The sequence below is a fragment of the Aquarana catesbeiana genome, linkage group LG05, assembly GCF_042186555.1.
Source record: "Aquarana catesbeiana isolate 2022-GZ linkage group LG05, ASM4218655v1, whole genome shotgun sequence".
NCBI lineage: Eukaryota > Metazoa > Chordata > Amphibia > Anura > Ranidae > Aquarana > Aquarana catesbeiana.
In genome coordinates this window covers 162,471,895-162,760,252 of record NC_133328.1, presented here as the reverse complement: position 1 = coordinate 162,760,252, position 288,358 = coordinate 162,471,895, and the positions used below count along the sequence as shown (strand labels likewise).

Genomic DNA, 288,358 nt, shown 5'->3' with positions numbered 1-288,358 from the left:
ACACAAGCCTGCGCAGGAAGGACATGATGAGGAGTGACTTGAATCTACCTTTATTAATGAAGTCAGCCGTGGCCTGATTGTCAATGGTGAGAAGCACCGTCTCTTTTGTCCAAGTGTGGCCCTAGACCTGGGCAGCTGCCACAATGGGATATAGCTCAAAGAGAGATGAAGGCTGGGTGAAACCAGGGATTAAGAGAATTTCTGGGAGTCAAGGTTCGGCGAACCAGTGGCGGCCAAATATGGCCACGAAGCCTGTGGAGACTGTGGCATCAGTGACCACCTGTGGTGATTCGGCTGACAATGCCGGGATGAACATTGAAATGCCTTTCCAGCTGGTGAGGAACTCATCCCACATAGCTAAGTCTGCTACTGCTGCTTGATCTAATTTGAGATTTTGGTCTGGGTCTTGCACTGGTGTGAGAAAGACTAAAAGCCGTGATATGAAGGACCAGTTCAGCATCTAGTACCTAGTAAGGACTGCAACTGCCTCCTGGTGCACCCTTGCAACTGAATTTGTGGATAACTGCCCTGATACAGACTAGTTTGTCAGGAGGCAGGCTAGCTTGCATGGCTTGCGTGCCCAGAGTGACACCTAGAAAGGTGACGGAATGTGCCGGGCCTTCCACTTTGTGCTCAGCTATGGGCACGTTGAGGTAGTTGAAAACGGGGGGTGCCTGGTTCCTCAATAAGCAGGAAGTCATCGAGGTAGTGGATGACCGTGTGACAGCGGGCCTGGTGAGACAGAATCCATGTGAGGGCCTGAGCGAAGACATCCATTCGATTCGTAGGTTCCATAGGGGGAACTAACGAACGTCAACAAATGGTAACGAATTAATACGACATAAAGAAAGTGGTGACGAACCTTACCTGCGACAGTGAGCCATGCGAGCGGCGGACTGTGGCGGGAGTGCAACGTATCGGGAAGGTGTGGCATGGTGCCATGCACGAGGCAAAACATCAAATTTGGTGTAGAAAGTAAAATGTGTGAAGTGCATACAAATGATTCATAAGTTGCACTGTGGGATCCGAACACATGGTATGGGTGACACTGCGAGTGGCTACGAATTGACATGAGAAACATGGTAACGAATCCTACCTGCGACAGTGGCTGTGCGACTGGGTCTGCATCTGTCTGTAGCGGGTATGCAACGTATCCAAAGAGTGTGCATGTCGCCGTGCATGACGCTCAGAACATGACTCGATTTGGCAAGTAACAGGGGGATGAGAACCGTGTATAAACGATTTGTAAGTTCTGCAGTGGGAACTGAACACACAATATGGGGGATACAACGAATGGCAACAATTTAGGACAAGATGCGAATGCAAAGTAACGACTCCTACCTGCAACAGGGAGCAAGACTTGATCAACAAACCATGAAAAAGCAACCGCAATGCACTATTTGGGAACAACAGACTCACGAACACGAAGTGTGAGCGGAAGAGTCAGCCTGGTGACGTAACAAATCAATCACTAGTACCGACAAGGAGCATGGGCGAGTGGGCTGCTTAAATACCCTCTGGGCTCCTCCCATAAATTCAGGCCACCATACTGGACTTCTTATATATACACACACTGGGGGTTATTTTCAAAAGGAAAATCCACTTTGCACTGGAAATGCACTTGGAAGTAAAGTCACTGTAGATCCGAGGGGGACATGCAAGGAAAATAAAAAACAGCATTTTAGCTTGCACATGATTGGATGATAAAATCAGCAGCGCTTCCACTCATTTCAGATCTACCCCTCAGATTTACAGTGACTGCACTTCCAAGTGCACTTTCAGTGCACTTGCAGTGCAAAGTGCATTTGCCTTTCGTAAATAACCCCCATTGCATATTTATTGATTGTTCTATTTTTAAAACTAAGGGGTTGATTTACTAAGGGCAAATAGACTGTGCCCTTTTGAAAGTGCAGTTGCTCCAGAGCTTAGTAAATGAAGTAAAACTTCACATTACAAAGAACAACCAATCACATACAAGGAAAATAAAAGAATAGCATTTTTTCCTGCACATGACTGGATGGTGGAAGTCAACAGAGCTTTTGCTCATTTACTAAGCTCTGGAGCAACTGCACTTGCAAAGTGCAACTGCACTTTCAAAAGTGCACAGTAATTTTGACTTTAGTAAATCAACCCCATAGTATCTGTGCAGCAGAAGATCATTTCAAATAGTGATCTATTTCTGCCTGCAGTCAACCAGAAGTAGATTGTTATTATTACTATTATTCAGGGTTTATATAGTGCCAACAGTTTGCACAGCGCTTTACAATAAAAAGGGAGACAGTACAATTACAATACAATTCAACACAGAAGGAATAGGAGGGTCCTCGCTTACAATCTAAAGGGAAAGGTAGGTGGTACAGAAGCTAATTGCTGGGGGGTGATCTGATTGAGGTGGCTGAAGTATTACATATAATACAGGTACTTATATAACGCCGTCAATTTACGCAGCGCTTTACATATAAATTGTACATTCACATCCGTCCCTGCTCTCAAGAAGTTTATATTTTTAGGTCCCTAATTCACATTCATACATTCACGTACTAGGGCCAATATAGACAGGATCCAATTAACCTACCAGCATGTTTTTGGAGTGTGGGAGGAAACCTAAGTGTCGTGGTTGGGATTTAAACCAGCAACCCTAGTGCTGCTAGGTGAAAGTACTAACCAGTTAGTCTCTGTACTGCCCAGTACAGTTTTTAGGTGGAGTTGGGGTAGGCTTTCTTAAATAAATTGATTTTCAAGGATTGCCTAAAGGCAGACAGGGAAGGAACTAACCAGACCGACTGGGGTAGAGTGTTACTGAGGATGGGAGAGGTTCTCAAAGCAAGTGTGGGAGGAGGTAACAAGGGAGCTAGAGAGCAAGATGTCTTGGGAGAAGCAGAGAGGATGATTTGGGTGATGTCTGCAGATGAGGTTGGTGATATAGCTGGGGGCAGTTTGTGGATATTTCTGTATGTTGTGCGTAGTATTTTGAATTTTATACGTTGGGCTAGTGGAAGCCAGTGAAGGGACAGGGAGGGGCAGCAGCCACAGATCAGATAGTAAGGTCAGGGCCATCTTTACTATTGATTGGACCCTGGGCAAACATTATCTTGCACCACCATTGCAATTTTCTTTCTCCAGCATTCCAAAAAAAGAACTGATTGGTTGCTGGAGGTTACAGTGCATCATTACCGATCTTTAATCTGTTGTGAGAGGTTACTGCACATTATTATTGCTCACTAATTGGTTGCTAGAGGTTACTGCTTATCATTACCGCTCACTGATTGGTTGCTAGAGGTTACTGCACATCATTACCGCTCACTGGTTGCTAGAGATTACTGCACATTTTTACCGCTCACTGATTAGCTGCTACAGGTTACTGTGGATCATTACAACTTACGTATTGGTTGCTAGGGGTTACAGCACATCATTACAGCTCACTGATTGTTTGCTAGAGGTTACAGCAAATCATTACAGCTCACTGATTGGTTGCTGAAGGTTACATCATATTAAATCCTCACTGCCTGAACGCCATGGACTGGGGAGCTGAGGGGACCCACCAATAGACATAATACTCCTAGAATTTGTTACTAGCAATGAGCAGAGCAGAGTACACACAGCTATGAAGGTTAACTGAGTGCAGGTAGGAACAGAGCCCGATGTGAGTGGCATCCAGGCGGATGGGCTGCCAGGTATAAATGCAGTGGCGGCTGGTGCCCAACATTTTTGGGGGGGCGCAAACAAACTGAAAAATACTTAAAAAAAACATCAATTGCAGCCTCACTGTGCCTATCAAATGCAGCCACTTTGCCCATCAAATGCAGCCACTGTGCTACAATTGCAGCCACTCTGCCATCAAATGCAGCCACTGTGCCCATCATATGCAGCCACTGTGCCCATAAAATGCAGCCACTGTGCCCATCAAATACAACCACTGTGCCATCACATGCAGTTACTGTGCCTATCAAATGTAGCCACTGTGCCCAGCAAATACAGCCACTGTGCCATCAATTACAGCCACTGTGCCCATCATATGCAGCCATTGTGCCCATCAAATACAGCCACTGTGCCATCAAATGCAGCCAGGCGCGTCCCCCGTCTGTCACTTCACCAATATGGTTGTGGACAAGGCATTCAGGAAGCTTGGAGGTAATGGGAACAGAGAGATGAATCTTAAGTTGTTCAAATAGTGAGGTTTTTTTTGAGTATGGGGGTAACCAGTGCATGTTTGAGAGGGGAGGGAACTGTGCCGGAGGAGAGGGAGAGATTGAAGATGTCGGTTAAAGAGTGTAGGATAGAGCAGGAAGGAGTTTGTAGTATTTGTGAAAGGACAGGTGGTGAAGTGGGCTTCAGAAAGGAGTTTAGCATCTTCCTCAGAGGTAACTGGGTCAAAGGAGGAAAGTAATGAGCATGGTGTTGGACCTGTTGTGTCGGTTGGAGGAGAAATCAGGACACTGGCAATCTCACAATAAATTGTATTGATCTTGTTTTCAATACTTACCCAAGCCCAATATTGATCCAGCAATGTGTACAAGAGCATCAGCTCGCCCAGGTCTCTCCCTCCTCATTGCTTGAGATGCAGCAGCAGGAGTCATTGGCTCTAGCTGCTATCAAACTTTGCCATTGAGGAGGGAGCTGGGGGACACAGAGGGTCGTCTCGAGAACGACCATGCACAAGTGCCCCCATAGTAAGCAGCTTGCTGTGGTGGGCACTTGACAAGGGGCAGGGGTCCAGAGCACTGAAGGGGACGCAAGAAGAAGCGTATCAAGGCTGCTCTGTGCAAAACCATTGTATAGAGCAGGTAAGTATGACATGTTTGTTATTTTTTCTCAAAAAAAGTTTCCTTTGCAAAACACTTTAAAGGTAGGAAAGTGTTGACGAGAGCTGGATGAGACCGTTTTGATGAGAGTGGTGTAGTACGTTTATTTAGCATTGTGGAGGCAGGAGTTGCATTTGAGAAGGGCAGATTTGAAGAGGGTGAAGTTTTGCAGGGATTTAGTTTTACACTACACTCACTTAAGAGCATGGCTGTATCTCTTGAGACTACTGGTGTTGCCTGTTTGCCAGGGTTGTAGCAGGCGAGGCCTGGTCTTGCTTGTAGAGGAGCAAGTTCGTCATTGGGGAAGGATGAGAGCAAGTTGTTGTAGACAGAAGTGGCCAGGTCTGGACCTGACAGAGGTGAGAGTTTGTCATAAAGGCTGTCAATATCAGAATGAAGAAGGGAAAGGTTGAGGTGGTGAAAATTTCTATGGGTAACTGTTTGCTGGTTGGAGGCTGGTGACAGGCAGAATATGAAACTAATAAAGATGTGATAGAGAGAGGAAAAGAGATTTCAGGGAGTGCAGAGGTGGGAGAAAACAAAGTCGAGGGTGTTGCCATTGAGTGGTGGTTTGTGTCCATTTCATTAGGTTAAAGAGGAGGATAGGTTGAATAGTTGAGAGGTGGCTGAGGTGTTAACACTTCTCAACTATCAATATAGAAGTGATCTACTGCTGCAGGGAGCAGCTGGACAGAGCTGCAAAAGCTCTGCTTAAGCTTCCATACTGACTGCAATAGGTGTAATGTCACTTATGACCAAGCTCTGCTAAGCCTAGGTGTCATTTTAAAAGGCAGACATGGTTAAAGTCTGATTGGTAACCATGGCTCCAACCATAAATACAGTGGTGGAGTAAGCTTAGCCACCCAGGGACAGGATGTGTTATGTGCAGGATCACCAGAAAAACTAAAGGGAAAAAAAGCATGAAAAAAAAAAACAGACACCTTACCTAAGGAATAGTAAACTGCAATAAATATAAATTTTGTTCTTTTGGGTTTAAATACACTTTAATCTGCTTTTCCAGTATGTCAGTTAAAAAAACGAGAATAGATGTTTTCTTAGGAATGCCGCTTATTCATTTATTCCATTTGTTATTTTTTCTTTAAAGTGGTTCTAAAGCCTAAACATGTTTTAACTAAGTAGAACTATAGGCAAAACTTTTTTTTTTTCCTTTTGGATAGAGTAAGGGAGGGTTATAGTCCCTGTCTGATTTTTTTGCCATCTGTGTCCCATTGCAGAGTTTTCCCTTCACTTCCTGTCCGATAGCCAAACAGGAAGTGAGAGGAAGTCCCTGCAAATTAAGGGAATTCCTTGTGGATCCCCTAGGTCACCAGAACTAGTGTCTACATTGGAAGATTTCCTCTCTATTACTTTTCTGGGGAGAACCCAAAATTTGGGATTCTCCTTTACTTTCAATGATAATGGTGTAGCCCCCTGATGCTTAGGCATTTTCAATTGCTATTAAATTTATTTGCCAAGTGATAGTTGCCTTGGCCAGTTGCTAGGAGGTCAATTGATTTTGCCCTAATTCTGGAATTGCTGCACTTCTCTCTTCTGTCACTAGATGGCCAGGTATCTTGTGACATTAGATAAGACAAGGGCATTGGAAGGACAGATTAGGAATGAATGTGGTGTCTCAGCCAATGGGCAGAGATTTTCTTGGGTCCCTTGACCTGCTGGGACAACCTATTTATTTAGGTGGAGTCCGGTGATTGTGATTCTGTGCCACCTGGATGGCTGTCTGGGTGGACGTGTGTTGTATTGCCCCAGGCTGCTAGGCTAGAAACCCAAGGCCTATCCTGTGGACATCTGGCTGCTAGGCTGTCTGAGGGCCTATCCAGAAACAGAAAAGCAATGTAGGGTTGGGGCTACGGGCTTGTAGTCCAACCAGAAGTAACGGTAGTAGAGGGGAAGCTATCGCCCCTAAGGGACCATCCACCTTGCTACTGGAGATCACTGTGAGTAAGCTGAGGCCAGTACCAGAGCAGACTTCTCGCCAGCCGGGGACGGTGAAGAAGTGGGAAAACTCCAGCAAGTGCCAAGTCAGAGACCCAGCAGGACAGCAGAGGTGACACTTGTGGAGTGCCAAGCCAGGGACCTAAAGTGTCAGAAGGGGTAAAGCTTGAAGAGTATCTGTGAGTGCCAAGCCAGGAACCCAGCAGTGAAGCGGGGATGACAGTTGAGGAAGATACTGAGTGCTACACTGAAAGAGATCAGAGGATCCAGTGGCTAGTGGATCTGAAGTCTAGTGAGAGAGACTGGGAGCTCGTTGAGTAAAGACCCACAGTGAGTGAGTGAGTGTGGGGTAAAGAGAACTGTTCGTGTTGCAGACAGCTCAATACCTTTACCGTTAGTAACAGCTATAAGATTGTTGCCATAGAAGACAGCTGTCCTACCTATACAGAAGTGGTGTCCAGCTGGAGACCTTCACCTGCGTAGCTGTCTACCTATAGAAGTCTCAGAATCTGCTAATTATCTTTGCATCTACCTAAGGGTGTCCTGGCCCTAACCCTTTCTCCCACAGTTCTGTTTAAGAGACAATAAATCTCTGCATTCAAAAAGTGTCTGGCCCACCATTTCATCTTGCATTGAACCCACCATGCCTTGTTACCCACTCTACACTGAAGGATGTCAACTGTTCCTAACTCTGGAGGTCACCATTAGGCCTCAGGGGCCCCGGGAACAATGGTAAACAGGACAAATAAAGAGGGTGAATCTCCTTAACAGGGACACAGACAGCAATATAAAACAGACAGGTGTTCTAATCCCTGTCCACTCTCTGGTTGTGATTAGCAAATAAACTAGTAATCCATCCAGATCTGGCAAATGTTGTTCTTTTGGCACTGTACTTCTTAAATAAACCTGACAATGTAGAAGCAGATGTTTCATTTGCAGACAATTACACAATGTATATCACAGAGCTGCAAGCCTGCAATTAAAACTGGAATGTTTTGTAGGAATTCTAGGTGACAAGGACTTTGAGAGAATAACAATTAGCAGTAAATGCATGAATATATACTTACATCTGTATTAAAACTGCATGGCATAGTAAAGAAAGATCTGCAAATCACAGAAAAAGCCAGGAAAACATAGCATTCATTTGGTTCTCTAGCACATCTATTACGAGATCTGAAAAATACATTTCTTTAGTAATGTGACATATTTATTAATTCCCATTGCGTTTTGTTTTTTTTTAATTTGGTTAACAAAAATCAAATATTTTATAAATATTTTATAATAGGCTACTAGTTTAATACTACTTTATAATATGGCTTAGACTGTAGTTTTGGTACAGTACAAATGGGTAGATATATTCTGTACCGAGATCCAGCATTTTCAGGAGTTTTCCTTGAAACAAAAATGGGGATTACCATTGCTAAATTATATCTGAAAATACCAGTTACCTGAATGTCTTTGGCTTCAGTGCCTTCAGAATCACTGACCTGAAACAATCGTGCAGCAAGTTAAACCAAAACACTACATGCGGAAGTAACTGTATCACAGTGGCTTTGATGTACCTTTATGTGCCAAGATAGGTCTGAGTGATTAAACAGACATACAGGGCAAGGTGACATTGGGGTTGATTTACTAAAACTGCAGAGTGCAAAATCTGGTTGCAGCTGTGCATGGTAGCCAATCTGCTTCTAACATCAACTTGTTCAATTAAGCTTTGACAAAGAAATCTGGAAGCTAATTGGTCCCTTTACAGATCTGCACCTGATTTTGTACTCTTCAGCTTTAGTAAATCAACCCCATTGTCTCTGATATCCCCCTTCCCCACCAACCCCCATTTTCTCACTTTCCCTGGGCTCCTTTACAGCTCCTTGCTGCTCTGCAGCCAATGCGACTACTCAGCAATTCTGAGTATGGAAGAGCGAATCAGAAGGCCCATGCATTGTCTCGCACTTGAGGGGATGCTGTCAACACTTCCCAGTTTTTTGGAAGAAATAAATGAATAGAAAAAAAAAATTGTACAGTAGCTAAATTGAGCAAAGAATGAAAGGGGATATGAAAACTTAAAAAAAAAAAAAAACAGAAAGCTAATCAACAGAATGATACAATGTTGGAACTGTTACTTCTTCTACAACTATAGGTAGCTCATTTGGGAAAACCACTTTGCATCTGGTTCCTACAGTATGTGCTCGCATGCAGTAATAGAAAATGGCTTTTCTTCAGAAATCCATTTTATAATCAATACATGCAGTAACATAGATTGCAGGATCTCAAGCAGAGCATTAAAAGTGTGAATACTCATCTGCATATAATCCTGAAATTTTTATAGAAACTATAATATATAGATGCTGCAAGTCCAGAAGCCAGCATAAACAGGTTCACTCTTTATAATCTTAGGCAGTTCAACATCCCCTTAAGATACACCTGGTTCACAATCATAGATATTAGTTTCAAAGAATCCATTAAAAAACAGCCGTTTCAAAGACAATAGAAATTACTATTCATCACATTCCTCCTATCTACAATCCTTCTTTATATACTAAAGTGTAGGTGGGGTTAATAACTGCTTTCTTGCAGTGCCAATATAGCTATCTTGAATGCTTTAGAAGCTTGTTAAATCCCACAAAGGCTGAAAAAATGCATATGTGGTATCCATCTGAGATTAAAAATTTCAACAGCCCCTTTAATAAAAAAAAAGTTCCTTCCCATGTATTCAGTAAGGTAGTGCAAAAAGCAATCACGCAAAATGCAGTAATCCAAAATAAACAAAAATGTACTTGATCTGACTCCAAAAAAAAAAATGGTTGCTGTAAGCAATTGCCCCACAACTGTGTATGTGATTAATTAGAACATTACAGAAACAAAAATCTGTCTATTCATGCTTGCATCCAACTTGATAGACTGAGAGTAAACAAAATATCCATTTTAAATGTTGAATTTGTTTAATCCTAGAATGTCAAGTGATATATTGGCAGCAGTTTCTGTCTCTAGATAAGAGATAAGTCACACGTTTTCTTGCTAAATTGTGATTATGATGGAAGAAGTCTTCATTATCATGGAAGAAGTCTTCATTGGTTAGGAATAAAAAATGAACAATAAACATGCATACTATAAAATGTTTACAATAGAAATGTACTGTATAACAAAGAAAAATCTGCCTTGAGAAAGATATTTAATTTTTCTTTAAATAATCCCAGCAGAACGAATTACCATTATTTTGGACAGACGGGGACTGTTAAAGTGGATATACCCTAAAGAAAATTTTGTTTTCCGTTGCCTTCTCTCCCCTTTCCTCTCTCACAATTGCATATTTTTTCTTTTTTTAACTTTATCATGTTTTTGTGCTGCAACGTACCACTGTCCACACCTCACTGCTTATAAAGGGTCTTTGGGTGAATTCTGTGGAAGAAAAAAATCACTCTATGCAGATGACACTATTGTATACATTGTAGATCTTGATTAATCACAGTTTTATTTGCTGAAAGTCTTTGAGGAATTTGGTTTATTTCCTGGATTTAAAGTAAACTTTGAGAAATATGTGTGGCTTTCTATTGATTGATACACAACTAAATACATTTACCTACTTCTAAAATCAAGGTTGTTGATACATTTAAATACCTTGGTGTCATTATATAGTTTTCACTTACCAAAACCTGGAAAATAATCTGCAACATATCATTATACTCCTACAATCAAAAACCAGACAATGAAAGTCTCTACTAATAGATTTATTAGGCATTGTTAATTTGCTAAAATTGTTATTTTCCAAAGCTTTTATATATCTTTCTCAACTCCCCTCGCCTTATCCCTATATTCTACTTTAAAACTATTAATGGCATTTCCATCTCCTTCTTTTGGAATATGCACACTCGTCGGGCTAGCTTACACTTGCTTCACAACAAGGCTTCGGATAGGCTTTGTTAAAGCTCTCTGAACGCCAAAATCCATGTCACTAAATAAAATGGTTAAGGTAGCTTACAGTCCTGTATTCACCTTTGCTTTCCTTCAGCTTTGCTTCAAAAATTATACCCCATGTCGCTTTAGTGGTGCTTCAAAGCATCTTCAAAGCCTCCATAGAACTCTATGACAAAGCTCGATTGAAGCTCGCTTGAAGCACCTGCAGCTTTTGAGAGGCTATAATTCAGCTTTAGCTTGGCTTTGTTTTGGAGAAATTGCAGGTAAGAGATATCTACACACACAGGGTATCTGTCAAGCTTCAACAAACCTTCAAAAGAGCATTGCAGAAACATCACCGACGCTTCAATGAAACATCACTAAAGCTTCAATGAAGCACCACTGAAGCTTCATCGAAGCACCACCAAAGCATCAAAAACACATCATAAAAGCATGTTAAAGACGTAGGCACTTTAATGTGTGTTGAAGCCAAAGCAAGTGTAAATGAGCCCTTAATGTGTTGTTAACCACTTCCCTACCCGCCCATAGTCATATGACGTCCTGGGATGGGATCTCCCATCCTGGGTGGACGTCATATGACGTCCTGGGATTCCCGGCCGCCTAGGGGGCGCGCGCGCGCCGCCGGGAGCGCGCGCGCCCGCCGCGTTCCTCGGGACCCAGTGCGTGTGCCCGGCGGCCGCGATGTCCGCTGGGCACCCGCGATTGCCCGTTAACCGGGCCGGCATGTGGATCTGTGTGTGTAAATACACAGATCCACAGCCTGTCAGCTCTGAGGAGAGCGATCTGTGTTCCCAGAACGGAGGAACACTGATCGGTCTCCTCCCCTTGAGCATCCCCTCCCCCTTCAGTTAGTAATCACTCCCTAGGAAACACATTAACCCCTCCCCGCCTCCTAGTGGTTAACCCCTTCACTGCCTGTCACATTTACACAGTAATCAATGCAATTGTATAGCATTGATCGCTGTATAAATGTGAACGGTCCCAAAAATGTGTCAAAAGTGTCCGATGTGTCCGCCATAATGTCGCAGTCACGAAAAAAAATCGCGATCGCCGCTAAAAAAATAAATAATTTTTTTTTTTTTAAAAATGCCATAAATCTATCCCCTATTTTGTAGACGCTATAACTTTTGCGCAAACCAATCAATATACGCTTATTGCGATTTTTTTTTTACCAAAAATATGTAGAAGAATACGTATCGGCCGAAACTGAGGAAAAAATTTGTTTTTTAAAAAAAAAATTGGGATATTTATTATAGCAAAAAAGTAAAAAATATTGTGTTTTTTTCAAAATTGTCGCTCTTCTTTTGTTTATAGCGCAAAAAATAAAAACCGCAGAGGCGATCAAATACCACCAAAAGAAAGCTCTATTTGTGGTGAAAAAAGGACGTCAATTTTTTTGGGGTACAACGTCGCACGACCGCGCAATTGACGTTCAAAATGCGACAGCGCTGAAAACTAAAATTTGGCCTGGGAAGGAAGGGGGTGAAATTGCCCTGTATTGAACCGGTTAAAGAACTTACAACTCCCACTCATAATTGGGGGCCTAGCTATCCTTAATTTGCATGTATGTTATCTAGCTGAAAAACGAGTCCACTTGATGGACTGACTGGTCCCATTGGGTGATAACGTCTGCAAATCTACAGAAGCCTACATCATATTGTTATATGAGTTTTTCTACAGCCTTATATATTTTGCAAATTGATACCTAATTAGCTCTTTAAATTAGCTTTTGCTCTGTCTCTCTCAAGTTATTAAAAGGTTCCCTGCAGACAACTGATCTTCCACTTCCTAAACCCCTATCTGGTCCCAGAATTTTCCTTGATCCCAAATTACATTTTGATTTGCCCAGGAGGGCATATGCATCATATGTTTTAAAGGTGGGGCTGCAAGACCTTTCAACAGTTTTAGTAAGATTATGACATCCTAGCTAAATCATACATGACTGCAAAAAAGCTTATTGGGTAAACCTGCGTTTATATCTCCACATACCTTAAAACTGAACATTGCATGACTGCAAAAAAGCTTATTGGGTAAATCTGTTTGTCACCACTGTTTCAACTCCATCTGTAGCCATGCTCACATTATTTCAATGTTTATTTAGCCATTAAGTCTTACCTAAATTATGGGTTTCCTTATCTTTACAATTTTGGCCTTTTAGTCCCCTTGCAGTTTGATTGTGGTGTGAAAGTTATGCCCTGCTAGCTGTGTTGCTAATATGCCCTCCTAATTGATTAATTGCCAGATTCAACCCACACCCAACACACAGTATAAAAACAAGGCCTTCCTTACGGGGGAACACATACAGGGGGCTGCACATACAGGGGGTTCTTCCAAAGAAGTGGCGTTCTTAAAATAAGTGGCACTTCTGCTCTTGCACTTCAGCGATTTGCACAAAGCAAACTATAAAAGACTGCAGGTGACCCCATTTCCTAATTTTATCATCTTCCTCTCTGAAACATGCACTCTTTACCTCTCCTCCTTTTCACAATTGCTGCCTCTCTCCTCAAACTCTCTTTTCTACATCCCTCTGCTCCACCCCACAACCTGTACATATCACCCTCACTTCTCCCCTCCCCCTATTACTGCACTCATCACCTCTTTCTAACTCTAAGCCCACTTGCTAACATACCCCCCAGGATACTGAAGCATGTCCCCTCATACAAATCATATTCTCATATTACCTCCCTCACTCTTCTGCTTCTCCTAATCGCTGGAGATATTTCCCCAAACCCTGGGCCCACTTTATTTAACTGTGCCCAACACACCCATCACCATCACCCTACACCCTCTGGCAGTAGTCGCAATCTACACAATCTAGTCTCCATTCCTCTTCTTGCCAACACCAGCCTCACTCTCTCCTGCGCCCTCTGGAACGCCCGCTCTGTCTGCAACAAACTCACTGCTGTTCATGACCTCTTTGTCACTAATTCCTTTAATCTACTTGCTCTCACAGAAACCTGGCTCCACGAATATGACACCCCTTCTCCTGCTTCCCTCTCCCAGGGTGGCCTTCACTGGACTCACTCCCCCAGGCCTAATGGACGCAAGGGAGGTGGAGTGGGATTCCTCCTATCCCCCCAGAGCACCTTCCAGGTTATTCACCCTCCTCCCTCTTTTTCACTCTCATCATTCGAAGCCCACTGTATACGTCTATTCTCTCTCACTTCCCTAAGAATTGCTGTGATCTACCGGCCCCCTGGACCATTATCGACTTTCCTTGATGAGTTTTCTGCCTGGCTACCCTACTTTCTCTCTTCGGAAATTCCCACAATCCTTCTCGGTGATTTCAACATCCCTGCTAATACAAACATTCCTGCTACTTCTAAACTTCTTAGTCTAACCTCTTCATTTGACCTGAAGCAATGGGTACAGGCTTCTACTCACTCTGATGGCAACACCCTTGACCTTGTATTCTCTTACCTATGCACTCCATGCAACTTCTCAAACAATCCTTTTCCTCTCTCCGACCACCACCTTATTAGTTTCTCTCTCCCCCTGTCTTCCACCACCTTTCCCTCCAATCGCCTAACCGTCACCCGTAGAAACTTTCGCAACTTCAACTCCTCTCTCCTCTACTCTGCTACCGACCACCTCTATGACAAAATCTCCCCCCTGTCCTGCCCCAACCAAGCCATATCCATCTACAATAAATCTCTGTCCTCCACCCTGGACAAGCTCGCTCCCCTCACTACACGCAGAATCAGGCCTCGACCCCTACAACCCTGGCAAACAGATGACACTAAAATTCTCAAAAAGCGTAGTCGCGCTCTTGAGCGTCTGTGGCACAAGACTAAGTCTCTCAAAGACTTCAACCAATACAAATCTGCCCTCCAAAAATACTATTCTTTCCTCCACACTGCCAAGCAAACCTATTTTACAACTCTTATTAATACCTTCTCATCCAATCCCCGTAAACTCTTCTCTACCTTCAACTCTCTACTTTGTCCTCCACCGCCTCCCCCCACTGATTTACTCACTGCCCAGGAAATCGCTAATCACTTCAAAAACAAGATTGATACAATCCGTGATGAAATCTCCACTCTACAGGTATCTCCCCCAGCTAAGACCCCATGTCAACAGATACAACTGACACTACCTCTATTCAAATCTACTACTCCAGACGAAGTTGCTAAACTCCTTTCTATCGCCCACCTAACTACCTGTCCCCTGGACCCTGTTCCCTCTCAAATGCTACGGTCACCCTCTGACCCCATCCTACACTCTCTAACCCACATCTTCAATCTCTCCCTCACCTCTGGCGTCTTCCCCGATGCTCTAAAACATGCACTGGTCACTCCCATACTCAAAAAACCATCCTTGGACCCTACCAATCTTAATAACCTACGCCCTATCTCCTTGCTCCCCTTTTCCTCTAAACTCCTTGAACGCCTGGTTTGCAACCAACTGAGTGACCACCTCATTAAAAACAACCTTCTTGATCCTCTTCAATCTGGATTTCGCCCTCAACACTCCACAGAAACTGCTCTTTTAAAACTCTCAAATGACCTACTAACTGCAAAAACCAACGGACACTATTCTGTACTCCTACTTCTGGATCTTTCAGCTGCCTTTGACACGGTTGACCACCCCCTCCTCCTCAAAAAACTTCACTCCATCGGTCTCCGTGACTGTGCTCTTCAGTGGCTCTCATCCTACCTATCCCAACGCACCTTCAGTGTCACTTACAATTCTACTTCCTCCACTCCTCTTCCCTTCTCTGTCGGGGTCCCCCAAGGTTCTGTTCTTGGACCTCTTTTATTTTCAATCTACACCTCTTCCCTGGGTCAGCTGATAGCCTCTCATGGCTTTCAATATCATTTCTATGCTGATGACACACAAATCTATCTCTCCACCCCTCAACTCACTCCATCAGTCTCCTCACGCATCACTAACTTACTAACCGACATATCTGTATGGATGTCACACCACTTCCTCAAACTCAACTTGTCCAAAACCGAGCTTATAATATTTCCTCCCCCACGTGCCTCTTCCCCTGACTTCTCTGTGAAGAGCAATGGCAAAACCATCCACCCGTCCCCACATGTCAGGGTGCTAGGTGTTATCCTAGATTCTGAACTCTCCTTTCAGCCCCACATCCAATCACTTTCCAAAGCTTGCCGCCTCAACCTCCGCAACATCTCTAAACTACGTCCCTTTCTAACCAGTGAAACTACAAAGCTCCTGATTCACTCCCTGGTTATCTCTCGCCTTGACTACTGCAACTCACTCCTAATTGGCTTACCTTTAAATAGACTATCCCCCCTTCAGTCCATCATGAATGCTGCTGCCAGACTCATCCACCTTACAAACCGATCAGTGTCTGCTACCCCTCTCTGCCAATCCCTCCATTGGCTACCACTCGCCCAACGAATTAAATTCAAAATACTAACAATAAGTTACAAAGCCATCCACAACTGTGCCCCCAGCTACATCACTAACCTAGTCTCAAAATACCAACCTAAACGCCATCTCCGTTCCTCCCAAGATCTCCTGCTCTCTAGCTCCCTCATCACCTCCTCCCATATCCGCCTCCAGGACTTCTCCCGAGCCTCACCCATCCTCTGGAATCCCCTACCCCAATCTGTCAGACTGTCTCCAAATTTATCCACTTTTAGGCGATCCCTGAAGACTTTCCTCTTCAGAGAAGCCTATCCTGCCTCCATCTAACAACTGCATTATTTTCTCCATTAGCTCATCCCCCACAGCTATTACCCTTTTGTATAATTTGACCCTCCCTCCTAGATTGTAAGCTCTAACGAGAAGGGCCCTCTGATTCCTCCTGTATTGAATTGTATTGTACTTGTACTGTCTGCCCTAATGTTGTTGTAAAGCGCTGCGTAAACTGTCGGCGCTATATAAATCCTGTATAATAATAATAATAATAATACATTAACTAAATGCAGTTGAAGGGTGCAGCAGAAATTCAATTTTGATCATGTAAAATTCTATCCCCGATTAACCTGGAAATAAATTATTTTACATCCAGGCCATGCTAGGCTGGTGTCCAGGTGCTATATTGAATTGTTTTCAATCTAACAGAAAAAGTACCATGGAGCTAAGGAACAATGGTGAGATATACTACTTCCACCAATGGCGGAGGATGGCTGGTCCGAATATGACCTCAACCATTTCCTCGAAAGACAGGGTGATACAGTTAAAACCATTTTATCAAATCTATCATGTGCCAGCCAAGCTTTATAAATGACATTTTTTTCTATCTTCTTATGCTTTAAGGGTTGGGGGAATGAGGCAGACCTCATGCATACCCTTTGGTCATGTAATATTATTGGAAAGTTTGGGGAAGGTGTCACAGGTTTCATAGAAGCACACATACATTTACCCAATATCTGTAAATGGAAAGTATGTCTGCTTGGCATTCCTGAAGCACCTCCAATACCTACACACTCTTTACAGCATGAGAAACATGAAACAGGAACTGAACACAAACAAGTGCACACAGAGGAAAAACAGTACTTCCTGTCATTACATCATATCATAGACACACACTATAATACTGCAGCACCACCTGCTGGTATAGGTAGGTATAATGCATATGTATAGTTCACAATATATAAAGCTGCTATTCTGTTGTTCTTCCAAAATCCCTTCTCAACAGCATGTGCTTTCAAATTATATGCAGCTTCTTCTAGATATATGCCGTTCCTTCAATAAAGGCTTGGTGAGTGCATCCACAGTCATCTCCTCTGACGGGCAGTATTGAATGTCAAAAACACATTTCTCTTGATTATCTCTCAGTAGGTGATACTTGAGGTCGATATGTTTGGTCCTAGGATTGACCCTTCCTGATTGCGTAAGCTTTATACATCCCTGGTTGTCTTCAAAAATGGGAATTGGTTTTGATATGTCTACCCCAATGTCCACAAAAAGTTGGCGAATCCATGTCGCTTCTTGATATGTGTGTACTGCTGCAATGTACTCTGCTTCAGTTGAAGATAGAGCGACAGTTACCTGCTTTCGACTAGACCAACTAATGGTTCCTTCCCCACACTGGAAGTATGCTTTTGAACATGTATGACAGCTTGAGGGGTGGTATCCCCTTTGTTGTCCGAATGGATCTTCTGATTTCATGCTACTCAACAGGATCTGGTGGGGAACTTGATTTAGGCATTGTGAGTTCCACCTCTTATTCTGACTCCTGCACAGGTTCGCTTTGGTCAACCTTTTCTTCTGGTTTGCTTGGCATATTCACTTCACAGCTTTCAGGGATCAGTGTTTCTGGTGATGGGCACTCATTAAAATAAACACTATGGTTTATTGTCACTTTGTCAGTCTTTGGATGGAGGATTCTGTAACCCTTGGTTTGCTCGCTGTAGCCTACTAGAATGCCCTCTATGGCTCTGTTCTCCAGCTTGAATAGCTTTTCACTTGGAATATAGACATATGCCTTACATCGCAACCCTCTGATGTGCCCTATGCTAGGCTTTGATCCATGCCACATTTCGATTGGAGTACTTTTAATGGCTTTTGAGGGTAGCCTGTTCTGTTGGTAGGTTGCAGTCATGACTGCTTCTCCCCAGTACTTGTGAAGTTGGTTGGCATCCGACAGCATGCATCTGGCCAGAGTGCGATTTTTTTCCTTTCTGCAACACCGTTTTGTTCAGGAGTGTATGGTGTGGTTGTCTGGTGTACTATTCCTTGTCTCTTCAGGTATGAGGCCACTTTTTTGCTTAAGTATTCTCCACCATTGTCACTGCGTATTATTCGTGGTTACCATTGGAATTTGTTGCTAGACATGGCAACAAACTTTCGAAGTTTCTCTGATGTTTCATTTTTGTGTTTCATCAGATAAGTAGTTGTGTACCTGGAATAATCATCAATGAAAGTCAGTAGATATCTGTTCCCGCCTGACGTGGTAGTTTTCATTGGACCGCATACATCACTGTGTATGAGCTGTAGGGGTGGGTAGTTTTTCTTTGAGATGCCTGTGGAAGGGGAACACGTGTGGTGTTTGCTTCAATACAGCACTTGCATTTCATGAGCACTTTGCAAGGCATTATTGTCAAATCTTCTGATAAACCTCTCTTTATATCCTGTATAGCTTCTGGACTTCTGTGCCCCAACCGCCTGTGCCATAAGAGAATACATTTGTTGTGTAGGTCGTTAGAGACTATATTGCCTTGCTGATCTGTGGTGATGAGCCTGTACAGCCTCCTTTTGCGAGGAATCGCTTATTGTTGTGAATTGTGCATCCATCACCCTGGAATTTAACTGTGAGACTATGGTTTGCAAGACTTTTCACTGATAGAAAACTGCCTTCTAGTTCTGAAACATACAACACTTTCTTTACAAGGATACTGTACTTGCATCCTTGTGGTGTAATACAGTTCAGGAAGCCCTGGCCTTTACCTTCTGAAGTGATGCTTTTCCCGTTTGCTAGGAAAACGTTGTCTTTTGCACTGTAATCAATGTTTGTGAAGAAGGTCTCATCGCTAGTCATGTGGCTTGTTGCACCTGAGTCTATGCACCAGCCACGTGCCTTGCCGCTCTGTGTCACTCCATGTTGTGTCTGCAATTTCCTTTGTGGCTGCTTTGACTTTTCTTTTATGGATAGCTCTAGCTTTCCAGATAGAACAGTCCTTTTTAAGTGACCGGTCCTTTTAACAGCGAAAAGCAGGCTCTGCTTTCTTTGTTGTGTATTGTGCCTTTGTACATCTTAAGAGCTTTATTTTCTTGCTTATTTTCTTTCCTTCTGTTATATTCATTGATTAATTTGCCTTTGACATATTCTAGTGTTAGCTCCTGCTCGGGGCTGGTTTCTAAAGCCTTAATAAAAGCAGTATATGTCTCTGGAAGGCTGCAGAGGAACAGGGTAACAATATAGTTATCTTTGATGTCCTCTCCAATGGCGCGCAGCTGTTCTATGATTTCTAGCATAGCTTTCACATGGTCACACATTTGCTGGCCTTCTTATAGTATCATTTTATAAAGCTTTCTTAGTAGAAACAGCTTTTTGTTGGGGCTTGAACGCGCATGCGGGTTTTGTAATGGAGTCCACATACCTTTGGCCATTTTCTCTGTTCTTATGTGGATAAGCTGGTCATTTTCCACTAGTAAGCTTATAGCCGCTTTTGCCTGTCTGTCTTTCCTGTCCCAGTCCTCTGTCTCACCGTTTGTGGGTCTGTCTGTATTCAGCACTTGCCACAAGTCATCCTTGCTGAGGAGCATTTCTAGTTTAAACTTCCACAGCTGGTAATTGGCATTGTTCAGCTTTGCAATTGCAATCTTCACATCTGAACCACTTGCCATCTTTCAATAGCTTGTATACAGTACTTACTGATTTGCAAAACTATTTGCTCCAGTGCCTGCTGGGTGCCTGGGCCCATAAACCTGTTGTGCAGAGTATTGAAATAATGCACTGGAAGCTTCTTGTTTGCAGCAATAGCTTTCCTTTTATGGAGGATATTAGATCATGTCTTTACATATGTATAGTTCACAGTATATAAGGCTACTATGCTGTTGTTCTTCCAATAACCAGCTCTCAATGGAGCCGGTTCACACAGCTCCGGGGCAGCTGCAGAGCGGTTTGCAGAAGAGTCCCGTGCATCTTCTGGTCCATTTCAGGTCCAAATTCAGCCAAAAAATCGGACCGAATTCGGACCTGAAACGGTGAACAAGAACACACCAGACCCCCTGCTGTAAGCCATTTCGCACAATAGTGTGAACCGAGCGTAAAATAGCAGCCTGTGTTACAACAGGGGGCAGAGAAAGAAGCACATGTCCAATACACCCTAAAGCATTGGATGCTGAAGATTATCTTGACCAGTAGTGGAACTGGAAAAAAAAAAGAAAAAAAGAAAACATTTAACAGGAGATACAATTTAAAGCAGTAGTAAACCGCAGTTGAGGAAAAAATCCCCTGCAAGGCAATGTCATAATGTGCTAGTATACATTGCATACTAGCACGTTATGGGAGACTTACCTCAAAACAAAGCCCTCCAGCGCCACGCTGTCACTGCTGAGTGGGCTTCCATCTTCCCTGGTCTTCCTTCCAGGTTCGCAGCCTCCAGTTACATGAGTGGCCGGGGGCGTGATGACATCACTCCCGCACATGCGAGCGTGAGCCGCTGTTTACAGCATGGGCTCAGAAGGTCCGGCATTGCATGCCAGTCCTTTAGAGCGTATGCGCAGGTGACGTCACCAGCTACATGCATTCTGAATATCTCCTAAACAGTCCTGTCAGTCTGAATAAAATAGTTGGACTGTAAGAAACATACAATAATTGTGACATGGTAAAAAAAATACATTTGAAGTACCGTATTTAGCAGCGTGTAACAAGCACTTTTTCCCCCTGAAAATCAGGGGGAAATCGCGTGTGCGTGTTATATGCCGATTCCTGCTGCCTCGGAGTTGAAGGAGGAGACGAGTGCCGCTGGATTACACACAGCCACGATCTCCTGTGTATCCGCCACTCAGTCACACACAGTCCCACCCCCCGGCCCAGCATTGGAACACTGTTCTATCCATCATATGAGCCGGGCGGGACTGTAAGTGACTGAGCGCCGGATACACGGGAGATTGCGGATCTGTGTAATCCAGCACCAAACAGGCCGCAATAATGAGCATATTAGAGGCTGCAGATGGGCATGGATCAGACTGCATTGAGGGGCACTGGTGAGGCTGCAGAAAGGCACTGATAAGGTGCATTGATGGGCACTGACCCTTATTTTAAAATGTAAGGTTTTTTCCTGCAACTTCCCTCTTAAATTTAAGGTGCTTGTTATACGCCGATAATTACGGTAGTTACATAAACCTATACCAGGAAGATAGGTTCATGATAAATTGGTGTCCTAAGGATATTTACATGTGTAAGTACAAATGCTTGGAGTTGAGCTATGGTCTCACGTTGCTTTTTGGCCCATTTAAATACCAAACAACCAGAGATATCTGGCCCACTTTTTGCTAAGTATCATCACAAGCAGAATGCCTGAAATGTATTCCGCAGAAGCCCGGTATAAGTCGAAGGCAGACTCTGGGGCTGTAGCTGACTGCACTCATTGATATACAGAATCTATTTTTAGATGTAGAAAAGCCTATGTGTGATACATCTGAAAGAAAAGAGTTTGTCTGAAAAGACCAGATCAACAGTGCTGCCCTGATGAGTTTTCTTTACATAATTCAATGCTTTCTAGGTGGGCATACAAATTCTACATGTATATACTGCATTGTATTATTATCACTGGTATCAACCTCTCAGTGTATTATAAAATAAAGCTTGCAAGGATTTGTATAGTGTGTAGCCTTAGCATTATGAATTGGGTTTTTCTATAGAAGTTGGGAAAAAGAAAAACTTTAGTAACCAATCTGAATTACATTATATTTCTACTGCATGCTGCAAAATGAAAGAATAGGACGACAGCAACATTTTCATGTTTCCTTCTCATTACTCTTACAAAATACACAACTGAAAACAATGATTTTTTAATGCTTGAATACATTGGAAGCTTATTTTTTCAGCAATCCATAGTTTTCTGTGCGAAGGTTGAAGCTTAACACCCTTTTTTAAAAGCCTGTACTTGCTGTTCCAGCAAAGCAAGTGGTTGTGGTCATCTTGGTCAAATATCACGTTTTCAACCAATCTGTAGGCTGGATGAATGGCTCATTTATGATATGATGCGCTGCTTGTGTTCTGTTGTTGGGTCCTTTTGATATAATTTATGCAATGATGCACTGTGTTGTGTTCTGTTATTGGGTGCTATTGATATCATTGCATTTCTGTGTCAGATGACTCAGATGGTATTTACTTGAAATATTAGGGTACACAGCTTGGTCCAGATCAAACGTGCAGAATGTTTATAACCTTTCCCTACAGTAGAACAGGTAACAGCTGCAGGAACAATTCTCCAGGATGCAGCCAATCAAAATGTTATAATTACTTCCATTGCTTTAATCGGTATTCTTACTTACACCACCACAATGGTCATAACCACTTGCCAGTAATGGACAGCCTTAACTACTTCAGCCCAGGAAGAATTTACCCCCTTTCTGACCAGAGCACTTTTTACGATTCGGTACTGTGTCGCTTTAACTGACAATTGCGCGGTTGTGCCCAAACAAAATTGAAGTCCTTTTTTTCCCACAAATAGAGCTTTCTTTTGGTGGGATTTGGTTGCCTCTGCAGTTTTTTTTTTTTTGCGCTATAAACAAAAAAAGAGCGACAATTTTGAAAAAAACGCATTATTTTTTATTTTTTGCTATAATAAATATCCCCCAAAAATATATATAAAAAAACAATTTTTTTCCCAAGTTTATGCCGATATGTATACTTCTACATATTTTTGGTAAAAAAAAAATCACAATAAGCGTATATTGATTGGTTTGCGCAAAAGTTATAGCGTCTACGAAATAGGGGATAGATTTATAGCAGTTTTATTTTTATTTTTTTATATATATACTAGTAATGGCGGCGATCTGCAAGTTTTATCATGACCGTAACATTATAGCGGACACATCGGACAATTTTGACACATTGTTGGAACCACTGGCATTAATACAGCGATCAGTGCGATTAAAAATGCATTGATTACTGTAAAAATGTCACTGGCAGTGAAGGGGTTAACACTAGGGGGCGGTGAAGGAGTTAACTGTGTTCCCTGGGAGGTGATTCTAACTGAAGGGGGAGGGACTAACTACAGCAAGTGACAGATTGTGGTTCCTAGCTAATAGGAACACACGATCTGTCACTCCTGTCAGAACAGAACAGGGAAGTGTGTGTTTCCCTGTTCTGTGCCTCCAGCTCACGATCGCTTGCGACCGTCGGCCACAAGCATCGGCATCCCCGCTGTGCAGCGGGCGTGCGAGCGCCTGCTATCCGTACTCCGCGAGCCCACATATAGTTACGTGATTTCACGCAGGGGAGCCAACCTGCCGCAGTAAAACTGCGGCGGCTGGTCCAGAAGCGGTTAAGGGAGTCCTGACATCTGATATATTTTATTCATGTTAAAGTGTAGTTAATGACAAAAAGCTTTGTTTAGCATTGTAGATTGGAGTATGGAAGCCCCATCAGGTTATTTTCTGCTGTGTCCCACTGGGGAGATTTCCCTTCACTTCCTATCCTGCAGCCACAACAGTAAATAAGAGTTAATCTCTCAAATGTAAAAGAATTCCCATCTTTTTTTTTTTTTTAATAATCTTTATTTCAGTTATCAAAATACATAGAACAAGACATGTCCAACAATTCACAGTGTGATGAAATCGCTGACCCACATGGGTCCGCCATGTACAGTTTAACCAGTTGAACAGAAAAAAGAAGAAACAAAACAACAGAAAAATAAAGTAAACATCTAGCGGGTTTTGTGTGGGTTGACTGAGACGATTATCTTTGGTTAATTAACTATCAACATCACCCAGATGGCAAAGGTGTGAGTACCTGTAATGGATGAGTGGGGTAGGTGATATGTATAGTCCCCCCAGGCAACAGCCCCACTTTCAGTGAAGACCTGGGGGGGACCGCCAACAGGATCATATTAAGGGTATGGTTCCCCAGCCCGCGGCCAAGGCAGAGGGAGGGGAGCCCAATAGCCTCCAACTAACCTCCCTCCACCCTCCGCACACCCAGGGGCACCAAAGAATCACACCGCCCACTCGAGCATACCCTCAAGTGGAGATAGGAGACCCATTTCGTGAGTGCGGCAGCTTTAAGTATGTGTATCAGTCAACCCCACACCAGTATATCACCTAAGCTTCGAACCAGTTGTAGTGTAGCGTAGGATTAGTTCAACCCATCAGATAATAAACATAAGAACAGGGGGGAAGAGAAGGAAGAAGAGAGAAGGAAAGAAGGGGGAAGGGGAGGGAGCGATCCAGGCGTACCTGCAATCCAGAAAGCGGCCGTAGTCATTTCTCCTCCAAGCACACCACCTTTGAAGAAATCAAACTGCTCCAAACGTCTCCAGGAACCACCGTGTGTTTAGTGGGGTAGCCCCTTATCTTTTAGGGTCTGGACAACCTACGTGTCCTAAAGGTTGGGTCTGCCAATTCTAGTAAAGCCACGTCTAAGCTAGAGGGTATGTCTCTAGAGTCTGTGGTGTATTCAGTCCCGGGTGTCCAGATGCCGATAAACCGGTCTCGGGATCCTCTGCAGGTCGCTATCCAGTCCTCAGCCTCTCAGACCGCGCTAACCCCGCTGATCCACTCCTCCCGGGTGGGAACTCTTTACTGCCTCCAATAAATCGGAAGCAGTCATCTTGCCACATTCAAAAGATGGGGCAGTATATTTTTTTATATTGATTGAGTGGGATCGGGGGAATATGCAGGAGGAAGTGCGCCGGAGAGAAAGGAACTTCTATTCCCGTTATAGTCTTTATCTGGTCTTTTATATCTTTCCAAAAGGGCATAATGCGAGGACAGTCCCACCATATGTCGATAAGTGTTCCTCTATGTCCGCATCCTCGCCAGCAGAGCTCTGACCTGGCAGGGTAAATGCAGTCTAAGTCATCTGGTACCCGGTACCAGCGGGACGTTATCTTAAAGTTTGTCTCTTGAACTTTGGAGTCTATGGAGGACGAGTGTGTAAGATGGTACAGGTGTGACAGTTGCGAGTCAGTGAATTCCAGCCCTAGGTCTCGTTCCCACCTCCGAATGTAAGTAGGTTTGGGCAGATGGGCAGCTGAGCCCAAAAGTCTGTACAGTTCTGATACCATATGGGGGACGGGTTCTTCCTGCACAAAAAGTCGTTCAAACGGTGTTAGGGATAAAGGATCTCTAATTGTATGACCGTGTATCTCGAAGAAATGGTGTAATTGTCTATATCTCCAAAAGTTCATTTGTGAGCCTCAATTCCTAACCTGCAGGGTGTCAAAGCTTTCATAAATTTACCACAACTGGCGTCTCCATCTATCACCAAAGGCTCAAAAAAGACCACCTGTTCACCTGGGGGGAACCATAGGAATCCACCCAGTGGAGCCAGCGGGGACACAGGGGGTGCGATTTTGAAGAGCGGATTGATCCGGTCCCATACTGAAAGCACCTGGGCCGTCAGCAGGGAGGTCGTTTCAGACAGCCCCCTGCGCTCCCTCGGCAACCAGGGGGCATAGGATAAGTTCCTCCCTGCCAAGCATTTCTCTAGTGAAACCTAGAGTTTTGAGTGGGTGTGAAAACTCCAGTTGAGTATCCTCTGGAAAACTATAGCTCTATAATACTGTCTTATGTCAGGAAGCCCTAAACCGCCTTCACGTTTTGGGCGCCTAAGCATGTTTAGGGCTAATCTAGGTTTCCGTGCATGCCATACAAACTCAGACAGCATGCTAGACAAGCGATCGAAGAAAGATCTAGGTAGGGGAATCGGTAACATCTGTAAGAAGAAGAGTATGCGGGGTAATATGTTCATTTTTATTATGTTTACCCTTCCCAACTACATAAAGGCAGTCCGTGTCCAGTGCGATAGGTCTTTTTTGATCGTCGTAAGCAGCGGGGGGAAGTTGGCCGCATATAAGGTGTCAAAGCGATCCGTCAATTGTATCCCTAGATAGTGCAGAGACGATTCGGCCCAGACAAAGGGGAAAGCAGCTCGGAGACTTGTGGATAAAAGGGGGAGCAAGTGTATGGGTAGGATTTCGGATTTTGTGTAATTTATTTTAAAATTGGACAGAGTCCCAAAATGTTTAAGCTCCTTCATCAGGTTAGGCAGTGAGATCAGGGGGTCTGAGAGTTGAAATAAAACATCATCGGTATAAGCCGAAAGCTTATGTTCTGTATTACCAACCTGCAAGCCTTTAATATCTTTACTGGTTCGCACGGTGCGGAGCAGCGGTTCCAGCACCAGAGCAAATAGCAGGGGTGAGAGGGGACACCCCTGTCTCGTGCCATTCCTGATTGGGAAGCTGGGTGAGATCGTCTCGTTTACTTTTACCTGCGCGCAAGGTGTAGAGTATAGGGCCATGACCGATGACATCATCCTAGGTCCTAGCCCCAGGGATTGGAGCACCACTTTTAAGTATGACCAATCAACGCGATCAAATGCTTTTTCCACGTCCGTCGATAGTATTATATATGGTTGGGGATCTGAGCGGGTGCGGGCCCAATGTATGAGTTGAACTGCCCTGAGGGAGTTATCCCGCGCCTCTCTACCTACAATGAAACCTAGCACAAGCCCAGAGTCTAATTTAACCCCATGTACCCTTGATTCCACATCCAACTCATCAGAATTATCCATCATTAATCTCTCCTCGTATACCTTAAATGAATATGAAGAACAAGTCCTTAAATTGGGTCTCACTTTTTGCCCTGACTCCCAGTTTGATAAATTCCATCTTATCAATGACCTTCATCTGTTTGCCCGTAGACTCCTATACAAAGTTATCTTTGACAAACCCCAATCAAATATATGTCCTAATGATAAAACATCTAACCTCCGGGTCAATATGGAGGAACAAAAAGCCTATGAGGACTTGATGGCACTTTGGGAGGAGGGACACACGGACGACGACGTCTCTGGTTGTTTGCATCTGCCGGAGTTGTCGGTCGCCGGTGTGTCATTCCCCCCCCCCACAGTCCTACAAACCAAAGTCAAGGAATTTTCCTCTCTTAAGCACGAACCCCAATATCTGGGCATTTGTCACACAAACTTCACTAGCAATTGAAGAGTCTAACTTTCGTCCCTCCGTACCCTCTAATTTAAGTGCAAATCAAAAAGCCGCCATTAAATCTCTTGAATCTAACCAAAAGATAATAATTAAACCTGCCGACAAAGGCGGGAATTTAGTTATTATGGAAATATCCCAATACATCAATATGTGCAACAAGATTCTATCCAACCAAGATTGGTACCGCCCTATTTCTAGAACCTTAATACAAAACTTTAATACTGAATACTACAACATCATTTTTAAGGCATACCACAAAGGTATCATAGACAAGAATACGTGGGATTACCTCAATGTAAGGGACCCACGTATTCCTACGTTTTATGCCTTACCAAAGGTACACAAATCCCTCGTGGACCCTCCAGGACGTCCCATAATATCTGGTTGCCTGTGTTTAACGGAAAATGCCAGCTGCCTGGTAGACAACTACCTACACCCTCACGTTACCTCTCTCTTTTCCCATATCAAAGACACCATAGATTTATTAAGAACCATCGAAGATATCTCACTTCCACCAGGCACCTATTTAGTTGCACTGGACATTGAAAGTCTATACAATACTATTCCCCATAACAAGGGCATTGAAATTGTAAGTAACCATCTACAAGAGAGAGGTCCCTCATTTGAGAAATACAATGGATTTGTTTTAGAACTTCTCAACTACATACTAAGACATAACGTCTTTATGTTCAATTCTTCCCACTACCTCCAGGTGCAGGGGGTTGCGATGGGGACTAAATGTGCCCCATCGTATGCCAACCTGTACTTGGGGGGGTGGGAAAAAGATCTTTTTTCCAGGGACGACCTGACCCATCTATTGGAAAAGGTCGTTTCCTGGTATCGTTACATAGACGACGTGTTGTTATTCTGGTCTGGGTCAGAAAGAGAGTTGAAAGAATTCTTCAGACTGATCTCCATTAACAACTTTAATCTTAGTTTTACTATGGAACATAGCACAACTGCAATTAACTTCCTTGATCTCACTATTTCAATTGACGCCAATGGAAAATTAGACTCGTCACTTTTCAGAAAACCCTCGGCTGGGAACACTATTCTCCACGCGAATAGTTCACACCCAGGCCCTTTGCTGAAGAGCATTCCCTACAGCCAGTACTTGCGCTTAAGACGCAACTGCAGCAAGGACACAGATTTTTCAGACAGCAGCCAAAGACCTATATAAAAGATTACTATCCCGTGGATATAGCCACTCATGTCTCAAAAGGGCATACAATAGGGTTAAAATACAAAATAGAGATTTGTTATTATTTTCAACAAAGCCCCCTAAAAAACCCGATACGGTAAGACTGATCACTCGCTACTCTAGCCAACACAGAGAAATCAGAAATATCATAGCCAAATTTTGGCCTCTTCTATCTGCTGACTCAGCTGTCAGCAAACATATCAATCCATTTCCCGAAATAACCTACAGACGAGTTCCCTCACTGAAGGACCGTTTAGTCCACAGTCACTTTCAAGATACCTCGAATAATAAAAACTCTCTCTACACAGGTATTTCCCCATGCGGCAAGTGTGATATTTGCCGTTATGTAGAAAATACATCACAGTTTTTGCTTCCTAATGGACAGTGGCACTTAATCAAATTCAAGGCCACCTGCCAAACTCCAGGTATAATCTATCTAGCTCAATGCATTTGTGGTGGCTTTTATGTCGGCAAAACGAAACGACCATTCTATAAACGAATCAGAGACCACATAAAACCCATCCTGAAAAAACAAATGGACACAGCTATTGCTAGGCATGTGGGTTTGTATCATAACTTTAATCCCAGAACCATCAAGTTCTGCGCTTTGGAACATGTCCCGCTGGACGAAAGAGGGGGTAGTGCAGATCGGACACTGCTCCAGCTTGAAGCCCGCTGGATTTATACTCTCCAAGCTACCCATTTCCCGGGCTTCAACGAAAGCCTTAGTTATAGGCCCTTCCTCTGATTGTTAGCTGCCCATGTAACACTCCTTGGTGTCAATTTACATTTGACCCTCCTTTTCCTAGTCCATCCTGGTTTTCCCAATTCCTCCCCCTCCACCCCTTCCCCCCCCCCCCCATGTCATTTATATTAAATGACTTTTTTCTAATTATAAATGTATTTACTTTCCTTATTATACTTTGCAAATTTTGTATGTTTTGATTAATATGTATTGATGTATAATTGCGTTTTACTAGGTAACTTTGATTCAATGTAATTATAATTTGATCTATATATATAACGTGTTGTTCCTTTGAAGCAGCCGATCGAGATTGAAAGGTCTGTGGTCCCTTCCGACTCGATCGGCTACTCGTTTGGCCTATCTCGGTCGAACCGCTCCCAGCCCAGTCTTTGCTATGACAGCAGAGAGGGGGCTGTCGCATCCACACGGACGCCCGGGGCACATCCTCGAGATGTGCCCACTTTGCGCCGTGCATTCCCCTCTTTAACCAGCTTTATTGCTGGGTTCCATCGGAGCCTTTCCCCCGCCCCCTTCGTCCCATGACGCGGCTCCTGTGCGGGAGGAGCTGCCGTGCGCGGCACTGCGCATGTCGGCTCCCTCCATCGGTGCGGTGCCTTGTGGGACTTGAAGTCTCGGCGGGGTTTCGGTCCCGTGGGCATGCGCAATGGCGCCATCACGTCCGCATCGAGCCGGCAACGTCACACGCCGGCTCGTTGGGGAGCAGTATTTAAACCGGCATATCTGACAGCCATGTCTGCCAGCGCCGGAGGATGTAAGTCAAGATCCAGGCAAGGTAATGTGACTGGTGTTGCACACCATACCTTGCTCTATATTCATGCTTATATGCTTTCTCTTCTTATGTACCCATTGAACTCTTGTTGAGTCCTAAGTTTACATATTTAACCTTTTTCAAACTTAGTAAAAATTCTTTACATCCTGAGCTTAGTTATATCACTACGCCAAATGACAGTACTACTCTTACCATCTGCTTACAAATATGTCCTTAATTTAATTATCTAGCCCCATTTTTCTGTCTAGTGACAATATCCCTTGTTCTTATTTCATTCCCCAGCTTCAATATACTCAATACTCAAACACTCCTGGTAATCATCATTTTATCACTCTCGTTGATCAACTGCATTTCTTGGTTGCAGCTTCAATTAATCCTCTGCGTAAGTGACATTTGATTGATTCCGACTTTCTTCTAAATTTAATTAACCCCTTGCATAATGACACCCCCCTTTTTTTGACATTGAATACTTAATACTTATTTTTTATGCAACAGCTATTCCTTACTGCTCCCTGTGGTTGCATATAAGCCCCCTTGCTGTCTTGCTTGGCTGCATCTGCACATGCCGGTTCTGACGAGACTCCATAGGGTCAATTCTGGGGGTAAGCCTTTATGGACACTTCAGAGTGACAACACGTATTTTTTCATGCCATTCAATGTTGTATCAATACCGAAAAATGTTTATGCATGTATACAAAAACCTTTTTTCTTTCTTTTTTTCATTTTCTATAGAATCACTAAAAGTGTTGGATGACTCACTATATAGTTGCATATCCCTTGAGAAAGCGACAAATGCGAAACATGTCGGGCTAGTATGCAATAATTATCATCCATGAATCTGTAGTGTATATTCTTTCTTGTTACTCCCGATTTTTTGACCATTTTTAACTGTATTGTCATAATGAATTTATTTGGTACAATATATGTGTCTTTTTAAATGTAAACAATAAAATTGTTCTTTTTTTAAAAAAAAGAGGAAAGATATACAGTTTTTCCGTACACTTAATCTATTTGCACCGTAAAAATCCCTCCCTTCTTCATGTCCATTTAAACTATTTTTGCTTAGGGATGTGGTGCCTACTTTGAGGGTGTTTTTCCCATTCTCGGAACCAAAACCTCAAACAATACAATGAAACCTGTTTGGTCAGGGTGAACAATCTCAGGCATGAGGTGTTTAAGTCTATTGGCTAAGATTTTTGCCAGGATTTTTATGTCCACATTGAGGAGGGAGATGGGGCGGTAACTTTGGGGGACAGTGGGGTCCTTGCCCTCCTTCGGGATCACAGTAATATGGGCCAAGAGAGCCTCCAAGGGGATGGCCTTGCCTCCCGCTACGGAAATATTTGCACATGGGGGCCGCTAGATGTGAGAGGAAGGTTTTGTAATATGCCTTAGTAAACCCATCTGGGCCAGAGCTTTTCCCATTGGGCAAGGACTCCACTATGGCACCAAGCTCAGTCGGGGTAATCGGTAGCTCCAAAGAGGAACACTGGTCTTCCGTAAGGGGAGGAATGCCAGCCGAGGCTAGGTATTCCTGTATTGCTTTTTCTTTGGTGTCATGGGTATTAATTGGAAGCTCAGAATTTAAGTTATATAATTTAGCGTAGTAGTCTTGAAAGCCTGCAACAATCTTAGAAGACTGCACCATCAAATCACCAGAGGCCGAAGAATTCCCATCTAGATGCTCATTCATATCAGCGGGCGTGCATTGAGGTCAGTATAACTAGCCTGCTTAGGTACAAATAACACTGCCCAAAGCAGCTGGTGTGAACTAGCCCCTAGGCCCCTTTAACACGGGCGCTTCCATGAAGCGGGATCCGCTTGCTCAGCGGGGGATCTCTCCATTAATAAACAACAAGACAAAAAGATATAAAAGAAGATCTGTTGATCCCTGCTGAGCAGGCAGATGACAGGTCCATGTGCGCTCAGCTATGCTCCCCTTTAATAATGTTACCCCATTTCTTCCTTTTTGTTCTGCCTGGTTTGTAGTTTGTTTCATCCAATTAGATTTCTTCTATATCTTGGTAGATCATATCCAGCATGGTCCTTGATAAATGTCTACTATATGTATGGTAGTGTTCTGGATCTAGTGTTCTGTATCCGTTATGCATGCTCTCTTGCATCTTACATACTTCCTGTTTATGTAGCCTAATGTTTTTGCCTTCAGTGGCGATGTAACTCACCCAGAATAAAGATTTTACAACACTCAGAACAACAATCTAAGTTCCAACTGACTGATCTGGCTCAGTTGACTCCAAACACAATAGCCACCACCATGTGTTTTAAATGAAACATGTACTATTCACAGTATCTACTTTTAGGAAACATTAGTGATACACACTGTCAAGTCAGACAGTTTAAAAATGTGGTAATGTTCTTCAAAATTAAGATTTCTTTCTTTTCTAGATAGTTTATAGATAGTTTAGAGTTAAAGATTAACGTGTTTTAAATATCATTTTAATGAAAGAAAGAGACAACCGGTTTAGGAAAAATCTTTACAGAAAAAGATATTACAAAAACAGAGAATCAATAGCAACAGTAAAATAAGTGGGAATAGAAGCAAAGAGTATTTGAAGGGTAACTCCACTTTTGTGGGAAAAAATATAGCGAAAACAAGAAATAAATAATATAGCATATACAATTGCTACACAGGCCATCTGGTAATTTAATATTATTAAAATTGCAAGCATATTGCATATTGATCACCCAGAGCGGATTGTTTTTTTTTCAGCAAGAGTGGAGTTACTCTTTAACAAAGTTTTCACAGACCTTTGGTCCTGGCAGAATCCAGTTCAATGTAGTGTAAGTCCAATTTGGTGCATTAGAATTATTGGCCCTCAGAGATGAATCTAAGGCTCCATTCACACCTGAGCGATTTGGATCGCAGGCGGCATGGCCGCAATTCTGTCCACGATTCCAGAATTGCAGCAAAAAGCAGAACACGTTTGCGATGCTATTATTTCCTAATGGCATCCCAAACGCGGTGCAATTTTGCCACGATTGTCGAGTGACTAGCCACGCTACAATCGCTTCAAAAAAATCGCAACCGCAAACAAGATTTGGTACATGAGTTTCTGTGGAGCGTTTTTGGAGCAGAGTGAGGCCCATTCAAATGAATGGTGCCGCTCCAAAAATACTCCACTGAAAAAACTAAAAAAAAAAAATGCGCTGCAGACATCTGTCACTGCTCTACGCTCAGGTGTGAATGAAGCCTTAACGTTTCTGCATAGTTACGATAAAAAATTGAGAGCTCCTCCTGCCAATTCCAGCAGCTTTTTGTGGACCTTTCAGGGGGCATCATTGAACCAGCCCCCACCCAATCAAAAGAGCTTGGGGCTGTAAGAAATGAGGGCTAAAATATCTGTGTCAGTTTTTCCACCTGTATCAATATGTTTCATATGACCACACATAGCAGTCTGAAAACCAGTATAATATTACACAGCAAGAACTCCTTTTATATTTGATAGATATAAATTATGCTATGGATTTGTAACAATATCCATCACCTCACTCCGCACTGGAGAGTGAATTTTTTTTTACTAATAATAATAATACTAATAATTAATAATATGATTTGTTGAAATATTAATGAAAAAAGTGTCATAAATAATAGTTAATAATTAATAATACATATCCTAAACTCATCATATAAGTGCTTACTGCAGCCACGATGTGATGATAACCAGAAATAGTATCAAACAAAATTTTAAAAAAGCAGCACTGTGAACAAACATCATCAACAATAATAACATAAATAAGTCTCTAAATACACTCAGTGCTGATGTGTATAAATAATAATCCACCAACAAGTCCTTCAATATCAAAATAAGTTGAAACCAAAAGTCTTCCACAGGAAGCGGCGTGGTTGAACAACAACTGGAAGTGACGCACCAGAAGTGATGTATCGGGTATTGGTAAGCTACCGAGCATATGGGCGGAAGCCTCCCAGGGTGTACATGGATAGGTTTATTGCTAACTATTTGATCTTACCTGATTGGATGGACATTTATGCTTATTTTATTTTTTTATCTATGTGAGTAATTATTTGCCTTTAATAAAATTTGAGTTGGAAGGTTTTACACTGTTTGTGCCTTGTGTCTTATATCTCTCATCTTGGGGAACCATATTCTCAAACTTGTGTGGAGTCTTTGGATTGGACAACATGCAGTGATCTGTATTATCTTAGATTATATTTAAGGTGCAATATGCTGATCTTATGTAATATTTTGATATTGAAGGACATGTTGGTAGACTATTATTGCTTATACTCATCAGCACTGGGTGTATTCAGAGACTTATTTAGGTTATTTATGTTGATGGTGTTTGTTCACAGTGCTGCTTTTTTTAAATTTGTATAATATGGACTTCATGTTGATTCTTATTTGGAGAAGGAATGTGTCTAATCTGCCTCCTGCACATTGTAATATAGGAGTATTTAGTCTTAAAATAATGGTCATTCTCTTAGGCCCCTTTCACACTGAGGCGGTTTGCAGGCGGTATTGCGCTAAAAATACCGCCTGCAAACCGCCCCTAAACAGCCTCTGCTGTTTGTTCAGTGTGAAAGCCCGAGGGCTTTCACACTGAAGCGGTGCGCTGGCAGGATGGTGAAAAAAGTCCTGCAAACCGCTTCTTTGGAGCGGTGAAGGAGCGGTGTATTCACCGCTCCTAAACCGCTCCTGCCCATTGAAATCAATGGGACAGCGCGGCTATACCGCGGCAATAATGCGGCTATAGCCGCGCTGTACGAGGGATTTTAACCCTTTTTCGGCCGCCAGCGGGGGTTAAAACCGCACCGCTAGCGGCCGAATACCGCTACAGGAACGACGGTACAGCAGCGCTAAAAATAGCGCTGTTGTACCGCCGACGCCCCCACCGCCCCAGTGTGAAAGGGGCCTTAAGCATTTGATTGGATGCTCATTAATAATGAAAATGTATTCATTATATCAGGCTTTATGAATTATGTGTAGATTTTGATTCTGGTAGTTATATATCTGGTAGCATGTGAATTACTTTTCACTGTTCTGCTTAAATAATCATGACATGCTATAAAGTCTCTGCTAATTCTTTTGGAAGGCTGTTGGCTTGAAAACAGAAAATTGTTTCATACTTACTGTAATTTTCTTTTCCCGGTGCCTATCCATGGCAGCATACCTATGACAAGCTCCGTCTTGGCTCCTCCCTCAGGACGAGTGACTATTATAAAAGAAAAGTATTAGTGCATCCCCAGCATTCTAAGTAATATAGCATACCGAGGGTGGGATTATATGCTTCCATGGATAGGCAACAGGAAAAGAAAATGACAGTACGTATGAAAAGAATTAGACTATTAAAAGAAAGTATTAAAAGAAAAGTATTAGTGCACTCACAGCATTCTATGTAATATAGCATACCGAGGGTGGGATTATATGCTGCCATGGATAGGCACCAGGAAAAGAAAATTATAGTAAGTATGAAACAATTTTATGTTTTCCTGGTGCCTACATGGCAGTATACCTGTGACAAATAACTAGCTGAAATGGGTGGGATGATGCATAGAAAAAGATTTATTTGACAAAGAAATTAAAATAGGCAAATGCTGGCCTGATAGCCTGTCTGCCAGTTTCTACAGATGAGAAAGCTGGCAGGTCTACTCTGTAACGTCTCGTAAACGCATGTTGGGATGACCATGATGCTACCCTTTAGATCGTTTTGATGGATACGTCTGCCCTGGCCATCCAAGAAGCAGAAAACAACCGGGTGACATACAGCCCAACTGAAGAGGGGGTTCCAGTCCCCTATCCCTGTACACTTTCTTAACCAACTTGATTATCCATTAAACTATTGTACTAGTGCATGGATCTGCAAACTATAGCTCCCGAACTGCCGCATAACCACATGTCCTATGAGGTATTGTAAAGCTCTGATATTCACGGACATGACTAGGCATGATGGATACTGCAGTTCCGGAATGGCTGGAGGGCCCCAGATGATGCTTTTTTGCCCCTGTCTTTTTTCATTTTATTTTTTTTTTTTGAGTATTACAAATAGGTTCGATGAAAGTCTGAAGGGAGTCGTGGCTTGAAGATAGTGTCTTAGTACCAAAGTAATATTGTCTTCATGAAGAAGGTCAAAATTGGATCTGAAAAGATTGGCAGGGCCCAAGGCTCGGAGATAGTAGAGGCAGAGGAGAACTTAGGGATGAATCCATGTACCGTTCTAAGTTCCATTCTATCCGAGTATAAAAAATAATATTATTGTTTTCTGATCCCAGAGCCTGAAGTTCTGATACTCCCCAGCCCGATTCCATGTGACATTCCACAAGGATGCTGAATCAGGTGGGGCAAAAGGCTGTTTGGATAAGGGCTCCAGAGTGATAGAGAGATCCCAAGTGAGAAAGATTTGTTTAAATGGGTAGGCTTATCTTCTTGACTGTCTTGAAGAATTTGATTATTAAAGGATCTTTGGCCCAACTCTTGTCACAGCAAAGATTGCCACCAGCTGTACCTTTAAGTTGCTTAATCCTAATCCTAAATCAAGGTCTGCTTGCAGGAAGTCAAGGAGTTGGGAGGAAGAGGGTACATCAGGACTGAAGTTTTGCCATTCGCGAAAGATCTAAACTTATTCCAAACCTTGTCACTCGTATTGTTCATTGAAGGCTCCTGTGCTTTAAGCAGAGTAGAAACAACTCTGGAGGAACATCCTAATGAGCTATGGAATGTTCTGTTTTTGTCTTTCATGTGATAGCCCTTCCATGTGCTCCTTGCTATGAAGGCCAGTTATAGGTGGGGGCAGGGGCCATTTGTTTGTTACTGATGTATATTGGGACACACTGTACACCTTTGCTGCCATTGTGCTCTGGCTGGGTGTCCAGTGTGCTCCTGTTCCTTTAAGGGAGGATTGGGCTGCTTCCAGGCCCACCTGCCCCTCATCTATCCATTTAATGCATGTGCTTCCATTGTGGAGTAGCTTATAAATTCAGTAGCGTTAGGACTGCAAGCATACACAGGGTGCCGTGAAGAGGTCTTGCAGCTTATGCATGCATTTGCAAATGCGTGCTAACTAAACCCCTGTTTTCAACGCAGACTGTTGGACAGGTTAATTTGGTCGGTTGGCAGACTGGTTGGTGAGTTGAGCTATGGAATGTTCTGTTTTTGTCTTTCATGTGATAGCCCTTCCATGTGCTCTTTGCTGTGAAGGCCAGTTATAGGTGGGGGCAGGGGCCATTTGTTTGATCCTAATGATTAAAGCCTCTGTTTTAACATTCTAATGTGAAGGTTCAATCTGTGAAGATTCTGATGGATGTGATGCCTCCAGCCAGAAGAAAGGGTATCAGAGGAATATTTACCGGAGGCTGGACACTAAGAAATATTGCCCTAGGGAACCATGGGTCTCCCTGCAAATATGGCAGGACTGTTATCACTGTTTATTTTTGATATTGCAAGTCTCCAGAGAATTTGAGGTAGGAGGCTGGAGGAGGCCTAAATTAAATTGTATGCCCAAGGACTTGACAAAGCATCTATTGCTTCTGCCCAAGGGTGAGGTAGATGTGTAATAAACCTCCGCAGCTTGGTAAGGCTTGCTGTAGCAAAAGGATACAGTTCAGGAAAGGTCCACTGGCCCACAATCCAACTGAATAACTATGGTTGTAAGGACCATTTGTTGGGATCCAGAAATCCTTGGGATAGGTGATCGACGTCTGTGTTTAAGTGGGCTGGAAGATAGACTACTCTTAGATCCTTCAGATTCCCCTCTGGAACCCAAATGATGATGGGTTCCACTTCCCTTAGTAAGGAACTGTTGTTGGTTCTGCCTTGGTGATGTATGTATGACATTGCAGCTCTGTTGTCTATCTGAATCAGAACTGATTTGTCCTTCATCTGAGAGAGCAAATGCTGTCGATGCAAGATAAGCCGTTTGGATTTCCAGGATATTTGCGATGATGTCTGCTGCATTGAACGCCCATCTCTCTTGAACCAACATCTGGTTGCAATGTGCCTCCTAGCCTATTGCATTGGCGTCTGTGGTAACTGTGGTCCAGAAGACATGCCTTAATAGACGTGGATTTACAGGCATCTCCTTCTTTGTCCACTAGTGCAGACCCCTGTGCATCAAACTTGTTTGCTATATGGACTGGGATAGACGGTTTGCTCCATTGCTTCAGGAATTCTAGCTAAAAGGTGTCTGAGGTATCCATGTGTCCATGGGACCATCTGGATACAAAAAGACAAAAATCCCTATTAAGTTGAGTTAGTTCTAGGCTGTTATGTAGGACCATGTCCTCACTCACCTTACTTTCTGAATGATCGCCCACACTCTCTGAGATAGCAGGGACACCGTCTCTTTTGCGGCTTGAATAAGGGACCTAAACTGGAGAAAAGATGACTCGTTTGATGATTTACCATACAACCGTATTTTGATAGTGCAGGCCACAGCATCCACCTGTTCCACTAGGTGGGCTGGATCTTTTGATAAAAGGAGGATATCGTCTGGCTAGTGATAAAAACTGAGACCCATAAAGAAGGGGTCTCATAAAGAAGCTTGGATAGTGATCCAAGCCCTCGGGAGGGCTCTGAGGGAAGAGCAGGGTCTGAAGGGGAGACTCTGGAATTGTAGATGGGCCTGGTTGACTGAAAATCTCAGATACTTCTGTTGTAGTATGGTTGTGGTATGGGTGCATGCAAGTAAGCATCCCTGAATCCCTGGGTACGTCTAATTCTGCTGTTCTGGGGAATCAAGTCTGACTTTCCTACTGTGACGTGGGAAATGGCTTTCTGTAAGCTTTCTGCAAAGAGTGATTTACCATCAAAAAAAGGGTATTTATACTAATTTTGTTTTGACACGGTGTCAGCTGCCCGTAGTTCTGACCACAATACCCATTTGGCTATTACAAGTAGTGACGTTGATCTTGCGAAGTAACGAGTTGTATCCATCGCCGTATCACCAGTAAAGTTTGCTAAGAGCCATAATTATTCGAAAGCCTTGACTAGGAAGATTTTGATGAGTCACTGTTTCCATGTTTTCGGTTCATGCCCACAGGGCTTTGGATACAGATAAGGCAATTGCTGACTTCCAGATGTTTAACCGCCATTTGGTAAGCTCCTTTAAGTTGGGGTCTATTCATCTGTCTAAAGGATCCTCAATTGAGGCTGAATTATCGATTGGTGAGATGAAATTCTTTGTTAAACGAACCACTGCCATGTCTACCTCCGGCGGACCGTCTGGCATTGCAGAATCTTGTTCCGACCGTGGATAAAGTTTTCCTAGGCAAATGAAAGGAAAAACATTATTTTTTAATTTTTTTTTCTTTCCTCTTCAACAATGACTCTGATATTATTCCTCAGAGTAAGCCTATGTTTCCACTCTTGCGACCTGAAAGTCGTGCGATTTTGCCACAACTTGAAACAATGCCTGTGTATTCTTGAGGTCTATGGCCCTCAAGTCGCATCAAAGTGGGACCAAAGTAGTGCAGGGACTACTTGAAATCACACAGATAAACGATACTCATTGGAATCATGGGGTATGACTTGTCATGCGATTTTGCAGTCCCGAGTCGCATGACAAGTCGCACTAGTGTAAACCGAGCCAAAAGAAGGAAACCTGCTTCTTTAGAAATGAGAAGTACATCTTTTGACTACTCAGATGTAATGTCGGTTTTCTCCCAGCCAATAGCTGGCTTTACAGCCTGAACATAGGGCTAAACTAGGAAAAGGTTGAAGTCTGAGGGCCGATCTCTTCTGAGGTATCCTCAGATGGTCCCCCATCATCCAGATGTCTAGGAGAGATACTTGCTGCATGGTGAGAGGATTCGCTCGAGGATGGGCCAGGAAGAGTTAACTTCTCCGGAGGAGATTGAGCTAATAGCTACAATGGAACTGCTGTTGTTCATTCCGCTATGTATCCCCTGCCCATCTTTTGAGTAGGACAGCTTACCTGTTGACCCTCTGACTCTCTGTCTGCTGCATAGGCTCTAAAACAGCTTTTGCAGATCAATTGGCTGGTAATGTGATGACTCTGCATGCTCAGCATTTAGGGATTTGAGACCTATGTACCAGCATAAGTGCTCTTTTTTTTCCTTTTTTTTTTTAACTCACCTGGACGATGGTCCCTACCTTAAATGTTGGAGATGTCTTGTTCGGGTGGCGTACTGCTTATTTTAGGCAACAGAGAGAAAAAGCAGCTAGAGAAATATAAATGAGTTAGCAACTGGTATTTCAGCTGGATCAAGGAAACAGTATTCCTGAGTAAAGAAAAAGAAATAAATTACATTTACCATTGGCAAAAAATAGGGTCCCCTCCAGGAGCTCCCCTCATAGGCAACCTCCTCAGATGACAACAGGCTGCCATGCTGAAAGCCCCCAGCAATAAACAATGGAGAGGGGAGGGACATCTATGGAAGACACAACCCTCTAAAACATGATTTTGACAAACAAGGGCAAAAAATGTAAAATTTCCCCTATTCAAGATGGCCACCATAACCTCAGGCCAGACCATGCATGTGCGGCCGGCGGCACTAGGACCTGCCCGACTCAGCCCGGCCCACTGAGCTGGCTCCTGACGTCTGCGCATGCGCAGAGCAGGCAGGAAGATGCTGAGGGATTCAGAAAATCCGGTGCGAGGTGCGCGCCGCCCACTATAGTGACCAGGAATGAAGGTACAATATCACAAGGAGGGGAAGGTGGTGGGGGAGGAAGAAAGTAAAAAAGAGAGAGAGAGGAACGCAAAGAAAGGAAAGCGAGAGAGAGAGAATGGATGACAGCAAGGTGAAATGGAAGGCTAAGGATAATTGAAAAATAGATATAGCTGCTTTCTCTGCTGCAGGCTTGAGCATATGCCAGTGTATATAAATGCAGATAGGAGGTCTTAGTTAAAGCGATTCCGGCCTAAAAAAAAAAAAATTAAAAGTCAGCAGGTACAAACACTGTAGCTGTTCATTTTAAGTAAGTACTTACCTGTCCTGGGTGCCCACGATGTCGGCTGTCTGAGGCCGACCCGTCCCTCGGCTCTCGGGTCCCAGCACCGCCATCCTAGGTAAGGGAAACAGGCAGCGGAGCCTTGCGGCTTCACTGCTAGTTTCCTACTGCGCACGCGCGAGCGCCGCGGCGCTCTGTGAATGGCCCCGTGGTGTTCTGGGAACACACACAGTTCCCAGAAGACAACGGGGCCGCTCACCGAGGAGCAGAAGACGCCGCGGAAAAGGAAGAGGCAGATTAGGAAGACTGCCTAGCAACAAGGGTTTAGGTAAGTTTAAAAAAAAAATTTTCCAAATGTTTTTTTTTAATTTTTTTTTGATTTTTGGTGTATTTTTTTTTTCAGGGTGGCCCTCCACTTTAAGAGACAACTGCTGTCCCAAAAGACCCACAGAAGGGACTCCCTATCTTATCAGCGCATTTAGCTGCCCAAGAATAGGGACTGCACCTGGGAGAGGCTTGAACCCAGCTGGAAGCTGCCAACTGCAGAGATAAGGGACGTTCGACCACCATTCGCTGACCATGAGGTATGCGGAAAAAAAAGGAGAATGCTGGGAGTGCACTAATCCTTTTCTTTTATAATATTCACTGGTCCTGAGGGAGGAGCCAAGGCGGAACTTGTCACAGGTATGCTGCCATGGATAGGCACCAAGAAAGATATTTTTCTAATGGATTTAATTACATGTCCTGGATCATGCCAGAGAAGTTATGAACTTTAATGTTTTAAAGGCTGAGTTCACCTTTTCAGGCAGAACTTCACTTTTTATAATAAATAGAAGCCTTTTCTAATGTCTTCTGCCCAAGCCATCCCAATGTGCTTATCTCACATTTACCTAGTCCATGGCAGCCTTCAGTCTGCACCTTCTGTTAAAAATGTCAAAAAATGCATCTGAACCTCGACTTCCTGTAGCATCATGTGACCATCCAGGAAACCTCATACCTCATCATGTATGCCTGACTGCATCATAGAATAGGGCATGTTTTATCTCTCTGAACCTAACCCCAGTAATTTCTGCACCACCTTTTTTATTTCCTCCCACTTTTCTACTTCTTCCTTTAAGGTGGTTATGCACAGTACAATCTGAGTGTACAATCTCCTTTTGATCTACAATCAACTATGTAGTGCAAGCGCCTGTCTGATTTGATACGATTTGAATCGATTTTTCAGGTGGGTCCTCCAATTACAAAGTTTTGGTCAATCTAAAGGAAATTGTACAGAGATTGTACAATTAGATTGCCTAGTGTTTAATCACGTGCCGACCGGCTCACGCCGATATACATTGGCAAAGTGGCACGGGTGCGCAAAACAACATACCCGTACGTTGCTGCGGCATCCGCGGCTAGCAGGCGCGCGCCGCGGGAGCGTGCCCACAGGTTCCACAGACTCGATGTCCGCCGGTGGCCCGCGATTGTGGCATGGAGAGGCAGAACAGGGAGATGCCTATGTAAACCAGGCATTTCCCTGTTCTGCCTAGCAACATGACAGGGATCTACCGCTCCCAGTGATTAACCCCTTGATCGCCCCGCTAGTGTTTAACCCCTTCCCTGCCAGTGACATTTACACAGTAATCAGTGCATTTTTATAGTACTGATCACTGCATAAATGCCAATGGTCCCAAAAAAGTGTCCAAAGTGTCCAATCTGTCCGTCGCAATGTCACAGTCACGATAAAAATTGCAGCCGTTACTAATAAAAAAAAAAATTGTTAATAAAAATGCCATAAATCTATCCCCTATATTGTAGACGCGATAACTTTTGCGCAAACCTATCAATTATTGCAATTTTTTACCAAAAATATCTAGAAGAATACATATTGGCCTAAATTGTGGAAGAAAATTTTTTTATATATATATTTTTGGGGGATATTTATTATAGCAAAAGTAAAAAATATTGCTTTTTTTTTTTTCAAAATTGTCGCTTTTTTTTTTTATAGCGCAAAAAATAAAAACCGCAGAGGGGATCAAATACCACCAAAAGAAAGCTCTATCTGTGGGTAAAAAAGGATGTCAATTTTGTTTGGGTACAGCGTCGCACAACCGCGCAATTGTCAGTTCGCAGTTCGCAAAAAAGGGCTTGGCCAGGAAGGGGGTAAATCCACGTACATGGGAAGGAGATACTCAGCTGTCATTGTTCTCGTAATCCAGCTCAGGAAGGGAGAGGTTGTAAACACACCAATTATACTTCCAGGCACCATTAGCACCTAGCGTGGTGGAAGTGCACTTTTTTGTGCATTTTTCTCACGATTTGATTTCAATGGGCTGCCCTACGACTCGAGCAACAAAGGCAGCAAAGTAGCTCATGCGGCATTTTGTCATGTTTCGGTTTGCACATTTTTTACTGTGCATTTTGCCACTAATTTTTGTATGCAGCAAAATGCACACTTACTTCCATGTTTAGGGTGCACCAAAAGCGTGACTTGTTCATTTAAGGTGTATAAATGTGGCCATATACTATACAATCTGGCTGTATAGATGGACAACACAGTGGCTAAGTGGTTAGCACTTCTGCCTAGTAGCACTAACGTCATCAGTTCAAATCCCAACCATGACTCTACCTGCCTGGAATATGTATGTTGTCCCTATGCTTGTGTGGGTTTCCTCCCACACCCCCAAACACATGCTGGTTGGTTAATTGGCTTCTGTCTAAACTGTCCCTAGTATGAATGCAAGATTGTAAGCCCCTTGAGGGTAGGGACTGATGTGAATATACAAAATATATATGTAAAAGTCTGCATAAATTAGCAGTGCTATATAAGTACCTCTAATGCATGAATTGTATGGTCTCTTAGATTGTAAGCTCTGTTTCCACTTGTATCGATTGTAATGTCTGCCTTCATTTTGTTAAGCACTGTGCAAATTGTTGGCGCTATATAAATCCTGTATAATAATATTAATAGTGATCTCCTTTTGATTTACCAAAAACTATATAATAAAAGGACGCACCTATATATCCATTCAGGCATGCCCTTGCACTTCATAGCAGATGGTAGATCTACAAGACCTGTACAATCGGTTTCTATAGTGTACAGTGAGTTTTACAAAAACACATCCTGTTTTCCATATTACAACTCTGCTTCACCATTTAGGTTGTTATGTGATCTCTCAGCTCCTGCACACTCTGCCAAATTAATGATCTATACAAGAAGAAGGTAAAGTGCAAAATGATGCATTAATAGAGGAAAACACTGGCTTTGTATTGAGGGAGAATGGTGCTTACTCACATTATCTACATTGGAGAAGCATGGAACTACAGAGGTGGGCAGGGGCAACCTCCTGGAGGGGGAAGGCAGGTGTAGGGTGTACTTTAATGAGGTCTGCTGCTGAAGTACTTCCACACTCTACAACAGTTTTCACATCCTGCAGGACATATTCCAGGAAATCATGGAGGAGTTTGCTATAGAAGAAACTGGAGGCTGATGTGAGGCCTGCCCCGAAACACAGCTTTTTCTTTTCTGCAACAAAGATACATTAGTTGTATATTGGTACATAGGGTAGCTGGAATTTAGAGAAAAATAAAAAGGTGAACTTAGCCTTTAACCACTAGATTTACAATAGGCTCTTTATGGCTCCAGGCGCACTAGCATTTTTGATCCAAAAAACTCTACAAATTTTTTTTTTTATGCTCCTTGCGCTGAAGCTCAAAAAACGCTAATAGACTAATTTAGTGTGCATGGACACATAGGATAACACTATTTAGCTTCTAGGAGCAGAAGAAAATGCTAATAACAGCTAGGAGCTTAAAAAACACTAGTGTGCACAGAGCCTAAAGTCTGTTACACACAGGCCAAATTTTGGGAGACATCGGCAGTTTTTTTTTTAACTGGCTGACATTTGGCCCGTGTGTATGTCGGTCTGTCCGACAGAAGCCGGCCATGCATGCTGGAAAACCAGAAGCCGACCGACTCCCGATCAGCACTCTAAGCCACTCTCAGATTTAGCTAACCCCCTGCATTGCTCAATCTTATGATTTGGTAGCTGAATAATTTACTTTTGGGGGGGAAAAATGAAGGCTGATAGATTGTTCCATCTAATTCTTCGTCTTTTTACTCAGTTTGGGGTTCTTTGGACCTCATTATTGTCACACTACCAGTATATATTTCATTCCAACTTACAATTCTTAGTTAAAGAAGACAGTACAAGACCTAATAAAGCATTACATTTTGTTACACACATTGCCCCACAGATTAGCATTGTCATGTAATTTTATCTAGGGTTTCAACTGTCAGTATGCTCTTAGATCAGTTCTTTAATTGTGTTAAACCCAATAATTGGAGTGTCAGAGCAACTTGCATGGGTACAATGATTGTTACCATGTTTCCACTACAATTTTCAATGTTTAGAGCCAAATCCACCCATGCAACTCTATAAACCTCTGTTGGTTTGTTTCCCCCACCTGGCAGCCATAATGATTACTTGGGAACCTGTGTCAATGAGTAGCTTTGTGGGTACCCCCCCCCCAATAAAAAAATGAGTAGACATTTTCTCCCTATCAGTTTGACTACCTTTTAGGGTTCCACATTTTATAGAAACTCTTTATCAAAGCTGGTCACTAGTCTTTCTGTTCCTGGGACCACTACTCGTTTCCCGACAGCTTCCCTGTGACTGCCAGTCTCCAGCTCCCTGTTCTGCCATCCCAACACTCTCTGGAGTTCTGGACTGTGGAGAGGGTGGGAGTGGCTGGCTCTGGCTCTCGGAGAAAAACAACAAGAAAGGCGCCTCTTAGTAAACTGTACATTTAATAGCGTATTGGTATTAAAATCACTCACATTTCAAACTTAAATAGTCCGGCGTAGAGAACTCAGTATAGGCATACGGGATAGCGTCCTCCTCTGTCCCACAGTCTTTTTCTCTCTTGCTGACGGCTGGTCTGTGTGGCATAGACTTCCGGGAACAGTGATTGTCCAGAACGAGGCTTGGCCACCGCCGAGCAGTTGATTGAGAGGCAGGGACACTGGAACGCACATCCGAAGTATGTGCTGTACTGCCGTAAGGCGACGCGTTTCGGAGCATGCGCACTCGGGCGCGCTCCTTTCTCAAGCTAGGGATAATACAAAGAACTCAAATGGTGGTCTTGTGTGCTTCACAGACAAGGGCTATAAAATGCTAATCTTAGGAAAAATATTCAGAACTGGATTGGGACAAGTTGGATACAGCAGTCTCGCCTGAACAATCCATTCAATTTGTATCACTTAAGACAGACTCTTGTACTACATAGCTGAAGGGAGACCTAAAGGTGATTGCACAATCAGATTGAATAGGAAGTGGGTGGAAGGTAGTATTGTAATGAGGGCGGTGTGGTCCAGAGTGGACCACACCGCCCTCATTACAATACTACCTTCCACCCACTTCCTATTCAATCTGATTGTGCAATCACCTTTAGGTCTCCCTTCAGCTATGTAGTACAAGAGTCTGTCTTAAGTGATACAAATTGAATGGATTGTTCAGGCGAGACTGCTGTATCCAACTTGTCCCAATCCAGTTCTGAATATTTTTCCTAAGATTAGCATTTTATAGCCCTTGTCTGTGAAGCACACAAGACCACCATTTGAGTTCTTTGTATTATCCCTAGCTTGAGAAAGGAGCGCGCCCGAGTGCGCATGCTCCGAAACGCGTCGCCTTACGGCAGTACAGCACATACTTCGGATGTGCGTTCCAGTGTCCCTGCCTCTCAATCAACTGCTCGGCGGTGGCCAAGCCTCGTTCTGGACAATCACTGTTCCCGGAAGTCTATGCCACACAGACCAGCCGTCAGCAAGAGAGAAAAAGACTGTGGGACAGAGGAGGACGCTATCCCGTATGCCTATACTGAGTTCTCTACGCCGGACTATTTAAGTTTGAAATGTGAGTGATTTTAATACCAATACGCTATTAAATGTACAGTTTACTAAGAGGCGCCTTTCTTGTTGTTTTTCTTTTTGTATATTTGGAGCGGCTTCACCTCCCATCTAAAGGCTGCCCAGCACATAGACTGCTTTCATCTCACGGAGAGTGCATTGCTCTAAAGGACATATCTTCAGCAACATTTAATATATCACAAACCAAGTAACCTGCGCTATTTTGCCTTTTCTTCTGGCTCTCTGAGAGGCTGTGCCAGTCCAGGCTTCTAGCCGGATGCCAACCATACAGTCCGGATCTTTTCAGAGCCTGGACTGGCTCTGTGACATCAGCCTCTCAGTGATCTGCAGGGAGCCTGAGCCAGCCCACTGTCAGCTGAAAACAGGCCACAGGAGTGCAGAACAAACTGAACTCCTGTGACTGATAGAAGTATAGCCAAAATAGCATTAATAATAGGACATTTACCTGTCCAGGGATTCAGTGCAGTGCTCACCCAAGCCGGCTCTTTGGCTGTCTTCAGGTTCAGGCGCTGGCATGTTAAGTTTGGGAAGCCAGCTGTGAATCTGCAAAAATTCACTTAAACTTACTACAGGTGGTTGCCAGTAGCGATGGGCTTGGGCGTGTTCGGATCCAACCCGCCAGGAAGCCGGCACTGCCTACCGCCAATCATAGGCAGCATATGTATGTATGTGCAGCTGCGGGTCAGGAAATGCCTCACTGCCTATGATTGACGGTGTGCAGTGATGGCTTTCTGGCGGGTATAATCCAAACACGCCCGAGCCCATCATTAGTTGCCAGTTATTACCTTGTAAAATTGTGAACTATTAACTTAAGTTCAATCTGTGAAGCAAACCCTAACAAATATACTAGAAACCTTGCTGGTGTTTTTTGTACACAATTAGACCCCTTTCACAGTGGGGCAGTTTTCAGGTGCTGTAGCGTTGGAAATAGCCTCTGCTAAGCGCCTGAAAACCGATTCCCATTCATTCCAGTGTGACTTTTCACACTGGGGTGGTGCGCTTTTGGGATGTTCCGAAAAGTCCTGAAAGCAGCATCTTTGGGGCGGGTTGGGAGCACTGTATTTAGCGCTCCCAAAATTCTCTGCCCATTGGAATGAATGGGCAGCGCTTTCAAAGCACCTGAAAAGGGATTTGAAAGCGCTGCAAAACTGGAGTTTTTAACCCTTTTTTGGGGTTAAAACCACCCCACTAGCAGCCAAAAAGCGCCACAGCAAATAAGCAAAAAATATGGGGATTTGGTCACACCATATGGACATATAGTGCTTAAGCCCACTTGAGCACCCCAGCCCCTCGCCATTACCTCTTATTAGTGTCCACCTGTGTTATAAGGAGGAGTCCTTTAGTTCTCCCACAAAGAGGCGTGTATTTCTCCCATGATTGAGAAGCAGGATCTTTCATTCTATAAATAGTGTAGGACCCACTGATTATGGGGTACTTTGACGCAGTAGTGGGCTTAAGCACTATATGTCCATATGGTGTGACCAAATCCCCATATTTTTTGCTTATTTGCTGAATATGTTCAGTTGTTTTAAATAGCCTTGCAGGATTTAAATGTCATTTTCGTTGTGTGCGCTGTAATCTGATTTTCTGTTTATATGGTCTTATAGCTGCACCATCTTTAATGTAATGCATTTTAGGGACCCCCCCCCACACCAAGTCTGGTTTTGTAGGTATGACAGATGGGCACGGAAGCTGGCTATATAATGATCAAAATTTCGATCAGTATGTGGCCCTCATCATTTGACAGAAGTCGATCATTTGATTGACTCCTGATGAGAGACATGTTGGTAAATTTGATCAATCAGTGGCTGCAACCAGTCTGCTGCAGCTGCAGATCAGTGTATTCTGACAGCGGTGGGTGTCGCTGTCAGAATACATTGTCCCAGGAGGGAATTTGACCATCTACCTTGTTTTGTGTATTGCAAGCCTTACGTTGGTTCAAGCTGGACTTTACAACTATGCAAAATATGCATACCTGAAATTCAGCTTTAACACCTTTTATTGAACTACAGGTTTGCTTTAAACACTTTTCAGCTCAGTGCTGTCACACTTTGAAACACAATTGTGTGGTCATACAACACTGTAATTTTTATTATTTTTTTGAGACAGATAGAGCTTTCTTTTGGTGGTATTTAATCACCACTGGGTTTTTATTTTTTGCTAAACAACCGAAAAAAGACTGAAAAGTTTGAAAAAAAAAAACTTTTCTTTGTTTCTGTTATAAAATTTTGCAAATAAGTAATTTTTCTTCTTCACTGATATGCACTGATGAGGCTGCACTGCTAGGCTGCACTGGTGGGCATTAATAGGTTGCGCTGATGGGCACCGATGAGGCTGTACTGATGGGCACTGATGATGCTGCACTGGTGGGCACCAATGAGGCTGCACTGATGAGCAATCATAGGCTGTGCTGATGAGGCTGCACTGATGGGCACTGATAGGCTGCACTGATGGGCACTGATAGGCTGCATTGATGGGCACTGATAGGCTGCACTGGTGGGCATTGATGAGGCTGCACCGATGGGCACTGATGCGGTGGCACTGATATGCTGCACTAATGAACACTGATTGGCACTGATGGGGCTACACTGAACAGTGTAAATGTCCCCTGTCACAGGAGCACCGGTTATCAGCTTTCCTTTCCTCAGACAGTGACAACGCTGAAGAAAGGAAATGCCGATAACTGGCATTTGTTTACATGTGATGAGCTGTGATTGGACACAGCTGAACACATAGTAAAAGCCCTTTACCTCGATCTGTGATCAGCTATCACAGAATGTGCCCGGTGTGCTCCCTGAGAAACTGGACTTCCTCACTATAGCCATCATTCGGCTATAGCGCAGTCGGCAAGTGGTTAAAGGGACAATGCAGGGCAATGTGACAGTGATTTTACAAGGGGCACCACTTACCTCATGTACTCCCCTTGCCTAGCAATTGACAGCTAGGTTGGGGCACTCTCACAGGGGAGCAGGTAACATATTCCCCCATGCCTGGAAGTTTGGGGAATTCTTGCTGGCTGTGGAGGAGCAAGGAGGTGTAAGAGAGCAGAGCTAAGGTAAGGTGAGTATAAAGGGGGGGGGGGGGGGTGAAGAAATAACCTTTGCAGAGTCTCTGGCATTTTGTCCTATGTGGGCAAAGCAACATTGACACTTAAAGCGGTGTTAAACTCAAAAATAAACATTTAATATATTGCAGTTTACCAAGTTTTAAATGGGATGGCTGCATTTATTTATTTTTTTTTAGTCCCCTTTTTTTCGCCAGTAAGTTTTTTTGTTTTTCAACAGAACAAGCTGTCCTGCAGATGTAGCAATTACAGGGTTGAGAAAAACCATTTAACACTAAGGCCGGCCATAGATGGAACAAATTTCTTTCCTGCAACCCAAAATCGCTCAATTCCCCCATCAACACAGTCAGTGTTGATGGGGGAATCCCTCCCGTAGAGCCATTGTGATCTCCCAGCGGAGAAAGCCATGCCCACCGGGTGAAAACAGTGATTACTGCTAGCAGCTAAAATAGCCTTTAACAATAATCGCATCGATCAACTTGGGTACATTCAGCCTGCCCATGAATGGTTCGAATCTCAGCCAGTTCCTACTGATCCGGATGAAAATTGAATCATCTATGGCCAGCTTTACAGGTATAATTACAATGATCAGCTTTTATTTATGTAAAACCTTTATTCCAAACGGGACAAAACTGTTGCTGTAAGTGATTATAAAATGTCAGCTGGAGTTTGGCTTCAATTTGTTAGTGGGGGCATTCTAATACAGGAGGTGTGTTACTGGCCAGATCACTAGGTGAAAACAGAGGGGAAAAGGCAAAAAAAAAAAAAAAAACTGATGCAGCCACTACATCCAATGATTGGTAAGCTACAGTATATTTCATTTTTGTTTTTTTCTTTAATATTGCTTTAACAAAAATGAACACTTTGAAAATTTAGTAGTGACGTGTTTTGAGAAAATGTACATGTTAAGGATTAATATTCTCTCACTATGCTGCATTTAATCCAATTTCAGAATAGGCCCCTTGAAGATGTCAGAGACAGATGCAGGCAGTAAATTTTCTCCCCTTATGGCCGCCCCTCCCTTCATTATCTCCCATGTGTCTAGTGTACAAAGCGAAGGACTCGTCTAGTCTCCTCCCTTCATTGATGGTTACACAGTGCAGCACAGCCAGGCTAAAGAGGAGGGAGGAGAAGTAATGTGCTGGGCGCTTCAGCTCTCTTGTGGTGTCCCGGAAGCCTGTGTGTGTAATTGTTGATCATGTGGAAGTTCCGGTAACAGGCGCCACTCAGGAAATCCCAAGAGTGTCAGGAAACTCCACATGATCAGGGGTCATACACTGAGCCTTTCAGAACATAAGCAACATACAGTGAGACCCAGGGAGCATGACTGTTCCTTGTTCAGCCGCAGTGCAGTCATCTCTGGAGGGGGTTAATGGCTGCACCAGGTGATGGTAATCATGTATTTTCTTTACAATGGATGCAGCTGAACTGGGAATCTCCAACTAGGTAGAACTATTAGTCCAAGCGAGGGGATGCAGAGACTTATGGTTCCATTGCATGGTGAATTTTCCTATGCTATGCCTAGTGTAAATAATATTGATGACTGTAAGCAGCCAATATTATAAATTAATTATTATTAAAATAATTATTTATTATTCATATTATAAATGGCAGAGTAGTACATTTTGTGTTCATCATACAAACACAATAGTCTATTGGACTAGTGTAGAATAACTATACCTGATTGGAGGGAGCATATTAGATACTTGCAGCTCTACAGCTTGTGGTAAGGCATTGGGTCTCAGAAAATGGTTTTGCTTTGCAAACCAAGTGTAGTAGTGTATTCAGATCATGTTGTTCTTAGACCATAGTCTGATTCATCCACAGTTACACAAATACTGTAAATAGAATTAAAGATTTGAAATAGCATGCTAATGGTTGGACAAATGTGAAAGGAACAGTGGCTGTTGGGCTAAATAGCCTTGTACTTTGCTATCTACAAAAAGGTGTACAGGTTCCGGTATAGTGTATTTAACATTCTGTTCACGATTGCACCATAACGCTAACTTGGCAATTTGCATGTATTTATTTATATTAAGCCACAGTTGGAAACATCATGTAACAAAATGAGTTTACAAATTCTAAAATGTAAGGCAAAATAAACGCACAAGTGTGCGTCCTTAACAAGTGAAGTGAACACCTGGCATTTCCAAGAGACATTTATAGTACTTTATACATGGGAGGTGGATTCAGAAGTGTATAGACAGGAGTTGGGTTGATGTAGAGGTGTATACAAAGTATCTAGCTGGATATAGAGGTGTATACACTGGAGCTGGATGTAGAGGTTTATACACAGGAGGCAGCTGGATGTTGAAACATTTACACAGGAGGTAGCTGGATGTAGAGATGTATACACAGGAGGTAGCTGGATGTAGAGACGTATACACAGGAGGTAGCTGGATGTAGAGGTTTATACACAGGAGGTAGCTGGATGTAGAGACGTATACACAGGAGGTAGCTGGATGTAGGGGTTTATACACAGGAGGTAGCTGGATGTAGAGACGTATACACAGAAGGTAGCTGGATGTAGAGATGTATACACAGGAGGTAGCTGGATGTAGAGACGTATACACAGGAGGTAGCTGGATGTAGAGACATATACACAGGAGGTAGCTGGATGTAGAGACGTTTACACAGGAGGTAGCTGGATGTAGAGACGTATGCACAGGAGTTAGCTGGCTGTAGAGACGTATACACAGGAGGTAGCTGGATGTAGAGATGTATACACAGGAGTTAGCTGGCTGTAGAGACGTATACACAGGAGGTAGCTGGATGTAGAGACGTATACACAGGAGGTAGCTGGATGTAGAGACGTATACACAGGAGGTAGCTGGATGTAGAGACGTATACACAGGAGGTAGCTGGATGTAGAGACGTATAGACAGGAGGTAGCTGGATGTAGAGGCGTATACAGAGGAGGTAGCATGATGTAGAGGCGTATACAGAGGAGGTAGCATGATGTAGAGGCAGATACACAGGAGGTAGCTGGATTTAGAGGCATGTTACAGGAGGTAGCTGGATGTAGAGGCATGTACACAGGAGGTAGCTGGACGTAGAGACATGTACACAGGAGGTAGCTGGATGTAGAGACGTTTACACAGGAGGTAGCTGGATGTAGAGACGTATACACAGGAGTTAGCTGGCTGTAGAGACGTATACACAGGAGGTAGCTGGATGTAGAGACGTATACACAGGAGGTAGCTGGATGTAGAGACGTATACACAGGAGGTAGCTGGATGTAGAGACGTATACACAGGAGGTAGCTGGATGTAGAGGCGTATACAGAGGAGGTAGCATGATGTAGAGGCGTATACAGAGGAGGTAGCATGATGTAGAGGCAGATACACAGGAGGTAGCTGGATTTAGAGGCATGTTACAGGAGGTAGCTGGATGTAGAGGCATGTACACAGGAGGTAGCTGGACGTAGAGACATGTACACAGGAGGTAGCTGGGTGTAGAGACGTATACACAGGAGATAGCTAGCTGGGTGTAGAGACGTATATACAGGAGGTAGCTGGGTGTAGAGACGTATACACGGGAGGTAGCTGGATGTAGAGGTGTATACACAGGAGGTAGCTGGATGTAGAGACGTATACACTGGAGATAGCTGGATGTAGAGACGTATACACAGGAGGTTGCTGGATGTAGAGGTATGTAGTGCTTACCCTCAAAGGAGCCAGTGTTTTCTCAGGTCCCCTGTTCCCAGTGCCCATGACTCTCCAAGCAGCTCCATGCTCTCCGACACACCATGGCTGAAAGGTGGATATTTTTTGCAATAATGCACAAAATTCAACAATCAAAGAATGAGAAATGGTGATAAGCACTTCAACAAGCATGTGAAATGGTTTCAAAACAACATACGCACTTGGTAACATGCAAGCAGACCAGTGACTGACCCCTTATCTCTATACTATGGGCGGTCATGTCTAAGGGGTGATGCTAGGTCAATGGTCCAGCAATCACTGGAAAACCCTTCACTATTTGCTAGTGTGTTGGGGCCCAAATCCAGCATTGGAGCTATTAAGTTCCTTCAAACCCAGGTACAGGTGCCAGCATGGTGTCACCAGTAAGCAGAATTGTTTCTTTAACCATTTACTGACCGCCTAACGTACTTGTACTGCGGCAGGTCAGCTCTATTGCACAAAATCACATACCTGTATGTATGTATATATATATATATATATATATATATATATATATATATACTGGGTGGTGCATGCGCGCAGCCGGAGGTGCGATCACGCACTGATTGTACAGAGGGGGAGCCAATCAGCGGGTTCGGCAGACCCGATGTCCGCCGGCCACCTGCAATCAATCCCGAGAGAGGCAGAACGGCGTTCTGTCCATGTAAAAAAGGCAGATCGCTGCTCTGACAGGGGAGAAGATAGAGATCTTGTGTTCCCGCTAAGCAAACACCCCCTAGGGACACGTTTAACAATTTGATTGCCCCTGATAATAATCCTTTCCATGCCAGTGTCATTAGTACAGTAACAGTGCATATTGTTAGCACTGATCACTGTAAAAATGTAATTGGTCCCCAAAAAAGTGTCAAAAGTGTCAGTTAGGTACAGCTTCATACACTGTGTGTGTGTGCTCCACAGCATCCTCTCTGACACAGTCCCAAGTTCCAGAATAGTCCTCCCTTTTTATTCCCACAGACCTCTAGTAATGATGGGATATGTAGTCTCAGAGCCAACCTGCAATAGAGGTTCAATCTCCCTGGGGGACTTACCCACAAGTAATAGTTGCTCCCAGAAGTCCTTGTCCTTCCCAGAATCCACAGCAGCACAGTTTCCTCCTTCTTTGTATTATTTAGATGGTGGGCGTGGCTTTCCTCCAGCTCTCTCTGTGGCAGCATTGAGTCCTGCATATACAGTGATTCATCCAAATGGCTATTCCCAGGGTTGAAGAGACTCCATATGCAAGCATTGTTCATGATCTTCCCCAAAAAGGTCACTGCAGTTCAGCAGTGCAGACAAATCATTTAACCCTTCCTGTGTCACAGGTAAACAGCAGAGCTTCAAAACAGGTAATACATCTGTAACCACTAGCAAACCTGGATACAGGTGTATGTAGCTGGATGTAGAGATATATACACAGGAGGTACAGTAGCTGCATATAGAGATGTATACACAGGAGGTAACTGGATGTAGAGATGTATACACAGGAGGTGGCTGGATATAGAGATGTATACACAGGAGGTAGCTGGATGTAGAGATGTATACACAGGAGGTAGCTGAATATAGAGATGTATACACAGGTGGTAGTTAGATGTAGAGATGTATACACAGAAGGTAGCTGAATATAGAGATGTATACACAGGTGGTAGTTAGATGTAGAGATGTATACACAGGAGGTAGCTGAATATAGAGATGTATACACAGGTGGTAGTTAGATGTAGAGATGTATACACAGGAGGTAGCTGAATATAGAGATGTATACACAGGTGGTAGTTAGATGTAGAGATGTATACACAGGAGGTAGCTGAATATAGAGATGTATACACAGGTGGTAGTTAGATGTAGAGATGTATACACAGGAGGTAGCTGAATATAGAGATGTATACACAGGTGGTAGTTAGATGTAGAGATGTATACACTGGAGCTAGATTTTTAATCTACCGCTGATAGGTAAATTTAGTGGGTTATCTGTTCATACATAGTCAGATTTGCCTCTGTTCCAGCTTGGCTGAGTTGCATGTAGTTTCACACTGTGCCTGTGGGTGTCGTTGTCACCATGGGTCGTTGTTGCAAAGGCAACACGCTGGAGTGTATGAGTGCTCCTCTGTCCCGGAGATAACTTGGTGGAGGTGGTCCTCCGAGTTGCATTCTGGGAGAGGGTATTTATGGGACAGATGCCATGTTTTAGGGTTTGTTTCGTTCCACCTGCTGGCCCTCCTGGCCGACAGGTATGTGCTAGGAGTACTAGCTCGTGGTCCTCCGTCCGGGAGGCCCACGTAGCTGGGGCCTACCACAGTGGCAGAGGAATGGTCTTGGGCTGTCTGTCATAGAGGGAAGAAGCTGGACAACTGAGAAGATCCCAGGAGAGGACCCGTCATGGAAGGATCATGCAGAGTGCTGGTCTGGAGAGGGGCCTGGTGACCCAGTTGGAGGACTCATCCTAAAGTAACCCTACCGCATAGTACTGCCGGGTCGGCTTAAAGGTTCTAGTGCTGTGTTTGCTGTTCATCATAAACCATTACATCCTGTGGCAGAGGATCGTACAGGTTTTGTTCCAATCAAGTCTGTGGCAGAGACTTTTGTTCGTGCTACGTACTGGCTGCTAGGTTAGTGAGAGAAACCTATCCAGGAGGGCAAAGATTCAACTCTGAAGAGATAGTACATTCATCTACAAGTTCTAAATTCCTAATGCTACACCAAGAAAAGGTATTTGAACTTCCCTGCAACTCTCCTTCTACCTCTTTCCTGCTACTTCCTTCAATTTATGTTTATTAAAGCATTGGAAAAAATACTCAAGTGTCTGGTGCCTACATCGTATGGTGATAAACTCAACGGGACCCTAGACCCGATTCCAGCGAAATAGAGGTAGCGAAGGTGACGGTAACAGCCCACAATAAACCAGCAGCTCCACCGAGAGTTAGTGCTACAGAGATGTATACAATGTATACACAGGAGGTAGCTGGACGTAGAGATGTATACATAAGAGGTAGCTGGATGTAGAGATGTATACACAGGAGGTAGCTGGATATAGAGATGTATACACAGGAGGTAACTGGATGTAGAGATGTATACACAGGAGGTACAGTAGTTGCATATAGAGATGTATACACAGGAGGTAGCTGGATATAGAGATGTATACACAGGAGGTAGTTAGATGTAGAGGCCTATAGACAGGAGGTAACTGAATATTGAAGTGTGGACACATGGGAGATAGCTGGATATAGAGATGCATACACAGGGGGTAGCTAGATAGAGAGGTGGATACATGGGAAGTAGCTGGATGTAGAGGTGGATACATAGGAGGTAGCTGAATGTAGAGGTGGATACATGGGAAGTAGCTGGATGTAGAGGTGGATACATAGGAGGTAGCTGGATCTACAGGTGGATACATGGGAAGTAGCTGGATGTAGAGGTGGATACACAGAAGGTAGCTGGATGTAGAGGTAAATACACAGGGGGTAACTGGATGTAGAGGTGTATACACCGGAGGTAGCTGTATATAGAGATGTATACACAGGAGGTGCATGCAGAGGTACTGTATGCACAAGATGCAAAGGTGTATACACCGGTGGTGTAGTTTTTTTCCTTGCACATGTTTGGTTATTTTCAAAGTGAATAATTTACCACATTAACTAAGCTAAGTGAAAGTTTTCTTGTGAAGTGAACAGTAAGTCAACCTCTATAACACCTTATATAAAATTAAACCTTTACTGAGAGAAATACATGGGCTGCTACTGCTAACCTCCTTCTGAAAATGCCACCTGCCTGGCTGTCTCTGGCTTCAACTCCTAAACTGCATAGTTTCAGGTCAGAGACCCAGTACTGAAGCATGACAGCCAAGCAACTAGCATTGAGGTGAATGTAGAAGTGTATGTACAGGAGGTGAAGGCAGAGGTGTATACATGGGAGGTGAATGCAGAGGTGTATATACAGTAGGTGAAGGCAGAGGTGTATACATGGGAGGTGAATGCAGAGGTGTATGTACTGTAGGTGATTACACAGGTGTATTTACAGGAGGTAAAAGCAGAGGTGTATGTACAGGGGCGAGTCAAGTGGTGTATACATAGGAGGTGAATGCAGAGGTGTATATACAGTAGGTGAATACACAGGAGGTGAATGCAGAGGTGTATGTACAGGAGGTGAAGGCAGAGGTGTATACATGGGAGGTGAATGCAGAGGTGTATGTACTGTAGGTGAATGCAGAGGTGTATGTACTGTAGGTGAATGCAGAGGTGTATGTACAGGGGGTGAGTTAAGCGGTGTAGCCATGGGAGGTGATTGCAGAGGTGTATATACAGTAGGTGAATACACAGGTGTATTTACAGGAGGTGAATGCAGAGGTGTATGTACAGGAGGCGAATGCAGAGGTGTATACACGGGAGGTGGATGCAGAGGTGTATGTACAGTAGGTGAATGTAGAGGTGTATACACGGGAGGTGAATGCAGAGGTGTATACATGGGAGGTGAATGCAGAGGTGTATATACAGTAGGTGAATACACAGGTGTATGTACAGAAGGTCAATGCAGAGGTGTATACATGGCAGGTGAATGCAGAGGTGTATGTACAGGAGGTGAATGCAGAGGTGTATACATGGGAGGTGAATGCAGAGGTGTGTGTACAGGAGGTGAACGCAGAGCTGTATGTACAGGAGGTGAATGCAGAGCTGTATGTACAGGAGGTGAATGCAGAGGTGTGTGTACAGGAGGTGAATGCAGAGCTGTATGTACAGGAGGTGAACGCAGAGCTGTATGTACAGGAGGTGAATGCAGAGGTGTGTGTACAGGAGGTGAATGCAGAGCTGTATGTACAGGAGGTGAATGCAGAGCTGTATGTACAGGAGGTGAATGCAGAGCTGTATGTACAGGAGGTGAATGCAGAGCTGTATGTACAGGAGGTGAATGCAGAGGTGTATGTACAGGAGGTGAATGCAGAGTTGTATACATGGGAGGTGAATGCAGAGATGTATGTCCTGTAGGTGAATGCAGAGGTGTATGTACAGGAGGTGAATGCAGAGGTGTATGTACAGGAGGTGAATGCAGAGGTGTATACATGGGAGGTGAATGCAGAGATGTATGTACTGTAGGTGAATGCAGAGGTGTATGTACAGGGCTTGAATGAAGAGGTATATACACGGGAGGTGAATGCAGAGGTGTATGTACAGGAGGTGAATTCAGAGGTGTATTTAAGGAAGGTGAATACAGAGGTGTATGTACAGGAGGTGAATTCAGAGGTGTATTTACAGAAGGTGAATGCAGAGGTGCATGTGCAGGAGGTAAATGCAGAAGTGTATACACAGGATATGAATACAGAGTACCCAGAGACTGGCCTGCTGACTTCCATCATCCAATCATGTGCAAGCAATAATACTATTTTTTTTCCTTGCACATGATTGGGTATTATTTTCAAAGTTAATAATTTACCACATTAACTAAGCTCAGCGAAAGTTGTCTTACAAAGTGAACAGTAAGTCAACCTCTATAACAACTTATATAAAATTAAAATGAAACCTTTGGGCCCCTTTCACACTGGGGCGGTGGGGGCGTCGGCGGTACAACAGCACTATTTTTAGCGCTGCTGTACCGTCGTTCTTGCAGCGGTATTCGGCCGCTAGCAGTGCGGTTTTAACCCCCGCTGGCGGCCGAAAAAGGGTTAAAATCCCTCGTACAGCGCGGCTATAGCTACGGTATTGCCGCGGTATAGCCGCGCTGTCCCATTGATTTCAATGGGCAGGAGCGGTTTAGGAGTGGTGAATACACCGCTCCTTCACCGCTCCAAAGAAGCGGTTTGCAGGACTTTTTTCACCGTCCTGCCAGCGCACCGCTTCAGTGTGAAAGCCCTCGGGCTTTCACACTGAACAAACAGTGGAGGCTGTTTAGGGGCGGTTTGCAGGCGGTATTTCTAGCGCAATACCGCCTGCAAACCGCCTCAGTGTGAAAGGGGCCTTACTGAGAGAAATACATGGGCTGCTACTGCTGACCTCCTTCTGAGGCCACTTGCCTGGCTGTCTCTGGCTTCAACTCCTAAACCGCATATTTTTAGGTCAGGGACCCAGTACTGAAGCATTTCAGCCAAACAACTAGCATTTTCAAAGGCAGCCTCCATATTTCTGCAGTCGGTACAGGTTTTCTTTAATGAAAAATCTCATATATGAGGTAGGAACACTTCATACGTATTATGCCGTTTAAACGCCATATTTTTAAGAATAATAGCCAAAAAAAGAAAAAAATTAACCGCCGCCTTGCTAAATACACAGAAAATGCTCTAGGCTGGTGTAACGCCTTTGGTAATGAATTGGTTAAAAACAATCCCAGTTGTATTTTTGCTGCAGTGTGGTCCATTTTGCCCTTTGATAGTGAAACGACTGATACAGACCCGCACATGTAAGTAATGGCCACAGTCACTGCGAACGCTGTACATAGCCGGAACTGCTAAGATAAGGAGATGCCTCGTCAGCTGACTGCAGTAATTCAGCAGCACTGACAGGCGAAGTCAGAGATAAACTCTTCATAAGTGGGTTATTATTATATTACACTAAAAAGTGCAAAACGATAAGAAGGAGGCTAAAACGTCAATTACAGGAGGGTAAAGCTTCCATTTCCTTGTATGAATGAGGGAATTCTCCTGCAAAGTGCATCTCTGGCCACAGCCATTCCCCAGGCAGCATCTCCTGACACCACGCCTAAAGAATCCATCCTTGGAATGCTCGGCAGCACCACTCTTGATTTCCAATCACAGCCTCCACTGCGTTCTGGAATGAACCACACCGCACATCATCGACACAGGGAGAGGCTGTTGCCCGGACACCACCTATGGGGTGGTTTTGCATGCCAGAGCATCTTTGGTTCCTCCCCTGCAGCCCCCCTGTATATCTTGTGAGATGGCAGCGTCCGCTGAGTTACAAATTCCCCCTCCCACGTGCTGCCTGTGCTGTGTGTGCCTGGGTGTAGCAAGTGCATAGGCAGCATCCTTCCTTGTCCTGACTGATGCTGCTGCAGCATCACTGCACACTGCTGTTAGGACATCATGCCAAGCTCTACTCTGCAGTCATTGGACTCCTTCACAGGTGAGCCTCACAGCTGGACGCTCCTGACATTTTCTCTGCTTTTATGCCTTCCCCCTTGTTTTCTACTTTCTTTGCAGTATATATACCTGGACAAGCAATAAGGGTAATCTCTAAATCTGTCACCCTTCTTCGCATGCCTTAAGGCAATTCTTTGTTGAGGCTCCGTCTGCTTTTCCACACCCAGTAAGATATTTTTAGCCTGAATTCGGACCCCACCTCTTGCTGATTAATTGGACGCATAATGATCTGCTCTGAGAAAACAAAAGATTCCTCCCTTGTCGCTTAATTTTTCTAGATTTTGGCTGTGTATTGCAAAGAAACAAAGCCGTAGTTATATGAATATGGGAGATGTTGAGAAATTGGACTTTAAAAGTAATCAGTATATGTTCTAGCAAAATGAAAAAATATAATATGCAAAATATAACATTCTATCTATCTATCTATCTATCTATCTATCTATCTATCTATCTATCTATCTATCTATCTATCTATCTATCTATCTATCTATCTATCTATCTATCTATCTATCTAATCATCATTACGTATGTTTATTCTATAGCCTCTCCAATTAAAAGTGCATGCAATGGACTCTTGCACATATGCAATGTGTAGAATGTGTTGATTTCTGCCATCATATTGAAGTGCTGTGACATCTAAGCAGATCCCAGTACATTAGAGAAGCTGCTGAATTTGGCCTGTCTCTGAGCAGACATGCTTACAGAGCATGTTCTCCTTAATGCAGGCTGGAAGGATTCTAAAGGGAGTAGAAGATGATCTGGGCGTGCCATAGAAGACATGGAAGTAAGACTCGCTTATGTAGCAGTAGCAACGCTGTCTGGACCAAACGTCTGCTGACTATGAAATGAAGTTAGGCGTAGGCAGAGAGGGTGACTTTCAAGCAGCACAGCGCAGCCACTTGTACCTGCATGAGATACATACTAGCCACATGTCACATTATGTACGGTCTGTGGAATACTGGCTGTGCATTCAGCTGGCCTAAGTGAACAGCTGTTTAAAAGAGCTTGGAGAAAAAATGTTCAGATCTAAGCATCTGATCATTCATGTTTTCTACTGATTGTTTATCATACATAGAAGCATGGCATGAAATGCTAAATGATTAAAACAAGGATTTTTGAAAAAAAGTAGATGTTTGATGTTAGATGCACATTTGAAGCTTTTTTTTCTTGATAGTCTATCCTGAATTTACTATTGTGTTCATCGGTGAGTCCGACAAGAGTATTCTAATACAGTCTTTTAGAAAATTTTCATTGACTCTTTTAATGACGTATATTTGGGTTCAGTTTTGGTTAGAGAAACAAACCTAGGCCTGGACAGAATATTCAAAGATAATATACGTAGATAAATGTGGGGGTTCACTAGATGTATTGTATGTCAGCATGTCCTATGATGGCTTCCTCTAGATTAAGGCGGAGAATCGTGATGGCACAAAATTGTTAAAGCATGTTTTATGTCCTTGTGGCTGTGGACTGTGAGTTGGTGACTCATCAAATAGCTTGCTTTGCAGCACCAGTACAGTGTCTTTTGGTAGATGATTATGGTCCACAGTAACGTCGTCATGAGAACTTTCCAGAATGGCACCGCCTCATGTCTATGGAAATGAGTATGTACAAATGACGATGCTTCCAGAAGAGTCACACAAAATCAAGGGATGCTATTGGCCTGCGGTAGTGAGATATGTTATGACAAAACCATCTGAAGAGCAAAGCATGCTAGTAGGATGCTTCTTCGCTAAGTGAACATCTACTGGCAGGAAATTAAAGGGGTTTTGCTTGATTAAATAGACACATTCCTGGCCTGGTCTAACAGGCCGTTCGTTTATTAAAATTTTTCATTAAAGTCTTTGGTGACCTTCAAAGTGACCGGAAGATCTAAAGAACACACACTGTGAAGACGCCTAGTTTATTTAGAACCCAATATGGCTGCCATGGATGCTTAAGGATGGGCTGTGGAAGATGGCACCATGACTCTGCAACTTTGGCAGGCATAAAGACAAGTGGATAAGCTTTTGTCATTCTTTGGTAGGAACCAAAAAGGCAAAAGTAATTAGCAATTCACAGCTAATCATTCATTTTTAACATTAAAAGATATTTAAAACTGCTTTAGGCCATCTTAATTTTTATTCATTACATAGTGCCACTCCCTTTTCTTACAAGTCCAAGATGGCGTCAGGATTACTAAATAAAAAATAAATTCAGTTTGCAATTTTCTTTCCTTAACGTTTATTCTTCACAATGACATCCAACACATATTTGCATTTTAATGCAGTTTTAGCTATTTAAACCATTTCTCTTCATTTTACCTGTATCTGCCTGGGATTTGTAATAGGGGTGTTAAACCTTTGCACATTTAAACGCGTGCGATTATAAATGCAGAATGGGCCTATTTTAAGGAAATTGCTAGATGTTTTTTTATAGATGTGCATAAGTTTTTCAAAGTAAGTTCTCTGAATCTAGACAGAAGTGACACAATTTATGGGACAGTGACAGTTGGGCATATGTTGTTTTCTGTTTTGGTTGTGTTGGAAGTAGGGGTGTGATTTAAGGTAGTATGAAATACAAGTTGAAGGGTTGGTTTCCAAATAAATAGGCAAAGATGTGTGGGCTCTTATAAGAAAAAAGGAAATTGTTTCTTGTTCCATCAATGTACCCTATAATGATTATTTGAGGATGGGGTTGAAGAATCCCTTCTGTGGAATTGTTTAGTAATACACACACTCAAATGGTATTTATCATGTTTCTTTTTTTAGTATAGCAAACAATTTTATGTTTTTGTATGTTAATCTAAATCCCTTTTTATACAGCAGGTTTTTATGAGTCTTATAATTAGCACTTACTCAATAATACCCTTTATACCCAATAGCAGGCCTTTCTAATAATATAGGGCCCATAGATCTGCACTGATGCTTACAAAATGCAGTTATAGAAAAATCCACAGGTTTTTGTATTGTATTACAATTTCTATCTATGGTTACAGGATAGAAAAAATGTGACTAGTAATTTTAGGATGAGTAGTTTACAACTATTTCATTGGGTCCCTAAATCCTGACACACAAACACACACCAAAGTTCAAATTTTTTAAGAAGATTTGATCGTACCAATTTTTCAAGTTGACGTCAGGCTTGCTTACTAACACCTGATGATGTGTGGGAGACTAAACGCTTTATTATTAGACACTTGCACAAGGGCAGTTTTCATGGCCTTCTATGTGTTCCTTGATTCAATATGGCACTTGCTATGCCAGTTGCAGTGCTGCCAATGTATTTATATAGGTAATTTACTCAAAATAAATAAGTTTTATTACAATTGCCTAAACTTTACACCCTCTGTCAGTATGCGTATTGTTATGCAAAATCTTCCTTTAGATTAAATAGCTAAATAAAGCTTTCTTTTATATGTCATTATTGGAATTCCAGATATACTTCTTACACTAGAAATTGTTACTTGCCCACTTTATTTCAAAATCAAGCAGTTAATATAGCGAAAAAAAAAAAAAAAAAAACACATACATTATTGAATGTGGTGTGAGCAGCTGTCATACTGTTGGGCATAATCAAGTCAACTTAACTAATTGGCTCCACAAATAGGATGTTAAAATATTACTTTACAGCAGTATACACGTAACTATGGAATTTATTTATATTACATAGGCAACTGTTGAAATGACTCTATATTTTACACCTGAAGAAAAATTTTAAATTTATATATACAAATATGTAAAAAAAAACTCAGTTGTGGCTGTGGAGGTTTGCTAATAGTTTATTAAACTCTTTAAACATTGTGTTGCCAGAGTAATATGATATACGTGGCTAACAATATAGAGAGCACAAAACTGGCTCTTTAAATGAAGGAAATGTAAATGTATTTTGTATTGAAAATAAAAAAAAACAGGTCATCGATAAATTAGATGAGGTAGGAAGTGTCTTTTAAAACAGGCTGCATATTTTATTCACTTTTTCTATAATTTACAAAGAACTGTTTCTATACCTTTAATATAGGAGAATAATAGTGAGAAGAAGGGGAAAAAAATCACATACAACATTGCGTAGGGCGTCTAAGCTTAATGTCATTTACATTATCGATAGATGGCTTGTCCATGTCATTGACATCTTTACATCATATTTATGGTTTTCCGTAGCTTTCTGCTTTGCAAATTTGCTGACAACTGCTTGTATGTCTTAAGGGTACTGAAAATAGTTATCTGTTTTAAATTAGGGCGTTGATATTGGCAAATACAGTTTTATCAGTAGTACGTGCTTAATTATTTCTAAATGTACCGTAGATCTGAAGTGGGGGATCATCTCATTTTAGTACATTTTAAATGTTTCTTTCGATGGTTGCTTATAAATCTGTACCTTTTACAGCATATAAAATAGTTTTCTGTGTTTTAGTTAGCAACAGGTACCTCAATTCTCACCTGATTTAAAAGCAGGTAGATGTGTGCTGAGAAATTCTATGTGATCAATGATGATATATATTGGATGAGAAATATTTGCTTCTTGATAGGTGTAGCACAATGGAGATACATGCAGTAACTAGGGTGGGGCTCAATGCAGTCTTCATCTGTGTGTATGCTTCTGGCTGAGAAATGGACTCAAGCTTTTAAAGGGATAAACTAAATGGGTTAGTCTTGCAGCAGAAATTTAACCATTTGGTGGAGATCACTTTACCATTTTTAAATAAATATACTGTAAATGAATTGCCAACAAGTGGTTAAATCTCAATGGCATGAGATTAGAATTGTCTGTTTGGTTTAGTCCATATCCAACTACACATGAGATTTTATCTGCTTGTGAGATTGAATATAGCCTTTCGTTGACAAATTCTTTGTCACAAGACATTGACCTGAACTGTGGAAATTAGCAACAGAGGGTTAAATCTCAAGATTAGTAGCTAAAAACCTCTCAGGTGTAGTTGATCTCCTAGTGTTGCCATCTAGATTGACCTTTAGGCATGTAGTCAGTTATGATTCTTGCAGCATCATTCCAGCAATGCAGTGTAGAATTTTTGAGCGTTAAAAGATAAAATAATTTCTTGCATTCTACTATTACTTTCTTATTTAGCAAAAAAAAAAAAAAATGCGACAAGTGGCTTTCAATAAACATAATGCTAATTGTAATCCTGAGATATTGTTATTAAATAATCCAGGTAAAGTGAACATTGCTTTTAGTTATATATTAAGCATATTCATTATGTATTAGATGTAGCACATAAAACTTTAATTTTCAAATCTGCAGACTTTCCATTTTTTTATAGAAGGATTGCTGTGTTATTAGATGATCTTATTTAACAATTTTTGTATGAGATGTATTCTAGATCATTGCATTTAAATGCATTTCTTACTTTTGAAACATTTTTACTCAGTGAAAACTGCCTAGCTGCTGCTCTTTTCTTGCAGTAATGAAATAGATTTCCATTGCTTATAATATTGTTTTTACAGAAAAACACTTCTTTATTTTTTATGAATATATATGATTTATGAGACTTTGTCGTGATCTAAAGATTTCATGGTCATTATTATCTCTTTATTAATATTTTTAACAGAGTTCGTATAATTTTCAAACTGTTCATTGCACTCATTAAAAATGTTTGATACTTTAAAATCACAAATGTATGAATTAATTCGGTCTAAGGCATTTCTAGACAGATATTAGAGAACTTACCTACTTATTAATTTAATTTCTAGTTTCTTTCTTTGGATATTGAAGTTAAAACTACAGGGACTTAATTTAGCAACTGCATCACTAAATTGGTAGCTATATCAGTAATAAAATGTTCAGGGTGCTGTATAAAATAAGCCTATACAGTTGTATTATAGAAAATAATTACCAAAAACTTTTAAGTTAAGTAAATTAACTATCTTAACTTTTTCAGGTTGTGCTAGCATTCTATCTTGTAGACAGGTATGACAGCTTATGTGTTCACCAATAATATTTAGTTTATGATAGCTAAGCTATCAAAAAGAAAAAAAGTTTTAACACACCTTTAGGTCCAAAATGTTAGTTTTACAAGACTGCCTATACCTGTAGAAAAAAAACATTTTTTAGCACTTTTACAGAAGTACTTTTTCTTTTTTTTGTGTGTGTTCTGAATATATAAACAGTTTTAATACATATTTAAAATAGAAGTATGAAATTGCTGATGTGTTTTAAAATGTAGAGATAAAATATGATGACTATTATGGCATTATTTCACATGATTGCTGTAAAAATATGCCATACTGAACTAATATGAAAAACTCTCAACAGGGTGTGGCCTGGTGATAGAAATTGGCATAGAAAAAATGCAAGTCTGGTCCTGCATCATGTATTACAGGTGTAAGAGATTTGCAGGTTTTTATTTTTCATCAAACTTGAATGGAAAATACTATTTCAAGTTTTTTTTTTTGTTTTTGCTGTTGCTTTTTTTTTCTTTTAAAATCTATTTACAATTTTTTTATACCTCCTGTATATTTTTTTTTATACCTTCTTATAATATTTTTATTCAAAAATCACTTGAGTGTTTTTATAACCCAGAATAATGAACATAGGTCTTTAAACATATTGTAGCATGCATTTTCACCTCTTTTATTTTTCTTATCTGACTGATATTACATTTGCTTTTTCTGTGTCTGCGTTTGTGCAGAAATCTGATAAAATTAAAAGTGATCACCTTTTTTAATATGTTCTCAAAAAATGTATTTAAAAAATATTTAAAATCCTCTTTCTTTATGTTATCCGCTTTGGAGAAATTTGTAGAATCTGTACAAAGAAATGCCACAAACTGGCTTAAAAAGCTGAAAATTATGGATTTTGTGATGTCCCTTTTCTGTTAACTCAATTCAGGTTCTATCTTGCAATCCTCTTGTCAGTTTGATAAGGGAAAGCACAATGCAGTGATATCATATGATGTGTGTTCTTCTTTTATAGTATTTTGCATGTGCTGTTAAGAAGAGAAAGTGCCTGATTCTTCCGCAGACAGAGGTTGTGCAGATTCATATGCTTTCAATTGCCCCCCTGCTGCGTAGGCAGCCTTCTGTTATCAGAGTGAAGTCTGAATCCAGTAAGGTTCACGTATTTCTGCTGCTTGTGTCAGAGAGCTGAGCAGAGGGTTCTGTATACCTAGTAGCCTGCAAAACTTAAAGTATTGCCTGCATAATGCAAGGTATCCGAGCCAGTCTTTCATCCTTTAAGAGGACAATACAATTGTTTCAGCTCTGTTACCTCCTGTAGAGAACTAATTTTCCAGCAGTCAACCTCAATCTGGATAAATAATTAGAAAGAGGGAAGGACAGCACTGATGAACATGTTAGTGATCGTTACCATGAATTCAAACTGCTTATTCCATTTTACTTAAGACATATGAGTTTTGTGGATATCAGTTGCATGTGCACTATATGCATACAACTGAATGTCTATTAAGTAAATATATGTACGACCAATGTCAATGTACAGTATGCAAAGCACTGCGTAAAAATATTAATGCAATATATATACCAAATAAATAAACATATATATATATATATATATATATATATATATATATATATATATATATAGCATGCAAGTAAGATCAGGCTTAGTTGCATGCCTTGAAGTGATATACATAAAGAAATTGGAGTGTAAATGGAAGGTTGATTCACTATGTACTGTTAAAATGGAAAAATATAATGGAAACAGCTTTGAGACCTGTTTGTTTGAACAGATTATTATGCCAAACTCCATTTTGTACTGTTATTAATTAAGATTTGTACAGTGCCATCATCGCCTATTGCGCTATGCAAATTAAGTGACAATAACCAGGATGAGTAATACTTGTAGCAAAAGTCATAGGAACGTTTCAAATGAAAAGCGGACATTACTATATGAGGAGACCTATAATGCAATAACAACATTTAATAGAGAGAGAGAGCCCTGAGTCTAGGAGCTTGATGTAGGTGTCCTAGATGCTTGTCAGCTGTTGGTTATAACATGCTTCAGGCAATGTATCGACAGCGGTATGATTTAATTATTGAGGTTATTGCATGCTATGCATGGGTTTATTATACAAGGTATAGATATAATCATCATCAAATGTCACTTACAATTTCTTAGACAAATTTTTTTTTTTTTAAATTATAAAGACAAAGCGTAATTTTTGTGGTTATCAAAGGGTTAATGTAAGGCAGCATCCTCCAGTATAAATGGATTTACTGTAATTAACTCAAAAGCTGACTTCCACTGTAAAATACATTTCTTGAGAATGAATGGTCACCATGCATCATCATACAGTATTACACAGCACACAGTATTACAGTATTACACAGCCATGCACAGTCACTGGTGACAGCAGACATATGGCATCTGCATGTGATTAATAAATGTACATGCTTTTGAATGATATAGAGTGTACAGTTACAGTGCTGCCTTTGCCTGCTTTACATTGTAAAGAGAAGAGCAAGGGCGGTGGTGCATACATTAGTCTTTTGTGCATGTATAATGCACAAGCAGGCATGGATGTGAAAGAAAACAAAATGGGTAGGGAAATAAAATTAGCACACAATGGCTGGTGCCCAGCCACGTTCTCTCTCTCTTTCCCTTTCAGTCTCAATCTCTCGTGCTGGGCCATGCAAGGGTTAACAGAAAGATGCAGTTCTTCCCATTCTCGATAGTACCTGCACAACACCCACATAGGGATCAGATAAAAATAGGTCAGCTTCTCGCATGAATCTACAAACACATGGTGCTTGACTGCACTACACCTACCGAGTCTGAATGTCCCTTCAGGGAATTCCTGAATTTAAAGAAAATAATAAAAAAAGGGGGTGGGAAAGCCAGCAAGCATCCTTAGGAAACCTCAGCGACATTCTTCTGTTTTCTTGAGGCAAATCGCAATCAGCATCTCAGCAGAGAGAGCGAACCAGCTGCGTGCGCGAGTCACAACGAGGATTCACCATTCTAGCAATCTCTCGCCTTCTCCCTTGATTTCCCAGTCGGAGCATCAGCGTTTTAACTTCTTATCAGCCCTTTGCATGCTGCTATGCATGTCACACCATCCTCACATTGCTGCATCTTTCAATAAAGAATCTGCTTCCTCCACCCCCACCCTTAGATTTTTTTTTTTTTTTTTGCTATTCTTCACAATCCTATATGTGCAGAGGCAGCTTTAATGGTAAGGAGTCTTTGTCTGCCACCCTGCTATAATGCAGATGTTTACTGCCTTGCATTGATTTCTTATTGGTAGACAGATCTATACGGCAAGGAGGAAGGGGAGTGGAAAGCACATATTGCAGCCTACAAGATTGATGAAGCGATCCCAACACATATATAATATTTCTATTTTAAGATCTTTCCCATTCTAGATAGTAGAGGAGAAAAAAGGTCAGTTTGATGTAATGGAGCCATTAACATGTATTAATAATGCAGATGGGGCAAGTAGCTGGTTCTGGTTCTTCTCCCGAGGGAAGAGGAGGGGAGAGTGGAACGTAAAACAGATGTACACTACATCTTCTTTGAACTGACTGCTGACACAGTCCGGAAAAGGTGTCTATGTGGCTCCAGAGTTCATTTTATGCAGTATACCAATCTTGCTAATGTAATCCACTGAATGTATTAAATATGGCAGCGGACAGCCATACTGCAGACGAGAAAGCAATATGGGGAGCTTTGATGAGGCCTGTCATCTCTGCCGGCTTAACCGCTGGGTTATCACCGTGCCGCTGATGAAGAGGTGAAAATTATATTGACTTTTTTTTTAGATTTGTACTGTAGGACAGTGTTAAGGTTTATCATTTATTTATTTGAAGATTACTTTGTTTCCTAATGTTTATCAGTTAATGGCCTTTTTTTATAATCATGCGATCCCCATAACAAAGGTAAGATTTATTTTAAAGCGATTCTCGTATATCTATAGGCAATGGCATGGCTATTTATTGGTGTTTGTGTGGTATCCATGTAGTATCCATTGGATTTTTCTTTTTTTATCATTACATTTTAAGGACCCACCTTTTTTATGAACTTGGCAATGGTTAAAATGTTCAAAATTAGATAACTCACAGACCTGAATATTTCAGAATCAATGTGTTTTGCAATAATGTATTGTTTCTATTTAGTTTTTTTACAACATTCTTAAAGAATTATTAGCATGCCAGAGGAAATGTCAATCATGCAACATGGCACGTTAATGCAGTTAGTATTATTGATGAATGTAATAATTTTACTATAAAAAAGAAAAATCAAGATTTTATTCAAACACGTACTATTGCTGCTATGAGGTGTATATAAATACACACACACATTCTATGTTTATTTCAATATTGCATATAGTATACAGTATATAGGGCCCCTTTATAACAGAGAGTCAATATGCAATCTGCTCTCTGGTAAAATCCGCACAAAATGGCCTGCAGCCTAATTATAAAATGCAGGCCGCAGTGTGGGGGTGCTGGACTTTGGGGTGTTCTCTGCTTAGTGCAACAGAAAGAACTTCATTATTGGAGGAGAGGCAGTCATGTGATTGGGCTCACCTCCCAGCACTTATTTTTTCTGCTCATTCAATGGTATTGCGCTCCACTGGCCTTGGACTCCCAAAGCCAGCAGTGTGTGATGCACATTTGTTACTTGTAATGTGTAAATTTTTCTTTACTGAAGCAGTGGTATGGCAATATCACTGCTTTTAAAATAGAACACATAGGGTTATTTATCAATGCATTTAATAACTATATACACATACCTCCCAACTTTTTAAGATGGGAACAGGGGACACCTATTAGCAGAAGTATGTAGGCATCCCCTGTCATGCCCCTTTAAAGGAGAATTACACACAAAAAAATGGTTAGTTAAAGCCACACAAGCTATTTTTTTACCATTACTATTTCTTTATACCAGCTTTTGAAATTAACAAATGCAGCAAATTAGAAATTGAATGACAGGTTTAGCACTGGGAAACACTTTTTGAAAGATAAAAAGTGCATTTTATATAAAACTATATAGATCAGACCAAAATGAGGGACAAATGAGAAGGACAGAGGGACTTTGTTTCAAATCAGGGACAGTCCCTTGAAATCAGGGACGATTGGGAGCTATGTATACAGTATATATCTTATATATATATATATATATTTATATATATATCTATCTATATATAGATATATCTATATATAGATAGATATCTAGATAGATAGATATCTAGATAGATAGATAGATAGATAGATAGATAGATAGATAGATAGATAGATAGATAGATAGATAGATAGATAGATAGATAGATAGATAGATAGATAGATAGATAGATACCTATCTATATATATATATATATATATATATATATATATATATATATATATATATGTATATATATATATATATATATCTCTATATATGTGTAGCATCCTTTGTGAACATAGTAGAAAGTAGAATACTGATGACTAAATAGATACAATAGATTGTAATCCAGCAATCCTAGTGAACTAGTGAACAGGTTCAAGAGTAGTTTGATTAAAGGCTGTATGTGGTTTTTGGATTGGAGCAGGTGAATAAAACACCTAATGAAGTTGAATCGTCCTAACTACAAGGATAGTCTTTAACTAACTACTAACTGGCTCTAGTGGTTTACTGTTTATGCTTTTAAGTGTTAGCTGCTATAAAACATACATACTAAGGGGCCTGTTGCTTAGTATGCATATTGGAAGCTAGTGGAAGTTTAGTTTGGCATGCATTGTTCTCTTTCCATGGGATTTTTTCCATACACCTTACTGGCAATTAAAAAGATCAATTTATTTAAACTTTACTATATAGGTTTAATCAATAGCCTAATTTTTCCTGGACACTAAGAATGCCAGACTTCCATAAATTTAGTAAGACAAGCTTCATTCCTTTGTGTTTCTCATCTAATGAAAATATTGATTTATTCATCCTTGTTTGCATGCTCTTTTGCAATAGGTCTGTGTTGTATTGAGCCATTAAATTGTATCTTACAGGTGATAAAAGGTACATCGCTGTTCTGAACAAAAAAAAAAAGAACAAAATGTTGCAATATTTGTTTATTATATATTTGCAGTTCTATGCCTGTAAAGGTTTATACAAAAGCAAAGTAAATGCACATGCTATGGTGTGTTTTGATGCCATAGTTAGCCAAATGAAGGCATTTAGTCATTTGGTTGCAAATTATATGACCAGCTGAACATCTGTCACCCAAACTGAGCATCCACTACTTTTAATACTAGCACTCCATAGCAGGGCAGAGCCAGTTTCAGGAATAGCCAGATAGGCACTGAGCCTAAAGTTACTTATGGCATCTAACTTTTAAACTCCTTTGAGATTCTGCCCAGTCCTAGATTGAACTGACTGGTTTCAGAATTCTATTTTTGTCTATCCTTGTTTCATGGGCTATGAACTAAGTACATGTTTGTCCTTGCATTACTATGGAGAACACTTAAAACTGAATGTGTATGTATGGCCAAATTGTTTTCAAAGTTTTTGGATAGGGAACTAAAGGGTTAAAACCCCTATCAGGTTACTTTTTGTTGTCTGTGTCCTGATGGGGAGATTTCCCCTCACTTCCTGTCCTAGAGGTTCAACAGGAAGTTGGGGTAACCTCCTCAAAGACAGGGGAATTCCTATCTTGTACATGTACTGACAGAGGTTCTAACCTTTTACCTACTCCATCCAAAACTAAGAAAAACTTTTTTCCTTTACGTACAGTATACTTACATTTTTAAACTTTAGTTTAAATTTATATCCCTTCCATTGTTCATATACTTTATCTGAAGGCACACAGAGATGTAATATTATTGGTTAGCCAGCGAACTAAAATATTTAGCAAAGATTTTTTAAACATATATCATGCACTGAAAAAAAAAACTACAAAAGGAAAAAATGTTGCATAAATCAGATTAATTAATTAATGTGCTAGAGTTTTTTTTTTTTTGATCTAGTAGTTTTTACTAAATGTTTTGTAGGTTTTACAAAAAACACATACAAAAAAAATGTGCTAGAGTTTAGCTAATGTGTAAAGTACTGTACATGTATTATTTTTATATTGGAAACATAGTATGTTGCTTATAGTGAGTCCACTGAAAATCTGGAGTTTCGTGTTTAATCTGTTAGTACAGCAAAACTTGCACCACACGCATCTCAGCTCTTTTGAAGCTATAGAGTAATTTCTTGACTATATGTTTGCTCCCACCTTTTTCAGTGTATACTGGCATTTGCCATACACCACTGGAACTTAACACATCCCTATGTGAGCACCAAATTTATTAAAGTTGGTATTTCACAAGCCTTGACATGCCTTGCATGACAGCAAGCAGGCTTGGAGATTGGCTGCCCAGGCAGATAGCCTGACATTGGGGAAGACAGGAGAATGTACACGCGTCCCACACGTGCTAATACTTTGTTGATGGGGCTCCAACAGAAGACTAGTTCAGCAGTGGTATTATATTGTTTTTTTCTTTTCCTTAATACAGAATCCCATTAAACAGGATTTTTCATTTTTCATCAGTTTAGACGAAGCACACAGGAACTGGGCCTGGCAATACTTGGTCACATTAAATGCCGGAGCCATTTTTGCTCATAGTCTGGCCTTGCTTTAGAGTCCTTCTGCTCAATAAAGTACACGCATAGCAGGCAGTGAAAAACATTTAATTCAAAGCAAAACTAAATGAAGGCTTCCTTTTCTTACATTTGCATGAGCTCTGATTTGATACTGTCACAGAGCTCATATTGTTGCAGGATGGTAAAAAAATAATTGTACCATGTGATAAGTTGACTCCAAGTATGGGACATTCTTCTGCTTACTAATTAGAAACTGGTACCATTGACATTAAAATGGCTGTGCCTAATACAGGAGGCAAGTCAAGGTATCAACATGTTATACAGTATACAGTATGTACTGTAAATATCATGGCTCCAGTAGGGTTATTTTGGCATATCACCCATACAAAATTATGTTATTTAGTTTTGCCCAGCTTTATCAACATTTTCAGCTACATTTTAGTGCTTCACATTCCAGCACTCTTTGCAAAGTTTGAGCTATAGGATCCCTACCAACATTTTTAGCAAAGGATCACTTTAAAGTAGATGTAAACCCTCACATATACCCAGTGAAGTGAACAACCCCAGATGATACACAGGGATGAAACAAATCTCCCTATACAAGTTTTACATGTATATCTGCTTTCTTCAGCTTTATATATTCTTTAGAAGGTTCAGATCGTGATAGGAGATTTTCTATTCCTGTTCAGCACTGCAGTGAAGTCTTGGCATACAGCCAAGACAGCTGATTGGAGGAAAGGCACACAGCCCCTCTCCTCATAGGTAGAGACTTCCAGAGCTGTTTGTTGAATTGTTCAGCTTTCTGCTAATCTATTTATAGCATCCTCCCCAACAGAAAACTCTGGCTGCTTTTATCTCAGTTGACGGAGATAACTTGTCAGAAGTTATCAGGCTGATAACAGAAGAACAGAGCAGGAGAAAGCCATCGGACATAGGGCCTTGAAGAGAGATAAGAAAACACTGCAGATATTTGTACCCAGCTTAAATTTCATGTATCGGGTTTACATACACTTTAAAGCTCCTATAGACGATCAAGGTGGTTGTTATTACACATGTAGATTTTCATACTTCTTGATCTCTGTGCAAGCATGGCCATTATTCTTCTATGGACATGAAGGAAGGATAGAAGGTATCAGACATGTACCGCTGTCATTGTTGGTTTTGTGGCAGGCTTTTATGCCCCAACAGATCCTTCCTGTTGTTCTTAAAATATATGAGCCCATCTATAGACAGCCTTCCTAAATGTTAGCACAATTTGAATGAAAACCTATATAGATTACTTAGGGTTGCATTTAAAATGTTTTTGGAGCAATTCATCCTATGACACTGCATGCACATTCGTTCTTTACAATTTTCTCCAGGTTGAATGTTATTTATTAATACAGAACAGAGTAGATCAGGAAAATACCAAATTATGGCCGCTAGAGGAAGCTGATGATCATAGGAAGTAAATTATTAATTCGGCATGCAGAGAAGTTGCCCTAATAACATTTGATTTTGCCCTCATTCACAAAGAACGAATGTACATGCAGTTTCAATGGATAAATAGCTCCCAATACATCCTTAATGTTGTGAAAACACAAACTATTGCTTAGAATGGCAGGCTACAGAAGGCTAAAAACAGTGACTGCAGTAAGTGTATTACATAATATTTAGGCTATAAGCATTTTCATAGCGATGATGTTCCTGTCTGGTGACCAAGCTGAAAGCAGAGTGGAAGTGTGGAAAGCCACATAGCCAACCAGGGAAATAATCCTATCACCTGCGGGTTCACAGAGATGCCTGGATCTCAAGAGTAGCTGAACAGAATTATATGTTTTTTTGCCAGAAAAAAAAAAAGGATAGATAGTGTGCCAGTGCGAGCCCCTGCCACTGTGAAAATATAGAGAAAAACAACACAGGGGGTAGGTTCCAGAATGTCAGTTTTGAGCAGAGAAAGGTGGGTTTTTCATTTCCCCATCAGAGTTTGGAGCTCAAGGACTTCAAAATTCTTTGGGCAGGAAGGAGTCTCTAACTCAGTGTCTGGCTTTTGCCAGAAACCAGCAGACTGAGTGGGCAGGTGTATACAGCCCTTATAATCTAGAATATGACAATAGTTTTGGGCTCCACCCAAGAAACACAAGGTCTCTGCATAAGGGCCAGGAGGACTCCAATCCTTCCCTAGGAGACAGAGAGGCTGCATGGTGCAGCAAGGGGGTGTACATCTGCATAGTGCAGATGCAGTTGGTGACAGAGCAGCAAGGAGCTGGAAAGGAGCTTGTACGGGAGTACTAAGGTGCTGTTTTGAATGGTCTGGAAGACCAAGACAAAAGGCCTGAGTGCTGCTAGAGAGAGCCAGGAGGCTGAACATCATTTATGTTTGTGTTGATGGTGGTAGGCCCTACGTGGGAAACTGATTTTCTGTGTGAACTTTTCCATTTTGTTAATTTAAGGTGGGTCAACAAGCCCTTAATCACTTCAGTACTGGGCACTTTTACCCCCTTCCTGCCCAGGCCAATTTTCAGCTTTCATTGCTGTTAAACTTTGCATGACAATTGCGTGGTCATGCAACGCTGTACCTAAAAAAATGAAAACAGTCCAAAAATTTTGTAAAAAAAGTTTTTGCTAGTTTCTGTCAGAAAATTTGTAAATAGGTAATTTTTCTCTTTCACTGATGTGCACTGATGAGGATGCACTGATGGACACTAATAGGTGGCACTGATAATCAACACTGATAAGCACTGATAGGCGGCACTGATGGGCACTGATATGTGGCACTGATGGGCACTAATAGGCGGCACTTATGGGCAATGATAGGTGGCAAAGATAGGTGGCCCTGATGGGTGGCACTGAGGGAAACTGATGGGTGGCACTGATAAGCAGTCACTGATGGGCACTGAAAGGCAGCACTAAATTGGATCACTGATGGGCACAGATTGGCCTCACAGATGGGCACAAATTTGCATCACTGATGGGCACAGATTGGCATCACTGATGGGCACAGATTGGCATCAGAGATATGCACAGACGGGCATCACTGCTGGGCACTGTTGGGGCTGCAATGATAATCAGGGCACTGATGATCAGTGTCCTGATTATCTGTACAGGTTTCGCCTGAGAGGAGATGCTGCTGATCGGCTCTCCTCTACTCACACTCTGTCAGTGTGAGGCGGGGAGAGACAATAAATGGCATTTCCTTGTTTACATGTGATCTACTGTGTTTGGACACAGCTGATCACATGGGTAAAGAGCCACGTCATCTGCACTTTACCAAGATTGGGGTTTTGCCATGTCCCATTGACACAGTGCGCCCGCGATCACCGCACTGCGCACCCCCGCAGGCGCACAAGCCCCGTGAGATTTGGACCTTGGTCCAAGAACAATGGAGCATCCCATCCACCCTCATTTGTCTATACAGCGGGCAAGAGGTAGTTAAAGTGGTGTGCACGAGAGCAGCAGCTCCCGCCACTGTTTCCCTCCTTATTGGGCAGATCAATGACCTGTCAATCAAATACTGTGGCAAAGACAGCAGAGTTTGGGAGCTAGCACGCATGGTGCCCCCATGAAAAGCGGCTTTCTGTGGGGGCACCCATCAAGGAGAAGAGACCTGGAGCATCGACGTGGGACCCCAGAAGGAGAGAATTTGGGGCTGCTCTGTGCAAAAGCATTGCACAGAGAAGATAAGTATAGACATGTTTCTTATTTTAATAAAAAAAAAAAACTGAAGGTTTAAAGCACTATCACTGAGCAAAAAACCCCACAACATCACAATAGATAGAAGATAGATAGATTAGAAAGATATATTTTAGTATAGCAAAGATGGCTATGGGAGTAGAAAAAAGTAACACCTTCCCTCTTGACTTGGAAATACTTTTCTATAATTATTTTCTCACTTTCATTCTGCATCTGATGGACTGAGGGTCAGTTCACACCACATGCACACATGCAGTCCAGTGTGTTTTTTTTCTGCATCAAAAACGCATGGATAATAGGTTATGTGGTTTTCAATGGCATCGTTCACACCAGTGCGGTCAGTTCCAGTTCCAGAAAAAATGTGAACTCTGGGAGAAAAGTAGTAACAAGTAACTTAGTAGCTTGTAGTTCCTTTCTGATATCTTAAAGTGTATTTCTACTTTTGCAGCCAAATTGGAATAACATCTACTTGATATTTGTTATATTTCCCTATTCACATGGTATAAGCTAAAAAAAAAAATATTTAAAAATTGCAGCTTAGCTTTTATTAGATGCTCTATTCTGGACCCTCCCACAGGGAAAAATCCTAGGTACTTGTTTATGAGGGGGCTGGGCAGCCATGTTGCCATGATTACCCTGTTTGTACTGTGCAGGCAAATCTCCATTATTAATTGTAACTAGATGTGAACACTGTCTGTCCTAGCAAAGGGTTAAAGGTGTAGAAAAGCGATTTCTTGCATTGTATGTTAATGAGGACAGTTTTGGGACAGGCTCACTCTCATATTATTCAAAAACCTTGCAGCCAGCCAGTCAGTCTCACCCCAAAAAACATCCTGAAGGTATGTAAAAGGAAACCCCCTTTTTTTTTAAACGTGCTGTGTGAATGGGAACACGTAATAAACATATAGTGGGGTTTTCTCAAACTGAACTGCAAAAGTGGAAATACCTTTTAAAATCTGCTCAAGAGGTATGAGATCATTGTGGTATTTTATTTTCTTTGTTTAGCAGATAGTGTTTTGTGGAAGTCTTTCTCACATTCGTCAAGGCTGTTTGGGTACTACGGACCAATTAGAGATATGAGTAATCAGCAAATGAAACACAGGAGTTGATATACTAAAGGCAAATAGGTTTACTTTGCAAGGGAATGTACACATTGCAAAGGAGTTTTTTTCTTAGTGAATGAGGTGAAATTCTGCTGACTTCCATCATCCAATCATGTGCAAACAAAAATACTGTTTTTTCTTTTCTTTTTTTTTCTTTTTTTTTTAGTTTCCTAGTGTATGATTGGGTATTCTTTGCAGTGTCAAGATAATGTATTAACTGGCATTGAACCAATTGACTGGCTTAAAGCCAATGGGGGAACCTATGCTTAAAGTGGTTAAACCCCTAAAAAAAAGATCCTGTTCCCTTATAGCAGGTTAAACATCACAATGCTTGTGCTGTCTAACCTGTACTTCTGTAAGCTGTATTGAATTATGCAAAACCATTCCACACTGTTACTAACAAGCATTTAATGTGTAAATTAAAGTGCCATTAAACCCAGACTATGGGGGGGCGTGGTCTGACGAGGCATGTGAACAGACCTGTTCCAGAGAGCTCCCGCTGTTCATCCTGTGAACTATCCTTCCCTCGCAACTTTTGACGCCCGGATTCAGCAGACATCGGTACCCGCTGATGATCCCCTGACACTCCAGGACCCGGTGGCAGACAGGCTGGATGACACTGCACACATGGAGTCTGTACCAGATCCCATGCCCGAACTGTTTAATATGCCATCGGAGAATAGCCCCCCGCCATCACTCAGTGAAATACTACATGCTGTACATAGATGCACTGCCTCTGTGGATGATTTTAAAGAAAAGTTTGGGGAGCTGAAGGAGACAGTGTCCCTCCTTCGCCAGGACATTCAGAAGATCAGGGAGAGAACCACTGCTGTGGAGGGCAGAGTAAGTGACATAGAAGACCAGATGCCCCCTATGAACCGGGATGTAAGAATGGCTGCACAGCAAGCATATCAGGCCATCAATAAAACAGATGACATTGAGAACCGCCTCAGATGCAACAATGTCCGCATTGTGGGGCTCCCTGAAAAAAGTGGAGGGCAGAGACCCCACTGCATTTATTGAAGGCTGGCTGCAAGAAAAGTTTGGCAAAGAGGCTTTTTCTCGAATTTACACAGTGGAGCGGTCCCACAGGGTGCCGCCGCGCCCTCTTTCACCAGGTATTCCTCCCAGATGGATACTAGCCAGACTCCTGAACTACAGAGACTGGGAGGTCGCGCTGCAACTGGCCGGAGAAAAGGGTGCTGTGCAATACAATGGCACCAGAATATCCTTCTACCCTGACTTCTCAGCAGAAGTGCAACACAGGCGATCGAAATTCGCAGAAGTCAAAAAGCTGTTGCAAAAGCTACAGCTATCATATGCGATGTTGTTCTGGGCCAAGCTGCGTGTAACAGCCAGAGGTCAGAATCAGTTCTTTGAAAATGCACAAGATGCCACAATGTGGCTAGATCAGAACAAACAAGATCTACGCCGACAGGGCCGCAAAGACGGCGAAGGTTGAAGCTAGGTTTGGAATTCCTCTACGACATGAAGGGCGTCTAACTACCCCTACAGTATCCATTTTGCTACAAGAGGGCCTGTACATGATACCCACCCTCAGCCAGTGAAAATCAACGAATTCCCTTTTTTTTTCTTTAACACATTGGTACGGGTGTACACGTGAAATGCCACTGTGTACGCTGCCTGTACTTTCCCTGTTGTCATAGCTTGAGTTTCTCTGCCCTGTTAGGACGAGGAGGGCTATTACAGATTGAGCCCTACACTGTTTGGGAGGCCTTAGCTCCGCCCAATTGGCGATATATGGGCCACAGGCTGAATGCCACTCCTACATTTGCCAGTCAGTATGCTCTGCTGCGCAGTCATGCTTTACTCAAGAATTAAACTATGCTTGTTGCACTAAATAAAAGAAAAAATAAGATATAAATGGAAATTGTGAAAAAGGTCCTGCTGCTGTACACTGTAACCCTGTTATGAGGGCACAAAGAACGAATATAGAAATAGAAAGTGCAGCGCTGGACTTATGACAAAAATATATGTGAGTGATAATAAATCAGTTGTTCAATCAATTAATCAATCAGATAATAACCACAGTGAATAATTTCCAATCATTGATAAGAGAACAACAATTGGTTGATCAAAAATATTATGTGTTAAAAAAAGCAATAAATCAAAAAATAAAATGAGTCCAAAGTTGAGGTGTGTTGAAATTCAATACAAAGTCCGGGGTCAGTTTTCCACCGTATAGTGCTGCCCACCACCTAATGGTAAAGAAATGGAGGCTTACCAGAAAGCCTGTGATCGCCCTTACTCAGGGGGGTCAAACCAGGCTTAGTAGAAGTATATCATCAAGGGAATACTCCCGGACACACTGCTGGGAAGAGACACCAACCTCCTGCATGGACGATCAGCTAGCGACAACTTGAAGTGCTTCACAAGGTACTATCCCAGGATCGCTTCTCATAGAGCAGACAGTAATTGCTTCCACGGATCCAGCAAAAATGAATCGTGAATGCCAAAAGAAAAAGGGGAGAGACTCCAATGGTGTAGAAAATCTTTTGGCAGGTTTATTAAAATATCAAAAGTAAATATATAATATAATATATATAAATATATATATAACCCCCCCCTGTTTTCCCGGGAGGTGCTTCAGTTGCTGCTGTCATACCTGGTGAACAAACCTGATACTCCGGTATTGATCATGGGAGACTTTAACTGCTATTTAGATCCCAGATTGGATAGACACCCCCCATGTCTCCCCCTAAGGGAGGCCAGGGCACAACAAACAATTCTCCTGTTTCTCCAAAACCCATGGTTCTCGTATCAGTCTATGTGTGGGCACCCCAAACATGGTCAGCTACACCTCCATGGTAGAATATATCCCACAGGGAGTATCTGACCATTCCCTACTGGCTTTATGGCTGATCACCCAACCGCCCAATTCTTTACCCTGAGCCCCATGGAAGCTCAATGCCTTTTGGCTCAAATTATTTATCTCGCAGGAACGGCTAGCCTCTCAGATTGGGGACTTCTTCCTGGCGCACCGACAGTACCCCAACAGTTTGCAGAAATGGGAGACCTTCAAAGCATACCTTAGGGGTGTATTTATCACTGAAATTGTTAAGCAAAACTCCTCTGCTCTGCTGGAGCAGGTGGGCGACGAGGTGAGACAGCTGGAATTGGCCAATGTGACTAACCCATCTGATTCTGCAAGGAAGGCACGGATGTCGGACCAAGATTCATTGGACCGCCTGAGATCCTCCGCTGCAGAGCGTAAGCAGTATTTTCTGAAGCATGAATTTTATGAGGAGGGGAAGAAGACAGACGGCATACTTGCCAAAATTGCTATCGTTGCTATTCGCACCTCCAGTGGCAGGGTGGTCAATTCTCCCGAGGCCATTATATCTGAGTTGGCATCCTTCTATGTAGATCTATATGGGTCGAGGGAGGCCTATTCTGATGAGGACCTGGCCAATTACATGTCCACTATTGATTTACCCTCTTTGTCAGCTAAGGCTAAATAACAACTAGACGCCCCGTTGACATTGGAGGAACTACAGGTGGCGGCCTGTTCTTTTCACACCTGTAAGGCGCCAAGGGAGGACGGCCTTCCCATGGAAGTATACACTCAATTTGGCAAACAAATGCTAAAACTGTTGGAGGTATTCAATGCATCTCTCGAGGAGGGTAGACTCCCTGCCTCTATGGCCAGAGCACCAATATGTGATATTGTTGCTTAAGCCAGGGAAGGATCCAGTTGACCCAGGCTCCTACAGATCTATTTTACTGCTTCAGAACGATGTAAAAATCCTTGCAAAGGTCCTGACGCTTTGGGTAAACGGGATAGTATCCTCTATTATCCTCCCAGATCAAGCTGGCTTTATGCCACAAAAGTCCACAGCTACCAACCTTAGGAGACTTTTCCTTGACATGCAACTGCAAGAAGACAATGGGGGTCACAGGGCTCTTCTCTCTCTCTACGCCAATAAGGCGTTCAACAGCATCAAATGGAGGTATCTGTGTGCAGTGTTATCCAAGTTTGGCTTCGGGGACCGGTTTATTGCCTGGGTTAAGTGGCTATATGCTTCTCGCAGGCAACAATTAGGGTGGCGGACAGGATGTCAACTGCTTTTTGCTATGGGCAGGGGAACACGACAGGGTTGTCCACTGTCTGCCCTGCTCTTTGCAATTGCCATAGAACCATTAGCAGCCTTGGTGAGGGCCAGAACTCAAGTCCGTGGGTTCCAGCATGGAGCTATGAATGAAAAAATCATGCTGTATGCGGATGACATGATGCTCTTCTTGGGGGACTCCAACCACTCATTAACGGGGGTCATGTCCATACTCTCAGAGTTTGCCCACTATTCTGGCCTGACCATAAACTGGTCTAAATCGCCCCTCATGATGCTGGATGAGGAACGGTAGGTGGAACTTCCTGATTCTTGTCCCATCCCAGTAGTTACCAACTCCAAATACCTAGGTATACAGATTTTGCCCCGACTCATGGAGTATTGCTCCCTAAATGTACATACCCTACTGTCCCGCTTTTGGGATAAGATTAATACATGGAATAACCTTAAACTGTCACTGGCAGGTAAAGCCAACCTAATTAAAATGATCCTAATGCCCCAGCTGCTATATTTCCTCCACAACATGCCCGTTGTGATACACCTTAAAATCTTTAACCGGCTGTTACTATGGAACACTAAGCCCCCAGGATTAAACTGGAGCAGCTTCAGCACTCTAAGGACAGTGGAGGGTTGGTGGTCCCCAACCCTTGGCTGTACTATATAGCGATTTAGATGCATCATCTGGTTGGCTCTATGTCCCAGGATCTGGTGGGCTCATCGGCTCGGCTGATGCTGTTTGCCTCAGGGGCTGAGACCATCCCGATGGGACTGGAGGCGCAATTCTCCAAGTTCAATAAACAAACGCCAACACTCACACTAATCCAAAAAATATGGAACAAGGGCAGGTAACTGCAGGGGGTGCTGCGATTCACAGATTTCAGTACAATATGGGGTAATCGCTCATATGTGGAATTGGCTAACTTACAGCAGGGGCCAAGGTGGCGCAACTTTGGTGTGACTCTGCTATCCCACATATTTAGCGATGATAAACTGCTGTCCTTCCCAGAACTACAAACCAGATTTAAACTACCCGCATCTATGCTCTGCTCTTACCTTCAACTCCAACATGCCGTTGGTGCACAGGGAGATGCAGGAGAGTGGGCACTGTCACCCACTTCTATTTTCCACGTGCTGAAATCCAGCACTGAAACTAAAGGGATCATATCTCAATGCTACCAAATGCTACTTACACATCACTTATGGACATACCCCAGTAGGACAGTGACTTTGTGGGAGAGAGACCTGGGGCAAATTATGGGAGATCAGTGAGAGGGGGCCCTGCAGTCCATAACTACTTGCTCTCTGAATGTGGCACAAAAAGTTTCCCAACTCTATATTATACTAAGAGCACATTACACCCCGACAAAACTCCATAAAATGGGCAGACTGGTGGACCCTCTGTGATTGGAAAACTTAATCAGGTGTTTCAAACGAAGGTACCCATAGACCCAAAATGTTGTATACTAGGGATCCTGGAGGACGTGATCCCTGAGGAACTGCTCAGGATTGCATTCTCTAGGGCACTATTTCAAGCCAGAAAACTTATTCTAATGGGATGGAAATCAGCCTCGCCACCCACTACCTCTTCCTGAATAACACATATGGGGAATACCCTTATTATGGAATGGTATATCTACCAGCACAGGGGATGCCCGGGTAGGTTTGAAAAGCTATGGTCACGCTGGCTGGACACACCTGGACTAAGTCCCAGAGAATTGGTGCTGTCTAGACTTCTACAGTGTCCCTAGGGGTGAACATGCCATCTATATGACCCATGCATGAAGTGATTTGTGTCCATGAGGGGGCAGTGTGGAAGTGAGCAAATGTATGTTATGTTTGGATATGTAGCAACTGCAACAATAACTCGACTGTGTAACCATCAATGTTGAATTTTTGTTTGGCTTGTGCATTGGAAGCTATTTTATATGTTCAATAAAAACCTTTTTGATTTAAAAAAAAAAAAAAAAAAAAACAGACTATGAAAAACTCTCATTACATGCTATATTGCTATATAACAGTGTTAATTCTCACAAAGCCACTATAGCATTTGTTTTGTGTACGGTAAAGTGAAATATACCTGGTTGATCCTGCCTTCTGCTGTCCCTCCCATCTTCTCTGTGTCCCCACTGCAGGCTCAGATTGTGCAGTCCAGCTGCTGTCCTCTACTACAATGTTTCTCAAATCCAGTCCTCAAGTACCCCCAACAGGTCATGTTTTCAGGCTCTCTATTTTTTTGCACAGGTGATTTCATCAGTTTCAGTGGCTTAGTAATTACCACAGCCATTTCATCTGAGGGAAATCCTGAAAACATGACCTGTTGAGAAACATTGCTCTACTAGGTTTGCTCATATTTTAGTTCCCCTTTAAACTCTTAATTTCCTCCAGTTTCTATTTGTGCTGCCCACATTAGTATAAATTTACATATGGGTGTATGCACAGTGGTACTTGACCTTACCCTCCTTATGTCCTTCTGTATGAAATATATCAAATGTAATTTCTAATATCTGTAAAGCAATAAAAAAAGAGCCCTGGATGCAGATGCAGTCTGAACATAATGAAAGGTATTGTCAGTAATCTCTGACTCCGCCTACATCGCAATTTTGCACAGAAAATACACATTTGCTGTACAATATAGATTTATAGGGAGCGGTAAAACAGGTATTTGATATTAACAGTTGCTCTTGGGAAACAGTTTTTTTTTAGTAATGTGACTGGCACAGAACCAATCAGGGCTGGTCAGACACAGACTCACACTGTAGATGCCATACATCAGCAGAGTAATGGAAGCCCTACCCAAAGATCTTTCCCTGCAGATACCAAAGAACAAGGAAAGATCATGTGATCACACCACAGTGCTGCAGGATTAGGGTGGTTAGAGGATTTTTTTAAGCAAAAGCCAAATACAGTGGCATGATATATATGATATATGTGAATGAATTATGGTAATTAACTCTTCTCTGTTTAGTACACATGTTTGCCATTGATACAGCCTCATCTTGAATATGATGTTCAGTTCTGGGCCATAGTTTACAAAAGGATTGGATATTGTAAGGGTGCAAAGATGAGCAGGAAAATAAATATATTATGAAGGAAAAAAAAATAAACTGAACTGAAATTTTAAATTCTTGAAAAGAGTTGAATGGGTTCAACTGGAAAAACGTGTGAATCCTTGGTGAAAACTGTGCGAAAAGCTGTTTATCATAGGTGTGCGCAGCCTATTGCATTAGGGTGTGCACCCTAAAGCTCAAACACACATGCATGTGTGTGTATCTACATATATATGACCCCGGCAAATTGATCTCTCTGCCGGTACAGTGAAAGAGAAGAGCATAGACACTTCTCTTATGGCAGAGCCAGTAAGAGGTAGATCTTTCACATTTTCCTGCTAATACACAGAGCGATAATACTAATGCGAATGGGGTGATTAGGGTGTGCCTGGGCACACCCGGCACACCCTGTGTGCACGCCTATGCTGTTTATAAAGCTAAGCACATTTGCATGTTTCTTGTGGGTAGGTGACACGTGATAATTCATCAGAAAAAGATGCAGCCAATCGTTTTAATCATGGAAAGTGTATGTTTTTGTACTGTAAGCCATATAGCTATTAGAAAGATTATCTGTTGTAGCGTAGCAATGTCAGATATAATATTTGTTTACTGCTGAATTATTTCTGCTTCTTTTGTATTACAGTGTAATGTGTTATTTTCAATTCTTTGGCACACAATTCAAACCCTTGTTCAAATAAATAACTGTCTTAAATGGAAAGCTTTCTGGTCAATTTAATTTACATTTTTGTGGGGTATTTAAAGAGGAAGTAAACTCTACTACTGAATTTTACCTATAGGTATGCCTATAATAAGGCTTACTTATAGGTAGTGTAAATATCTCCTAAATGTGCACTGTTTAGGAAATATTTACTATACATGGAGCGAGGGAAATCACTGGTGCATGCGCTCTGAAGGAACGCCCGCCTGTGCCGTTTCTTCAAAGCCCCATGCAGTGACCGGCACAGCGCCGAAGTCTGTGAACCCAGAAGAAACTCCGGCGAAGATGTCAGCTGTCTCAGCGGTGTGCGGGCGCCACTGGAGGGTTTTGTTCTAAGGCAAGTATTTTATAATAAGCTAGTATGCGTTGCATACTAGCTCATTATGCCTTTGTCTTACAGGTTTTTTTGTTTTTGTTTTTTTCAAAAGTTTACAACCTCTTTACCTATTTATTGTATATAGAAAAGAGACATTTATTATATGTTGGATATTTTATACCCTGTATATATCTTTGTACAGCATACTGGGCTTTCTAATAATTTTGAAGTCACAAAAATAGATAGGACCATGCTGACATTCCCCTCAGGCTGGTCAGAAGAGGGTAGAGCACTCTTTGCCTATTGAGATTTTGTGACTACACAGTTTTGTGGGTATGCGATATACTCAATTCAAGTGTGAAACTTGTAAGTGCAATACCACAAGTTCTAAGTTTATGTTAATTTAATTATTTTCTGCATAAAGTAGCGCTTCTTGGCTTTAGTTTGTAGCTGTTTTTCTAATAATTAGTATGCAGAGAAAAGTATTTTTGGCAAGCAGGTTGCACTCAGAATAGTCTGATACTAATATACATTTTTAAGCTAAAGGGTTTTGTAGAGGTTCTTAAGAAACGCACAACCATCTCCCACTGGTTGAACGAAACAAGAGTGAACATGTAAACCCAGCATAAGTGGAGCTGTTCAGGTTACTTGGTGCATATGAAGAATAAAGTATTTTTATATATTTTACACAAGTCCTTCTCACTCTAGTAAAAATAAAACTGCCATAAGCTGACTGGTGACCAGTCTCATCAATATACAACAGTTCAACAGAAGAGCATGTGTCTGCAGTCTGTATTCTTAGCAAGACATTGATTGTTAAAGCGGTAGTAAACACTACTTGTTGACTTGTACCTACAGGTAAGTTTATAATAAAGCTCACCTGTAGGGACAAGGAATATCTCCTAAATGTGCACCGTTTAGGAGGTATTCACTATTTCTGCAGCCATTGATGTCACCGGCACATGCACACTGTGCTCTGAAGAGATGAGAGTGATGTCATCGTGGCCCGGCCATTCAAACGGCTGGAGCCCACAAGTCCGGAAGGAAGACCGGCTGAAAATAGATGCCCTGTCAGCAATGACAGTCCTCCACTGGAGAGCTTCTTTTTAAGGTAAGTCTTTCATAATGTTCTAGTATGCAATGCGTTCTAGCACATTATGACATTATCTTGCAGGGAGCGCATTTTTTATTTTTTTACTACCACTTTAAACAGGGGAATCCCCCTTTTGGCAGGAATCAGTTTGGATTCCAAATCAAATGGCTACTTTTCCTGTTCTTTTACAGTAGATGTAACTTTGACCCTTACAAATTCTATCCGGTCAGAAACTCTTGACATTTTAGATATGATAAACTGTTATAATCTTTGTGAATTTAAGATCAAGTGTAGATGGCTTCTTGAAGTATATGCATACCCTAACATTTTCCCTTATTCGCTCTCTTTTGGTTTGTTAAATATGCCATATATCTGTTCCATAAGGCTGGCCATGCACAGAGTGAATTTCTTTTTCCTGCAACAGACAGTGTTGATGCGGGAATCCCTCTTGCAAGGCCATTGTCTTCTCCCGGTGAGGGGGTGGGGGCGGGCTAAGCTGTTTCCACCGTGAGAAGACAGGAATTATTGCTAGCGGCTTTAGCAGCCGCTAGCAATAATCGTAAGGGAATCCGGCAGGCTGGTTGTACCCAAGTTGATTGATCGATTAACTTGGTACATTAGGCCTGCCCATTAACGATTTGAATCTCAGCTGGTTTCTGCTGAACCAGCCAAGATTCGATCCGTGTATGGCCTTAGTGCAACAATGCCCATTGATCCTGCCACAAAGCGAGCTTGTCACTAGTTGTCAGTTCTCTCTGTGATCTACAGAATCTTCTCCAGGTGAGAAGAAGATAGATACAGTAAGTACAGTGAGTAAGCGTATTCACCCGAAGGAAAGTAAATGTATAGGACTACAGAGCACTGCCCCATAACATAGGAGGTTTTATGTATTCCAAATAGATAACTGTTATTATTGCCTGTGCAGGATCACCAGGTGAAAAAAAGTAAAACACAGCCCCATCTAAGGACTGCTAAATGGCAATATATTACATTTTGTTCTTGGGTTTAGATGCACTTTAAAGGAATTCCTTGTCATCCAGAATGTAGCATTTTACAGTTTTTACAAACGGGCCCAATAACACTGATTGTTATAAAATTTAGACACATTCAACCTCATTCATGAAACTGGCTTAAAATAGAACTGTCTGTTCTAGACAGACAGCCTGAGTATTTCATTTTTCCAGGGCAAGCTAGAATGTAAAGGAAGAATGTAGTTGTTATGGGCAAAATATAAGTGAAGCATATTCACGCCATGCATCAGTTTCTATCCAGTATCTTTTGCTCTTCCATTTCTATCCAGTGGTGTTGAGTGGAATATACATTTTAAAAGACCTCAATGATGTTTGTGTCCTTTATGTGTAATCATGGGCTGCTGTCACCTAAGTTTTAGTACTACAAATATTCTTTTACTGAGGCAGAATTTATGTAAAAATCTTTTCATTACATTATGTATTATGATTTTCAGACTGTTCTGCATTTATTTTGTCCCAAATGAGTACTAAAAAAAAAGAACACTTTCATTTATACAATCAATACACATACTGTATACCACCACTCCAGGCCGGTCCACGTTTGCCCACAATACTACTTGGTGCACATCTAGCTCATCAATGAAAGTCCATAAAACAAAATAGTGGATGACCACACTCCAGGAAAAAGATTCCTTCACTGATGTACATTCATAAATCTGATAAAACAGGGGTAGTTAAGATGGCCAAAGATGGATCAAAATTCATCCGGATCAGCAGGGAGCATGTGTAGCCGTTCCTGGTCAACAGAAGTCAATTATTAGACCGACCTCTGTCGAATGGGAAACTGACAACCAGTGGCTACAGCCAATCAACTTTAGCCACTGATTAGCATATGCTAAAATTGAAGAGCTCATCTATAAGAAAGCAATGAGTGCAGTTGCACTTATTTTCCCCAGTACTTAATAAATGTGGTAAAGTTCTTATTTCCATCATCCAATCTTTTTTTATTTTTCTTGCACCTGTTTTGGTATTCTTTACAAAGTGAGGCTTTACCACATTACATTTAGTAAGGAAAATTAGTGCAATTGCACTTGCAAAGTGCACAGTCTATTTGCCTTTTAGTAAATCAACCCCATAGTCATGGTAGGAGTGATTCCCCATCTGCCTCAATTGTGTGGATGGAGAAATCCATTTGTTTTTTTCCTTCAGCCTGCTGGCTGAGCACAAAGAAGTTAATCATCTACGGCCTTCTTAAGACTTCTATCACATTTCACGCTAATAATTGCTTCATCAAAAGTAACGATCTTTGATTAAGTGCTTATTAGCGTGAAATGTGTTAGAAATCTCGCTGCTCCTGTTATACCAGTTTTATAGATGTATACCAATAAAGGAATCTTTTTACTGAACTGTGGTAATCCACTATTTTATTTTATATACTTTTATTATGAATGAAATCAAAAATGTTTTCATGTGCTCCAATATGATGTGAAGTTTTGGCAATATAGTTTGCACGCAACATTTTACTGTGCAAACTCCATTATGTGCTTGTTAAAATTGTTGGATTATTATGCAACTGGACAAGATATGTGTCAGAAGTCATGGTAAGCAGGGTATATATTATCTACCAAATTATGTAAATAATTCTAAATTGAATACAAAGCAGAAGCAGAATGACTACAAACATATTAAAGTTTAAAACATTTTTTTTAAAACTACTTTTTTTTGTAAATTTTACATTTTGCTTATCGAATGGCATAATTCCATGTTGCATAGAACACTTTGTTCTGTTTGGATTACATCTAATTTAACACTCCGTAAAAAGGAAATGCGAGTTACAATTGTTACATTTATATGAATTTGTAATACTGAGTTAATTTAATAGGGAAGCTGTGCGAAAACGGGTGCAACTTAGCAAGGATCCAACCTAAACGCTTGGTAAACGTCCAAAACACGTTCCATCTAGCTTGTCATCAGCTAAATGTCATCTGCTTTCAGCTGGATAAACTGAGCTGTCTAAATTTCACGCTTAAGCACCCACTGTAAAAAATAAAATTTTTGAAACAGCCACTATGTTATGTACGCTTAGCATGCACTAGTTTGCAAACAATTTTTTTTTGTGCGCAAAAATTTTGCTTATGGAAATCTGGTTCAAATGAAAAAAGTCAGCATGCAAAACAGGCCAAAATAATATGGACAAACGTATATACTGCTTTGGTGTATCGAGCCACCTACATATTTGTTTGTTTGGATTTTTAAAATAAACTACAGTATATCCAGGACATAGAATGCCAGAATTGTGTGGCGCCACAGGTAGCCATTCTGTGGGGGTACTATAGCCATATAACTAGTAATTAGATTGGGGCATCTGCCCCCTTCGCTTTCTCTCCTTGTTCATATCATCTCATCCTCATTGCACTGGAAGCTTGCACTGCATAATGTAATGCAGTGTTTCTCAAACTTTTTTCAGTCAAGGCACTCTTTAAAATTACGGACAATCTCAAGGCACCCTTTAAAGTTATGGACAGTCCAAAGGCACCCCATTCTAAAATATAAAAAACTTTTCTAATAGTTTTACATAATACGGTAGCATCGACACATGGGACACCCAACATTAGAGGTGATTTATTCTTCCAAAGCAAATACACTTTTACACACTAGTACTGACTAGTATTCCAGTGTTTCTCCTTTCCCTCAGTTTCTTGCCATCACTCAGCTAATGTTACCCCGGTGTTGATGGAGAGGGGCAGGGGAGGGTCAAACAAGGATGCTCTGCGGGTGATCAACACCCTTCTTTATCAACACTGATGACATAATTGGTTGTTAGGACGCTGGTGGCTGGAAGGTTGAAATGGTGCACAATAAAAACTTCATCCACCTGCTGGCTTGTATACATTTTTGGGCAATTTTTAGGCATTTTGAGAAGGCACCCCTGAAGAAACCTCAAGGCACCCCAGGGTGCCTGGGCACCCCGGTTGAAAAAGGCTGCTGTAATTTAATCAGGTAATAAAGTTACGGGAGGAAAAGGTGGCTTTATTCAGTCATTCATGGTGACGTAATTCGTAATGATAGGTATAGCAAATGTTGCTTTCTCTCACTGGACAGGCAGTGCCATACAATTCTTTTTGCACGGGAATCTTTATTATTTAAAGAGGTTGTAAAGGCTAGTTTTTTTTTTTTTAAATAACAAACATGTCATACTTACCTCCTCTGTGCAAGGGTTTTGCACAGAACGGCCCCGATCCTCCTCTTCTGGGGTACTTCAGCGGCGCTCCTGGCTCCTTCTCTTCTCAAGTGCCCCCTCGGAGAGCCGCTTTCAAAGGGGGCTCTCCTGCGGGCACGCTCTTGAGTCCTGCTTCTGCATCCATTGACACAGACAGCAGGGCCCGCCCCGGCTCCCGTGTCACTGGATTTGATTAACAGCAGTGGGAGTCAATGGCTCCTCCTGCTATCAGTCTATCCAATGGGAACCCAAGACAGTGGCTGGAGCTGCTGTGCTTGTCCCCTGGAAAGATCGGGTTCACATAAGTGAAAGGGGGGCTCTGGGGGGCTGCTGGACAACAGTTGGTTTCACCTTAATGCATATGCATCAAGGTGAAAAACCTTGAGGGTTTACAACTCCTTTAATCATCTAAAAAATCATATACAGATATTTTCTTTGCGATAACCTATCAACTTTTTATAAAGGTGTTTTGATTTACAAAAGTGGCTTGTAGGCATAGGCATTATGATATTATTGTACTGGAAATACAGAAGCTAGTTAGCACTATTTATCATGGTTTCTGAGAGACAAATTGTCTAGGACGTCCTTAACAACTAATCTCATTCAAAGCTAATTTTCTAATTATCATTTTGAAGTGGATCTTTGAATATAATTGGCTGCCATGAAGCAACAGACTGGGAAACTTTCTGAATCTGATAAATAAAGCTCAGTGTGAGTCATAGGCGCCTGCTGTATGACTTGCAAAAGGATTTACATGTACCCTTAGCAACACACATTTTAAAGAAAAACTTCTACAAAACAAAAATAGCTCTTTTCCTAACTTATATATATCATAGACTAGTTCTGGAGCAGTAAACCTAATTCTGACTAGTGAGTCAATGCCCTGGAACTTATTAACTACCTTCTGAATAGCCATCCACTGCGCATCACTTTTCAGAGGGATGGTAAGGACTGCCACAAGTGTGAACAAGCCCTTAAAGTGGATTTAAAGCCAAAGTCATCCTTTCTAAACCTCTGCCATAGGGTTTATCTATAAGGATATACATGCCTCCTGCATGTATCTTTACCTGTCAAATGTCTCCCCTCTGTCTGTTATGAGACCCGAAAAACTGCAGATTCTGTGGGTGGGTCTGTTGTCTGGAGCTCGGTGGGTGGAGTCGCGATGTCAGACTCCCCGCCCACCTCTACACTCCCCTTGTCAATATGCATTTTTTTCTGTGTATTTCTTACACTGAGCTTCTGCTATGATCTCTAACATCCAGTGAAAAGACAGGAAAGTAACCACATGACTTCAGCTTGCCAAATCATGCTGAGGTGAGGAACAGCCAATCCTTGCAGAGCTGCTGAAGAAAGGAGTGGGGGTGGGAATTAAAAAATAATGCATGTCTTTGGCTAGTGCACGAGATATGTAAATCACCTGTCACTCACAACAAGGGGGAGGATTTGACAAAGTTTTTCTCTGTTTGTCAAGTTTTATCTCACTGAACAATAAAAGAGGAATGCTCAGAGCTGGATTAACTATATGTGGCAAGTCTGGGCTCAAATGATAGGAAATCTTATACTCTACATTATGACATCAAACAAAAAAAAACAAAAAAATTGGGGTTTACATCCACTTTAAGCTCACCGAAAAGCATATACGGTATTTTCCTTTTTTTTTTTGTGAATGAAGTAGTAAAGTTAAACACTATCCATGTTTTTATTGCAAATTAATGAAATTAGATATTCAATCATAAATTATTAAATATATATACTGTAATTTTTAACTGCAAGCAGTAAGTGGCTAGATTTGACTTGGCATCAGCCTCTTGTGAACCCTATACAGCAACAATCAAACTGACCTCCAATTAGGTGTGCTAAATGTAAATGATGAAAATGTACTGTCAATAGATTTACTGATAGGATAAGAGAACAGAGCTGCTGTGTGTGAGAAAACAGCATCTCTCCTGTCAGAGCTCAGGAGTGTAGCAATAGCTGCCCTCCCGGAGATCCATAAAACTGTCAGATGTAAATTAAAGAGACAATCCATGGAGTGGCATGCACCTCATTAGACTTAAAGTGGAAGTAAACCCATCCATAAAACAGTTTCATTTCTGGAATGTGCCGTAAATGTAACACTCCCATTGGTTGTGCTCTCAACCAAACTGTCAAACCATCCAATGGCTGGTGTCAGAACTGATCACATGTGCAGCATCATGGCAGTTGTAGAATAAACAGAGGCAAAGATGGCATCTTCCTTCGCTGAAAACAATTGCGAGGTTTACTTACACTTTAAGTCATAGCATGCCAGCACATTTTACAAATTGTCTGAATTCCTGGAGCTTTAAATCAAAATTATAGTATCGATCAGCTACTACCTAGGTGGAGTATCAGTTTAGAGAGTCCCACTTCACTTTATAGTAATTTACTGAACTTCTCTAGTAATGTTTGTTAACCCAAAAAAAATTTACAGCATAGTGTTTGTGCTGTGTCATTTGGCCCCCTGTATACCCTAAAAAACCTGTCTGATCCTGCCTGGATATACTCTCCCCCTTGTAAACGATAATCATGGCTGCCAAGCCCCTGATACGTGGTCTTTTTGCATGATTCCATCAGCCGCAGCTCTCCTGTCTGCAGCTTTCCCTGTGTCTATGTCCTCTGTCTTCCTCCACCCTTCCCTCCCTGCTCGTACCTGCGCCCCCCCCCCTCCCTGCTCCTGCTCTTCTCTGCTATAAAATAATCTTATCCCCTCTGTACCTTAATATATGTCTCTGTGCCTGTTTAATGTAAAAAAATCCGCCGATCTGTACCTTGTATGAGCGCGGCTCCAGGCGCTCAGCTGATTGTCGGCTCTCAGTCGCTTTTCTCCCCCTCCTCCCTGCTGGCATCAGCGAAGCAGCTCGGCCCCACCCACTGCAACTGTGAGCCGGAGAGAGAAGGAGGAGAGGAATCCGCTGTGCGCCCGGAGTGGAGCTTAAATCAGTACAGATCGGCTGATTTTTTTACAGAACAAAGGCACAGGGACACATCTTATTAAGGTACAGAGGGGATAAGATGCTTTCATAAAAGTGGGTTAACAACCACTTTAAGTGAGGAGCACCTTGCCACTTTGTGACCACCCTATTTGGTATTTCCAGAAATCCAGGCTCTGATAATGTGTATTTATAGTAAAAAGCTGTACATTTCCATTAGTTAGACAATAACAGGTTGTGTAACCCTAAAATGTCCATCTACAAATGGAAGCTTCCACAAGGGGATTAGAATCAAAATCCACCAGGAGCTCCAGAGTATTAAAGAGAGGCGCCTCTAAGTGTAGCAATATGTTGCTAAATGTTGTACCTTCATTAAATGTAACCACATTGCTACAGTTAGAGGTGCCTCTTTTCTCTTTTATACTCAGTTGTGACATGACACTACTTGTATATCAAGACATCGCTTGTATTCAAGTCAAAATGTATTAAAAAATTTTACTTGTCTTGCAAAACGCTCTCAAATCAAGTTACGCTCACACCAAGGTTTTACTGTATTAAAATTATATAGTGAGCTTGACTGCTCAGGTGAAGCTACCTTAATATTAATTGTATAAGAATAAAAGATTATTATTAAAGTGGAACCAAAGACAAAACATTTTTTCTGTTTTGCCTAAAGTAGGGGAGGAATCTCTGCTAAATTTTTATTGTTCTTTTTATTGGATCTTATTGGTCTGATTTCTCCTCCCTTCCTGGTCTGTTGTTGCTGGTAAAGGAAGTAAGGGAAAATATCTTAGAATACACAAGATTTCTTAGATTATACGATTTCTTACTATTACCCATCTTAAAAAACAACAGCTTTAAATGCAGTCATTTTGTATTAAACTGTTAAATCATAGCCTGATTTGTGGTTGTTTACAAACACAGGTATTGCAAATTATACTGAAAATGGTCCATAGCCCCCATAGGGCTGTGCAGAAGTTGCTGCATCCTCATAGTTTTTCAGTAATGTCGCCAAAAAGATCACTGAACAGAGTCAGCTCTTCCCGGAAAGACCCAGAATTCCCTGGGGGCACATATTCCCTGAGCTCAGGCCCATCCCACCCCCCATATTTTAACCAATCATTCTCCTTGTCTCGGCACCTAGCCATGCCCCCAGTCAGTCATCAGTCAAAGCTCTCTTTCCCTAGGGAGGGCTCAAGAGGCCCTCAGGACTTGGTTTACTAAAACTGGGGAGCGCAAAAGATGGTGCGGGTCTACACAAAGAGCTTCCTTTGGTGCGGGTCTACACAAAGAGCTTCCTTCCACTGCTTAGCTTCCTTTTTTTTCTCAAGGCTTAATTAAACAAGCTGAAGATAAAAGCTGATTGGCTACCATGCACAGCTGCACCAGATTCTATGTGCTCCAGTTTTAGTAAGTCTTAGGCTGGCCATACACTATACAATTTTCTGATTCAATTTCCTTTAGATTTACCTTCAACTATGTAGTGCAAGGGCCTGTCTGATTGCATACAAATTGAAAGGGTTTAGGTTTGACCTCATATTATATGGTTTTGGTAAATCTAAAGGAAAGTTGAACAGGAAAATTGTATAGTGTATGGCCGGCTTTACTCACTGTATCTAAGGCCTCTTGCACTCAGGACACGTAAAAACACCTTAAAATGCCATGTTTTTAGGCTGGCCATACAATATACAATTTTCTTATTCAATTTCCTTTAGATTTACTATGTATGTACTTTAACTATGTAGTGCATATGCTTGCTTGATTGCATACGAATTGAAAGTGTTTAGGTTTGACATCATATTATAAGGTTTTGGTAAATCTAAAGGAAAATTGTATAAGAAAATTGTATAATGTATGGCCAGCCTTAGACACTCACTCCTTACTGATCTTAATGCAGCCCATTTTTTTTAATGGGAGTGTGCCCACATGCATGGAAACATGTGCTGCATATATATGAGTAAATAGAAACATAAAAAAAAATCTGTGTTGCCAGTCAGTATTTCTATGCATGTATGCGAGTATACACGCAATTGCGTGCATACGCCACCTTCCCTTGATTTTGTTTTTTTAAATTAGATCCTTTTTTTATTTTTATTCTTATGCTAAAAACTTTAAAACAGTACAAACAACTTATTCAGACAAAATCACATTAAACCAAACACAACCCTAAAGAAAAGAAAAAGAAAAAAAACCCCAAACCACCCCACCAGACTATCCCCCACCTTCCCTTGATTTAAAAAAGCTAGAAGAATTTTTATGTGCACATTCACCCATGCATGATTATGCACAAATATGCTCAAGTGCTGTACATCCCATTCCCGTGTTTTTTTTCTGCCAGGAATATCAGATGTTCATACATCAGTGCTGTGTGCAAGTACCCTTGTAGTTTTCTTTTTTTCTCATTAAAAATTTTAAAAAAGTAAGTTTCATAGTTTATTACCATATTTGTGCATTTTTTTTCACCTTAAAAAGTGAATAAAGGAGTAGGTGTTAAACAAGTTAAAGTGGTTGTATAGTGTTTTTTGTAACTTTTACCTACAGGTAAGCCTATAATAAGGCTTACCTGTAGGTAAAAAAAATATCTGCTAAACCTGTACGGTTTAGGAGATATTCCCCTCGCTATGTGCCGCTGACTGCAGCGGCGCATGCGCACAGGGGATTCTAGGCTGAAGGCTACTGCCGGACCTTGCCGGGTAAGAAATCTCCCGCGCGCATGCGCGGGAGTGATGACATCGCGGCTCCAGCCACTCACAGCGCTGGAACCGCGATACCCGGTTCCAGGCAACATGACAGCTCCCTCGGCATGGACCAGGTAAGATACCGACGCCTCGTTCTAAGGTAAGTATTTCATAATGAGCTAGTATGCAGTGCATACTAGCTCATTATGCCTTTTGCTTTACAGGGGTAAAAAAAAAAAAAAAAAAATTTGCGGGTATACAACCACTTTAAGTATATTAGAGTTATATTAATTATATTCCAGAGCTTACACTGTATATACAAATCTGATACAATAAAACTGCCTAAATTGGGAGCTAGCTGCTATGGTGTGCAGACATTTATGTGTACTATTTTAAATCGATGTTTTCTACTATACTAATAGGAAAACTAATTTTTTTTAAGAATTAAATAATTTAAAATATCCCTCCACCCTCTATATCAAACTCCCCATTAACATCACATGGGGTAACAGATAAAGAAGAGCAGTGTCCATATGTTGAGGACTGCTCAGAACCAAGTGATTTGTATGTCCATCTTTTTATGCCCTTCTGCACCCAGCACCTTGTGGAGAATGAAGTCCGTATTCTTCTCCGGTTCTGCTCCTACAGATAAACGGGAATTCTTGGAGACTATAATCACTGCCTAGAGCAGTGGTTCTCAACCTCCCTAGTGCCGTGACCCCTTGATAACATTTCCCAAGTTGCGGGGACCCCTAACAGTAAAATTATTTTCGTAGCGTGGGTTGTCAGCACCCAAGGCAAGACAAGTAATTTGCACCCGTAACCCACGTACATTTAGTGTTTCCTGAGTCCCTTCCACCCGTACAGTATTAAAACCCCTTATGGTACATTTTGGGATGTACCACTCTCTCATTTCTTTCCCTTTTATCTATCTCTACCCTAATTTCTTGTTTTTTTCCCCATCCCTCTCTTTAGTCGTCTTTCTTGTTCTTTCTCTTATTCTTTCTCTCCCTTTTTCTTTGTTCCTTCCCCTCTTTTCCTCTCCCTTCCATGTATTCTCTATTTTTATTCCTGCTCTTACTTTTTGGTGGGAGGGGTGGCGGGAATGGGATGAGTAGCAGTGCTGGGGGGAGTTCTGACCAGCCAACTTAGGTGCTCTTGATCAAGGTCATCTGCTGATCTGAGAACTGTAGTGGGGACTTTTAATGGCAACTCTAATCACAGGTAGTGTTACTCACTGTGTCTCCGACTTCACTGCATCTCCAGCTCTGTGGTGTCTCGCAGCAGTGACACCTATGCCGAAATCAGGAGATAGGGTCTACTCCAGCCCCAAACCACTTCACCTTCCTCATATGTGACCGGTGACCCCTGGCAAGTCATCATTCGACCCCCGAGGGGGTCCCGATTTCCAGGTTGAGAACCACTGGCCTAGAGAGTCTACAGCAGTAAGGACTGGTATCTAAGCTCTACCCAAATATGAATACAGTTTATATGAACAGCGAAGTTTTTCTTTAATTTTTGCAGCAGCATTGCAGTGTTTACTATATATGTTGTCTTTTTGGAATTCTAATCCAAGCGAGACATATTGACCAGGAAAAAAAAACAAGTAAAATAGAAAAAAGTAAAGTAACAGCTAGTAAAAAAGCAGGTGTCTTTCCATGTTTGCTGTTATATGCAAACACCACAATGAATTCATCTACTGCTGAGAAAAGTGTTTTCCTCCGTTTGCGTTTCTGCATATTTTTCCATAGTTAATTTGAGTGAATCTTCTTTTTTCTTAGTTTTATCAAAGAACAACCTGAAAAAAATTATTTCAAATTCCTTTTTTTGTGCTGTTTGATGCTGATTTTACAGGTTTTAAATAGTGATTGTCAAATCTTCTCAGTAACTTAGATGTCCCCCAAGGCCAGCTATTAAATCCCTCCTGTATCATACATTCTAATAGTGCTTTCAAATAAATTTTATCTTTAATCAAATGTTACAGTTTGAGAATATTTTTTTATTACCATTTCACATTTTACCTATAAATATATAATTTTAGTTAGTTTAGAACTAGGAATAAAAATAGGTAGGTTAAAAAACAAAGCTGTATTACATGTATCATTAAAGTAAAATAAATCACTAAAACCACTTAAAGTATATCTAGAGTATTGAAATGTTTCTTCACTTCGTAATGACTATGGAAAGCATAAAGCCTGGTACACACTATGAGTTTGTTTGCTGGTTTAATGGAAAAAACTGTCAGCTCCGGTCAGAGCCGCTGTACTATTGATCGGATGTTAGTACAGCGATCTCCCCCACTGAGCTGTTGTGTTCTAAAAAGGAGATGCCATTGGCTGAGAGCGCTGATTGGGAACCGGTTGGCTGCTGGTTTTCCAGCATGCTCATCCGACAAAAGCCGGGCAAACGGCCGGCTTCCTTCGGACCAGCTCCCATACACACGTGCTGAATGTCAGACAGTTTTTATTGAACCGATCAATGTCGCTGGGCATTCGGCCTGTGTGTACAGGGCTTAAAACCAATGTAAGCTTTTTTTTTTTGTCATCCGTTTCCTATTGGGGAGATATCCCTTCACTTCCTGTGGAAGGAAACCTTTCCAATGTGTAGGAATGTCCCTGTTAGACATTTGTCACTGAAACCAGTGACCCAAATGAAGGAATGACCCAAAATTATGGATGTTTCCTCACTTTCTGTCCTATTGACAATGGTCGCCAACAAAAATAGAGAGGGAGAATCTCCCCAGTGGGGACACAGACATGGGTTGTAATCCTATCTAAAAATAAAACGCTTTGACTTTTTTTATTGTAGGTACTTATGTAGCACCAACAATTTATACAGCTTTTTATATATATATTATACATTCACATCGGTCCCTGTCCTCAAGGAGCTTACAATCACATTCATACATATACTAGGGACAATTTAGACAGGAGCCAGTTAACCTACCAGCATGTCTTTGGAGTGTGGGAGAAAACTTACCCAGGAACAGGGAGAACATGTAAATTCCAGGAAGGTAGTGCCGTGGTTGGGATTTGAACCAACGGCCCTGGTTCTGCTAGATGGAAGTGCTAACCATTTAGCCACTGTGCTGCCACTTTCTTTGATAAGATATGAATAACACCTGTATTTTGTGATAAACAATTAAATATCTTTTCTAATTTTCTGTAATACCTTAGTTGAACCATAATTAATATTCATGATATCACACTCTGAAAGCACACATGCTCATGAATAAATGCCAGATTGAGCTTGCTGCCAGCTGACTTGGAAGAAAAAAAATTAGACTTTATCATGAATGGTGATGGACTGTGTGTGTGTGTGTGTGTGAAGTCTTGCTCTGGAGCGAACATTCTAATTAAGTAAAAGTAGAAAAAAAAGCTTTTATACACAGAAAAAAGGTGTAGCAATGGGCGCTAAGTTTGCATATTCATTTTTGGTAGTTAGGGTCCAAGTAAAGCCAGTAAGCAAATGTATCATCATAATTGCTTTGATTAGGATATTAGCTCACAGCAGCACTTCAGTGGCATTGATTGTTACAGCAGACATGACATTTCTGAATACAGATTACCTCTATATTTAGACAGCATGCTGATATTTGCCAGTTTTGCATACCAGGGAATTCAATAGTCAGAGATTGGCATGGGTCTGACAGATTAGTACTTTCACATATTCTATTGCAGTGGAGCTCATTTGCATTTACTCAGTTGATAGAGAAAGTACTGCTCAGGTGATTAAAGGAAATATGCAAAAAAATGACAAAAAAAAAGCTGCCATCACAGAAAAAATTGTGTAACAATGTATAAAATCTGAATTGATGCACTAGTTGAGCAAGAAATTGTGAAAAACAAGTAAAATATCAAACAGCCCATAATGCCGCGTACACACGAGCGGGCTATTCGACGGACTAGGCCCGACAGTCTTTCCGACGGACTTTGCAGCATACGTCGGCCGGACTTTCAAACGAAAGGACTTGGACACACACGATCACACCAAAGTCCGACGGATTCGTACGTGATGACGTACGACCGGACTAAAATAAGGAAGTTAATAGCCAGTACCCAATAGCTGCCCTAGCGTCGGTTTTAGTCCGTCGGACTAGCATACAGACGAGCGGATTTTTCGAGCGGACTCGAGTCCGTCGAAAAGATTTGAAACATGTTTTGTTTCTAGGTCCATTGGACTTTTGGGAAAAAAAAGTCCGCTGGAGCCCACACACGATCGAATTGTCCGCCGAAGTCCGGTCCACCGGACCAAGTCTGCCGGAAAGTCCACTCGTGTGTACGTGGCATAACGTTTCCATGTGAGAATGAACAATAAATGCAATGTATGGAAATAAAGTCTTTAAAAACGTGTCCAAGAGGAAACAAATGACCATTCACCAAGTGCACCTTTACCGTAATTGATAAAATGTCCGCTTACCAGAACTCTAGACTTCACATTATAAGTCTAGATGAGCATGGAATCACAAATCATGGCAAATCCATCCATTTGGAATAGGTGGAGACACTGACATGGCAGACCTTGCTGGTTCCTAATCGCTCTGCTGAAGAAATTCAGAGCTGTCCTGAGTCCTCTGCATGCTTCCTGTGTTATCTCAAGAAGCCTGATCAGCCCTCTCAGTTCTTATCTTGGAAGTTAACACACAGGTAGCTTCTTCTTCCCCCTCAAGGCCTTGTCACGTGACTGGAGAGGGGGAACAAGAAGCTACATCATTTGTTTCCTCTTGGACACGTTTTTAAAGACTTTATTTCCATACATTGCATTTATTGTTCATTCACACATGGAAACACATCACGGACTGTTGTTTGATATTTTACTTGTTTTTCATTATTTTTTGCTCAACTAGCATGCAATTCAGATTTTATTAACTCAGTTGAAGAGAGTCATATATTACCAGAGTTTAATAAAAACAGTTATTTTATTGTCACATTGTGCCCCATTACTAAGGCTTTCTTGCTTGGTGAGTGCATGGCGGGCTGCCAAAAATTATTGTAAATATAAAAGGCAACCTGTAATAGGAATACTTCTGATACTATCCTTGACCCCTGATGCAAATATTGGTTGCTTGGCTGTCATGGGGATTATATTGAGCATATCCACTTTGATAACCACTGAGCAAGAACAGCTATGCAACTGTTGAAATCGGAATTCACAGCATGCGTATGTGTTCCACATTACCAACTGGTGATGCAGGAGGATCAGCATGATAGCCAGCAATGAGTTTAGGAATGACAGCACAATATTTGTGTTCAGCATTCCTTTAAGTTATACTTTAATGTGTAAATTTGGTTACATATTAACAATAGAGAAGATTCAGTATAAAAGTCTGACAGGTGACACAGCTATTTAGATTTGGTGCATTCTGGAATGACATATCAAGTTATGAAGATATGTTGCAGGTCAAAATGGTCAGGCTGTTTCATCTGCAAGGACATGTTCATATGGTGATTGCTTTACCTATTTTTCCATTCTCATGCTTAAAAATAAAAAGAAACAAACAGTGGTTCCACAGAAAGTAGGTCTAGAGTGATGGTTCCTAACCTTTTTACATTTTCAGACCCCCAATGGTTTGCCCAATATGTCCCTGTGCCCTCTTCTAGAATGTCAAAATCGTTATCATCACGACTGCTACTGAGTAAAAGCAGGTGGCAACCCTAGCTGCAGTATATTCATCCATTTCTTCAGGCTGGTAGGAGACCATTGAGGATTATTTTGTCCCCTGCTACGGGCTCCAGGCAGCCATCTTGGGGAGGACGGCATATGTTATTGGATACTGAACTCCTGCGAGCTTTGGGCAGACATCTTGACACAGGGTTCCAAAAATAGATGATTCTGTATTATTCTGTGTTCCTAAAGAGTGGGAGTGAACTAGGGACAGAGTCTCTGCTCGTTAGGAAGAGAGTAAGAGTAGCATTAGGGAAAGGTACCTACTGAGGAGTGAACGAATAGACTTCACATTACAGGGTGTCTCCTCACAGTGTGACTCATAATACCATAGACTCTCCAAGAGCCTCTTCTCCCATCAGTCCTGGGTGATGCAGAGGGTGGTGATTATTTTATGACGGTATCAATGCCTCTCTTTTTGCATCAATACACATGTGAGTTAAGGGTGACTTCAGTCCAGTCTTGAGGGTTGATTGACGATGGATGTAATGCAACCTGGACTACTGAGAACATCTTAGGGTGAAGAAGAGGTACTGCAGGCGACAACTCCGGACTGAAACTGGATGTTTTCTGGTACCCCCTAAAGCAGTTGGGAAGCAATACATGTTTGGGATACACTCTTCACCAGCTCCCAAGGAGTCAATAACTCGTACCAAGTGTATCCACTCATCAGTCTGAATGCTTAATGAAGTGATCCGGAGAGCCCTGAATGTGTTTGCTGCGTATTGGAATCAAGCTGTGCTTTATACTACATGCTTTCCTTGATCATCTGTAATGGGGGATCACGGTCATCTGGTAAGAAGTGATTTCTCCTATTTGGTGGTGGATTCAGCACGATCTTTTTTCTAATAACATTTGGAACTGCCATCGTACTTAAGGATAGACTTCATCGATTGAATTTTGATTTTATATGGATGTATATTGTTGGACTTTATTGGTTCTTTGAACACTGGTGGACTTTATTACTATATTTATTTATAATTCTTACAATTATTTATTATGGTTTATATATAATAATAATTTTTTGAGCACTGGTGGGGTATATATTGATCAATTATCATTTATGATCTAAAGGTTTAGCGCGATTCTAATTTTTCTTAATAGATTTTCACTGTGTTAATGTTATACAGGAGAATTGCAGCTTCCGACAAATTTTCTTTGGAATTTCATTTTATCAATTATTTTCATAGCGCCGTTTTTCACACGTTTTTCCATTGAGTAAAAGTATGCCTTCAAAAGATGGTAATAGGAAAAGCTTGTGTTGCTTTACATATGATTGCTAAAAACAGAACAGCTGAAAGAAACCCATATAGATATTATTATATATATATATATATATATATATATATATATATATATATATATATATATACAGTGGGGACGGAAAGTATTCAGACCCCCTTAAATTTTTCACTCTTTGTTATATTGCAGCCATTTGCTAAAATCATTTAAGTTCATTTTTTTTCCTCACAGCACCTCATATTGACAGAAAAACACAGAATTGTTGACATTTTTGCAGATTTATTAACCACTTCCCGCCCGCCCTATAGCGGATTGACGTCCGGGAAGTGGTTCTGTTATCCTGACTGGACGTCATATGACGTCCAGCAGGATAACATGCCGCAGCGCGCCCCCGGGGGCGCGCATCGCGGCGATCGGTGGAGCAGTGTGTCAGTCTGACACACCGCTACACTGATCTTGGTAAAAAGCCTCCGGCGGAGGCTCTTTACCACGTGATCAGCCGTGTCCAATCACGGCTGATCACGCTGTCAATAGGAAGAGCCGTTGATCGGCTCTTCCTCACTCGCGTCTGACAGACGCAAGTAGAGGAGAGCCGATCGGCGGCTCTCCTGGCAGGGGGGGTCTGCGCTGATTGTTTATCAGCGCAGCCCCCCCGCAGATCACCACACTGGACCACCAGGGATCGCCACTAGGACCACCAGGGAAAGGGCAACATGTGGATGGCCAGGTATGTACCCCATGGCCATCCACATGTGCCCAGTGTGCCAAATCTGTGCCAATCAGTGCCCACAAATGGGCACTGATTGGCACAATTATGTTGCAGTGATGCCCAGCAATGCCACCCTTAGGGGCATCACTGCAAATAAGCAATGCCATCAGTGCCACCCATCAGTGTCTATTCATGCCACCTGTCAGTGCCCATCCGTGCCCATCAGTGCCCATCTATCAGTGCCCATCCGTGCCCATCTGTGCCAACTATCAGTGCCACCCATAAGTAACCATCAATGCCACCTACGAGTGCCCATCAATGCCACCTATGAGTGCTCATCAGTGCCGCCTATAAGTGCCCATCCGTGCCACCTATGAGTGCCCATCAGTGCCGCATACCAGTGCCACCTATCAGTGCCCATCAGTGCCACCTATCAGTGCCCATCAGTGCCACCTATCAGTGCCCATCATCAGTGCCGTCAGTGCCACCTCATCAGTGCCACCTCATCGGTGCCACTTCATCTGTGCCCATCAGTGCCGCCGTATCAGTGCCCGTCAGTGCAGCCATATCAGTGCCCGTCATTGAAGAAGAAAACGTATTTATTTACAAAAAGTTTTAACAGAAACAAAGAAAAACGTGTTTTTTTTCAAAATTTTCGGTCTTTTTTTATTTGTTGCGCAAAAAATAAAAACCGCAGAGGTGATCAAATACCACCAAAAGAAAGCTCTATTTGTGGGAACAAAATGATAAAAAATTTGTTTGGGTACAGTGTAGCATGACCGCGCATTTGTCATTCAAATTGCGACAGCGCTGAAAGCTGAAAATTGGTCTGGGCGGGAAGGTGTCTAAGTGCCTGGTATTGAAGTGGTTAAAAAAGAAAAACTGAAATATCACATGGTCCTAAGTATTCAGACCCTTTGCTGTGACACTCATATATTTAACTCAGGTGCTGTCCATTTCTTCTGATCATCCTTGAGATGGTTCTGCACCTTCATTTGAGTCCAGCTGTGTTTGATTATACTGATTGGACTTGATTAGGAATGCCACACACCTGTCTATATAAGACCTTACAGCTCACAGTGCATGTCAGAGCAAATGAGAATCATGAGGTCAAAGGAATTGCCTGAAGAGCTCAGAGACAGAATTGTGGCAAGGCACAGATCTGGCCAGGGTTACAAAAAAATTTCTGCTGCACTTAAGGTTCCTAAGAGCACAGTGGCCTCCATAATCCTTAAATGGAAGATGTTTGGGACGACCAGAACCCTTCCTAGAGCTGGCCGTCCAGCCAAACTGAGCTATCGGGGCAGAAGAGCCTTGGTGAGAGTGGTAAAGAAGAACCCAAAGATCACTGTGGCTGAGCTCCAGAGATGCAGTCGGGAGATGGGAAAAAGTTGTAGAGTCAACCATCACTGTAGCCCTCCACCAGTCGGGGCTTTATGGCAGAGTGGCCCGACGGAAGCCTCTCCTCAGTGCAAGACACATGAAAGCCTGCATGGAGTTTGCTAAAAAACACCTGAAGGACTCCAAGATGGTGAGAAATAAGATTCTCTGGTCTGATGAGACCAAGATGGAACTTTTTGGCCTTAATTCTAAGCAGTATGTGTGGAGAAAACCAGGCACTGCTCATCACCTGTCCAATACAGTCCCAACAGTGAAGCATGGTGGTGGCAGCATCATGCTGTGGGAGTGTTTTTCAGCTGCAGGGACAGGACGACTGGTTGCAATCAAGGGAAAGATGAATATGTCCAAGTACAGGAATATCTTGGACAAAAACCTTTTCCAGAGTGCTCAGGACCTCAGACTGGGCCAAAGGTTTACCTTCCAACAAGACAATGACCCTAAGCACACAGCTAAAATAATGAAGGAGTGGCTTCACAACAACTCCGTGACTGTTCTTGAATGACCCAGCCAGAGCCCTGACTAAAACCCAATTGAACATCTCTGGAGAGACCTAAAAATTGCTGTCCACCAACGTTTACCATCCAACCTGACAGAACTTTAGAGGATCTGCAAGAAGGAATGGCAGAGGATCCCCAAATCCAGGTGTGAAAAACTTGTTGCATCTTTCCCAAAAAGACTCATGGCTGTATTAGATCAAAAGGGTGCTTCTACTAAATACTGAGCAAAGGGTCTGAATACTTAGGACCATGTGATATTTCAGTTTCTCTTTTTTAATAAATCTGCAAAAATGTCAACAATTCTGTGTTTCTTTATCGTACATCACGGGACACAGAGCACCATAGTAATGACTATCTGGGTGTATATGCTACCTTTAGGTGATTGGACACTGGCAACCAATAGTAAGAAGGTTTCTCCCATATAACCCCTCCCATACAGGAAGTACCTTAGTTTTTTGTCAGTGTCTTGAAGGTGATGGTCACGGCTGTGAAAGCTCTTGCTTCAGATAATGTCCCAGTGAGGATGTTATAATCGGATCCATTCGGATGGCATATCATGCTAAAGTGGATGGTACCCGAGCCCTGGTTCAAGAACAGGGTCTTGCCTGTAATGTTTCCTTATGGAGCTGGACCCTTGTGATATGGTAATCCTGGTCTTTTATTTGCCCAAGGAAACCTAAGGGGTGCTTTACAGGTCCAGGGGTGTGGACCCTAAAACAAAAGGGGACCCAGTCTCTGAAGGTCCTCAGTGGCGTTACCCGCGGTGATGGGGTAAGATTGAGCCTGTCTCAGGCTCTGCTGCGAGGATCGTTAGGGGCTTCCTTTGGAGGCCCCATTTTATTACATTATTTATATAAGTAATGTTATGTCAGATTGCATGCCAGATTGTAGTGCCTTTTGTGTCCACTGTGTGGTTCCGGAGAGCGGTTGCACAGACTAGGTTCCCGTTGGGGACCGCGCGTAGGGTCGCAGGCGTGCATGCGGGTAGCGCGCACGTGCAGACAGCGTGTGCGTGCACAACCCGCTTCCTCCGGTGCGTGCTCTGTCAATATGGGGTGCTGTGTGTACATTAATGAGGAAAAAAAATGAACTTAAATGATTTTAGCAAATGGCTGCAATATAACTAAGAGTGAAAAATTTAAGGGGGTCTGAATACCTTCCTTCCCCACTATATATCTATATATATATCTATATATATATAGATATATATATAGATATATATATATATCTATATATATATAACAAATCACACATACACAAGCTAGCTACAACTAGTGAGACTTTTGCTGGGTTTTTTCCTGCAATCAAAGCTTGGAATTGAGATTACTGACAATGTTACATGCATGACATCTGACACATCAAGTAGATTTCTCAACTTTGATTTTAGGTTCAATAATGTATAGAATCCTACTTCATTTTTATAAATCATAGATTCAATCCCATAGCCCAGTTGTTTGGTTCCCATACCCCCAGGATCTAACAAACCTTGGCCTAGAACATAAAGTAAGGATTGCATGACCTGTGCATATGGCACTTGAAAAGTGATTTTTTTTTTTCATTTTATGGTGCATTTCTATTTACACGCAATATGAAGAAGAGATCCATTTCTTGTAACAAGATCCATATCTTCCCTTTTCAGCAGCTTTATAGCAATAACATCAATAATGGTTAATTGTTGATAGTTGATGGGTACTTACTGGGTAAACCACACAAGCAGCATGTAGTGGCAATTTAACACTCAATGCTCCAATTGTGTGTGATTGGTCACTGCTACATTGTGCACATGCACATGTAGCTTTTAGCCTTGAGCATCATATGGTGCTGATTACCACTGGATCATCTTGCTATGGAAGTCAAATGGAAACTCTGACCTTGACACATATGTTAAATAATTTGAAAGAATATCATCTTGTCTGCCAGGATCTCAGGTTTGAAACTGCTGGCAAGAAAATGTCCAATCCTACTTAATTCTTATGCCGCGTACACACGGTCGGACTTTCCGGCATACTTGGTCCGGCGGACCAGAGTGTGCCGGACAATCCGCCCGTGTGTGGGCGGCGGCGGACTTTTCCGGCGGACTTCTTCCCAAAAGCCCGCCGGACCTAGATTTTAAACATGTTTGAAATCTTTCCGTCGGACTCAGTTTCGGGCGGAAAGTCCGCTCGTGTGTGTGCTGGTCCGACGGAAAGCCCGCTCGTGTGTAGGCTGGTCCGACGGACCAAATACGACACGAGGGGATGGTATTGCATCTCGCGCTCGCTGCAATAGGAAAAACAAATCTTCCTATTGCGGCGAGCGCGGGGCATACCAGGCCCTTAGGTCTGGTATGGATTATAAAGGGGAACCCCGCTACGCCGAAAAAACGGCGTGGGGTCCCCCTAAAATCCATACCAGACCCCGATCCGAGCACGCAGCCTGGCCGGTCAGGAAAGGGGGTGGGGACGAGCGAGCGCCCCCCCCCCCCTCCTGAACCGTACCAGGCCGCATGCCCTCAACATGGGGGGTGGGTGCTTTGGGGGAGGGGGGCGCCCTGCGCCCCCCCCCCCCAAAGCACCTTGTCCCCATGTTGATGAGGACAAGGGCCTCTTCCCGACAACCCTGGCCGTTGGTTGTCGGGGTCTGCGGGCGGGGGCTTATCGGAATCTGGGAGCCCCCTTTAATAAGGGGGCCCCCAGATCCCGGCCCCCCACCCTATGTAAATGAGTATGGGGTACATGGTACCCCTACCCATTTACCTAGGAAAAAAGTGTAAGTAATAAAACACACTACACAGGTTTTTAAAATATTTTATTAAACAGCTCCGGGGGGGGATCTTCCTCCGGCTTCGGGGGTCTTCTTCCGGCTTCGGGGGTCCCTCCGCTTCATCTTCTCCCGGCGTCCGGTTGGTTCTTCTCCGCTCTCCGGCCTCTTCTCCCGGTGTCGCAGGTCTTCGGCCGGCCCCTCCGCTCTCTTCATGTAGCTCTATTGCGAGCGGAGGTCCGGACTTCTGGGCTTCTTGGCTTCTTGGCTTCTCTTCTCTTCTCTTCCCCCAGATGTTGACACGACGCTCTCTCCGGCTGGACTGGTCTCTGAGGGCTGCGTTGTGACTTATATAGGCGGAGACCCCGCCCCCATATGATGTCACAGTCCTTGGGCATGCTGGGACTGTGACGTTTTAGGGGGCGTGGTCGACCACGCCCCCTAAAACGTCACAGTCCCAGCATGCCCAAGGACTGTGACATCATATGGGGGCGGGGTCTCCGCCTATATAAGTCACAACGCAGCCCTCAGAGACCAGTCCAGCCGGAGAGAGCGTCGTGTCAACATCTGGGGGAAGAGAAGAGAAGAGAAGCCAAGAAGCCCAGAAGTCCGGACCTCCGCTCGCAATAGAGCTACATGAAGAGAGCGGAGGGGCCGGCCGAAGACCTGCGACACCGGGAGAAGAGGCCGGAGAGCGGAGAAGAACCAACCGGACGCCGGGAGAAGATGAAGCGGAGGGACCCCCGAAGCCGGAAGAAGACCCCCGAAGCCGGAGGAAGATCCCCCCCCGGAGCTGTTTAATAAAATATTTTAAAAACCTGTGTAGTGTGTTTTATTACTTACACTTTTTTCCTAGGTAAATGGGTAGGGGTACCATGTACCCCATACTCATTTACATAGGGTGGGGGGCCGGGATCTGGGGGCCCCCTTATTAAAGGGGGCTCCCAGATTCCGATAAGCCCCCGCCCGCAGACCCCGACAACCAACGGCCAGGGTTGTCGGGAAGAGGCCCTTGTCCTCATCAACATGGGGACAAGGTGCTTTGGGGGGGGGGGCGCAGGGCGCCCCCCTCCCCCAAAGCACCCACCCCCCATGTTGAGGGCATGCGGCCTGGTACGGTTCAGGAGGGGGGGGGGCGCTCGCTCGTCCCCACCCCCTTTCCTGACCGGCCAGGCTGCGTGCTCGGATCGGGGTCTGGTATGGATTTTAGGGGGACCCCACGCCGTTTTTTCGGCGTAGCGGGGTTCCCCTTTATAATCCATACCAGACCTAAGGGCCTGGTATGCCCCGCGACGGGGCTAGCAAGGTGTCAATCTCGCCGATAAAAGCGGCAAGATTGACATCCTTCTCTAGTCCCGTCGCACCTGAGTCACGTTCAAAATGAACGGACTTGTCCGTGTGTGGGCAAGTCCGTTCATTCTGAAAGTCCGCCGGAACTCCGGCGAAAGTCCGTCGGAAAGACGGGCGGACTTAGCCCGCCGGAAAATCCCGGCGTGTGTGGGCAAGTCCGTTCGTTTTAAAGTCCGGCGCACCTGGCGGACAAAGTCCGTCGGAAAGTGTGCCGGACCAAGTAGGATAGAAAGTCCGCTCGTGTGTACGCGGCATTAGGGCCCTTTCACACATATGGACCACTTGTCCATTTTTCATCCATCCGTTGACGGATGAAAAACAGACACCAATGCATCTCTACAGAATAATGGATGTAAACTGGTGATCATCCATTTACATCCGCATCCGTCAACAGCCCTAGTTTTGTGCCACTAAAAAAAGGGAACAGATGAAAAATGGTCTATTTCAGCATCGGTAGTGGATGTAAAAAACTGATGTAAAAACTGATAAAAAAAAAAAACTGATGTAAACTTCATCTGTGTTTTTTTTTTTTTTGAAAGTGAACTGATTAAAAGAACACTCCGCATGTGTGAAAGTGGCCTTAGAGTTGTACAACACTTGAGTTTACTGAGTCTTAAAGAAGAACTTCAGCTATGTGTTTTTTCTTAGTTTTGGATCCTCTGCAAGATTTTTAATTTCTGTCTTTGTCCTCAACTAGAAAACTTCCCCTCACTTCCTATACTGGGAAAACACTACAGAAAGTGAAAAGAAATGGTCCCAAATGGGAAAAACACACATCTGGCAGTTTTCACACAACAGGAAAATTGTCATTGGGAAAATGTCGTTCTATTGCTGTCCTAGTGACAACTGTAACATTTTTTTTTCTCCTGTACTGTCGCTCCAAGTAATAATGGTCACCAAGACAAAAAAGTGAAGGTGGATTTTTGCACCAGATGCCCGGACAGAAAAAACAAACTCTGCTTTAATTGCTAGTGTAACGATTGGTGTATAGGAAACAGGTAGAAGAGAACTTTACACAATAATCTCTCATATGAGACAAGGCGGGCATTCCTAGATAAGTAAGTGCAGCATTTTAAAATGTGAGTTTCCGTTTTAATGGGAAAATATAGTAGCAAAAGGGGCCCCAAAATAACCAAAGAATTGGCACAAAAGATGTTTACACAAAGGAAGCTCCTATAGGTAAATAACATGCATAAAATGTGTTAAATAAACTAAATCTTATGGGAAGACAGATATTGAAATTTATCTCCTGATGCCAGGTTATCTGTAGAGCTTGTTAACAGCCATCACTCCCAGGATCTGTGTTTAACACTCAGACTGGAGCTGATGTATGTTTTAAAATGGAACACCAGTACTTAGTTCATGCCCGCCTACCTGCCCCCCCACCACCACCCCAGCACCCCCATGACATTTTTATTAAAACACCCTATACATGCCTTTATCTTGCAGACTTCTAGCAGGACCAGTGGCATTATGGCAGGTTCCCCTTCTTCCTTCTGCAGGGGGGCAGGCGTTCTTCCAGGACTAGTCAGCAATTATGTAATGATGTGTGAGCACCAGTCTTGGAGTATTGTGAGCCCAGCCTGTGTGATGACACGCCACCTAGGGGGCATGAAAAACTGCAGGCTGTACTCGCACTACATGGGCAGAATGACATGACTATCATTCTGCAGACGCAGACTGCCAATAATGAAGCGTGGAAAGGGTAAGTATATTTGGCAGTGGGTTTTTTTTTTGATTGCGTGAGGTGAAGTAAGAAAAAAAAAAAAAAAGGAGTTTGACTTTAAAGGTTTTAAGGTCACTGCTCAAAGCTTCCAAAAAGCTTTGTAAATTCCTATTGAAAATAATGCCTTTTAAGTTTTAGATTCTTATAAGGTAAAATTAAACTATACCCATATGTTTAGGTCCTTAGAAATTTTGCCCAGAGTACCAGCTTGCACATTTCTTTTGTAATATATCTATTGTAATATATTTGTAATATATCTCACCTATGTCCATTTATTTTATAACTGCCCATTTTCTGTTAAATGTAACTGCTTAAGTTAGGAATTATGCAAATATTTGTAACAGCAAAAATAATAAATGGCCGCCTGTTATTTGTGTTCTAGATTCGCTACTTCTTGGGGAGAGGGACTGTTTCCTTTGCTGAGTGCAGTCAATTTTCTGGACATTTAAAACGGTATGTACATAAAATAAACTGATTTTCCATGAATATTTGCTAAAGTGCACTGTAAACTTAAGACTAAATCAGTTTTAAAGAAAAACAGCTAAATTTTACCTGTTTAGCGACCAAAATGAGCCTGCAGATTCCATGACCTGAAAAACTGCTCATGCACATTGGCCATCCATTTATTGGGATTTAGCAGCAGAGTCTTTACAGCAGCCAATAAAATAAATACACAGCTGAAAAGTATGAGTGACCTTATTTGTACTATTCAATAGAGATATTTGGGACCAAGATCATATTTTCATTAAATATGCACAACACACATTTTCAAATTCCATTTTTATTAATGGACCACTTTGTTTATTTTAATTTCTAGAGATTTAATTATGGGGCCTATACTGAATTTTAGCGCCCATTCATACTTTTCCCTAACACTGACATTGCACACTGTTTTTGACCTTCTATTAGGCTCCCAAAGTGTGTTCACAGACCAAACATGTACATAACTTAGTTTTGGCAATACAGAACATCTCAAGGCATATGTATTCGCATCTATGTTTTATTGTGAATTGTTACTGCATTGACATGCACTGGGGGCCCATCCAAAATGAGCAGAAGCTTTACTGACTACCATCATCCAAACATGTGCAAGCAAACATGCATTTTTTTCCCTTGCACATGATTGGGTATCATTGGCACCAGTGAAGCTATACCTCATTTACTAAGCTCTGGAGCAACTGCATTTGCAGAGGGCAACTGTATTTTGTAAAGTGAACAGTATGTTTGCCGTTAGTAAATAAACCCATTTATATTCACTCTGTAGCAGAAGTGTAGTTCAAAGGTTTGCTAAATTGTGAAAGTGAACCTGTGCTCTTCCCCAAGTTACAGTGGTGGTCTAGACACCAAGCACTAGTCAGATAGAGTCCCATGTTCCTCCATACCAGAGAGTACCAGGTATTTTTTCTGATCATGGCAGCTATAAGCAGCATGGGGAAGTGTAGAAAGATGAGCATGTGTTGATGAGAAGGGGGAATTAAAGTGAACCTGTTGTTTTTCATGTTTAAACTGCAGGTCTGCTTTAAGCTAAGGTAAGAATGACAACTCTGAAGCGTGCACATGGAAGAACAATTCTAGAATCTCAATATCGATATTTCTAGCGAAATGGGTTTAATTTAAAGGCAATAATCTTGAAATTAAAGTGTTAATGGTCTCATCAAGTAGTGCAGATACAAATCTGATTATTTTACAAATTAATATTATCATTTTGACAATGAAACCTAGAAGCTGATTGGTCACTATGCACAGCTGCAACAGATGCTGTGGGCATAAGTTTTAGTAAAACGCCCGCCTTGCATTTTGTGAATGGGGCACCCATAAATACAGGTATTTTTTTCCTGGAGTTGGATTTTAAGATTGGATTCATATTTATCCATTCCTATGCGTTGCATTAACCTCCTGCCCCTTAATGTGCATTGCATAAAGGCAGCTCATTCATTTATGATGGGCTTCCAATGCAAAAGAACAGACCAAAATAATGGACATGCAGCATTTTTTGCCACCACAATGCACGGTAGAGCATTACCATGTGTTCTCTGTGCTGCGAAATATTTGTGTAGGAACTGCATTACCTTAGTACAGTGGGGTGCCATTTAAAAGGAATAGTACCACAATATGCTACTGCAATTCTTATAACACTCCCTATCTTAAAGTTGTATTTAAGCCCTCAAAAGCCCTAAATAAATCTGCTTCAGGTGCTCACTGTCACATTTAACAAGCTACTACTACTTGAAATTTGTTAACAGCTTGCTAATTGCCTGTTTTAAGTGGCAGTCAGCATTCCCATTAAAATCTTTGTATTACATCCTCAAACTGGATCTGAAGTTTTCTATAAAGGCTTCAACAAAGCTGCTAAACGTTTGCTTAAAGCTTTACAAATGTTTGGCAAAAGCTTTCTGTACACTACTTTTATACAAGCTGCTCAAAGAATAATTTTCAACAAAAAAAGTGTGTTTTGAACTTTTTTTTCTTTTTTTTTTTTTATAGAACTCTACTCTGACCATTTACAAGTACACCTCCCATATGATATAATGATTGTACATCTGAAATGCTTTACATGCCTTCTATCACTAATATGCAGGGATGGACCCTCCTATCCGATTCTCTATCTGTGTAAAGCATATTATTCACAAATGAAACAGTTAGTTTCTGCTGTGTAAAAGTAACCCCATGCTGAGAGAAATGCTTGGGCTGCCACTTTCTTCAGATAATGCTAGTTCACTGGCTGTTATGCTGACTTTCTAACTATAATACCCCATGGCAGCCTTTCTCAACATTTTCACCCCAGAACTCTGGGAATTCCTGCTAAAAACAATTAATATATTGGCGGGGAAAATGCCCCTTACAATGGTGGCCAGTGGGAATACTTCCCCTTTACAATGGTGACTAGAATGTTATCCTTACAGGCAGCTAAAAAGATCTTTGGTGTCATGCTGCTGGCTCTGCCAAGTTGTGTTGGCAATGGAACTATGCAGGCAGCATCAAAGTGAAGGTCAGTCAGCTTCAGCTCAAAGAACTTCTCTGGAGGAGCCCTGGGGTTCCATGGTACCTTGGATGAGAATGGCTGCTCCATGGGAACAAGAATGTAGATCGCTACTGCCAGAAAGTAAGGGCCCATTGATACCTGTCTGATCCAGGGCATTAACACATGTGCATTTTTTCATCTGTCAACATTGTTGCATTAAAGCACCAGAACAGACCCATAATCAGACATGGGGGTTGATTTACTAAAACTGGAGAGCGTAAAATCCGTTGCAGCTGTGCATTGGAGCCAATCACTTTCTAACTTCAGCTTGTTTAATTAAGCTTTGACAATAAAACCTAGAAACTGATTGGTTTCTATCCAGGGCTGCACCCTCCAGTTTTAGTAAATCAACCCCATAGTTATATAGTTAAGTGGGGTACACACTATGAGAAAATCGGAAGAAAAATTCTATACGAGGCACTATTTTTTGTTTTTCGTATCGTGTGTACACAATTTTCCACATCCAATTCAGATTTTCCAAACAAAATTTTCCAAAGGGACAAACTCCAAAAATTTTCTCATACGTGAACAGAACTAACGATTTTCCTTTAATGTGTACTGTTTTCCTACAGTTTTCGTAAGAGAAAAATCAGATACGAAAGACTGCGCACGATCAGAAACAATAAACAAAAAAAAGCCTAAATCATATAAAAATGTTTGTACAATTAGTACCATCCTTGGTTTCGACCTGCTGTAAAACATCGAAGAAAACCGGATGATCGTTCGTCCAATTTTCTTATAATGTGTACTGGGCTTTAGTCAGGTTGAAAACAACATAAGTTGATCTAGTTCACCAATGGAATAGACATGCACATTTTTTTCTGACACAGTGCACCACAATGCATGCGTGTTGGTTTAATGAATTGGGAAGCCATTGGAAATAAATGGCAATGCGGTGCATGTTCACACAACACCTCATATTAGAGAGTCCTGAATGGGCCCTAATTGACAACATAAGCTAATGTGTACAATAACATAAAATGTGAAGTATAACATTTGGGATAATAGGGTACTTGCTACTAGTGGGAATACCATAAAAAAATTTGCTATGTGGCCTTGTGACTCCTTCTTGTGCCCCTATATATGAGTGAGAGAGGGTACAGTATATGGGTTGACTACCAGGAGGCTACAGTCTAATTTCTGCATCCAACCAGACACTTTTACAGCTCTCCAGGACATCATGAGTGAAAGTCACCCATTTGTATGCAGGTTCACAGACTAGAGTGCATATATGTTTTCCATCTCTAATGTTGTGTTAACCTTATGATGCATGCTAGTTTTGACAAAATGAAATTTACTTTCAAAAGAGTCATATTATATTTGAACAAATTTAATAATGGTTTGGATGCAGGTTATATTAGCTTTTTCAATGTCTTACACAGGAAATTGTTTCCGTTACCGTGTATGAAATTAAGAAGTCATTTTTCATTCGGGTAGCTAATTAAATCTGCACTGAGAGAAATCTCTAGGTTGCCATAGCTGACCTACTTGTGAAGCTGCTAGTGACCTAACTGCCTCTGTTTTTAAAACAAGTCAGTGAAATCAGGACTTCTGATAGGGGCGTTAGGTATGTTAATGTATTAAAGCCATTGGGGTTGATTTACTAAAGGCAAAAATGCTGTGCACTTTGCAAAGTGCAGTTGCCCTCTGCAAGTGCAGATGTTCCAGATGAGCGGTAGCTCTGCTGACTTCCATCATCCAATCAAGTGCAAGCAAAAATGCTCTTCTCATTATTTTCCTTGTGCGTGATTGAGTATTCTTTGCAAAGAGAAGCCTTACCTCATTTACTAAGCTCTGGAGCAACAGTCTATTTGGCTTTAGTAAATCAACCCCATTGGGTCATCATGACAGCCAGGCAACTAGAATTTTAGAATGAGAAGTAAGCAATAGTTGCTTGCATTTTAGAGTGAGAGGCCAAATTGCCTTTAGGGCTTAGTCACACCACTTGCATTGCAGTAATGCGTGTTGGTTTGCTGTGGTGCCATTTACTGTGAATTGTACCCCAACACACCTTCAAAACACACGTGCACTGCAAAGCATCACAATTCTGCACAGTGCATGGTGTCCTGTGCATTGCTCTGCACTGCAATAAAAAAGCACCTCTTTTCGTGCATTGAGGTACATTGCAGCTGATTCCTTATAAATGGGCTGCACACCACAACACACCTCAATGGACAAAAATGTTTGCACTGCAGCGCACGGTTTTGGTGTGAATGAGCCTTCACACTGTATTCAGACCTGAGCATTGCCGTAATATGCAGTAACACATGAAACAAAATGTACGAATTGTAGTGTGTTGCAGTGCCATTCATTTTGAATGACACTCCAATGTACCTAGCCAGTTCACCTTAATGCACATGTATGTTAAATCACCACAACACACAGGTGTGAAACATCTGTGTGTTGTGGTGCATTGTGGTGAACAAAATGCTGCTGTCCATTAAACTTATATTGTGGTATGCTGGCAGCCTATTTAAGACGAATGGGCTACCCTGGCAATATGCTGGTTAAGGTGAAAAATACTGTACATAAACATGCATGCAGTATTACTTTGCAATGCATTGGAAATGTCTGAATTAAAATTTTTGACTGCTTTACAGTTTGTTTGTTTTTCTGTAAACAGTTCCCAGGGTCAAGAAGTGAGGGAAAATTTTGTTAATGGGGTCCCAGACAGGAATAAAGACAGAAATTATAACTCTTCCCCACTGTGTCCAAAACTAGAAAGAAAAAATGCTTGTGTTAAGCTTAAGAATGTTTTATAATGTAATGCAGAGCATTTTTGATGCTTTGGACCAAGTGCGAAAGAGATACAATTTCTGTCAGGCCTAGGGGATAGGCAATATATTGTGCATCTTTAAACTTCACAACCCAATTGAGCTTTCAGTTTAAATCGGCTAAATACATTCCATATGCATCAACAGAAAGGGTGTGCGAAAGCTTAATTGTTCATTTTCATTAGATAGACACAGCCTGAGTATAAAAGCATGTCCCCTGCCAGCATGCTGTAGAGAAGATCCCTTGCTATCTGTTTGGAAGCAATGGTCTTTATGCAGTGGTTTGACACGCCCCCTGCTGCGACCTATAGATCTGTAATGCTCTGCTCTGCATAGCTCCCAACTGTCCCTAATTTTTGACAGACTGTCCCTGATTTGGAACAAAGTCCCTCTGTCCCTCTTTCCTCCTCATTTGTCCCTCATTTTATTATGATCTATAAAGTTTTATATAAAATGCATTTTTTATCTTTCAAAAAGTGTTTCCCAGTGCTAAACCTTTCATCCAATTTCTAAATAGCTGCATTTGTAAATTCTAAAAGCCGATATAAAGGAATTGTAATGGTCAAAAAAAAGCATTTGTGAATTTAACCAATCATTTTAATTGATTTTTTTCATAATTCTCCCATAAGAGGGTGTGGCAGGAGGTGTGTCCTATGCTTCATACTTTTGCTAATAGGTGTCCCTCATTCCCATCTCAGAGAGTTGGGAGGGATGCCACTGATTGGAGATCTCTAACTCTGACTCAGTATAGGATGAGTTGGAGCTCTGCAGAAAAAACACCTTCTGCACAGAAAAGACCCTTCTCTACAGCTTGCTGGAAGAGGATGGGCTTTTCTACTCAGGCTGTGGCTGTTTTTATTGAAAAAAAGCAGGAGTAGAGATGGCGCTGCCCTAGTGGAGTTATAAGGGTTTGTTTCCCATAGTGAACAATTCTTCTGTGTATTATGTGGTGTACATATAAAACTTGAATTTTACTTCTAAATAATAAACTATGAACGAAAAATCCTATATATACCAGAAATTATAACGTGAATATTTTGGTTTTAAACCCTGTGACTTGTGCTAAATTATTAGATACCTCATTACAATAAAGGTGAAGTTATAAAATAAAGTGCTTCAATTATTTCAACAAAGTGCATTGGTGCAGAAAATCATGCTATTTATGCAATAAAGTGACTAAAGTGACATACAAAAAATACAAGATATCTAACATAAAAGGTGACTGGTGTGTTTTTAACCAGTATTGTTGGATAGGAAAAATTCCATTGGTTATGAAAAAAATGTTCTTTTGGAAGTGATTTTAAAGTGTTCAATCTCTAGGAACAAATTTCTGTAGGAAAACTTCTTATCCAGGTGCTGGCTCCTTATACTCTGATACTGCTTGCACTCACCGGATTTTTCTTCCCCCTACAGGGGTGCAGGCAGTCACAGTATCTGCCACTGTGTAGCAATCATAGATGCCTCTGGACTGTGCTTTACATGTTGTTTTGGTGTGTTACATATGAAAGAAAGGAGGGATGTCCATAGCGTAAAACCGTATAGGAACTTTTATTGAAGCTAATAAAGTATTGTACTCACATTTGCAAAGATAAAAACGAGCATAAGAAAGATGTCAAGGACAGCTTAGCTAGAGGTGCTGCAAGACGTCCGTAATCCCGCCCTACGTGCGTTTCGTCATCAGACTTCTACTGGGGCGTTGGAACTGCAAAACTTTGCATGCCTTTTTAATTTGAGGCATGAGTGTTTTTAGCTGATTTTATTTGAAAGTTCAGTTGGATTTTAGCAATAAGATAAAAGATATGTACAGGCAGCTTGCTTACAGTATCATTTAACCCCACGGAAGGAGCACATTCTAGCAATTTCCAGGCTTTTTAATGAATTTGCCCCAGAAAAAGTTGTTGAAGAATGCTGTAACACTACAGGACTATGCGCTTTAGGTGCAGTCTTAAGTACAGCAAACGCACCCTAAGTACAGATGTATGAAAGGTCCTTGATAGAATACAGATTCAAATTTGTTACTAACTCCTTTGAAAAAGACTGACCTAATTGCACTATTGGAACATGCTTGTTGTCTATTCAGATGTCACTCTGTATATTCCGCATTCCATTCCTTACTATGGTTTCTAATATCCATGGTAACAAAAAATAGAACAATGCAGTCGTTTTCACTTGGTAAAGAGGTGTTTTGACTACCTGCCTCTTCTACAAGTATAAAACTTTTCAGACTTTCTGAAGGCTTATATAATTAAACAGTACAAATGTATATTATGTGGAAGGGTTTCAATTCATGATACTGGCTGTACAGTACTTAAAGTGGTATTCCGCCCCCCAAAAAAATTAACAGCCAGCAGCTACACATACTGCAGCTGCAGGCTTTTAACAATAGGCCACTTACCTGTCCTGGAGTCCAGTAATGTTGGCATCGCAGCTGATATTTCCATCAGCTGTCGGGTGCTGCCGCCGCCCCCAGTGACAGGGAGAGGAGGAGGAAGGAGGAGGGAGCCCCGAGGTGATGTCACGGGCCACGGCCCAGACTCCCAGAAGTGGGAACAGGATACCTGTCAAAGACAGGTATTTTGTTGCCCAGCCCCCCCCCCCCCCCCCGAAAGGTGACAATTGTGGCACTGGAGGGGGTAAGGAGAGAAATGAGCAGAAGTTCCACTTTTGGGTGGAACTCCGCTTTAAACCCATTGTTTCTATCCATGTTTTATGCCATGGCATTTATGTTGTGGAAGTGATAACGGGTAGCCTGTACAAGCTGAAACAGTTAAATAAACACAGCAGCATCATTTACTTATGGAATCACTGTACATAAGCAAATGGATCTTTGGTCAGCCAAGTAGTGATTTGCTCTTGCTGTGTTTTGCTGAGAATTGCTAGAGCTTAAAAAATACCTATAATTTTGTTGAAAAAAAATACAATGTCGGAGAATGGTAAGAAAAGTAGATATTTGCTTCTTCCTCTAAGGAGATTTCAGTGTATTTTGGAAGGCTCATATACAGGATATATGCTGGTTCTCGGTTCCTCCAGCTAGTTTGCCTGTTAGAGCGGCAGCACTAGAATATTAGGCTGAGGGATAATTAGGGATGACTAGCATAGCCTCCATTCAACTTCTGGGAACACCAACTGTGTTCTCAGAAGAGATCACAAATTGTTACATAAGTGACAATGAGGTCCTACACAATCTAACCTTTCAGCTGCCATTTTAGCCTACTTATATAAAAGGGCTGGGGCTTGCTGGGGCTTAATTGGTGAAAGAGTCGGGTTATAGCATCACTTTCCAACATATACTGAAACATTAACAACAGGAAAAAGGGGCAATGACTAGTTTCCTTACATATGTTTTTTGATCATATTTCTGTCTTTATAACAATATTACTGGTTTCTTGTAGAGGATCTAATGGCAGAACAAAGCCAGGATTACTGTTTTTTGCAAAAATTAAAATCATTTGTACTTTATAAAACCTCAATAAAGCAAGATTGAATCAAAACCATTTGTAGTAATGGTTTCATATGAATAAAGCTAAGGAATGAACATGTCTTTATGATGGAAACGGCAAATAACACAACTTATCAAACATTATACTGTAGACATTAAGAGTTTAAGACCACCATGTTCTAGTATTATGTCAATGGTTTCTATTGAATAAGCTATCATCCTACTTGAAGTCCCCCACAATAGGTTTACATTGTTGATATATTGTAACAAATAGTTGTAACAAATAGTTAATAGCCATAGTCAGTGATACCATACAAATACTTGACTAAAAGTTGCAACTCTGAAGATCTTATAGGATGGATGACCTCACACATCCTGTTCTTCTTTGCCATGGTATTACATTTGATATTTTATGCTGAGCAAGTTGAAACTTGAAGTTGCATTTGCAAGGGCTCAGTGAAAAATCAGTAAAACTCTGCTGACTTTCATCATCCAATCCAGTTTTTCCTGCAAAGGGAACCTGGTATTTGCCTGGTATGGGTAAAGTTTAGGTTTATTTTTGTATTTATAAAAGCCCCAGCAAAACACTAGTGATAGTGTTGTCAGTGCTTTCTCATTATTAGATCCCCTACATAATTTTAGTAGTTATTTGGGATGGAGGTGTTGGACTTGTTTCCTAAAGGGTGGAAAACGCATTAGGCCCTCAAGCCGTAAAATTTAATTGGAAATAAAGAGCTATAAGTTTCCTGGTTCAGGCAAAAACATCCAACCAAACTGACAAATGTTTGTCAGTCTTTGGGACATGGGGGTACCATAGTGATGTGTTTTGCAATCATTTGCATCTCACAAACATCTGCTGTTTCTTACTATACTCTAGATTTCCATTGGTGAAAACCTAATATATATGAATACCTTTCTGCTAGATCCTATACTTCATATAGAGAGTTTTGAGTTTTCGCTTTTCATTCAACGAATGCAATGCAAGAATTCATGTCTAACCATGCTGTTAGCCTTAAGATTATTATTTTTATATACTAGATACCGATATATATTTTGTCAGATATATTGACACTACTATATTAAATTCATAATACATTTATCCAACTTTACATTTATCAGACTTTTTGTTTTTAGCTAAGACTAGGGTGAGATTGCATGGAATATTTAGATTTAATATTGTGATTGTATGAGCAGAAAATGAGCTAAGTAATAAGTTGTCAAGTGAATTAACTTAAAACAATAGCTGCACTCTATTAATATGATGGGTGGTGTGTATGCGAAGAAAGGTGACAAGTTATAAGTAAAGAAGAATATCTTTCATCACCATTGTCTTTTTCAAGTCTTGAGGTTGTCATAGCAACTACTAGGCCTCTTCTTTCCTGCCTATAACATATATTAGAGGATACACCAAGCAGATGAAGATAAATGAGGCTTCCATCCCTTAACAGACGCATACCCACTACCGACTACATATAGCAATTAACATAAATTACTGACTGTTAGTCTGCAGGGAAGTTAATTAATGGGTCCCATAATCTGCGTTTACTGTGCTGCAGAGCTAGCCTGTGCCATAATAATGATAAAGGTTTAATCTTGCTCAGTGCTGCACATGACAGGTATTCTGATGAAAATTGTTTTCTCTTTACATAGTTTGTTTTTTATAATGCCATTGTGTTCCCTGCTGTGAATTAAGCCAAGGGATGCTGATATTTATGTTTGACAGCTGACAGTGAATTATATGCCACACTCCTAGAATTCATGTGAGGTTTATAGAAATTAAACTGCTAATTAATTAGTCCAAATTAAATCTTGTGTTGTCACAAAGAGGAGCCAAAATGCTTGTTTTTGCCCAAATACCTTGTAATAATGCAAAGGCTTGATCATACTAGATGCCTGGTCATCCATTTTGTTACACTTTGTTTAAATAGCATGGATGTGAAGAAATGTATACTCTAAAGCTAGGTTCACATCTCTGCATCTTGTGTGGGTGTGTTTGCGTGTGTTCAAATGAAAGGAATGCTGTACCTGCAGGAGATGCAGGGAAAATGTCTTGGACCCTATCCCTAAAACACACCCGCAGGGCAACCGCCCAGAACCACATGGTGCTGCGGTACCATGCAGTTTTGCACACCCGAAAACGCACTGCATTTTCTGTTATGTGTTATGTGCTATTAGGAATTAATGGCACCATTGCACCTCTGTTAAAGAGCGAGGCATTTTTGCTTCTGTGGGTATGGGAAAACGTGTGAGCAACACGCCTTCCCACACCCACATATGTGTAAACCTAGGCTTAAGAGGTCCTGCTTGCTGCATTATTAATAGCTTAACCCAATTGAATAGGATATTTCAGATATACAGTACCAAGTTTTAATGCAGGGGTTTGTCATCCTAGTGCTAATAGGAGTATATACAGTTGCTGTATATATACAGGTAAAAAAGGCCAGACAGTTTAAGGGAAAATAATATAGTTTTATACTTCCTTTTTAACATAAGGAAAAATGGAAATTAACGCGCCAAAACAAAAAGAAATATAACTAAGAAAAAGAACCACAAAGAAATAAAAAAATAAAATAAAGCAGCTGCTAAAACTGTGAGATACAAACATGTACAGATATGAAATTCAATGTAGCAGCGCTATAAAGATAAAAATAAATAAAATAACACAAGTTGTAGTTCACATACATCCACTGTTTTGGATTATTCACTATTTTTTCTTGTGTTATTGTATTTACTTTTATTTTTATAGCACGGCTATATTGAATTTCATATACATATATAGATTGTATATATATATATATATATATATATATATATATATATATATATATATATATATATATATATATATATATAATTTATCATTAGTAATAAACTCTTACATCACTTAACCTAAATATTATGTTTTATACAGTGATAGACCTTTTTCATGTCACAGGAAACCCCAAAGAGCTCCCTCCCCAGAGTTTCCTGCTTTAAAATTAAAACTATTCTTTAGCTAAGCGGGGGGCTGTGCCTAAATACTCCAGATAGAAGAAATGAATGCTGAATTAAATGCTGAATATACTACAGCATTTTAAAAAAGAAATTCGAAAACACATTTATTTCTCCCAAATCCTTGCCTGAATACCCCACTCAGATTTAAAGTAGAACTATAAGCAAACCTTTTTTTTTTTTCATTTTGGGTAGAGTAAGGGAGGCATGAAAATTTAACGTAATCTCTTGTGGACTCCCAGGTCACTAGCACTAGTATCCTCATTGGAAGATTTCCCCTCTCTTATGTTTTTGAGGACAACCCAAACTTTGGGTTTTTCTTTTAGTTTGACTTTCAATGATAATGGGACAAATGGAGAGAGTGAATCTCTCAAACAGGGACATAGACCTCAATAAAATCCTAACAGGTGTTCTAAACCATCTCCCCTCTATTCAAAACTAAAAAAAAATGTTTTGCCTTTAGTTATACTTTAAGTTCTATTAGATCATTTCTTTAAACGTATAAAAATACAATTTTTTGGACGACTGTGAATAGGCTGTGAAAAATTGCCTTTTTTCCTTTAACATTTATTTTTCTTTGATACTATCTCCATAGTATAGAGTTGTTTATCGATGGTTGCTATGCTTGTAACTCTAATCCATTTCTTAGCCCTCTGCGTGGGCAACTTATATGCTTGCATTGGATCTTCTACACTGAATCTTAAAACCAATAAATACATTTAAACAGAAAAATACATTTTTTTTTTTTTTATATGCTTATTAGAAATAATGATGCACAACAGTGCTCTTGATAGGAGCACTGCTAGATAATGTGTTAACCTGCTCCTGTCAGATACAACAATAAAATATTAATGCTCAAAATTAGGTTTTTCATGTTGTATAAAAGTTCAAAATTAGGTTTTTCATGTTGTATAAAAACTCTGGTGTTTGAGGGGAAATGGCCTAAAATCATTCTGCCAGGGCCTTACAGAAATCTTAAAAATAGCTGTGAAGGAAAAATTGTTATTACTTGCCTGTCCTGCTACCTGCGCCCTTTGTTTGATTGGATTTTAAATTTGTCAGTCACAAAGGCCCAACATCATTTTTTTGACATGTTAACAAGGATGGAGGTGGGGTGGGAGTGAGAAAGCAGGGAAAGTAAGCATGCCATTGAGCATGTCATACCCAAGCTCATCAAGCCCACATAGTTGTTCATGTCACCACCATGAATACTTTACCATATATTGCCACAGGTACAATGCTTTACCCTACATTGCCATCGTAATAAACTCATCATAGCTACTGTAATTCAGTTCAGTCCTACACAAATTGCACCACAAGCCACAGTAATTACGGCCATCAATTTTGAATTCATTATAACCATGTGACAATATAATTGTACCCCTCAATAACACCTGAATGCCAGACAGATGACTTCCATTAATAATAGTGCTGTTATGTATGACATCCTTAGGACTTGTCAACAATGTGTACAGAAATGAGGATTCCATCACTGACCTCATGTGTTAGAAATACCGGTACTTGAACACAATGCACATTCCCTTTTTTCATAAGTGTATAAAAGGCACCTCTTTTTCATGCTTGACTTATTTATCTTTATTAAGAAAGAGTATGATGTATGGTCTTTTGAAATGGAATTTCGTCCAAGCATGTAGATATTACATTCCGCATCCTTTTGGTATCCACACAATGTAAGTCTGAGTTGTAAAATTGTGCTCACAAATAAGCAAACATATCTAGAAGAGAAAGACGCATCTGCAGCTTTCTTTGCAGACCTCTAATTGCTTAATACAGTTACATTTTGATATGTTTTATGCAAATGTGGTAAATCCTATCACAGCAAATGTCATTGTATGTAAAAATAAATTGGCTTGCCGTTTGCTTTCAGAAGCTGAAAGCAGATTGTATGTCTTTGCAGATTATATTATTTGATGGGATGTCATCTTCTCATACTATTCTACATATTTGAATAAACATGTTTTTTACTTTAATTGTGTAGAGATTTTGTCTTATTGGAAGACAACCTTCAATGTTCAGGGCACAAATAATTGTTGTATATAGGGATCTCCCTCAATTGCAGGACACTCATGATAATGCTTAGATGAGTGTGAGACATTCTCACAATTTTAGTTGACATCTGTGGACATTAAATATGTTACAGGAGCAGCTATGGTAAAGGAAATCTATGGCAGCATAAGCATGGTGGAATGGAAATTACTGATTGGTTAAGTAATCTACTAAGTAGGTTTTCTGGATTGTAGGAGGGAAACATGGCACCCAAAGAAAACCCAGTAAACACTGGGGAGAACAGGCAAACTCCATTCAGATAGTTTCGTTGAAGAGGGTTAGTCCAAGCATAGCTACCAGCTGTCCCTCATTTAAAACTGGTCTCCAACTTGAATGCCCCTTTAAATAGTTATTTGGACTAAGCTGGGCCAAACCAACTATTTACTGCGCTAACAGGTGAGCTTGCTGCGCTCACTGTATTATATGTATTTAGCTTCAGCTACATACAGTATACAGCATCATGTTCCAGCATTGGGAATGGAGACTTCTCATCGCGCTCCCACAACAAAATTGAGTCAGGCTGAGGGCTGCTCAGCCATTTATAAATGAATACAAAGCTTCCTCTGATTGGCTGGAGTCAGAGATCATGATGTCGTCTGCCCACCTGTCTGCCTCAGGCAATCAGAGGAAGCTTTGTATTCATTCATAGAAGTGGCGCTCAGCCCAACTCTATTTTGTTCCGGGAGTGAAATGGGAAGTTCCCATCCCAGTGCTGGAACACAGTGATCTATGCTGTATGTTTCTGAGGCCACAAACAGTTCATACAGCATGTCCAGCAAGTGCGCCTGTTAGTGCATTAAATAGTTCATTTGGGCCAGCTTGGCCCAAATAGACTATTTAAAGGTATATTAAAGGCGGAGGACTGTCAATCTTTGGAGCCAAATCCCTCTGTCCTCCTCAGATGTCCCTTCTATAGGGTACAAACACACTGTTTGACTTCAAAAAGTATTGTACCACATGAAACCTTGCATACAAACTCTAAATTGTTGTATTTGAAAAGTCAGTATAAAGAAAAGAAATAATGATGACAAGAAGCACTTCAAAGTTGAACCAATCATATTTAGTTTTTTAACTTCTTTTAATTTCCCATAACTATAGGGGCATGGCAGGAGTGTGTATTCTGTATTATTTTCAGGTGATGCTGGAGCAGTGGCAGCTCGTCCATAGAGGGCGCATGGGTGCCGCCTCCCCTATCTATGCATCCGGCCCCCTGATCTACATATCAGGGTGCCGGACCATGGATTTCAATGCAGGGTGGGTGTTTTTTTGAAGCACCTGATTAGAGCCAGAGGCTCTAATAGGCTTCAAAAAGGGTGGCCTCGGAGCGCAGAGCATTGTGTTGACTGTAGAATGAATTTTTTGCTATTTCCACACTAAAGTTCCTTCCCGCCAATCAAGAGGCAGGTTGATTGGCCAAAGCGTCAGGCGATCCTTTTGGATGCCTAGCGCTTTGGCGGAAGAGGATACACACGGCAGAGGAAGCTTGAGGAGCGCGGACAGCGGAGCCGCACTCCAGGAGCAGAGGAGATGACACCACAGTGTATACATAGATTTATTGTCTATATGCGATTTTATGTCTAATGCATGCAATGCGTTTTTATGCCATGTTGATCATTGGCCCTCAATAAACATACATATGTTTGCACCTCTGTGAGTGTGATTGGGCTGCATCATGCACACCTCATTTAAAGTCCCAACCTCCCCCCCCTTTTTCATGATATTAAGGATGGGGGCGCAAACTTTCCCTTGCGTCCCAATTAAAGTCCTAAGTTTGCTTTTCCCCCCATTGCTTGTATGACACCACAGCCCCGCCACACGAGCAGGTAAGTGTCGGACCGCCTGTTGAGGGGGGGTGGTCGTCCTGTCAGTGCCACACCACCCAGCGGGGGGGTGCTGTCTCAGTGCTGCGCCGCCGGGGGAGTGTTGTTTGTTTGCCCCACCCCCCCAAAAGAGGAACCCACCAGCCGCCACTGTGCTGGAGACTAGAGTTTTTCAATCTTTGCCCAAATTGGTGTTGGGGTTTAAATATTGTCCGAGTCACTTACCTGAAACCTGCAAGTATAGAGAATTTGGAATACTAACTTTTCTTTGGATTTTTTTTTCTTTTGCTCCATGCTTGTTCTGAGTCCTTGCCTCAGAAATTACTGAAATAACTAGGCAAATAGCATTTTCAAAATGAGACCAAATGGCAGCTCTCATATTTTTATCACGACAGGTGTACTTTTACCTTGCCTTTCTATTTTCATGCAGTCTCCTTCTGACTTTTCAAATGTTTGACTCCTTTTATCAAAGTAGAAACTTTTTTGGTTTTAGATAAAGTGGAGAAGGATTAAAACAACTGTCAGGTTTTTATTGCTGTCTATGTCCCTATTCAGGAGATTTAATCTTTCATTTTTTCCTGGTGACTGTTATCACTGAAAGTAAATGTAAATCCCAAATTTGGAGTGGTCACCAGAACAGTCATAAATGGGGATTCTTCCAATAGGGATGTTTGTTCTGATGACCATAGTCATTACTGGTGATTTCCCTAACTTTGGAGAGATTTCCTCTTATTTTCTGTTGGGTTTATGGAAAAGGAAGTGAGATAGTGATAGTGGGAAAAAACTGACAGGGGTTATAAACCACCCTTATGCCCCGTACACATGATCGGACATTTTGATCGGACATTCCAACAACAAAATACATGACGAATGTCGGCTCAAACCTGTCTTGCATACACATGTCACACCAAGTTAGTCGGAAATTCTGAACGTCAAGAACGCAGTGACGTACAACACGTACGACAAGCAGAGAAAAATTAAGTTCAATAGCCAGTGCGGCTCTTCTGCTTGATACCGAGCATGCGTGGAACTTTGTGCGTTGGAATTGTGTACACATGATCGGAATTTCCGACCATGGATTTTGATGTCGGAAAATTTGAGATCCAGATCTCAAATTTTGTGTGATGAAAATTCCCATGGAAAATGTGTGATGGAGCCTACACGTGGTCGGAATTTCTGACAACAAGGTCCCATCGAACATTTTCTGTAGGAAAATCCGACCGTGTGTACAGGGCATTACTCTATCCAAAATGAAAAAAGTTTTGATTACAGTTCTAGATTAGGTAATTTGTTACATGCACTGGATTTCACAGGGCACTACCAAAGGAGTGTGATTGGTCACTTGCAATGCAGAATTCAGATTTCAGGAACCAACATACAGGCAGGACTGATGTACTTGGATTTGGGCTGAGATTGGTGCATGACCCCCTTGGTCTCTTTTATCCAGCATACTGGATCATGCATGGCATGCACAATACATCTAGATTACTATAAACAGCTTTTCATAAATTACTGTTTATGCTGCCTGTCTGATATTCAGTGTTTTGTTAGATTTGTCATTTATATTACACAGAAATGTGAAAGGAACAATCCCTACAGTGAAACAAGTTCTCAGTTTCTATCTAACAAAAAATATTCCTTATATGTCTTAAATTGCACAATTTTGTATCTATTATACAGACTGTGATACATAAAAGATTGGATTCCCACTTTTGTGCTTTTATTGGACATAGAATACACCATTATCTGAAGCATAACCAATTATAACAAACTTCAGTTGGATGTCGCTGAAAGCTTTAAGGGTTTAAATAGACGAAAGGAAGTGCAACACAAAGAATTTATTTTGTTAAGGAGCTTAGTAAATTTATGCTCTTGCTGTGTGGTTGAACTAAAACATTTTATTGTTTATGTATTTTCAGTAAGTGAGTCTGCTTTATATTCCAAATTAGGTTCTGTAAAGTTGCTCAATATGTATTACTAACAACAGTAACTACTCACTTTACAGGTTGACTTTTCCCTTATTGTAAGAAACTGGATTAAAATATTTGTAAACTCAATCATCTCATATAAGCGCCATCATGTTAATGCAATTTCAAAATTCATTTTTAAAGTGGTATTAAACTCAAAAGCAAACGTTCATTAAATTACAGCTTACCATTTCATAGATGTGATGGTTGCATTCATTTTTCTTTTTTAGTCTTTCTTACTTCTATTTTCATCTGGTGATCCAGCCAGTAAGTTTGTTGTTTTTCAAAAGAACAAGCTCTACAGCGGAATGTATCAGTTACAGAAATGATACACTAGCAGGGGTACTTACAATTGTCAACTTTTAGTTAATGTATTTACGGAAAACCTTTATCCCAAAAGGAAAAAAAAAAACAGTTTGCTGTAATGGACTATAAAGTATTAGCTGGTGTTTGGTTTCAGAATGTTTAGTGTTTTTAAATCTGCTAGTACGTCTAACACTCCCCTCCCCCCTAGACTGAAAATGCTGCTGTCCAAAGGTGTCCCCTGTGCTCCTTCATCCAGAGTGGAGGCACTCTAATGCAGGAGGTGTGTTACTGGCCAGATTACCAGGTGAAAACAGAGGGGAAAAGCCTACAAAAATAAAACCAATGCAGACACCACATCTAAGGATTGGTTTGCTGCAATATATTACAGTTTTGGTTTTGGGTTAAATACAGCTTAATTTTTTTTCAATCTGCAAGTTGCAATATAAAATGCTTGGTGATAATATCACAGAGATCCTTGATTAGGCACTTCCTGTTATAGGAACATTTGACCCTCCACACCCTGTCACATGGGTTTTTATTGGAGACCACAAGTGACCAGTTCAACACACAATAGACATGGTCTACTGTCATATCAGCATACCTGGGACCTTTCTGGAAATGACCCAACAATGCCAAAAATATCATTGTTGGATCTGCCAAAATGTTCGGGCTGGCCGACCTGTAGCAGAAAGCTGGTGCTGTGGGGGAGAAACCCAGAAGGAGGTGCACACTGTGCTCTTTTCTCCCATCCCCCCCCCCTTTCATCAAGCCCCCCACCCTCGCCCTTTCCCATCATCCTGTGCTCATTCTCAACTCCTTCTAGTAGCAGTGGCCACTGCCATAGAAACAAGCAACCACCGCTGCCATGAAAACAAGATGCTTTTGTGGGGCCCCATGATTAATGGGCTTCACCTTGATCCTGCAACCTGCTGTAAGCTGATCATCAGCACAGTAAAACCTTGGTTTGAGAGTAACTTGGTTTGAGAGCGTTTTGCAAGACAAGCAACATTTTTTAATAAGTTTTGACTTGATATACAAGCGATGTCTTGATATACAAGTAGCGTCACGTCACAACTGAGTATAAAAGAGATGAGAGGCGCCTCTAAGTGTAGCAATATGGTTACATTTAATGAAGGTACAGCATTTAGCAACATATTGCTACACTTAGCGGCGCCTCTCTTCTCTTTTATACTCTGTAGCTCCTGCTGGATTTTGCTTCTAATCCCCTTGTGGAGGCTTCCATTTGTGGATGGACATTTTATGGTTACACAACCTATCACATTGCTATGATCTTTTTATATGGACTATAAACTGAAGGACTAATGAATAAATGGTTGTGGAACTAATTATTTGAGTTTCTATTACTTCTTATGGGGAAATTCGCTTTGATATACAAGTGCTTTGGATTACAAGCATGTTTCTGGAACGAATTATGCTCGCAATCCAAGGTTTTACTGTACCACTGGTGAGAAGAAAAACTAGTATCTCTATGCTGGGCAAGACCTATAATATATTTTCATAGATTAAGTTTATTAAATATTGTGGAGGGGGAGCAGCATTTTATTATTTACCATAGTAAGGCTCCATGCACACTGGGTGTAGCCTCCCTGACGGTTTTCCCAAATGTGGCTCAGGGTTAAATTTCAGCACCATTAGCGGTAACCCCGAGCCACACTCGGGATTACATTGCAGGATCCTGGTGCAGTGTTACTTACCTTGTCCCCGGGATCCTGCGATGTCCCCCGCTGTGTCTGCGGGCTCTGTCTCCTCCGAAGCCTCTTTGTGTCAGGCTCCGTTCCCTGCGAGCGTCGCGACACATGGGAGTGGAGCCTGGCGGCAAATAAAAAAAAAAAGTAAAAATCATAACACATACAGTAATTACAGTACTGTATGAAATTATTTTGCATCCCTTTTGTCCCCAATGCTTTGTCCAGTGCCCTGCATGCAGTTTTATATTATATATACAGTTGTTTCTACCTGAAAACTTGAGATGGTCCATAGCAACCAAAAAGTGTCCCTTTACGCCAAAAGTGGCTTTAGACCAGCTAGAAAACAGCAATAGTAAACTAGAACACTTGCAGAATTGAGCGATAGTGAATTGTGGGGAAATGTATTTTATTATTATTATTTTTTTTTTTTTAATTATTTATATTTATTTATTATATTATAATTTATGTTTTTGTGTTTCAAACTTCATCATACCCGGGATATCTACTAGACTCTTGGTGGACAGATTTAAGTGTGTTATTGTTAAGAATTACAGGCCTACAATATAAAACGCCAAATTTCCATGCAAAATAATTTGTACTGCTTTCAGCACCTAAAATCCGAAATAATCATACCGCCAGGGAGGTTAAGAAAAAGTCTGTTCTCTTGGGAGTAAAAAACACTCATATAGAGCATTTTGTGTACGAATTTTAGATGAGTTTGGAAGAGTTTTACGTTTTTTTCTGCCAGTAAGCTCCAATCAGGAACTCGAACCAGAAAAGGTTTTTTTCTGCCTCTAACAATTGAGCTCAAAATATGCCTCTAAACATGCTAATGTGCATGGACATAGAATAACATTGAGCTACTTCTACAGGCAGAACACAAAACTCCTGTAGAAGCAATGTTTTTTAACCTTCCTGGCAGTATTCCTGAGTGTGGCTCGGGGTTAAATTTCTGTACCATTAGCAGTAACCCCGAGCCACACTGGTATTGCATTGCAGAATCCTGGTTCAGTTTACTTACCTTATCACCAGGATTCTGCGATGTCCCCCCCAATCTGTCCTCCACCAGATCATCCACCCGACGCTCTGTGTGCCGGGCTCCATTCCCTGTGAGCCTCGACGCATGGGGGCGGAGCCCAGCGACAAATTCAAAAAGTACAAAAAACATAACACATACTGTACACTGTAATATTAAAGATTACATTACTATATCAAATAATTTCACCTCCCTTTTGTCCCTAGTGCTTTGTCCAGTGCCCTGCATGCACTTTTATATTATACATACTGTTCTTTCTGCCTGGAAACTTGGGTTTGTCCATGGTAACCAAAAAGCGTCCCCTTACTTCAAAAGTGGTTTTAGACCAGCTAGAAAACAGCGATAGTAAATTAGAACAATTGCAGAATTGAGCGATAGTGAATTGTGGGGAAGTTAATTTTATTATTATTATATTATTATTTTTAATAATTATTTATAGTTATTTATTATATTATTCTATGAATTCTCTGAATGGTGGAATTGCTGAGCAGGAGAACCTCTGTGGTCTGTGTGCAGTGGAGCAGCCATTCGCATAGAACCTTAGCAGGAACCAGAAAGTCGCATCTACCACAGCAGTAGCACTGACTTCTACAGTGATTTCCAGCTTCCCCAGCAGTCCATCGGGTATAAGTTATTGTATGTATATTTTACATGCTAAGCTGAACCAATATGTGTATGCATTAAAAATAAATCCTGGACAGCTTTAAGTAACATTACAGAATCAGGAAAAAACATTCTACTTACTATTTTTTTAATAATAAAGTGCTTCCCCTTTCATAATATTAATTGCATAAATTAATGTGAGTTGTTATCTTCCTTGACTTACAAGTGCTAACAAATATGTCTACAGGCACTCATTCTAACTAACTACTTTATCTCCACTGTTTATTTTTGGTTAAATATACATGATCTCATTAAGCTGGCCATACATGGATTTCAATATGGCTGGTTCAGAATTTCCATCCACAGGTGGCCACTGTGGTTGAATGGTAGCCGATCTACCAATCGACTTCTGTTTAAGCTCTCTGTTGGAATTTGCTTGCTTGATCAGCGCTGCAGGCAGTAGGCTGCTGTGTATACTGATGGTGGGGGAGTCTCCCTGCTGTCAGAATACAATGACACAGCGGAGAGGATTCCCCCATCCACCTTGCTTGTGTGGGTAGGGGAATTAGATGGATCCATTTTATTTGTTCAACCTGCTGGTTGAATTAAAAAAAACTGACCCATGTATAGCCAGCTTAAGTAGGGGAGATCTGTTGTAGCCTATAAAACAGTACTGTTTTTTTTATATATATATTGATCTGTATTTTTACTGTAGACTCTGTACCTATCCCTTAAGCCCCTCCCATTTTAAGTACAATTTGGCCACACCTGCCATTTTGGTCAAGGCAGTATGACCTGCTATCTACTCTGTCCCACTTCTCATGAATTTCAAATTTCAAAAATTCCCAGGTATGACCACCAGGAAGCCCAACCTGAGAAATGCCATGCAACTATTGCTGAAGTGCATACATTCAGTCAGAAGGTGGTTGCAGAAGAGATCAGTATCATAAAGACAGCATATTAAAAAGAAAGATGAAAACAAGTATTTTATAGAGAAAAAAAGAACATTTTATATGAAACAGGGTGGTTGAGCAAACTAAATGTCATTCAATTAGCTTTACATATTCTCTAATGATGTAACGGGCGAGAAACACAAGGGAATAGTAATGGCAAGGAATTGTGTGACAGGGAAGAAATGCAACCTGATCCAGCTTTTGGACACTGGGATAAGTAAGAAATTTTTATTTTTTAAAGCGTAACTCCACTTTTGCTGAGAAAAAACATTCCCCCTGGGTGTTGTATTTACATTGCAAGGATTATAAAATCCTTTGCTGCAGATAACTACCTTTTGTTATTCTGAAGAAATCCATGTGTGTTTGTCTGTGCCTCTGTGCTAAGTAGGTCTAATGGGAGTGGTTTCATAATTAACTGTCAGGTGTGCAGCAGCAGGAAACTAGTGAGGAAATCTGCTGGGCCTGCATCCCTTTAGACATGCTCCTATTGAAAGTAGCTCTCCAAAAATTAAATTTTTGTTGCAGGGGATGCCTGAAATCTGACTTGTATCTTAGGCAGACTTCTGGGAAAATTGGTGAGCCAATCACACAAGCAGGAAATTATGTTTCTGGGGAGTGGTCAGCACACACTCTGTGTACAGAACAACTCCATGTAGCCATATTGCAATGCATTCTCAGAAAATTACAGTGGCAGTAGATTGAAAAGGAAAGGCAATTTTTAATATCATTCAATTACAATATGATTAGTGTCACAATTATATGTGCTATATTATTTTTTCTTTATTTGCTAATTTTTTCCCCAGGAAAGTGGAGTTACCCTTTCAGTAGAGAGGGTTAAGGCTACATTCACACTGACAATTTAGCCTGGTGAGAACTGCAGCTGCAGGAATCCTCTGATTCACCACAATCTCCTGATCACCACAGGTAATGGCTGGCTGTGCGGACATCCGTGAATAGCTGCAGCCATCGGCTACCTATACTAATGATGAACAGGGCTGGCAGACACAGCTAGCCACTCATAGCAGTAGCAGGAATCAGAAGATTAATGTCACTGCAATTTGCATCGGACAGAAGCAAAGTGTGAATGTTGCCTAAGTGTGTTATTTTAAAATTTGGATACATACACAATAGTAGTAATGATACTGAGCTTTCATGTGCTGGCATTCACATCATCTGCAACATATTAAGGGGAATTTATCAAAACTGGAGCAGACAGAATCTGGAGCAGTTGTGCAGAGCAACTAATCAGCTTCTATCTTTCAAAGCTTGAGTGAAGAAGTTGATTAGTTGCCATGTACAACTGCTCCAGATTCTGGCTTCTCCAGTTTTGATAAATGAAAAATTAATTAAATTGATTTCAGTTTGCTGCAAATGGCTCATTTGTGAACAAGTAGTCAGTCTCAAGCTATGGAGTGATTAAATATTCCCTGTGTAATATGGCCTTTAGAGAGGGATAAGGAAAACAGCCTAAAAGTAGATTCCTCCCTTTAACATTAAAACATTAAATGTGTTTCTCATCCTGTCATTGGTATAGGGGTTATTAAATGTCAGGAGAAGGGCTGATGGAGGCACATGATGCCTCATCTGAACAAGAATTCTAGATTTTTTCTAATTGTATCTAGAAGCCATATCCCCCAGACACAAAATGAAAGTGCATCCATCCATTATAAAGAGACTGGTTCTGATAATAGATTTTTTTTATCTTATTATCTTTCTACTTCATATATTTCATTATGCTGTCTCCAGCCTTCAGGGAGTCATAGTAGATGCATCCTCCTTTTGTTTCTATAACCAAATGACTTCTTATCATTAAACGTCTCCTGTAGGAGCTTGCCTCTCCAATATTTCTGGATAATTCTAGTGATTTCCTATTAGGTCTAAGCATTTGTCTGGCACAAGGAAAAAGGTTACAAAACCATAGGTAACTGCAATGAGCATAGCCCCATATCGTTATAATGATCCTCCCATTATCTGCTCTGCTTTGCTTAAATCTATTGATTTATACTCTAGGCTTGACAATAAGGCCCTCCTGTTGTCCTGAACTACAATTCAGATACCAATGCTCCATGGCTAAAAGCAGGCTGAAGATATGAGGTGTTCTAATTCAAAAACTTTACTGAATATTTGGAGATGAAATAATTTGGAGGAAATAGCTGAATTGTACTAAGGCCCTGAGTAATTCTTTATAAGTATACAAAATGGCTGAAACATTTCAAGATTCCTACAAGGGTTTGTTCGGTAACAATGTTGAAGCTTGGCTAGAATAGAGCAGTGTCCAAAACTTGACAAGAAACTTGACGTTCCAGATGCCACCTTCAAGCAAGCAACACTAAACTTTTTTTGCTACAAGGTAGTTCAACATGTTTAGAACATATATCATACACATTAAAAATCCATCATAAAACATGTCACAATAGTTCCCCATCCCTCCTTATGTATAGTAATAGGAGTATACAGACCTCTGAGAAGCCACCTGCCAACTGAGGATATATATACAGTATGTATAAGTGTATTATATGCATCCACTATTATACTCATATATACACATTATCAATCACATCTTGTTGTCATATTGTTGTCTTATTATCCATCCACCATCCCTACTACATAGCAGTCTAGGGGTGGTGTTGCTAAACACATTTCATTGGAGGTTTCATTAGGAGTTCAGAGGTACTGAAAGGTGTCCATACACTGCAAGGGATTCTCATATACGTAAGGGGTAGATCACAGACCAGTGCCCCCACCAAAAAAAATTAAACCTCAAGAGAACAGTTCAGGTTGGTCCTCCTGCATGTGATTGCAACCCGAGTACATCCCCACAGTCAAGTCCCACTGTCACAGTCAGGGGTCAGGCTCAGAGACCAGCAGCTATAGCAGTAGAGGGACTCCCACCAACCAGCAGGATTGGTATACAAGCCTTGGCAATAAACGCAGGCTCACCTGAGGTGCGGAGTCTAAGTACTAACCAGTGTTCACCAGAGCTCCTGATGGTGGAGATGGGTGTAGCTGCATGTAAGTACCAGGTCACACACCTCAGGATCGTCCCACCAGGGGTTAAGCAAGCCCGGGGTCCAGTAGTGGATATAGCAAGTAAGAAGCGTAGTCAGTAAACAAGTCAAAGGTCAGTAACGAGTGGTAGTAAAGATACAGACAGCAGAAGTAAAAAGAAAAGTGAGATACTGGCTGGAGAGGTCACAATAATCTGGCAAACAGGAAGTTCATGGGAGGAGCAAAGAGTTCAAGGTTCAGGACAAACAAAGTTGAAGGCATTATGATTCAAGGATTTGTCCAGGTACCTGTCCAGCATTTCAGGTGGTACAGCAAGAAGCGTAGAGCAGTGACTACCCCAGAATAGTATTTTGCTTTGCTCTGGCATTTGCTACAGGGCTGGCATATTTAAAGTTTAAACCCATTCCAAATCTTTTCATTTCAAATTTAAGTGGAGAAGCATTAGAACGTCTGTCAATCTTGTATTTCTCACTGTGATGCCATTAGATGGCAGATTTTTTTAGACCATTTTTACCCCTGTAATACAAAGACATAAATGTAGGGGAATAGACAGATAGAAGGAGACAGAAATACAGTAGATGCCTCCCAGGAGTTGTAATCCTTCTGTACTCTATTAAAAAAAAAAGTGATTTTTATCGCTGCCCGGGTACCCAAATGGAGAAATGTCTATTCACTTCCTGTCCCTATAACACCATCACCAGAAAAGGCTAAAATAAATGAGGTGTGAGCTCAGTGTGCTGAGTGACAATAAAGTGTATCTATAACCAAAGCGTTTTTTGTTTTTTTCGTGTTAAACAGACTAGAGTAGAGAGGATCCCTGTCAGGTTTTTATTACTGCCTTTGTCCTTGCTAGGGAGATTCCCTCTCTCTATGTGTTCTGCTGACTATTATCATCAAGACAGAAAGTGATAGCAAATCCAAAATTTTAGTTGTCATCAAATCAAGAAGTTTGGAACACCTCTTCTGGTGAAAACATGCCTCTCACTTTGTAGAGATTTAGTCCTACTTCCTGTTGGTCTCCTGGACAGGAAGTGAACTGAAAACTTTCTAATGTAATGCAGACAGCAACAAATAATTTACGGGGTATAATACTTCCCTACTCTATCTAAACCTAAAAAGAACCTAAAACGTTTGGGCCATACATACTGTACACTTTGGATATGAAATTGTACTGCTGTGATTTCATGCAACCTGATAAGTTGTTACTTAGCTGCACTGTTTAACCTAATTGGCACCACGCTTGTAAATGGACTTGTCCTACACTTTTCACAGATTTCCTTTCTAAGCAATCAATATGTATTTTTGTATGACTACAGGATAATAGTGGTGTGCTGAGTGTGCTGAGAACATCTTGTCATGTTCAGAAATGTATGCTGTTCATTAGACTACTTTGTCACAACCTGTCACAACTGGGCCTATCTAGGAATCTAAAACATCCAATATTAAAATATCAACAAGTCAATGCTAAGGCACTCAAGGTCTTCCAGCAGTAGAAGGTATTCAAAAACAACATTTTATTGTGTCCATGCAATTGTCTGTAAATGCATGTACATTTAAATGTAGGAGAAAGACATCTGGGAAATATAAACAAAGATATACTTCCAAGATCATTTTTCCTTCCTGAACCCAAAAACAAAAAGGTATTACTTTACAGTTTACCAATTCTTAGATGTGGTGGCTGCATTCATTTTTACCTGGCGAACTAGCCAGTAGGTCTGTTATTTTTCAGCTTACTTTCCCAGACCAAGCTAATCAGACAAAGTGGGTTAGGACAAACCATTTACCAAATGACAGGGGTGCTTACAATGGTCAGCTTTTATTCATTTATGTAAAACCTTTATCCCTAAAGGAAAAAAAAAAACAATTTTCTGCTGTAGCTACTTATAAGTGTTAGATGGAGTTTAGCTTCAATGTGTTAGTCAAGTCCACCTAAATCTGCTAGTCTAACACCACCCTCTCGCCAGACAGATGACACTGCTGTCCAAAGATGTCTGCTTTATTACTTCATCCAGAATGCAGACACCCTAAGACAGGAAGTGTGTTACTGGCATATCCCCAGGTGAAACAAAGAAAAAGAAATTTAAAAAAAAGAAAATGAATGCAGCCACTGCATCTAAAGCCTAGTACACACTATGAGAAAATCGGATGACCGATCCTTTGATTTTCCACAAATGGGCATTTCATGATGTAGTCGGAATGGTATAGACTTTATAAAAATTCTAGGTCGACAAAGGCAAACGTAGGCAAACATAGCTATGTAATACAAGAGGAAGTGTAGGGTTATTCTATGTTTCTGAGCATGCACATTATTTCTTTTCAGTTATTCCCGTACAATTATTGTACATATTAAACGAAAATCGGATGTTGAGTTCACTTACGATGAAACATTTCTAGCCGGCACCTTCAGTTTTTGTCATCCGAAAAATCAAAATCGGAAGTTGAAAACCCTGTACTAACGTTTAGATAATCATAGTTCATAATTGGTCTGGTTAAAAAAGACACAAGTCCATCCAGTTCAACCAACAGAAGGGAAAAAAATACATACAGTGGGGACGGAAAGTATTCAGACCCCTTACATTTTTCACTCTTTGTTATATTGCAGCCATTTGCTAAAATCATTTAAGTTCATTTTTTTCCTCATTAATGTACACACAGCACCCCATATTGACAGAAAAACACAGAATTGTTGACATTTTTGCAGATTTATAAAAAAAGAAAAACTGAAATATCACATGGTCCTAAGTATTCAGACTCTTTGCTGTGACACTCATATATTTAACTCAGGTGCTGTCCATTTCTTCTGATCATCCTTGAGATGGTTCTACACCTTCATTTGAGTCCAGCTGTGTTGGATTATACTGATTGGACTTGATTAGGAAAGCCACACACCTGTCTTTATAAGACCTTACAGCTCACAGTGCATGTCAGAGCAAATGAGAATCATCAGGTCAAAGGAAGAGCTCAAAGACAGAATTGTGGCAAGGCACAGATCTGGCCAAGGTTACATAAAAATTTCTGGTGCACTTAATGTTCCTAAGAGCACAGTGGCCTCCATAATCCTTAAATGGAAGACGTTTGGGACAGAACCCTTCCTAGAGCTGGCCGTCCGGCCAAACTGAGCTATCGGGGGAGAAGAGCCTTGGTGAGAGAGGTAAAGAAGAACCCAAAGATCACTGTGGCTAAGCTCCAGAGATGCAGTCGGGAGATGGGAGAAAGTTGTAGAGTCGACCATCACTGCAGCCCACCACCAGTCGGGGCTTTATGGCAGAGTGGTCCGACGGAAGCCTCTCCTCAGTGCAAGACACATGAAAGCCCACATGGAGTTTGCTAAAAAACACCCGAAGAACTCCAAGATGGTGAGAAACAAGATTCTCTGGTCTGATGAGACCAAGATAGAACATTTTGGCCTTAATTCTAAGCGGTATGTTTGGAGAAAACCAAGCACTGCTCATCACCTGTCCAATACAGTCCCAACAGTGAAGCATGGTGGTGGCAGCATCATGCTGTTGGGGTGTTTTTCAGCTGCAGGAACAGGACAACTGGTTGCAATCGAGGGAAAGATGAATGCGGCCAAGGACAGGGATATCCTGGAAGAAAACGTTCTCCAGAGTGCTCAGGACCTCAAACTGGGCCGAAGGTTTACCGAAGGTTTACCTTCCAACAAGACAATGACCCTAAGCACACAGCTAAAATAATGGAGTGGCTTCACAACAACTCCGTGACTGTTCTTGAATGGCCCAGCCTGACTTAAACCCAATTGAACATCTCTGGAGAGACCCAAAAATGGCTGTCCACCAATGTTTACCATCCAACCTGACAGAACAGAGGATCTGCAAGGAGGAATGGCAGAGGATCTCCAAATCCAGGTGTGAAAAACTTGTTGCATCTTTCCCAAAAAGACTCATGGCTGTATTAGATCAAAAGGGTTCTTCTACTAAATACTGAGCAAAGGGTCTGAATACTTAGGACCATGTGATATTTCAGTTTTTCTTTTTTAATAAATCTGCAAAAATGTCAACAATTCTGTGTTTTTCTGTCAATATGGGGTGCTGTGTGTACATTAATGAGGAAAAAAATGAACTTAAATGATTTTAGCAAATGGCTGCAATATAACAAAAAGTGAAAAATTTAAGGGGGTCTGAATACTTTCCATCCCCACTGTATATACAATCCTATGCCCATGGTTGATCCAGAGGAAGGCAAAAAAAAAAACCCATTAAAGCATGATCCAATTTGCTCAAACACGGGGAAAAAAATCCTTCCTGATCCCCCAAGAGACTATAGGATATTCACTGGTTCAACTTTACCTATAAATATACGTATCAATAATTTTTTTCTTCCAATCGTCTTGTGTACGGGCCTTTAGGGTTGATAAGCTGCAATATATTGCATGTCTGCTTTTGAGTTTAATAATGCTTATAAATAAAACAAAGACATTTGGCTCGTGCTCAAGATCAGCAGGTTTTTCAAACAGAACAAACAAAATGCTTCTTTTATAATCAATACAATCAAAATGCTTGAAGTCAGGACCACTTTTGAAGAGTTAAAAAAGACAGAAATCCATATGTGTCAGGATATTACACAAGGGCATATTTAGACAGCACTGGGTTTCATAGGCAAACACTGAGTAGGAAGGGTAGCACTATGGCTCTTCATAGCCACAACTGAAATTCTGGGAACAATGGCTAGAACTGATACAGTCTGAAGGCAACCCTCTAGCTTCTGTACATTACAGCTGATTGCCAAGTCTTTCACTCCTGCTATCTGCTGCATTTTAGCATCTGAAAACCAAAATGAAACCAACATTTCAGGACTTGAGTTTAACTTTCAGGATGTTCTTACTATGACCTGTTTCTTTGTACTTAGTGACACCTGTAATATGAAAGGACAAAGTAATATAGGCCATACATGGGTTGAATCCCAAACAAATTTTTCTTTTGAAAATCAGAAATTTTGTGCATTTTGTGAGCCGATGGTGCCACCATTGATTTAGAAATTTGACCAACCAAGTCTTCAATTTCACCTCATGCTGCTACACAAAATAATTTTCGTGGCCGGGAATCTTCTTTTCTTTCTGGTAATTTTCTTTTCTTGCACTCATGCACATTTTTTTTCTGATTATATTTTTTGCCTGATCACTTAAATTTGATGGTCGCACGAAAAACGTCCGTTGCTGCGAATGGTGTGAAATTCAATCGAAAATTCTTAGTTGCGATTTTCGTAAGAAAATTCTTTCAGAATTCGACCCATGTATGGGCTGCTTTACCGCTTGCCAACCGCCGCACACAGATGTACGTCAGCAGAATGGCACAGGCAGACAAATGGGCGTACCTGTACGTCCCTTTGAATTTGCCCCCTATCGGGCGCACGCGCCTGCTGCACGCCGCTGGACCATATCCGATTGCAGTGAGGAGAGGCAGAATGGGGAGATGCCTTTTGTAAACAAGGCATTTCCCTGTTCTGCCTAGCAACATAACAGAGATCCACTGCTCCCTGTCATCGGGAGCAGTGATCGCTGTCATGTCAGTGGTAGCCCATCCCCCCTACAGTTAGAACACATTCCTAGGACACACTTAACCCCCTGATCGCCCCCTAGTGTTTAACCCTTTCCCAGTGTCATTTACACAGTAATCAGTGCATTTTTATAGCACTGATCGCTGTATAAATGACAATGGTCCCAAAATAGTGTCAAAAGTGTCCGATGTGTCTGCCATAATGTCGCAGTCATGATAAAAATCGCAGATCGCCGCCATTACTAATAAAAAAAAATTTAATTAAAAAAATCCCATAAATCTATCCCCTATTTTATAGATGCTATAACTTGCGCAAACCAATCAATATACGCTTATTGTGATTTTTTTTTACCAAAAATATGTAGAAGAATACATATCAGCCTAAATTGAGAAAGAAATTCATTCTTTTATATATTTTTCGGGATATTTATTATAACAAAAAGTAAAAAAATATTGCTTCTTTTTCCAAATTGTCACTCTTTTTTTGTTTATAGCGCAAAAAATAAAAACCACAGAGGTGATCCAATACCACCAAAAGAAAGCTCTATTTGTGGGAAAAAAAGGACGTCAATTTTGTTAGGGTACAACATCGCAGGACCACACAATTGTCAGCTAAAGCGATGCAGTGATGAATCGCAAAAAATGCTTTGGTCAGGAAGGGGGTAAAATTTTCCGGGGCTGAAGTGGTTAAGGTAGACTGGAAATGTTATCTGGTTATTCTAGCATTTACAATAAGGGCTGGTCTGTGTTTAGTTGTAGGCAGGTGTGGGCCTAGTGGACCTGGTCATCCTCAATTAGACTTGTTTTACTAAACAGCAAAACTTACTTCAGCTTATACACATTCTGCTTGTACTAATAGTTGTACAGAGCTGCCATTGGTTTCAATAGAGAAAGTGCCTTGCTTTACCAGGCTCAGCAATGTATAGTAACAAGGCCAAAGTGTTGTTACATACATAAATATTATCTGTTTTTTGTCTGAGGACTTTATTGACAGTAAGGATGGATGTGACTAAAAGGAGTGTTGGCTGTAGGGGAGATTGTACGAGGGGTGGCAGGAGATGGACAGCAACAACCCCTCTGTGAAAATTGTGATATTTATTAGGTCACAATTTTTTTAGTGAGTGCATTTAAATGAATTTCATCTGATTTCTGCATTTAGTATGTCATTTTGTCATCTCTCTATAATTTCTCAGAAATTCTGCCCTTGATTTCAACCATTTCATTAGTCGAATGCACTTGACAACAGCCACAAAATGTCAAGTATATGTGTAAAAGTTTTAGACATTTTTCACCTCAGAACTGCAGTCACAGCTTCAGGAATAATTATAACTGCATAATTACAAGTTACACCTTAAATTAAGTATGAATAACAATGAACCATCTTGCTTTTTACTGCAATTTTTCTCTGTTGTAACACTATACTTTTAATACCCACTGACATGTTTGCATCCTACTTCAGATATAAAACAAAGCTTTCCTGTGTTTGCGTGTTGGTCAGGTTTTGTTTTTTCGAGTGTGGCTTGGATAACTGTACAATGTGGACTCAAAGTAGAAAAGTACTCCCATTACTTCCCATAGCAGTTACCCACCATGGAAAAATTAAGTTGGGTTTGTTACTTTGTATTGCAGATACCTCCCTTTAAAACATGTTTTGAGATTAATTTACTAAAGGAAAATAAGCTGTTCACTTTTCAAAGGAATTTTCACTTAGCTTGGTGAAATAGGTGACCCTCTGCTGACTTTTCGCTTAGCTTGGTGAAATAGGTGACCCTCTACTGACTTTTCGCTTAGCTTGGTGAAATAGGTGACCCTCTGCTGACTTCCATCATGTGCCAGAGAAAATCTATGTTTTTTTTTGTTTTTTTTTGCTTGCAAGTGATTGTGAATTGTATGCAAAGTAAATGTTCACCACATTCCACTAAGCTAGGGTTAATTTCCTTTGTAAGATGTGCAGCCTATCTGCCTTTAATAATCAACCCCACTGGGTCCTGAATCTGCAAGCTACAACTGGTTTCAGCTGTTAAAAGTAGCCATCAAGATAGAAATGTAGGGCACATGCTACTAGGTCTGTCACCCCATAACTGGATTTACTACTTGATGATCGCTTGACCTATTTTAGCACACCCGGTATACACATGCTTGCTCCCAGTAAGTGACCCACTATTAATGCTGCACAGATAACTATAGCAGCCTCAAACCATGTATGATAAACAAGTCAACAGCAGCCCTCATATTCATTCCTTGACTGATTCTCTTTAAAGAACCAAAACTAAGAAAGCATCCTTCCAGCGGTAACTAGCTTTGTTTACTGGCCAAACGTTCAACTTTAGGGAGGTAAACTACAAATGTAGATTGGGGCTTTATGCAAATTACTCACAATGCTGAAAACTGCCCCTCACAAACATCCTTGGTTGAGTTTTTATATTTGGCACTTCAATAAACTTTAACTGAATTTGCAAGAGACAAATTGGTACGGTATCCATATTTCGGGAAAATTTGCTATTAAAATGTATTTATAGCCCAATTTTTGTTGTTGTTGTTGTGAAAAGAGCAGGGAAGCAATACATTCCCTATCAGATTATTTTTTTCTATCTGTGTCCTTCACCTCTTGCTCTGGTGACAGCTCTAAAATGTTGGATTTCATCCTAATTCTGACTTACTGTCTCAATGGCAATGGTCACAAGGACAAATAGAAGGCTGAATCTTCCCAGTGGGGTACAGAGTGCAAGCAAATCTCGAGGGTCTATCCCAAGGGGTCTCAAACTGGCAGACCTCCAGCTGTTGCGAAAATACAAATCCCATCATGCCTCTGCCTGTAGGAGTCATGCTTGTAACTGGCAGCCTTGCAATGCTTTATGGGACTTGTAGTTTCACAACAGCTGGAGGGCCATCAACCTTTAATGAATTAAGAGCAGCCACTGAAAAGAGAATAAGCTTCAAATAGCAAACAAAATGATTCTCAATGTTTGTGATTCTATTACTTCACATTATCAGCGATGCCTGGACCAGAATGGTCATCAGTTTGAGAATGGGTCCTAAGTATAAATAAATACATTTATATATTTTATTTTAAAATTTGAAAGTAAACTGTATAGTAAAAAAAAATACTGACTTTATAATCATCATTCATGTGTATACATTTTTGGGGGAACCCTGTATTTTTCCTTTATACTGGCTTTTCAAAATAATACATGTAGTAATATAGAGGTTTAGTAAAATGTTTAGTGCAGAATAATATTTTTGTATTGCGATGTACACATCAGACCAAAAAGAGGAACAGCTGAGGCTGCATGAGGGACAAAAACAGGGACAGTCCCTCCAAAAAAGGAACAGTTGAGAGCTATGGTGATCCTGTTATAAAGGTGTTTTTCAGGCACTTCATGTTATAGAGTAACTATGCCCTGTTCTTACCTCCAAAATTGTGCTCTTGCATTATCACTCTGTCACATGGGTTTCCAATGGAGACCACAAGTGGCTATTTCAATGCACATTATGTAAAAATGGTTCATTGTTGTCACCATCAAGAAACCTGCCCTGAGAAATACCACGCAGTCCTTGCTGTAGCACATGCATGTACACCACATGGGCTGTGGTTGTAAAGAGCCTGCAGGAGAGACAATAACAGAATGAGTAAATTAGTATTTTATTTCTAAAAAAAATAAATAAAAAAAAGTTAAATGGTGCTAATGTCTTTCGGTAAGGGTTTACTTCTACTTTAAGATTATCCTGCTCATTCCAGCTCACATTTCCCATTAGATATATGTGCTGTATTTTCATTCAACTGGTATTCTATCTTTATTTTTACCATTAAAAAGCTTTGTTAAAGCAGATTTTGCATGCAATTCATAAGCAGTAATGTGTGGAAACCATTCATCAAATCAACGACATTTTTAGTTCAGAGATATTTGTACAGCACTAAAGGGAATATTGGATGGGGTAAAAATGAGATAACGTACTTTGACATACTAGGACATAATTTTTAGAAACTACTTGTTCATTTTCTTTGCTTATCATGGTTTAAAAAAATAAATGCATATGAAAACCTTGAAGCCCAATGAAGTCCAATTGCCCCAGTAAATGAATTATTATATTATTCCTTATTATACTTATTGGTTAATAAAACAATTTATTTACAACCATTGTTTTCAGTAGTAGAAAGGAGAAATATGACCGTATATTGCATTATGTTTTCTATTTTATTTTTCAATAGTCGCACTCTTCGCCTGTGCTGTTTACGAGACTTGTTTATCCCTGGACAGTCATTGATTTTGATTTTCTCATTTTGCCAGCACAGGAAGATCTGTCTGAGTTTTCTGAGAAGCAGGAAATGAATGCATTAGAAATGAGACGAGCTGATGTGTGCTCCGATGACACTGCAGACATGAGGAAGAAGAGCCTCCATCTGGGATCATCCATGGTGGGTAACCAGAGTTCAGTACCTTCTGAATGAGGTCCAGTAATGTTCTATAGATATTTCATTATTTTTAATTTATGGTAGATAATCAGCTTTAGAATATGAAGATTCAGATAGGACTGTGAGATGTATTTTGTATGCTTAAAAAGTTTAATGCAGAATCAACATTCGACTATATAGTACAATCTATATGAATTGTGTGTGCATGTATAGGATGTGCTTAGAACTGGAGCACTGAATACATAAAATTGACCCCACTATTTACTCAAAGTGTAAGTAAAGCTAAAACATTTTTCAGTCTTGGATATGCAATGGGTGGGTTAAAATCCCTGTAAGTTCTTTTCCTTCTGACTGTGTCCCTTCATTTCCTGTCCCAGTGAAGGTATATTCTCTCTTGGACCATTGTTATCAGAACAAGATTGCCCATTGAAAGATTCCCCACTATTATTATTATTATTATTATTATTATACAGGATTTATATAGCGCCAACAGTTTGCCATCCTGCTTTTTCTGTGACAAGTTGAAAATGTCACTGTACCAGAGACAGAGGTCATCAGAACAAAAGGGTGAATCTCACTAGCAGGGACACAGCCAACAATAAAACCCAAAGGAGGTTCTAACCCTGTCTATCACATCACTAAAAGACACTATCCAATAAAAAAAATGGCTTTTTATACATTTTAAATTGTTTATAAATTCTCCACAACATCATTAATGCTTTGTAGGGGCAACTGTATAGCAACAGAGTTAGCAAAGGCAACAACTACAACTAGGTTGACTAACTCATTATAATGTTTTGATACAAGAAGGGACTTTGACTGTTCACATATTTCATGTATTCTGCGTGTATGTTTATATTAGGCGTTACTATATATGTGGTCTCTAATGGTGCTCTGGTTCACATTTGCATTTGAGCCTAAAATATATTTTTACAGGAACACTGCACTAATAGTTGCACAGCTTATATATAATAGTTATGGCAGGCCCAGTGCAGAATTTGTTATACCTTCAACGTAGTGTATAAGAAGAATCCTATTAAAAACCCTGTAATACAGAGGAGATAATCACCCGTTCCCTAGTTGGAAGATTTTATCACATGTGCCCTAGCTCCTTTCTTGGCCAACTTTGTCACTTCTTCTGGGATTTAACTACAGGATATTAGTTCTGTACATGAACAATAGTTTTGTTTTAGTCGTTTTATTCAACACCAGAAATCTTTGGAAAAAGATTTTTATTTGCCACCAGAAATCTTTGGACAAAGGCTTTCCAGATACCAGATCTTACTCCTGTCTGAGCATTTTTTTAAAGCTCTTCTCCAGTCCTAATCTCCATTCCTCTCAACCCCTTTCCTTAAACCCCCCCCCCCACCTGCAGTTATTTCTTCAAAAGTCCCCTAAATACGTACCCTAAAGTGGACCTTCAAAAAGAGCGTCATTCAAATCCTCTTTGGTTCCTGTTAAACAATTGCACATCTTATTTTTTTTTGGAAATCCAGTACCTTTTTGTTGCTGGTGCTCAGTCCCGCTCCATCATTCCTCACTATGGCACGGATTACGTAGCCCTTTTGAGGTATACATAACAGATCCTAGGAGGCTTCAGGATAATCTATCAGTCTCATACATGCACAGTGGCACTTCAACAAAGGGCCAGCTATAAGTAATCAGGAAGTGACATCTGGCTCTCGAATACAAGATGGCAGCAGAAAATAAGCAGCAAAGATTTTGGAAGGTAGCTCTGGACTTCATGGGCTGGTAAGTATGTCATAAAAGATAAGTGTTGTAATGTCACAAAAAAATTAAACGAATAAATAGAAAGTCCAAGTGTTAACTGAAAAAAAGTCCACCATGAAGGAAAATTCTTGATAAATCCAAAGTGCACCAGCCACTATATGAGAAAAAGAGGGCGCTTACCATATGTTTAGACCTCACATTATAAGAAGATCTAAAACCGCATTTAAATGAGATAAGATCCCACAGAAATGGATGGATGAATGGATAGATGGGTTCAATCTCCTTAGCCTCTCAACCCACAGTGCCTCAGATCACTCTCATAGAAATAGTATGGCACAGGATGATTTCATAATTATTCACTAGATCCACTCTCACCATCATACCAAAGAAAAGATAAATCTCATAATAAGGTACTGTTTAATATCGATTTATTATAAAACCAAGTAAAATTACTCACAAACAGAAAGCAATAAGAGCAGATTTCAAATCACTTTGCCAATGCTCCGGGCGGGCTTGATGATGTCATCGCTATTCTCTGCCCAACGTACATTTCGTTCTAAGGAACATCTTCATGGGGCATCAGAGTAACATATGAAACATATTTTGTTCTATAGCAGGCTGGACTTCGGGCAGGGATACAAGGTACTGGAGCTGCAAGGGATCAGCAAGCAGGAATATGGCTAGCAGGCAAAACACTGGAGCACACATAACAACTATGTGAGGGATTATATACCTTCCCAGCAGCCAGTATCAGGTGGGGCCTAATTACAAAGGTCAGCTGGCTGCTGGGGACACCTGCTGGTGGCCACTGGAACTGTGCCCTTCAGATCTGGGAGCAAAAGTGCCACCCTCAGGTGATACAAGTCCTGACATATAGACTAAGCAAATTTACATCACAGATTTTGGATCACTGTTTTCTTGGAGATGTACATATACAACTAGACCTATTTTGCCTTTGCTTTTATAAATCCACTGCTTGCTAAAGCTATAGTGTATTAGTAAGTCCTGCTTATCTAGCAAGTCCCGATTAGAGCTGCTACATCCCCATTTTTCCTTTCTTGATTGACCCCATTCTTCTGAACAGCAGATACATAGACAAACAAGAAGATCACGTGGCCAGGACCTGAAAGCCAGATCTGCAGCAAATCTGTTTATACAAAAAATAAAATTGACTATTTGAAGTCAGTTACTCTGATCTATGTGGTTTGAGGATCCCATCAGTGTGTCACCTTATATTCTTGGACACCAGTCATATCAATTTAGGAGGAGGACACAAGGTAGGCCCAGAACAGAATGGGTCGTTGATATTTACCAGATCAAAAAAGCTGGGACACATAGCCAGACATTTCTGTCTTGCAGCCTCTTCTAGTATCTGTTAAAGATGATGGTAATTCTTTTTCCCTGAAGTGTGTAATTGTAGAGCCGAAGCTGGCTTAGAATACAGGTCAACAATGTTATGACCCCATCAAACTGGTGAGGAAATATAGGTCCATGCTTCAACATGACAATCTTATGTTCTGTATCTCCTGGAAACATAAGTAAAAAACATTTGGTTTCAAGGTCCCTATTCTCTCTAATACGTATAAAACAACCAGGGCATTGTAAATAAAAATATGTGTCTGTGCTAAGCCAGGACATTGTTTCTGTGTCAAGCATTAGTCAGACTGCAGATTGTCAAACTATAAAATGGCAGATTGTTCTTTCTAGAACAGAATTTCACTCATTCTACTGTCATTATTGCTGCTAGATTGGGTTTAAGATATGCATCAATTTGTCATTACACTTCACATATTCTTCCTGCAGTTACAAAAACAACATATGATATGAATTCTGTTTTCTTTTAAAAAAATCATATTTTTTCAATAATAGTATCTCACAAACGATGCATTCATTTAGGTAAGTCATCTGCCTATTTTTATTATTGGCAACTGAATATTCCATACTTCATCTCTGTGTGGGCAGGGTTATTCAAGAATGTATTTTTCTACAAAGAACGGTTAATGTTAGGGTTTTTCACACAAATAGTCTGGACATGGGCTTTTCAATGGCAAGTAGTCGGGAAATGGGTTTCTTTTGTAAAAAGCCTGTCATTTTTATATAATGCATATAATAATTTGTTTCTAGTAAGTTCGGGTTTGGGATATCAAAAGCAGTGAAGCTCTACATCTGTGGAGATCACAAATGTTACATTGTTTCTTTAATTTAGTTACATCCAGTAATTGGTACAGGTGCCCACAGCATTAGCAAACAATAAGTAATAAATATATGTAATTCATATATTAGTTTTCTGAGACCCCTATTGTTCAGTTTAAAGTATATGTAAACCTTAAAAGGGAAGGTTGGTATTTTTATTTTTTTAAATCACACTTACCTAGGAGGATGCAGCATCAGTTCTATGGTGCACCTCTCCCCCGCCGGCTCTAAGAACTAAGTGATCAAACACCGCTGAACGCCCAGTTCTCAGGGCTCTGTGAGCTGGTGACTTGCAGTCATCGCTGTCTGCTCTGCCCCCCCCACGCTTACTGGAGCACTGGGCTGTGGAGGGGGTGGGAGCGGTTGGCTCAGGCTCTCAGTGGCTTGCTGAGAGCCGCCATTATGTACAACTATGATAGCTATGATTAGACATACCTATCACATGGTACAGGGGCACTGTGATTGGCCCTAGCTGTACCATGTGATCACTTTGACCAATCACAGAGATCGCAATAGTACACAATAAATGGCTATGAATGAAAGGCATTGTGTTCTATTGACATGTGATTGCTGTTATTGGTCACAGTGATCACATGGTACAGGTCCAACCCAGTACAACTATCTGTCTTCCGCTGTGTACGGTGGATACAGCGAGTGACAGATTGTGCCCCTAGGGCATACAAAGTGAGCAACTGGTGGACGTCATGTGACTTCCACCAAGGCTCCTGCTTGGCCGTCATTTTACAAAAGGCTGGGCGGGAAGTGAGTTTCCACCCTGTAGGTGAGAGTAGAAAGAGGGAGTTTCTTATGGTAAAAATGCCATCTCTAAAGCACAGATTGAACAAGATTAGGGATTGTTATTTAAGTAGTGAGAGGCCAATGGTCTCTAATATAAGAAGGGCAGAAACATAACGAATCTAAATCAGAGTGTATTTTTTTTCACTGAAAGAAAGACTGCAAAATATTGTACAGATTTTGTGCACAGTATTTAAGCACTTGTACTAGCCGGCATTTTAACAGGAGAAACACTAGCAAACTTTTCATCAATAAATCAACTTAGAGTGTTTTTATTTAACTGAAAAAGGACTGCAGAATGTTCTATTGACTTTGTGCGCAGTTTTTAAGCACCTGTACTAGGCCATATTTGAACCAGAAAGACACTGCAGACCCACTGGTCCAGGGTTGTGGGGAAGAGACCCTTGTCCTCATCAACATGTGGATGAGGTGCTGTGCTAGGGGAAGCCTCCTTGCAGGGTAACCCCCCCCCCCCCCCTCGTTAGGGGCATGTGGCCTGGTATGGTTAAAGAGGGAAGGAGGGCACAGCTTGTCTCCTCATTCCTGAACTGCCAGGCTACAAGCTCAGATAAGGGTCTGGTGTGAATCTCCTAACCAGCAAGTGAATGGGGCCAGTGACATCATTGGCTGTAAAGGACTCGGCTGTGCCTGCACCCACCAGTGTCCTTAACAAACATTGATAGCCAATTGCAGAGAGCGCTATTCAAATATGACCCTCCCCCTGTAAAAACACAAAAGCTCAGAAGGGGAGATTGATGAACTAACCTTGCATGGTTAGTACAACCCGCTGGGTTGCATGAAAAAAAAACTGTAGTGTGTACCTGGCTTTAGTGAGTGTGTATATGACAATTTAAATATAGCAGTTTTCTGCAATCAACAACAGGTAGCTTTCCCTGCAAACATTCTGTGATCTGTACCTAACTACTCCATATCTCATTCAACACTAACAAAGAGCTTATGCAAATTCTGGCTTTTAATGGGAGGGGGCTGGCATATAAGAGAACCCCTGTGATCAGCCTTTCTAAGCCACCTGAACACAAGTCAGAGGTCAGAAAGTGCATTGTTTTAATTGGCCACTACTATAGATACAAACAAATGTGTTATGCTGCGTACACAGGATCGAAACTTCCGTCAGAAAATACTTGGATGGTTTTTCCGACGGAATTCCGCTCAAGCTTGCCTTGCATACACAGGGTCACACTAAAGTTCTCTGAACTTTCGACCGTCAAAAACGCGGTGACGTACAACACTACGACAAGCCGAGAAATTGAAGTTCAATGCTTCCGAGCAGGTGTCAAATTATTTCCGAGCATGCATGATTTTTTGCGTGTCTGAATTGCATACAGACGACCGCATTTTCGGATAGGAACTTTTCCTGACTGAAAAATAGAGAACAGGCTCTCAATCTTTTGCTGGCTGGAATTCCGCCAGCAAAAGACCGATGGAGCATACACACGGTCGCATTTTCCGACAAAAAGCTCTCATCTGAGTTTTGCTGCATTTCCGATCGTGTGTACGTGGCATTAGATTTCTCAAAAGTGAAAAACACGGGAAAAACCCAAAGCTCCTCCCTACTCACCTCTGGGGCCCTTAAGCTGGGATTTAAGTCTCTAGCATCTCCAAAAACAGATTTTTGGTTGAACTAGATATTTTTAAGTTGCCAGTTTTCAACTGGTCAGTTATTTTTAGGACTTAATAATGCATAATATCAATTAATTAGGAATTTTATGTATTAATTGAAACGTCTGTACCACCCCCTTACTAATGCCACTAGCACTAGTAATTTGTGCAATTAGGAGAAGTGCGGGAAGTGAAAAAATAAACACATCGCTAATTTTTTTTTGGTCTGCTCTGAGCACAGAGCAGATACTGTTAGCCACTGCTCTGTGTTCTGGCCCTCCAGTGCTCACTGGAGTGCCATACAGGAGACAGGGCGGGAGCAGCTAGCTCAGACTCTCTGAGGCACCCTAAGAGGCTGAACCAACTGTTGGTCAGGAATTTGGATGGATCCCAATGTCACTGTCTGGATCCTCTCAGAAACTGTAGCTGGTCTATGACGTCAGCTGACAGCAGACTTTAGCCCGCTGTCGGATGATTCTGGATCACAGAAGCTCAAAAGTAAGTGCACTCCTGTGACCCACATGAGATGTATGATCAAGCTTTAATAAACATTAGCATGGTTATCAAGTGTCTCTCATTCTGTAGGACTTTATCCCTGTATTGAAAATGTAGCAATGACTTCCGAAGGAGCTGCTGGATTTTATGGAGGCCCCCCTACCTTCCTAGTGGTAATTTGCCCTGGAGCTGCACCCAGATATTTAACTACCCATTGGCAGTGACAGGCAATCTTCTTTTTTTCTATTTTATTGACCCAACAACAGTAAAAATTTCCTTTAAGCCCTGATGGGCAATTGACTAAGCAGGTCTCTTTTTTTTTAGCTTTAGCACCCTCCCTCAGGCAAGGGGCCTTAAAACCATAAACCTAAACCTCTAAGCAGCTATACCCCCCTCAGGTAGCAGGCCTCACATCATTACCAGTTGGAGACTGAGAAACAAGAACCTTTCAACACTATATCCTCCTAAGCCTTGGCGTTAAGCGGACTTTTCTAGACAGGTTACCCAAATATTTATTCCTTCTCTAAGCCTACATCGCTGACATAAACCCCACAGTGATTGGCCAGGGTAATTTATATATTCATAACCTGATACAAACCCAATGTAATTTCTTGCTCTAGCTTTTTATGAACACTTAACAGTAGCAGGCAGAAGCAAACAATAATCTTGGTCCTAGGGGAAACCCAACAAACCCAGATAACAACAAATAAAGCTCAGGCCAGCTACAGCCTAGCAGCCAACACCAGATATAAATTAAGGACACTCCAACATATGGCAGGGACCCTATACAAAATATCCAGTCCTACCACCCACATGTTCCACAGAATATCCCACCAAATGTCCTGCCGCAGGCAGGGGGCAGTATACAAGCTTCTATGGTAAAAACACACTGCTATTTTTTTACAAATGCAGTTTGATCTGAGTATGATGCCCGCTATGTATTTGTCATTTTAGTATCAATAACCTAAGAATTACTGACATCACTGAGATCACATTTTATCTGCCTCATGATACATTGTCATTAGAAATTAGTGATGTTTTTTGGTAAGAGACACTATAGTGCCTCATGCATAAAACATCTGAAGTACACTACAGCAAAACAGAACAAGTTATTTAGTTTCTATGCATCACAGGAATTGTTATGCCAAACTTCTAATGAAGCTACTGCATGATATTGAACAAAGAAAGATGCTTTTAGTGCATATAGGTGACAGGTACACATTATCAAATTAGCAGCCAGTGCTTGCAATATAATATTTAGTAGTGCCTGCCATAAAGTTATTTATTGCACAGGTCAGACTAGGAAGATCCATCCTGATATCATATATTCTGGTACATGGTGCATATCATTTTATCAATTTAGAAAATGTACATACAACACAATTTGTTCATATTCCTGCCATCGTTTTTTCTCTTGTTTGCTTATTGATTTACATTATTAAGTTGTACATTTCGCCGGCAATGTCTTGGCAGATATCGCAAATCACCCATTAGGGCATAGTTAGCTGCCATATCAAAATACAGCAGTCCAGTTTAATGTTAGATATTCAGTGGTTTATTCATAATGAGTTCCACAAAGCTGTACAAATGGAAAGATAACGTTATAATGGGAATTCTGTCCTTACTGCTAGACCGTGCTGGAGCCGATTACATTTTATGTGAAAATAGCAAACATCCTTTTAAGAGAGCATTTGAAGTTGGCATCGATCCTTTCTAAGTGCTGTGAAGCTGTCCATTAAGATTGGAGTCGTTGTAAAGATGAAATGATTTCACGCTTGCGTGTCTGCGGAACGTGGAACAGCATATTTCATCCAAAAGTCTTTTTTTAGCATTGATGATGGTCACATTACCATAGTTAAAAATAGAAACCAAGTTCCTAAGGAAATTTTGGCGATTGCTAATCTTAAAGCCTGGTGTCCAGGTTTGTGCAAAGCACTGATTAGAGCTTTTGTCATTGTGAGCTGTATGCAAAAGATGCCAACGTCTTAATGAACAGCTGACTTTTAAATCGCCAAGCAACTAGTCAGAATATTCCTTTAATTATTTTTAGTCTCCACTATAGCAATGAAATTCGATTCTTATTCTTTGCTTTTTCAATGGTAAACATACTTTGAAAAATTAGGTCCAAAATTCTAAAATAAAATTTAAACTTTGGCCCATGCCATCCAGTCAAACTCATGTTTTCTGTTTAAATTCATTCATTCAGTCAGAAACAACAATGTAGAGAAAATAAAGACAGTTGTTTGAGTATAAGCATTAGGATTTTCCCTGTAAAAACAGCTGTGTGAGTAGTATACAAGGTAGTGTCGAAAAGTTTTGAGACTAGCTCTGTTTACAATAAAGTACTTTATTTATCTACATTTACTTACTATCTATCACCTTCAAAATAATCCCCTTGCAGCAATACAGCGCTCCCAGCGTTCCAGCCACTACTGGAATGTGTCCTGGAAGTCTTCTTTTTGAAGAGTGTAAAGCACCTTCTGTGATTCGTGCTGGATCTCCTCAATGGTTTCAAAACAGCGACCTTTGAGCTGGAACTTCATCTTCGGGAAGAGGATGAAGTCCGCAGGAGCCAAATCTGGCGAGTAGGGTGGTTGCTGAAGTGAGGTCATGTTGTTTCCGGTGAGAAACTCACGTTTGTTACTTGCTGTCCATGATGAACTAGCAGACGTGGTAACGCACATGGTCAGAATAGCTCCAGTTGAACAGCTCTTGATGTATACAGGACAATGTCTTTTGGCACACTGACCTATGAAGGTCTGTGCTCCCTGTGACTGTGCATGCCACCTTGTACTGCCATCTGCTGGCGTGTTACAAAACTATCTCAAAACTTTTTGATACCACCTTGTATAGGTGGGTGTAAGCAGGGAGACCATAAAGGCAGGGAGCTGAGGGGAAGAAATAGAGCAGAGCATGTGCTCACTGGCTGTATGAATTTTGGAGGCAGGTACATAGGACGAGGAAGTAGTGCAAAAAGAGACTGACAGGAGTGCTAAGGGAGGGAAAGAGAGGAGTTGTGAAATGTGAGTAAGGTTAGAATAAAGAGAAAGAAGAGAGGAGGGGAGGAACAAAACAAAAAAAAAAAAGAAGGCATGTCTTCGTGTGGAGTACATTTAGCTACTAGATTAAATTATTAGCAGAGATCTGAAGTCCACAGGTAAGTAGCATGTAAACCATGAAGCTCAGATTTTTATTAGATTTTGGTGTTGATCATGCAGCATAGGTTTAATTTTCTTGAAAGTCTTCCAAAGAATGATGACAGATTTAAATTGATTGTAAAGTCTCATTTTTTTCTTTTAAAACAATAAACATGTTATACTTACCTGCTCTATGCAGTTGGTTTTGCACAGATCAGCCTGGATCCTCTTCTTCTCTGGTCCCTCTCTGGGGCCCCTGGCCCCTCCCTCCTGTTGAGTACCCCCACAGCAAGGAGCTTGCTATGGGGGCACCCGAGCTGAGTCACAGCATCCTGTGTATATTCAGACACAGAGCCATGACTCGGCCCCACCCCCTCTCTCTCCTGATTGGCTGATTTTGATTGACAGCAGCGGGAGCCAATCGCGCTGCGCTGCTGACTCAGCCAATGAGGAGGGGAGTCTCAGGCAGCTTAGACACTCCTGCAACATCACTGGATAAAGATGGGCTTAGATAAGTATTAGGGGGGCTGAGGGGGGCTTCTGCACACAGAAGGTTTTTTATCTTAATGTATAGAATTCATTAAGATAAAAAACCTTCTGCCTTTACAATCCCTTTAAAGAGAAAGTAAACCCTGATGGGTTTTACTTCATCTTTTTTTCACCTGAAAATTAAAAGCATAATGGGCTAGTATGCATCGCATACTAGCCCATTATGTGCCACTTGCCTGCAAACGAAGCCCGCGATGTCCCCAGTGGTGGCCACATCCATCTTCACCCTCTTCCTTCCGGGGCCACGGGCTACGGCTCTGTAACTGGCCAGAGTCGCGTGACGTCACTCCCACACATGCGCACGGGAGCCGCCAGTCATGGCATGAGCCCCTTAGAAACGGCACAATTGTGCCCTTTCTTCGGTGCGCATGCGCCGATGATGTCGGTGCAAGCGTATATGGCAGATATCTCCTAAACAGTGCAGGTTTAGGAGATATTTCCAGTACCTACAGGTAATCCTTATTATAGGCTTACCTGTAGGTAAAAGTGGTGTAACTAGGATTACAACCACTTTAAGTTCCTTGAAGGGAATAATTTTTTTTTTTTTCGTGCCCTTGCAAATGTCTGCTTTGTAGCCATAAATATTCAGTATGTTTAAGTTGAAACAAACAAACAAACAGCTAATTCTTCAGAATAACAAGTAGGAAAGTTTGTTAAAATCCCTGCAATGTACATAGATCACCCAGAGGGAAATGGTTTTTTCTCAACAAAAGTGGAGTTACTCTTTAATAAACAGCTTACTTTTAAATCACCAAGCAACTAATCAGAATATGGATTTCATTTTCTACCTGCATTATAGGAATGCAAGTAGATTCTCATTCTTTGCTATGGTAAACACGTTTTGAGAAATGAGGCCCAAAGTTCTAAAAGAAAATTTCCCATTTGGTCTGTACCAACCAATCAAGCTTCTTTTTTCTGTTTAAAATCATTTTTATTGATCTTACATAGTTTTACAATGCAGGTATAGTGCTTAAATAAGTAATGTGTAATGCATGGAGCTCAGATTTTATTTAGTTTGGGGAGCTGATCATCCAGTGTGGCTTTAAATTTCTCTCAGGTTTAAAAAAGGAGCTCCAGTCTCCCCAAAAAAATGTAAAATCAGCTTGGGTGCAGACATCGCTGAATTCCTGGACAGGTAAGTGTCCTTATATTACATTATTTGTAGCTGCTGACTTTTAATATAAGGACACTTACCTGTCCAGGGATCCAGCGATGTCTGCACCTGAGTTGATTCTTCAGTCACCTTCGGGTGCAGGAACTGGCATCTTAGGTAAGGGAAACCGGCAGTGAAGCCTTCTGGCTTCACAGCTGGTTTCCTGCTGTTCATGTGCGAGCTGTGCTGCGCTTAGTGAATGGTCCCGCAGTCTTCTGGGACCCCAGTGCAATGGCGACCCTAGGGGGGGCCAGAGGGGGCCCTGACCCCCCCAACATTATGCTGTGCCCCACCATGTGCCCCCCCAAAAAAAAAAAAAAATTTTTTTTTTTTTTTTTTACAAAAAATCAATGTCTAAGAGGAAGAGAGTCCCCCGTCAGCTCCTGCGGGTGATTCCTCCCCCCTCCCCTGCTCGCTGACACTGCATAATGTGAGCGTTCACACAACCACGGCCGCCCGATCTGCTCCTTCACCTGCATCCTCATTGGCAGGGAGAAGAGCGAGTTGCAGGAAGGACTCCACCAGGACTCTCAGTTACTGAAAAAACAGACTGATTTCTCCTGTCCTTAGGACAGGAGGACCAGCCTGTAAATTCCAAGAGATGCCAGACCAGCGCTGTCAATAGCAGGGGCAGGACAGCAAGAGGAGGCTGGGGAACCCCACAGTGGCAGAACACCAGGGCCCGGAGGCAAGACAACCTTTGCAACCCTGATAGTTCTCCCACTGCTTTGGATCCTTTTATTTTCTTGATATGCTGGTGACATATATCTCTTGTTTTCTGCCACCCTGGGGGACCCCAATACAGTAGGAAGGGAGCTCACTGCAGAACATGTGAAAGGGCCCGTTGTGGGGTCGTAGTAAAGGGCCCCAGGATATATATATATATATATATATATATATATATATATATATATATATATATATATATATGCATTTTATAGTTGCCCCCCTACTTTTGTCCCTGTCCCCCCATGTGCCCCCCCTAAATTTGAAAGCTGGAGACGCCACTGCCCCAGTGTGTCCCAGAAGGCTGTGGGGGGAAGGAGGAGGGGCCAAACATTCTCGTCGATCACCATGGTGATCTCCCCCCCAAAAAGTGCCAAATGTTGCAGAGGAGGGGGGGGGGTTGCAATCAAGCAGAACTCCCTCTTTTGCAGGAAGGTCTGCTTAAAGTTACTTGAAGGGAATGTTTTGGGGGGTTTTCTATGCCCTTGTAAGTGTTTGTTTTGCAGCCATAAATATATGTGTAAGTAAACAGATCTTTGATTTGGTACAGCCATTAGGCTTTTTATTGAATGGATCACTCGAAAGGAGTGTGACATAATTGATAACTTTGTAATCAGAAGAACTTACTTATGGGACTGCCCAACCATATATTTTATATACAGTAGTTCCTTCGGTTCCTTCGGTAAAACAGGATGAGGGGTATCCAGGCCATGACCTGGCAATATATGTTGGGATGAGGTACCGCCTCATATAAACCTTATAATTGGTTTGGAAGCAAATATGTTTTTTCATATTCTACCCTGTATATGACACTTGGACATTGATTGGCCTGCGGGGCCTTCTTAAACACTCTTATACATTTTAGAGTTAAAGTAAACCTGCCAGTTCCAACATGGTACTAAACAGATTTCTCAGCAGGAGGTACACCGCAGTGCTCCAATTTTAAGGAACCACATTTATCATTGTTCCATTGCTCTTGGATAAACCAGAAGTAGAGTAGATCTGTCAGGTTGAGAAATGATGACTGTTGGACTGGGCCTAGACTATAAATTGGAGCTCATTTCACATTTATGAAATAGTGGATGTGCAGATTTTACATAGATCATGAAAGTCCAATCTATTATTAATTGCTGGTGTTTGTGGGAAAGAAATATAATGATCTATAGACATTTCATATGCTTTTTTAATAAAAAAAAAATGTACCATTGTTTGCATGGATATTGTTTTGTCTTGTTAAAGAGATGCCATTTTATGCTTTAGATCAGGGGTGTATAACCTTTTGACCTTCCTGGGCCACATTAGAAGAAGATGAATTGTATTAGTCCACAAATAAAATAAACTAACAATAAGGATAGGCAATGAGAAGAAAAAGTCAGGCCGATCACAAGTTAATGATCATTGATATAGATAATTTACCTATCTGAGTAATAAAACTTAATTTTTTTCTGTATTATTTTTTAGTATAAAAGTGAAAGACGGCAACATAAAACTAGTGAGATATTTGGCACTGTTTTTGATAAACGAACGCACCAATATCTGGTTGGATGGATGTAGTAGCAATTCTCAATGAATTCCCAAGGTACTTATCAGATATTTTCATTCTAATTTTTGCCTTTTGTGCGCTCCATCCTTGAAAATAGTCGCTCGTAAAATATAGGTGCTGCTGAAAGCTGATGACATGAATAAGGCGTGATTGTGAAGAGTCAGATATTTTTCTCTAGGAAGATAGAACTTATAAATGTCCAGTAAAGAGACACTGTCAATTTTTTCTTTGGCCGCTTGAGTTCGCCCTATTATAAATGCATTTTTACCAAAAAAAATCAACATTTTTATGTACGTTTACTTTTTTGTGGTGGGCCACATTCATAAGCCATCTTGGCCTGCAGGTTGAACACCCCTGCTTTAGATATTATGGCAATATTACATCTAATCTGGAAACTGCCTTGTGTATCAGGAGAAATTAGCTTTAGTCATTATAAGTTTCTGCATCAAGTATTCGAATTTGCACAGTACATGTCAGTGTACGATGAGTGTTTCTGTCAACATATGTAACCTTTACAGTATATGACTGCTGGTATTGTTCTCCGTGACTAGGAGCTTTCAATCAGGTACTACTCCAGTCCACCCAGCAAAATGACCTGATGTACAGTATGTCTCCTCCATCTTCCACAGTGAATCTTCACTGCTAAACCCACAGCTGTGCCTGTTATAAGGTCTATAGAAAGGATGCTTGACATTCATAGAGAAGCATTTCAAATGCCTTCTTGAATTATTTACACCGGAATGTTTTCTGTATCATTTTAAGTTAGATTTGATTCTATACATTTGATATGTTTTGGTGGCAAAGAACTTTGAAGGAAGTGGTTGCATTGCACATAACCTTCCTTTTCTTACACAGCATTGAGATTTTAGCAGCTGCTAGCACGAGGCACAATAAAAATGAGTTACAGTAGTAATTATGCGCATACATCAAGTGAGCCTGTGATCTCTCTAACAGATGGATTATGGCTTTGCTGTGAGGTAGACCTTAATGCATTGCTGTATGAAAGGTAAACCATAATAGATGTACCTAGGGGAAATCCCAGTGTTATTCCCACATATTAGCATTTATTTCATTTTTGAACTCTCTCTTTCGCACTTCTGCTCTCTTTTAATCTTTATGCCCTTCTAGAAAGTGAGTGCACACAAAGTGGTTACTTAAAACAGGCAATGCATTTAAAAACTGTGGAAAGATACATTACATTTTAACTCTTTGGAAAAAGACTATTCCTTTGATTCCCTAAATTTATGACCATTTGGGTGATTGGAGAGGAGTGCCGATGTCCAAAAAAGAAGCAATAAACAACTTTAAAATGTATCAAGTGAGACCTTGTTCTTTTTGAACATCGGGCGCTCCTCTTCAATCAGCCAAGTGTTTACTGCGGTAACGCCTCCATGGTTGTTATTGGGGTCCAAGGAAGCAGCCTTGGACCCCAATGGAGTCTATCTCTTACCACTTACAATTGTGATACAACCCATTGGAAGCAATTCCTTCTAGACCCTCTGTAAAGTAACTTGGTGCTAGGCAGCCCTGAGTGGCATTAGTCCAGCACTGTCTTCCACTCAAACTAACTTTAAGACTGTCCTGTTAATCCAAGACCTTTAGAAATATATAAAAGGGTTACTCCCCTTTCAATATATTTATTATCTTTTATAAGGATGAAGTATACAACCTCAGAACAGTAATACATCAAAAATACATAAACAAGACAAGAGAGAGAGATACCTCTCCTGGGTATATGGTTCATACCAACAAATTACATTTTGTGTAAAACCAATAACCTGAGCCAATGACTATGGTATAGAATACAATGTACACAGCTCATAATGGGAGTAACATAAAAAGTAGTGGACAGTCAACATAGAGCTTCAAGCCAAGGGCCCTTAACAGTATCGACCATGGCCCTGAGGACCAGGCTCATCAAAGAAAAAGCTGCAGTAAAAAAGAAGAGTGAAGAAAAGAAAAGGCAATAGAAGCGCACCAAGTATAAAAGAGGCACTCGCCCACTCAGGCCCCAAAATATACATTAAGTTTTAAAGGAAATATGTTGATATCTCATCCAAGGTTGCCAGAACTTCTTAAACTTCTTAATAGTATCCTGAAGGACACTTGCAAGTTTTTCGTGTTGCATCTGGAAGGGCTACATTACCTATGTCTTCTGTGCTGTAATTACAGCACAGACGACAGGGGTAATGTTTTCACATAATAGCAATCATCATCCTACAACCATATTTATGACAACAATCTTGATGTCTCTTTTAGACTTCAGCAAATTCTCTGTAGTTCATTTTCTAGGTCTGCAGGCATTCAGAGGCTTTTATAATGGCGTGCCGTGCTCTCAATTGGATATTATATTTAATTATATTTATTTTATTATATTTTTTGTTATGGAGAATGCAGTAGAAGGATTGGAAACATCCCTAGATGCAGAAAATGTGGAGAGGAGAACTGGGGATAATGACAGCAAGAATTTTACACAGATGTCCCCAAGAGATACATGTTACACAGTATTATTCATTACTTCATTATTTTCTCCTAATTGTTTTATCATAAGGGCTTTGTTTCACTGATCTCATTCAAGAGATTGTGACAGTTCAGGAAGCATTGTTCCTGTAGAAAGTAACAATATGCAGTTTAATGAAACACCGAGCAAATATTTAAAAATCACCATGTAATCTAGTCATACGTTCATTAAAAAAATAAAATAAAAACAAGAAATTTCACAAAATTTGGCAGGAACCTATTTTAATATCGGCCTCCTGTAAAGCTAACAATGAATATGCTTACAAAAACAGGAGAGCACAAGAATGGCAGCCCCTTTTATTTCACTGTCCAATCGCCAACTGGTGGGAGGAAACGTGACTCTACAGCAATTTTTCCTATATTCCAATTTTTCCTATATTAATTTGTACACGTTTAGAGGATGCCTACATTTATAGGAGTAAGGTATAGGCCAGATTTTCATTGTTAGAGCCTGTAGGCACACAACCTAGTATGGCTGAGATTAAAGTGTATTAACCTCTTGGCATCGGAGCATCCCAGCCCTTTAAGGGGTTTTAAGATGCCGAGAGGCAGGGTGTATGATCACGTGACCCCCAGGATTGGCTGTCATGGCGGTCACATGATCTGAAAGCTTCTGATCGAAGGTTGGTAAGCGTGCCAGAAGCATGCAGGGCGTGCACAGCTGTTTTTGCAATATTGCACACAAATATGTGGCCGCTCTGTGCCAAAGCCCAGCCATAAGGCCGCATATTTGCGTGCTGTCGGTGCCAAGAGGTTAAGCACCATTTGATGTGAAACACGTAGTCACTACCTGTTGGGTGTTGGCTGTTGGGCTGCCTATCGGGTCCGTCAACAGAAGAATGCATAACAGGCTGAAAAGATGGCTGCAGGCCGACAGCGCTACTGCGCCATTCCGAAGCCTACCGGGCTCGGGAGAACTTGTACATGCTCGGTTGGGCACCACAGGCGGGCACATGTGCAGTGATGATTGACACCCACTAAAGTTTCCCAATTCTTCACCGTCCCCGGTTGGTGAGAATTCTGCTCCGGTACTTGCTTCAGCTACTTACTGTGGTCCCTGGTAAAAAGGTGGCTGGTCCCTTAGTGTCGACAGCTTCCCCTCTACCTCCGACCATGACAGGTTCTCCGGCCAGCAGAACCGTCAATTCTGGTTGGATTGCAACCTGCAATCCCAACACTGCATTGCTCTCTTGCTTTTGAATAGGCCCTCTGACAGCCTAGCAGCCAGATGTTCCCAGTAGGCCCAAGCTCCGGCCTAGCAGCCCGGGCAATACAACACACGTCCCCTCAGACAGCCGTCCAGAGGGCACAGAACACTGATCACCTGACTCCACCCAAATATATAGGTTCTCCCAGCAGGCCAAGGGATTTAGGAAAACCCCTGCCCATTGGCTGAGATACCCCATATGCCCATAATCTGAAATTCTCATATCTAATGCCACCAAGTGCCCGGCCACCTAGCGGCAAAAGAGAGAAGCGCAGCAATTACAGACTTAGGGTGAAATCAATTGATCCTCAACAATTAGCCAAGATACCTGGCAGGTAAATTTAGGAGCAACCCTCCCTAAACTCCAGGGTGCTTACTCTGATTGTACTGCACAGTGTGAGCTTCTCCCAGTGTGCATTAGAAGCTGCAGAACGTTAGATAGAGCCTTTGTCATTTCCTGGCTGTAGGACATTTCATTATTATCATCTAGCTTTTTCTTTCAATCATGGAGGCTTATACCCCGTACACGCGGTCGGACTTTGTTCGGACATTCCGACAACAAAATCCTAGGATTTTTTCTGACGGATGTTGGCTCAAACTTGTCTTGCATACACACGGTCACACAAAGTTGTTGGAAAATCCGATCGTTCTAAACGCGGTGACGTAAAACACGTACGTCGGGACTATAAACGGGGCAGTGGCCAATAGCTTTCATCTCTTTATTTATTCTGAGCATGCGTGGCACTTTGTCCGTCGGATTTGTCTACATACGATCGGAATTTCCGACAACGGATTTTGTTGTCGGAAAATTTTATCTCCTGCTCTCCAACTTTGTGTGTCGGAAAATCCGATGGAAAATGTCCGATGGAGCCCACACATGGTCGGAATTTCCGACAACACGCTCCGATCGGACATTTTCCATCGGAAAATCCGACCGTGTATACGGGGCATTAGAGTGTACACGCAGTCTGCCTAGGAATGCCCATTCCTCCAGACTAAGGCCAGCCATACACGGTTTGAATCTTGGCCAGTTCAGCAGGAACTGGCCGAGATTCAAACCATTAATGGGCAGGCTGAATGTACCAAATTGATCAACTGATCTGCTTTGGTACAACCAGCCTGCCGGATTCTCTTGCGTTTATAGCTATCAGCTACTATAGCCACTAGTGATAATCACTGTCTTCTCCTGGTGGGGATGGCTTCCCCTGCCCCCCCCCCCCACTGGGAGAAGACAATTGCTGATTCCCCTGTCAGCACTGTCTGTGTTGATTGGGGAATCAACCCGTGGTTGCAGGAAATACATTTTCACCGTGTATGGCCGGCCTAACAGTCATCAAGGCATTCTGATATTTTCATAGCTTCACCCAAGATCCAGCCCACTGCTTGCAGCAGGCCTAAGGGCTCATAAAGCTGAACTAATCTGCATCTGAGCACCACAAACCAAAAACTCTATTCAATTTATTTTTAATGATCAAAGCAAACTCACCGGTCCATCCATGTCTCCGTGTTTTATTTTGCTGAGAAAACACTTCGAAAAACACCCTTAACATTTCTGTCTGTGGCCATCTCAAGTAAGGGCAGATAATGCATGCAGCATTTACTTTCTGGAATCCATCTGTCCTTAGCTCAGGCATACAGACAGGAGAGTGTGCTTAGCAGAGAGAACCCTACTTCCCTCCTGGGATGTATGATATCAATTATGATATAATTTGCCTAGGCCTGGAAACCAGGACATAACTGAAGAAACGTAAAAAAAGTTTCAAAGAAGTGAACATAATATACCTTCCTATCTATTTACTAATGCTAGTAGCATAATAATCAATGTTGATTGAGAGAGTGAAGAGGAGCACTGAGGCGGGGTGTTGTGACATTTTATGAAGCTACGTACAGCACCCTGCTGGTACCCCCTACCAGCCATGATCTGGCTGCATTGCATAGAGGTGCAAGGAGACCCAGTAGTTATCTCAATGGGTCTAAAATAAGGTATGTGATGAAACTGAAAGGTCTTATTTAAAATTATGCATTTTGATTGGGTCAAAGAAGGAACCAGGGAAGACAAAATTAGCAAATGAGACATTAGCTTTATATAACAAAAACAGAATTCTTTGTGGAACTTTACACTTTATGGTGCATAAGGTAAGGTACACTTAGTGTATAATGTAAATTAAACTGAGCAAATGTGTAATTTTCATGAATTTAAGCATCTGTAAAACACAGTACATGCAAAGATCTTACAAATTTACACTGCAGAGTCCCTTTTTTTAACAAACCTAGTGTTTTAGTCATGCTTATATGGAGAAAAAGGGCCTGTAGCGTTGGAGGCAGTTCTAGCTTTATCACAAATATACCGCTACAGTTCCCAGTATCTAAGATCTTCTTTATGCCTTCACAGAATGTAATTCTGACAAAACTCTCCAGTGTTGTTCTTGTTGTCGGTACAGATCTCAGTGTTGATGAGAAGTGGATATGCACAGCTGTCACTCTCAGACTGCTGATTAGAGCCGCTGTCACAGGGAGTGTGTATTGCAGCTGGATTTTCAAATGCGCATTGAAAAATAGACAAGAGGTTGATATTTCAGCATCAGTCCAGGTTAAAGTTACACAGTGATAAAATGATGTGCATGTCAAAAATAAAAAAAAGGGAAGTACAGGTCATAAATGAAAAAACAGTTTTACTAAATAAATTGTCAGACTACAAGAAGCACGGCATATATCAATATGCATTGCTGAATCTTTACAAATGTCCCAATTTCCACCTCATGCGTTCTCTGGAAGCCTTTCTGCCTGAGAACTCATGACCTTTCCCCAACACTACATCATTCACCTAAAGTGTTTGTAAATCTCTGAAATGAAAAATGAACAATGCTTACCCTTCTATAGTGTGTACTTTCCTCAATCCAAAGCACCTAGTGTGGTTCCCATCTTCTCTCTCCTCCCTCTGCTATCTGCTGACAGGTTATGCCAACACCAGAGAATATCAGGGGACCACCCCCCCTCTCCAGAACACAGCAGGTGATTGACAGCCTCGGCTGTGCATGTTTCCCTTTGAGACTGTGTAGAGGTGGGTAGATATCGATTCCCCTTAACTTAGGTCTCAGATTACACTCAGCTCCCTGCTCTGTACTGTGTTGTATGTGATATCAGATCCTTATCCCTGCCTTCTGGAGCTTAGAAGAGCTCTGTAAAATGTGAGCTTTAGGCGGCTGAAGATGAAAGAGGACTGAAGCTACAGGTACAACTTATGCAGGAATAGTTTATCACCTGGGGCTGGTCACTTCAATGGGTATATGTAAAAGTTTACAACCACTTTAAAGTCTGAGATTCTGTCCAATATTCAGGCTATCCAATCCCCTCCTACTTACCCCTAGAAGGCTTGATTTGGCTGCGCTCAATTTCCATCTGTTTGGTCACACCCAGCAAGATTTCACTGGTGGATCACCCTTACCACACAGGATTGATGGCTTTGTCCCACCCAAGAGATTTCAAAGCCTTCAAGTTCCAGGCCCCAATCCAGGATTAGAAAACCCAGAGAAACCTAAAAACAGTTTTCTCCGCTCAAAATAAACACGCTGGAGCCCTGAACTCTGCCCTAGTGCAAACCCTGCGTCATTATCTTTTCAGAAGTCCTTGCACTTTCCACCTCCTCCCTCCGCCTCTAACACCTTTGGGCACATCTGGGGAGGAGCGGGTACCTAGTTTTGACAGGCACCTTCTCCCACTTAGGTGATCAGAGCGGAAGTTCAACACCTCTTTTTCCCTGCAGCCTTCTTGGACACATTACAAGTCCCAGAAAGCTGCAGGACCATTCACAAAGTGCAGCTGCATGCGCAGTAGGAGACCGGCTGAGAAGCCGCTAGGACTCACAGCCAACTTCCCATAGCAAAGATGTCACTGCCAGAAACCCGAAGATCAGTGAAGAACTGGTTCAGATGGGGAAGGCGCTGAATCCCTGGACAGGTAAGTGTCCTTATATAGTATTTGTAGCTGCTGACTTTTAATTTTTTGGGGGGCCACTGAAGATCCTCTTTAAGTGCTATATACTTGTTAACCACTTAAGCTCTGAAACCATTTTGCTGGCCAAAGACCAGAGCACTTTTTGCGATTCGGCACTGCGCCACTTTAACTGACAATTTCGCGGTCGTGCAACGTGGCTGCAAAACAAAATCCTTTTTTTCCCACAAATAGAACTTTCTTTTGTTGGTATTTGATAACCTCTGCGGTTTTTATTTTTTGCACTATAAACAAAAATAGTGACAATTTTGAAAAAAAACGCATTATTTTTTACTTTTTGCTATAATAAATATCCCCAAAAAATATATAAAAAAAAACATTTTTTTTCTCAGTTTAGGCCGATACGTATTCTTCTATATATTTTTAGTAAAAAAAATCGCAATAAGCGTTTATTGATTGGTTTGCACAAAAGTTATAGCGTCTACAAAATAGGGGATAGTTTTATGGCATTTTTATTAATATTTTGTTTTTTACTAGTAATGGCGGCGATCTGGGATTTTTATCAGGACTACGACATTATGGCGGACAGACACTTTTGACACATTTTTGGGACCATTGTCATTTTTACAGCGATCAGTACTATAAAATTGCACTGATTACTGTAAAAAATGACACTGGCAGTGAAGGGGTTAACCACTAGGGGCCTAGGGAGGGGTTAAGTGTGTCCTAGGGATGTGTTCTAACTGTGAGTGGAGGGGCTGTGTGTGACACATCACTGATCATAGCTCTCGGGGAGCTATGATCAGTGACAGTGTCACTAGGCAGAACGGGGAGATGCTGTTTACATCAGCATCTCCGCGTTCTTCCTCTCCGTGAGACGATCGCGGGTATCCCCGAGGACATCGAGTCTGCGGGACCCGCGATCCTACTCACGGAGCTTGCGGTGGGAGGTTCAAAGGGACATACAGGTACGCCCTTTTGCCCAGGCGTGCCATTCTGCGGACGTAAAAGTACATGCGGCGGTCGGCAAGCAGTTAAAATGTAATTTTTTTAAACACATGATTGTGTAAATAACTCGCTTCTATTTTCCCTAATAATTTTAGAAACTATGGGGAAGAATTACTAAAGCTGGTGCACTAAGAATCTGGTGAATCTGTGCATGGTAGCCAATCCGCTTCTAACTTCAGCTTGTTCAATTAAGCCTTGGAAATAAAACCTGGAAACTGCAAGCTCCAATTTAAGTAAATTTCCCCCTATATGCTTTAAAACTCCTCTATTTTCATTACTGCAATTCAAGTGTGCTTTTTGCTTGCTTGTTCACTTAGCAGTATGTCATATCTTAGATCAACTGCAATCTCTAAGGCCTTGTTAACCCACTCCAGTTCCTTGTGATTGGCCACATCCTTTTGGCACAGTACTGAAGAGTATCAGTGTCTCTTGCAGACAAGCCACTTACCAGATGCCGGAGGTTAGTTTAAGAAAGAACGTGCCACAGATTAATGTCAATGAGTTCAGTAAAATCTACTTTACATAGTAAAAAAGTGAGGCTATGAAGCATTTTGTGTAACTGACAGCAGACTAATTGTAAAAAGCGATCAAATATTAACAATAATTAAGATTTATTTTGATCATTAAAGCACTTTCATGTAGTAAATTCAGAGAGCCTGCTAGGTGGGCTTCCTGAAAGGGTTTGGAGGCCTTCAGTATGTAATTAAATGTCTTGGCATTGAGACTGAAGGACATTGGCAGATGTCCAGATAGAATTTTCCCCACTCGAACCATTTAATTGAAACCATAGGGAAGAAGAAAGGTTGTTGGCAAAGGAAAAAAAAGAACCCACAGGCAGGTTTTACTCTATTGGATATGAGCACACAAGGCAACAAAGCTGATAAAACAGGATTAGCAAAGCAGTTTAGTTGGATGTCACACACTGGGTAACATTCTCTACGGAGATGGAGTTTGGAAGGATTAGCTTGCCGGGCATGAAGATGTAACAGACAGTAAAGTGCTATTAACCCTTCTAATGCTGCAGAAATAATGTGTAATGATGTTTGATCTACAGAGACCACATGCTATCAGACTGGCAGCAGTGCCACGTCATAGAGACAAAATAAAAGTGGGTACAGCACAGGGCAAAAACCAAAACTGCCCATATATTGTCATTGAATTTGCTTCTTGCATACAAACAGAAACTGTTTTATGTGAGTTGTATCAGGTGGTCACTATGATCTAAAAGCTTTGAACATTCTTTGCTATGTAATAAAAATGTAAAAAGAAACATTTAAGCACGTCTCCACTTTTTAAAGACCCCTCCTGCCCACGCCCCTCTTTGCACCTCATCTCATTATTCACACCTTAAAGTCATCAGTCTTCCTGCAAGATATGTAATATCATGGGATTCTTGGTCTTGTGCTTTGGCATTGGAGGTAGGCAGTCTTCAGTATTGCTTGGTATATACAGTAGCTTTGGACCAGGCCAACGTGATGAAGCACCCGCCCAGGGGGATTGTCTACAACAGTTTGAGTTCACAGAAATTGGGTTGAATGATACTGTTTCAATGGGAAAATAGATGACAATACATCCTGACACAACTTTAAACCCTGCCCTACTAGATCAAAAACTAAAAAGAAATTCTATTATATATAGCTTTATATGAGACTGCTCAATTTCAAGTTATCTGCCAATGAATGAAAAGCTTGGACACTCAGCCAAGCCAAAAAAGCAACAATTGACTGTTTTGGGTCCCTTCCATTATTGTCACACCCTTATCAGCTTTGGTACTTCTGTAGTGCACTGCTTTGCTAAAAAGGGTCATATGAATCATTTGAAGCTGTTGTTAGGCGTTGGTAGCCCAACAGAACAGGAATAAATAGACAATCGTCCCACTTTGTTTATTTGAGGGGAGTTAGAATAAATAGTGGGGATAAAGACCCCCCAATGGGCACATAAGGAGCAATACAAATACATTTTATAACTAGACTGAGGAAAGTGTTACATTGTTGTTTGTATTGCCACAGCAAAGGATTTTTGTCACTTTCTATGTAGGTAACAAGTATCAGGCAGTAGAAGAAAAGTAGAAAAATTAATAAATCTCATTTATGGAGACAAAAAAGAAAAAAAAAGAAAAGAAAACTTTTGGCTGGAGCCAAAATGAATTTTTGAGTACAGGCTCTTGCAATGCATACCTGAGCTTACCTCCATGGCTATCTGGGCTATCTGAGATGGCTTTGGCCTTGCAGCAAGATTATAGGTTCATATCCAACTTGTATGTACTGTACACATTATGGCTCTGTATGAAAGTAATAGCAAATCACAATGCTTCCTATTTTTACATTTGAAAAGTGAAAACCTTAACTGAAGGTTAAGATGTACATGGTGGAGGTTTAGTAGTATTAGTATAAATAGTATATAGTATAGTAGTAATAGTAGGAGTAGTAGTATAAATAGTAGTTTTTTCTGATTATTTGTGTTATGTGAAGTTTTCGAATAAAATAATTTTTTACCTTTAATACCGTTTTTTTCCTCTCTGAAGAATTCTTTCGGGAATTTCTTTTTGTTCCTGCCCCTTTTTTTGTATGCTTAACTAATTCAGAGGAATACACCCCTATGGTTGATTATCTTGATATCCCTGGGGTGACAGTATGCCTCGCCTTAGTGGGGATTTATAAAATCAAAATCCCCCTCTAGTCTGGTTTACATGGATATAGTCAGAGTGTCATTTTCTTGTTTGTTTTGTTGATTATTTGCCCCCCACTTTTGTCCCTGTCCCCCCCCCCATGTGCCCCCCTAAATATGAAAGCTGGAGACGCGACTGTCTCTCACCGCCCCCCCCTTCATCGCCGCATTTCTGCATCTAAAAGACTGCCATTACTGGGCAGGCCTCACTCTAGGACCACAGGGACACTGCCACTGGAAACTGGCAGTGACAATCTGCATCTGATAACAGGTGACATAACAAGTGACAAGCCCCATCTGAAGGCAGGTGATGGTGGCAAGTGACACACTTGGGGCTCCCACTGATTCTGCATTATGATGAATTGAACTATTTCATTTTATATTACAACGTAATAAGAGAAATAATGCACTTCAATCATCCTGACGCCATATTAACCATGATGCCGTGATGATTGAAGCGCCAACACCAGCCATTTCCCCTACAAATTGCCTGCAAAAATTTTGGCAGTGCCCCTCCCGAGATTAGACTCTGGATCCGCCCCTGGCTGGATTTGAACTTAAACCTTACCTGGGCTGTAAAGTATGCTCACAAACATGAAAGTAATACATAGGGCTGCACTGCAGTGAAGGGAGGTTATAATAAAAAAAACACACAGATGAAACGGACGATTTATACTTAAAAAAACTGTACCCCTAATGCTGCCTGTCCTGCTGCTTTATTGTTTAAAACATTTACTTTCATTAGCCCTGCACAGAGATTTAAGCATCAAATTTCTGGGTCTGAAACGTACAGTCCTGCCGCGAGTGCTGGATTGACTAATTAATGCAAGGTGCTCTGTGATTGGAGGAGGCGAGATTGTGACATTCATTCGCTCCTCCTCCAATCACAGACCACCTTGCATTCATTGAAAAGAATGCAAGATGTTTTATGAATGGCTGACATGCCCAGCGATCTTAGGACTCCTGATGGGACTGTACGTTTCACCCCCGAAAGTTCAGCGCTTACAGCTCTATGTTGGGTTAAAAAAATAAAAGTTTTGAACAACAAAACAACAGCCAGACACGGGACAGACTGCATTAGGGGACAGTCCAAGTAAACCTAGGTTTTCAGCTTTAATCATAAGACTTTGGTAGCCTAATGATTAAGCACCTTTCAGTGCAACACACATCAAACACATCAAGGCATCGGCAGTGATTCGTTGTATGTGTGCCTTCAATAAAATAAAGTAAATAAAGCCTATAATTACTCCAATACAGTCCTCTGGACTACATATTTGTTTGTGGGCATACTTTGAAGCCCAGACATGCTCTTTGGTTGGTTGTATTTGTTTTTTTGGATAATAACATTTCAATGCAATAATAAAGCGGAACTTAACTGTATTTGAGCAGAACAAACCAAAAAATGCAGTTTAATGCATTTTTAATATTTAAAGTGATTCTAAAGGAAAGATTAAAAAAAAATAATAATAATAACAAACCTGTTACACTTGTATACTATACAAAGCAATGGTTTTGCACAGAGCAGCCCCAATCCTCCTTTTTTTTTGGGTCCCCCGCCAGCGGTTCTGGCTCCACCCCCCCCGCCGAGTGCTCCCAATAGCAAGCATCTGTCCATACACACACAGAGTGCGGCTCCCCCCCCCCCATGCTTTCCTCATTGGCTCACTGGCTGTGATTGACAGCGGCAGGAGACAATGGCTCTTACTGCTGTGTGAGCCAATGAGGAGAAAGAGACCCGGGAGAACCGCTACTCTCGGGATGGGGTTCAGGTAAGTATAAAGGGGGTGGAGGGGGGACAGCTGCACCCAGAAGGTTTTTTATCCCAATGCATAGAATGCATTAAGGTATAAAGCCTTGAGCCTCTCGAACTATTTTAAAGCAAACTTACCCTTCCATCCACATCTCCATGCTTTATTTAGTTGAGACAATGGCTTTTAAAAACACGAGAATGGCCAGATAATTCATGTAGCATTTACTTCCTGGAATCCATTTGCCTTTAGCTCAGGCATGCAGACAGGTGGGAGTGCTTAGTGGAAGAACTCCTCCTCCAGATGAAAGAAAAAAAAATGCCCCTGAAGATTCCTGGGATGTATGACATTATTTTGGTCTAGACCAGAAATCAACTGAAGAAATGTAAAAAAAAATAAAAACGAGTAAATATAATATACCTTTCTATCTATTTACTAATGCTAACAGCATAAGGATTAACTGTTTCCCGACCAGCCGCCGCAGTTATACTGCGGCAGGATGATTCCCCTGCGCGAGCCATCGTAGCTGTACGTCGACTCTTTAAGATGCTTTAGCAGGGGCCCGCAGCATGTCCCCAGAGCAGATGTGAGTGCCCGGCAGGCGCAATGACTGCCGAGCACCGGCGATCGCTCGTGACAGAGCAAGAACCAGGATCTGTGTGTGTAAACACACAAATCTCGGTTCTCTCACTACTAAGTAGGAACACTGATCGGTCTCCTCCCCTAGTCAGTCCCATCCCCCCTCCCCACAGTTAGAACACACTTAGGGAACACAGTTAACCCCTTGATCGCCCCTAGTGTTAACCCATTCCCTGACAATGACATTTATACAGTAATCAATGGCTATTTTTAGCTCTGATCGCTGTATATATGTCACTGTCCCAAAAAAGTGTCAAAAGTGCCCGATCTGTCCACCGCAATGTTGCAGTCACAATAAAAACTGCTGATCACCGCCATTACTAGTAAAAAAAAAAAACTAATAATAAAAATGCCATAAATCTATCCCCTATTTTGTAGACGCTATAACTTTTGCGCAAACCAATCAATATCTGCTTATTGCGATTTTTTTAATCAAAAATTTGTAGAAAACATATCGACCTAATTTGAGGAAAAAAACTGTTTTTTATTATAGAAAAAAGTACAAAATATTGTGATTTTTTTTTTTTTCAAAATTGTCGCTCTTTTTTTGTTTATAGAGCAAAAAATAAAAACCGCAGAGGTGATCAAATACCACCAAAAGAAAGTTCTATTTGTGGGAAAAAAAGGGCGTCAATTTTGTTTGGGTTCAACGTCGCATGAGCGCACAGTTGTCAGTTAAACAACGCAGTGCCGTATCACAAAAAATGGCCTGGTCAGGAAGGGGGTAAATTCTTCTGGGGCTGAAGTGGCTAAAAATAGTTCATGTTGATTGAGAGAGGAAAGTTCCGCTTAAAGACTTAGAGCTAAAATTGCTCATTGGTGGCTTGTGATTGATTATGTCTTAGGTTACTATTCTCATAACAAAGTTCTGTAACTAATAAGAATGCACAACCCCCTTATCCCTTATCTTATTCCAGTCCTTTAATGGCACCGCTTGAGTTTTTAAATGGCTAATTTAACTTTAGGTTTAATAGCCTACTAGTCACAGAAATAGCTAATAACAGACTGGGAAAGGGATGTTAAAAACGGAACTGTTACTTTTAGCTGTACTCAACATAATTAGTGTACAGATGGTTGTTGCAGCAATCAATTGCTCTGTGACCTTATGTCATAAATGCATCTGAAGTGATATGTCCAGAGATGCAGCTAAAGAAACATCTACATTTATTAGCAAATATGCAGTTTTCCTGCCGTGTGATATTTTCAAGTGACCCGCAGCTTTCTCATTTTCAAATCTCATCTGTAGTGTTGTGAAAATGAATTTGCCCATTTTCCAGAACTCTCTGTCTATGCAGCTTTGTGACATTGAATCCAACTAGATCTTTTTCAGTGCTGTCAATGTCATTCAATTTTTACCAATGAATAGTTTTTGCTGCATTCTTTGCAGTAGGAGAGCAGAGGATATGCTGTTCTTCAGTACCTGATACCCAAAAAAGTTATGTATCTGATTGTGCTTCTTCGTCTTCCCGGTTGTGATCAAAAGCCCAACTAATACAGAAGCAGAGCTGGCAGTGTTTCAATGCATAAATGGAGCTGGGAGTTTATTAACTGTATTGATGGAATTTTCTTGAGGTTCAGACTATGTATGACAACTATTAGGCTGGGTTCACACTATTATGAATTGGATGCAAGTTTCTCCACATCCAATTTGCATGTCAGTAAAATACTTGTATATAGATGCGTTTAAATGCAAAAAAAGACACATATGCGAACATAATGATAATGTATTTTTCCTTTTTGCTTAGACTTAATTTACACACTTTACAAATGTGTATACATGCGTTTATATGCACAAGTCTGAAAGAGCACATTTTTTTTGCATGTCAGGAGACTGTGTTTTCTGCATAATAATCAGTAAAATACTTTTATATATATATATATGAATTGAATGCAAGTTTCTCCACATCCAATTTGCATGTCAGTAAAATACTTGTATATAGATGCGTTTAAATGCAAAAAAAGACACATATGCGAACATAATGATAATGTATTTTTCCTTTTTGCTTAGACTTAATTTACACACTTTACAAATGTGTATACATGCGTTTATATGCACAAGTCTGAAAGAGCACATTTTTTTTGCATGTCAGGAGACTGTGTTTTCTGCATAATAATCAGTAAAATACTTTTATATATATATATATATATATATGAATTGGATGCAAGTTTCTCCACATCCAATTTGCATGTCAGTAAAATACTTGTATATAGATGCGTTTAAATGCAAAAAGACCCATATGCGAACATAATGTATTTTTCCTTTTCGTTTCGACTTAATTTACACACTTTACAAATGCGTATACATGCGTTTATATGCACAAGTCTGTAGAGCGCATGTTCTTAGATGCAGACATTTGGATTCTGTGTTACGGATCTGTATGCAGTGCATGTTTATGCACTTGTTTGAATGGCTAATTGAAAACAATACAGCTGTGTTCAGATCCATAATTAAAAAACACCAGTGTCTGCGTTTTTTTTACAGCTGCATGAATGAAGCCTTACAGCATAAAGTTTTACTAAACCCACAACAGTAAAATCTGTATATGCAGTAAAGCATGCTTTTTATACTCATTGTGGAACTTAAGGGGTTAATCTTCTGCATTGTGTAAAAAGGCTCTTTCACTCTGTATGGACAGATCCTCCCCCTCCTGCAGGATCTCTCTTGCCAAGTCCAGATAAGACACAGTGAGGGTAGTACTACTGCGCATGCTCAGTTTGGTCTCTATTGCTGGAGAGATCATTTCCTTGTTCTCAGAGCTAGCCATGTCACATGATATTGACATCACACATTTGGGTGTGTAGACAGATCCTAAATGACAGCCCAGTCCCTCCCTCCTCCTCCGTGCCCAGTAACTAAAAAAGAACAGTGAGTGGGATGTCACATCTTGATTGATGGATGATCCACCTCCCATAAAAGCATGAGGAATGTAGTGGAAATCTCCTCCTACCTGAACACTCAGCACTCGGGCAAACCCTGCAGTTTATCGCGTGACTGTGGTATACAGAACAGCCAAAAAAGTATATAGTAGCAGTATTTTAAGGTAAAAAGAAGATTTATAAGCTGTGGGCACTGTGGGGGGGGGGGGGGGACTATTTTCATATTACTGGGTTTAGTAACACTTTCAGAAGGGTTAATCCCAGATCGAAATGTTGCATAATGAAGTTATGATGTGACTTTCAAAGAGTCAATCTTTTGCATAAACATGTTTTGTATCAGGGGCCTTCCTTTAATTCAGCACATTGGCCAAGGGGATATTGATTGATTTGAATGATTTTTTTTAAACCCTCCATGCATGTTATCAGGATCTCCACACTAGTGTATCTGTTAGATATAATGTATACTTGTCAGTGCTGTAAACTGTATATTTTGGTAGTGGGTTATATTAGAATATTTTATGTCTTTATTTAGTCATGCATGTAGCAAAGGGTAAAATGCATTAACCTTCATAACCAATCTGGCATTCCATTTAGCTGGACTGACTGCATTGTAGAGCTCAATTTTGATTGGTTGCCAGCAATTCCTGAGCCCATTTCTCTTTATACCATGTTTTTAAATAAAGGTCATTGTATATTAGCAACCTTTAAAGGATAGTGTTTCATGAAACAGAACTGAATAAATGTTGGTTATATATTTTCCTTCATAGCATGCAAGGTTAAGTTTAGTATTGGCAAGGGGCAGTTATAATCTTAAATCATCTAAAAAATGTGATCAAATTTTCACAGACCCAGAAGTGATCAAGTATTTATATGCCATTCACAATAGGCTATAACATTTTATTCAACTGAATTCTCAAAGGCCGCATTCTCGCTAAATTGGAACCAATGGATCAAAAAGCTTACAAATGAAATGTACCTTTTCTGGATGTGCAGGCAAACATTCTCCCTTACTGAAATGGTTTTCAGCTCTTAGTCTACAGTCTGTATGATAATGGTATAATTTGCCTTAATTAGTGTTTTAAAGTACAGTAAAATCTTGGTTTGAGAGTAATTTGGTTTGAGAGCGTTTTGCAAGACAAGCAAATTTTTTTAAATAAATTTTGATTTGATATACAAGCGATGTCTTCATATACAAGTAGCGTCATGTCACAACTAAGTATAAAATAGAAGAGAGGCGCCTCTAAGTGTAGCAATACAGATACATTTAATGAAGGTACAACATTTAGCAAAATATTGCTAAGCTTATAGGCGCCACTCTTCTTATTAATTCTCTGTACCTCCTGCTGGATTTTGCTTCTAATCACCTTGTGGAGGCTTCCATTTGTGGATGGACATTTTATGGTTGCACAACCTGGTCACATTGCTATAATCTTTTTATATGGACTATAAACTGAAGGACCTATGAATAAATGGTTGTGGAACTAATCATTTGCGTTTCCATTATTTCTTATGGGGAAATTTGTTTTGAGATACAAGTGCTTTGGATTACAAGCATGTTTCTGGAACGAATTACGCTAGCAATTCAAGCTTTTACTGTATGTATCTTTTTTTATAAAGTATCATGTAGACCAGGATACCAGAGCCCATGAAAACCCTGCTTGTGACTGCTTTCAAATTCTCTACACTTTGCGATCTATAAATATGCTTTTTTTTCCCAGCTGAATCATTTTTAGGGGTTTTGCCTGCAGACTCAATCTGATTCTTTTTAAAATTCAAAGTATTTTAGAGTCATATAGGTCAACCAATACAGGTCTGGAAAACCAGAGTGAAGTGTAGATTTCCAATCTGTATGCTTTTTTCAAGTTGGTGATAAAAAAAGCACAGAAAACAGCAGTTTTCCATGATACCAAGGAAACCCCTATGTATTGGAAGGTCAACTATGGCAGTTTCCACATACCCTAAGTATAAGTTTATAATAACAGCTTTTAAATCTGTGTTAGCACTAACAGTGCCCGGTGCCCAGTGCTGAATTGTGGTCCCTTTTCACATTGTCTATGCCATGTTGAGCAGTGGCATCTCCAGCTTTCATATTTAGGGGGGGGGACATGGGGAGACAGGGACAAAAGTAGGGGGGCAACTATAAAATGCAATTATATATCTCCTGGGGCCCTTTACTACGACCCCACAACGGGCCCTTTCACATGTTCTGCAGTGAGCTCCCTTCCTACTGTATTGGGGCCCCCCAGGGTGGTTGAAAACAAGCGATATATGTCACCAGCATACCAAGAAAATATAAGGGTCCAAAGCAGTGGGAGAACTATCAGGGTTGCAAAGGTTGTCTTGCCACCAGGCCCTGGTATTCTGCCACTGTGGGGTTCCCCAGCCTCCTCTTGCTGTCCTGCCCCTGCTTTTGACAGCGCTGGTCTGGCATCTCTTGGAATTTACAGGCTGGTTCTCCTGTCCTAAGGACGGGAGAAATCAGTCTGTTTTTTCAGTAACTGAGAGTCCTGGTAGAGTCCTTCCTGCAACTCGTTCTTCTCCCTGCCAGTGAGGATGCAGGGGAAAGAGCAGATCGGGCGGCCGTGGTTGTGTGAGCGCTTGCATTATGCAGTGTCAGCGAGCAGAGGGAGGGGGGAGGAATCACCCGCAGCAGCTGACTGGGGACGCTCTCCCTCTCAATAGAGACTGTGTTACTCCAGTGGCAGCCCAAGTAAGGTGTGGCGCATCCGCTATGAATGCAAACAAAAAGACATTGCCTTTTTGTAAAAAAAAAAAAAAAAAACATTTTTTTTTTAATGGTGGGGGGGGGGGGGTTTAAACACATAGTGGGGCACAGCATAATGTTGGGTGGGTCAGGGCCCCCTCTGCCCCCCCCAGTGACGCCATTGATGTTGAGTGAAAGAAAAGTTTTGCTAAGTAGAGCAGAAGCCACTAGGAAGCTCAGGTTGCTCATGTTGCAAAACTACTAAGTGACCATTGATGGCTTAACTGACTTTGTGGATCTGAAGGAGGGTTTATTTTCTTATAATGCAGCTATGGAAAGATTTACAATATTCTGCCACATGATGGGTGGGGAGGGGCTAAATGCAAGTAGTCTATATCTATACATTTAAATTTAGAAAAAAATAATAATAAAAAAATAAGTCACTGGGTGGTAAAAATACTTTATTTGTCCATGTCACTATTGCTTTCTAAGCTTCATTGGGAGCCTTCCCAGTTTTATATATATATATATATATATATATATATATATATATATATATATATATATATAAAACACACACACTGTATTTATATACAGTATATACTGTTTATACTGACTTAAAAAAATTTGTTTCACCCAAAGCGAATCGCCCTGGTAGAATCTGAAGCTTTAACTATCAGTTAAAGTGGTTGCAAACCCTCACACATACCCAGTGAAGTGAACAGTTTCAAATGATACACAGAGATTAAACAAATCCTCCTGCATACATTTTACTTGTTTATCTGCAGCCTTCTCTCTACACCCCTTCAAAGGGGCCGTATCGTGTTAAAATCTTTCTTCATCTGTCAGCAGCACAGGGGAGGGGGGTGCAGAGGCTGCAGTTAGTGTGTGAGAGCTGATTGGAGGAAAGGCACACACCCCTCCACATATCAGAAGAACTGTGCTATGAATAGACTAGCTCCGTGCTGCACTCGCCCCTCGACACAAATTTATCTCATGTGTTTGGAAAACTTCTCAGAAGTGACTCATGCTGATAACAGAGGAACGAAACACGAGAAAGAGAGGACATTTAGAGCTTTGGAAAGAGATAAGTAAACACTACAGATATATGTGCTTTGCTCAGATTCCATGACTGAGGTTTACAACCACTTTAACTATCAGTTTTTTTTAGTGCCCTCTAGGAGTCTGCTGGTATGATTTCTGAGCTTCGTGTCTCAGGAATACAGTAAAATCTTGGATTGTGAGCATAATTTGTTCCGGAAACATGCTTGTAATCCAAAGCACTTGTATATCAAAGCAAATTTCCCCATAAAAAATAATGGAAACTCAGATGGTTCATTCCACAACCATTTATTCACAGGTATTTCAATTTATAGTCCATATAAAAAGATCATAGCAATGTGATAGGTTACGTAACCATAAACTTTCTATTTACAAATGGCAGCCTCCAAAAGAAGTAAAATTCAACAGGAGCTACAGAGTATAAAAGAGAAGAGAGGCACCTTTAAGTGTAGCAATATGGTTACATTTAATAAAGGTACAACATTTAGCAATTCACATGGTTGATGATTAAAAGTGACACAACTAAGTATGCACTCATCCGGGATAAAGCTGTCCACATAGACCAGGAGTAGGCAACCTTGGTGTGGTGAAACTCCAAGTCCCATGAGACATTGCAAGACCCTGACAATCACAGGCATGACTCCTAGAGGCAGAGGCATGATGGGATTTGTAGTTTCACCACAGCTGGAGGGCCGAGGTTGCCTACCCCTGACATAGACCATCCTCTGCACCGCCGACTCTTACTGCTGTCAATCTGCAATCGTGACCGGCTAGACTATCCTGCAGTAGAGCGATCTGAAAGCGAGGCCTGAAGCGCGCGTGGAGTGCAGTATAGAAGGGATGACATTGATGGCGGTGTGGAGGATGATGAGTTGCTAAATGTTGTACCTTCATTAAATGTAACCATATTGCTACACTTAGAGGTGCCTCTCTTCTCTTTTATACTCAGTTGTGACATGACACTACTTGTATATCAAGTCAAAATTTATGAAAAAAATCTTGCAAAACTCTCTCAAACCAAGTTACCAAGTTTACTGTACATACTTTTTGTGAACAGAGGGGCTCCAAATTTCCTATTTGTATATCATGTATGAAATTATTCCAAATTGGGCATGAGCAGAATCAGGAACTATGCAAGGGAAAGCTCACTACTGAAGCCCACAGAGTAAGCCACGTGTGACATAGCCAATCAGATTCCACCATTAACTGAAATACACCTTTTTGTATGCCAGATCCCAGATATTTTCTGAATCCATGTGCTGCTCACTTTGGGATAGACTTAATAAAGACAAATATACTGTGCACTGTAAGTGCACTTGCTCCAGAACTTACTAAATGAGGTAAAGCTTCACTTTGCAAAGAATACCCAATCACATGCAAGGAAAACAAAATTATAATTACAGTTTTTAAAATAGCAACACTCACTGAGGAGATTGCTTACTTAAATTTCATAGTATGTGCAGAAAATATATAGTCAAATATCACTTACATTGATTAGCAGGCACTTTCATTCCAAGGCTTTACCTCCACTAAAGCAGGTAACCCTTGACACACAGGAATTATGCAAATGGTTACCATGCCAGTTCCAGCACGTCACTATCAGCCTATTACTGTGAAGGGCTTTATCACTGACCAATAGGGAGACTCAGAAGGGAGCGAAGCCACAGCCCATGACCACAGCAATCACAGAGCATTCCAAGATCTCCTAGGGATCCCTAGAAGAAAGAGGGATGATGTGAAGACATCCAAGGATGCCTGCTTCTCAACAGCAGTGTTATTTTTCTAAATATTTTCTGGTCACAAGTTTGCTTTAAGACTCTGACATGTTTGTTTAGAAAAAAAAAAACACATTTTAAACCAACTATATTTATAAACTGAAAGTACCAATAAATTATGGTAATGTAAGGTCGAAAAGTAACTACATACCTCTCCCGTAGCCTGTGTAGCCATATGCTACACTGTTAAGGTGAAATCGCCGCCTGAGGTTTGTCTGACACTTCCGGGAGTGTAAAGCCTCATGCACACGATCGGATTTTCCGCACACAAAGCATCAGACTTTTGTCCGAAGGGAGTGTGCCATGAACTTGTCTTGCATACAAACGGTACAAAATTGTCGGCCAACAAACACGAACGTAGTAACATACTAGACATACTACGAGCCGATAAAGAGGAAGTTCAATTGTCAGTCGCCACCCTTTGGGCTCCTTCTGTTAATTTCGTGTTAGTAGCAGTTTGGTGAGTGTTGATTCATGCTTTTCATTTCGTGCTTTTCATTTTGCGCTTTTTAGTTTGTATCTGAACAGCCGTTCATCAACCAGCCATGTTGCGGAATCGGAGGAGATAACATGTTATTTATTATTGGCCTTGGAGTTATCGCTTTGACCCAAGTCCAGATCAAGAACAGGAGGAGGATGAGGAGTTCTTGGACCAAAAATTGGTTGCTTTATTAATCGTGACCAATTATGTCATATGCCTTTGCTGCTGGAGCTCCAGGAGAATAATCCGGATGATCTTCGGAATTATCTCCGGATGACGAACCCCTGCTTTCACCAACTCTTGGCATTGTTGACCCCCTATATTAATAAGCAGGACACATGCATGAGGCTTTTATTTTTTTTGGTTGAATAATGATTTGATTTGTTATATTTTCTATATTTTTGGATGCATAGAATGCATTTTTTGGTTAAGTTCTATTGGCAGATAGCATGTCTAATTTAGTTTGTTTTCTTTTTTTAATGCACAATAAAAAAAATTGTGGAGAATAATACTTGGCTATGTGTTTTACTTCAAATGACAGTTTGGGAGTAGGCAGTTACATTTTAAAAAATACAATGTAAAATTAACAAGGGACACCAACATAGTTGTATCTTTGATCTTAAAAACTACAGGATAATGGTGTTGTGTTAACTTGCCCAAAAAAAAAAAAAACAAGCATAATAATATTACTCTTGATATCACTAGAAAATAAAAGCCTTTTAAAATACGTTTGGCAGAACTCCATCAGTATCACCAGCAAAGCAGCTTCATTATTATCCCATTAAAGAAGAGAATGTGCACTGCATTTCAAGATTTCATAATTTGCCGCGACACGAATGTTAATTCTCCATTACGAACGATAGTTTACACGACCGACCGCTTTTGGCTTGTCCTTGCTTCCGAACATGCGTGTTTGTACTGTGGACTTTTGTATAACGGACTTGTATACACACGATAGGAAAATCCGACAACAGATCGTTGTCTGCGTAAAATTTATAATCCTGCCATCCAACATTTGTCTGTGGAAAATCCGACAACAAGTGTCCGATGGAGCGTACAAACAGTCAGATTTTAGGCCAACAGTCTGTCAACACACAATTCCCTTCGGAAAATCCGATCGTGTGTATGAGGCTTAAGTCTCCCGGTCCCCTTCCACTTAGTGGTTCTTCCCGACAACTGCTACAGTACTGTATGTGATTACTGGATATTGTAGTGAGGTAGGGAGTAACCACTGAGAAGAGCGGGGGGACCAGCAGAAGGTTTCTCCTCAATAGAGTGGCATGGGAGGAAGGAGAGATATATATTTACATGCTTTTTTATTGTTTATAGTTTAGCAACAGAGTCGCTTTAAAAGACCATAGTTTCCCTTATATATGTTGTAAAGCGCTGCGCTAACTGTTGGCGCTATATAAATCCTGTATAATAAAAATAATAATATATCACTGCATAAATGTCTTCATTTGTTGAGAGATGCAATGACTACAATTTTAACAATATAATTGTCTGGTTTACTCTCTTGTTCATGGACTTTCATTGCTTTTCATACATCATTAACTATAACATACAGGCTAGTTTAAGCATTTGAGTTATGGCTTTTTAACCACTTCATATCCCACGTATGTTTAAATGACGTCCGCAGATGGGATCTCCCATCCCGGGTGGGCGTCATATGACTTCCTCCGCTTCCCGCCGTGATAGGGGGTGCCGCGTCACTGAGGACCTGATGCTTGTGCCCGGCGGCCGCGATGTCCACAATCGCTCAGGACAGAGCAGGAACATGGATCTGTGTGTCTGTAAACACACAGATCCAGGTCCTGTGAGGGGGAGAGGAGACCGATCGTGTGTTCCCAGTATATAGGAACACACGATCAGTCTCTTCCCCCTGTCAGTGTCACCCCCCCTACAGTTAGAACACACTGAGGGAACCCCTTGATCGCCCCCTAGTGTTAACACCTTCCCTGACAGTGGTATTTATACAGTAATCAGTGGCTATCTATAGCTCTGATCGCTGTATAAATGTCAATGTTTTCAAAAAAGTGTCAAAAGTGTCTGATCTGTCTGCCGCAATGTCGCAGTACCGATAAAAATTGCAGATCGCCACCATTAGTAGTAAAAAAAATAATAATAAAAATGGCATAAATCAATAACCTATTTTGTAGGCGCTATAACTTTTGCGCAAACCAATCAATATACGCTTATTGCGGGGGTTTTTTTAACAAAAATATGTAGAAGAATACATATCAGCCTAAACTTAGGAAAAAATGTGTTTTTGTTTTTTAAAATTTGGGATATTTATAATAGCAAAAAGTAAAAAACATAGGGTTTGATTTACTAAAGGCAAATCCACTTTCCACTACAAGTGCACTGAAAGTGCACTTGGAAGTGCACTTGTAAGTGCAGTCGCTGTAGATCGCTGTAGATCTGAGGGGAAGCTCTGAAATGAGGTGAAGCTTTGCTGATTTTATCATCCAATCATGTGCAAGCTATAATGCTATTTTTTAATTTTCCTTGCATGTCCCCCTCGGATCTACAGCGACTTTACTTCCAAGTGCACTGCAAGTGCACTTTCAAGTGCACTTGCAGTGCACTTGTAGTGCAAAGTGGATTTGCCTTTAGTGAATAACCCCCATTGTGTTTTTTTCCAAAATTGTTGCTCTTTTTTTGTTTATAGCGCAAAAAATAAAAACCGCAGAGGTGATCAAATACCAACAAAAGAAAGCTCTATTTGTAGGAAAAAAAAGGACATCAATTTTGTTTGGGTACAATGTCGCACAACTGCGGAGTGCCATATCACATAAAATGGCCCAGTCAGGAAGGGGGTAAATTCTTCCGGGGCTGAAGTGGTTAATGACAGTTTTTCATACATTAATTCATAGTGTAAAAAAGCATTTTAGAACCTGCCTTTTATCGTTGGATAAAAAAGGCAGCCATACATTAGTATGTATTTCCTTATTTGCTAAGGTATTACAGGTAGGACTTTTTTTCTCAGTGAATAGGTGCAGGTGCTCCCTCTTTCTGAATCACCACTGGTCTCCACCCCCTACCCACCTCCAAGCACCATTCCTCGGTTTCATCCCCTGGTTCCTCCTTTACATAATACAGAATCAAGTATCATTTGTGGTAATTCTAGTAATTTGTATGGAATTTAGTAATGACTGTAAAGGCAGTATAAGTGCTCCCCATGGTGTACATTTACAAACCAGTAAAGTTGGGTACACACTATGAGAAAATCAGGCAAACAATCATCCGGTTTTCCTTAATGTTTCACAGCAAGTCGGAACCGAGGATGGAAATAATGTACTGTATGAAAATGCTCATATGACAAAGGCTTTTTTTTTTGTTGTTGTTTATTGTTTCTGATCATGCGCAGTCTTTCATATCTGATTTTTCTCGTATGAACACCATACAAAAACAGTATACATTAAATGAAAATCATGTGTTCTGTTCTTGTATGAGGAAAAAAACTGACCTGATCCCCCCTTCCCCATCCACACATTCAATGTGGATGTGGGATCCTCCCCACTGTGCCACTGTATTCTGACAGCGGGACTTCCCTGCTGTCAGAATACACTGATCAGCACTGCAGCCGGTTGGACATTTTATCCCTATTATGTTTCAGTCTCAGCAACAACAACTATTTGACCATACCCTGTACAGAAAGCACAGGAATCACTTATATGACAATAAAAAGCCCAACTAACATGAAAAAAACCTTTCAGGTGTAAAAAGCAGATACCACCAATGATGGCGGACCACACGATGCGAAAACAGAGCTGTCGATCACTAGGGTAATTATACCTGAGGCAATATCACTTAACATACAATTAATTATGAGCTTCACAGAAAAGAAGATAACAAAGTACCCTAGGAGAGGGGAGGCAAAACAAGGGGCTGGGGGGGAATTCTCAATGTCAAGGTCAGGTTTTCGAAAATCCAGAAAAGAGTATCCCTCACAGAGTTGATAGCAACGCTTGGTATTCTGGAGTTAATGTGTAGTCCATCCAGTAAAACCAAGTTTTGCGGAATTGTTCCTCTTTAATATTTGAGGAGGCGATGACATCTATCATTTTTTATATCGTCTGTTTTGTGAAGCCGAAAACTAGTAGGTGGTGGGACCGTTCATTTACAAATTTTCATTCACAAAGTCTGAATTGGATGCTGAAAGTTGTGTACACACAACGATTGTGCCTCATACAGAATTTTTCTTCTAATTTTCTCATAGTGTGAACCCAGCTTAACTGTAAATTGTAGAGTCGGCAGTAAACTTGGCAGGTGTCTGCTGTTGTGAATCTGAAAGCCAATCATGAAGCTAACATCGTTAAATGAAAATGAATTTAATAGAAACATTTTAACTTTGATGTATAATGTAACACTGCATTTTTTTTCATTCCTCACACAGATTTATGCCAAGGGCAATTACTGAAGTCACATCTGTTCTCCTTGAGTACAAGAATGAGGCCAGCTTTCCACAAGAGCATGGTATGGTGAAGCAGCTGGTGTTGTGAATCAGGCCGTGACCAGTCAACTACCGGCTACTTCACAACACCAGGGTTGCGCCAAACCCCTACCCCTATCACCAGATCATCCAGAAACCTAAACTGCTTAACTTCAACCATGAAGATTCTTTTTTCTTGAAATCTAACCTGATTCATACAGAACCTATTAACATCATCTGTGTGCCGTAATATGCAATGGAAAACAAAAATACTTTATTACATTATATTCTCATGCTGTCTCAGAGGTGGCCCAGTGCATAAGAATATGAAAGATGCCCTGCAGCAAATTAGATCAATTCAAATGTAGCACCAGTAGCACCAGGGTTCCTCTTACTTGCACCTTTTCTTTTCTGTTTTGGGAACTCCACATGCTACTATGGGTTTAAGGGATCAAGTAGGGTCAAACTGCAGTTACGTTTGCATTATTTAATATTTTTATAAGCTGCCAGTGCTGTAAATCTAGAATTTGGAGCTGGCTTACAGAAGAGAGCATAGGGATCACTATGCTGCTGGTATATTGTCCAATCCAGAAGCTGAGGAAGAAGAGGAGGCCAAGCTGTATTGCTTATCTGTAATAGAGAATAGTAAATCATAGAGTAGCTAAACGTAACTGCAGATACCACTCTATTTATGTATATTGTATATATATTTAACTTTTCTAAATATGTACTGTGTATATATATATATATATATATATATATATATATATATACACACACATATATATATATATATATATATATATATATATATATATATATATATATATACTGGAGTTCAATAATAATAATAAGTGCACATTTATTTGCATTATGAAACAATAAATGCGAATCTGATATATTGTTTGTACTGATGCTCTCTGTATATACAACACCTTATTCAGCCAGTGACCTAAAATATTTTATCCTGCAATAAATGTAAAATTTAGCAATTCATTGTAAAATTTTGTGCTATAGTGTTATTAATCTATATGAACTGTATACAAATGTTTCCAAACCCCTAGAGATTTTTTATTGCATTTATAGTCAGTAATTGTATATAAAGAAGTTCTTCCTTTTTTTTTCTAAAAATACCTGCATTGTACATTTAGTACTTATTCACATTGGTCACGTATTCCATTATTTGAAGCACAGGCATTGCCATACATTGTGAAACAATTGATGTTTTACCCCATAATACTACAGCTCATTCAGCGTTTTAGTCAGGCTGTCTAAGCCCTGGTTCACACTCATGCGATTTCTAAAGCATTCCAGAATGCGTCGAATCACATGACAAGTGAAATAACATGAGTAGAGATCTTCACATATATGCAGTGTGAATCCGATTTGATTTTAAAAAGGCAGTTTAGTGCAATGCGGTGCAGTTTTTTTAGCTCCATAGACTTGAATAGTAACTGCATGCAGATTGCTTATCTGTCCAAAAGTAACACGATTCCAGTATGTTTTGTACAAGTCTTTGCTTTCTTCCTCACCGCCAAACCCTGAACCATGTACTGAGAGAGAGAGGGAGAGAGAGAGAGAGAGAGAGAGAGGAAGAGAGCGAGAGAGAGAAGATGAACAGATGCAGCCACCCCTTGAGGCTGATTTCACACTTGAGATCGCAGCAGCTCACAGCAGGAGTCCAGCACCACTCCATTCGCTGTTCCAGGTCCAATTTCAGACTGAATTTTTGGCTAAATTCGGATCTGAAATGGACCAGAAGACGCACAGGGCTCCTGTGCAATTCTCACCGGAGCCGCTGCGGAGATGTGTGAACCGGCTCCATAGAGAGCCCGTCACAATCTCCTTCTATACGAATTAGATTCGGTGAAACCCACATCCAGTTCGCAATAGTGTGAACCCAGCCTGAAATCCCACTGCAAAATAGAATAAAGTTGCACTGCATCAGTGTGAACCTAGACTAAATACTGCACAATGCAGACAGCTCCAGCCAATACTCAAATGGACTGTAAATAAAGAGTTCTGATTTGGTTGTTACAAATGTCTAACGCGTGTATTTTTTGTGTTCAATTGGAAGTAATAGTAACTGCTTATTAAACATAGTACACCTGCTTTACTGTTTTCTCTGAGAACGGTATTCCTTTTATTCATGGACATAAAAAATGATTTATGACATCTATAGACCTAATAAAACCTGCAGTACTTCATACTAAGTAATTGAATACATTTTTTTTAGTAAGGTCGATCCTGTTGAGAGAATTTTCCAGTGAATGGGTCTCTAAATTGTGCAGAGAAAACACACACCTGCTTGTACAGATATTGCTCCCCTGCTAGCTGGATGAGCCAGACGTCCCTTCCTCGCTCTGGTTAAGATATTTAAGTTTCCGGCAAGAGAGTGACATCCCATTCATCCACCTGGCGAGGGAGGGAGACATTCAAACACGTTTGTCCTGCCACTGGTAAGTTTTCTAGGCAGTGTGACATCGGCCTAAAAGCGGTTTATGGAACACTCTTTTTAAATAAACCCAGCAAAGTGAAATTGTTTCCTACACAACAGGGGCAAACAATCTAAAGGCTGATGAATATCCATCAGCTTAAGTAAGAGCTAATATGAAGTAAGTAGCACACTTGTCTTTTTCATTAAACAGGCTGTGTTTTGTCAAGCATATACCAATCATATACAGTGCCTGCATCACCAGTAATTCCACTGATACCCATCCTATTTTATGGTGTTGTGTGCATACCTATCAGACCATCGTTTGCTGGAATAAAATATCTTTAATGGAGAGATTTCAGCATCATTTACAGTACTTGAAGGGGATTAACATAAGGATAAAATGTGAGTGAAGAAAATTACAGAACTGCATCGCATGCTCTGGAGAATGCTTGAAGAGGAAGATACGGGACAATGCTTTTCACATTGGTTGTCATGGTAACACAATAAAGATGCAGCACTCACTGGCAGCATTCTTAAACTGCATGCTGGGTTTTCCCGGTTTTATTTAATACCCACAAAGGCCTTGGTGTAAAAGTATATATTTCAATTTTTTTTTCCAATCATAGCTAAATGTTTGAGAAATATTTTGCATAGACACAAAGGGGTTGATTTACTAAAGGCAAATAGACTGCACTTTGCAAAGTACATTTGCACCCTGCAAAAGCAGTTGCTCCAAAGCTTAGTGAATGAGATAAAGCTGCACTTTGCAAAGAGCACCCAATCACGTGTAAGGAAAATTTTAAAAAACAGCATTTTTGCTTGCATATGATCGGATGATGGAAGGCAGCAGACCTTCTGCTCATTTACTAAGCTCTGGAGCAGCTGCACTTGTGGAGTGCAACTGCACTTTGCAAAGTGCACAGTCTATTTGCCTTTAGTAAATCAACCCCAAACTGTTTACTCTTATTATACATATGAATACTAACTCCTGTGTAACTTACCCCCTTGGGAGGCTGACTGAGTGCTCAGGTGTATTCATCTAGATCAGGTGTTCTCAAGTTTTTTTTTCACTGTGTCCTAACTTGCCAAGCACTGGTGACCCCCAGTCTTCAGCTATTTTAAACCTTGACACCAAACTTATTGTTAACACCAAAATATTGCTCAGTTTGCCCGTTAAAGTTGAAAGGCAAAAAAAGACAATTATGAACAGGTAGACTTTTTTATTGCAGAAGATACATGCAATAAAATAAATGTACCTGCCTGTTTGCAATCCACTGCAGCATGTACACTGAGCTTCACATTTCCAGTACAGGGTGATTGTGTTAGGATTATGACTCTTGTGAATGCATGGGACTGACCTCACCGTGCGTAGGCCAATCAAGATACCCAAAGACTGGTACCCAGGAGAAGATCACAGGTGTCTGACCTTTGAAGCAAAGGTATGCAGTTTAGTTTAGTTCTGATTTAAATCCATGCTTTACAGTTAGATATAAGACAAAATTAAACTGGTGCACAGTGTTGTTTTCTTTTTCTTTTTGCATTTTTGTTGGATAGAAAATGGACATTTTTTCAACCAGTGTAACTATATAAAAAAGATACTCCAATGTGGAGAGACTGCTATGTTTAATGACTTACAAAGACTTCCATTAAAAGAGGATTCCCTTGTGATAGACTCCTATGTATACAGACTGCAACATTCAGAAGAAGAGAGAATGCAAATGGACAGTGAATACCTTGGAGAGATGTGGGGAGGGACTGCAAATTTAAGAGATCGCTACAACCAGTTGCATACATCCTCTGAAAGTGAACATATACCATATCACATAACTGAACTGAAGGAAAATCATGCTTCAGTATCTCTGCAGTCAGTTCCAACTGGGAAAGGAGTAGCTTTCTTTTGTGTAGAACTTCAAATAACTAAAGATGACATTATCACAATGCTAATATCATTTCAAATTATGAATGACTAAAATGCAAAGAATAATTATGTGCAGTAACCTATAGCTGCTAATCAGAAATCAGCATTTAAAATGTTAGTAAACCCACAACAGTAAAATCAGTGTGTATATGTAGTAAAACATGCTAGGTATACTCACTGTGGAACCTAAGGGGTTAATCCTCAGCATTGTGTATAAAGGCTGTGTGATCCGGTCTCTCTGATCCTCCTCTTCTTTAACTGACTCCAACCCATCTCTTGAGGGGAACAGAACACTAGGAGTCAGGTTGCACATGCTCAGTTTGGTGTGTATTGCTAGAGAGTTGTTTTTTTGTTTTGTTTTTTCTTGGGAGAGTGCATGTGATCAGCACCGTCCAGACAGAGGATCAGGGGAGAATGAAAACTCCTCCTACAAGCCTAAGCAGACAGTGATACAAAATACAAGACTCCTATATACTGCTGATGAGAAAAGGTATTTAGCAGTTTATATTTACTAAAGCTATTGCATTTCCATGTTCCATGTACTGTGGGAGACCAGATATAGTGAATGGGTTTAGTAACACTTTAACTGTACAGTACAGACAGACAGACTTGCAAAGGACAACCTTATTATATCCCAGAACAATATGACCAAACAATCAATTCTGCAACCCACAATAAAAGCAATTACATAATACCTAATTGGATGCTAGGAGTGCTGTTGCCTAATCAAACAAGGAACACAGTGGGGTTGATTTACTAAAGGCAAATAGACTGTGCACTTTGCAAAGTGCAGTTGCCCTCTGCAAGTGCAATTGCTCCAGAGCTTAGTAAATGAGGTAAGGCTTGACTTTGCAAAGAGTACCCAATCCTGTGCAAGGAAAATTAAAAAAACAGCATTTTTGCTTGCACATGATTGGATGATGAAAGTCAGCAGAGCTTCTGCTCATTTACTAAGATCTGGAGCAACTGCACTTGCAGAGGGCAGCTGCACAGTCTTTTTCCCTTTAGTAAATCAACCCCAGTGATTCATTGTAGGATTTCTTCTTTAGTACAACAGTTTTCCAGCATGCTGTAACATTTCTTAGAGCAACTGAAATTGTGCATGTAAAAACCATCTAGCTGAGTTTATGAAATATCTCACAAGATCTTTTCTCTTTATATATTTCTATTACTAAAAAAAATTGGATAGGATCTAATAGTTGAAAAACTTTGGAGTCAGCAGGAATGGTAATGGTCTGTCATAGTTTGGAGAATATAATTACTTTTTTGCAACATACCCTGATACTATCATACAGTATTCCTTTGCAGGATATTTAATGTCATTGCGTAAGACTCTTCCTTCTTACCGACATAAAAATGCTCATTTAATACAAATTAAAAAATTTCAGTTTTTCACTTCTTTAAAACAACATGACAATAAATTCTTCTCTTGTATTTATTTAATAATAAATGAAACATGAGGTGTATATATTCCACTGTAATAGGAATATTATTTGACAGAACCACTGAAAGAACATCTCTTTTTTTTTCTATATAGAACATTCTGCATTGATGAGTGCTTGAGGCTGTACTCCAGTTTGCCAGCACGCTAGAATTCCGATGCAGCAATAAATGATCATGCAGGGTGGCACAGTGCAACAGAGGGATGGTAAGATGTGTCTGCCAGACTGGCATATTAGTGCCGGCAAGCTGTATCACAGCCAACGGTGTTCTTTCTGAATGACTCTGTTATTCCTGGCATTACTGAATCATCGACCTGGAAACTCACCATGCTTGATTGGCACAAAACACGCACTAGGCATCATCTCTGTTGGATTTCGGCAGCAGGCTGATAAACAAGCAGAAATTCCTGCTAAGTCATTTCCCAGTACACCTTGTGTTCTGCACTACTAAAGAAGACTAATTTAGTGGTTGATGTATATGTTTTTATATAGATCATCAAACAACTGAATTGAGATACATGTGCCATAATAAATTGTGTGTCCTATAGATTTTAGACATATATTAATGATTACAAATAGCTGTAAATAAAAGCAAGTCACACGAGAAAAATACCAGTGGCATCTGGTCTGAAAGTGTCACTGGTAAACAAGTAAAAGCTGTATTTAGTTAAGCCCTATTTCTAGTAAATATTTATAAGTGTATGCTGGGCTGTGTGTATAGATAGATATATATATCTATCTATCAACACTGAAGAAATGACACTTTGCTACAATGTAAAGTAGTAAGTGTACGTCTTGTATAACAGTGTAAATTTGCTGTCCCCTCAAAATATTTCAATACACAGCTATTAATGTCTAAACTGCTGGCAACAAAAGTGAGTACACCCCTAAGTGAAAATGTCCAAATTGGGCCCAAAGTGTCAATATTTTGTGTGGTCACCATTATTTTCCATCACTGACGTAACCCTCTTGGGCATGGAGTTCACCAGAGCTTCACAAGTTGCCACTGGAGTCCTCTTCCATTCCACCATGTTGACACCACAGAGCTGGTGGATGTTAGAGACCTTGCGCTCCTCCACCTTCCGTTTGAGCAGGGCTGTTTGAAGGAATTTGGGGGCCCCAAGCAAAATGGACATGGAGGCCCCCCCCCAACCCCACCCCCCGCACGCACGACTGCATGCAAAGCTTACAGGAATCACAGCATAGCGATACAGTTTAAGTTCACCAACACTTATATATATAAAAAAGGTTTACAGTGCAAATACTGCTGTTGCATATAATGTGCATAAAATTTGAACATTTTCAACAATTGAAGGGGAGGGAGGGGGACAGAGGCTGGGCACATACTACAGGAGGGGGACAGAGGCTGGGCACATACTACAGGAGGGGGACAGAGGCTGCGGACATACTACAGGAGGGGGACAGAGACTGTGGACATACTACAGGAGGGGGACAGAGGCTGCGGACATACTACAGGAGGGGGACAGAGACTGTGGACATACTACAGGAGGGGGACAGAGGCTGCGGACATACTACAGGAGGGGGACAGAGGCTGCGGACATACTACAGGAGGGGGACAGAGGCTCCGGACATACTACAGGAGGGTGACAGAGGCTGCGGACATGATAGTGTCCTCCTCGCCCCCTCACAGTAGCCTCCTCCTCTGTCCACCATCATATTACAGTCTCCACACCAGTGTGTGCTGCTCCCCTTTCACCTCTCCACAGTCCACAGGGCAGTACATCAATGTCCTTCACTGTCCCCCTGCATGCCATGGCTTCACCCCCCCCCTCCCCCCAGTAATGCCATGTCATCCTCTGTCGCCTGTCCCGAGACCCAGTAGTGTCAGCTGCTGTCCCCAGTAATGTCATCCTCTGCCCCAGTGTCACATTCTTCTCCTCACTTACCCCCCCTCGACTCCTCCGCCTATGGCGAGTGCACAAAATGCGGCTGCCGTGTCTTAGCCAGGAACAAGTGTACTCTTTTTTGCGGGCACCGCTGCGGCCATCTTTTTTACGGGCGGGCGGTTGGCAACACTGGGAAGCGGCAGCCGGCGGCGCAGCTGGGGCCCCAGGCCAGCTCGGGGCCCCAAGCAATTGCTTGTTTTGCCTGTCCTGTTGTGACGGGCCTGCGTTTGAGGATGCCCCACAGATGCTCAATAGGGTTTAGGTCTTGAGACATGCTTGGCCAGTCCATCACCTTTATCCTCAGATTCCTTAGCAAGGCAGTGGTCGTCTTGGAGGTGTGTTTGGGGTCGTTATCATGTTGGAATTTTGCCCTGCGGCCCAGTCTCCGAAGGGAGGGGATCATGCTCTGCTTCAGTATGTCGCAGTACATGTTGGCTTACATGGTTCCCTCAATGAACTGTAGCTCCCCAGTGCCGGCAACACTCATGCAGCCCCAGACCATGACCCTCCCACCACCATGCTTGACTGTAGGCAAGACACACTTGTCTTTGTACTCCTCACCTGGTTTGCCGCCACACACGCTTGACACCATCTGAACCAAACAAGTTTATGTCAGTCTCATCAGACCACAGGACATGGTTCCAGTAATCCATGTCCTTAGTCTGCTTGTCTTCAGCAAACTGTTTGTTGTGCATCATCTTTAGAAGAGGCTTCCTTCTGGGAAGACAGCCATGCAGACCAATTTGATGCAGTGTGCGGCGTATGGTCTGGGCAGGCTGACCCCCTCCCACCGCCTCAACCCCTGGCATCACTCATACGTCTATTTCCCAAAGACAACCTTTGGATATGACGCTGAGCACGTGCACTCAACTTCTTAGGTCAACCATGGCGAGGCCTGTTCTGAGTGGAAACTGTCCTGTTAAACCGCTGTATGGTCTTGGCCACCATGCTGCAGCTCAGTTTCAGGGTCTTGGCAATCTTCTTTGGCCAATCACAGTGTGCTCTGCTGTGAGAGCCATGAGGGTGCCTTTAGCCAATCATGGCTCAGGGGGCTAAGTCCACGCCCCACACTATATAAGGCTGCTTACACGACAGCAGTATATAGTGTTATGATTGAGAGAATGTTAGCTAGAGGCAGGTTAGTTAGTGGTGTTTTATATATATATATATATATATATATATATATATATATATACACAGTGTAGTCAGTGTAGTGTAGACTACAGTGGGGACGGAAAGTATTCAGACCCCCTTACATTTTTCACTCTTTGTTATATTGCAGCCATTTGCTAAAATCATTTAAGTTCATTTTTTTCCTCATTAATGTACACACAGCACCCCATATTGACAGAAAACCACAGAATTGTTGACATTTTTGCAGATTTATTAAAAAAGAAAAACAGGCTAATATAAATTATCTGCTGGGTTATACTCTATCTCCAGGTGAATGGACACTGGTAGACCAAAGGTCTTCAGACAGGAAGTGATCCCCTATATAACCCCTCCCATACAGGAAGCACTTCAGTTTTGTAGCAAGCATTGAATCCTCAAACAAGAGAGAAGGGATCTCTGTGTCCCATGATGTACTCAAAGAATGGGATTTTACAGGTAAGTATGACGAAAAAATACAATATTTTTTTCATACATCATGGTATACAGAGTCAGGCTAATATTCTTTACCTACTGGGATGTCCCAGAGTAATAGCCTTGAGGGGAAGGAGACTCCTCTTAGGAGGAACAAAAATCCTGTCAGGATGTTCCCAATCTGCATACACCACCTGTTCCAACGGGGGGGATATAGAGGGAAAGCCTGTGCGGCCTGAAGAGGCCTCAGGGATCCCAAAGAGAACCAGGGGGGCTCAGTCACCTCTACAAGAAGCAACTTAAAGGCAGAACAAACCATTTTGGTCAGAGTCAGGATCAAAAGCCTCTGCAACTGAGAGGCAGACATCAACTGGATATCTTCCTGTCCAGATTGCTCGGAAGCAGACTCATCTGCCGGGCCCTCCACAGTGTCCTGAGCTTTAAGCTCTTCCCCATCCTCAACCCATTCCTGCTCCAGACTAGGAGGCTCCGGGGAGGGGATCTGTCACTCTTCCTGCTACGCTGTGGTAAGGAGGCAATCATGCCAGCAATCCTGTGCTCTAACCCGTCTAGGGCCGAGGACAGTTCATCCTTAGTGATAAAGGGTGAAGCAGCATCGTTGACTGTAGGCACAATACCAGATAGGCGCATCGGCTCAGATTGCCCGGAAGCCTCTGGTCTTTCAGGGGATACAACACTATGGATATGACTAGGTTCATCAGGAACTACTGACAACATCGTTGTGCCCTTCCCTATAGTGTTAGTCCCGCTCCTCTTTTTTGAAGACATTTACCCGCCACAAAAAGAGAGTACTTGGGTGTAATATTAAAACACCTCAGAAGGGAGGCCCTTTAATAGGGCTCCCAAGCCCCTAGGTAACAATCCTGCTAAGCACCTTCAGCCTGCCAGGCAACACTTGGTGGCTCACGTGACCCGGTAAGGAAAGAATGAACCGCTGAAAGTGTCTGTTCAGAGCCTGCTCTGTGTCCAACACCTGCCTTCTGGAAGCACTGCATGCTTGGCATATACATCTTAAATAAGTTAGGTGTGTGCCGGAACATTCTGTGCATGCGTGGTCCCGGCGAACAGGCGTGGCTGTATTCATGTATGATGCGAATCCTCGTGTGCCCAGATAAAGGCTACTGCGCATGTGCAGCGAACCCGCGTGCGCCATGGCCGCCAAACAAACAACTGCTAAGTCCAGTGGCGCTTTTGCAAATGCACGTGCGCCATGGCCCCCAAACAAGAACTGCTGAACACATCAGCACGCTTGCGAATGCATGTGCGCCATGTTGAACCAGGGCGAAATGGCGCACCGTCATACAGGTACGAACCAGTCAGACACAAGCAAAAAAGGTACACTTTGCAAACACCCACAGCTAGCCCAAAACTCCCCCGTATGGTCACCGCACATAGGTGTCCAGCCTCTAGCTAGCTTGACTGATTGTTACAATCACTGGGACACCCCACAATAATAATAAAGGGGTTTCACTTACCCGTCCAGGTGCAGGGCAGTTTAGAAACTAAGAGCCCAAACTTCACCCATCATGGTAGGTTTCTGTCACTTGAGGACCTTCAAGGACTGGGTACCCTTTTCATGTTTAGGGTCCACTCCTTCGGACCTGTACAACAAGAACTGCTGAACACATCAGCAGGCTTGCGAATGCATGTGCGCCATGTTGAACCAGGGCAAAATGACGCACCGTCATACAGGTACGAACCAGCCAGACACAAGCAAAAAAGGTACACTTTGCAAACACCCACAGCTAGCCCAAAACTCCCCCGTATGGTCACCGCACATAGGTGTCCAGCCTCTAGCTAGCTTGACTGATTGTTACAATCACTGGGACACCCCACAATAATAGTAAAGGGGTTTCACTTACCCGTCCAGGCGCAGGGCAGTTTAGAAACTTTTAGGCAGTTTAGAAAAGAGCCCAAACTTCACCCATCATGGCAGGTTTCTGTCACTTGAGGACCTTCAAGGACTGGGTACCCTTTTCATGTTTAGGGTCCACTCCTTCGGACCTGTACAGCGCCCTGCAGGAATGCCTTAGCACTGTGGTGTCCAGGATTACACTTTGCCGGTTCCAGCACCCGGAGGCCGCATTACAGGCAAAACCATGCAGGATCTTGAGTCTTCTTTGCGAGGCTCGGGTACCATTTATCTAAGCATATAAAGCCTGTTTCAAATGGATCCGATCAGTCAATCCCTTGATTCATTTAAGAACCGTTTATGAGACTATGGACCTGGAGCTCAGAGAGCTTAAACAAACCGTGCCATCCACCTTGCAGGAAAACTGAAGTGCTTACTGTGTGGGAGGGGTTATATAGGGGAACACTTCCTGTCTAAAGACTTTTGGTCTACCAGTGTCCATTCACCTGGAGATGGGGTATAACCCAGTAAGTAATTTATATTAGCCTGACTCTGTGTCCCATGATGCATGAAAAAGAAAATTTTCAGTCTCTTTTTATTTGTAGCGCAAAAAATAAAAACCCCAGTGGTGATCAAATACCATCAAAAGGAAGCTCTATTTATGGGGAACAAATTATAAAAATGTTGTTTGGGTACAGTGTTGCATGACTGCGCAATTATCATTCAGAATTCAACAGCGCTGGAAGCTGAAAATTCGTCTGGGCAGGAAGGGGGGAAAGTGCCTGGTATTGAAGTGGTTATGTGGAATAACTGACTATAGGTTTTAGAATGTATATGTTATCATTTTTAAAATCCTATATTTTTATAGCACTATCAAATTCTATAGAGCTTTACAACCGGTTAGAAGAAAAAGATACATTTAATAATACTGAGCATAACAAAATAAAAACCAAGGCCATGTGCATTAATCTTAATTCACAAAGGCTTTAGCTTTTAAAGTCTAATGTGCCCCTAAAGTATTTGCAAAGCATCCACAAATCTTTCAGCAAGCTTCAAGCAGTTTTCTTAACAATCAGAAGTCCAGAACTGCTTGAAGTTTGCTGAAAGCAGGTTGTTGCCTGCTAAAGGCTCGGTTAAAGCAACACTAAGCACTCACATCAAGATCTGTATTCAACATCCCCAGATTGGAGTTAAAAGATACTTTACGAGCTTCAAGAAAACTGCTTGAAGTTGACAAAAGCTTTGTGATTGCTTGATAAACACATTGATCATAAAATAAAATCTACTAAGCAGCCAAAAGTGCAACTGGCATTTAGCTGTTATAAAGCTACAATGCAGTTCGTGGTTAGCAGAGCCGGGTTTACAAGTCGTCACTTAAGAATACTGAATAGTAAGTAAGCAAAAAAGAGAAATAGGTGTGACTGGAAAACAGCTTGAGTAATTGGCTTACTGCTCTCCCCACAAATATGCGCTAATCCCGAAGTCAAATTATAGGTGACCCTGCAATATAAGCTTCAGTTTTGGTAAGGTAATTTCAAAGAGTCTGGCAGATGAAAGAGATGCATAGTTTACTACTTTGCCTATTACAATGCTGACAGTAATCACACAGTGATAGTGGTGGCAGATCCTCCCACTTAGCAGCCATTTAGATAAAAGGGCTGGTATGTGCTTCAATAATATATCCAGTACTGAAAAATCTGAGAAACACCAATAAGATTTTTGAAATCCTTGAAAAATATATAGTTCACCTCACCTAGAGAGATGTTTTCTTAATCAAAGCTGGAGTTTTATAATAAAGCATATCTAAAGCCAAGAACAAAAATGTATAATTTTGCAGCTCACAAGTCCATGATGTAATGGCTACATTAGTTTTCTTTTCTAGGCCTTTTATTTCTTTTTCTAGCGATCCTGACAGTAATACAATTTCTGTCCTAGGGTGACAATGTCCACTCACTTACTGTATCTGTGGAGGAGCAGAGTTTTCACCGCAGAACAGGAATTGTGTGCTTTAACTACAGAACCCCCCCGTCCCCCGTCCGTATTATCTCCATAGAATGGTGGGTGTTTTGAAGTCCACATAAAGAACTGAGTACAATGCAATCTGATAACAGAGCAGCAGAGGTAGTGATCACAGAAAGTTACAAGCTTATTGGATATCTGGCATGATCAGCAGGTTTTTTTTTTCATTTGATACAGATTTAACAATAATGCTATATTTAACAGAGCAAATACAAATATACTGTTAGTATTTAAATGCACTTTAGGTAAAACCTGACTTAGTGTTTGGACCTAACAGCACATACAAAATCATTATGTTGCATAGGAAACATTAAGCTGTTTATGATACCAAATTAACTCTGTGACTAATAAAGATCAAACTGCTATGATGATTCTAGCCATTGTGTATGTACAGCAAAATGTTTAAAGGGTAACTCCACTTCCGTGGGAAAAAAAATAACAAAAAAATAATATAGCACATATAATTGCGGCACTAATCATATTGTGATTGAATGTTATTAAAAATTACCTTTCCTTTTCAATCTGCAGCCCCTGTAATTTTCTGAGAATACATTGCAATATGGCTACCTGCTTGTGTGATTGGCTCACCAATTTTCCCAGAAGTCTGCCTAAGATATAAGTCAGATTTCAGGCATCCCTGTAACAAAAACATAATTTTTGGAGAGATACTTTCAATGGGAGCACATCTGAAGGGATGCAGGCCCAGCAGATTTCCTCATTAGTGCACTGCAGCTGCACACCTGACAGGTAATTATGAAACCACTCGCTTTAGACCCACTCAGTACAGAGGCAGACAAACACACATGGATTATTTCAGAATAACAAAAGGTAGGAATCTCCAACAAAGGTTGTTATAATCCTTGCAATGTACATAGATCACCCAGAGGGGAATGTTTTTTTCTCAACAAAAATGGAGTTACGCTTTAAAGATGCTCAGTATGACTTGCATTGGCCAGTGTCAGTACCACTAATTATGTACAACAGCTTATTTGCTTAAGACAATTTGCCCTTTTTTACAAAGCCACTTACACAGGTTTGGAAAAATATAAGCATGGCACCATTGATTGTTATTATAAGCAAGTGACACAATTTGATAATAAGGCTGTGGATAAAACAGTGGATTTTCAGACTGGGATTTTTTGTGAACTGCTGATATCAGCCTCCCAGATGAGATGTGAAGTTGGAGAAAAGAGTTATTAGCGCTGCTTCTATGAGATAGAAATTCTCTCTGGGAGTTGTCAGGATGATACAGACTTCTTTGTATGCAGAGCACACTTGAGGTCCTTCAAAGTGAGTCGGTGAAAGTGGAGCATGGGAACATGTCAGAAATGACAGCCGCCAGGATGAAGTGGTGTCCTTCTAAACTATGTGACAAAAAACATCTCGGTTATGTCCTTTGATGTTATTTATACTGAGAAAAAAAGACTTTTGATGTACTATATATCATTTATTGGAGGAATGAGGACTTTTAAATTAAATGGTAACACGCTACTATCTCTATACTTTTCCAACCTAAAATCCATTGATCTTATCTGTAGTTCTAATTTAGATTTTTTTTTTAAAGGTTCTTACCTTCTTGAAAGTGTGTCCAGTTTTGCAGTTACAGGATGCTTGACTTGTGTAAGGCAAACTTTACAGGGCTTCTGTCTTGTACTCCACCTAAATCCATCAGTCGTAATATGCAAACACAGACAGCAGTGAAAAACAACTGCACATGCACCCACCACTCTTTTTTTCTTTAATGTCAATTTTTATTGAATTTTATAAAATATAGAAATATTATTCCAAAGGTATACAATAACGAGGCTGCAGTGTTATGCACTTCACATTCAAAAGTCGTTAAGCAAAGATTCAAATATTCAGAAATTCCAGACGAAAGTGAATAGAAAGAGTAGTCACCTTGGGTAAAAGTAGTGATAACAACTCCATAGGTATATGGACACAATATACTGTAATAACCCAACAACTATATGCATGTGGTAATCATATCGGGACCTGCCAGGGCCTCTAGGTAGCATATAGGCAAAAAGTAGAGGTGTGCAAAATTGTAGCTTTTGATACCATTCTGTCAATTTATCTATAAACCCATATTAGGTTTACATAAACCAGTAGTAAATTAAGGTTAAAAAAATGGAATCTGAAAGAAAGAAAAAAATAAAGAAAGCAAAGAGAGCATAAGTGCAGGAAAGAAGGAAACCTAAGCAAGGGTCAACAGTAAAAAATGGGGAGAGGCGGGACTACAGCTGTAAGGTAACTTAAGTGGGCACCTCAAGATGGGTCCATGGTTTCCAAACTTGTTCATAGTGAGAAAGCATATTATTTAGTCAAGCTGTAAAAGCTTTCATAAGATTGATCTCTTGTATATGTGCATGGTGTTCAAAGATAGATGATCCTTGTACCTGATGCCAATAAAAGGTTATCAAGCATCTCACTGCTTATGAAGATGGCAGAAGGTGCACACAATGGGACTTACAACAGGAGGAATTTTCCAACGTACTTTAAATGATGTCAACGTTTCGGCAGGACACAGCCCATCTTTCTCAAGATGCAAGAAGAATCTTTCAACTGTTAACACATATAAGGCCAAAGATTTAGCATCCTTGGCATATTTGATAACAGACAGCAGAATACAGCTGGGTCAAGTTCAACATGTGTTTGTTAGAGAGTGTGTAAAAGGATTTTTACCTTACCTCTAACCAAAAGCAGCATATCTCTGGGCATGACCAGTAGATATGAAACAGTTTTCCTAAGTGTTGGCCATATCTCCAGCATCGGTCAGGGATATTGGAATAGAAGTAATGTAGGTGGGCAGGAGTATTATACCAATGATAGAGAAAAATTTGATAAACAATGAAGAAACACCTGAGCTGTCAGAAATACCTATGCTAAGGGGCACTGCTGCAACACCTAAATGGCTGATCCAAACAGACAAAAGTGGTATGAATAAAGTGAGTGGTGATTGCGCTGTGATAAAAAGGGGAAGGGGGGAAGAGGAAAGGGAAGGGGCTAACTCAAATGTATAGAGAGGTAAATGAAAAATGAAAAAATTATACAAAAGGTATAATGAGCATGAGGGCTAGTATCATACTAGCACATAAAAAATATTGTAAATACTGAAACAAAAGAAAAGAAAAATCTCAGTGCAAAAGGGCTAGTATCATACCAGCACATATGTGGTAACTCAGCAAATACTTATTGGTGACTCCAAGTAAATAAATAAATGGAGAACAGTCCCGCTACCTTGTAGTACAAAGTGCTAAAACAATGAGTCATCCGTTCCAAAAAGGCAAAATGAAAAAATTATACAAAATATAAAAGTATAATGAAATGTAATAAAGTGCAGTCTCATGGGCACTAAATCCGAATAGACTGAAGAAACAAAATTGCCTAAACCGTATAAAAAGCTATAAAATGAGTGACAAATACAGTGTGGGTACAAAAAAAATTGAACCAAATAAAAATATATAAAGCAAAAAAAGTCCATGTGCATGAGGGCTAGTATTATACTAGCACATAAAAAAATATTGTAAATACTGAAACACAAAAAAAAAAAAAAACCTCAGTGCAAAAGGGCTAGTATCATACTAGCACATATGTGGTAACTCAGCAAACGTGACGATGACGTGACGTGACGATACACGTCAGGATTGGAGCATGGGAACTGTCTGCCTTTTTGGAACTGATGACTCATTGTTTGAGCACTTTGTACTACAAGGTGGTGGGACTGTTCACTATTTATTTATTCACTTGGAGTCACCAATACGTATTTGCTGAGTTACCACATATGTGGTAGTATGATACTAGCCCTTTTGCACTGAGATTTTTCTTTTCTTTTGTTTCAGTATTTACAATATTTTTTATGTGCTAGTATGATACTAGCCCTCATGCTCATTATACCTTTTGTATATTTTTTTCATTTTTCATTCACCTCTCGATACATTTGAGTTAGCCCCTTCCCTTTCCTCTTCCCCCCTTCCCCTTTTTATCACAGCACAATCACCACTCACTTTATTCAGAGAAAATTTTGAATTGATTTTCCTTTTAAGTTGTACAAATAGAAGAATTATGAGCACTGCCCCAAATTTTGCCCCACTCTTTGCAAGTGAATTTCCTATTTAAAATATGTTCCCATTGTATCATATAACTATGGTTAGAAGAAAGAGATTTTGCAAAGTGTTTAATTTGGAAGTAACACCCACCACTCTTTTAACAAGCAGTAAATAAGCTTTAAAACAAGCCCTCGCTGACCTCTGAACCTGAAAGCACTGAGGAGCAATTCATCCTTACAGCAAATGCACTGAATTTGTTCAAGTTATTTTCTGCTCTTTGTTTTTTTTAGAGATTAGAAGGCTTAAAGTCTCCCAAATCATAGCTGAGAGAAGAAGCATGAGGAAATTAGCTAAGAGCCTAAGAGAACTATTTGAACAATTTCATTGTTTCTGCTGTAAAACTGAAGGATGAATTGTTCCACAATTCCTGCAGATGCAGATTTAGGTGAGAACGTGTTTTAAAATTCATTTACTTCTTGTTAATAATATGTAAAAAAAACTTTAATGTCCATAGCATGGCCACAGGTTCAGTTTAAGAACCCGTATAATGCTCTCATAGCAATGTATAGTCATAAGCTAAAAGACTGTACTAGGTTTTTAGAGGATCTGATCTAAGAACCTAGATTATTGACACAGCAGGGCTGCATGTTCACTCATGTAATCCTAACGTGTAAAAAGTGTAAAAAGGAAATTAAAGTAGAACTAAAAGGCAAAACTTTTTTTTTCAGTTTGGATAGAGCAAAGGTTGGTTATAACCCCCTATTCGATTTTTTTTTCACCATCTGTGTCCCATTGTGGAGATTTCCGTTCACTTCCTATCCTATAGCCAAACAGGAAGTGAGAGAAAGTCCCTGCAAATTAAGGGAATTCCTTGAGGACCTCCAGGTCACCATAGCTAGTGTCCCCATTGGAAGATTTCTATTACTTTTCTGGGGACAACCCAAAATTTGGGATTTTCTTTTACTTTCTTTTTCAGTGATAAAGGTAAACAGGACAAATAGAGAGGGTAAATCTCCTTAATGGGTGCACAGACAGCAACAAAAACTGACCAGCATTCTATATCCTCTCCTGTCCACCCAAAACTAAAAAGAGTTTTTGGTGGAACTCCGCTTTAACAACCTCAAAAACTTAATTTTTGGAACCAATTTAACACAAAGCAATTATAATATTTTGTAACTTACCTGCATAGTCTGTAATGCATTCAAATTAAAAATGTGTGGATGATACAGAGTGAATGGAACTTTTGGGACAGACCTGATAACAGACCTGATAACATGTGCTTAAATATGGACAATCTCTTTAATAAATCAATGCATTTCTTTCTACAAAGAACAGACCCATAATTACAAAAGCATGCCAGGTTGGGATGTTAAAAATATGTCTGTATCAATGTAACAAATCATGACCATGCAGATTAAATCCACATTCTTTCAAAATGAACCTTGCTGAATACAAAATGATCCTGATGTACTAAATATAATTTGTGTTGCATAATTTATAGAATTCATTATATATATAAATGCTAGGCCGCAAATACAACAGCATTTTACAGAAATTGAAATGGTAACCATGGCAACACTAATTGCTTCATCTTTTAACTGATTAAATGCATATATTCTTCCAAATTGAAACACAAAAAATCAAGTGCAAGCATAATATTGTACTCTGCTATATAAAGGCAAATAAAGCTAAGTAGGAAAAATGAGACCGACAACAAAAGGATGCTACAAAGATTTTATGTCAATTTATAGATGTCTGTGTGTTACAGTCTGAGCATATAAGCTCCTACTTGATAAAACTGTACAGAAATCTGCATTTGTGTAGGCTGACATATGATACAACGTATATCTACATACATTTTGGATGTGGTTATATATAACAGTTATAAGCTGGTAAATGTTTCATAGAGTTAAGCAAATGGTATAGCTGGGCACTGCAATCTCTTCTTTGCGTCTAATGCTTCATCTTGCAACTTAACTGTACATTAATAATGAGTATTAAATACAAATATGTAGCGTGAACATAGCCAAAGTAAAATTATTTTACAGTATAGAGTATATCTGAATATCTACTGCATTACAAAAGATGATAAGTACATAAACCATGGAACACCCTGCCTAAAAATGTTGCTTCCATAGCCTATGGCTTTTTCTAACCTTTTCGCATCTGTAAGTCAGGCCCAGAGTTTCTTATGAAACGCTTTACCGTCGTTTTAGTGGCGCTTTTTGGCCGCTAGCGGGGCGCTTTTAACAATTTAGAATTTTCCCACCTGAACTAAAAAAAAAAAAAAATGAATAAACAAATAATAAAAAAAAATTACCCAAAAAATAACAAAAAAATCCAGAGGCTTATTTTTGAAAATACTACTAATACATCAAGGTCTTCCATAATATTCCAAAACTGAGGCCAAATCTCTGAGACTTGCATCTAAACCCTATTCCATAGCAAAGAAACATTAACCAGAAAATGTATACCATCCATGCAACTCACTAATTGCTGCTAACAAAAGATTTGTTTCCCCCAGTGCTATACTTTAGACCAGGCTACCTCAATTTTGAGTTTATTCAATTGTTCTTTATACTGATGCCTTTTCTGCCTTTACTGACTATTTTCAGATTGTAATCTCAGCATTTGGGTCTTAAAAGGGACTCGGCTTTGACTACTATGGCTTCTGTGCCTTGGATTGTTACCCCATCTCGCAGAATAAACGTCATAATGCCTAGGTGTAGTTTTAGGCTACTGAGATTTTCTTTGCATATTATTATTAGCCACTAAATAAAACACCTATGTGACCCCACCTCTTTACTGACAAAACACTTGAGCTGGTCTCCCAACATAGGCCCTTCTCTGAGCATATGGCAATGGAGACTCACATTGCTGCCTAACATTACTATGATTGAAATTAACAGACTTCAAACTTCACTGTCTGAGCAGTAGTCACTAGTAGGGATGAGTCTAGGGTTGCCACCTTTTCTTCAAGCCAAACCCGAACACTTTAATGACACACATCAAAAAATGTTTAAGGGGGAATGCTGTGGACTCTGATGTAAAGGAGAACTCTGATGGAAGAAGGTATCTGCTTACCAAACCTCCCACTTACATCAGAGGTTCCAGCATTCCACTTAAATTAGGATTCTCAAAGCCCCCTTTACATAAGAGTCCACAGGGCATCCCTTACATCTGAGTCCCTCTTACCTTAGTGTATTTACTTGCTCAGAGTCAGGACAGAGAAGGGAGGGAGGGGGAATATTTCAGACAGGCATTGGATGGTGACTCACTCACCCGAGGATAGAGGCTCAGGCATCAACACCTTTCATCCACGATGTATCTGTCAGTTCCTGAGCTTTAAATCTCCAACCCACACATCCCTTTTCTGAGGCACAGAATGCCAAGGATTGGAGTGTGGGTGGGCAGACAGAGGGGTAGGGGTGGGGGGGAGGATGAGCAGATCAAACCCTTTCTCCTTTCGTCTATGGTAATGGGGACCGTGCACACCCCTATGCACTCGGCAGTTGTGGTACTTAGTTACTTTGGGAGCCACAGTCCATTATGAATATTGTTTCCGAGTTTCAGGAAGTCTAGAACCCGGACACACAATTCAAAACCCGGACTGCTGCTAATTGGCCAAAGCATGCACCTGACCTGCATATTTTGGCCAATCACAGCGCGCTCTGCTGTGAGAGCCATGATTTGCAAAAGGCAGGGTGCCTTTGGCCAATCATGGCTCAGGGGGCTGAGATCACACCCCACACTATGTAAGGCTGCTTACATAGTGGCCGTACATAGTCTTATGAATAGGAGCAGCAAAATGACATATGTAAAGGAAAAAATGTCATCTAAAACTGCTTGCGGCTGTAATGTATTGCCGAATCCCTCATGGGTTCCCCCTCCAGTCCATTACCAGGCCCTTTGGATCTGGTATGGATATTAAGGGGAACCCTGCACCAAAATTTAAAAAAAAAATGTCATGGGGGTCCCTCCTAAAATCCATACCAGGCCCATCAGGTCTGGTATGGATTTTAAGGGGAGCCCCGTGCCATTTTTTTTTTTTAATGGCATGGGTGTCCCCCCCAAAATCCATACCAGGCCCTTCAGGTCTGGTATGGATTTTAAGGGGAACCCCACGCCAAAATTTTAAAAAAAGGTGTGGGGGTCCAATGAAAATCCATACAAGACCCTTATCTGATCCCAGCCCCCTATGTGAATGGGTATCGGGTACATTGTACCATTCACCAAATTGTACATTGTATCATTCACCAAAAAAAGTGTCAAAAAAGTAAAAGCGCAGATGGACCGGAAAAAAAAACAGACAAACTCCAGCTCGATGGGAGGATCCCGCCAACTGCAGCCTTTTTGCTTTGACAGCTGTTATATAGCTGAGGGCAGGGCCACCCGGTGACATAAATGGGTGACCCCACCCCCCTCTGACGTTACGTGACATCACATGACGTCAGAAGAGGTGGTGTCACCCACTTACATCACCAGGTGGCCCCACCCTCAGCTATATAAGAGCTGCCAAAGCGAAAAGGGTGCAGTCAACGGAAGCCTCCCATCGAGGCAGAGTTTGTCCGTTTCTTGTTTTTTTTTCTCGAGTCGTCGGCACTGTGATCGAAGATGAATGGACATTTTTTTTTAATGAAGGAATTGTCCCAAACTGTCTACTGGCATTTTTACTTTTTTGACACTTTTTTTGGTGAATGTGTAGGGGTACAATGTACCCGATACCCATTCACGTGAAGGGGGAGCTGGGATCTGGGAGTCCCCTTGGTATAGAGGGCTTTCAGATTCCAAAAAGCCCCCCGCCCGCAGACCCCCACAACCACTGGGCAAGGGTTGTGGGGAAGAGGCCCTTGTCCCCATCAACATGGGGACAAGGTGTTTTGGGTGAGCCCAAAACACCCTCCCCATGTTGAGGGCATGTTGCCTGGTACGGTTCAGGAGGGGAGGCCGCTCTCTCATCCCCCCTTTTTCATGCAGCCTGCCAGGTTGCGTGCTCGGATAAGAGGCTGGTATGGATTTTGGGGGGACCCCCATGCCATTTTTTTTTTAATTTTGGCGTGAGGTTCCCCTTAAAATCCATACCAGACCCAAAGAGCCAGGTAATGGACTGGGAGAGGAACCCATGCCATTTTTTTCAATGATTTTTATCTATATTGCTGGGACCCCACAATACATTACAGCCGCGAGCATTTTTCAATGAAATTTTTTCCTTTAGAAATGTCATTTTGCTGTGGTACTGTTATCAACATGGGAAAGATGCGGTACTTTACAGGCAGACTAAGGACACCCCCAGGCATGATATTTAAAGGAATATTTCATTTTTATTGTTTCACTTTAAGCATTCGTAAAATCACTGCTCTTTAAAAAAAAGGCTGTTTTTAAAACTTTTTTTTGTATTGATACATGTCCCCTGGGGCAGGACCCGGGTCCCCAAACACTTTTTATGGCAATAGCATGCATATAAGCCTTTAAAATGAGCACTTTTGATTTTTCATGATCGTGTCCCATAGACTTTAATGGTGTTCGCACAATTTTTTTGCCTGTTCGCATGTTCTAGTCACTAGCAATGGACTCACCAGAAGTGTCCAGTGCCACAGTGTTACTGTTTCCCAAAGGATCAGTTTCATTTGTTTGAATACTCCTCATCCACATCACCAACATTGATTCCAACGACAGCAACATCACTTGCAGCAACAAGAGCATTAGGCTTCTCTAATAGAGTCCCTAATATAGTCTATCTGTGCTGAACACCGAGACTGCCCAACTTCTGCATGTTTAGAGGATAACTCCATTATGGCAGCGTGGGCCTCCTGTAACTCCCTCCCTTAAGCAGTATTATAATACGCTCATTCTCAGGCTCTCTTTATTTTAAAGAGGCAAAACAACTTTCTCTTAGTTTACACGTTGTAACAGAAAACTTGTCCATTTTCTGTTACAATGCACACTTCTTAGTTACCAGTTGTTCAAGCTCATCACCAACATTCACATCTGCCTTTGCAGCTACCACTAATATATTTTTACTTACACTTTCTATCTGTTCCTTTAGTTGCATTCTCTTAGCATACCATTGCATCTCTTTCTGCTCCGCAATCTTCTTCATTCTTCAAAGAGTTGTAAAGGCAGAAGGTTTTTCATCTTAATGCATATGCATTAAGATGAAAAACCTTCTGTGTGTAGCAGCCACCCCAGCACCCCTTAAATACTTACCCGAGCCCCATCTCTCTCCGGTGATGTCCACGAGAGTCTTAGCCATCTGGGACTGTACTCCTGATTGGCTGAGACACAGCAGCAGCGCCATTGGCTCCTACGGCTGTCAAACAAAGTCAGTTAGCTAAGCAGAAGATAGAGGGGGTGGGGCAAGGTCAAGGCTCCGTATCTGAATGAACACAGGGAGCTGTGACTCAGCCTGGGTGCTCCCATAGCAAGCTGATAGCTGTGGGGGCACTAAACAGGAGTAAGGGACCAGGAGTCGGGAAGAGGGACCAGAGAAGAAGAAGATCCAGGTTGCCCTGTGCAAAACCAACTGCACACAGGAGGTAAGTATGACTTGGTTGGTATTTATTAATTTTTTTAAACAAGACTTTATGATCACTTTAACAGCATGCATACCACATTCGCCATTCTCGCTTTCTTGCCTTTCTTAGATGATGATTTATTTCTCATGCTACTATTTTGAACATCGAAAATCCCGGACTGCTGCACTCTGGAAACGGACATCTTTATTTCATGAATTTAAAGTCCAACAATAGCCATCCAATACGATCAGAGAATAGCAATAGCTAATGCGTTTCACATACAAAGATGCTTACTCACAGGTGGTACTGCCATATTACCATCAAACTTGACCCAGGTCAAAATTCCAGCTACAGCTGGCCTTTTGATGTTCTGAAAAAAAAAACATGTTGCACATTCCAACATCTCATCATCCCCGTCATTGGTTGCTTGCTTGCCCCAGCATCCACAGGAGAATAAAACTTCCTCTGTCCAGACCTACTCTGACTCCCAGGTCCGACCCTGCAGCTCCTGCCTCGCTGTAAGCTTTACAGTCGTAAGGGGGACTCTTATGAGGACACAGATGTAAAGAAGGACTCTGATGGGAAACCTCATGTAAACGGGGACTTTTATGGAGATTCTGATATAAGGGGAACGCTTATGGGGACCCTGATATAAGGGAGGGCCTAGCATTGAAAAAATTAGAGACCCCTGATTTAGGCTAAAAATAGCCTATATTAAACATTCAGATACAAGCTTTCATTAGTTGGTTACCATGCCAGTATCGGGTGTTTCCACTGTCATTAAACAAGATGCACTGAGCTAATTCTTAAAAACAAAGGGAAGAAATGATTTAGTGTGGTTTAATAAGCCTTATATATGTGAAACTATAACAATTATTTTTATCAGTTGAACTAGGTGGACTAGTGGCTTTTCTTTAACCTGACTAACTATCCACTTGGCCCTCTGGAGGATTTATCCCTCTTCATGACCAGGCCCATTACTGCTATTTGGCACTGCATTACTTTACCTGACAATTGCGCAGCCATGCAATTCTGTACCCAAATAAATTTATTTTTTTTTCTGCAAATAGAGCTTTTTTTTTCTTTTTTGGTGGTATTTGAGAACCACTGGATTATTATTTTTTTATGCGCTATAAACAATAAAAGACTGACAATTTTGAGAAAAAAAAAAAAACAATATTTTTTACTTTCTATTAAAAAAAAAACTCTCAATAAATTTTGGCCAAAAACTATTCTGCTACATGTCTTTGGTAAAAAAAAAAAAAATCCCAATCAGTGTATATTGATTGGTTTGCATGAAAGTTATAGCGTCTACAAACTATGGGATATATACTGGAATTTTTTTTTCTTCATTCTAGTAATGGCACCGATCAGGGACTTATAGTGGAACGGTGCTCAATCTGACACTGACTGACACTTTGTGGGAACTAAGTGCCACTGACATCACCAGTGACATTGTTACAGTGATCAGTGCTAATAACATGCACCGTCACTGTACTAATGACACTGGGCAGGAAGGGGTTAACATCTAGGATGATCAAGGGGTTAAATATGTGCCTAACAAGTGTTTATGTGTGTACTGTGTGCTACTTTTACTGGGGATCTAGTTGTTTTTATACCCTGCTTAGCAAGGAATGAAAAACCAACTAGATCCCATGTCACTGAACACAGCTCTGTTCTGTTCACACTCACAGAGGTGTGTTTCGTGAGACTGATCGCTGGGTGCCAGTGGTCAATCACTGGCTGGGACCTGGTGATCGGCATGTGCTGTCATGAATCACAGCACAGCCAGGCAGGTGGGCACACGCCCCCTACCCGTAAATGCAGAATCTCGTATTTTTACGTGATTCTGCACTGCCGGCCCACACTATCACAGTATATGTACAGTGCGCAGTCTGCAAGTGGCTATGTACCTTATGTAAATACCATAATGATACAAGATCTCAAATCACAATAGGAAGTAGGTGGAACTCATACAACTTGCATTAACCACTTGCCGACCAGTTGCCGCAGTTTTACTGTGGCAGAATGGCATGGCTGGGCGAAACGACGTTATGTAACGTCACTTCGCCCTGTGGCCACTAGGCCTGCTGCTCGCCCCCGGAGCCGATGCGAGTGCCCAGCGGTCGCGATGACCGCCGGGCTCCCGTGATCGCTCGAGACACACCAAAGAACCGGGATCTGTGTGTGTAAACCAACAGTTTCCGCTTCTCTGAGGGGAGAAGAGACTGATCGTCTTCATACAAAGTATGAACAGCGATCTATCATCTCCCCTAGACAGTCCCCTCCCCCCTTCAGTTAGAACACAGAGAGGGAACACAGTTAACCCCTTGATCGCCCCCTAGTGTTAACCCCTTCCCTGCCAGTGACATTTTTACAGTAATCAGTGCATTTTTATAGCACTGATCGCTGTATAAATGACAATGGTCCCAAAAATGTGTCAAGAGTGTCCGATGTATCCGCCATAATGTCGCAGTCCTGATAAAAATTGCAGATCGCTGCCATTACTAGTAATAAGTAAATAAAAAAATAATAAAAAATGCTATAAATCTATCCCCTATTTTGTAGATGCTATAACTTTTGTGCAAACCAATCAATATACGCTTATTGCGATTTTTATTACCAAAAATATGTAGAAGAATACATATTGGCCTAAACTGAGAAAAAAATTAGCTTTTTTTTTTTTATTTAAATGAGGATATTTATTATAGCAAAAAGTACAAAATATTGTGTTTTTTTCAAAATTGTCACTTTTTTTGTTTATAGCGCAAAAAATAAAAACGCAGAGATGATCAAATACCACCAAAAGAAAGCTCTATTTGTGGGGAAAAAAAGGACATTAATTTTGTTTGGGTGCAGCACCGCACGACTGCGCACTTGTCAGTTAAAGCGACGCAGTGCTGAATTGCAACAAATGGCCTGGTCATTCAGCAGACAAATCTTCTGGGGCTGAAGCTGTTAAAGTGGTTGTAAACCCATTCATAAAATTTGACCTAAGCACACATATCTGTAGTGTTTACTTATCTCTCTCCAAAGCTCTAAGTGCCATTTCTCTCTGGTGCTTTTGTTCCTCTGTTATCAGCAGAGTATTTTCTGACAAGTTCTCCAACACATGAGATAACATGAGCTGAAAATTTGTGTCGGGGGAGGGAGCTTAGAGGGAGATTAGCAGAGAGCTTATCTATTCAGAATACAGCTCTGCATGTTCCTTCCTTTCTCTGCCTATGTGGAGGGGGGGTTTATGTCTTTCCTCCAATCAGCTGTCACACAGTGTAAGTGCAGACTCCCCACCCACTGCTGAAACAGGAAGAAAGATTTCTAACACGACCTGCACTTTTCAAAGAGTGTAGAAAGGAAAAGACTGCAGATGTACAAAAAAAAAAGTATGTAGGAGGATTTGTTTCATCTCTGTTTATCATCTGAGGCTGTTCACTTCACTGGGTATATGTGAAGGTTTACAACCACTTAAACACATGGAAAAAAATTGGATCAGGTTTAGTTATCTTTTCATAAAATTAATAAAAATGGATTCATCTGCAAAGAAACAGCCACATAGGTCTATAAGGATGATAATAGCGATAAGGGAACAAAGACAGCAGTGTAACATCATAACGCTGCCATCTTCTGACTGAAAACATGGTTACATAAAATTTTTTTTTTTTTTTTTTCGATTAACTGGTGTAGAGACTATGTTTAGCACATGATTATCCTAATTTACTTTATAACAATGTATGCACAGAGCTGTTTCCTCAATCAGCAGAAAAAAACATGACATTAATATTCATAATAATCAGGACACAAAAGCACACATTTCCAATGTGATAAAAATAGCTGTAAAATATGTTGCAGCTTGTACTCTGGTAAAACAAATGCACTATCTAATGAACAAATGGTAACCAAAGAATAAAAAAATAATAAATAATAAAAAAATAACGTCATCGACACATGGCAAATTATGCATTTGATTTACATGCACCCTGGACATTTTTGTTGCTGCTCTTAGGGGCATCTGACATTTTTTTTTTCTACCTCTAAATGCCTCTGTATGATAGCCTGTGTGTCCATGCACACATAGGTATTTAGAGGAGTTTAGAGGCAGAGGAAAACTCCCACTGTCATTGTGTCCAGGAACAGGGCCGTTTTACAGAAAAAATGCTTGTCGCATGTAAAAGCGTGTTAATGTATCTAAACGCGTGTTAACGCTAGGCACGTATAGCACTTGAAGATTAATTAAAGTGAATGTAAACCCAATTCTTGAAATTTGACCTTGGCACATATATCTGCAGTGTTTTCTTATCTCTCTCCAAAGCCCTAAGTCCCATGTCTTTCTGCTGCTTCGTTCCTCTGTTATCAGTATGATAAGTTCTGACAAGTTCTCCAACATGGGAGATAAAAGCAGCTGGAAATTTGTGTTGGGGGCGGGTGCTATAAATAGATTAGCAGAGAGCTTCTCTATTCACAGCACAGCTTTGCAAGTATCTTTGTTTTTCTGCCTATGTGGAGGGGTGTATGTGCCTTTCCTCCAATCAGCTGTCACACAGTGTATGCCCAGACTCCCCTCCCCCTGCTGGAACAGGAAGAACAAATTCTATCATGATGTGCACTTTCTAAAGAATATAGCAAGCTGAAGACAGCAGTCATTAAGCCACATTAATTTAAATTGCCAGAATGAATTATTTATCTGGCCAATAAAATTAATTAATGCCCAAACACCCGTTGCGCTTAAATGCGTTTAAACGCACCTAAATGCGGTAATTGTGTTTACAAGCGTTAAGCATTTTTTTTTCTGCCTAAACACCGCTGCCAGGAGGAAAGTCTTCTAGATGAGATAGCAAAAATGTCCAGTGTGCCTGAGGCCTTAATGTAGAAAGTGAGGCAATAAACATGATTGGTTGTGATAGGTAACTTCCCCAGGTTTCTTTGGTCCAATTTTTGTAAATCAACGCTCAAACAGATGCAATCAATACAACATTGTTGTAACCACTTGAGTCTTGGGTGTGGAACTGCATGGTTTAAACAGCAGCCCCATTTAGGGGATCTTGCAGGCCCCCTGCTGGCATTTCTGCTGGATTTGACACTGTCAGTGACAGGCAGGAGCGCAAAGCCCTGGAGCTGAAAGGACCAGCTTCTAGGCTTCTTGATCCTTTTACATGTATTAGAACAGAGTGTGAACCCAGTGCTTCTGCATTATGTTTGCATAAGGTGTTTTACAAGTGATGTAATAGTACTTTCTGTTAGGGTCCTTTCACACTGGGGCGGGGGCGTTGTCGGCGGTAAAGCGCCGCTATTGTAAGCGGCGCTTTACCGTCGGTATGCGGCCGCTATCGGAGCGGGTTTACCCCCCTGCTAGCGGCCGAGAAAGGGTTAAAACCACCGCAAAGCGCCTCTGCAGAGGCACTTTGCCGGCGGAGTAGCCACGCCGTCCCATTGATTTCAATGGGCAGGAGTGGTGAAGGAGTGGTATACACTCCGCTCCTTCACCGCTCCGAAGATGCTGCTGGCAGGACTTTTTTTACCGTCCTGCCAGCGCATCGCTCCAGTGTGAAAGCCCTCGGGGCTTTCACACTGGAATTAAAGCAGCGGCTGTTTCGGGTCGGTTTGCAGGCGCTATTATTAGCGCAAAAGCGCCTGCAAACCACCCCAGTGTGAAAGGACCCTTAGCACAGAGAATCGGGCAGATTGCTATAGTTCTGTCCAGCCTCTCCATGCAGTAATAGATCACTGCTATAGTGATCCTTTGCTAGCTGATTGCAGCTATATACAGATCACTTTTATTATGATCTGTCGCAACTGAGCTGCATGGTCTGGATTAGGTCTCTACTGACCATACCCCACCACCCACTGCTATTCCCCGGTGGATGAAAAATAAAAGTTAAAAAATATAAGGAAAAATTTGAAAAAAAAAGATTACATAAATATACAGTGTACAGTGTGAGAGAGTATATTGCAGGCGCAAAGGCAGAGTCTCTCGATAGGGAACAACTGATACAATCAAATTGCAAAAAAATAGATACATGCTTGTCCGGGAGCTGTAGCTGGCTCTGAAAATCAGGAGAGATAAGAACAGAAGGAGAAGCGTCACTAAATGTAGTAGGACTGGTAACATTAATTAATTTACAGATTTATATAACAAAAACATTAGCCACATACCATAGGTAATAATGAAAAACATACCACATTACAAAAATGTATAGAACATAAAACATATTACATATAGACATATGCCAACCCCCAGCAGGAGCCCCTACCCAAAGGGAAAAAAAAGGCACTAGGGACACTCTACCCATACATAAACTCATATATTATAGGGAAACACATGGTGATACATTAGACTATTTAGATTTTTAACCCCCGAGAAGAATAAGCCTGCCATATCTTCCTTCATCCAACTTAGATTAAATATTTCTTACTCCCTATCTTCAACTCCCAAAGTGGTGTATGTCACATCACACAGAATACAACAACACTAAATTAAAAAAAGGAAAAAAAGAGAAAAAAAAAGGGGGGGTAGCTAAAAATAAAAATGAATAGAAATATAGGTAAAACAACCAGAAATAGGCACTCAGACCAAAATCACCTCACTCAACCCAACTCTGAACCAGCTTCAGGTCTTACCGCCGACCCATATATAGATTCTGCAGTTCAGGGGATTCCCTTAACACCTTCCAAGGGAATTTGGCAACATTGTTCATAGGTGTCCAATTCCTGTGACAGGAGAGTCTCCATCATCTCGATATGGTTCATCTCTGAAACCCAATCAATCAATGATGGAGCATGTCAACCCGCTTTTTCCCATTTCTCTGGTTTAATTTGGGCAGTTAAGTCCATATTCCACTTATTTGTAAACTCCGGAAAGCATGGGTGGAGTCTAATGCCCCGTACACACGGTCGGATTTTCCGACGGAAAATGTGTGATAGGACCTTGTTGTCGGAAATTCCGACCGTATGTAGGCTCCATCACACATTTTTCATCGGATTTTCCGACACACAAAGTTTGAGAGCAGGCTATAAAATTTTCCGACAACAAAATCCATCTGAAATGGTTTCAGATCTAATACCCTCAATACCGCGCCAAGAAATGGTGTACGACAGAGTCCATAGACTGCCTAAACCCTCACACATTCCAGAAAGACTACCCAGAGATGTAATGGTCAAAATACATTTCTTCCACGTAAAGGATCTCCTGATGCACTTTGCCCGTCAGAATTCCCCACTCCCTGACCCATATGCAGGCATCCTTCTGTATTCAGACCTCTCTCAAGCGACCATATTAGCAAGGAAAAACTTGAATTCTATTACAAAGATCCTTCGGAACTACAAAATAACCTACAAATGGGGGTTCCTCAACAAGTTACTTATTGATTGGAATAACACGTCATACTCCATACACACGATAGATTAGGGTTTAAAATGGCTTGAAAAATGGGTGTTGATACCTATAGAACTGGATAACCCACAGGGGAAATCACACCCAGAAAAGATTCCACAACAATGGCAACACAAGCCAAGTTAATCACCTTCACCTACATTAATAATAATCTCTTTGAACCTCCTACAAGGAACTAATGTTGAATCTCTCAGGTTATCTTTACTCAGGGAACTCATTGCTCCGAATAGCAATGAAGAATTTCTCCCCAAGTGCAAAATGATGCACACGCAAGTTGTTACACAACTCGTTAAACCTTTTTATTGTTATTGCTTATATACCACCTTGCACATCATGCTCTTATACTCATCACCCAACTCAGATTCCTATCCTCTAACTTCTGGAAGCCACTTCACCAAAGGAAGTATTAACGAAAATACACAGACTTCTTCTAATACAATGAAACTACCACTCATCAGCACATCAACGGAATATGCCACAACTTAATCTGTTATCGCTCAATGCGAAGGGGCTAAACAGCACATATAAGAAGGAAGCCCTCTGGATTGATGCACTTAAATTTAACAGTGATATATTATGCATTCAAGAATCTCACTTTGCTGCACACAAACTTCCAAAATTTACTCATCACAAATTTCCTCAGATATTTTGCTCTAACAGCCCAAAAAAGAAGAAAGGTGTCATTATTGCAATAAAGGACTGGATATACTTATGGATAACCAAGGAAGATACATCATAATGGTTGCTACAATTGACAATATTACCTATACAATTGCCAACTTATATGCTCTTAATAAACAACCCCACAAGTTCATCCAAAGAACTTTGAAGAAAATAAGAAAAATGCAGAAAGGCCACTTAGTCATATGTGGCGATTTCAGTGCCCCTATGGACCCTGTCATGGACACTACAAAAAAAAACACACATAGACGAGGACTAAACAACATTTTCTCTCAGAAAGACTTATACGACCTATGGAGATGCCTACACTCCACTGAAAAGGACTTCACATTTTTTTCTAATGTGCACAAAACATACTCAAGAATCGACGTTTTCATTACAAACTCCTCTTGCAAAAAATTACTGATGCTCAGATCCATATTACATGGTCTGACCATGTACCTATCACTATGGAAATTGTGATAGGTCAACAAAGCACAAACTTTAACCTCTGGAAGAAGAACACATTTCTTTTCTCTCAGGAGAGATACGTGTCTGTAATGAAGAATAAGCTCAAATATTTTTTTTTATTGAATGACTATAACTCTACTTCCTTAACAAACTTATGGTGTACCCATAAAGCTTACGCCAGAGGATTATTAATCCAGATGGCATCCAGGGAAAAAAAGAAAAAAACTTAAATCTATCAATGACCTTCTGACTATTATATCTAACCTAGAAAATGAACACAAAAAATCCCCCAATAACACTAATTTACTACACCATCTTAATGACAAAAGCAATGAATTATGAGCCATATTGATTTCAAACCATGACAAATATCTAAAAAAATGTAAACTAAATTACTATTCCCAAAACAACAGAGCTAGTAAATTATTGGCCAATATACTCCGTCACCAAAATAACAAACACAAAATCCATAAAATAATCCACCATAAGTCAGAGAAAACAATGTACAACCCGCAGGAAATAGCCAATGCCATTTTGGACTATTATGAAGAACTACATAACTTAAAACAGGACCGTAATGCCATACTACCCACCTTAAAAGATATAGATGAGTTCCTAGACAAGGTTGAGCTCCTCAAAATTGATCAGGCTACACTTAGTAAACTCAATCAATCTATCACAATAGAAGAAACACTAAAAGTTATCCACTCCCTCCCATTATATAAAGCTCTAGGAAATGACAGCCTTTCTAGTGAATATTATAAGACATTCAATAGTATACTTGCACCATACTTAACCAAAATGTATAACAATGCCATAATTAACAAAAAATGTCCAAAAGAAATGCTAGAGGCAGTAATCGTCACCATTCCAAAACCCGGTAAAGACCCGTCCTCCCCTACAAACTACAGACCAATTTCCTTACTCAACTTCAACCTTAAAATATATGCTAAAATTTTAGCAAATCGATTATTAGAAATAACACCTTATCTGATAGATCCGGATCAGGTTGATTTCGTCAAAGGACGACAAGCACCTGACAGCACAAGAAGAATGATCAACTTGATCAACCATGTAGAGAACAGTCGAATGCCTTCCCTGCTCCTAGCCTTGGATGCAGAGAAGGCATTCAATAGAGTTCCCTGGGGTTACATATCAGAAACCCTTAGAAAATTTGGATTTTCAGGATACATCCATGAAGCTATCATGTGCTTATACACCCTTCCCTCAGCCAAGGTATTTACTACAGGTAGGATATCAAAGAGTTTTAATCTAATGGATGGAACCAGACACTATCACCCATAATTTTCTCTCTAACAATTGAACCTTTAGCGGCAGCAATAAGATCCAAAAATAGTATAACAGGTATTAATATAGGAAATAAAGAACACAAAATTGGCCTATTTGCCTATGATAACATTTTGTCATTGTCCAATCCAGAGCAATCGTTACCGATAGTCCAAACGACACTTGACTGCTTTGGGAAAGTATCATACTATAAAGTCAATCAAAATAAATGCCACACGTTACTCATCTAAAGACACTATATCCAATCTTAAAGCAAACTCAGAATATAACTGGGACCCCCCGACTATCTCATACCTGGGTATTAGCCTTACATACCCCACAAACAAACTATAGGAAGCCAATTATCCTAACCTAATAGACCAAATAACAAAAGACTTCCAAAATGTTCACAAAACACAATTATCATGGATAGGAAAAATTGCAGCTTTCAAAATGCAAACACTTCCTAAAATATTATATCTCTTTTGTTCCTTACTTATCCCAATTCCATTTAGTTTTTTTAAACAAATAAATGCTAAATTAAGAAATCTTATATGATACAGTAAAAAACCCCAGAGTAGCTTTCTCAATTTTAACCTCCCCTAAATATAAAGGAAGTATGAACCTACCTGATATCCCAAAGTACTATTTCGCTACACTTCTAGATCAAGTGAACAACTGGTCTAACCTTCAGATGATAAATTATGGCGTTCCATAGAAAAAGAATATACCAAAGGAAATGATATGTTGGCTTTATTGATAGCCTATACAAAGTTTCCTAAGGTAATTATTCCTAAGCTTTTAACTATCAAAGCTACATTGTTAGCATGGAAACACCTCTCTTCTAATTTTCACCTTTCAGAGGAATCACAGATTATTCCTATCCCACTGAAAGCCCTAGATTTTTGTAAAGCTTGATTATCTATGAAAAAATGGACTGACCAAGGTTATAATTTTTATGATAACCTCACTCCAATAAATAAAGAGCTATTACATGATAAGCTTCATAAACGCAAACATTTGAAAGAATTTAAACCTAATGAAGGTTGGACAGTCCCTACCCAAATCTGGACATTCCTTACGAATAAGAAAAATATAAAACCTAAAGGTATTTCTTTCTTTTACAAAATACTGTCTTCATACTCTAATGCCCCGTACACACGGTCGGATTTTCCGATGGAAAATGTCCGATCAGAGCGTGTTGTCAGAAATTCCGACCGTGTGGGCTCCATCGGACATTTTCCATTGGATTTTCCGACACACAAAGTTGGAGAGCAGGAGATAAAATTTTCCGACAACAAAATCCTTTGTCGGAAATTCCGATCGTGTGTACACAAATCAGACGGACAAAGTGCCACGCATGCTCAGAATAAATAAAGAGATGAAAGCTATTGGCCACTGCCCCGTTTATAGTCCCGACGTACATGTTTTACGTCACCGCGTTCAGAACGATCGGATTTTCCGACAACTTTGTGTGACTGTGTGTATGCAAGACAAGTTTGAGCCAACATCCATCGGAAAAAATCCTAGGATTTTGTTGTCGGAATGTCTGAACAAAGTCCGACCGTGTGTACGCCCTATAAGTGTGAAAAAAATTCCAACATGCTAAAATGGGAAAAAGACCTGTCCCAATCATTCTCAGAAGAAACCTGGTATAAAGCCATGTCCATTAGCAATAAAGCCTCATCTTGTATTGAACATTGGGATAATGCCCAAAAGATAATGAACACATGGTACCTAACTCCTTACAAATTATCAAAATGTTCCCTTCATCATCCCCAATTTGCTGGCGCTGCAACAACCAAACCGGCTCTTTGTATCATATGTTATGGAGTTGTAAAAACCTATCTAGCTTTTGGAACTCAGTGTCATTTATTGCCTCCTTAACGGTAACCTAATCAAACTCAACCCAGCAGTGGTTCTATTAAATATTAATCTAGACTCCTTTCCAACACAATACAAAATAATAGTTGCTAACATCCTGATAGCCGCAAAACTCACAATTACCCAATTGTGGAAATCAATAGAAGCTCCCGATCTCACCGATGTTATTGTAAGAATTAATATACAAGCTCATTACGGGTTAATGCTAGCCAGGAAAAAATATAACACAACTAAATTTAAGAAATATTGGTATAATTGGATAGTCCATCCTAAAGCTTCTAATCGACTGAAAGAATCGTATCTACACTCTTTGTTGCATCATCCTTACTTTCCCCTACTCTAAAAATGTTTCTATAAACTAACTTCTCCTTATACACAGGTTATTCACTTCCTAAGTAGGAATGAGATAATACATGTTCTCTACCTCTATGGGCCTTATTTACAGTTTGATCCCATTGGGGTTAATAGGGCAGCATCAGTCAAATATCACAACAATCGAGAAACATGAATATAAATGTTGGTTTCTATCAATTGCCTACTATTATAGTAAGCGTGATATCGACTATGAGAGCATGAGGTGTGTTTTGTGTTCTGTTTTATTTTTTCTCCCTGTATTCTCTTTAAACCAATAAAAATTTTGAAATGAAAAAAACAAACAAAAAAACCCCCCAAAAAACAGTTTACTAGTCTAGTTAACACTGCTGCAGCATGGTAATAGTATACCGGACTTTTAATTATGATGAGCCTGTTTTTACTTACCTCTTGTGAGCAGCCCCTTAGGGGGGTCTAATAAATGTTTCCAGTCCTACTACACTTAGTGCCGCTTCTTCTACAGTGTACAGTCTGTGTCTATGAAAGTGTTACTAAACCCACAACAGTAAAATCAGTCTGTATAAGCAGTAAAGCATGCTTGCTATACTCACTGTGGAACCTAAGAGGTTAATCCTCTGCATTATGTAAAAAGGCTGTTTCTCCACTGTCCCCAATCCATCTACTGATAGTACAGAGCCTTTGAAGTCACTCTGCACATGCTCAGTTTGGTGTGTATTGCTGGAGAGGTTATTTTTTTTCTTTGGAGGGTGCACGTAATCAGCATAGGGCCAATCAGCACTGTCCAGACAGAAGGTCCGGGGTCCTGCAGCCTCATAAGACAGTTATGCCCCGTACACACGGTCGGATTTTCCGATGGACATTGTCCGATCGGAGCGTGTTGTCGGAAATTCCGACCGTGTGTGGGCTCCATCGGACATTTTCCATCGGATTTTCCGACATACAAAGTTGGACAGCAGGAGATAAAATTTTCCGACAACAAAATCTGATCGCGTCAATTCCGACCGTGTGTGGCCTGTTCCGACGCACAAAGTGCCACGCATGCTCAGAAGAAATTCCGACACGGGACAGCTCGTTCTGGTAAACTTAGCGTTCGCAATGGATACAGCACTTTCATCACGCTGCAATGTTCAAAATGGTTTAATACAGCGCACTCTCTTCTTCTTTATAATGTGACAAGAATTAAGTAGTTTTGCTGCTCATATTCACACACACTTCTCACAAACTTCTTTCGTTACTATTTATCGGGATTCCCTCAATATATTTTGATTTCTCACATCTGACAACATATTTTTTTTGACTTTAATGTAGAGTCTTTTTTTGTGTTTCTCTTTTTTAATTTTTTTTTTTGGTGATTTTGATTTGTACTCCCGAAAATGTTTGTGTGTTTTTTGTGACAAGTTCCCACAACACCATTGATATGTTGTTCTATTTAATCTGTAGGAGATTGTTTGGTGTTGTTGTCCCTTGTTAATTTCACATTTTATGTTAGAAATGTACCTGAATCGTCACCAACAAACTGTCCTTTTTGGATGAAAACACACACAGGAGAGTAGAATTTACCTAAAAATATTTTATTAAGGGGTCACAACTATAAACAAAGAGGGAGGCAACGCTGGAGAAACTGCAGAAGTGGGCGAAGCCTTGGACCCCCAGGGCAGACATCAATTATTTAAAAGCAAAATTGGTGGCCTGAGGAGTCCATATCTAAGGGAGGGCAGTCTGGTCCAGAAGTCCCAGAGGTCCGGAAAACAGCAGATGACATCTGTGTCCCCAGGCTGTGGTCATACGAGAGACTGCATCTTCTGTCAGACCAGACTGAACCCAGGGTCATCACTCTTTGGTCTTCCTTCCACGCCTCCTTCCACGCTGTGGCTGTGGTGGTGGAGTTGTGGCAGCAGGAGGAGGAGGAGGAGGAGGATCGTCGATCTCAATGACATCCGTCTTGTGTGTCAGTTCCCCACTCTCCCCCTTACGAAGGACTTTATAAATCAGGTCCTCAGAGATCTTGCATTGGCCCTCCTGCATGCCCAGCAATTTGGTGGCAGCCATGCAGGCAAAGGCCTCTTCAGGACTGGGGAAGGCTCTGAGGGACGCCAAAGCCTCCTGGATCAGCCTGTACGCTGAATCCTGCACAGGACTGGGAGTGGCCTTCCTGGCTCGTTTATGTGGCAGGCGGAGGGGAGGAACCTGAGACTCAGTCAGGCTGCGACTTGTCCCAGGCTTCTCTTGGCTGCCACTAATCCCCGCCTCCTCCTGGCTGACACTAATCCCCGCCTCCTCCTGACTGCCACATTCCACAGCCTCCTCCTGGCTGAGGTCTTCCTGTGTATGAAAAAGGGACATAGTTTTAGTATTGTTTTCATCAATCACACACAATTTTCACCTCCTGACTGCTGCAAATTCAATGTTAACAAATATAACAGACTATCCTTCTGAGCCCAGCATTTTGCATTCTTGTCCCAATTTTGGGTGCCCACTACTGTCTATTGATATGTAAAACACTTTTTTTAATCAGCAATTAATGATCAATAATAACATCTAGTAAACATCATTTATTTATTGCCCAGAAATCTGTCGAAGAATGCTATACCTGACTCCAGCTGGGCTCCTCCACTTCTTCCTGGCTGGAAGGCCCAGGTTGGACATCGGAAGCCTCAGCTGGGGTGGAAGGAAGAGTGGAAGGAAGAGTGGAGAGGGATTCCCTGACTTCAGTGTGGTCTGACAGAAATCGCAGTCTCTCATAGTACCACAGCCTGGGGACATAAATGTCATCTGCTGCAGCTCCGGACCTCTGGGAATCTGTGACCTTCTTGCGCTCCCTAAGATAAGTGCTCCTCAGGCCACCAATTTTAGCTTTTAAATAAGGGATGGTTGCTGTGGGGACCACCGGCTTCACCAACTCCAGCAGTTTCTCCAGCGCTGCCTGCCTCTTTTGTTTATGGTTATAGTGGGGGTGTCTCACTTGCCACAGACAGGGCAGCTCCCTGTACTTGTCAATAAACAGGGGCAGGAAATTGTGGTCGTTGAACCCATCCATTTTCTCTGCAAGACACAACACAAGACAAACCCTAATGTCAGGCCAAACTCCCCTAATTTTGTTACAATGTAGGCTTCCATTTCGAAGCAGTATAGGCCCAAGTTTAGATCCTACCTTCGTTAGCACGATCGGCGTCTCCGATGCTCCTTCCTCCGCTCACAGATCGTACGTAAGACGCGCGCGTTACGATTTATACCTGAAATTACGAGAACATGAGCAGTACAGAAAGATGTGGAGAGTGCTGCAAAAAACTAAGTAGTTGTGCTGTGTTCCTATTGTTCTTGTGTTTATTACGTTCGTGCTGCTCCATGTGCTTTTAGGAACTGTTGTACAGTTTAAAATGGCAACTTTCATGTTCATGGGCACATTATTCGTTCGGATCACACATTTTTATTTCGGACGATAAAATACCATTGTTTAGGCCATATGCATTTGGCCACCATTTTGAGGCCCTATACTTGTCTTCAAAGAATTTGGTTGTGTAGATGGCTTTGTTACTAGAATGAAATGCAAACTAGATTCTGTGTAAGGAGAGGACACTCAGCAGCTGTTTACACATCTGGACGCTGGAGCACTAGTGTGGGACACAAAAACGCCATTTTTATTAGGGGGCCACACAGGTGCTCCAGTGTATACTATAGGGGGGGCTACATCTGTGAAGCTTGTACCAAAACAGGTAAAGTATTGCAGCTTGACAAAGGACACTAAAAAAGCTACATCTTGGAACTTGGCTAAAATAGACAATTGTACCCCACTTCCAAGCAATGTTTCATCTTTATAGTTCTGCCATCAAATATCTGTGTGCTAAGTATACCATTTTTGTTTTACATAGGGGAGAAAAGACTCGGAGGACACCCCTCATCCGAGGAGACCAGAGCCCCCCCCCCCTCTGGAAGAAGGGGAAATCCCCCCAACACAAGATGAGCAGGAGGAAGAAGATGTGGTGGAACTAGTCACCACAACAGGTGAGTGTCTGCGACCACAGGCTCAGATAAGAGATGGATGGCGGCATATTTTTTAGACCTAATTTATTTTGGGGTTCCTCTCTTTTTAGGTGATCGTGAGGTTGTGGATGAAGATCCTTTCACATCCGAAAGTGCCCAGATCCTGATCGGGGAGATCATGGGGTGTAATTTACAATTGGAAAACATCAAGCAAAAAATCAATGATGTTATTCCAAAATATAAAAACATCATTGATGTTTTGGGGCGAGTTTAAAGCCCCTCCAAATCACTTTCTTCTTTTGTGTGCTACAATGTGCGAAATGTTTTTGTGATTTTTCCCAAAGCCAAATTTGGAGGATGCACACAGTGTGTCAACATGTGCTATCTGCCATCACGGGAGATCAATGGACGCGTTTTGGGGGTGCAACCCCTTCCTCAATAATAAAGTAGCTGTGAGGAAGGGCTTTCTCCCCCAAAACACGTCCCTTGATCCCCTGTGATGGCAGCTAGCACATGTTGACATTGGGAAATTTGTGTGCATCTTCCAAATTTGGCTTTTCCTGGGGTGATTTCCCCCCATCTGAATGCAATATCAAACACAGTTCCTAAATACTCATGTCTGATATTGCCTTCAGGTTCTACCAAATGTGAACTTTGTAAGATCAAGATTTGTGTCTTTCTTGTGGGTTTTACACAGGCCTGTTTTCTATAAAATGCACATTTTGATTTTGGATAATGACACCACAAAAATTGTTATACAACAAACATGTCGGTTTGTCAGAAAAACCTTTGGTAAATGCACATGTGATTGTGCAGGTATTAAAAAGATTGCTCATCAAGAATGTGTGGATTATTGTCTCAACGCTACAACACTTTTGGGGTGATGTAATTGTTGTTTTATGAGAAAATGGGGGTAATTTCCTAAGGGCAAATCCTCTTTGCACTACAAGTGCAGTTTCAGTGCAGTTGCAAGTGCACTTGTAGTGAAAAGTGTCTTTGCATTTAGTAAATAACAGCCAACAGTGCTTTGTATAAGGTTACACAATCACGACATTTTCTGCACTCCACACATTTCTGTCAGGGTCAGCTAAAACAAACACAAGCAGTAAATGTCCACAAAGAAGAGCCTGGGGGGAGATGCCTGTCGAGAACTTGAGGTCCTGCAGACTTCTCCCTGTGGCCAAATACCGCAGGGTAGCGACCAACCTCTGCTCCGGAGTGATGGCTTGCCTCATGCAGGTATCCTGACTGCTGATATAAGGGGTCAGCGAAGCCAACAAACGGTGAAATACGGGGTCTGTCATCCTGAGAAAGTTCCTGAAATCATCAGGATTATTCTCACGGATCTCACGGAGCAAAGGCATATGACAGAACTGGTCACGCTGAAGCAACCAATTCTTGGTCCATGAACTCCTCCCCACCCTGTTCATGGACTGGACTTGTGTCAAGGTCAGGACCCCAACACCAAGCCCCCGCACAGCACGAACTCTACGAGGAGTACGCATACGAAACATGGCTAGAAAACGGTCGGCTGCTCAGAACGAAGTAACAGAACGCACTGAAGAACAGCAAGGCCTGTGAAGAGTGACCTGAAAACCAGTAACGAACGAACAAGAATACAATGACTACTTAAAGTCACGCGGAACTTGCTTGCACGCACTGAAGAGCAGATACAAACCCACAAGCACAAACTGAACGGCAGAAAACGATCTGAAAGCCACGAGTCTGAAAAAGCGTGAATCGTCTCTCACCAAACTTTTACTAACACAAGATTAGCAAAAGGAGCCCAAAGGGTGCCGCGCTTGGTTCTGAACCGGCCTTTTCTAGTCTCGTCGTACGTGGTGTACGTGACTGCGTGGTTGTCGATCGGAAATTCCGACAACTTTGTGCGACCGTGTGTAGGCAAAACAAGTTTGAGCCAACATCCGTCGGAAAAAATCCTAGGATTTTGTTGTCGGAATGTCCGAACAAAGTCCGACCGTGTGTACGGAGCATTAGAGTGGAATGAAAACTCCTCCTACAAGCTTTACCCAGATGCTGATAGAAGTCACAAGACTGAAATATACTACTGATGAGAAAAGGTATTTAGCAGTTTTTATTCACTAAAATAATTGCATTTCCATGTTCTGTGTACTATGGGAGACCAGATATACTGTAGTGAATGCAGGGTCCTGAGTTTGGTAACACTTTAATATATATATACGTATGTACTGTATGTAATGTAGTCGCAACAATGATATCAGATGATCTTGAAAAAGAGGGTTTTTTGGGACTTTAAATGAAGTGGGCAAGTGAGTCCAAAGGATCAGTCACCAATATATAAAATCATTTTATTGGTAAACAATAACATAGTAACATGTTAAATATCCAAGTATGGATTAGCAGTCACATCATATATACACCATGATTGATACATTGTGAACAGAGTAACAACCCCCAGGTGATACAGGGCAGATAATCCTTGATAGGTGATACACCCATTTTAAAGTGTACATAATCACAGAGCTTCTAAATAAAAACCTATTAGTATATAAATCTGTAAAGGATATAGTTCTTTGGTGCATATCGTAAACCGGACACATTTCGTGTATCAAAACACTCTTCAGGGGCAGTTTTGCACCAAAGTCTAAAAAAAGAATAAAGATCAAATGAGTAAAGATTCAATGTGCAATGTTATAGGGAGGGTATGCACCAAACAACTATTTCCTTTAACTATTTCCTTTACTAGATTTATGTACTAATAGGTTTTTATTTAGAAGCTCTGTGAGTATGTGTATTTTAAAATGGGTGTATCAAGGATTATCTACCCTGTATCACCTGGGGGCTTGTTACTCTGTTCACAATGTATCAATCATGGTGTATATATGATGCGACTGCAAATCCATACTTGGATATTTATCATGTTACTATGTTATTGTTTACCAATAAAAAAATTTTATATATTGGTGATTGATCCTTTGGCCTCACTTGCCCACCTCCTTTAAAGTCCCAAAAACCCCTCTTTTTCATGTATGCATAGGGATGGAGACCTATGTCTCATTTGAAGTCCCAACTTTTTTTCTATAACTCTATGACATTGCCGTTGATGATATTTTATATCTGATCATATTTCGGGGTACATGAGAGTGCGAAATGTACTCTAAATGTATGTAAATGCTGGTAAAAAATTAAAGGATATATACCTTTTTTTCACTTTTTTTTACTATTTCTTCCCAATAAATACCATGGAAATAAAAATATATTATAAAAATAAATAAATAAAAATGTACAATATGTTAGAGTAGAGTGCAAATACTTTAAGATATAATGTGAGGAAAAAAGACATCATTGAAACAAAAAAAACACTCATGGACTCAAAGAAATTTAGGGAGATAGAGGCCTGGGGATACAAATTGTTAAAACACAAGGCATTTATTCATGATAAATTATTCACAGTCATTTATTTGATACAGCATAAAATATATCTAACTTGAATACAGGTTTATCATATTTATCATATTAAAGCATTCATGTTGCAGGACCTGGAAAGCAGCAGGAACGTTTAACTAGTGAGGTCATGTTTAGGGGCCAAATAGGCGTAAACCTACTTTCCAGAATTTTAGTTAGAGCTTTTTGTTCCTCTTGTACTCCTTACAATAAAATTATTACACTGTCCATGAAAAGGATAGTTATAATAACTCCACTGACTGGATTAATGGGAATACGGTCAAATCTACTTTGCTATTAGCAATAACTGTCATGGCGCTGTCTAGAGCTGACTTGCATGCCTGTGGCCCTAGCTACAGACCTACTGACTCCTGTGCCAGCTAACCCAGCTACATGCCTTTTGTTTCCTGTGACAACTGACCCAGCTAGAGACTTGTAAGAGTCAGTCCTTTTCCAAGGTAAAGCGGACCTTCACCCTCCCGCAGCACTCTACTCCTCTCTACCCGGCACCCTCTCCTCAGCGCCGATATTGAATCCTTTTTTTTTTTCTTTAATGCTTACCTCTATTTTCAGAGCTAAAAGGCTTGGCCCGCCCCCCCAACTTCCAGAATTTGCCTAGGTAAGTGACGTGGTGCCCCCGATGCCTCCAGGAATGCATGAAATGCAGTCTTATTCAGTAAGTGGGAGGGGCAGGCCTATCGGCGCCTGTGTTTCGTCAGATTCGGCGACCTGTCAGAATTTGTAATGGAAGTGCTGTTCTGTCACCGCAATTTTGCTATGCCCTGCACTCGTCCACAGTAAGGATACAGCGAGAAGGTGGCAAGCGGACATCTTGTTACACCTACCGGAGTCTGCCATTTCACACTTATTTTAACCACTAAACAGGGCTTATATAGTGAGATTCAGTGTTTTTAAATCCCCCTCACTATTTTGATGTTGAATTGCAATTTCACCTATCAAAACAGGCTTCTGCTTCCAATGGACTCTTCTCCAAAGCACCTGTGCAGCAACATGGAGCTATAAAGAGCTGTGCAATTGGTCCTCTACTTATTCTGTTGCCTACATAAGCATCTTTCTGGTTTAATTTTGTTAATAAGAGCTCACAATATTAACTTATTAGCTTCAGAGGGCAGGACTTAAACTGGCCATACACTAGTAGAATTTCATTATACATTTTTAATATTAAGAATTTTGAAGGAAATTTGAAGGAGCAGGATGGAAATTTTTTCTTGAACAACTGAATTTCTAATACTGTATGTGCTTTTTAAATTACATTCAACCTCATGTTAAAAACAAACTAAATTTTGTACTTTCTAATGGCATTTATCAAATGATCTAATTTTTTGTATAAATATTCATACAAATATTTGTACAAACGTTCGTTTGAAAATCTACAGTGTTGAAAAAGTCCCCAATGTTGACAAAGTCAAGCCTTGATTAACAACATAAAACAAAAAAGATAGCACACAGAAAGTCAAAAACTAAACCTTTGTTTAATTTAAAGTAGAGTCGTAAAAATTAGAACTTCAGATTTTCATCAGTGAGGGCAAATCTTCCCAAAGGGGACACATAAACACATAAATATTCTAACATTCTAATTTTTATTCACGTCTTCTGTGCTCAGGCCCCCCTCTGTGCTCCTCGCTCCCCCTCTGTGCTCCTCGCTCCCCCTCCGTGCTCCTCCACCCCCTCTGTCCTCGATCTGTCAGGATGGAGAGCGGAGGAAAGAGCCGGTAAATATGTATTTTACCACCTCCTTCCTTCTCCGAATGAACAGTCAGTGATCAGTAAACTGTGTTTACGATGCTTCAGTTTATGAATGGAGAGAAGCCGTTGTGTCCTGTCCATTCATCTTCAGTGCAGCTGAGGAATCTCTGTCCTCAGTCCCTTTCCCTGTCTCAAAAGGGAGATGTCCAGGGTCTGTTAAGACCCCCTGGTATCTCACCAAAGCCACCCCCCAACAGGGCTAAAAAAAAATTGTAATAAATAAATATTGAAAAGGTTAAATTGTAAAAATAATAAAAAATAAAATAAAAAACACACTGGCACGTCCACTCCCCCCCTCCCCCAAAAAAGAAAGCATTGTAAAAAATAAATAAATAAATAAATAATGGAAAAAATAATTTAAAAAATAAATTGTAAAAAATACAATTGTAAAAAAATAAAAAATAAACAAATCAAATCTACTGACACAGTCCATGCGTCATCAGTGCTGCATATTAGTGCCACTGTCACATGACATTAAAAAAAGTATCGGTAATCGGTATCGGCGAGTACTTGAAAAAAAAGTATCGGTACTTGTACTCTGTCCTAAAAAAGTGGTATCGGTGCAACCCTACTGGAGATAAATAATAAACCGTTGATGTTCTCCATCAAGATAAGCAGCGCCATTAGTATCTCCTCCAATCTTCTCTGCAATAAAATAAATTTGCCAGGTTAGCAAAACCAAACATGAAATTTTATGGTGTGCTCTGAAGGCCTTGAAGACCTGCTACCAAAGAGTGGCAGGATGATGTTCAACTGCCATTAAGTATCAATGTGCAGACTAAAAGCACCTATTTACTGCGGATCACAACATTAGGCATTTTAATAATGACAATGGAGGACAATGGAGGCTCAAATGGTAATAACAGACACAGCTGAATAGCATTTCCTGAAGCTTTGGAAGGTTTAGTGAACTGGTGTATTAAAATTACTGGCATGAGCAAGAAAGATTTAATTGTGTGGTCACCATATTCCTAAAGATAAACAATGCAACTTGCCTTGAACCTTCAGACAAGTGCCAATTAACATTTCAATGTTACTCCACCTATTTCAACTGTCTATTAAAAAGGTTTCATGTGTAAATAGAAAGGGGGTTGATAAATACGTACTATCTTGTCTGTTCCTTTAATTAGCTAGTCTATCAAAGCTCTGATAATATTAGTGGTGATAATATAATAACAATATTAACTATAAAAAATAACCAAAACGCTCAAAGAAGCAAAGGTCTTATTTATTTACAAAGAATGTAGAACGCTAACATTGAAATCTAACAGAATATTACAAAGCATATAGAAATAAAAGAGCAGAGATGATACATTACGTAAGTCCACCCTCGGTGTCCTGTATCATAGGTGGGCTCAAGGTGAAAGACAGTGCTATTATAGCTGGCCCTTGCATCTTATGCCATTCACAAGTAACACCCATATCGCCACTCTGTATAGTTCTGCATCCAATGAGCAAAAAGCAGTAAACTAACAGGACTTATGTTGCTATTCCAATATCCTCCAGCAGAGGGCATTGATATACTGCAGGCAAATGCCTTGGCCCAGGTCAGCATTCCAGCAACAGCTGGCCTTTTGATGTTCTGGTTGCAGGCAAGGCAATAAGGTACTTTAATTTTCACATCCCCAGGTGGTCTGAAGCAAAGCTCTCCTGTTCCCATATCCCACCGCCAGGGGGTATGAGTGAATCCTTTTCCAGATGAAGAATTCTGATATGCACTCTTCTGTTATACACACACCCTGCTGAGTAATCCTGCTCGACTGGCAAGGGAAGTTCAACTTTGCAAGGGAATTTTCCCCAGAGTTTACTAAATGAGGTGAAACTCTGATTACTTCCATCATCCAATCATGTGCAAGCAAAAATGCATATTTTTGTAATATTCTTTACATATGATTGAGTATTCTTTGCAGAGTGAAATTTCACTATATTTACTAAGCTCTGGGGAAAGTATCCCTTGCAAAGTTCAACTCCACTTGCAGAAAAAACAACCTATTTGCCTTTTGTAAATCAACCCCAATGTCTGTATTAGCAAGGGAATGTTTTGTGCCCTCTTTTTGCAATCCAACCAATTACAAGATCTCAGGATTGCGACCCGCCCCTCCCCCTGCTAGGGAAGTTTAACTTTGAAAGCAAGTTTTCCCCAGAGTTTAGTGAATGAGCGGAAGCTCTGATTACTTCCATCGTCCAATCATATGCAAGCAAAAAAGGATGTTTTTTAATCTTCCCTGCAGGGTATTTGGCAAAGTAAAATTTCACTATATTTACTAAGCACCGGGGAACGTTGCCTTGGCAAAGTGCAACTTTACTTGAAGAGTTAACAATCTTCTTGCCTTTAGTAAATCAACCTCAATGTATCTACTAGCAAGGGAAGGTTTTGTGCCAGTGCCCCCCCCCCCCAGGCACCTCACCCACGCTGTTTGCTGGTCTACTTACTCGATCGGCAGGGATCATCGAACAGGGGGAGACAGGCTGCAGCAGGATGGCATCTTCCTCTGAGATCACGGCGGCTTCCGCCATGCCTCTCCTCCCCTTCTCCTAGGCATTCAATAGGATCGCCTAAGCTTTCAGCCAACTGGAACTGTGTAACATACCCGCACTTCCTGATTAGCGGAGAGGCAATTCAGTGTTAGAAAAGCAAATGTTCATTTGCTTTTCTAACACATCTGGGTGGACTGTGAGCGTAATGCTCCGCACTCCAAGTCCATCTTTTTTTAAGCCTATTAGAGCCTATGGCTCTAATCAGGTGCTTCAAAAAAAACACCCCCACCACTGTAATTCAGGTGCCAGGTGTCCAAAAAGGGGCTGGACACCTGAATAGGGGGTGGCAGCGGCGGACATGGATAGATTCATGCTATGCATGAATCTGTCCATTATACATAGAGGACTGGGGGGGAACTGAAATTTTGGAGAAATAACGCCAATGGGGATAAAAACAGCATTTAAACCCTGATAAATTTCTAACTATTACCTAATCTGCCCAAAACTAGAATATATAAAATAGTCTTGGTATGTGTTGAGCTTAAAGCGGTGTTCCGCCCACCCCTACATACTGTAGCTGCTGATTTTTAATATTAGGACACTTACCTGTCCTGGAGTCCAACGATGTCGATACCCTAGCCTTGCGGCTTCACAGCCGGGTCCCTACTGCGCATGCACAAAGCGCGCTGCGCTCTCTCACTGGCCCAGCAGCAGGGGAAGGAGGAGGAAGGGGTCGAACTTATGACGTACCTTGTCGAGTTCTGACGGAAGTGGGGACAGGGTACTTGTCAAAAACAGATATCCGCTCCCCCCCGGAAGGTGCCAAATGTGGGAGGAATCTGATAAGCGGAAGTTCCACTTTTGGGTGGAACTCCGCTTTAAGGCATATCCTGCCCAAATTTTAAAATCATATATTATTTTCCACATTGTATTTTAATATTTATAGCCTTCTCCTATTAATCTGAAGTTCTCCTATTTGCCGGAAGTTTGTAAACTTACTTTTTGAAGAATCCTACAAATTTATGTTCCTAAATCCTGTGACAGATATTCACTATGTCCAGTAAGTAGGCACTGCTGTGTCACAGAATTCAGTGAGTCTGCCTTCTGAACTACAAAGGTGCTGTTTTGCATCTCTGCAGTGCAGACAGACTGTTAACAGGTCACCATCTTATTCACACAAACGTCCTGCTCCAGCTTCCCCTACTATCTCTTAAAGCAGAAATGTAACAACATTTACTTAAAATAGCAATACACTGAATTTAACAAATACACACACACACACACACACACACACACACACACAGTACATAATCAGTTGGTGCTCAGGTATAGTTTTGGTTTGTTCTGAACTTACAGTTCATGAGAGTGGGAAGTGTTTTCCAGGATGTTTGTGGCTGTGAGGTAGGGCTTGACTGGACTTGGATCAAAGCAATAACTCCAAGGCCAATAATAAATAACACGTTATCTCCTCCGATTCCGCAACATGTCTGGTTGACGAACGGCCGTTCAGAAACTAACTGAAAAGCATGAAATGAAAAGCGCGAACTGAAAAGTGTGAACTTAAAAGCGCTAAATGAAAAGCGCAAATCAACACTCACCAAACTTCTAACACGAAATTAGCAGAAGGAGCCCAAAGGGTGGCGCTAAAGAACTGAAAAACCACATAGTACGTCACTACGTTCGTGTTTGTTGGCCGACAAGTCCTTGCTGTTTGTATGCAAGACAAAATCCAGGCACAAGCCTTCAGAGAAAAGTCTGGGGTTCCGATCGTGTGTACGAGGCTAAAGAGGTGGCTCTGTAGGTAAAGAGGATGGGAGAGAAGCAGTGCCAATCTAAGTGCAGTATGTAAAGCAAAAAGGAACATTAGGTATTGCACTTCCAGGATAAGACCAAGTACATGGCATGTAAAAGAGACCAAGCAGTGAAGTCCCTCTGGATGGAGAGCTCACTTTTTAGACCCCATTGATTGTTTTTTATTTTTTATTTTCATCATTTATTATTTTTTATTACATTTTCTACTTCCTTTTATTTTGGACAGATAATTTTATGACATTATTCTTTACTTCTATATATTTTTATACTATAATTCCTTGCTGTTTGTGTCATGAATAAACTGTTTATTTAAGGTATTACACCACTGACACGTTCCCGTGGCTGCCACTCGCTGGGTGTTTCTGTGGGGTTATAGCCAGAGCTGGTGTACTGAGCCTTGCTGTCCACTGGCACCGCTGCCCCTATTTAACCTCAGCCGAGACGGCCGCTTGGGAGGCCCGAGAAAGGAGAACGCATGCTCTGAATGCACACCACGACCACGCCCACTTCAGTCTCCATCTCCCTGATGGAAACCACCAGCGTGGCCTGCAATGTGATTCGCCGCAGAACCCAGCTCTCCATCCAGAAGGACTTCACTGCTTGGTCTCTTTTACATGCCATGCACTTGGTCTTATCCTGGAAGTGCAATACCTAATAAATGTTACTTTTTGCTTCACATACTGTACATAGATTAGATTAGATACTTAGTGCTGCTTCTTTCCCATCTGAAGATCATAAGGGTAAATGTCCCTGCCTCACAATTTGTTTCGTTTTCGTTCCTTAACGAAAACTTAATTGATTTTTGTCATTGTCAGTGGACGAAAATATGGTGTACTTTTCGTTTTGTTTTCGTTACTGTAAAAAGGTAGCTGACGAAAATTTTGACAAAAATGTTACCTTACCCAACACTGAAATTTGGGTATTACTGTAGCTTGCTAGGGTAGTCAGTGTCTCCTGGAGTGTGTATTGATGACAATTGGCATTGTAAGTTTCAAAATGGAAACCTTTGCTCCTGTGTCTAAAAGCAGCACCATTTTTACATTAGCCATTACACAGTGACAAAGAGTTAAAATTCGTCTTATCCTTTCCTATTGCATAAATCTGCAGGTCATCAGACTCCTGAACTGTTTGCTTTCAGTTATGAACAAATGTACTTGGGGCAGAAAGGGCACTGCTGTATGCCTCCCTTACGGTAGTTACCTCCACATTTAGAACCATGTGTTTGGTGTGCTATTAGTCAGTTTTTGTACTTAAACACCAGTTGCGGGGCACAGAATATTACTGGCTTCCTGCAAAGCCAATTTCATCTTGCACCTCAAATCCACAGCTCTTTGCAATTTAAGTGTATCTGGCTCCATAAGCAGCCTTTCCCTCAGTTTGGGGTTTGTAGTCCTTTCAATAAGCTGGTCTCTAATCATTTCATCATAATTATATAGTTGGTCTGGTTGGTCTGGTTGGAAAAAAGACACAAGTCCATCTACTTCAACCAATAGAAGGGAGAAAAATACAATCATATATATATATACAATCCTATACCCAGATTTGATCCAGAGGAAGGCAAAAAAAAAATCAGTAGCAGTAAGTGGGTTGAGACAAACCATTTACCAATGACAGGGGTGCTTACAATGGTCAGCTTTTATTAATTTATGTAAAACCTTTATCCCTAAAGGAACAAAAAAAAACTTTCTGCTGTAGCTACTTATAAGTGTTAGATGGAGTTTAGCTTCAATGTGTTAGTCAAGTCCATCTAAATCTGCTAGTCTAATGCCCTGTACACACGGTCGGAATTTGTTCGGATATTCTGACAACAAAATCCTAGGATTTTTTCCGACGGATGTTGGCTCAAACTTGTCTTGCATACACACGGTCACACAAAGTTGTCGGAAAATCCGATCGTTCTAAACGTGGTGACGTAAAACACGTACGTCGGGACTATAAACGGGGCAGAAGCCAATAGCTTTCATCTCTTTATTCTGAGCATGCGTGGCACTTTGTCCGTCGGATTTGTGTACACACGATCGGAATTTCCGACAACGGATTTTGTTGTCGGAAAATTTTATAGCCTGCTCTCAAACTTTGTGTGTCGGAAAATCCAATGGAAAATGTGTGATGGAGCCCACACACGGTCGGAATTTCCGACAACAAGGTCCTATCACACATTTTCCGTCGGAAAATCCGACCGTGTGTACGGGGCATAACACTACCCTCTCGCCAGACAGATGACACACAGGAAGTGTCTTACTGGCATATCCCCAGGTGAAACAAAGACAAAAAAAAACTAAAAAAAGAAAACGAATGCAGCCACTGCATCTAAAGCCTAGTACACACTATGAAAAAATCGGATGACCAATCCTTTGATTTTCCACAAAAGTGCATTTCATGATGTAGTCGGAATGGTATAGACTCGGCCGACAAAGGCAAATGTAGGTAAACATAGCTACGTAGTACAAGAGGAAGTATAGGGTTGTTCTATGTTTCTGAGCATGTGCATTATTTTCTATTCAATTATTCCCCTACAATTATTGTACATATTAAACGAAAATCGGATGTTGCGTTCACTTACGATAAATCATTTCTAGCCGGCACCTTCAGTTTTTGTCGTCCGAAAAATCTAAATCGAATGATGAAAACCCTGTACTAACGATCAGATAATCATAGTTACATGGTTGGTCTGGTTAAAAAAAAGACACAAGTCCATCCAGTTCAAACAATGGAAGGGAAAAAAATATATATATACAATACTATATATACAATCCTATGCCCACAGTTGATTAGGAGGAAGGCAAAAAAAAAACATTAAAGCATGATCCAATTTGCTCTAGCAGGGGAAAAATTCCTTCCTGAAACCCCAAGAGGCAATTCGGGTATTCCCTGGATCAACTTTACCTATAAATATTAGTGTCCAGTTATATTACAGTGCCTTGAAGAAATATTCATACTCATGGGCGTAACATAAGAGGTTGCAGGGGTCACAATCGCAACCCCGCCCCTAGCTCCAGGGGGCCCCTGCAGCCTCCCTGTCATATTATCATATCCTCCACAAAATCCAGCTCCGATCTTCCCTAGGGCCCCACAGCCATGCTCCAGTACTGGGCTTCTACTTTGCCTTCCACAGTCCACACCCCTCTCTTCCCATTGGCTGGGGAGAAGCTGTGAGTCATTTCCTGAATGGAGAGGAGCACGAGGTGAGAACCAAGGTGGGGAAGTGTCTGTGCTGTGTGCTGACAACATGGAATGGTAACCGAGCTCAGCGAGGCAAGAGGAAGAGAGTGACGCCCTGTAGCCAGGATGGGACCAATGTCACTGGTGAGGTATGACACTGCTCAGTGTCTCCTACTCTCCAACTGGGCTTCTCTGTACCCCCTCATTCTGGGATGTCTACTTACCCCACTTCCCTGACAACTGGGGAAAAGACACACATCCCCCAACACCTGCCAACACTGACAGAGAAACCTTCAGAAATTGCTAAAATAAATCCCTTAACACCTCCTCGGGGGGCCCCTGAAGGGATGCAGGCTCCAGATTTTGTGTCATATGGCTTTGCCCTCCCAGATCTAAGTTGCCATCCCCTCCACCCTGCATGCTATGCCTGACTGCTGAGCTCCTTTCCCATTACAGCACTCTATACTGCTCCTCCTCCGCAGGGCTGAAATCACATTCCTTTACAACACAGCCAGTTAGCCATGATCTGCACAGGGTTTATCTGCCTACTGCAACTACACTGCCATTCCTACCAGAGAGTTTCACAGGTCAGAAGGGCAACATAAAAGCCAGATACACCCTGTGAAGGCTGATAGACTGTGTGTAAAGGAAAGTGCTTTCAGCCCTGTGTAGTGTGTGTAGGGGGGAGCTGTATACAGTGCTGGGATGGGAAAGGAGCTCTGCCAAGTGACATGCCAGGGGTCCCTGTTCTCTGATTCTCTAGCGGAAATCCCTGTCCTCTGATGTAAAGAGGAACTATGAAAACTCAAAACTCTTAAGACACTCTGAGTATCTTGGCGTGTAGGTATGTATCTGCACGACGTTGGAAGTGGGGGGGGGGCCAGGTCAACTTTTGCATCGGGGCCCAGAAGCTTCAAGCTACGCCTCTGTTCATACTCTTTCCAATTTTCCCGTTTTGTCATGTTAATCCATTGACAGATGAAAAACGGACATCAATGCTTTCCTATGGAAAGACGGATGACAACAGATGATCATCTATTTTCATCCGTTTTCACTCACTTCCGTCAACATCCGTTTTTTTGAATGGATGAAAGCCCTATTTTTCATCCGTCAAAAAAACGGGTCGGACGAAAATCGGATGCAAACTGACAAATGTTTTTCATCCGTTTTTGCATTGGTAGTGGATGTAAAAAAAAACTGCTGAACAACTGATGAACTGAACTGATGAAAAACGGATGAAATGAACTGATGAAAAATGGATGAACTGAATGATTGAAATGAATGTGTGAAAGGACCCTTACAAATAAATATCTGAAAAGTGTGACGTACATTTATATTCGGCCCCCCTGAGTCAATACGTAGAACCACCTTTTGCTGCAATTACAGCTGCAAGTCTTTTTGAGTATGTCTCTACCAGCTTTGCACATCTAGAGAGTGACATTTTTGCCCATTCTTCTTTGCAAAATAGCTCAAGCTCTGTCAGACTGGATGGAGAGCGTCTGAACAGCAATTTTCAAGTCTTGCCACAGATTCTCAATTGGATTTAGGTCTGGACTTTGACTCGGCCATTTTAGCACATTAATATGCTTTGATCTAAACCATTCTATTATAGCTCTGGCTGTATGTTTCGGTCGTTGTCCTGCTGGAAGGTGAACCTCTGCCCCAGTCTCAAGTCTTTTGCAGATTCTAACTGGTTTCCTTCTAAGATTGCCCTGTATTTGGCCAAAAAGTTCAATTTTGGTTTTATCTGATCAGAGCACCTTCTTCCACATTTGCTGTGTCCCCCACATGGCTTCTCACAAACTGCAAACTGGACTTTTTATGGCTTTCCTTCAACAATGGCTTTCTTCTTGCCACTCTTCCATAAAGGCCAGATTTGTGGAGTGCACGACTAATAGGTGTTCTGTGGGCAGATTCTCCCACCTGAGCTGTGGATCTCTGCAGCTTCTCCAGAGTTATTATGGGCCTCGTTGCTGCTTCTCTGATTAATGCTCTCCTTGCCAGGCTTGTCAATTTAGGTGGATGGCCATGTCTTGGTAGGTTTGCAGTTGTGCCATACTCTTTCCATTTTTGGATGATGACTTGAACAGTGCTCTGTGAGAGTTTCAAAGCTTGGGATATTTTTTTATAACCTAACCCTGCTTTAACCTCCCTGGCGGTATGATTATTTCGGATTTTAGGTGCTGAAAGCGGTACAATTATTTTGCATGGAAATTTGGCGTTTTATATTGTAGGCCTGTAATTCTTAACAATAACACACTTAAATCTGTCCAAACAAGAGTCTAGTAGATATCCCGGGTATGATAAAGTTTGAAACACAAAAACATAAATTATAATATAATAAAAAAAAAATAATAATTAAAAAAAATAAAAATAAATAGTAATAAAATAAATTTCCACACGATTCACTATCGCTCAATTCTGCAAGTGTTCTAATTTACTATCGCTGTTTTCTAGCTGGTCTAAAGCCATTTTTGACGTAAAGGGACACTTTTTGGTTGCTATGGACAATCTCCAGTTTCCAGGCAGAAAGAACAGTATATGCAATATAAAACTGCATGCAGGGCATGGGCCAGAGCACTGGGGACAAAGGGCACTGGGGACAAAGGGATGTGAAATCATTTCATACAGTAATGTAATCTGTAAGATTAGATTTTAGTTAGGGGTATCAGAGTAAAGGGGGCTGAATACAAATGAACGCCATACTTTTCAGATATTTATTTGTAAAAAAATTTGAAAACCATTTATCATTTTCCTTCCACTTCACAATTATGTGCCACTTCGTGTTGGTTTATCACATAAAATCCCAATAAAATCCATTTACGTTTTTGGTTGTAACATGGCAAAATGTGGAAAATTTACACCTAGGAAAGAATCCAGGCCTTTCTTAAAACAATCGACTGAGCTGGCCAGAACCACCTCTTGAGGGGGTCTAACCAAGTAACAGTCCAAATCTGCAGGGTGCTGCTAATTGTCTCAGCTCAGCAACATTGTGGCGAATGTGGTTGGTTTAAAATACTGTTCCAGGGCTTGTACTGTAGTTTTGAAGAATCTTCTCCCAGAATTGAGAAAACCCTAAAGCCTTCTGAACCTAACACTTCATTTTCCTGATATGCGCCTGCTGTACCATGTACTTGTATGAAAAAGTATCCTGTTCTCTTTGTATTGCTTCCTTTATGTGAAATCCCTGTTGTTCCTGCTAGTCCCTCTTATTTCCTATTAAAAACTGACCACACTAAGTAGGAGATCACAGCGTGGTCAGTTCTCTAGCAATGCTGGGAACTCAGTGTACTCTCCTCCAATAATCAGACTTGTCCTGACATGCCCCTGCTGCATAGCCATTCACTGGGAAGCTCAGTGTGCTGCTGCTTCTCCTCCCCCTAGCTCTTATGCAGCTGAGAACAGAGGGAATGTGATCACTTATAAAAAAAAGGGGAAAATGGTATTTATAATTTGTATAGGCATTTTATATATTTTTTTTATATCTATACACAAATTTTTTGCCTTTCATACTATTTCAAACTGAATGGGTTGTTTTACAAGGCGATCATTTACAATCACTTTAAGCAGCAAGGTTCTCTTTCTCTCGGGTGAGGTCCCACCCAGGCCATATACTGCAATTTAGTAAGTAGATTGAAAATGGTTCATACCAGAGATACCAGGGCACTACAGGCTCATCAGGATGCTGTAGGAATCTCTCTGGAGGCTGCACACAGGGTCCAGGTGTCCTCGTTGCTATTGTTGTGTCTCAGCATTGCAGACACACTGTTAACAGGTCATCATCTTTATTAGTTACACAGACTTCCTGCTCCAACTCTTCTTACTATCTCTTAAAGCTCTTAAAGCAGAAATGCCATAACATTTTCTTAAATACACAAAACGTAACAAAATACACATCAAGTAGGAGTTTCAGGAGGTGGAGCCAGTGCTTGCAGATAGCAAGGTAGCATTGGATATGTAGTCCTTAGAAACTGAAAGTAAACAGCAGAGGAGAAGCTGGAAAGCATGCAGGGAATCCAGGAAGGAAGAAAGAAAAGGCCGTAATATTTTTAAGTATGCTTTTTTTTTGTAATGAAAGTGTATGCTGTGACCATAGAAATCTTTTAACATATAAATTCAGGGGTGAGGGGTGTTCAGTATGTTTATATATACCTAGTCTGGATATTATATTTTTTTGGCTATGTTTAGTTTGTAATTATAGGCAAAGTATTTTGTCTATACTTCTCCTATGGGCTACAGGAGTGCAGCTAAAGGCTGCTGTAGGCTGACATCACTCAGCCGTTCCAGGCAAGGAAAAGATCCCTACTTTACAGTCAGGATCCATCCAGATGCCTGGACCGGCACCTGACTCAGCCTCCCAGCATGCTTCTGAGAGCCTAAACAGGCCCCTCCTACCCCCTCCACAGCCCAGAGCTCCAGTGAGCACTGGAAGGGCAGAGCAGAGATCCGGTGACTGACAGTCACTGCCCTCTGCTCAGAGCGGAGGGGGTGAACTGAGTTCTTGGGGTAGAGCCAGCGGGGGATCAGCTGGGATCAGTGCTGCAGCCATCTAGATGAGTATGATTTTTATTTTATTTTTTTTTGCTACTTCTCTTTTAACGATTAGCTTTGGACATTAAAGCATGCATTTATATATATTTTACAGTGTATGTTACAATTCAGTCATTTGCAATAGCAATGTTTTGCAACTATATATCCATTGTATTACCTTTTGTACCACCACCCCCTCCCTAGAATGTAAGCTCTATGAGCAACTGTACTGTAATTGTGTTGCTTCCCTATACATTGTAAAGCGCTGTGTAAACTGTTGCCGCTATATAAATCACGTATAATAATAATAATAATTTGTACTATAATATTAAAGTTGCAGATAGCCAACCTCAGCAGGCACATCTACATCATGGTAATAATTCTTCAAGACAATCAAATTTTCTCTTAATTACAGACCACTTTCCTTACTACAACAGCTGGCTGCTGAGTACAAGAGGTTGAAATGTTTGGATGAGCACAGCAAGGAAAGGTCCTGCAGCATTTCATCCTTAAAAGTTTGGTCGGGTACTAATTCATTACACTAATCACCGGTTGCCGCTGTCGGCAATGCGCCAGCACCTTTTAACACCTGCTAATTATCTACATCTTAAATCATTTCAAATAGAGAACTGAGGATACAAGTCTAATACCTGAAAGAAAACGCAAAAGAATACACAATGGGGTTGATTTACTAAAACTGTAAAGTGTAAAATCTGGTGCATGGTAGCCAATCAGCCTCTACCTTCAGCTTTTTCAATTAAGCTTTGACTAAAAAAAAAAATTGAATTTGATTGGTTACTTTGCAGAGCTGCACAAGGTTTTGTATTGTCCAATTTTAGTAAATCAACCCCAATGTATATAAATAAAATGTACATTTTCTTGACAATAATTTACCATACAGTTAAAGGGAACCTTACTGTACTGAAAATGCGCCCAAAAAAAGTCAAGCAGAGGGCCAAGACCTATTTACTAGTATTGCCTGTAGATATTAGTCTCTGTATGGCTGCTGCCATTCTAGTATAAAAGTAGAGCTTTGCTTCTTCATGTCTCATGCCCCATTATTCCCCTGATGACTAGTGATCTAATAAACAAAACCTTTGAAATCCAAAATAGGCAATTTGGAGAAGAAGCCAATGAGCCCACCAGTATGTTTCTGGATTACTTGGAGCAAAAATAATTACCTGGCATACAAACTCTGTGCAGGCAAAGTCCCAGGTTTGAACCTACTGTAGGACCCATACCTGCTAGGCAAGAATACTGCCAATTTAGCTTCATGGAGCACTCAAGCTACTGTGGCATTCGGAAAACCAGCTGAAAACCTGTGCAGTCACCTTGCGGTACCAACTTTTAAAACGTACCCAATAAGGCATTGCGTAGCAACACATGGTAACCAGACTTCTGTTGGAAGATGCATTCTGATTGGCTATAGACTTCTGTGCATATAGCTATGTTATATATTATTGATTTGCAAAAGGATCAGATTCAATCTATTTCTTGATCAGACTCCTATTTTAACCCTTTCACGCCCAGAGCAATCTTTGCTTTTTTTTTTTTTTTGCATGTGTTAAAGTATACATTTTAGGCCTGAAGATTAGTTAAAACCTCCACACATTATATATGTTAGTTGCAATTTTTTTAGATCACATAAAACAAGTACATGTGTTTATTAAACTCATATTTTCAGTTACAAAAACACACTAAAGTTACTGCTAATGTACACAAACACAATGTATTATCCAAATGTTTGGTAAAATATAACAGATTGCATCAAAAAAGACACCAAACATAACCTTTTGTACTGAATACTGTTCATAAGCAACACTGTAAAAACCTTCATAGGTCATTAGTTTAGAGTTAAAGCCGTTGTAAACCCTGCTTTCTTATTTTTACCTACAGGTAAGCCTATAATAAGGCTTACCTGTAGGTAAAATTAATGTCTCCTAAACCTGCATGGTTTAGGAGATATTCACCCTGCATGCAGCCGCTGACGTCAGCGGCGCATGCGCTCTAAAAGTCTGGCATACCATGCCAGAACTCCAGAGCTTCTAGCCGTAACCGAGGGCTCCCGCGTGCATGCGCGGGAGTGACATCATCGCGGCTCTGGCCACTCACCGAGCTGGAGCCCGCGATCCCAGAAGAAAGGACGAGGTAAGATGTCAGCCCTCTTAGCGGTGACCGGGTGCCGCAGAGAGGGCTTCGTTCTATGGTGAGTATTTCATAATGTGTTAGTATGCGATGCATACTAGCATATTATGCCTCTATCTTGCAGGTTGTTTTTATTTTTTTTTGTTTTTTCTCAGCAGGTTTACTACTGCTTTAACTGTGAATTATTGCCTTACAATTATTGCACTCGCTTAGATGTGTGCAGCAATACTTAATATGAGTAGCACAACTCTCCTTTTTGTATTTTGCCACACCTGAAACGCACCTTTACATTTGTATATGCATGTACATGAGTTTTTTTACTTGAATTTATTTAGATCCCAAGCATATAGCTGGTGACTAGTCCTCTTTATAAGACATCAGGGGTCTAGTAATGCCTGATGTCTCCCTTGCTCTTCACTTCAGCTAATTGAGCACAATTGAGCTTACTTACCCCAAAAGTATAATTTATATCGCTTCAGAGTTAATTCATTGAAGTGAAGATCAGTGAATGGATTTCAATGATCAGCTCCCACTCTACACCCATCATGCCCATCCTTGGCCCACAGTGGGACACATGGTGGGTGGGGTAGGACAAGAGAAGGCATGTTCCAGTGGTTGTGGAAATGAACGGGTGTCTGTCACTTCCATTAGAAGGCCAACAGTGGGCTTAAAATGGAGTTCCACCCAAAAATGGAGGTTCCACTTTAAGCACTTCTCAACCCCTTCTATGCCACATTTGGCATGTAATTATTTTTTTTGGGGGGGGGACCAGTTACCTCGTTTTTACAGGTACCCCGCTCCCGTCTAGGCGTCTCGAGCGGAAGTTCTCTCCACCTCCCTCCCTGCAATCTTCTGGGACATGTCACAGGTCCTAGATTGACATTGACCAGCCACTGAGGAGGCGCAGCAAGACTCACACATGCACAGAGTCACAGCCGGGTGCCCACACTTGTAATGCCGGCGCCAGGGAGAGGCGAGGGAGAGAACCAAGGGTTTGTGCGGCCGAATCACTGGATTGTGGGACAGGTGAGTGTATGTTTATCAAAAGTCAGCAGCTACTAAGTATGTTCACCAATTGTTTTCTGATGGGGTCTTTAAAACATTTAGGAATCCCCAGTTGGAATATAAGATTCCCAACAAGTACTTTTATAGCTATCTGCAATTGCGACATGCGATAGCGGCCCAGTTTGGGTTGACAGAGGTGTCACTTTCCCCTTCTAGATTGGAGAAATTAATGTTTGAAGATGACCATACTAAACTTATATCTAGATACTATTCCCTTCTCTTATTCTCATCCTCTCAGAGGATGGAGAAAATAGCTAGACAATGGGCTTTGGAGAGGAGGATCTGTCCAGTAATAAAAATACCCTGTTAAATATAGTGTTTCTTTATGCTAAGAAAGCCCTAGCACTCAAATGGAAAAACCCTATTCTCCCTTCTGTTCAATTCTGGGTGGACTTGATTAATAGAGCACTACCGATGTTCAAGCTAACTTATACCTCTAGGGGATGCCCTAAAAAATTTGAGAAGCTATGGTCAGAATGGTTCACTTCAGTCTCTAGTGACACTGATATTTAAATACATGTAGGCAATAACATATTGCAAAATAGAGTGGAGTGACGTGCCCTTGAAGGCTCTACAGAGTGGTATCACAGGAGCACAGTTGATCCTGGAATGAATATCAGGGTTAGACTCATGAAGACTATTTTTTACACTAAGGCTCTGAGTGTTTTGTATATGTTAACTTGGATGCACTTCAGGACTCATTGTGACAAGGTTGTTATTTTCATAGATTTGGAGACTACTTACACAAAGGTGTGCGCAGCCTTTTGCATTAGGGTGTGCATCCCAAAGCTCAAGCACACGTGCCTTTCTCTGCAGCCTCAGTTGCACTGGACAGTGTATGAATGGAAACACAGTTTACTATGATTCAGTTATGAATGAACACAGTGTGTGTGTGTGTTTGCTCACTGTGTTCATTTAGAAAGGAAGGGGTCAGTAAATTACATATTTAATAGCCCCTTCCCCCATTCTGAAACATCCCCCGCAGCAACCGGTGGAGGGGAGGGAAGCCAGAAGCCAGCGTGGTGTGGGGCGACATGGCGGGGGGGGGAAGGAACAGGAATGGACAGTGGCGCTAGACCAATGATAATGTGACACCTAGATGCAAAGTGTGTGTGTGTGTGTGTGTATATATATATATATATATATATATATATATATAGTCTATGATGTACCTCTGTCTGCACCTGTAGGCAGCACCTTTAGCGAAGCAGTAGACTCTGTGGATACAGGAGGAACAGAGGGGCGGCAGTATTATCACAGATTTATTAATTTATTTATTAATAGGCATATGTTTTGTAAATGGCTAATTTGCTTCTATTATTAAATCTGTGATAATACTGCACTTAGTCTGGCACCCTCTGTTCCTCCTGCAACACAGGGGGAAGCCCGGGCAGGAGGCAAAATCGGCACTGCACGTAGTGATTAGGGTGTGCCCAGGCACACCTGGCATACCCCCTGTGCACACCTATGCACTGATGTATATTGAGAAACCATAATTCTAGTTGAATGAATGTTCTATTACTGTTATATAACCATGTACTATATGAAATTGTTTTAATTCTGTGAAACATCAATAAATTTAACCTTTAAAAAAAAAAAAGTCAGCAGCTACACTTTTTGTAGCTGCTGACCTTCAATAAACACAAAAACGACTGGAACTCCGCTTTAACAAGTGAGCACACTTATGTCAGTGGCAGTGAAAGGGTTCAATTTACTAGATGTATGTCAGGGGAAAAAAATGTTTTTTCACTGCAGGTACAGAAAAATATTTGTTGGTCTACCAGAAATCCAGTGAGCTCCTAACTTCATTTTGAGATGACAATACAGTGTACAACTGGAACCCTTACTATCCCCAAGGTAAAATTTGAAGGAGTGTTTATATGTTCCCCCTTTTTTAGGGGTTTGGTGCATGGACTACCCTGGCACAGGTGCCTGGGAGGGTGAATCTCAGTACTAGATAGACAGAAATGCAAATCTTTTGGCTGGTAAACAGTTCTAATTTATACATTTCAACTTTGTATTTAGCTTCTCACCTTGAGTTTGGCTTTAAAATGATGAAAATAACCCTGTTCTTGTCACACAAGGCATATAACATGCTCAAAAAAATGCACCTTGACAGGACGAGGGCAAATGCTAGTTAAATGCTACTGAAAAGGTTCAATAGTAATTAACTTAATTGTCAGACACAAAAAGCATGGCACAAAAAGTCAGGCCTCACCATTTAACATTAATACAATTAAGCATTTCTGTTAAAAAACATATTGCTTAAATCGGTCCACATTATAATAGATGCTGCATTCATTTAACTACTTCCATCAAGCAATGCCTTATCAAGGGAATTCCAAAGATGGTAGCCTAGGACACTGAAACTTCAGTCGACTACAACTTCACATCAGTTGAGTACTTTGTAATCCCATACTGCCTCACACTGATAATTATGGTCCCACTTGTGAGTTCTATAAATAGACCCTGCCTGATAGAAGCCGCTTCAAAACTGGGTTATTCTGGAAAATCAAACAGTAAAAAATAGGACTGCTGCAGTGGAAGGAAAAAAATAGATTGCTTTGCCATACCTCAGCAAAAATGTCCAAGAAAAGAAATAAAATCTTGACATTAATAACCATTATTTTTATTAAAATACGCAGTATTTCTGCATGGTAATGCAAGCTATGAAAACACAGCTGGCAGGGGACGAGAAATAAATAAAACAGGTGCATCAAATATTCTTACAGTCATAAAGGTGCCATTACATGAAAATTACTAGGGGTTTACCTGTTTTGGAAATACATATATATATATATATATATACTGTATATATTAGACTCTGTTTTATAAGTACAAATGTAAAGTGATATTAAAGTCTTGTTTTTTTTTAGTTTAAAAATAACAAACATGTTATACATACCTCCTCTGTGCAGTGGCTTTGCACAGAGCAGCCCCAATCCTCCTCTTCTCTGGTCCCTCACCGGCACTCCTGGCTCCTCCCTTCTGCTGAGTGCCCCCACAGCAAGGTGCTTGCTATGGGGGCACCTGAGCCGCTGCTCTGTGTGTCCATTCAGACACTGAGCCATGGCTTGGTCCGACCTGTCCCCTCTCTCTTCTTACTGGCTCATTGACTTTGATTGACAGCAGCGAGAGCCAATGTCAACCGCTGCTGTCTCAGCCAAAGAGGGAGAGTCCCTGGACATCCAAGACTCATGTGCAACATCGCTGGATCGAGACGGGGCTCAGGTAAGTATTAAAGGGGATAAGGGGGGGTGCTGCACACAGAAGGTTTTTTATCTGAATGCATTGAATGAGACAAATGAGAAAGATTAAAAAAAAACTACCACCTGTAGAACCACTTTAATACGTGATAATGGATTCCTTTAGGATTTTTTTTTTTTTTTTATGTAGTTTCAGTGTTCTGGTAGCTGCGAGACTAGGTCTGGTGTAGTATATGGAAATTGGCCAGGGGTTTTCTAAGGCTCTCTCTGTTCTCAGTGATCCAAAATTGTCCTGCCACTGGCTTATTTCTATAAAACACTCATTAAGAATTAAAAGACTGCAGATGATACAGCAGTGTAAAAATTGACCAGCAGCAGAACAGTTTTAGTTAGAAAGGCTAGGCTGTAATGTACTGTATGCAGCAGCTTGGTAATTTGGGCTCTCTGCTCTGCCCCTCAACTGTAATGGCTCAAACTTGTCTTGCATACACACGGTCACACAAATGTTATCGGAAATTCCAAACATCAAGAACGCGGTGACGTACAACACATACGACGAGCCGAGAAAAATGAAGTTCAATAGCCAGTGCGGTTCTTCTGCTTGATTCCAAGCATACATGGACTTTTGTGCGTCACAATTGTGTACACACGCTCAGAATTTCCGACAACAAGTCTTGTTGTCGGAAAATTTGAGAACCTGCTCTCAAACAGTTGTTGACAGAAATTCTGACAGCAAATGTCCGATGGTGCATACACACGGTCAGAATTTCCGACAACGCGCTGACATTGAACAAAATCAGAAAATCTGATCATGTGTACAGCCCATAAGAGCAACCACAGCCTCTCTGGAACACCTGGTTGAGTGAAAGTTACTGCATGCACTTATAGGAACATAGTTGTGGATACCTCCTAATTTGACTGTGAATTAGCATCAGGAAATAGACACAAGGCCGTTTAGTGGTAAACTAAGCCATTGGGGGTTATTTACAAAAGGCAAATCCACTTTGCACTACAAGTGCAAACTACAAGTGCAAAGTGCACTTGAAATTGCACTGAAAGTGCACTGGAAGTGCAGTAGCTGTAGATCCAAGGGGGACATGCAAGAAAAATAAAAAACAGCATTTAAGCTTGCACATGATTGGATAATAAAATCAGCAGAGCTTCCCCTCATTTCAGATCTACCCCTCAGATTTACAGCGACTGCACTTCCAAGTGCACTTTCAGTGCAATTTCAAGAGCACTTTACACTTGTAGTTTGCACTTGTAGTGCAAAGTGGATTTGCCTTTCGTAAATAACCCCCATTGCATTGGTATGCGTTAGAGTAAATGATGGTTTGAGCATAAATGAACACACAAATTAAAGATTCAGACCCAGTCTGCTAAACAATGTGATATCTAGGCCAAAGTGACTTATGTTAGAGTTCTGTGCTACTAGACTGAAATCAAAGTGGGGGTCCACCTATCTATCGTTTTTTTTTTTTTTTGAGTTCATTGACAAAATTTTCTTCTCAGCATTACATACTCACATATTGTGTGTAATATGTCCGCCTGTGTCAGATTTCGTCGGAAAGAATAACTTATATTATTCACTGCAGGCGGTTTCCATCTTCATTGTGGGCATTGGAAGCCCACAAGCATTTATTTCCTGGATGTGGTGAATGGTGTGCTCCCAGCATTCACCGCTCGTTTCCGCACATGCTCAGTGGCATCCTGGGAAGCCTGAGACTAGCTCCCAGGAGTCTGGGAGAGGCTAGAAACACGCCTACTCCCACGGGAGGAGAACCAGGAAGTGCAAAGAAGAATAGAAAAATAAAAGGTAATTATGGCGATTTAAATTTTTTTAAATGGCATGTCAGCATCTAGTCAAGGAAGAGAATACATACAGATATTGTTCAAAATTTGTGTGGAACCCCGCTTCAACTCATAAATCAGCAAGATCAACATTAAACAGTGCATATAAACATTACCTGCAATGGTAATAATAATACCATGACTAGTCCAGAGTGCACTCCAAGAGAATTGCTAGGATATGGTGCAATGTCCCCTGAGAGGTGCCACTTGGCATAAGCAATAGGTGAAGATCTCTGTGGAACAATCTTTAGTTCTAACTATATGGCTAGCTAGCATTGGGGCCCAGTTGTACTATTGGTGCACATGAGAATAGTCCCAGTCAAGCCTGCAGGCAGCAATTCGAATACTGTATGGCTGTATGGTCAGTTCCCAAAGAGCTAAGTTTCTAAAGGACTTCAAAATCTCTTGATTACAGTAGAGTCTCTCCTCAGGACTGTAGTTCCCACAGCTCAGTGCTGCCTGACTCAGTCTATTGATCTCTTCCTGCTTAGCAGTAGGGATGAGCCGAACACCCCCTGTTCGGTTCGCACCAGAACATGCGAACAGGAAAAAAGTTCGTTCGAACACGCGAACACCGTTAAAGTCTATGGGACACGAACATGAATAATCAAAAGTGCTAATTTTAAAGGCTAATAAGCAAGTTATTGTCATAAAAAGTGTTTGGGGACCTGGGTCCTGCCCCAGGGGACATGGATCAATGCAAAAAAAAGTTTTAAAAACGGCCGTTTTTTCAGGAGCAGTGATTTTAATAATGCTTAAAGTCAAACAATAAAAGTGTAATATCCCTTTAAATTTCGTACCTGGGGGGTGTCTATAGTATGCCTGTAAAGGGGCGCATGTTTCCTGTGTTTAGAACAGTCTGACAGCAAAATGACATTTTGAAGGAAAAAACTCATTTAAAACTACCCGCGGCTATTGCATTGCCGACAATACACATAGAAGTTCATTGATAAAAACGGCATGGGAATTCCCCAAAGGGGAACCCCGAACCAAAATTTTTTTAAAAAAATGACGTGGGAGTCCCCCTAAATTCCATACCAGGCCCTTCCGGTCTGGTATGGATATTAAGGGGAACCCCGGCCAAAATTTAAAAAAAAAAATGACGTGGGGTTCCCCCTAAATTCCATACCAGACCCTTATCCGAGCACGCAACCTGGCAGGCCGCAGGAAAAGAGGGACGGCGGGGCCACCCGGTGACCCCGCCCCCCTCTGACGCACGGTGACTTGACGGGACTTCCCTGTGACGTCACGGGGAATGCCACAGGGAAGTCCCGTCATGTCCCGTGCGTCAGAGGCCGTTATTTAAGAACTGTCAGACGAGGAGCGCCGTCACACAGCGGGAGCCTCCCTCCATGCCAGCATGGGTGCGGAGCGGCCCGGAGAAGAAAATGAAGAAGAGAAGAAGATGAAGAGAAGAGCGGGAGCCTCCCCCCCCATGCCATGGGTGCGGAGCGGCCCGAGGAGAAGAAGATAGAAGACGCCGCGGAGGAGATGCTGGATGAGAACGCCGGAGGAAGAAACAGAAGAGCCAGAAGAACAAGAAGATGAAGGAAGATAGAAGAAAGAAGAAGTATTTAAATAAAGGAATTGTCAAAAACTGTCTCTTGTCATTTTTAACATTTTTGACAGTTTTTTAGTGAAATGGTAGGTACCCCCTTACCATTTCACACAGGGGGGGGCCGGGATCTGGGGGTCCCCTTGTTAAAGGGGGCTTCCAGATTCCGATAAGCCCCCCACCCGCAGACCCCCACAACCACCGGCCAGGGTTGTGGGGATGAGGCCCTTGTCCTCATCAACATGGGGACAAGGTGTTTTGGGGGGCTACCCCAAAGCACCCTCCCATTGTTGAGGGCATGTGGCCTGGTATGGTTCAGGAGGGGGGGGGCGCACTCTTGTCCCCCCCTCTTTTCCTGCGGCCTGCCAGGTTGCGTGCTCGGATAAGGGTCTGGTATGGATTTTTGGGGGGACCCCACGCCGTTTTTTTTTTTTTTTTGGCGCGGGGTTCCCCTTAAAATCCATACCAGACCTGAAGGGTCTGGTATGGAATTTAGGGGGAACCCCACGTCATTTTTTTTTTAAATTTTGGCCGGGGTTCCCCTTAATATCCATATCAGACCTGAAGGAACTGGTATGGAATTTAGGGGGACTCCCACGTCATTTTTTTTTTAAATTTTGGTTCGGGGTTCCCCTTTGGGGAATTCCCATGCCGTTTTTATCAATGAACTTCTATGTGTATTGTCGGCAATGCAATAGCCGCGGGTAGTTTTAAATGAGTTTTTTCCTTCAAAATGTCATTTTCCTGTCAGACTGTTCTAAACACAGGAAACATGCGCCCCTTTACAGGCATACTATAGACACCCCCCAGCTACGAAATTTAAAGGGATATTACACTTTTATTGTTTGACTTAAAGCATTATTAAAATCACTGCTCCTGAAAAAACGGCCGTTTTTAAAACTTTTTTTTGCATTGATCCATGTCCCCTGGGGCAGGACCTGGGTCCCCAAACACTTTTTATGACAATAACTTGCATATTAGCCTTTAAAATTAGCACTTTTGATTTCTCCCATAGACTTTTAAAGGGTGTTCCGCGGCATTCGAATTTGCCGCGAACACCCCAAATTGTTCGCTGTTCGGCGAACTTGCGAACAGCCAATGTTCGAGTCGAACATGAGTTCAACTCAAACTCGAAGCTCATCCCTACTTAGCAGCTACCTCCTCTTGCTGATATAGCTGTTTACCAGTTCAGAACGTCAGGGTAGCAGTTACAGAGCAGCTGCAGCCAGTGTCTCTCTCACTCTCCTTTCTTAGCCAAGCACCTAGCTTCATGTATTAGAAACACAGGGCACAGGCAGGTGTTTTAATTCAAGAATTAAAGCGGGGTTCCACCCAAATTTTGAACAATATCTGTATGTATTCTCTTCCTTGCCTAGATGCTGACATGCCATTTAAAAAAATTTAAATCGCCGTAATTACCTTTTATTTTTCTATTCTTCTTTGCACTTCCTGGTTCTCCTCCCGTGGGAGTAGGCGTGTTTCTAGCCTCTCCCAGACTCCTGGGAGCTAGTCTCAGGCTTCCCAGGATGCCACTGAGCATGTGTGGAAACGAGCGGTGAATGCTGGGAGCACAGCATTCACCACATCCAGGAAATAAATGCTTGTGGGCTTCAAATGCCCACAATGAAGATGGAAACCGCCTGCAGTGAATAATATAAGTTATTCTTTCCGACGAAATCTGACACAGGCGGACATATTACACACAGTATGTGAGTATGTAATGCTGAGAAGAAAATTTTGTGAATGAACTCAAAAAAAAAAAAAACCATAGATAGGTGGACCCCCACTTTAATTGACTGCAGATAGCAAAGTTGCAGAGCAGTTTAAATGAGCTAAACAAAATAGTTGTGTATCAAACAAGTGGAAATGGCTTTTTTCCATTAAAATACTTTTTTCAGTACTGTTTTCTCTGACTTCATCCAGCTACTGCCTATCTATGTACACTCTTGCATGCAGGGGTTGCATATCATTACACTGGGCCATCTGCCTTATAGTGACAAAAGCAGACCATGCCTGCACAAAGTGTGTGTGAAGGAGCATAACTGAGTAAGGGTTGTCCCCCCCAAACAGGAAGTGCCTGGACAGAGGACTTCCTGAGAAGTTTGCTAGGCATTTTTAATATATCTATCTATCTATCTATCTATCTATCTATCTATCTATCTATCTATCTATCTATCTATCTATCTATCTATCTATCTATCTATCTATCTATCTATAGATATATATATTTATATATATATATCTATAGATAGATAGATAGATATAGATATATATCTATCTATCTATATATAGATAGATAGATATATATAGATATATATATCTATATATATAGATAGATATATATATCTATCTATATATATAGATATATATATATATATATATATATATATATATATATATATATATATCTATATATATAGATAGATATATATATATATATATAGATATACACACACAGTATATCACAAAAATGAGTACACCCCTCACATGTAAATATTTTATTATATCTTTGCATTTGATAACACTGGAGAAGTGACACTGCTACAATGTAAAGTAGTGAGTGTACAGCTTGTATAACAGTGTAAATTTGCTGTCCCCTCAAAATAACTCAACACACAGCCATTAATGTTTAAACAGCTGGCAACACAAGTGAAATGTCCAAATTGGGCCCAATTGGCCATCTTCCCTCCCCAATGTCATGTGACTCGTTAGTGTTACAAGGTCTCAGTTGTGAATGGGGAGCAGGTGTGTTAAATTTGGTGTTATCGCTCTCACTCTCTTATACTGGTCACTGGAAGTTCAACATGGCACCTCATGGCAAAGAAATCTCTGAGGATATGAAAAAAAGAATTGTTGCTCTACATAAAGATGGCCTAGGCTATAAGTAGATTGCCAAGACCCTGAAATTGAGCTGCAGCACAGTGGCCAAGACCATACAGCGGTTTAACAGAACAGGTTCCACTCAGAACAGGCCTCGCCGAGTTGAACTGGCCACTGGAAGTTCAACATGGCACCTCATGGCAAAGAACTCTCTGAGGATCTGAAAAAAAGAATTGTTGCTCTACATAAAGATGGCCTAGGCTATAAGAAGATTGCCAAGACCCTGAAACTGAGCTGCAGCATGGTGGCCAAGACCATAGAGCGGTTTAACAGGACAGGTTCCACTCGGAATGGCCTCGCCATGGTCGACCAAAGAAGTTGAGTGCACGTGCTCAGCGTCATATTCAGAGGTTGTTTTTGGGAAATAGACGTATGAGTGCTGCCAGCATTGCTGCAGAGGTTGAAGGGGTGGGGGGGTCAGCCTGTCAGTGCTCAGACCATACGCCGCACACTGCATCAAATTGGTCTGCATGGTCCCAGAAGGAAGCCTCTTCTAAAGATGATGCACAAGAAAGCCTGCAAACAGTTTGGTTTAGTTCTACTTTAGTGACTGGGTTTAGATCTACTTTAATAACAACAGAGCATCATTTAAATGCTACAGAAAATGTAACCAAGTACTGTTGTTTACCATTGTAACACTACCCCCCTAGGAGTCACAGATTAGGATGGGTCCTCTGTCCTTTGCATTGACATTTCCAGAAAACCTCAACCCCTCTAATACACCAGGTTGAGTGTACAAACATACAATATTGCTTATGCAGGATATTACAATATGCAGAAATCACTAAAAATGTATACTCAGTACCCAGTAATAGTGCTACATTAATGAAAAACAAATCAGGTAGTAAAGGCTAAATGAATATATTGTCAAACAGTATGGTTGGTAACTAGGCAAGCATAAAATGGATTGGCAATAACACAGTTTAGCATACAAAGTGATTAACAGTAAGGACTAAGCATAAGATGACATTTGGTGCCCAGATCAGCATAAACAGTATTCAAGTGCAGCAGTGAGCAGTAGTCAAGTTTAATCTACTGAATGTTGGACTATACTGCCAGAGCCATATATGGCAATGATGCTAGTCCTAGATGGACTGGGTATGCACTGTCCAAAAGAAAATGAGGTAGGTAGGGGAGGGAGGCAGGGGAACAAAGGGGAGTTGCAGAATAATTATTATGGGAGGTGCAGTCCTTTGAAATGTTCTTCTGCCCGCTATTGTTGGGGCCTTTTAAGAGTGTTGGTGCATTTAACGACAGTCCCAGTTAACCTGCATGCAGCATATGTACTGTGTAGTTATGGTATAGTCTTGGCACAGGTGCAAGGTAGATGTGTTTCAAATGCAGTAAAGGTTCGGTATAATGTGGTATAGGGTTGGCATAGGATGTGGATTATCCTAGTGCACCATGACCGATATGCACACCTCAGCTCCCACACTGCAGAGAGAAAGAGGTTTCCAGTGCAATCTGGTAAAAGCTGTTTCATCACTCCCCTTCCTCCTCAATGACCTATGGAAACTGTATTGTAAAGGTCCATAAGTCCCATTCTGTGATTGATGTTTCAAACTACAATTCCCATAATTATCAGCATTCTGCATAGAAATCGATAGGCTTTCTTGGCTACAGTTCTCCCGCTGAATGGTGGGGATAGTGCAACACAACATTCAGCATAACAGCAGAGTGAAAGTAAACTGATTGTAAAGAGGGAAATATCTCCTTCTCTATGTTTCTGTAGTCCAGCCAGTGGTGGCTGGTGAAGTTTTAGGATGGGGGGGCACCAGACCCCGTCCTTCCTTTTTGACCCCTCCCACTTGGTGAAAACGGGTGTGGTTTCAGCAAAATAGTGGGCGTGGCTCTAACGTGGTGTGGTTAGCGTCTGAGATGAACGAGGGATGGAGGGAGAGGGAGAGAGGGATGGAGGGACAGCAGGCCCAGATTCTACACAACAATAGAAATATGTGTATTCTAGAAAGTTTAACAGCAGATAAAGATACTCCAAACACCTGGTGTTAGCGCTTCAATCATCCCGACACCATGCTTGTTATGGTGTCAAGATGATTAATGCAGAATCAGTGGGAGCCCTGAGAGTGTCACTAGCCACGTCGCCTACAACCAGATGCCATCAGGCGTCCCCAGCAGACTCCGTCCTTACATCAGGTGCCCTCAGCGGAGTCCCTCCTTACATGCAGCCTGTGTCACATCAAATGCAGCCTGTGTCACATCAAATGCAGCCTTTGTCACATAAAATGCAGCCTCTGTCCCACCAAATGCAGCCTCTGTCCCACCAAATGCAGCCTCTGTCCCCCCAAATGCAGCCTCTGTCTCCGCAAATGCAGCCTCTGTCCCCCCCAATGCGCCTCTGTCCTCCCCAAATGCAGCCTCTGTTCCCCCAAACGCAGCCTCTGCCCTCCCAAATGCAGCCTATGTCCCCCCCAAATGCAGCCTCTGTCTCCCCAAATGCAGCCTCTGTTCCCCTCCAAATGCAGCCTCTGTCCCCCCCCAAATGCAGCCTCTGTCCCCCAAATGCAGCCTCTCTTCCCCCAAATGCAGCATGCCTGTGTCCCATTAAATGCAGCATGCCTCTGTCCTATTAAATGCAGCCTCTGTCACTTCAAACCCCCCCATCCCATTCTCCGCACAGCGGTACTTACCTTGCTGTTGTCCTCTCCTGCGTTGTCTCCTTCCACTGGCAGCGGCGATGGAGCGGCATACTTCCTGTTTCCTCTCTCGGGCGCAATGGGAGAAAGAAACAGGGGGTGACATCTAACTCAGGTCAGATGTCAATCAAATCTGAAGCACAGAGTAGCTTCCGCCCGGCGCCTGTAGTATATATTACTATGGCCGTGCGGAAGCTACTCGGCGCTTCAGAAAACGCCGCAAGGTGGGCTAAACACCCGCAAATGCAGCGCCACGTCGTGGCGCTTCCCATAGGTGCACTGTGTCCGGCATCACACTGTGTCTGGCGTACAAACACAGTGCACTTAAGGACCTTTTTTTTCATTTTTTTTTTTTTTCAGTATTAAAAAAATTTTTTTTTGACATTTTTTTTTTGTGACTGCCTGGAGAAGGGGGGGGGGGGGCGGCGCCCATGCACCCCCTATGGACAGGTCACTACTGAGTCCAGCATCTGGCTACGCCATGTACCCCTCTTTATATGTAGTAGTGTAACTTAGCAAGAGAAAAGCAGAAGCAACCTCAATTTGAAGTTCCACTAATTTTTAGAAGCAGCTGTAGTATGTCAGGTGAAGAGATGTTTGGGCTTGGACGCACCCATGGCCATTCCATCTTGGTGCACAGACAGGAATCCTCCAAATGTCAAGGGAGGGTTGGCTGCTGAAGGGGATGGATGGTGAGGTGGCTAAGGTGGGCAAAGACAACATCTCCATGCTGGGTTTGTCGGGTTGGGCTATCTGCAGAGAGAGTTCACCAACAATACACAGTACAGCACAAGGGATTGTAAACAATCACCTTGTAAAACCACCCATTCAGTTTAAAATGGAAGTGAAAGGCAAAACATTTTTGTATAGATATAAAAAAAAAATACCTTTTTTCACTTTTTTTATAAATAATCACATTCCCTTTGTTCTCAGCTACATAAGAGCTGGGGGAGGAGAAGCAACAGTACACTGAGCTTGCCAGTGAATGGCTGTGCAGCGGGAACGTGTCAGGACAAGTCTGATCATTGGAGGAGAATACACTGAGTTTCCAGCACAGCTAGAGAACTGACCACGGTGTGCACACCTGCTTAGTTTGGTCAGTTTTTAAAAGGAAAGCAGAGGGACTGGCAGGAACACCAGCAATTTTACATAAAGGAAGCAATACAAAGAGAAGAGGATACTTTTGGGGTAACAAACGCTTTCAACTAGAATACCCTGTTGCCAGGAGTCAAGCAATGTGGTGGTAAAGTGGAATGACTCCCCATCCAAGAAACAAAGATGTGGATGAAGAAGCTGAAGTGATAGAAATCCTTGACTTGACTGGAAAAAGGCCTAAGACGAGTGAACCTCACTCACGTACTGGAAGAGTATAACTAGGCATAGAGAGAGAGGATCCAGTGGTAGCCCCCTAAAAGAGACTATACCATAGTTGCCAACATTGTAAAAAAATGTATAGGGACACTTTTTTGGCTGTAGGTAGAGTCTTGTTATAATTAGGGGGCAGGGCATGACATAGGCGTGACATAGAAAGAAAAGAAAAATACAGGAGTCAGAAAATGGGCACGGTTTATGTGAAATAGTGGGCATGGCTTATATGGGCATGGTTCAAATGGGGGTGTGGTTAGAGTCTGAGATGAATGAGAGATGGAGAAAGAGAGGGGAAAAGAGGGAGGGAGAGAGAAAGAAGGAAAGAAGAAAAGAAGGAGGGAAGGAGAGAGAAGGAAGAAAAGAGGGATGGAGGGACAGCAGGCCCAGATCCTACACCACAATAGAGATGTGTGAAGTTTAGCAAATCAACAGATAAAGATACTCCAAACAACTGGTGTTAGCACTTCAATCATTGCAGCACCATAGTTGTTGTGGTGTCAGGATGATTGAAGCGCATTATTACTATTATTACATTGTAATATAGAATGAAATGATTCAACTCACCATAATCCAGAATCAGTGGGACCCCTGAGCGTGTCACCTGCCACATCGCCTGCCACCAGGTGTCCCCAGCAGAGTCAGTCTTTGCATCAGATGCCCCCAGCAGAGTCAGTCCTTACATCAGGTGCCCCCAGCAGAGTCCGTCCTTACATCAGATGCCCCCAACAGATGCCATCCTTACATCAAGTGCCCCCAGAAGCAGGGGCCCTCCTTACAGATCTGTGTCCCTGGCAGCGGAGCCCCTCCTTACATCTGGTGTCCCCAGCAGCAGAGCCCTCCTTTACATCTGGTGTCCCCAGCAGCAGAGCCCTCCTTTACATCTGGTGTCCCCGGCAGTGAAGCCCTCCTTTACATTTGGTGTCCCTGGCAGCGAAGCCATGCTTTAAACTTTTTGTCCCCGGCAGTGGAGCACTCCTTTACATCTGTGTCCCCGGTAGCGGAGCCCTCCTTTACATCTGGTGTCCCCAGCAGCGAAGCCCTCCTTTACATCTGGTGTCCCTGGCAGCGGAGCCCTCGTTTACAGTGTCCCCGGCAGTCGAGCCCTCCTTTACATCTAGTGTCCCCGGCAGCGGAGCCCTCATTTACATCTGGTGTCCCCCAGCAGCGGAGCCCTCCTTTACATCTGGTGTCCCCAGCAGCGGAGCCCTCCTTTACATCTTGTGTCCCCCAGCAGAGGAGCCCACCTTTACATCTGGTGTCCCCCAGCAGCGGAGCCCTCCTTAACATCTGGTGTTCTCCAGCAGCGGAGCCCTCCTTTACATCTGGTGTCCCCCAGCAGCGGAGCCCTCCTTTACATCTGGTGTCCCTCAGCAGCAGAGCCCTCCTTTACATCTGGTGTCCCTGGCAGCGGAGCCCTCCTTTACATCTGGTGTCCCCTAGCAGCAGAGCCCTCCCTACAGATCTGTGTCCCCCAGCAACAGAGCCCTCCTTACTTCAGTGTCCCCAGCAGCTGGCAGCAGCGGAGCCCGCCTTACAGAGCAATCTGTGTCACCAAGCAACACAGCCCTCCTTACTTCAGTGTCTCCCTGGAAGCAGCAGCAGAGCCCTCCTTACAGAGCGATCTGTTTCCCCAAGCAACAGAGCCCGCCTTACTTCAGTGTCCCTGGCAGCAGCAGCGGAGCCCTCCTTACAGAGTGATCTGTGTCCCCAAGCAACAGAGCCCGTCTTACTTCAGTGTCCCTGGCAGCAGCAGCTGAGCCCTCCTTACAGAGCGATCTGTGTCCCCCAGCAACAGAGCTCTCCTTACTTCAGTGTCCCTTTCAGCAGCAGCAGAGCCCTCCTTACAGAGCGATCTGTGTCCCCCAGCAGCGCGGCAGCTACGGTTCCTGGCTTTCTCATGTGTGTGTTCAGTGGAGAGGGGAGAAGCTGATTGGCTGGCCAAATAATCTTTGTGACAGTGGCGGCGGCCATCTTTTTGTAGCCCGCTGGCCGATTTTTCCTGAAACATTCCCGATTTTCCCAGGACAAAGGCAAAATCCAGAGAAATTAATCGGGACAAGCTCTGATCGGGACAAGGGTCCTAAAATCGGGATTGTCCTGGGAAAATCGTGACTGTTGGCAAGTATGCTATATGATTAAGGCAGTGGTCCAGACCAGGAGAAAGATCCCGGGAATCTATGCACTCGCATGTGCCTTATCTCCTGGGCAGTAAACACCATGTCATGTGCTGTGCCATGAAGTGCCAACCATGTAATATGCAGTGCCCATTACGTCATGTGCTGTGGCATGCAGTGCCCACCATGTAATGTACAGTACCCACCGTGTCATGTGCTGTGCGATGCCCACCATGTCATCTGCAGTGGCCACCATGTAATGTGCTGTGCCATGCAGTGACCACCATGTCATGTGCTGTGTCATGCAGCGCCCACCATGTAATGTGCTGTGCCGTGCAGTGTCCACCATGTCATGTGCAGTGCCCACCATGTCATGTGCTGTGCCCACCATGTCATGTGCTGTGCTCACCATGTAATGTGCTGTGCTGTTCCCACCATGTAATGTGTTGTGCCCAGCATGTAATGTGTTGTGCCCACTGTGTAATGTGCTGTGCCATGCAGTGCCCACCATGTCATGTGCTGTGGCCACCATGTAATGTGCTGTGCCCAGCATGTAAGGTGTTGTGCCCACTGTGTAATGTGCTGTGCCGTTCAGCAGTGCCCAACATGTCATGTGCAGTTCCTACCATGTAATGTGCGCTGCAGTGCCGACCATGTCATGTGCATTGCCCACCATGTAATATGTTGTGCCCGCCATGTAATGTGCTGTGTAATGCAGTGCCCACCATGTAATGTGCTGTGCCATGCAGCACCCATCATGTAATGTGCTTTACCCACCATGTAATGCGCTGTGCCATGCAGCGCCCACCATTTCATGTGCAGTGCCCACCATGTAAATTGCTGTGCAGTGCCCACCGTGTCATGTGCTGTGTTGTGCCCACCATGTCACGTGCTGCGCCATGCAGTGCCTACCATGTAATGTGCTGTGCATTGCCCACCATGTCATGTGCCATGCAGTAGACACAATGGAATGTGCTGTGTAGTGCTCGCCATGTCATGTGCTGTGCTGTGCAGTGCCCAGTTGTAATGTGCAGTGCCCTCCATGTAATATGCTCAGCTGTGCCCGCCATGTCATGTGCTGTGCCCACAATATAAGGTGCTGTGCCCACCGTATGCATGTGCTATGTTGTGCCCACCATGTTATGTGCTGTGTTGTGCAGTACCAATCATGTCACGTCCTGTTTCCACCATGTAATGTGCTGTATTGTGCAGTGCCATGCTTAACATTGAATGTGCTGTGCAGTGCCCACCATGTAATGTACTGTGCTTTGCTCACCATGTAATGTGCTGTATCCATGTATCCAACATGTAATGTGTTGTGCCCACCATGTAATGTATTGTGCTCCCCCCCCCCCCCATGTAACGTGCTCTGCTGTGCCACCCGTGTAATGTACTGTGTTATTACCCCCCATGTAATGTACTATGCTGTGCCCCCCACAGACTCACCCCCCCACTTTCTCTTACCCACCATTCCCTCTCTCTCACCCCTTTTACCCCCTTTCTCTTTCTCTCTCCCCATTCACCCCCTCTCTCCTACCACCCTCTCTCGCACCCTTTCTGTCTTTTACCCTCACTCTATTCAACTTTTTGTCACCCCCTCTCTCCTTCACCCCCACCCCTCTCTCTCTCTCTTGTTCACCCCCTTTCACTCTCTTTTTCCCCCTCCCTCTGATCCCCTCTTTTTCAGCCCCCTCTCTCTCTATCACCCCCTCTCTCTGAACCCTTCTCTCACCCTCCTCTCTCTCTTTAATTTAATTTGTTTTAGCAAAAAATTGTTTGCGTTTTCATTTTATTTCTTTTCATAAAAAGGCCCACCAAAATCCTCAGCCCCAGGTCCATGATGCTCCTAATCTAGCCCTGATCGCACCAGTGTGAACCGGGCCTCAGAGTGAAATAGAAACTGGACTGGGTTCTGTGACTAATTAACAAAAAGATCATGACAGTTTTCTGTATAGAAAACCGCCACTGATCTCCACCAGATCCGGAGCTGGTGTATGGAATGTGAGCTGTAAGCAGACAGACCACATTTCTCTCTCTGCTTGTACAAGAAGAACCTACACAGTCCTCCTCCTCCCTCCCACTCAGCAGAGTGGGTGACAGGACGGACAGGAGAATCTGGAGTATGCAACTATTGTTTTGTTCTGTGACTGTGACAGACACAGCGTAGAACAAGGAACAAATCAAATCAGGAGCAGCATCTGCTCCATTTTCTGTTAATTCCCCCCAGTATGTTTTTACATTTACATTAGAAAATGTTTTTATTGTGCTGGATCATTGTGCTCTCTCTTTGTTTTTCTTGTCTTAAAGCAAAATTAAACCCAAAAGCAAAGATTTATTATATTGCAGTTTACCAATTCTTAGATGTGATGACTGCATTCATTTTCTTTTTCAGGTGTTCTGTCTTCTATTTTCATCTGGTGATCTGGCCAGTCTGTTATTTTGCAACAGAACAAGCTCTCTTCCAGATGTATCATTTTACAGGGATAAGACAGACGATTTAACACCAGTGTTAGTTTTGGCAGCAAATTTTGATTTAGTTTTAGTCTTATGCCGCATACACATGATCGGAAATTCGGCCAGCAAAAGACCGATGAGAGTTTTTGGTCAGAAAATGCGACCGTGTGTATGCTCCATCGGTTTTTTGCTGGCTGGAATTCGGCCATCAGATTGAGAGCATGTTCTCAATTATTCGTTCAGAAAAAGTTCCTATCCGAAAATGCGATCGTCTGTTGCAATTCCGACGCGCAAAATTCCTGCGCATGCTTGGAAACAATTCGATGCATGCTCGGAAGCATTGAACTTAATTTTCTCGGCTCGTCGTAGTGTTGTACGTCATTGCGTTCTTGACGGACGAAAGTTCAGAGAACTTTTGTGTGACCGTGTGTATGCAAGGCAAGCATGAGCGGAATCCCCTCGGAAAAACCATCATATCTTTTTCCGACCAAAATCCCGATTGTGTGTATGCGGCATTAGTCTTAGGACTAAAATGGCATTTTAGTTTTAGTCCCATTTAAGTCTTCTGCAACTGTTTTAGTTTTAGTCGTATTTAGTTGACTGAATCTCCAGTACATCTTAGTCGACTAAAATGTCCTACATTTTAGTCGACTGAAACTCATTTTAGTCATCTTAAATCGAATGGGTGTAGTTAAATTGTAATGCATTAGTTAACATTTCTCTACAATTTCCAAACTCATTATATACTGCTGGAGTGAAAAATCTAATATGTTATTATTTATAGTATTGAGGTATAAACATGCACTACAGACCAGAGTTAATTTTGAAGTCAAATTTCAATTTAGTTTTAGACTAAAATGCCATTTTAGTTTTAGTCGTATTTTAGTCATCTCAATTGTTTTAGTCGTATTTTAGTCGACTAAAATAGTATTCATTAAGTCGACTAAAATGTTTTAGTCGTTTTAGTCGATGAAATTAACACTGTTTAACACTGACAGGGGTGCTTACAATGATCAGCTTTTAATTGTTCATATAAAACCTTTATCCTAAAAAAAACTGTTTGCTGTAACTTATTATAAAGGGTTAGCTGGAGTTTGGCTTCAATTTGTTAGTGTATCTAAATATGCTAGTACATTTAACACTACCCCCTTCCCCCCTTACCCAGATCTTTGCACTGTTTCTTCTCCTAACCTTTAGAGCTCTTTCACACTGGAGTCATCTGTGCATTAGCGGTAAAGCGCAGCTTGTTTTAGCGGCACTTTACCGCTGTTTAGGCGGCGCTTTTCGGCCGCTAGCGGGGCGCTTTTAAACCCTGGTAGCGGCCGAAGGGGTTAAAAATACCCTTGTTGCGGCGCTTCCGAAACGCTTTTCAGGCGCTTCAGAAGCGCTGCCCATTCATTGCAATGGGCAGGGGTGTATTAGAAGCGCTGTATACAGCGCTCCCAAACCTCCCCAAAGATGCTGCTTGCAGGACTTTTTGTAACGTCCCGCAAGCACACCACCCCAGTGTGAAAGTACTTGGGCTTTCACAATTCGGGCAGCATAGGAGGCAGTTTTCAGGCGCTATTTCTAGTGTTAAAACGCCTGAAAACTGCCTCAGTGTGAAAGGGGTATTAGGCTGGCTTCACACCTATGCATTGCAAGTGGTAAAATTTACATACAGTCAGGGGAATTCATAAAGACTGTCTGAGACACTCTTTAGAATCCTGACATGCCTTCACAGAGTCAGTGCCGGTGACAGATTCATATAGCTGTTGTAGACAGGTACATGAATCTGGGAGAGTGTGAAGGTGCACTGAGGCGTTGTGTCCATACAGACATTCCGCCCTCAGTGCAACTGTGCTTCTTCCCTGCTGCTGCACCTGTCAGACAATGCAGCATTGGGAAGTGTAGTACCTGGGGCAGGGCCTATTGGGGATTTACCAACACTAGTTCCTCATCAGGTCTGCTCCCCTTGTGATTGACAGCAGACAAGTGGGCGGATCCTTGGCCAATAGACAACCTGGTATAGGCTATAGAATCCACCTGCACCTGATGGGGATCCAGTTCTTCATCAATTTACACCCACCTCTAGTTCACAGCTCCCCAGCCATGAGCCTGTCAGTGTAACTGGAGCAGTGGGCCTGGGAAGGCAGGTGTGGTGTGAGTGCACTGAGGAAGGCATGTCTTGTGTGGACACTACTTCCTCAGTGCAGACACAGGCAGATTCGTGTACCTTTCTCTGACAGATACATGAATTTGGCACAAGCACCATCACTTCCTGAAGGTACCATCCTGAAGGAATTCTACAGATGTCGTAGAATACCCCAAACTGTGTGTTGCTGAAAATATTTTTTTTTCTTTTGTGTGTTAAGGTAAACTTAGACACAACATGGATAGGATGCCCGAAAGTCTAACTCCAGGTTTGAGATCCCCCTGATCATTTGCCCCTCCCCCTATTGGAGCACTTCACGTGCCTTTAAAAAAATGAATATATACCTTCGATCATGCCTCATGACGTTACGGCTACATTTCACCTCTATTTTTCTCCAGTGGTGAGTGGATCCTGAATGTTGTAAAGAAAAGCACCATACAGTGGGGCAAAAAAGTATTTAGTCAGCCACCAATTGTGCAAGTTCTCCCACTTAAAAAGATGAGAGAGGCCTGTAATTGTCATCATAGGTATACCTCAACTATGAGAGACAAAATGTGGAAACAAATCCAGACAATCAAATTGTCTAATTTTTGAAAGAATTTATTTGCAAATTATGGTGGAAAATAAGTATTTGGTCAATATCAAAAGTTTATCTCAATATTTTGTTATATATCCTTTGTTGGCAATGACAGAGGTCAAACATTTTCTGTAAGTCACAAGGTTGTCACACACTTGCTGGTATGTTGGCCCATTCATCCAAGCAGATCTCCTCTAGAGCAGTGATATTTTGGGGCTGTCGCTGGGCAACACGGACTTTCAACTCCCTCCAAAAGTTTTCTATGGGGTTGAGATCTGGAGGCTGGCTAGGCCACTCCAGGACCTTTAAAGGGTTCTTGCGAAGCCACTCCCTCGTTGCCCGGGGTGTGTGTTTGGGATCATTGTCATGCTGAAAGACCCAGCCACGTTTCATCTTCAATGCCCTTGCTGATGGGAGGAGGTTTGCACACAAAATCTCACGATACATGGCCCCATTCATTCTTTCATGTACACGGATCAGTCGTCCTGTTCCCTTTGCAGAGAAACAGCCCCAAAGCATGATGTTGCCACCCCCATGCTTCACAGTAGTTATGGAGTTCTTTGGTTGCAACTCAGCATTCTCTCTCCTCCAAACACGACGAGTTGTATTTCTACCAAACAGTTCTACTTTGGTTTCATCTGACCATATGACATTCTCCCAGTCCTCTTCTGGATCATCCAAATGCTCTCTAGCAAACCTCAGATGGGCCCGGACATGTACTGGCTTAAGCCCCTGGCGGCATAGTGTGTTACTGATGGTAGCCTTTGTTACGTTGGTCCCAGCTCTCTGCAGGTCATTCACCAGGTCCCCCCGTGTGGTTCTGGGATTTTTGCTCACTGTTCTTGTGATCATTTTGACCCCACGGGGTGAGATCTTGCGTGGAGCCTCAGATCGAGGGAGATTATCAGTGGTCTTGTATGTCTTCCATTTTCTAATTATTGCTCCCACAGTTGATTTCTTCACATCAAGCTGCTTGCCTATTGCAGATTCAGTCTTCCCAGCCTGGTGCAGGTCTACAATTTTGTTTCTGGTGTCCTTCAGCAGCTCTTTGGTCTTCACCATAATGGAGTTTGGAGTGTGACTGTTTGAGGTTGTGGATAGATGTCTTTTATACTGATAACAAGTTCACACAGGTGCCATTAATACAGGTAATGAGTGGAGGACAGAGGAGCCTCTTAAAGAAGAAGATATAAGTCTGTGAGAGCCAGAAATCTTGCTTGTTTGTAGGTGACCAAATACTTATTTTCCACCATAATTTGCAACTAAATTCTTTCAAAAATCAGACAATGTGATTGTCTGGATTTGTTTCCACATTTTGTCTCTCATAGTTGAGGTATAACTATGATAACAATTACAGGCCTCTCTCATCTTTTTAAGTGGGAGAACTTGCACAATTGGCGGCTGACTAAATACTTTTTTTGCCCCACTGTATACTGTAATTACAGGGCATTGCTTTCTACAGCATTCTCCTGTGAGCCCAGGAAGCCCTCTTGATGTCCTGGACTTACAGGAAGTAGGAAGAGTGACCCAGGACATCATTCAAACCATAGGGAGAGTGGAGCTAGATCAGTAAGTGGGTAAATCTATAGGGCACAGCACTTATAATAGAGTGAACATTTCAGTTGTTGATGTATTTGAATATTTAAAGGGTAACCCCACTTTCGTGGGGGAAAAAAATTGCAAATAAAGAAAAAATAATATAGCATGTACAATTGCGACACAGGTCATATTGTAATTGAATGTTATTAAAAATTACCTTTCCTTTTCAATCTGCAGCCGCTGTCATTTTCTATTAATGCAATCTAATATGGCTACATGAAGTTATTCTGTACACAGAATGTGCACTGACCACTCCCCAGAAACATAATTTCCTGCTTGTGCGATTGGCTCACCAATATTCCCAGAAGTCTGCCTAAGAAAAAATTTAGATTTCAAGCATCCCCTGCAACAAAAATGTAATTTTTGGTGAGATATTTCCAATAGGAACACGTCCAAAAGGATGCAGGCCCAGCAGCTTTCCTCATTAGTGCGCTGCAGCTGCCACAGCTGACTAATAATTATGAAACCACTACCATTAGATCCAATGAGCACAGAGGCACAGACAAGCACACAGGGATTTCTTCAGAATAACAAAAGGTAGGAATCTGCAACAAAGGTTGTAATAATCCTTGCAATATACATAGATCACCCAGGGGTAATATTTTTTTCTCAACAAAAGTGGAGTTACGCTTTAACCACTTCAATACCAGGCACTTTCACCCCTTCCTGCCCAGGACAATTTTCAGTTTTCAATTGCACGTTCATGCAACACTGTACCCAAACTAAATTTTTATCATTTTCTTCCTACAAATACAGCTTTCTTTTGATGGTAGTTGATCACCTCTGGGGTTTTTATTTTTTGCTAAACAAACTAAAAAAGAACCAAAATTTTGGAAAAAAATAGCACTGATGGTCAGTGATGAGTTGACACTGATAAGGTGGCACTGATGGACACTGATGAGGAGGCTGATATGTAGAATTGATGGGCACTGATAGGCGGCACTGATATGCAGCACTGAAGGGCACTGATAGGTGGCACTGATGGGCACTGACAGGTGGCACTGATGGGCACTGACCGGTGACACTGATGGGCACTGATAGACACTAATAGATGGCACTAATGGGCAGCACGGATGATGAGGTACTGACAGGTGTTACTGCTGGCCACTGATTGGCACTGTGATGGGCACTGATTGGCACTGTGGTGGGCTCTGATTGCCACTGTGGTGGGCACTAAGAGACGTTATTGAGGGGCACTGACTGACAGCTATTGGGCACTGATTGGCACATCCGATGGGTGCGGTGCTGATAATCAATGTGCTGATTATCGGCACAGACCCCCCTCTGAGAGGAAGAGCCACCGATCGGCTCTACCTGTCAGTGCGAACCGAGGAATGACATTTACCGGCACTTCCTGGTTCACACAATGATCAGCTGTGATTGGTCACAGCTGATCACATGGTAAGAAGCCTCTGTCAGAGGCTCCTTACCATGATCGGAGATGCGGCGTGTCAGACTTACACGCCGCACTCGTGATTGCCACGCTGTGCGCCCCCGCTGGCGCGCGCCGGCGTGTTATCCTGCTGGACATCATATGAGGCCCAGTCAGGAAAACAGACCACTTCCCAGCCTTCAATCTGCTATAGGCCGGGCGGGAAGTGGTTAAGTTATGCTATGTAATATTTTTTTTTTTTTTGTCAAAGCTTGACTTAAAGCGATTGTAAAGTCCTGTTTTTTTTTCTATAAAAATAATAAACATGTTATACTTACCTGCTCTGTTGCAGTGGATCTGCACAGAGCAGCCCAGATCCTCCTCTTCTTGGGTCCCTCTTCTGTGATCCTGGCCCCTCCCTCCTGTTCAGTGTCCCCACAGCAAGCAGCTATGCCTGGCCCCGCCCCCTCTCCGATGATTGGCTAGCTAACTTTGATTGGCAGCAGTAGGGGCCAATGGCGCCTCTGCTGTGTCTCTGCCAATCAGGAAGGAGAATCTCAGGCGGCTGAGACACTCGTGGACATCGCTGGACAGAGAGGGTAAGTGTTAGGGGGGCTGCTTGCACACAGAAGGCTTTTTATCTTAATGCATTAAGATAAAAAAAAATTTGCCTTTACAATCCCTTTAAAGTGGAAGAAATGCCTAGATCTAACTATTCTTAAAAATGTTCCCTCGCTCTTCCACCTACCTATCCTGTCTAACTTGTATAAAAAATAGCTGTGTACTTACCTATTTAAAAAAATCTGCTTCTGTCCAGTCATGTAATCCTGATTCATAGCCATGGTTGCCCCCACCCCCCGCTCAATGACACAGGAAAGCCAGAGCTGTGGGATCATGTAACTGGATAAGAACAGATTAAAAATAGGTAAGTACCACTTTTTCTACAGGTTAAAGCGGAGTTCCACCCATATAAAAGTCAGCAGCTATAAAAAGTGTAGCTTCTGACTTTTAATGATCGGACACTCACCTGTCCTATGGTCCAGCGATGCGGGCGAACGAAACCCCGCTCCTCTCCCCCTCCTCTCCTTTGCACCAGCATTGTGCCTGTGGGTGCCCGGCTGTGGCCTTTGACGTGTCCTAGAAAATTGCATGGAGGGAGGGGGAGAGGTGAACTTCCTTACGACTCTGTGAAGCCCTGGGAGGAAGTGGGAGCTGGATGCCCCTAAAAAGAGGGTATCCGCTCCCCCCCCCAAAAAAAAAATTACATGCCAAATGTGGCATGTCAGGGGGCACCTCCACTCAAAGCGGAAGTTCCATTTTTGGGTGGAACTCCGCTTTAAGTAGGATAGGTAGGAGAGGGGAGGGAACATTTTAAGAATAGACACGATAGTGTTACTTTTTTTTTTCAATTTAGGCTTTAATGTGTCCCTCAATCCATGAAAACACATCTGCTGCGGGACATATAACTGTAAAGGGGACCTTAGTTATTTTTTAATATACAGTAAAAAATCTATATACTAGCCCGTTATCTTCTGGAAAGCAGAAATTTCTGGCTAGAGCTTTCACTCCTCTTGCTTTATTAATCTGAATCCCTCCAAGGACATCACATTTTTCTTTGACTTTCCTGATCTGTGTACAAGTAACAGCTCAGTAACTCAGAAAGTACCGTAAGCGCAGAACCCAGGCAATTAGCAGTTTGAAGAACTGTGGTGATCATTAATGCATACCAACAAATTTAAGAGAACTATTAAGATTACCATTGCTGGGGACATGTCCAGGCCTAATGTAGACAGTCACATCTTGCTTAAGCTTCAGAGTGTAGTACAATCCTGTTCCATCTTGTCTTGTGATGAATCTCTCCTGGGGTCTACTGCAAGACCACGGTGGAGTGAGTACCCTTTAACGAGACCCTCTGTTCAGTGGATGGGCAGAAAAACAACCCCTGGTCTCAATACATAGGGCCACAAAGACTATTTAGGATAGTGCACAATCACTGAAACAGCCTGCCTTCCTCTCCTCCAAGCCAGAGCTGTTCACTGAGCTCTTAGCTGAGCAGTCCCCCCACCATCACCGAGACCTGGATCAGATCTGCCTCATATCAACTTACCTACTCCCTGGAAATTGAGACCACACTTTCTAAGGTCGACGAGAACCTGACATGCAGAAGATCAGGGACAGAACAGCAGAGGTGGAATGGTGTCTTAGCTTCGTAAAAGATGCTATATCAGGTGTATCAGGTGACATCATATTTGTGTGCCAAACAAAAGGATTGTGGGATGAATAGTCCTCACGTCAGATAATTGTTTTGCACGATTATGTGCCAGGACTACATATCCCAGGGATCTTTGCCATTGGAGAGACTGCTGGGAGTAGCTATAAAAGAAGAGAAAGCCCGCGCGGAGCTCTCTTCCTCCCGGGCCTGACACAAGACGGACCTCTCTGTGCATGGAGAGAGGGGTCGCGGCCTACCACGTGGAGTACCACCTTCCAACCTATACTTGAGGGGCCTAGCTCTGCCGTTTGCCGTCAGACATCTTTCCCGAACCACTCTGGTCGCCTGCCAGACGGTGTATCAAGCTTCACATAGGGAAATCGAGACAGCGGATCCAATGCACGAGTGTCGCTACACGAGTTACTGTCCGGAAGACATCGTATCGATCTGGTCGTTGGTAAAAGAGTAATTGCCCAACCTTTACCCATCCTTCCTTTGTCACAGCTACATTGGGACACTTTGAACAGACATCTCTACTGAAGGAATAGTTTACTGAATCTATTCGAACACTGTGCTTAGACATCTTTAGCTTTCCTCACTACAAGTAACCTATTGTTTCCCACTACACTTAATTGGATTACAATTAACAAGCTCCTACATACCAGTGAAGAATATCAGATCTGAAACGTGGACTTTATTGCCATTACTGATAGAAAAGCCACTATACTATCATTTTTAGATCTGCTCTCTCTCTCAGCATAGGCTGGCCAGGTTCCATCTTCTACAGAGTGTCAGTAGAATTAGTCAGCTGAAACATCCCATTAGGGGGTAACAATATTTCTTAAGGAAGCGTCTATATAATACTGTCATTGTTAATATTTGTCTCGTGCCTTTTGGAGGAATTCTTTTGCCGAGTTGGCGCTGTTGCCTAGGACTCAGCAGATCTATTACCTCCTTTTGTGACAAAATCTCCTTTAATTGATTCAAGTAAATATTCCCAGAACATAAATACACAGAGTTGTCTGATTTATTGCTCTACAGTGATACAAGGATGTCTGAACCCAGAGCGTCAGGTGGGTTGGAATGTTTATCAGGTCATGCCGTGCAGATAAGCAGGTAATTCCAAGCAGTCCCTTAGGGGGCTGTGCTACATCATTATTTAACATCAGTATATTTCCTCGTCACACTATTACTGGGTTTCCCCCTATTCTATCCACCAGAGATATTACTCCTGGGAGTTATCAATGCCTACATTCAAGGAACTCATTACAGGATTCTATTTTGTCTGATTTGCTTTTTGCCTGACAGTTGATCCTTTTTATTTAACTCATTTCTGCAAAGATTTAAATTGATTTATGACACCAGGGAATATCCGGTGAAATTCATGAAAATTTGAGGCCTTTGACAGAAACGGATAGGCGGCCTTGACTATAACTAGGAGCCTCTGCTAGTTTTTATGCTCTTTTGCTTGGATAACTTAACAATGCCTAATTACTGTGCTTTTGTCTTCATCCCTGCAGGACATTAAAAGAAGAAAGTGAGGGTTTGTTTGGTGTGAATGTATGTGTACTTTCTCAGTTCAAGAACTAGTCGACTTTGCATTGTAGGCATGTACTATTTTTTCAGAAAATCTAAAATAAATAAATACTTTTTAAATAAAAAAAGGTTACCATCGCTGACCACCCTTTCAGAAAATGCTAGTTTCCTGGCTGTTACACAGATTCAGTGGCTTCATTGCATGCTGATTCACTGAAAGAGTATGCAGATTAAGGGCTCTGATTTTCCCAATTCGCATTCTTGTCAGGTCATTGGTCCGAAGTATTGGAGCCAAGGGCAGCCAGGCAACTAGAATTTTTTGAAGGTCGTCACAAATTCTCTCAGTACAGAATTTATGAAAAGCATTTATGGCACCAAGAGGTTAATGAACGATTTTCCCCTACCTAAACAAACAATCCTGACATATGGTAGTGGATTAGAAAATGATTGACAGTAAGCTTTATTAAAAAGTTTCAAGATAAGCTGATACGTTATAATCTATAAATGTCATTCACCGTATAATATGTGAAAAAAACGTCTATTGATTCTGGCAGTTAGATATGTGTCCAGACAGCTACAAGTCTTTACTTCAACTAAATTTCTTTGCATCTTCTTCTACCCAGATTTAAAGTAATCTTGTCATGAGGGAAATAAAGTGGCTCCTCTTATTGCAAATGTAGTTGCCTGACTGTTATGCTGATCTATTGAGTTACTGACCAAGAACCAATATACAGATTGGAAAAAATCAGAGACTGTTCAGAAGTTCCAGATCTGTGACTTCAAGTATAGAAACAAGAGGGCTAGTATAAGTGCCAGGTATTCAGCATTTTCATGAGAGGTTAGTAATGACAGCCTCTGTATTTTCTTGTGACAGGTTGTGATGTATCCATGCACTATATTGTCAAAAGTATTGAGGCACCTGCCTATACACACACATAAACTTTAATGGCATCCAAATCTTAGTCCATAGGGTTCAATATTGTATTCAAATACCCTTTGCAGCTATAACAGCTTCAACTCTTCTGGGAAGGCTGTCCACATTCATCCCAAAGGTGGTCTATCAGGTTGAGGTCAGGACTCTGTGCAGGCCAGTCAAGTTCCTCCACCCCAAACTCGCTCATCTATGTCTTTATGGACCTTGCTTTGTGCAATGGTCCAAATCATTTGGTGGAGGCGGGATTATGGTGTGGGGTTGTTTTTCAGGGGTTTTTCATAACAAGACATTTTCATACTTCCAACTTTGTGGGAACAGTTTGGGGATGTCCCCTTCCTGTTCCAACATGACTGTGCACCAGTGCATAAAGTAAGGTCCATAAAGACATGGACGAGCGAGTTTGGGGTGGAGGAACTTGACTGGCCTGCACAGAGTTCTAATCTCATCCCGATAGAACACTTTTGGGGTGAATTAGAGCAGAGACCGAGAGCCAGGCCTTCTCGTCCAACATCAGTGCCTAACCTCATAAATACGCTTCTGGAAGAATGATCAAACATTCCCATAGACGCACTCCTAAACCTTGTGGACACCCTTCCCAGAAGAGTTGAAGCTGTTATAGCTGCAAAGGGTGGGCCAACTCAATAGTGAACCCTATGGACAAAGACTGGGATACCATTAAAGTTCATGTGCATGTAAAGGCAAGTGTCCCAATACTTTTGATAATATAGTGTATCTGCATATGCAAATGTAGCACCACTGTCTTGGCTGGCTAAATTTAGTATATATAGTAGGCCTGCTGTAGGCAGCTGAGCTGCAATTCATTTTTCAAGTCTGATCCGGGTTTTCCAAAACCTGGTCACTTCTGGAAGAAGATTCCAGAAATAAAATGGGAGGATCAATCAGTGAGGTGCTGAATATATATCTGAACCAAGTCAATCTCTGGGAGGCTGACCCAGAAAGTGTGGTTAGGGAGAAGATAAACATTTGGGCGGATCTTATCAGTTTCTCTCTCTCTTACTCTCTCTCTCTTTCTCTCTCCCCTGGAGCTTTCCCCCTGGGGGGAAGCATGTGTGTGTGTTCCAGAGATGTTACTTCTACTGGGCCTCAACCACTCCTATGGGCTAAGGACCTGAAGGAAACCTGCGTGGAAGGAAATGTATTTGCGGACGTTGGGCTGGAGAGGGAATGGGGCAGCAGGGAGCGGGGCAGAAGCTGTCTTGTACTCAGGCACAGCTTTAGAAGCACTATTCACTTTCTATCTGGTGTCATGTGTTCACCTTTTAGTTATCACTTTACATACAGTGCCTTGAAAAAGTATTCATACTGCTTGCAATTTTCCACATTTTGTCATGTTACATTTAAAAACGTAAATGTATTTTATTGGGATTTTATGTGATAGACTAACACAAAGTGGCACGTAATTGTGAAGTGGAAGAAAAATGATAAATGTTGTTTTTCAATTTTTTTTACAAATAAATGTAGCACTGCCCCCTAGGGGGTTGCTTGGTAATGCATGTTCTCTTATACCGCCTTGACCCTGTGAACTCTCCAGTCCCTCTGACACTCTAGGTTCAGACATGTTGAGTACACCTTTGAAAAACACACAGACACAAAGCAAATAGTTTCAACTCTATTTGGCTTTACTTCTTTGTAATGAGACATATGAATTAAAGGTGTTCAGCAAAATCCTGGGTTGAACCAGGACTAGGTTGAAATAATTCTTGTGACAATAGCAATCAATAGTGATACTCTGGCCTACAGATGTGAGCACATGGCTTGCTGCCGCCATGCTGGTTTGAAATAAACAACCTCATTGTTTGACCTACACAATGTGGAAGCAATTTTTTTTCTTCACATACTATCCAGATGAGAGTGGCTCTGCTGTCCAGTCAATCTTTTTTCTTCTAAGATCCAGCTTCGGTGCTCCTTCCCCGGATTCCTTTCTTGAGGTCCTGGACCCTTTGGATTTCCATGTATTTGCCGATTCCGGCAACCTGCCTGTATGACTCTTTGTCGTTGACATTTGAGTCCACCTGTTTCGGTAAGAGCATATACATCTCTCTCCTCTGTTGAAGATGCACTACGTTTGATGTTTTGCATACCGGACTGTGTTTAGTTCATTCCACCTTTGATCCACTATCATTTGGTGGTGGACATATAGGCTTCTTCCCACAGTTTTTCCATGTTGGACAGTGCCATATTTTTTCCACTTTTGATTTATTACTATTTAGTGGTTGATGTATAGGCTTCCTTCAACTGAACTTTTCATTGACTCATTTTTTCACATGCCACTTGTGTATATTTGATTTTTATTTGTATGACCCAATTTTTTCTTACTATTTCACTTACAGTATATAACAATATTTGTGTTCATTTGTTAGCGCTACATCATTTATCACCTTGATCTTTTTATGTTTGTCACATTTTTATGTAGCTGCTTTTTTTTATGCCACTTGAAGTTAGCACAGTAATACCCATACTCTTATTAATACTTGAATACAGCGATAGATGCAATCACCATAGGATGTTCAAAAGAAACTTGTCAACGAATGTAAGGAAAGTGTCCACTTTAAAGGGAAACCCCAGACTGAATTATAATACCTTTGTCCTAATGAGAGATAGTATACTATATTGACCAGTTAAGTGTGCCCTTTAAGAGTACTAACAACACTGTCCTAACAGCAAGGCCTTGCACTGTCTTCAAAGGCAATGTTGGAGCTCATAGAACAGAAATTCCTGGCTGCAACAAAGAGATGATGAACAATGCATGATAATAAATCCTAGATGATAGGGATTCTATTTGTAATCCAAGAAAATGTGGCAGGTGTCCTGTGCTCCCTCACCAATCCTCATAGACCTCAAAGCCTCCCGATGGGACCAATAAACGATTCTTCCTCTGGCAGGCAGGCCGAGACAGGGATTCGTCTGTGGACTCAGCGATCTGAATCCCAGTGCTCAATGCTGCTGCAGTGCGTCTTTCTCCCAGAAGTCAACAGCTGGACTCGCTGGGGCTGAAGCGATGGGTGTGGATCGCGCGCTAGGTCACGATCCTCTAACACAGCAGTGGCATGGTGCCCACACAGTCAGATCTAGGAAGCAAGAGAACGTGGGCCTGATCCCTATATAGTCTCCCCCACAATCCTCCCCTGTGAGCAGACAGTCTTCTTTGAGATGCGGTCCACAGTCTTTTCTGCAATATCAGCAAGGAACTACATCTTCCACAATGCTTTTCTCTGTCCTTCAGGAGATGATGTCAGCAATTGAAATCCAGCACTAGGGGAATATAACAACAAAGCTAGGATAATGATAAATAGTCTGCAGTGGTCAGATAACCGTAGTCTGCTCCCGAATACATCCTCCCCCACTTGAAAGTCATTGGTCCCTCAAAGATAGGATGCAATCCCACTGAAGAGTCATGTCCCAACACATCAAAGACCTGTAAATAATAATCTGCTAACCAGATCTACAGCGACAGGGAGCTGAGTAACAGAGAGATTTACCAACAGTAGGTTACATAAGTCATCAGATAGAGCTAGATCACTTTGTTTACAGGCCAATAATAGAGTAGTGGCCCACCCAGCAGTTTTAGAGGGTGGAGCAGGGTCATCCTCTACCAAAGGTTGGGTAGAAGAAACTAGCTCTTGACTAGAACGCTGAGCTGTAGAAATGATTTCATCAGAGCTTTCACCCAATGTCATATGTTAGTCATCTGGGAGGGCAGATTTTCCATCTGAGTCTGGAGTATATGCTCTCCAAAGGCCCGGGGTTCCTCCTCTCTGGAAGGTACATCCTCCTCCACAGCTTCTTGTAGGGGAGGAACAGAAGCTTCTTCAAGTCCTTGCTCTCCAAAGTCGTCAATCGGCTCTGGTTTTACCCCTCCAGTCTCACTTACAGGGAGTGGTGCAGGCCTCTCCTCCACAACAGGTTGAGGGTCTACCCTTTTTGGTAGGGAGATTTCATTTATGTCATCTACCGGAGACAAGGGAACTCTCGTGATGTCTTCGGAAAGGGGAACCTACAACCAGTCAAGTTCTTCTTCGTCAATTTCTCCCTCAGTGTCTGGTAAAGAGGCTGGCTTGGAAACCGGATGAGTCTTAGATCTCCATGTAGGAGGACAAGGCACATCAGGGCAAGGAGGTTAAGGCACCCAAATAGCCTCGGATATAGGCAGATGGTTTCATGTCTTAACAGGCCAGTCTTTTCCCTCCAAATTTTGTAAACAGGAAGCCCAGGGAGCCATCTGCAAACAATGTAGGGTTGAGACCGCCAACGGTCGGCCAACTTATGTTTTCCTGGCACTTCCAGATTGCGCAGCAGCACTCGATCTCCTGGTTGCAAGTCATGAACCCTTACTTTGAGATCAAAGTTCTTTTTGTTTCTTAGTTCTCGGAAAGTGGATGCTTTCTTGGCTCGCTCAAAATTTTTCAAAGTCTGTCTACATACCCCTTGTAAGAAGCCTAGGAGGTATGATCCAAGTATATCCCAAAAGCCGGGTCCACTGGCAAACGAGCTTCTCTTCTGAACATAAACCAATAAGGGGAATATCCAGTGGAGCCGTTCGCTGTGCTATTGTAAGCGTGGACCACTGCGGCAATGTCATCACCCCAATGCTGTGTCTTTTCAGAAGGTAGAGTCCCTAGCATGTTTAGCAAGGTACGGTTGAAACGTTCCGGTTGTGGGTCCCCTTGGGGATAATATGGGGTAGTTCTTGTCTTTTGAATGCCCAGCAGTTTCACACGTTTACTCTCGAAATCCCAACCTTGATCTGAATGTAGACATTGAGGCGAACCGTAGTGAACAAAAAACTTCTCCACCAAAGTCTTGGCGAGCGTATTGGCTTGTTGGTCTCTGGACAGGAAAGCTTGGGAATAGCGAGTGAAATGATCTGTCACAACTAGGACATTACTCCGCCCACTCAAGTCGGGTTTGAGACACAAGAAATCAATGCACACCAGGTCAATAGGACCCCGACTTTGTAAATGGCCCATGGGCAGCTCTACTAGGCAAAGTCTTCCTTTGGAAGCAGTAGATTTCCACTTCAGTCCTCATGGATGGCCAATAAAATCGATCCCTAACTAACTTAAGAGTCCTATCTGGCCTCAAGTGTGCATGGTTATCATGAAGGGCTGTTAACACAACCAATCTGTACTTTTCTGGGAGAAATAGTTGATGAAAACCTTTTTGGTTCTTCCGTGAGGCCTTTCCTGTAAATTATACCATCTTCCAGTCGCATTCGCTCCCACTCTTTGTGGACCACTTTTGCACCGTTTACAGAACTTTTCAACAACATCTGAGGATCTCTAGCTCACAGTGCTTTCTTAACCAGGCTGCCCAATGGATCCTCCCACTGATCCCTCCTTATGTCCTCCTTGGTCAACTGAGGCAGTTCTTGGCTCTGTACTTGCGTCACATCACAATAATACCGAGGCACTCCTGCGGGGGTGACTCCCACAGCTTCAGCTCCTGTTGCCCCCTTGTGATGATGCTCCACTACTTGACACACAGCATGAGCTCCTTCAGGGGTGAGATGAACCCAGTTCCTGATATTGTCACTGGAAACATGCGATCTTCGAGATCTGCATCTGCATCCCAGTTTCCTGCTGATCTGAAATTATGATAAAGTGGCCAACCATCGATGGCCAGTAGCATCTCATTTCACAGTAGACAACAAGTAATTTAAGGGATTATTGTTGATTTTTACCACAAAAGTGGCCTCATATAGATAATTTCATAGTTTATCCACCACAGCCCATTTGAGGGACAGAAACTCCAACTTGTGCACTGGATAGTTCTTCTCAGATTGGGTGAGGCTTCTACTCACATATGCAACTGGGCAAAGTTTCCCTTCCCTTTCCTAATAGAGGACTCCCCCTAGCCCATCTCGGCTGGCATCCACGTGCAGCTCATAAGACTTGGAAGGATCAGCATGGGCCAAGACAGGAGCTTTAGTGAGGCTCTCCTTCGAACGCCAGAAAGCCTTTTCACATCTTGGAATCCACTGATCATGAACAGGCTCCCGCGGCCTCCTTGGTCCCAACTGCTTGGACTTGGATTCAAGTTCTGAAAACTTTCATTTACTTCCTTCTGCAACAATTCATTCAGAGACTTCGCAATCTGAGCAAAGTTTTTCACAAATCGTTTGAATTAAGAGCAGAATCCTAGGAAGGATCTCAGCTCTGTAACAGGTTGAGGCCAGGAGATAACAGCTTCCAATTTTTGCGGGTCAATTGCTACTCAGTTTGCGGAGACCACATGGCCTAAATAGGTGACTGAGGTCTGGTAGAATTGACATTTCTCCAATGACAGTTTCAGCCCCGCATGAAGTCTCTGGAAGACTTTCTCGTGTCTGGCCTCATGCTCTTCTAGTGTCTTCCCAAACACAATGATATAATTTAGATACACAAGCACCTCTATCAGATTCATGTCACTCACAGTGTTTTCCATCAACTTCTGAAAGGTGCCTGGGGCTCCTGCTAACCCTTGCGGCATGCGATCAAACTAAAAGAACCCCAACAGGCTAATAAATGCTGTCTTCTCTTGATCATCAGAATGCATCGGGATCTGATAGTATCCACTCTTCAAATCCAGCACATTGAACCATTTTGCTCCAGACAGACATTTTAAGGCATCCTCTATGCAGGGCATGGTGTACTAATGGTATGGTTTTCCAGTTGAATTTTCTATAAATCTATACACATCCGAATCGTCCCATTCTTCTTACACAGTACCGCGATCGAAGAGGCATAGAGGCTCCTGGACTCTCTAATGACCCCAGACATCTTCAGTTCGGCCAACTGCTCCCAAAGATCCTCAAAGTCACTCAGAGGGATCCGCCGAGTTCTCTCTCTAAAAGGCTTCTTCTCATTCACTTGGATTCGATGCTGTGCACTTTTAGTCATTCTTGGAGAACATCTCTTCCCACCTGGTAATCTGAGCTTTTACTCTCTCTTTCCGGCAAGACAAATCTGGACTCTGGACGCAGGGTCCTCTTCCGACATCCACTGGCAACATGTCATCCGCCGTAAATGGGGTAGCTACATTTACCATCTCCAACACCATGTGGGGCTTCAAACAACTGGCTGGCTGGTAATGTTCCGCACACTGACAGGGATCTATCTCCCATTCTCCAGCAAAATCCTTGTAGGCACAACTTCTGGAACCAACTCTATACCAGTTTCCTCTTCCAATGGGTCAGCTTTTAACACTACAAATGAACCCAGCTGGTCCCAAGACAGTTTTACTGTGGCCTTCAAACAGATTCTCTCGCCTGATTGTAGGGTTCTTTCTTGAGTTCTCAACCGCCATAGCCTTCCTACCACATCGATGGGTGCTTTATGTTCCTGCACAACATGCTGGAAAGCCTGTCTAAACTGAGGATGAATCTTGTCCACTTGGGAACCTCTCACAGCCAATGAGGTGAGCGGCCTTCTCACAAGATTTGTATTTTTTTCCTATCAAGGAATTTTGATCAGCCCCAGGTGGCCGAGAACAAACAGCCAGGGTATCAAAAGTTTCTGGCTTCCCAGCCAAAAAATGGTCAAATGTTATCTTGAGGGGGATGTATCCATCGTAAGGGAACTTCTGGGTAACGATACCCCATATTTCTAATTCTTCCAGCTTCCTTAATGGGATATGCTTCAAGTGCCTATCATAGAAATCCCTATATAGCAGTGTACTTGAGCAACCGTATCAAGCAGGGCTTTGGTGTAAATCCATTCCACTTGGAGTGAAAACTATTGGGGAAGGCTCTATCAAATTCTTTGGCACATCTCCCGCTTGAGTCTCCATCTTCTGAACTCTAACTACTGTCCTTAATGGTTGAACCATCATAGTGTCATTATGACTAGGACGTGGTGCATTGATCTCCTGTGTCTTTTTACCCTTACTGCGTGATCTAAGTTTTCTTTTTCATTTAGGTGCAAGCAAGGGAACAGAAGGAGGGCATATGGGAGATCTTGCTGGCTGCTTCCGACTTGACCCTTCATGAGTCTTGGAGCTTTTACCTTGGGACGCCCAATTGGCTCCTTCACTGAGGTCCCCAAACTCTTGTGAAAATAGCAATCAATAGTGTCCACTTTAAAGGTAAACCCCAGACTGAATTATAAAACCTTTCTCCTAATGAGAGATAGTATACTATATTGACTAGTTAAATGGAAGGAAAATGATAAAGGAAAATGATAAATGTTTTTCAAAAATTTTTACAAATAAATGTAGCACTGCCCCCTAGTGCAGTGATGGCGAACCTTTGCACTCCAGATGTTTTGGAACCACATTTCCCATAATGCTCATGCATTCTGCAGTGTAGATGAGCATCATGGGAAATGTAGTTTCAAAACATCTGTGGTACCAAGGTTCACCATCACTGCCCTAGGGGGTTGCTTGGTAATGTATGTTCTCTCATACCGCCTTGACCCTGTGAACTCTCCAGTCCCTCTGACACTCTAGGTTCAGACATGTTAAGTACACCTTTAAATAACACACAGACACAAAGCAAATAGTTTCAACTCTCTTTGGCTTTACTTCTTTGTAATGAGAGATATGAATTAAAGGTGTTCAGCAAAATCCTGGGTTGAACCAGAACTAGGTTGAAATAATTCCTGTGACTAAGCAATCAATAGTGATACTTGAATACAGCGATAGATACAATCACCATAGGATGTTCAAAAGAAACTTGTCAATGAATGTAAGGAAAGTGTCCACTGTAAAGGGAAACCCCAGACTGAATTATAATTCCTTTGTCCTAATGAGAGATAGTATACTATATTGACCAGTTAAATGTCCCCTTTAAGAGTACTAACAACACTGTCATAACAGCAAGGCCTTGCACTGTCTTCAACGGCAACGTTGAAGCTCATATAACAAAAATTCCCGGCTGCAGCAAAGAGATGATGGACAATGCAAGATAATAAATCTTAGATGATAGGGATTCTCTTTGTAATCAAAGAGACTGTGGCAGTTGCCCTGTGTTGAAAGTGTAATACTTGGCAGAACAATGGAACCTGTGGGCATAAGCTCACTCACCAATCCTGATAGACCTCAAAGCCTCCTAATGGGACCAACAAACGATTCTTCCTCTTGCTGGCAGGCCAAGACAGGAATTTGTCTGTGGACTCAGCGACCTGGATCCCAGTGCTCAATGCTGCTGCAGTGCATCTTTCTCCCAGTCGACAACTGGACTCGCTGGGGCTGGAGAGATGGGTTGGGGATCGCACGCTAGGCCACGATCCTTTAACACAGCAGCGGTGTGGTGCTCACACAGTCAGACCCAGGAAGCAAGAGAGCATGGGCCTGATCGACAGATATATAGTTTCCCCCACAATCCTCCCCTGTGATCAGCACTAGGGGAATATAACATCAAAGCTAGAATAATGATAAATAGTCTGCAAAGTTCAGATAACCATAGTCCACTACATAAATATCTGAAAAGTGTGGCTTGCATTTGTATTCAGCCCCCTTTACTCTGATACCCCTAACTAAAATCTAGTGGAACTAATTGCCTTCAGAAGTCACCTAATTTGTAAATAGAGTCCACCTGTGTGTAATTTTAATCTCAGTATAAATACAGCTGTTCTGTGAAGCCCTCAGAGGTTTGTTAGAGAATAGGGATGAGCCGAACACCCCCCTGTTCGGTTCGCACCAGAACATGCGAACAGGAAAAAAGTGTGTTCGAACACGCGAACACCGTTAAAGTCTATGGGACACGAACATGAATAATCAAAAGTGCTAATTTTAAAGGCTTATATGCAAGTTATTGTCATAAAAAGTGTTTGGGGACCTGAGTCCTGCCCCAGGGGACATGGATCAATGCAAAAAAA

The 288,358-nt window shown here is 41.6% G+C and overlaps 1 long non-coding RNA gene across 1 annotated transcript; it reads left to right on the top strand.

Moving 5' to 3' along the window:
• Positions 1–60,473: 60,473 nt before the first annotated feature.
• On the top strand, positions 60,474–185,970 carry LOC141145834 (uncharacterized). The gene is made up of 4 exons (XR_012244667.1): positions 60,474–60,612; positions 113,709–113,779; positions 148,825–148,952; positions 185,563–185,970. It is a non-coding gene; the product is annotated as an uncharacterized lncRNA (long non-coding RNA).
• Positions 185,971–288,358: the final 102,388 nt, after the last annotated feature.